The sequence below is a fragment of the Lissotriton helveticus genome, chromosome 6, assembly GCF_964261635.1.
Source record: "Lissotriton helveticus chromosome 6, aLisHel1.1, whole genome shotgun sequence".
NCBI classification, from domain to species: Eukaryota; Metazoa; Chordata; class Amphibia; order Caudata; family Salamandridae; genus Lissotriton; species Lissotriton helveticus.
Window position 1 is genome coordinate 64872498 of NC_136067.1, and position 288358 is coordinate 65160855.

Here is a 288358-nt window from a genome sequence, read left to right on the forward strand (position 1 = left end):
CATTATACCTGGCTCAGGTATAATGTGGCGCAGGGGTTTACAAAGTGACGCATCTACCTAGATGTGTCACTTTGTAAATGTGGTGCAACAAGGCACATTATTTACGCTGCTGGTGCGTCACAAAAAGTGACGCACCGGTGGCGTAAAAGTGACGCACAGCCTCATAAATGAGGCCCATGGAGATGATTTACATGAGCTGTGGTGATGCTGAAAATCTGTCATGCATTCCTCACCCTTATGCCTGCCTGCCTTCCAGAACTAACCTGACGCTCCTAGGTACATTAGTCCTTCCTGTTTCTCTTGAAGCTACCTGACCTTTAGAGCAATTTTTTAACTATTACTATTTTCCTCCGTTAAGAAATAAAACTCAGGTTGCTTTAGTTCTTCAATTTTAAGTCTATGGAACCGAAAACTGAAAGGTCTTGAAAAAGAGCACCTTTGCTCAGGATGAGGTCATTAAAAGGGACTTCCAATGGCAGAGCAGGTGGGGGCACGTGGGGGTCCCAAAGCATTCTGTTTCAACTCAGAGTGAGAGCCTGCAGAGGCTTGAACACTAGACCGCAGATGTCTCAGCGGAAATGACGCTGATGTTCGGGTTTTGGAACAGATGGGCCCCTGTCTCGAGCCGTCCAAGAGGCGAGGCTGTGCATATAAGAACTAATTGTGACAAGCGCGGAGTGACATTTGCCTTGTACCCGCTTGGGATGCCAGCCGGTGGCCAGCACCATTGACAAGCCAACATTTTGTCCAAGCGCTTACGGTGGTGGAAACGTGCTTCTTGGCTCTTCGGAGAGTGAAGATGCCAAATAAAATTCCACTCGCTCTCTCATGGATTGAAATTTCATCATTTCATAATCACCGACATGTGTTCTGGTGCCATTGCAATGTGTCGCTATTACAATAAATGTCACTTAATGCAAATTTTTCCGGATATATTTACTAGATCTGGGTACATTGCTGCGACGTCAGCGTAATTTGTGTAATTTCGCGTCACACATGCGTGTAACGTGATGGTGCGTGATGGTGTTCTGAAAATTGTAGAGGAGCATCATAATCACTGATAGTCTGCACCCTCATATATTCCTATGTTGTATTAACATTTGATCATTAGAAGTGTTTAGTAATAACATGTGAAAATGTGGAATTGGTAGGGAAAATGTTGTGTTATGTAGAAGAGACAATATATTCTTCATCTCCTAATACTCTAATTCGTAGCGCTTGATGCCACTTGACTAACAAAATTGCTTATATGTGATAAAGGGAATGTTTAAATAGGCACCATATTAACATTTTACATAGCTTGATGAAGTTGCATTTAATGAGAAGGATTGCATAAGGTGGTTGAAGCTAATGTGCATTGATGTGTTTTGTAATGTAATGTTGTAGAAGGGCCTAAATGAAATGTTCACTTATGTGTGTATTTGAAAGGCCTATGTTTTTCATTCTTATGTTGGCCAATTTCTGTAGGCCTGAAATGTATTTTTCCTGAGGGCTCTGTAGTGAGGGTTTTAGAGAAACTTCATGTACACACTGTATTGTTCTATTCTCACGTTTTCGGAGTAGGAGGGGAAGAAAGTCATATTTGTTATTTACAATAATGTCTTTTGTTTAGGAGAGTTAGGCTCAGGAGAATGTGATACATTTTGCTGAAGAAAGCTGATAATTGGGACCCGGTGTTCTTTCTCCTTGAGGGAGGCTTGGGAATCAAGGTCATCGAGCCAGGAGCTGGAAGCAAGGATACCGCATGGAAATTCACCTATGAGTAATATCCAGCTAGATGAGGTGATGTATGGGCGTGCTTTATGTTCTTGTGTTTTGTGTTAGGGATAGTGCCCTGGGTAGGAGTCAAGAAAAGAGGTGAGAAGATCGAAGGAGACAGAAGGAGCATCTTAGAAAGAGATCTGTAGCTTGGGCTACTTGGCCCATATAACGTGAGTATACTTCTTAGGAAGTCTTCAGGCGCTGACACCTTTTCTTTTTCCTGATCTTGCCTGTGGAAATGCTAAGGGGGGATGTCATGCTAGTGTTAGTGTACGGACGGACAGACTAACGCTTTTTCTTTAACCACACCAGATGAAGACTGAACATGATGTGGGGGCAATCATTGCCTGCCTTCTGCTTCTAGAGATTGTCATTCTGTTTATGATCCATCGCATTAACTTGGCCCTTAGGTTTGGATTTGTATCAGTTCCTATGTACTTCTACAACCTCGTAATGAGGTGTTTGTACATTCAGTTGTTTTTGGCCTCGTAATAAACTCACTAATTTGGCATCCAGAGTTTGTGGTTCTTCAGAGTCACAGCCCTTGCAAATTGTGATCTTGTTTAATGATTGGTTTCTCCCCTTTCCACTTCTCAGCAAGCAATAAAGGTCCATTGACCCGGAGTTCCATAGTAAATTTTGTAGAGGAACTCAATCCTTTTTCAGATGCGAAAAACCCATAGTGCCACCAGTTCATGTAATTATGCGGATTTCGGGGCAAAAAGTTAGCTTGAGTTCACTTGAACAATGGTAATGAGAGGAATGCAAGTCACTGCTGTGTGCAGTGAGCACTTTTTTTATTGGAAATTGTATTTTTGCATCCAAAATGGATATGAGGCCGCATTCATGCTAAAATATTGCAGTAAATGTTGTTTTTTTATTTTGAATAAGTACACACAATTGCATGTCATTTTCCTGAGATTTTAAGTAATTATGGGGCATATTCTCAAGGATTGATTGCCGAGTTATCAGCACTTTATCGCAGCCAAAGTGGCGATAAATTTATCGCCCCATTCACAAGCTGGTGCTAACAGGCCATATCACCAGTTTACCTGCGATAGCAGCCGCAAACACAGATGACCCGGCAACTAACGCTAATGAGATGCAGAGTAGGCTTTCCCGTGCAAAAAGCAGTGAATACACCACTCCGCAACATTCTCAACGACCAGCAAGATCAGCGATAAGATCCCAAAACGGGCGATATGGCGCGTTAGCAGCAGGAATTTAACACCCAAGCGGACCACAACACTTACCCCCACCTCCCCTAGGCCCGCAACCCCTCCAACAAAGATATGAGACATCGACTTTACGAAATCATGACCAAAACAATTCGCCTGATGTTGCACAAGTAAGACACTCAACATGCATGTGAGTTCAGAAAAAAGAGAATCACTCAGTCATCTTTGAATTACCAAACAAAACATTTTATTAAAATGAAAAACCAAACAACGATTTGGTACTGCCATGGCAGGTCATTTCAGGACAATCTGTAAATCACAGCCTGCAAGACAAAATTCAAGATCAGAAGGTGCGTCATGCGCTCATTAAAGGACAGAGAGAAAGAGAGACAGGGAGAGAGAGGGAGAGAGAAAGAGAGGGAGAAAGAGAAAGAGAGGGAGGGAGAGGAAGAAAGAGGGAGAAAGAGAGAGGAGGAGAGAGAGAGAAAGAGAGGGAGATAGAGATAGAGAAAGAGAGGGAGAGAGAGAGATGGAGAGGGAGAGAGACAGAGAGAGAGGGAGAGAGAGAGAAAGAAAGAGAGGGAGATAGAGAAAGAGAGGGAGAGAGAGGTAGAGAGAAAGAGAGAGAAAGAGTGAGAGAGAAATAGAAAGAGAGAGAGGGAGAGAGGTAGAGAGAAAGAGTGAGAGAGAAAGAGAGGGAGAGAGAGTGAGAGAGAAAGTGAGAGAAAGTGAGAGAAAGAGAGAGAGAGAAAGAGAGAGAGAGAGTGAGAGAGAGAGAGAAAGGGTCAGAGAAAGTGAGAGAAAGAGTGAGAGAGAAAGAGAGGGAGAGTGAAAGACAAAGAGAGACACTGAGATAGGAAGAGACGGAGAGAGAATGCCGAAACTGCAGACCCAGGCATCACAGCTCACCTGCTGCCACTGGTGTGTCTCCAACCACGTGCCGGTACACACTGCAGTCCACCAGGTCGCCATCATCGCATGCCCTCCCCTGGGGTGACTGCCTGCCCCTGCACACCCAGTCCTCCCTGCTCACCTTCCTTCACCGGCGTGTCTCCAAGCGGGCCCACTGCGTGTGGTGCAAGCTCCAAGCCAAGGGGGCCCGCGACCTTGGTAGCCTCCTTATCATGCAGCCCCACACCGCAGGCCACCAGGTCGCACACTTGATTCTGGGTTTTGATAAAGCAGTGACCGAGAAAGTATTGGTGCACAGAGCATCATCGCAGGCTGCACACCCGCTCAGCCCTTTAGGTGCCACCAACTCTGTGATCCGTGAGGCAACACCACATGGCGGTAGGCTGAGCTGCCCGCTGGCTCAGGCCTACACTGTCGTCCAGCAGGGCACACAAATCTTTAACAGTCCGGACCTCCAGGACGGGGCATCATCGCAGGCTGCACACCCGCTCTGCACCTAACGTGCCCCTACCTCAGAGCACCGAAAGTCACCGTCCCGTGGCGGTGTGCCTGTGCCGGCTGCAGTGTGCCCGGTGCCACCAAGTCTGTGACCCACAAATCATGGACCCTCTATGATTGGGTATTGTGGTGCGGATGCCATCATGTAACCTCCGGCCCTGGGGAATGTGCTGTGATAGGGCCCTAGGCCCTCATGCATAAATAAGAAGCACACGGACACACCCAGATAGAGAGTGGAAATGGCATCCAGCACGTGGGCCTGGACCTTTTTATTGGCAGGGTCACATGTCCTATGACGCCTCTGCTGTATGGGTGTGGTGTGAATGTATACCAGCCGTGAGGGAGTGGCTGTGGCATGCTGACAACTAGACCTGTGATCAGCAGATCACAACAGGGTAGACCTGGAATATGTAGCGTTCTCGTCCCCCCCTGTGAGCGTTAGCGTAATGGGCTGGCCTGGCCTGGCGTATGCCAGTCCAGCAAAAGTGTGTGAACAATGACCCCGGGGCTCTGGGAGTGGTTCCGTACTGGGCAGGACAAGGAAGTAACTAATACGTCTGTCCCTGTTGTAGTGCCGGCACCACCCGGACTGCATTCGTAAATGTGTCACCCTCTGACCCAAGTCCAACGACATGAGCAACATGGACGTAAGGGGGAATCACTGACCCTACGTTCATCCATACTTGACAGATCATAAACAAGAAACATCTGTGTGATAATGAATGTTTAATGCACATTCAGTGGAGTGTTGCAGCTGGAGCAGTACAGGGCTATGCAAAACCCACATTCTAATCTAGGCCTGTGGAGGGCCAGCCAGAGTCCTTCGGGAAATGACAAGACCAAAGGAAGAGGAAGCGTTCAGTCCACAGTCTGATTGTTGTGTCATTGGCAAGCAAACACAATATGGCAGTCTGTTTCGAGATTCAAGGTGAGTGTCGCACAGTGTATTGGGGGACAGTGGAAGGTGATGTTGCAGAGGGCAGAACCAAGCAGAAACCGTCCATATGGCGGAGATGAATGCTACCGTTTTCTTCTTACCAGGAAGTTAGATTCATCCGCATCTTCGTCCTCTGCTGTTTCATGTGCCTCACATGTGGGTGGTGGTGTTCTGCGTCCAGCACTGTGTGGCAGTGATACCTCAGGGGCCCGAGGTGGAATGTCTGCCGCACTGTGTGGCACTGACACTTCAGGGGACGTAGATAGGTATGTAGTGGTAGCAACAGCAGGCATCAGTGCCAGGCCTTGTGCCAGCAATGCCATGAGGATGGTTCTGAGGTCAAAGAGGAACCCAGCTACCTCTTGCTGGTATGCAGCCGTGACAGCCGCTCTTTCCCCCTGCATCCATTCCATGGTCTCCATTAACCTCTTCATGTGTCCCAACTCCCGTGTGACATCGCTAGAACCACTCTGACTGGACAGTTGTTCTAGTCTCTGATTCAGGGCTCCAGTGATGTCAGCCATGGTCCATTGGAGAGCATGTAGCAGACTGTGGGTGTCCGTTAGGGACTGTGAGTGGTCACTGATGGGACTTAGACACCCACATATGGCATCTAGTTTGGCTGCCATGCGGTCAAACCACACCCACACCTGTTCAGCCAGATTCTCCTGGCACCCCAACACACAGCATTGGAAGGCCATGTGTTCTTCGTGGATGTATGACGTTACAACGCATACTTTTACCACGCCTACCATTACCACGCATTTTTTACAACGCAGGATCCATGACAACGCATACCATTACCACGCATGTATTTACAACGCATATACCTTTACAACGCATACAATTACAACGTAAGTATTGGTAAGTATATAATATTTTTTAATATTTAATTTAATTAAAATTAATATAATGTAATTTAATTTAATTTACATTAATTGATTTAATTTAATTTAATTTAATTTAATGTAATTTAATTTAATTAATTTAATTTAATTTAATCAATTTAATTTAATGTAATTTAAGTTTAATTATATTTAATTTTTACACTGTACCCTTTTACCCAAAAACCCAAAACTGACCCTGAACCCAAAAAATACCCCTTTTACCCAAAAACCCAAAACTGACCCTGAACCCTAAAAATACCCCTTTACCCAAAAACCCAAAACTGACCCTGAACCCAAAAAATACCCCTTTTACCCAAAAACCCAAAACTGACCCTGAACCCTAAAAATACCCTTTTACCCAAAAACCCAAAACTGACCCTGAACCCTAAAAATACCCCTTTACCCAAAAACCCCAAACTGACCCTGAACCCTAAAAATACCCCTTTACCCAAAAACCCAAAACTGACCCTGAACCCTAAAAATACCCCTTTACCCAAAAACCCAAAACTGACCCTGAACCCTAAAAATACCCCTTTACCCAAAAACTGAAAACTGACCCTGAACCCTAAAAATACCCCTTTACCCAAAAACTGAAAACTGACCCTAAACCCTAAAAATACCCCTTTACCCAAAAACTGAAAACTGACCCTGAACCCTAAAAATACCCCTTTACCCAAAAACTGAAAACGGACCCTGAACCCTAAAAATACCCCTTTACCCAAAAACTGAAAACTGACCCTAAACCCTAAAAATACCCCTTTACCCAAAAACTGAAAACTGACCCTAAACCCTAAAAATACCCCTTTACCCAAAAACTGAAAACTGACCCTGAACCCTAAAAATACCCCTTTACCCAAAAACTGAAAACTGACCCTGAACCCTAAAAATACCCCCTTACCCAAAAACTGAAAACTGACCCTAAACCCTAAAAATACCCCTTTACCCAAAAACTGAAAACTGACCCTGAACCCTAAAAATACCCCTTTACCCAAAAACCCAAAACTGACCCTGAACCCCAAAAATACCCCTTTACAAAAAAAACCAAATAATATTTTTAATAAAATAATATACTTACCAATACTTACGTTGTAATGGTATGCGTTGTAAAAGTACCTGCGTTGTAAATACATGCGTGGTAATGGTATGCGTTGTAATGGATCCTGCGTTGTAAAAAATGCGTGGTAATGGTAGGTCGTGGTAAAAGTTGCATTGTAAAGGTTGTATACCGTTCTTCGTGGGGGTCCTGGGAGGCAGCTGTGGTGGTGGGTGCTGCCTGCTGTGTGGTCTGTGCAGGGGGTGGGGTCTCCTCATAGCAGTTGGGCTGCCCTGCTCCTGGAGCTGGGCTGTGGAGGCTCTCCACAAGCTGTTGGAGGGCATCAGAGTCGAAGGTGTGGTGGTCCTCTTCGTCATCAGAGAAGAGAGTTTCGGGCTGCTCTGCAGGAGGCGTTGGGCTTCTCTCTGCAATGTGAAGGGGAGATGCATTTTAACATTTTGATGACATGTATGTTGTCGCATAGTACATGTTTACATACAGACTGCATGACATGTGTACATTGTAGCACAATGGACTGCCATATTCCATTATTTGTTGACAATGGCATAGTGGAGGTGACGAACAGTAGTTGATGGTGTTCTACCATCTCCATTATCAGGATGCTGTTTTCCTGCGAACTGAACCAATTCTTCCTACTCTTCTTGTCCTTGCCCTTCCCTGACCCCGAGGCTGGTCCTCCGGTGGGCTTCTGGCGTTCTGGTTATCCTCTAAATTTGCTCCTGCAACATCCATTGTGCTTTGCTGTTGTTTGTCTACTTTTATGTTGATTTTTCCCGCTTGACGTGTTAGAATTGCAGGCCTGTCGCTGGTTTTTGCTGATTTTTGTATCGTGATTGGCCTCATCGCAGCTTTTTTTGTGTTCGTATTTCACATTTCTGCGGCGTCGCGTTGACTTTATCGTAGACATTTGATGCGTTATCGGGGGCCTATTGCATGGTACCTCCGTGTTGTAATTACAACGTTAACATATCATTATTTTCCCGCAATAGACTGCGATAAGAAGAGTTGCGTTAAGCTACTTTTGCTGTAATTATCACACGGTCTTGAGAATATCCCCCTATGTGTACACAGCACTAAAACTAGAGAATATGATGCTTGTCTTTCCCCTAGAATTAATTTCACACTCTACAATTGTTGTAAAGATGATCTAAAATATATAAAATTGTATGGTGATGGTTTTTGCCAGTATCCTGGCGTATACCAAACAGCAGCGGCTCCTCCGCTATGGTGGAGGAGAGTTGCTCTACTGCTTTTAAGCAGTGCAACATAAAGGAAACATAAAATGATAATAACTCTGAGTTATTATCATTTTATGTTTCTGTGCTTCTTTGTTCGGGGCTGCTTTGCTCTCGGAGTAGGGCAGTGGAGGAGTGGTTTGCCCACTCCTAAGTCCGCAATGACAGTTTGGTCGGACCTCTTGGGCCGCCCAAAACGGTCATGCTCTATTTCTTTGTTCTCCACCCAGGCTGCATTACAGCCTGTGTGGAGAACATGCCCAGGCCCCCATTCCCTGGCTGAGCGTCGAACCAGGACACTCAGACCAATTACAATGCTGCATTGCAGCATTGTGATTTGTCGTGGGAGCCTGAGTCCTCGTAGAAATGAAGCTCGAGCTGGCTGGTAATTTGTGCAGATGGTTGCAGGTGATGGGCACCAGGACTAGAACTTATTTGTCATCATCAAACGTTTACTCAGAGTAACATAGAGAAATAAAGAAAAGGGAGAAAGAAGGCAGGAGAAAAATAGATTTAAAAAACAGAAGTATAGGGAAGTGGAAAAAGAAGCATGAAACGTTCAAAATGTGGGTTTTTGATAATTAAGGGTTTTTTCTAGTCGCGTTCGATTGTAGTCAGTGCCAAGACACCTCAGGGTATACGAGCGCGCTATAATTCTTTTTAACAATACATAACGTGGAACTAAAACTAGGCTGTCTTGGTATTTGGTAATCCTGGCATTTGGAAGTGCCAGCAGAGGGTTCCTTCTAAAAAATGTGGAGCACTTATTTCTTTTTCACAAATTAAACACTGAATTAAAGATAAGATACTGGGATTGTACAACAACGTGGATGACATAGCCACAAGAGGCAGCCAATTAATTTGGAAATCAACCTAGGGATACTTATATCCTTCTAGTTTAAATAAAGTTATGCTCTCATTTTAGGTCCCAATTTTTATTACGTTGCCCAGCTTTTATGATTATTGGACATCTTTTTCCTTGTTCACCTACTGAGAGTAGTCAGGTCCATTCACCTGAACTCTGCAGGGTCTTTCTATGTAGTCTTCCATTCTACTAGTGTTGGTACTATCGGGGATGCCAAGAACTCGTATATTATTCCTCCTACTGTGCGCTTCAAGATCTTCCTTTTTCGCACCAATGATTTTAAGCGATTTGTCCATTTGCACCGTATGATTATGGTGGTTAGAGGTGTTGTCTTCCACTTCTGAAATGCAGCGTTACGTTTCTTTGATGCGCTCATCATGATTGTCCAACTTGTATACATTTACATCCATCCGGTTGGTCATTGCGTCCATTTTTTCTGCAATAGAGGTTAGGCTTTGCCGCACCTCGGGAAGAAGAGATTTCATGTTGTCCTCCTGTAAGGGGGTTGCACCCTGTGTAGTTTCCTCTCCGGCCTCTCCTGAACCCTCCTGCTGAGAGTGGCCACTCCTCTTGGCTTCGAAGGTCAGCCGGGTTTTTTGATGTCTGCCTTCCCCATGTTGAGGATATAATAGCAGATGATGCAATGTTAGTTCACGCAAGAACGGCGGTGGGCCGTTCTAGAGCAGGGTGCGGGGAGTGTGAGCGTCCAACCGGACTGAACCAGGCAATGGCAATGGGATGAAGTGTTGCTCCTCAGTCGGCCACCACTCAGGGCGCACCACAGCGAAAGAAGAGGGGCGAGGCCGGTTAGTCAGTCACTTGGGAGGTGCCGTACCACTGAGGCGGTGAATTCAAGTAGCACATGCTATAGCGGCACTCGAGAGGCGGCACTCAAAGGCAGGAGCTGAGTCATCCAGTGAGTGACAGGGGCAGCCTCAGTTTCGCTAAGTCATGCTGCGCCATTAGGATCGGCTTGAAGTGGCACCAAGTGTCAGGTAAGCCACCGCCCGCAATAGTGGTTGCTGTGCAACGTGACTAGCCAGAAGAAGGCAGGATCCCCAATAATGAAGCATCCGTTATACCACCAGGCCAACAAAGTAAAGGCTGAGAAGGGCCATGCTGAGCAGTGGTCTACAGTGTCCTGGGCGGGGCATAGCGCGGCGGAGATGGCGAGTGAGAGGCCCCCCTCACGCTGATTGTGCAGGCAGGTGTAGTTTTTCAGTGATCTTCAATGTCGCAGGCTGGGCGGAGAGTGACTATTGCAGTAGGGCCCACTATTTTTGTGCAAAAAGCCCCACAATAAAGGTTAATGCAGTTAGATGTGGAGGTGTCTATATAGTAATGCGCTTCCCTGTAACGTCGGAAGCCCCTAAGGCGATATAGTAGCGGAGTCGTGAAGCGCAGCGGGTGCGGTAAATGGCAGTGGCATGACTCCGCTCAATGCTTATCAGGAGCTCACCGTTCTGCTTTTATCGTCTGAGCACTGCAGACGGGGTTAGCGTGTATGTGATCAGGCTGCAGACAGAGTCGGCTTCTCACGGTGGATCGGGTGCTGATAATGTGGGCCTCCGATCTGGATGTGGAAGCTTTCTCAGTCACTCTCCCCCTGGATGTACAGGGGTAAGGAGTTCTCGAGCGCACGTTGAGTGCAATTTGAAGTCCACTCCCCCTATTATGTAGAAACTGCAGGGTTTTTCAGACGCGCACAGGATGGGGCCCAGTCACCACGTGGGCGCCGCAGCTCTCGAGTGCCAAGCTACGCCCAGCAGGGGCTCTAGACAGGACAGTCCTCTCCAACGGTGGCACCAGGGAAGTGTCCCGGCAGGAGTCAGCAGCGGGAAACATCCTTAACGACGCAACTTTTACCACGCAGTGCCTTTACAACGCAGGATTTACAACGCAAGTCATTACAACGAATTGCGCTGGGGGCGCTCTAGGATAGGTAATAGTTTAATTTACTATCCAACACCTTCCCTACTATCCACGGGGACTGGAGTTGGAATAGTAAATTAAACTATTCACTATCCAGCACCCCCCAACGCAAGTCGTTGTAACGACTTGCGTTGTAAATCCTGCGTTGTAAAGGCATGCGTAGTAAAAGCATGCGTTGTAACAACGTACATCCGTCAGTAGCGCGCCACCAGCCTCAGACTCACACCGCCAGTTCTCTGGGTTCTAGTCACTACAGCTATGCAACAGCAGGAGCCTCAAATGGGAAATATGAGGAGAACCACTGATTATCAATGCTTGTCAATGTTAGGAGATGGACAAATGCAGTCATATGCTATGGGGTGAAAAAGATAAAGATTCTGATGCTCCTCAAGGTAAGGAGGAAGGTGGAGTCTCCTAATAGTGGCTGCCAATTGGTGTGGAGGCAATCTGTATATTCGGGAAGGAGATCGCTGGCAGCACGTGTAATGGAGGCTTAGCTGGCTTAAGCTAGGATGGGCAGTATGCCGGGAGCTGTGGGGTTGAGTAGTGGAGTCAGCATCGCCACCTTGTTATGGGGGTAACAGGAAATCACAACGACTTTCCACCTTGCTGAGAATTACTGATCGACTTTATCGCTCAGACCCAGCTGTTTTGGTTCTTCTCTGGCACCTCTCTTAGTTGACTTCCTGAATACGAGAAGACGTGTTGCACGCCCGCCGGAGGAGTTTCACGTACATTTTTAACGAGGGAAAGGATAAAAAGATAGCCACTCCTGGGAAGAACTTGTCGCTAAATTAGAACGCGAATGTAAGTACAGAAGCAAGGCCATTAACAGGAGTTTTTATGTGAAGACAGCTACTTCTTGGAAGATTGCAGTCACGAGATTTAATGCGAGTGGGAAATTACAAGAAGAGTTTGAAACCTTTTAATATAAAGACTATATAGGCAAAGCATCAGGAATATAAATGAGTTGCAGAGCAAACGAACAGAAGGATTAAGATCTCTGTTTTTATGACACTTCGTGGACTTATGGCTAAGAATACACCTATAAAGTCAAGTGCATAAAGGTCTCAGTGACTTGAAGTAAGGACTGAAACCAAAAAGGCAACCGATCAGTGCCTATTAAGAGAGATGTATAGTTGTCTTGATAAAGATGGAACAATAAAATAGAACCATTGAAACATGTCTACGCTGCATTCAACACAATCCATGGGAATAGCTAATCCTACAGATAAGAAAGATGGATGGTATCTAGGATTAGCGTTCAAATTGTTTGACTCAGATGTGTTATCAAATGACTACATGTATTGTCTGTATTTGTCTCTCTGTTAAATTGCCTTGTGGTACATACATTTTAGGTACAGAGATTTTTTCTTTTCTCTCTATTTGATTGGAATTAAGTATAACGTTTGTATATTCAGCTTCTCAGTGTAACATGGACTTTCTCATGTATATGTGAAATATATGGTTCTATGGTATATTAATTTGATTTCAGTCTGATTGTAAATAATTTTCATTTGGTTTTTAATTGCAAACATTATCGATTTTTAATAAAATATTTTTTAATATATACTCTACATGTGGCATGGTTATATTTAGAACTGTGTATGATCTAACATATGGGCTAATACTTACTTTCCTTTGCTGGGAACCTTGAGACCCAGTATCTATATAAATTTCCACCAAGGAAATTTCATTTCTACCTGTTAGTAGCACCCTATTCCCCTGGTTCGGTAAAATGGTTCCCTCTCGTTTTTCTTGATACCTCTCTTACAGACACACCTCTGTCACCTTTGTACAACTATTCTGATTGGGTTCTCTCCTTCCTGCAGCCCAGCCGTTATTCCCAGCTACATTCACCGGTGCACACAGTGGACCCTACCTATGTCCATATACTTCGCCTCTCCCCTGGAACCGGGTTGGAAGTAAAACCGGTTCAGAGGATAGATACCTCACATCTCATGTCTTCCCACTATGTCCTTTAATTCTTCAGGATTTCTAAACACGTACTTTCTGTCTTATAGTGAAGCGTCTTCCTTCTAATTCCTTCATGATCCCTATCTGGATCCTTACGATTCGCTAGAAATACCGACCCTAAAACCAGCCGGAACGTAAGTACAATCGGCAGAGAGATGAGACTCTTCCCTCCTTTCAGAATTTTTCCTCTTACATTGGACCTCTCATCAATCTTCCTGACACCTGTCTCCCAGTTTGTGTCTTTTTACTCAGATCCCTCATCTCCTTCTAATTTCGAGAAGGTAGGATTTCGCCTTATGGCTAAGTGTTGTTCACACTATACCTCACCGTAACTCTAGCTTCCAGTCACACCAGTTCGTGACAATATTGCATGTGCAACCATTCCAGCAGTATTTTTCACCATGCGCCTTCATCTCTTCCTCCGCTTCCATTTACTTTTTTGCTGCATTCATATGGCCATCCACGCTGTCCACTGCTACGCTTTTCACCGTCCCCACTTCCTCCTTTTCACATCCTCCTCCCATCTCCCTGTCTCCCCTTCTTCTTCCCCACTGGAATCCCTCTCAAATCTGTGCTAGCTTCCTCTCTCACTATCTCACCATACCAGAACTACGGGTCACCTATACATGTAATGCACAGCAATAAGATGTAGCGGTTTACTCTTGCTTACTATCAATGTCGGAACAGTCACCGTGTTCCCACTTCCCACATATATGTATGTAATTAATTACTGTCACATTACTATGTCACCAGGGGTGCTCCTTCACCCACACTGGTCACCTTGAACAGTATCATGTGATCACTGTCAGGTCCAATTGACTAAGACAATGTCATATTGCATATCCTTTCAGCCCTGAAGAAGTCTAGGGGCACTTCCCCAGACGAAACACGTGTTGGCTAGGCAATCGTTCAAGATTAAAAGAAGAACACAAAAACTTCAGACTGTTTAATGTTTCTTATGAATGTTAGTTGTTGTTAACTTTGTGATACAGAGTACTGACTCCGCTACCAATCATTGACGTGTGCACAGGCCTTCAGCACCAAGTAAAGGTGTTCCCTTCAGTAGAGGCACCGGTGAAGTAAGACCAGCCGGAAGTGGGTTGAAATCACTACTGCCTTCATGAGATCATGCCCTATTGATTAGTCTGCACATAAACCAAATAAATCAACACAGACAGATCGATCTATGGGGATAAACTGCTCATCATCTTTCATAGCTGCCATGTGGCTTACTGTCCCGTGTGGCACCTCCAACCAGTTCTGGTTGTTTAACGAACGTTAGGTTGAATTATGGAACGAGGGTGCCCCTTATGCATGAATAGCTATGGGTCTAAAAATCTCAGCATGTAAAGTTCACAGCTGCCAAGCACACCAATAACTTGTATGAGATTGCCAGTCAACCCTGATCTTTTAGCCAACAGAAGTTTGCATGCCAACACAAGGGGTAACTTCCACATGTGCATGGTGAGTGTCACCAATTGAATGAAAAGCAACTGCTTCAAACTCAACACAGACAAAACGGAAGTGTCGGTCTTTCGGAACAACACCTCCCCATGGAACAATTCCTGGTGGCCTTCCAAACCAGGACCCTCACCCACTTCGATAGACCATGCCTGAAATCTTGGCATCATCCTGGACAGCAAGCTCACCATGAAAAACCCGATCAATGCAGTCTCCTCCACCTGCTTCCTCACTCTCCGCATGCTCCAAAAGATCTTCAAATGACTCCCCATCAACACCATACGAAGCGTCACTCAGGCCCTGGTCACCAGCTGGCTAGAGTAGAGCAACACACTCTACGTAAGGATCACCACTCTCCTCCTGGAGAGTATACAGACCTTACAGAACTCAGCAGCCAGACTCATCCTTGACCTCCCCAGACGGACCCACTTCACCCCCCACCTCAAGAAGGTCCACTTGCTCCCCATTGAGAAGAGATGTCCTTTCAAGATGCTGATGCACGCCTACAAAGCCCTTCGCAACCAATGACCAGCACACATCAACCATTGCATGAACTTCCATCAGCACTCCAGACACCTGGGCTCCGCCTCCTCTCCGTCACACACACTCTCCGCATCTGCTGAAGCAACAGTGGAGAACGCTTCTACTCCTACCTCACTGCTAAGTCCTGGAATGACCTCTGTCTCACCTTTAGGTCTCTCCTTCTCTTCTGGAATTCAGGAAAGGACTCAAGACATGGCTGTTCAATTGAATCCACCCAAATCAGCAAGGGCCTCAACGACTGGATACCCTCACGGGTAAACAGTAAAAAAACAAAAGAACAAGTACCACAATGCACAGTGTTATTATTTAAGTAAATGAATATTAGTTGAATGTGGGGCGACTTGGCACAGAGAAAGATTCCAAGCAGGTACGATTTGTCCTTAGCACAGTGAGGAGTCGGGCACTGTCTGGAGAAGGTAACAATAGACTGCAGTCTAATTGCATTACCATCTTGCCTGCACCTATAATAATCATGAGGGTTACCGCCTCCCTTACAGGTCCGTATATAGACATTGTTTCTATTCCTGGACTTATTGTGATATCCTAATGCATTCTGGGTGTTTTAGTCGTGTTTTGCTTCCACTGATCTATTCAGACAAACACAACTAAAAATAATGATGTGTGTGTGTGAAATGTTCACGGCTGACGCTGTAATGACCTGGAATGAAGTGGCCACCTAAATAACCCTCCTCCATATGTTGTCCATAGTACCTAGTGATTGACTACAATAAAGGGTGCCATGTATATGTAATTACTCATTTGCTTGATGAGAAATCTTGAATTGTCACATGTTAAGTGTGAGTAGCTCAGCCTGACCTGTTTTCTTTTTCCTTGCATTCTGTGACTTGTAGCTTTATTATTTCAATCCAAGATTTCAAATGCTAGAATGCAAAGGAAAAAAAGCACTCCACTTCAGGCCTCCATTCAGTCAGTTGCTTACTAACCTCTCTGAAACAGGTTTCAAAGTTTGGAGGATTTTGCAGTGTGTGCATGCAGGAGATTTCCAGGGGTCTCTTTGTTAACAGAGCCCTCAAGGTTAGTGGCTGGTGCCTTTGCCAATTAAAATTCCCTTTACAATTGTGTGTGTTTCTTGCATGGCCCATTGCAACAACATGGCACTAGGGATCACAAGAGAATTGGCAATCAAATGAGCATTGACCTTGTTACAATGTTTATGTAACTGATATAATGATACAGGCCATCTACAGTGTGAAAATCACAACTATTGCAGGTCCCTACTATCCTTATTACAAGTATTTCCACTTGTGCGTGTACCACCTTGGGCCGTATTACATAAAGTGCCCCAGGGAACAATGTGCATGTGAAATGACTTTTTGTGCCACCAGGGCACCTTGTTATTACGAAGGGATTGCAGACACTTGTGCAGCTCTATAAAACAGATTGGCGCAGCTCCTTACTACTGAAAGAAGCACTTTACTTCTGTGCCCACACCATATTATGGATGTGGGCAAAGAGGCTGTCAAGAGGTGCACTAATAATAATAACAATAATAATCCACATTTGTAAAGCGTATAATCACCCGTAAGGGTCTCTAGGCGTTGGGGGCCGTCAGGAAGATTAAGGAAGCTATTGCCCAGAGTCACATGGTCCTGGGCTAATCTGCCACCGGTGATCGAACCGTGATCCCCAGATTCCGGAGTCAGTCCCCATAGCCGCGGCGCCACACCTCTTCCTTCTAACTGTGCGCCACAAAGAGTTGGTGCACAGTCAGTGAGCCCCATGGGTGATCCCTGCAAGGGAAGAAAGGAGGTCCCATGGATTCCACAGACATCCACAGACATCCTGCTGCAGGTGGTGCAGGCAATCAGGGAAGCTGCCTGCAGGTGAAGCTCTATCCCTATTTCAAAAGCCGGCCGGATGCCTCCTGCATTTCGAAAGGTGGACCGGCAGCTTCAAACAGCTAGTCTGATTTTCTCTAATGTGCTGCCTCAGGGCAGGCACCAGTACCTCTTATCTGTAATAGGGTGCACTGTCCCTGTTTGTGTCCATTGCATCTAGTTTTGGGTGCCCGGCATCACATCACATAATACGGCCACTGTTCTTCCGAGGCAAACATTTTTCCAAATACCATAGGGTGTGTGATTAGGAGTGATGGTGAGTGTTAGCATGATTGGTTGAGTTCATGCATGTGAGTCTGAGAAGGTCGGCCATTGGCTGTGCAGGTAGATGATAGAGGCCCATTGCCCTTGCTTGTTTTAGGGCCCATATTAGCCTTGTTATGCCACTGTCTGTGCCTGTGGGATCACAAGATGGTGGTCCCCATGGGACATGCAAATGAGGGAATGCCTTTGCCACTGCACCTGCTTCTTAATAACGATGCGGATACAAGGACAAAGAAGTTGTCAAGAGGTGCACTGACTGACAGCTAGAAATTGGCACACAGAGATGTATGGCCTCAAGCATGCTTTTGGGTGGGAGTACTGGGGAAACAGTGACCCCCCACAGGCATCGCCCCAGATGTGGCTGCTATTGAATACAGCACCCGCCCATGGCGTAATCTTTGCCCTCTCTTGAAATCTGATTGGGTCAGGTAGCAATGACAGACAGAGCAGGGGTTTCAAACTAAAGCCCCATATCTCACTTCTGCGTGCACCCCAGTACTTGAACTGTGGAGAGTGCATTTTTTGCTGCACTCTGGTGCTCAGTACCAATCTGTGCCAGGCTCACCTGATGACGCAGCGCCTGGTACAGAACAGGACCAAGTGCCAGATAATAGTGTATTCAGCCCCCAAGAATTTATATTTTATGTCTGTGAATTTTCCACTCGTCCATAACATTTGTGGCATAGAGCAGCGCAGCAAGTCATTGTGCTGCCCTGTGTCACTGGGAAAGGGCAGGAGTGTGCCATATGTATCCAATGTGATGCATTCCTGTCCTTTCCCCTTGTGCTGGCGCCATTTTGGTCAACTCAGGCCCCCTTGCACCATTGCATGCAGGATTGTTTTTGTGCAGGCGGGCGCACCTTTCTGCACAGAAACAATCTTGCGGGGCTTTTTCCTCTTCCTCTGTGTGCAGCAGAAAGAGGAAGTAATGAGGAGAAATAGAGATATTTCTTCTCGTTACACCTCACCTGGGGAGGCGTACAATGTTGGTGCATTCCCAGGTTTACAAGTCCTTGTTAATCTGGGAATGCGCCAAAAACCATGGGAGTTGCGTCCGAAAACCCACCGCACTACCCTTGGAACACCTCTCTTGCAAAGGCGATTTGCTCTGCGTTGCATTACTCCAGATTTTTTAAGCCATTCAAAGCCACGCAGAGTGGCTTTCTAAATCAGACTTAGAGGCTTGTGTCACGCACGTACCACTTTCAGTGGTGAAAACGTGATGCAAGCCTCTCATAAGTATGCCCGTTGGTTGCATTATACTGGGCAAATAAAGAAATGCGAGGGAAGGTGTGCCCAGCTGCAGAATCTCTCAAAGGGTGTTGGGCTTGGCATTGCGTACCCCCAGCCACCCCACTCCAAACACAGACTGATCCTCTCCATCAGGGCAGGCTGACCCTAATCCAGCAGAATCTTAACCCATAACGATAGTGAGAAATGAGCTTTTCGCCTTGTAATTCATCAGGTGGACGCCGGCTGAGCAGGACCTCTGCTTCAGATGCAGGAGGTAATTCATCCTTGAGCTTTAATGTGATTAACAGCTACTGCTGCATAGTTTTGCTGGTCCCCTGTCCCTGAGCTGTCCTTGAAGCACATCAGTGGTACCCAGGTGCAGCATCCTTGTGTCCCACGGCTGGCACCAAGCCCTCAGCTGACAAATCAGTAATACATAGACGTGTGTCTGGGGCTTTACTGTCATGTCTGTCTACTCGGACCAGATGTAATCCAGACTTCAACTGCGAAAAGGCCGTTCTGGTAGCTCGGTGGACTAATGCATCCACTGCAGGGGCCTGTGTTTGGTCTCATAGTCACAGGTTCAAATCCCCGTGGGTCCACTCAGCCTTTCATCCATCTGAGGTCGATAAAATGAGTACCATTGAGTTGGGTAACAATAAACATCTGTTATTCAGTGCCAAGAGAGCTACGGGTGAACGTGCCCTTTACAAATACACATGTTATGTTATGTTATGTTATGTTATGTTATAATATCTACATGAACAAATGAAGCCTTGTTCACAAAGCACCTTTGAGGACTGCCCCTATATAATTGTTCACAAAAGCATCTATGAGTTCAGGAAGTTGTGCAACAAGAGGACTCATTCATGCAGGAACGGCTTGTGAAGGTAAGACCGGTGCAGCAGGATGAGGTAGGTTGGTTGGGGGGGGGCGACAGACAACACTAAGGGGGAAAAAAAGAAAAAGACGTATCTTGCGCCAGCCACATCACCGATAAGGTAAGTGGTTTTCTTTATTTTTTTTCCTCATCGTTGTCTGTCGACTTCCCCCCCACCCCGCCCCACCGCTCTTCCCTGCACGGGCCGCCCTGCATTCACGTACCTTGGCTTTCTGAATCACACCCAAAATGTCCAACTCCATAATCAAAAAAGTGCCCAGAGGGCACAGTCTATTCTGTTTGTGCTAACTGTACATTATTATTCCCTCAGAATTCTCATTTTACTTGTCTTGGGCTCAATTACCAAAAGCAGGCAAAGGCATGCACTCTTTATCACGCAGTCTTTACCCCGGAAGCCTTCAACAAGTAGCTAAGTACCACTCAGTCCCCTTTTTGTGCTTTACCCTCACTGTACTTTATCATGTAGGTAAGTATTTTTTTTTAATGTCATAATTTTAATTAGAATGTCATCTAGTAGATTTAAGGGTTATGGGATGGGTGATGGTAAGGGAGGGTAGACATAAAAGAAGATACAAGGATTTTAGGCTTCAAGCAGGAAGAGATAAAGGGAGTTAAGGAGTTTTTAGGATTCATGGAAGGCTAGAGGTAAATTGAAGTGAACGGGTTTTAGGGTTTAGTGATGGGTGGCTACCCAGGGGTTTTCTTCTGAATTTGAAGAAAAAGATGTCGAAGAAGAGGAGACCGAAGAAGAAGAAAAAGACAGGGTTGAAGGAGAAGACGAACCTGAAGAAAAAGGGAAAAAAAATAACAGAAGGCAAAGAAGAAATTAAAGACCAACGAGAAGAAACAAACAGCTTTTTTATAGTCCTTACAACATCCTGTTTAGAGTCCAAGGGTATTGGAAGGGCGAGATTTTGATCGATACCTTATATCTATTGATCCAAACCTCGATCTGGTCGACTGAACCTTTGTTGCCTGTCTTTGAGGAAGAAAGTACATCTATTTCCAAGTTAGTTCACCCAATTAGGACTCTGCTCCCAAAGATCACAAACAACTTCTAGCTTTCAAAAGTTTATTGTAAGGATATGATAAGCTGCAAATACAGGCATCTCAGAATGAGATTCACGAGATACACAGGTCCAACTACATACATGTGCTCTCTGAAAGCCCTCAGACGAGCAACGGAAATTACTAACACAAGTTCTAAGAATAATAAAGCTATCAGCATTGACGCATATCTCTCCTTCATTTAAGTTGGAGGAAAACGCACAGGTTAGGCTGTCCCTACCCTGCTCTAGATGGTATCCCTACTTAACCAAATCCCAACCTAACGAAGGTGTCAGCCGTGAATGACCCCCAAGGGAAGTCACTCACTCTAAGTCTCTTGGTGAAAACCTATAGTTCTCCAGTCATGACCCCTCTCTGCCTACCCATCCGCTCTCTCATGGGTCCTCAGGTATCTGCTCTAACTCCACCCAAGGGTGCTGTCCCTAATACAAAACAGTCAACAACATTTGAGACGCCCTCGTGAAACGCCTCTCACGTGGTGTAGCTTCTGGCTTTTTCCATGATGCTTTGTATTGGGCCTCATACGTTGGAGTTGACCTTGCTTCTCAGACTCTTCTCCGGCCCGCTGATACCCCTTAAACATTCCAGAACCCTCCTCCATGTCTGGGCCGTCTACTGAACAGACCTCTATTCATATTATTTATAATTGGATTCCCCCTTTTCTTCTTGCAGACAGACATCTGCAGCCAAAATCCCAACTCTCATAGACTTCCAAAAAGGTTCGCAACAATTCTTGGCCCAGACATGTACGTGTAAACCAACGTTAAAACATTTCAGGCCTACAACATTTCTCATAATGATTATAGCATTCAACTTCTTCATTAATTAAAGCATGTTAATACTCTTATTCTATTATTCAGTAAATACATCTATAAATCATGGCCCATTAATGCAATGACCAAAACATTAGTACAATCTATGTCGTGAAAAGAAACACCTTCCCCTTCCTTTCTAGCTCTGGCCCTGAGGCCTACCACATTCTGCGTTTAACCACATGCCATCTTATATTTTAACAGCTACACGACATGGATTCAGGAATAATCGCATCTAATAAAATCATATAGTGTCACACATTTCTGTATTAGTTCCACTTCTACTTAAATCTCTACATTAGCTATACATTCTGAATATAATTGCAGATACTATTAGCACTCATGGCATTTCTCCTCATGATTTGTGCTTACTACAGGTAAGTGTGATGCACTCATACATTTAGGTCAGTTTGCGCTCTCTCAGTTCCCCCCTTTGATGACCTCTCGGGGTCATCACTAACATTTAAACTGTAGTTATTGCTAGCATAACTTGTCTCTGCGCTTCCAGAGCCCTCAGACTCCTGTACTGATTATCTTGTATGGCAGCCAATCTCTGCAGCTGCTCTCTTTGGGCCTTTTCTGACCTTCTTGCTCTGTACCATTTGAATACCCTCACCAATCCCCACACTATGATCCCACAGATCAATATTATGATGATAGGTTTTAGTATATACCACACAAAGCTTTTGCCTAAGGTGGAGAACCACCCTCCAACTGCACTCATTCCGTGGCCCACCTTTTCCCAGACATTTTCTCTACTCAAGTCTTCGATCTCCTTGTGAATATCAGTTATGTTCCTAATAACTTTCTCAAGGGGCTTCGAATTGTCTGGAATGTAAGTACAACATTCCTGGACCTTCAAAGCCTTACAGACTCCGCCCTCTTTTGCTAGTAGGACATCTAACGCAAGACGGTTCTGAAGAACCATAGCCCTTATCGATTGCATCTCTCCTTCTACCAGCATTAAGGACTGAGCAGTGCTGGCAGACAACCTGTCGACGACTGTTGCCAGTCGTCTAATTTTAACATCATTAAGGATTAGTCCCAACAGAGGGAACATAGCTCCAAAGACATCTCCAACCATTTCTGCATCTCCTATATCTCTCCTTCCCCTCGATGATGTCTTGCCCTCAATGATCTTTAAGTCTTGTGCATGATATATTTTGGGGAAGACAATTGCTAGGTAACATGATCCATACCAATTGTCAGGTAGTCTCACGTAGGCATTTCTCCCACATACAAAATACACATTTGGAATCACTTGCATTCCCTTCAGGAAATCTTTAGTATAGTACTCTATATTGAAAGCATGTTCACAGTCGACTTCTCCCACGTATACATTTTCATAATACGTTTTGGCTCGGTGAAGACATAGCTTTCCTCTCTGCGTCTTATCTAAAGCTATTGGACCACTACTACCCTTTCTCTTGTGTGCCTTCTCTTCCTCGGTCCAATCTGTTTTCCATTGTCCTGATTTTTTCAAAATCTTTTGTCTCCTGTAACGATCATCCACCTGCCCTATGAACTTCTTCTCAACTTCTGACACCTTGCATGTCAGGTTATTTCTACGGGCATGTGAAGTATCTAAGGTAATCCAAGGAATGAAGAACTTGGCCAATCTGTCTTCACTCTTCCAGTAGTCCCATTTATTCATCTGCTTATAATTGGGGACTTCTGGTAACACTGAATCATAATTGGAGAAATAGTATTCAAAACTATCTCTCTCATAAAATATACTAAGCAATAAGCTACATGTAATGCCATATGTCAGCGGGAGGTGATGATATCGAATGCCTTCATCTACTGACGCCGGCAACTGCATGCAGACGTAACAGTCCTTAACCTCCATGGCATCCACGTATTCATATAAAAGTTTAGCATAAGCATTTGACCTAAAGTCTCCTTGGGACTCATCTACGTGTAACCTGCGGGCTTCTGCAGCTAATAACGCTTTCTCTCGAGTGTTTTCCCTTTTCTCACCAGCAACAGTAGGTGTAAGCGTTTCTACAGATTTCACATCAGTTACCTTCGCCTCTTCCTCATGTCCCTTTACATAAGAAATTGTTACCACTAAAGCTATCAATATTATCACTCCTACTATTAGTGTACCTATTATACATTTAGCTCTGCGGTTCTGGGTGCCGGCCTCCATTTCGTCAGACAATATGGCTCTCTCTTATCTTGGCAAAAAGTTCTTTCCTTCTCGTTCCTTTACAGTCTCTTTTTACTCCTTTTGTCTTTAGAATCCACACAACTGGAAGCTGACAACCTTCTCCGCAAAAAGTCCTTTAACAGTTCAATAAAGACAACCCTAGCCCTTCTCCATCAACTCAAGGGAAGTTCCCTATTATTCTCTGCTTCCTGGGCGCTAGGTAATCTTCTTTTTCTGCTCGCTTTATTTACAAAGTCCTTAACAGTCTACTATCAGGTTTGTGCTTGCAGCTTCAATAGCAAAGTTCAGTATTTCCAAACGAAGATTGTGCTCTTCATGTGCTGTTATCGTTGTACCAAAGTCGGGGAATTGCAATTCTGAGAGAAACATGTGTTTTAACTTGCTGAGGCGGGGAGGTCTGGGGAGCATGAATGTTAGTGACCCTTCTTGTTCGACTCCGGGTACCAACAGTCGTATTTCCACGGTGACAATGGGCTCAGAACTGGACACCACCACCGCTCTGATCCTCCCTGTCTCCGGTTTCACAGACATTTGTCGCCAGATATGTCCACTCAGGTGTGGAGTATCTTCTGTTAGGCACACGCACTCTTCTTGACCTTCTTCGGTCCGGTGCTTCAGCGCCCTGAGCACCTTCTTCCGGGTCTGAGTCTTCTGATATCGGAGGAAGGGTTACCTCTGGAGTTGACCTCAGGCTAGAGCTCCTTCTTTGCGGCCAATTAGCTTCTCCACGTGCCCTTCTACTCCTTCTCCTTCTTGTCTGTTCTCGCTCTCTGTCAGACCTGTCAGTGTCTGACTCGTACTCCCAGCTACTTTCTCCTTCTGTAGCGTCGTCTGTTTCGCTGTTGTACTGACCGTCCTCAGCTTGGTCAGACTCGTTCCCTGCTTCCGCTGGCACCTCTACAGCTTGGCTAGCCCCCTCTATGGCTTCTCGGTCCTCAGTTGGACGTCTATCCGAGAGAGGAGCTGTTTCTTCCCGAGGTGCTGGAACCCTTCGCGTATGTGACGCGTGGATCCAATTGGGCAGGCCTCCCACCTTCACAGCCGTGTTCGTGATCAGGATGATCTGGAAAGGCCCACGCCAACGAACATCCAGGCAGCTTCTTCTCACATGTTTTTTCACCAGGACCCAGTCCCCAGGATACAGGTCATGACACGGGCCCTGGTACGATGGAACCTCGGCAGCCTGCACCTGAAGGGACACAGAACGAATGGCGTCAGACAGCCCCTTACAATAGTCCAGGATCATATCATCTGTGATATTTAACAGTGCAGTAGTTGGGACAGATGGCAGCCTCATTGCTCTCCCCATTAACACCTCATGTGGTGACAACCCTGTTCTTCTGTCTGGGGTACTACGAAGGCTCATGAGAACCAATGGCAGGGCGTCAGGCCAACTCAGGGTCGTTGAGGAACACACTTTTGCTATTCTGGCCTTGATCGTGCCATTGATCTGCTCCACAATTCCTGAGGCTTCTGGTCGGTAACTGCAATGCAACTTCTGATCGATATTCAGAGCTGCACAAATCATTTTCACAAGCTCGCTGTTAAAATGCGTTCCCCTATCTGATTCCAAAAAGGCCGGCACCCCGAAGCGCGGAATGAGTTCCCTAAGCAGTAACTTGGCCACTGTGAGGGTGTCGCACCTACGTGTAGGGTATGCCTCAACCCATCTGGAGAATATACAAACAACCACCAGGACATAGCGGAGGCGGTTGCACCTCGGCATTTCAATGAAATCTATCTGCATTCGATTGAATGGACCTCCAGACCTTCCTATGTGACTCAGTGCAACTGGTGTTCTTTTCCCTACGTTCAGCTGCTGACAGGTCACACAACGCTGGCACACTGCTTCTGCTGCTATTCTAAACTTAGGATTGTACCAAGTCTGTCTAAACACTCTCAGCATAGCATCTCTCCCTAAGTGTACGGGACCATGTATGAGTCTGGCCATTGGACTCACCATCTCATTGGGCAACACTGCTCTGCCGTCTGCTGAGACCCAAAAATGGGACTCACCCATTACACATCCTGCCTTTTCCCATGTTTCTTTTTCAAAATCAGGAGCATTTTCTTGCATATTTGCCAGTTCATCCCAAGTATCAACAGTTTCCAATATCATGGCTAATTCAGTTCTTACATTTATTCCACCCACTTCCACCTCTGTGAAAGAGTACCCTTGCTCCGCGCAATACCGCGCAACTTCATCAGCATATCTATTGCCTTTTGAAACGAAGTCCTCATTTCTGGTATGTGCGGTGCACTTTACAACTGCGATACCTGCTGGGCATTGCAACGCCTCTAACAACAGGCGCACAAACTCTCCATTGCGAATGGGAGAGCCTGAAGAGGTCATGAACCCTCTTTGAGACCATAACTGCCCGTAATCATGAACCACCCCATAACCATATTGGCTGTCGGTGTATATGGTGACTCGAATTTGATTGCTTGCCAAGCAAGCACGTGTCAAGGCAATAATCTCGGCTACCTGAGCGGAGTGTACTCCTTCCAGGCACCCAGCTTCCACAACTCCAGCAATTGTACAAACAGCATAAGCTGCTCTCAACTGCCCAACTTCGTCTCTTACACATGAGCCATCGACAAAGAAAATTTCGTCTGGGTCGGTCAGTGGCTCATCTACGATGTCGGGTCTGGGTTTGGTGCATAGTTCAGTCACATCGAGGCAGTCATGGTCTGTACATTCATCATCATCTTCGATATCATTTGGGAGTGGCATCAAGGTGGCAGGGTTCAAAACAGAGCATCTCTTGAGGGTCACATTCTCTGCAGCAAGAATAACTTGCTCATAGCGCGTGAGCCTGCTGTTGGTCAGATGCTGTGTTTTGGTCCTGGTCATCAACAGTTCAACAGAATGGGGCACGCACACCTCTAACGGGTGCCCCATGACGATATTTTCACATCTCTCAATGCTGACACCCGTTGCAGCAACGGATTTGAGGCATCCGGGCAACGCTGCGGCTACTGGGTCTAAAGTAGCCGAGAAATAAGCAACTGGTCTACGGGCATTCCCATGGATTTGGACTAACACAGACAACGCGCAACCTTCTCTCTCACAACAGTAAAGCAAAAATGGTTTATTGTAATCAGGCATTCCCAATGCCGGAGCACGACACAGGTCCTCTCGCAGCTGTAAGAATGCCATCAAACAGTCTTTGTCCCATGGTACCGGATCGCTCACCTCCTTGTGCGTCAGTTTTTGCAAGGGCTTTGCTTTCAGTGAAAAGTTCGCGATCCACTGTCGGCAATAACCCACCATCCCTAGGAACATCCTGACCTCTCTCTGTGTTTTAGGCGCATTCATTTTCATGATCGCCTCTATCCTGTCTGGTGACACCTTTCGTTTGCCTTTCTCTATTCTGTGTCCCAAGTACTGCACTTCTGTCAGGCAGTACTGCAACTTTCCCGGGGACACCTTGTGCCCATTGGCAGCTAGGTGATTTAACAAAGCAATGGAGTCCTCCCTGCAAGCTTCTTCTGTTTCTGACGCCACGAGGAGGTCGTCTATGTACTGGACCAGAACTGACTTCTGGGGCAGCACTAGACTTTCAAGATTTTTCTTCAAAAGCTGGTTAAAGATCGATGGGCTCTCTGTATACCCCTGAGGGATACGACACCATGTTAGGACGCGATTTTCCAGCTTAAATGCGAAAAGAAAATGGCTTTCTTCGTCCAGAGGGATCGAAAAGAAAGCCTGACAAAGATCTATCACAGTGAACCACTCAGCTTGGAATGGAATCTGAAACAGTATCACTGATGGATTCGGTACCACTGGACAACACGAAACGACTATGTTATTAATCTTTCGAAGGTCCTGCACTATCCGAAATTTCCCATTTGGTTTCTGCAGACCCATAATCGGGGAGTTGCATGGACTACCCACGATTTCTTTCAGTATTCCCTGTTTAATCATGGACTCGATCACGGGTTTTATGCCTGCAATCGTTTCTGGAGTCAATTTATATTGGGGTGTTCTTGGGAACTCAGCATGCGGTTTCACTACAATTTTCACTGGGTCCACCCCTTTGACCAAACCTATCTCTTCCCCAGTGAAATCCCATACTTCTGGTGCCACTGTCTCTCTCAAGTCCCAAGGGAGCTCATCTACTGTCAAGGTAGGGTACAGCTCCACGCATATTCTTGAGTTTGCAACTTTAAAGTCTGCGTCATCATCATTGGTCAATACCTCCACTCCCTGAGGTGTACAGTATATTGTACAATTCAATTTACACAACAGGTCTCTCCCTAGCAGACACACAGGACTTGAATCGCAAACCACAAACTGGTGCTCATCGCTGTACTTCCCTATTTTCACCTGTACCGGTTCTGTCAATTGGCTGGTTATTCTCCTGTTTGCGACCCCTACCACTTGTATGGTCTCTCCAGACATGGGCAGGTCTGGAACTGCAGCTGATCTGATCGTGGATCTAGTGGCTCCTGTGTCCACCAGAAATGTCGTGGGGCACCCTGCTACTTCTGCTTCAACATAGGGTCCCCTCTGGTCCACCTCTAAGGCTGCCCCGAGGGTGCAGTCTTCTCTTTCCACTCTCTGTCCGGTTAATGGGTCCACATAATAGCACTCTTCTCCTTCTACAAACAGGGGCATCTGTCTATAGGTCTTACCCATAGTCCCTACTCGGGGAGGTTGCGGAAACTGGGCTCGGGGAGGAGCCCCCCCCCCTTTGAGCACCTTTCCCTGGTATGGCATCACCCCTCTTGTAGGCGCGCTCTGGACCTCTTCCTCCTCTATCTCTTGTTCTCCTATCTCTACATTGTAGGGACACTCGCGTTTCCAATGCCCCACCTCGTTACACTGGTGGCACCTAGTCGTTTTCTTCAAGGCAGCTATGTCTAATCTGGGTCTGAAGGTGGAACTCTCCTCATTGCCCTTGTTCTGACTGTACTGCTTCTTTCCTCCTGTACCTGTTCCTTGCTGCTGTTGCTGCTGTCCCCCCTTCCCTGCTGCCTGCATCTGTACCACCATCAACTTTTCTTTTAGTTTCTTAGCCTTGGAGTCTATCTCATCACAGCAGTACCTGGCATATCTCAGTATTTCGTCTAGGGGTTTACTTTGCCAACAAATCGAGTGTTGCTGAATCATTAAACTAATATCCGGTCTCAGTCCCAGGACGAACTTGGACACAAATTGCCCTATGTCTTTTGGATCCATTACATCCAGGCCGCTATACTGTTTAAACGCCTTCAGCAATCTCTCGTAATATTCGTGGACTGTTTCTTTGGGTTCCTGTCTGGTTCGGTCTATTCTGACCCAATCTATGTCTTGCATTGGCACTTTCTCTTTCAGCCAAGTCATCACTCTCTCGAATTTTGCCATTACAATCTCGGACGGCCCATTAGTCTTAGCATCTCTCTCCGGCTCCGTTGTGGGCCACTCAGCGCTAACCTTGCATGCTGTCCACAGATCTCCTGGTACTACAATGTCGAACAGCGTGTTCAGATCTATCCATAGGACCTTTGAGATTTTTACAAACCTCTCGACTTGCTTGTACCACTCCACTGGGTTTTCCCGCAATTTGGGGAAGGAGGTGGTAAAAGCAGCTAAATCTCCCCTACTCCAAGGGACATGCACATAGTTCCCATTTGCGACTTCACGCAAAGGGTATGCTTCTATTCCCTGCAGCCTTCCTGGTGTCATACCAAGCGTGCTTCTCCTGCCGGTCCCTTTCTTGGACCACCTCTCTTCCCACTTATCTAGAGCCCTCCATGTCCTTATTCCAGCGATCAGTTCCCTTATGTGCGTTTTCAGCCCAATCGTTCTCCTCTCATCTAGGTCTCGATCTGTGTAATATAGCCTGTGGTTACCCTGTAGTGCTTTGGTTCTTGACAGGTCCACCATATATTTGCCTGCTAGTTCGACTAACTTCTCGTGGACTGCTCTCGCCTTTCGAGTGATGTCCTTTGCCATATACAGTATTTCATCCTGCTCATACATTTCCATTCTTTCTAAAGGCAGGGTACCATCTATCATGTCATCCAGGTCTGACCTTAAGCTGGCGACATCAAGTCTCTTGGCTTTTATCTCAGCTCGCAATATGTCTTTCGAAGGGGGCTCACTGGTCTCCCTACCATCCCAACTTCGAGCTCTACGTTTGGGCTCGGGAGAGTTAATGGGTGCTCTCCCTTGCTCCCATCTCTCCAGGTCCCATGCTCGGCCATCCGATCTTGGAAGGTGATGGAACACGGGCCTGTTACCCCCACTCTTGCTCTGCCCATTCTCTTCTTCTTCTCTCCTTTCACCGCACGCCTCTCTGTTAATTTCCCTCTGGTCGCTACTCTCCCTTTGCCTAGTATCACTCAGTATCCGATACGATCCTTCCTGGTTCCCCATATTCCCTGGGCTGCGCTCATTTCCGTCATCACAGGGACTATGGTGCGACCTCTCACAACTCCCATTCAGTTCTCTGGTGCCGGGCACACAGTGTGGACACTTAAAGCTGTTTCTGTACTCTTGCGCTCTCCTCTCCCCTTCACTGAGTATTGGGCGCGACACCCCTCCACTCCCGGGGCCCCCGTTTTCCAGGTCTGTTCTATCTCTACTCCGGGCCCAATGGGTGACTCCCCTACTATCTCTCTCTCTACAGTCCCACTCCGGGCTGCTCTCCCCAGCCCCGCAGTGAGTCCGAGCTCTGCTGTCCTGACTTTCCCTTTCAGCTTCTGCAGCTATGATGCTCTTGTGAGCCTCCACTGCCTCATCCCACTGCTTCATGTACTCATTTAGCTCTTGAAAGGATTTTCGTCCAGATCCCCTCAGATCCACTGGCCATCTAGGGCCCCCAGGATCCCCTCCTGGATCCCCTGCTGGGTGCACCGGGGTGCTCCATTCTCTGGGTATCGGCATCTGACTTGGGGAATTAATCGTATCGTTCCTCCTTGCCGTCCCTGCTCTTTCTCTGTCCTTCCGTACCCGTTCTTCCCCTCTTGCTCTCTCTTGGTCATATATCGATATTATAGGACCTATGGTAACAGGTACCTGTAGTGCATCTGGTAATGCGTAGGATGTGGCGCTCTCCGTTTCCGGCGCTCTTTGTACCACAAACCTCCCGACTACCTGTTGCACCTGACTAGGCTGGGACAGCTCTTTCTTTGCTTCAGGATCCCACTCTGAACTGGGAAGCGGTCCATGCTCTCCTGCATTGCCCCCCTTTTCTCTTTCACTATGCTCGACCTCTCCCCCTGCTCTATTATACGGGGGTGGCCTGTCTGTCAATAATCTGTTTATCAAGCTGTCCTCTGTTTCGCTCTCATCATCTTCTTCTAGGGGGCTTTTATTTTCGGGCACCTCTAACACTGGGTACAGTTTATTTATTTCCATGTTATGCACTCTCCATCTTTTAGCATCCGCATCCCACCTGGCATCCTGCACTGCCCTTACCGATCGTTTCACCCTTTCTTGTCGTCTGTTCATATTCTTTTCATGCGCTGCCCTAATCCATGCATCAAGAGCTTCAAACTGGGTCGGTCTAGGCAAGGGTCTCATTGAGGTCATGACTGATTTTAATCGATGTAACACCTCTAATCTGAACGTCCCGTACTTCGGGAACGTCAGTTCCTCATTTCCTTCCGTAATCTTACTCCACTCTGATATCCAAAGGATCGTATGCAACCCAACATTCACTGCCATGTAACGAGCCGGCGTACCCTCCGGCGGGGCTTCTTCCCCTTCATACGATCCCCGCTTCTCTTTTTTAAACACCGCTCTCAGCCATTTAAAACACTTCATAATTATGCGCACAATATCCAGCCTCGCTACTCTGTTTACTTCCTGATGACAATCCACCAATCCTGTCGCGGCTTTGCTAACTTGGCCTATCGCAGCGCGGTCTTTCTCCGGTCGGCCAATCACGTCGCGACCCTTTCTGACGTCTTTGCTAGCTGGCCTATCACAGCGCGGTCTTTCTCCGGTCGGCCAATCACGTCGCGACACTTTCTGACGTCACTTTTCTCCGCTTCGCAGCAGCACCCCTCCTTTCTCAACTCGTCTCCCGGTTATGCATGCGTCCCATTCATACACCGAAAAATGACTACTTCCGACCAAGCGGTCACTTCCCTCGACTGTACGTCCACAGTCTATATGTAATTGTCAACACAACTGACGAAATGTCTATCGTCTCTCTGATAGGTTGCTTACACACACAGTAACCTCCGACCAGCGTCCGTTACTCACGCACTCACTCTTACGTTCCCCCTATCTCGGTCTTTCGGGTGATCAATGGTACCTCATGACCCCCTTCACACTAGTTAACAATTACTCTGGGTGTCCGATACACCCGAACCACTTAAGCTCTCCTTGAACTTAAGATTTCCACCGGTTGCGCGCGCTCACAACCTGTTCCACAGTCACTCTACAGACATTCAACTCCGCCAGACATTACAACATAGATACAATACAAAAACACCGCAATCTAACACGCATAACCCTTTATACTCACTCTCGACCGATACTGCTGCTTTTTCTGTCTCACGTCATCCGGATCTTCTTCAGCGGGCGGTTCTTCCGATCATCGATTTCTAGGGGCCTTGGGGTAAGCTAACCTGGCCTAGGTTACCGTCCTCAAGAAGGCAACCATCCTCTATAGCTACCAACTGGAAGGGCGAGATTTTGATCGATACCTTATATCTATTGATCCAAACCTCGATCTGGTCGACTGAACCTTTGTTGCCTGTCTTTGAGGAAGAAAGTACATCTATTTCCAAGTTAGTTCACCCAATTAGGACTCTGCTCCCAAAGATCACAAACAACTTCTAGCTTTCAAAAGTTTATTGTAAGGATATGATAAGCTGCAAATACAGGCATCTCAGAATGAGATTCACGAGATACACAGGTCCAACTACATACATGTGCTCTCTGAAAGCCCTCAGACGAGCAACGGAAATTACTAACACAAGTTCTAAGAATAATAAAGCTATCAGCATTGACGCATATCTCTCCTTCATTTAAGTTGGAGGAAAACGCACAGGTTAGGCTGTCCCTACCCTGCTCTAGATGGTATCCCTACTTAACCAAATCCCAACCTAACGAAGGTGTCAGCCGTGAATGACCCCCAAGGGAAGTCACTCACTCTAAGTCTCTTGGTGAAAACCTATAGTTCTCCAGTCATGACCCCTCTCTGCCTACCCATCCGCTCTCTCATGGGTCCTCAGGTATCTGCTCTAACTCCACCCAAGGGTGCTGTCCCTAATACAAAACAGTCAACAACATTTGAGACGCCCTCGTGAAACGCCTCTCACGTGGTGTAGCTTCTGGCTTTTTCCATGATGCTTTGTATTGGGCCTCATACGTTGGAGTTGACCTTGCTTCTCAGACTCTTCTCCGGCCCGCTGATACCCCTTAAACATTCCAGAACCCTCCTCCATGTCTGGGCCGTCTACTGAACAGACCTCTATTCATATTATTTATAATTGGATTCCCCCTTTTCTTCTTGCAGACAGACATCTGCAGCCAAAATCCCAACTCTCATAGACTTCCAAAAAGGTTCGCAACAATTCTTGGCCCAGACATGTACGTGTAAACCAACGTTAAAACATTTCAGGCCTACAACATTTCTCATAATGATTATAGCATTCAACTTCTTCATTAATTAAAGCATGTTAATACTCTTATTCTATTATTCAGTAAATACATCTATAAATCATGGCCCATTAATGCAAAGACCAAAACATTAGTACAATCTATGTCGTGAAAAGAAACACCTTCCCCTTCCTTTCTAGCTCTGGCCCTGAGGCCTACCACATTCTGCGTTTAACCACATGCCATCTTATATTTTAACAGCTACACGACATGGATTCAGGAATAATCGCATCTAATAAAATCATATAGTGTCACACATTTCTGTATTAGTTCCACTTCTACTTAAATCTCTACATTAGCTATACATTCTGAATATAATTGCAGATACTATTAGCACTCATGGCATTTCTCCTCATGATTTGTGCTTACTACAGGTAAGTGTGATGCACTCATACATTTAGGTCAGTTTGCGCTCTCTCAGTATCTCAAGGTTGCGAGCACCTGCCAAGTAGCTGTGTGGTTGTGCAAATGGGTCCTTGCAGTCCTGAACGTTGGGGATGTTGCAGGGTCTGGGAGAAAGGTTTTAGGATCTGTCCATAAGAGGTTTGTTAGACGAATTCTGAAGAGTATCAGAAGTAATACTACTAATACTGCCTTAGTATTGCTGCAAATACATTGAACCACAGATGCTAGGGGAGACCCCGTGGAATCTATCCAGGAAAGAAGCAGCCTGCGGGGATTGGGGAGTTGTTTTGGAGAAGAGATCAGTCCTGGTAGTAAGGAGGCAGACTGACCTATGGACCTCAGGGACCAGGTGGTTTCCAACAAAGGTCATTGCTGGACATTTCACCTCCTTAAAAAAAAATTCCTGTCTTGTGAAGTTGTTGAAGTAGGTGCAAGTTAGAAGCCGCTTCGTAAAAGATTACAATATGAAGGAATATGGAATTTGTTTGAAAAATTGAACTGTATCGTTACCATGGATAATAATAATTTTTTGAAGTAAACCTTTGAACTACCATGACTACAGACATTTATTTGAAGAAGTGTTAACTTGAATCACGCACCTTTGTGCACATCAGAGTGCCCAGGAATTGTCCTTACTAGCTGTAAGGCGTACTTTGCTCTAAGGTTTTAGGGAGCCATGAAGAGATGAACCACTTGCATACATTGCATCATTGCATCATTGCATCTGCCATACAACCGAGTGTACCTGTGTATGAGGCTGACAGAGGTCACTGGGGGCCAGATCCCATGGGAAGGTCACCTTCACAGTGCACTGGGGCAGTTTCACTACTATAGACCCAAAACGACTTTTCTGTATTAGCAGTGCTTGAGAATCTTTAGGGACAGCTTCAGGAATGCAGGTGTGATTGGACATTGTATTGAAATGAATGACAGAAACTTCTGAAAATACTAAAGAAGGACCTAGGGGTAAAACAAGGGGGGTGGCAGCTCGCATTTTCCAGGTCCCTCTCTGCTGTGTCGGATCACATTGTAGGAGGCATCTCTCAGACTCTCTTCCTTTTTCTTAATTCTAGCAGCATCAGATGTCTGGACTGTGGAAGATAGAGTTGTGTAGCCCACCAGGAGTGCATTCAGTGTGTAGGTTTGTTTTAAGAGTTGCTGCTTCCTACCGCTGCATTGTTTCTTTCTCTATTGCCCTCCATTGCTTGGTTCTACTTCTCGGTGTAGTAGTAGGAGCGATCTGTGAGTACCTCCTCAGTGCAGCATTTTCGTACACCTGCTGCCACAGGTGGGTTGGCGCGGTCCCTATCACGCTCTCTGCAGGTGTATTTATCTGTGCATGGGGTGCTTGGCTTGAACGGCATGGCTACAATGTGTCTGGGCCTTCTTGAGCAACAGTGAGGTGTGTTGGGTCTAAATGACATAAATGACATATATATGGCGAGATATCCCCTCTGCCCGTCGAGTGAGCGGAGAGGAGCATTAGGCGGAGTGATAAATAATGCTCGCGGGTTGACGTCAATGGATTAATGAAGGAGAATTGTGAATATTAAAAGTGGAAAGAGGACTTGGCCCTGTGTATTACATTGGAATATCAGGTTACAATGGACTAAAGGAGTGTCTGCTGGTGCACTAACACTGGGGTGAAAATAGTTTCAGAAGAAACAAAAAATGGAGGCCTGCATCGCTCAAGATGTCAGAAGTGAAGGGGAGGGTCCTCTTAAAAGTGTGAAATGCGTGCCCCTCCCCCTTCAGTCTTATGGGACCCCCAGCTGAAATTGCCCTGCGTAGCGGGGTCGAACTAGAACCTGCGCGTTTAATGTAAACAAATGGGGGCTGTGAACTGGTTACCATGGCGCTGTTACTACGCTTGAAACGCAGAAGACCACCATTATTTATACACGTGAACATGAGCACAGTTATTTAAGAAACAAAAAAAACAAATGACGTTTCAGTAGATGTCAATGCTCCTCTCCCAGGCAGGTGAGCCTGCCCAAAATGTTCCTGTCCAGGTGAGAAAGGAATCCCCCACACTGCTGTCGACCGCCTGCAACTACAAATAGCCCCATAAACTATCACTTCCCACACCCACTACTCCCAAAGGCTATCTATACCCCCATCCACTGCCTTTGTCCTTATCCGTACATTTACCTATTCATCCATGCACTTACTCATCCAACCATCCACCACCCATGAAGCAGCACTGGGCGAGACCAGCTCTCCCCCTGCTGCTGCATCGCTCCTGCTCCTGTCTTCTCCTTGCTTTCTTCCTCGTTTGTTGAGTGCCTTCTCCTTGCTTTTCCCTCATTTTCACAGTTTCTCCTTCTTTTCCCCTCATTGCGACTGAATGAACAGATCACCACGAAGCAGTTAGCAACTTCCAGCACCTTGAGACCCTCATGGGTGATTTGCTGCGCTTTATAAATCCTGATTGATTGAATTGCTTGTTAATGTACTCATGCATTCATCCATCCATCAGTCCCACTATTGTTTATTTCTCATCTTTACCTGCTCACCCAACCACACTGAAACCTACCAACCAATGTACAATTGACTTTGCCCTTGTGTGTTCCCTCTTAGAACTAAGGTGAGCCATGCACGGCTCCTTTCCAACAGGGAGTCCTGGTGGTCCACCTTAACATGTCCCTTGCATCCTGGTCTGCTTCACGCCTGTATCACAATCACACGACCAGCACGGCAGAGTAACCAGGTCCATGTCTTTAGATCAGGGGCCTCCAACCTATTCTGTAACATGAGCTACTTATGTTCAATCAAAATTCTCTCAAGCTACTAAAAATGTTAGAGAAATAGTGGTAACCTCATCAGACAGGACTACAGTAGTGGCCATCGTATGCAGATTTAGCAGCAGTGATGCCTCCAGTGCATTAGACATGGTTGCCAGCAGTAATGTAAAAAGGCTTTGTCAATAGAGAATGCCTCTACATGGGTAACATATAATAGCCATAACTCCAATGACCATTTGCACCAAGTTAATAATATTAGTAATAAGCCTCTCCAACACCATTTGATTTTTATCACTCAAATATCAGCTTTACATGTATTTTGGAAAGTCAGACATTTTTCCCCAAGCACTAACTTATGAGTTGTGAAAATACGCACTTTTTCGTCTCTTCAACCAACAAAAGCTTCTAATGTTGATGTTGTTCACTGGGGATGCACACAGGAGAGCCACTTTCATGTAGATTGAAAGCTACCAAGAGCTCACGAGCTACTCATTGGAGAAGCCTGCTTTAGATGATCTTGTGGCTGCATTACTCTGGTTAGTGTGTGCTGGTGTCAAGAATTCATTGAGCATATTTTTGGTGCTTTTGTTATATGTAATGAAGCAAACAAGATTTGCATCACGACAAACTTGGCACAAACTGATATTTCTTGCCACATTCACATACTGAGATGCAGAGGAAATACATTTCCATGCACTTTCTAAATGTTGAAGGAGGAAAAATGTTTGAGGCAGAATAAGTGCAATAAGTGTGTGTTTTTACGTAAGTAGGGAAAACAATACAAAGCCCTTTGACACTGTTATTTAATTTATTTATTTTTCTTCTATAAGCAGGGTATACTTGCAGGGATGTGGAATTCCTATAGCCCGATCAAGGACAACAAGTTTTAATGTGCATTTTGTCCTTGGGACAAGTAGGTTCAACCCCCTGCAGCCACAAACCCTTTGGTTGCCAGTTTGCAGTAGCACATTAAAGGCCAGGGAAGGGCACAGCCTGAAGTCAAGTTATCATTTGTGTGCCTATGTTAATGCTGTTCAACCTTGTATTTATGGTTCATTAATTGAAAGCCTTTATTATTTGGGTGAGCGCTCTAAGTAAATGTAAGTTCTGACTGCACTACTGACAGTGGTTACAGTATAAAAATGTGTACTCACGGTTTCAAAGTTTAGCAATATGAGGCTGTGCATAATGCTCCCAGAATGCTCTCTGATTAGATGCAAATATTTGCAGAAGCTTGAGAGCAAGATTAATGACTCCTTGCTTTCAATATAAAATGTTTGAAAGTAGGAAAAAAATACATTTTGCTAAACTACTGTGAAATTTCAGGTACCGTTTCTTTGCAGCATCATTTAGTAAAATGTGTTGATGCATGCTAGTATTTCGCAAAAATATTCATATTGGAAAATCAGTGTAACCAATTTCAATAAGATTATGAGAAACATAAAAATATACAAGCATTGGCAAAGCCAGTAGGTCTGAAATTAGTGTCAGCTTTTTAATTTTGCCAATACGTGACTTGTTTTGGCATGGTTTTTGTAAAGCCTTCTTGATGTGAGAGCTGCCGGGCCCTCGCCATTATAACAAACATTGGCAAAAGCAACAAATAAATTGGTCTAAAAAAGCACACACTGCCACATTAGTTACTGCCACTGAACAAAGAGAAGTGGAGAAGTGTGACTCACTGGTTAGAGGAGGCAGACCTGGAAGCAGAGGTCAGCCCGGGACCAGGGTTCAATTCCTGGCTCGGCGGGGTCTTGAGTCCTAAAATGTCCATGGACTCGACAATTCTCGCTCCGGTGCCTACTGGGTTCACACTCTGCGACTCTGGGCAATAGCTTGCTTAATCTCCACAACGGCCCCTCGCGGTGGGATGCCTGGCTTTCACCTTGCGGATACCCTGCCGGGGTTATCTCACAGGGGAATACCAGGACGGGTTCCCTAAGCAAGCGCTTAGAAACCGCTTGGTGATTTGCGCTATATAAATTCCTGTACATTTACATTTAGCAAAACTACTTTGTGTGCCAATATACTCCATGTGAAAGAGCTCAATGCCGTCACTCACAGTGAAGCCAGCCGATACAGAGAGAGGGAGAGAGAATTTTAATACACACAAAAGGTTGTGGTTAACGCCAGACCAAATTAGGGGCCCTATTATTAAAGAAAGTCTCAAAGTGCACCCTTGGTATATGTCCTTGCATTAAGTGCAGCTATCTGGCTTTCATGAATTTACAAGAATTTATAGAGGTAGGGCAAGAAATGTACTCCTGGAAAATATTTGTGAACTGCAGTTTATCATGAGCAAATATGCATGTGTAGATTTGCTCATGCGAAAACTCGAGTGTTTGCAAGGTCATTTTCCCATCAACCACTTTTTTCTCAACTCTGGAAGAAGGTATACGTCTGCCATTGTCAGGAGTAAATTTCCAACATTTTTCAGTATTGGAAAAGATTAGAGAAGAGTTGTTGAAAACCCTTAAAACATGGAAGTTAGTAGATTTGCACAGACTTAAAGGGCATTCCAACCCTGGAACCATTGCTTACCACTAACTTCAGTCCCAGTATGTAGATCTGCAGAAACGTGGCAACATAAAGGGATTGCCAGCATTCAAAAACCACTATGGTATGAGCACTGGCATATTCAGAGAGGCTATGTAAGCTCTTATATTGAGATTGCTGCCATAATTTGTCGCCGAACCACATGGCACCAAAGGGACAAGTGGATTTTGTTAAAGGACAATTAGATTTATGAAGCAACTTGCCCCATGGACAAGTAGATGTTTTAATAAATTCCACACCCCTGTACTTGTGAACAGTCTGAAACAATGTAAGCGGAGCCCTAGGAAGGCCCTAGGGTGACTATATCACTATGTTTAATTACTGCATTGATGTGTATTATTTGTAAGAAAGGGTTTGTTCATGGACTAAAGTTTGTTTAATAAAATCTGTATCAACCAACACAATTATTTCTAAGCAAAATAAGTGTGTTGAATAAGACTAACAATGATTTCTTAATGTATTTTCTCATTGCTTCACAAAAATAAAATCCTTTTTGTAGTATTGATTGCTGTGATGTTTGTTTGCACCATTCTGCATTAAAGAAGTAACACACAAGTTCAAAATCGTTTTGCACTGGTAATTGCACCAGTGCACATGTTTTGTAAAAAAAAGAAAAAAGTCCATGAGCAGAAAAACTGTTTGTTTGAACGCAATGTCCCTGTATACGTCCTGGCACCCGCTTAACAGGGTGAGTCCAGGACAGGTATGCCCTATCAAAGTGAACACACTGTTCAAAGTGCAGTTACAAAACCTATGCCTGCGCTGGGAACCAGATCAGTGAAAGGGTATCGGAAACACAAATATTGTGTGGACGGAATATCGCGTCAAAAATATAGAGGACAAGAATATCGAGAAGGTAAGAGCAAATAGGTAACTATAAGTTTGCTATTCTTAACTCCAGATCTACGCACCTTGAAGACATATATATTGTCAAGGTACATATATGTGAAGTTACACATAGTAAACTTTACTTACACATAGAAAATGACCTACATGAAATTCTTGGCCTCGATATTTTTGATCTATTCCACAAAGGAACCAAGAGGGAAAAGGGAAATCAAGGTTGCCCTCCACTCAAATACCATTCAAATAAAAAAAAAAAACTTGTCCCTAGGACGGTGCTACTTTAGTATGTTGTTTCAATAGAACGACCAAATGTCAGTTTCTACTGACGCACCACCAGACCAAATTTTTTTTAATCTTCAGGTGTGCTCACCTATAACGTCCAAATTCGTTAAAATCTGGAGAAGTTCCTTGTGAAGTTTCAAAAAGACAGTCAGGACGAACATATAAATGATGTCTGCACCCACTCTTATTGCAGTACATCAACAGTCAATCGTGCAAAAAAATGGCTGGTACTCACCACATAAAGCCCCTTTTATCATCATCGGTAGTCATTTGTTCAAAAATAAATGTGCCCAACAAAAACATGTGCAAGGAGTAACAACCATTCACTCCTGTGTGACAACAAGTGGTTAAAATCAACAGCCACACCTTAAAAACAACTTTATTCTAAATTTTTAGGCGTGATTTGTTGAAGTAAAAAGGCAGCTAGCAGGTAGCTAGCTTTGCATACCATTACCTAATGCCAACATGTTTCTCTGCCTTTCGCACTTTATGGCAGATTCATCAGGGCTGACACCTTGTCACCGCACCAGAGTTGGACACCTTGTTCTCTCTGACCTCTACCAGCGTTCCTTTTTCGTACCGGCCGGAGAGGTAAAGCTATTGGCTCCCAAAGGTGAGTCTGTCTTTGAGCCCTGCGATTGTTTCATCAATCGTAATGAGCTACTCGGAGCTCTGCGTCACCTCCTGCAGGATCTTCCTCAGGAGGATATTGAAACAACATACTAAAGTAGCAAAGTCCTAGGGACAAGGTTTTTCTTGATTTGCTTGATATTTTTGACCCAATATTCTGTCCCACGGTTTTTGTGTTTCTGATATTTCGTCCAAATACCCTGTGAACTGCCATGGCCAGATTGGGAATCAAAACCAACCCTGCTTGCTTTCTGCCATCTCTCTTTCTATCCATCCTTTCTCCTCCTCTCTCTTCTAGCTCTCTCTCATTTTTCCCCTTCCTCTCCTTTTCCTTCCACTCTTTCCCTGACCTCTTTCTCTATCCTTGTTCCCCAATGCTGCCTTCTGCTGACTGACTGACTGAAGGTATTTATAGGCGCACTACTGCTGAGGCGTCTTGGCGCTAGGTGATGTGATTAAACATAATGGCCGGCATGTTCAGGGCTGGGAGAAGAGCCATGTTTTGATTTCCTTCCTGAAGACAGATCTATGTGATAGAAGTCTCAAGTGTGTGGGCAATGAGTTCCAGAGTTTAGAAGCCAAGAAAGAGAAGTGTTTTCCTCCAAACCTTACTCTCTTTATCTTTGGGAGTTGTAACAGGCCAAGAGCGGCCGACCTCAAAGACCGTGATGGAACATATCAGGAGAACAGGGATTGCACATCCTTGGCCCCGCCACCAAACAAGGCTTTACACACCAGACATAGCGTCTTAAAATCAACACGTCGTTGGAGTGGGAGCCAGTGAAGTTGTTTATACGGTACACAGACAAAATATCGATTTTTTAATTTCGACATACAATTATATCGAAGTTTAAATATCGAAGGGACATAATATAGAAGGTAAGTAATATCGACACTCTTAATATCGATATTAGTAATATCAAAGTTTTAAATATCGATGTCAGTAATATCGAAGTAAATAATTTCGATGTTACTAATATCGATTTTTAAATAAATTTTGTGTATATTATATTGTATTTATTATGTTTAATAATTTATTTTTAATGTAATTTAATTAAATGTTGTCTTTTAGTACTGTAGCGGGTTGTGGGTTTATAGGGGAATAGGGTGGGAAGTAATTTAATTATGTTAAATTAATTATTAATTAGTAGGAATTATTAATTCATTAATTGAGAATTATTTGTAATTAATATTAATTAATTGATTAATTAATATAAATATGTTCTGTAGCGGGTTATGGGTTTATAGGGGAATAGGGTGGGAAGTAATTTAATTATGTTAAATTAATTATTAATTAGTAGGAATTATTAATTAATTAATTGAGAATTATTTGTAATTAATATTAATTAATTGATTAATTGATAAATATGTTCTGTAGCGGAGGGGGCGTGGCTACGCGAGCGGTAATGGCGGTCGCAGCTTGCTAGAGCTCCCGCCGGCCCGCACTTAATCCGGCTGAATTATCCTGGTCCCCGCATCCAATACACATACCCTTGTGGAGCAGACGTTCCTAGTGGCACAAGGAATCCTCCGGTGCCGTCGGCGGCGATCCTCGGTGCTCGGACGCGCTGGGACGAGAGACAGACGAGCGAGGCCTGGCTTACCAGAGAGGCGCCGGGACCTCGATTTTGGCGATCCCCGGCCGGGCGGCCTCTGTGTGGGTCGGCTAGCCCACTGCTCGCCACTGGCCCTCTACTGCCCTGGGGCCAAGGGACGATCGGCGATTCTCTTCCTGGAGCCCTGCTGGAGTGAGGTGCAATTCTGGTGCTGTGATCCTGCCTCCTCGGCTACGGCGGCCCTGTGCTCCGGGTGCAGCCGCGGCCTCGAGTTTCGCGACCCCTAGCCGGAGGAGCTTTCGCCTGCGCCCACTGGTGCCCTGGAGTACTCGGAGCGATCCTCCCCTAGAGGTCCCGACGGTGGCTGGACACTGATGGGCAGCCCGGAGCGCCCTGGCTGGACACGCGCCTGAGGACAAACCGTGAGTAACCCCCCCTGGGACCCCGGGCGCTACTGGAGCTTGGGCTGACGCTGTGGAGCCCGTGGATTGTATGAGAGAGCTACTGCCCGGCCCGCAGGGGGGATAGGGGACTTTGACTGCTGGCGAGTGAGGTGCTGGCCTTGGGCCTACCTGGACCTGGCCCCGGGCGCAATATTCCACCACGGATGAGATTGTCCAGCCCCCTACTAAGGGAACAGTTGCTTTCACGTGTCCCTCCCCTGCTGCGCTTGGGGGACGGGGCTTGGGGTCCCTCAACGGCCATTTCTACATTTACAGCGGGCGATTCACGGAGACCTGGCAGCCATGACCAGGGGAGGTGGCGGGTCCACCAAACAGCCAACGATCGACAAGTTCACCGGACCCAGTGGGGGCCCTGGACCGTCGGGAGGTGGACAGCAGGGAGGAGGGCCGGACAACACAGCACTAATGGCAGCCATCACCCAATCGAGGGATATGCTCGATGCCAAGATTGGTGCCGTGGGCGCAGATGTCACCCTCTTGCGTCAAGATTTGCGGAATGCAGTAGCACGGATTACTGAGGCTGAATCCAGGGTGTCGGTGGTGGAGGACGATGTAGGCACACTCAAGAAGAAAATGGCGGCGATGGAAACTGTGCAGCGGGGCCTGGCGATTCGAGTGGAGGATGCTGAAGGGCGCGCACGCCGCAACAACCTTCGTTTTATTGGATTTCCGGAACGATGTGAAAAGGGCAACATGGAACAATTCCTCACGCAGTGGCTGAGCACCTGGCTGCCTCCGGAGGCTTTATCCACTTGCTTCGTTATTGAACGCGCACACCGCGCCTTGTCACAGATGCCACCGGAGGGTGAACGGCCCAGGGCAGTAATTGCTAGACTTCTGAACTATCATGACCGAGATGTCATTCTGAGGGAAGCGAGAACCAGAGAGGCTCGTCTTTACGAAAATCGAAAGATAATGATTTTCCCTGATTACACGAAGCTAGTACAGCAGCAGCGCCAATCTTTCATGGACGCTAAGGCGAAACTGCGAGGTCTCAAACTTCAATACTCCCTGTTGTGTCCAGCTCGCCTGAGAGTGATTTTCCAATCGCAGAGACTGTTTTTTAATACTCCGGAAGACCTCTTTAAATGGACCGACGAGACAGTGAGGATCCGGCCGAACTCTCAGCCGGGGCTAAATCCGGGCACTTCGAGGGGGTCATCACAGGAACAGAGGGGTCAGACGACCAAGCCTAAGAGACACCGGCGATCTAGGTCACGAAAGCGGTCGGCCTCCTTCAGCGGCGCCCGGGCCAGTGGTAGAACAGAAGATTCGGACCAATCTGAGGTGGAACATGTCCAGACCTGAAGATTCTGCGCCCCCTTTTGTACACTTGTCGCTATAGGCTCTGGCAAACGGAGTACGGGCTCTTAGGACTCAATAGACTGGTAGCACCACGGCTGCCTCGGGATTGGTTAGCGGCTGATCACTGAACATGGGGGGGATGGTGGGTTGGGGTGCGGGGACTACACATTAGGGGCTACTGCTCTCCTACGGATGTGGGAGGTTCTGGGAGGGGAGGGATGAGGTTACTGTTTTCTGGGGAGTTGGGATCCATTGGCATGGCTGGCTCAGGGTCCTCTGTTTTGGGCTCGGGGCTACCCATGCCGCGACAGGTACTTCATGGTTTCTTGAGGTATAGGGGGGGCTGAGGGGGGGTGTGGGGGGTCGGGAGCAGTGCTTCTGAGTTGGGGCCGAGACATGTTCAAGACAATGACGACATTCTGTTGATAGTTGGTGTTGGGGTTCGGGGTAAGACGAGAGTTGCTCGTTGTGTTATTCTGAGGGTCTGGGGCGGAGGGGTGGGACTGCACGTGTGTCTTGCTATAGTGTTTGTTACTGTGTGCGATGAGTGGCAATGGCAAGGACGTTCTGCGAGATGTATCCCACTTGATTATGGCTGAAACAACTCATAGACTCCCCGAGGCGTCTCTGCGGGTGATCACGTGGAATGTCAGGGGAATGCTCGACAAAATCAAGCGTGGGGCGGTGTTGCGTTGGGGGAAAAATGAGAGTGCTGATGTTTTCTTGCTCCAGGAAACCCACATGATGGGCTCGAAAGTGCTTGGTCTACAGAGGTTCGGCTATCACCAGGTATTTCATGCCGGTTTTTCCCGGGGATCCAGGGGAGTGGCCATTTTGATTCATCGCCGGGTGGCCTATGTTCATGAGAAGCAGTGGGTTGACCCGCAGGGTCGCTATATCTTTGTCAAGGGCATGGTGGGCACTGCATCTGTGGTCTTTGGGAGTGTCTATGCCCCCCCTCCACTGCAATGGGCCCTAGCTGAGAAACTATTCACGGTGTGGGAGGACATCCCCGAGTCCCTGGCTGTGATTGGCGGTGACTGGAATGATGTGATGGACGTGAGTGTGAATCGCCGGCGGCACCGGGATGTGATTGAGTCTACCCCTCCCCCCTCACACACCCGACTGTATGCTATGACTGAGGGACTGGGCTGGTCGGATACCTGGAGACATATGCACCCTGCAACACGCGAGTATACGTATGTCTCTGCAGTGCATGGCTCCTATTCCAGATTGGACTGTGTGTTTGTGCCAGGCGACTGCTTGTGTAGAGTGAAAAGTGCTGACATCCTGCCTAGAGGCCTGTCCGGTCACTCCCCGGTTTCGATTAGGGTGGAACTCCGTCGACACCGCCAGCCGTTTAGATGGAGGATGTCCTCGTGGCATCTCCAGCAGCCTGCCTATGTGACGCACGTGCGTGAAGCGTTAGATCTGTATTGGCGGGAAAACCTAGTAGGGGACATTGACGCCGGGGTAGTGTGGGAGGCCATGAAACCCACTATCCGGGGTGTAGATATTGCGTGGTGTGCTGCGGCCCGTCGGCAGCGGCGGGAAATGATCGTGGAAGCGGCCGCGCAGGTGAAAAACCTTGGAAGAACGAAACCGCGTGGGGGGGTGACGAAGCCGGGTTACGACTCCTTCTTCAGGCTCAGCAGACCTATGCATCAGTCCTACTTGATGAAGCAAAACAGGCATGGTTAGCCACACGTAGTAGAATATACCAATGGGGGGACAAGTCATGTACGATACTTCATAGACTCTGTCAGCGTCATCTCCAGCCGCTTACGCTGCCAGGACTCACGTCCGACGACGGTGAAGTCCTTATTGTTCCAGGCGAACTGGCGGCGAGTTTTGCCGCATACTTCGCTACTCAGTTTGCCCCATGCGATCGCCTATCAGCTGACGAGGTGACTAAATTTATTGAAGACATGCCCCCCAAGAAGGTGTCGGATGAAACTAGGAAGGCCCTCGATGCGCCCCTTACGGCTGAGGAGTTGGGGGATGCCCTGGGACAGCTTAATACTGGAAAGGTCCCTGGCCCAAGTGGCTACCCGAGTGAGTTTTATAAGAAGTTTCATGTACAGCTGGGGTCCCACTATCACCGGGCGCTTGAGACGGCGCGTGAACAGGGCACACTACCCCGAGACTGGCGCCATGCCGAGATCGTCGTCTTTCAGAAACCAGGTAGACCCCCAGAGAGGCACAACTCGTATCGCCCCATTTCATTACTCAATATTGAGGCTAAAGTTCTGGCTAGGGCCCTAGCGAATCGTCTGTCCCCGTATATAACAGATCTGGTGCATCAGGACCAGGCCGGGTTCATGCCTCATAGAGCGACGAGGCATAACATCCGACGCGCACAGGCGGCGATTGACGCCATGGGAGCCACAGGAGAGCAGGCGGCTCTGTTGCTAGCTGATATTAACAAAGCCTTTGACTCCGTCAGTTGGACGTACCTTTTTGCACTTTTGCCCCGCCTAAACCTAGGCCCGGTTTTCCTGTCCTATATCAGGCTACTATACACAGATAATACGGCCTCGGTCCGGGTTGCAGGGGCGGTGTCGGAGACGTTCCAAATTGGACGAGGGACCCGACAGGGATACCCACTCTCCCCCTATTTATTCGCTCTACTTATGGAGCCGTTGGCTGCCTGGGTGCGCATTGATGCGCAAATGCGGGGATTTGTGTGGAACGGACAGCTTATCGGATAGGATCGCACTTTACGCGGATGATGTCCTTTTCTTTCTTACCGACTTGCAGCGCTCGGGCCGCGTGTACTGGAAATCATGCGAATCTTTGGGGAAGTCTCGGGCCTGTCTTTGAATTTGCGTAAATCTACCCTCTGGATGCTGAATGGCGACACATTAACGGATCCCTGGACGTCGGGGCTACAGGTAGCCACGCATGGCCTGAAATACCTGGGGGTGTTCCTGTCGCAGTCGGAGAACGTTGCCTGGGAACGCAACATAGTGCCCGTTTGGGACCGAGTTCAGACGGATGTCAAGGCTTGGTCTCGAATGCCCCTATCTATATTTGGCAGATCCGCAATTTTTAAAATGGTTGCACTCCCACGTCTTCTCTACCAATTGCAGAATCATCCCTATCCAATTGCGCCCCAGTGGTTTCGACAGGTCAATTCAATCTTGGGCCGCTTTCTATGGGCTGGGGGGACGGCCAGAGTAGCACTACGTACGTGCTTCTTGTCCACTTACTGTGGAGGCCTGGCCACCTCAGATTTACTGTCTTATTACCAAGCCGCTCATCTGCTTATCCTGAACGAATGGTGATATGGCGACAACGGAGATCCAGCCTATGCCCTAGAACGTACATTGATGGGCGACAATACGCTCCATACAGTCCTCTACTCGGCCAGCTTGCACCGGAAGCTGCCGAGGGTCACGAGACTCGTTTTTGCTGTCTGGAGACAGACCTTGCGCCGCATGGGCTGGTGGGGTCGACTGACCGCTGAGACACCGCTATGGCACAATGGCCTGTTACCCGCATTGTCGGCCCTGTCAGGATTTGACGGCTGGGATGCGATCGGGATTTCACAGCTAGGACACGTGATGTCCGGAACGACGCTCAAGTCCTTTCAGGCACTCAGCATCGAATTTAATATGCCCCAGTCCCAATTTTTTCGGTACTTACAACTCCGACATGCACTAATGCCCAGTATTACCATCATAGATTCGCTTCCCGAGTTTAGTCCCATTGAGGCAAAAGTCTTTATGGGAGACCTGGGGGATAAAAAAGTTTCTCGCATCTATCAGACTTTAGTCACTCATTACTCCTCCACCCTTCTTCCGCTGAAGACGTCTTGGGAAACTGATGTCGGCCCCCTCGATGAAGATGACTGGAGGGAGGCTCTGGAGTCCCCTAAGGAGACAGCCATTGCTATACGGTTCCGATTGATTCAATTCAAAATTCTCCATAGGGCCTACTTCACCCGTGAGCGACTGTGGAAGGCTGGCTTGATTGGATCCCCGGAATGTTTGCGCTGCGGAAATGAGGTGGGCACTTTGCTCCATACGATATGGTCGTGCCCTAGGCTGGTGGGCTTCTGGAGGGGTGTGTGGGATTGCCTGTCTGAAGTACTGCATTGGATTCTCCCTCGCACTCATCGTCTGGGCTTACTCCACATCTTGGAGGGGGTTGGGGGAAACATATATAAACGTCACCTGCTGCTCCTGGGACTAGTAGTAGCCAAAAGAGATTTAGCCCGGGCTTGGAAGGATGTGAGGGCCCCCCCCTGTGTGCTTGGAGGGCCGGAATGGACTTTTGCATGGGCCTGGAACGTCCGATTTTTGCAGCACGAGGATGCCCCCGCAAACACTTCAAGATATGGAAGAGGTGGGCTGAATATAGGGGGTTGACTCTGGATCCTCCGGCAGAACTGGAGGAAGATCTGTAATCTCCTGCACTTTGCAAGTCCTTGCATTACGCCACAAGTATCATATCATGATTACGTACCGAGGTTATCAATACACACGTGCACGGGGGTAGGGTGGGACACAGGGGTGGAAGTGGGAGGGTTGGGTAGTTGGGGTTCATAGGGGTAGGAGAGAGTATAGCTGTATTCCTTTATAATTGCTTTCTCTTTACAACTTGGTTGGACATTTGGTCCTTTGCTGTAACTGTATCACAATGATTGGTGGTGTTCTCCTGATTGTGGGGAGCCACATGCTTTCCTTGCTCGATCCTACAAATAAAACTTGTTGTGAAAAAAAAATATGTTCTGTAGCGGGTTATGGGTTTATAGGGGAATAGGGTGGGAAGTAATTTAATTATGTTAAATTAATTATTAATTAGTAGGAATTATTAATTAATTAATTGAGAATTATTTTTAATTAATTTTAATTAATTGATTAATTGATAAATATGTTCTGTAGCGGGTTATGGGTTTATAGGGGAAGAGGGTGGGAAGTAATTTAATTATGTAGAATTAATTATTAATTAGTAGGAAGCATACATTAATTGTTATTAATTGGTAAATAATTATAATTAATTGGTAATTAATTTTAAATAATTCATTAATTGATAAATGTGTTCTGTTGTGGGTTGTGTGTTTATAGGGGAATATGGTGGGAACTAATTTTAATGTAATTAAGTAATAATTAATTATTTTTTATAAGTATGTTATTTCAACCCCTACGCTATCCAACACTTTCCCTACTGTTGCACTCTCTGGAGTGGGAATAGTAATTGTTACCCTTACGCTATCCAACACTTTCCCTACTGTTGCACTCTCTGGAGTTGGAATAGTAATTGTTACCCCTGCGCGATCCGACACTTTCCCTACTGTTGCACTCTCTAGAGTTGGAATAGTATTTGTTACCCCTACGCTATCCAACACTTTCCCTACTGTTGCACTCTCTGGAGTTGGAATAGTAATTGTTACCCCTACGCTATCCAACACTTTCCCTACTGTTGCACTCTCTAGAGTTGGGATTGTAATTTTTAATCCTACGCTATCCAACACTTTCCCTACTGTTGCACTCTCTGGAGTTGGAATAGTAATTGTTACCCCTACGCTACCCAACACTTTCCCCACTGTTGCACTCTCTGGAGTTGGAATAGTAATTGTTACCCCTACGCTATCCAACACTTTCCCTACTGTTGCACTCTCTGGAGTTGGAATAGTAATTGTTACCCCTACGCGATCCAACACTTTCCCTACTGTTGCACTCTGTGGAGTTGGAATAGTATTTGTTACCCCTACGCTATCCAACACTTTCCCTACTGTTGCACTCTCTGGAGTTGGAATAGTCATTGTTACCCCTACGCTATCCAACACTTTCCCTACTGTTGCACTCTCTGGAGTTGGAATAGTCATTTTTAATCCTACGCTATCCAACACTTTCCCTACTGTTGCACTCTCTGGAGTTGGAATAGTAATTGTTACCCCTACGCTATCCATCACTTTCCCTACTGTTGCACTCTCTGAGTTGGAATAGTAATTGTTACCCCTACGCTATCCAACACTTTCCCTACTGTTGCACTCTCTGGAGTGGGAATAGTAATTGTTACCCCTACGCTATCCAACACTTTCCCTACTGTTGCACTCTCTGGAGTGGGAATAGTAATTGTTACCCCTACGCTATCCAACACTTTCCCTACTGTTGCACTCTCTGGAGTTGGAATAGTAATTGTTACCCCTACGCTATCCAACACTTTCCCTACTGTTGCACTCTCTGGAGTGGGAATAGTAATTTTTACTCATACACTATCTAAAATGTATTTAGCTTTTTTATTAGTATTATGTTGTTATTAATTGTTATTTATGTGATTATTTTATGTATATAAATGTATTAGTAATTTATTATATTTTTATTTTTTTATAAGTTATGAAAATAATTAATTTAGAGTTAATATTAATGAAAAATATATTATGTATTATATATTTATTAATATTAATTTGTATTACATTATGTATTAATTTTAAATATTATAGTACATTTTTAAATATGTTTATTACATTTATAAGTATTATTTTGTTAATATTAGATTTTTATTTAATAAAAAAAAACGATATTTTACAAAAAACGATATTTTTGTCATTCTATATTTTTTTTCGATATATTTGTACTTACCTTTTTAGGGATAGGATTCCTATATTTTTGACTTCGATATTTTTGTTCCGATATTTTTGTATATCGATATTTGTGTTATCGATATTTTGTCAGACATTCGTTTATACTGGTCGATGCAGGGTGATGTTTGGGCAATTTGAGCAAAACTCTGGTTTGGCAAGTTGAGCAGCACCTGCTTCCAAATAAAGTCAACAATAATCAATAACAATAGTCAATTCTGGACTGGCTACAACCACTGTTTTCCTCTAGGAGAAAGGAATAAATGGAAGAATCTTCTCAAGCCTTTCAGCATAAAAAACAGGCTGATGAGACTTGATTGATCTGAGGAGCCCATGTAAGTTCTTTGTCAAACATAAGACCAAGGTTCCTGGCTTTATTAACCGGAGCAAGACAAATACTGGCTGCAGTTGGCCACCAGAGATGGTTCAAGACCGAGGCCTTCTGACCAAATTCTATCACCTCTGTTTTATCTGTGTGCAATTTTAAAAAGTTGGCATTCATCCAGGTCATCAGGGCAGAAGTGCATTTGCAAAATTGGGCTGCCGTAGAATCCACTGACTGAGTTAGAGACACTATAAGCTGTGTGTCATCAGCATATGACACCAGCGTAACTTTTTATTAGTCTGGCCAGAGGGGCTACATAAATATTGAAAAGTGTAGGGGATAAGGCTGAGCCTTGTGGGATTTCGCCAGGGAGTATAAACTCCTCAGACTGATATCCATCCCAGATAATCACTTGTTCCCTAGACAATTGAAAGGAGGAGAGGAGGACAAGAGCTGTACCACTGATACCTACATCCTGTAACCTCTGTATTAATACCGTGTGATTAACGGTATCAAAGGCTGCTGTTAAATCAAGCAGGACCAGTGCAGCCCTTCCTCCATCATCCTTCGCCTTTCGCATTTCCTCTGCTGTCATGATTAAGGCTGTCTCCGTGGAGTGTAATGATCTGAAACCATGTTGAGTGGCGTCTAGGATGTTATTGGTCTCTAGATAAGATGTTAGTTCTGAGTTCATAACCTTCTCAAGAACCTTGGCAGGTAGAGGCAGGCAGGACATGGGACGGTAGTTTTTCTCATCTAGTGGATCCAACTTTTTTAAAAAGAGGGGGAATACAGATCTTTGGAAAAACTTCTGAAATCAGTGTTTGATTTAATATAGGGGATAGCGAGATACTTATCTCCTCTGAGGCTCTGCTATAAACCAGAGGAACTAGAGAGTGTGAAAGAGGCTGCCTTGTCCTTCAAAACTGCCTCCAGTGTATCAAACCCCCCTGGGGAAATGCCTGATGTGATAAATGGCCCTGTGTACAGCACGTAATGAAAGTCAGGCTGGCTGTTTGAAGCTGTCGGTCTGCATTTTACTGCAGGTGGCAACCTGGCATCACCTTGAACGGTGACCCGGGATTCCCCCACAGGCAGGTGCCATGTCACAGCACCCACCAGGGGGATGTTTGAAGGGTCCCTGGGTCTCCATACCCCTACTCTGAAGGGGTGCTCTGAGATGGCAGACTAACTATGTGCCACCTCCTACCTGGGACACTGATTGTATGCCTCCTGATAGGTTTACCGCCCCAGTGCTTGAATTGCTAATATGCACAGCCTTAAATGCTTAGGGGCCTATTATGATGGTGTAACAGTAAACGGGACCGACCGCCAGAGGTTTGGCGGTCCCACTAAGGCAATTATGATGCTACAGCCACCCTGGCAGTCGCATCCATCACATTTTACATTGTGGCGGGCGGTGCTGTCAGCAGCACCCGCCGCAATGCAAAATATGCATGTTGTGCATTGGCATGCACAATATGACAGGCACCACGCGATGCCTGCCACTTGTGCATGACTTTCCATGGCGGAATCTCTGCCACGGAAAGGCATGTCACCGCAGGCATGCTAATATGGATCGCAGTGCCTGCAAGGCACCACCACCATATTGGCTGCTATTTATGTGTAATGCTTCACATTACCATGCAAAACAACAGTTGATGGACAGAATGCAGAACAATGTCATACATTCACCCCCAGTACAGAGATCTGGGCCTAAATCCATCGTTTTTTTGCACTCCACACCACCCCAGTTCAGACATGGCCATATGCAAATCAGCCTTGACCCTGTGCCTCATGGGAACAGTCCTGCCCGAACTGCCAAGCCATGTCTTTCCGACCGGAATCAAGCATCCTAGGACCGGTTTCTGGCTATCAGCCGTCTTCAGCCAGGATAGCTTGACTCCAGTGGTGTGGAGAGCATGGGACTCATGTCTGAGCATACCCATTCCACTTGGGGTGACAAATGCAAAACAACAGTTGATGGACAGAATGCAGAACAATGTCATACATTCACCCCAGTACAGAGATCTGGGCCTAAATCCATCGTTTTTTTGCACACCACTGGAATCAAGCTATCCAGGCTGATGACGGCTGATAGCCAGAAACTGGTCCTTGGATGCTTGATTCCGGTCCAGGAAAGACATGGCTAGGCAGTTCGGGCTGGACTGTTCCCATGAGGCACAGGGTCAAGGCTGATTTGCATATGGCCATGTCTGACCTGGGGCGGTGTGGAGTGCAAAAAAACGATGGATTTAGGCCCAGATCTCTGTACTGGGGTGAATGTATGACATTGTTCTGCATTCTGTCCATCAATTGTTGTTTTTGCATCACATTACCATGCAATATTCCCATAAAGCCAGACCTACTGGTATTGCAAATGCTTGTTTTTTATTAATTTTATTGTAATAAAAAAAAAACTTTTCTTTGTACCTGAAGCTACCACCTCCCCACCACCGCCACTAGGGCAGATTAGATCTCATTCTCACCCTTGAGGAGAGCAAATCATAAAGGCGGGCCAGTGAGCTCCCCTGATTCCATCACCAGGCTCCTAATTGTTGGTGGTTGCTGCACGACAAGTCCTCAAAGTTACACGTCGCACCTTCCGGTCACCTGTTTTTCCTTTTTTCTCCCCTATGTACTGCAGCTGACCAGACTACAGTGATTATGCATCAGGTGGGCAGGGGATTCACAGCAGGGTCTAGTCATTGTAGGGATAAGGATGGGAAGAGTGGGGGGGCATTCTCTACAGAGGAGACAACATGCCTCAAAGGATAGGAAATCCACATCTGAATGCATGAATGAGGGATTTATACAGCACACGGCTACTCCGAGGAGCTTCCCAGCACTAGACGGGAGGAGCCCTTAGATACACACCTGATAATGCAATCCTTTTTGTCTCACCAAAAAAAGCCAGGATTTAAATTTCCTGTGGAATACAGCCTCAAGGGGAATCAAACGCATGTCCCATGGAAGTTCATTCCAGGCTTTAGCTGCCTGGAAGGAGAAAGCTTTACCACTCCTTCGGACACCTTGAAGAGGGGAACCGACAAAAGTGAGGCAGAGGCAGAACACAACACTCTAGTAGGAAGATACATCTGTGCCCATCTTTGGAATCTGAAAATACACAAGTCTACTGTGAGCTACTGGACGACAGACCAGTACCTCTGAAAAGCCAGTCGGGCTTGGGTAGAGTAGGTTTGCGACAGGTCAGGATAGAGATGCACTGGCCGACCGGAGTTAGGTGTGCCAGAACGGTGTCATTTGGGTGAGGGGAGACTCCAGCTTGGGACTTTGGTGTATTAGCACAGATGTGTGGGTACCAGTGCTAGAATATCAGATCACAGTTGAGATGCACTGGCAGAGCAATATATGTTGTTCGATAGTGTCAGAGTAGTGGATGATGCCGGGTAGGATGGAGATGAACTTGCAATGCTGACTGTGCTTCCAGTACTGCCTGCTTTGGGTGAGGTTGTGATTGCAGTGCACCAGCTTAAGTGTGAGGGCATCAGCACTGGAATAGCAAGGGGCGTGGTTGAGATGCACTGGCGGAGCAGTGTGTATACCTCTGGCGGTGAGGCAGCTAAGGGGCTTGATGTCCTGGCAGAGCTGCGGCTGTGCCGCTGTAGTGAAGCAGTAGACCATGAACGGGGTTAGTGTGGTGATGCACTGCTGGACCAAAGTGTTGTTTGGGTGGGCTACAGGTAGTGACCGTGCATTAGCACAGGCTTATGTAGATATGTATATCCATGCTCGGATTACTTACTGGCAATCTTCATTACTCCGAGTCATAGTCTTCCTCATCACCGTTCTTGTGTCTCACTATAGACTTCAGTCGGGGGTTCCAATTTGGTCTGCTTTTGGTTCAGGGGTTCTTTCTGCAGGACTGAATTAACTTGCAAACATGATTAAAGCACTGGGTGCTTCATACTTTGAGTACTGTTGTTTTTTCTTTAAGGATCTTAAAAAGGAGGATAGCTTGGGTGCATCCTCATTAGTAAGGACTGGGGCGAGTAAGACAGATGAGGAGTCAAGGGGTGAGATGCACTAATGGGGCTGCTTTTGCTTTGTAGAGGGTGACGTAAGCCAACATTGAGATTCTCTGGCACAGCAGAGTGTTTTTTTCCAGAAACTAATTAAACAAATATATAATGAGGTCAAAGCTTGCTAACTCATAGTTTTTTTTTCAATTTCAACCATTCTGCACAGAATCCGTGCTCCTGCACTACATGGCTCAAAAACATTATCAAAGCCAAATAATAGAGCTATTTTGCTTTGCCAATATTTTTTTATAACCATGAGGTACAGCAGCATGGTTGCCGTGCAGCATGGTTGAAAATAAATAAAAGCAAAAAGCACTCACTATGACTCGTTCAATGCTGGCTACTTCATAGTCCTTTTTTTAACTTCTAACCATGTTGCTAAGCAACATGCTAAGAAAAATTGACAAAGCCAATAGGTCTTGCTACACGAGACCTATTGGCTTTGCCAGTGCTTTTTGAAAGCTGAATTCCCAGTCACATACCTCATGAAACAAGAAACAAACAACGGCACAGCTGAGACTCAGCTTCTGCGGCCACTGCTAGATTCCCTCCATATAAATGTTCCCTTTCCAGGGGCTGAGACCATTAACATAAATCATGTCGACAGCGGAACTCAGCAGCGACGGAACATTCGCTTAGTAAATTGGGCCCCATGAGCCTCAGCCCTGCCTGGTACCTTCCTGATCTGCGCCAAAGGAAGATAAATTGGCCCGCTTAAAGCAGATTTATGCGGCGCTGCTTCCTCCGACACACTTTCTTTCTCCCTGTCTTTCCTTTCACAATCGTTCAGTCTCTGCCCTTCCTTCTCTCTATCTTATTCATTCTTCCTTTTCCCTCGACAGGTTCCTCATCAATGTCCATCTACTTCTTACTTCTTTGTTTGTTTTCTTGGCCTCATAATACTCAAGACTTGTGCTCATGCATCATTACGGTGAGAGACCATTGGATTGTTATTATATTTAAGTTAGTAAAGCGTTTTGGATTGATCTCCCATCCAAACCTACTCTTACCGGGTATCATGTTTTGAGGGTTACCCCAAAAACATACTTGAGCTTATCTAATGCGGGTCATCATCAGACTATTAAGTACCCTCCTGCTCCCAAAGTTTGATCGGCCTCCGTATCTTAGCAGTCATAATTGTAGAACGTTTCATATCAAGGTCTCGAACAAACATGACAGTTCCACCAATCCACGGACTTCAGTGGTGTGCACATAGTCCAATTTCTGCAAATCTCCCTTCTCGCTGGCAGGACCAGAAGCCCAGTTTTTGCATATCTCCCTGGGAGATACAGTTTTTGGATATCTCCCTTCTCGCCAGCAGGACCAGAAAACCAATTGCTGCATTTCTCCCTTCCTGCCAGCAGGATCAGAAACCCAATTTTTCAATATCTTCCTTCTCGCCAGCAGGACCAGAAACCCAATTTTTTAATATCTCTCTTCTCGTCAGCAGGACGAGAAATACAATTTCTGTATATCTCCCATCTCGCCAGCAGGACCAGCAACACAGTTTTTCAATATCTTCCTTCTCACCAGCAGGACCAAAAACCCAATTTCTGCATATCTCCCTTCTCACCAGTAGGACCAGAAACCCAATTTTTAATAACTTCCTTTTTGCCAGCAGGACCGGAAACACAATTTTCTATATCTTCCTTCTCGCTACCAGGACCAGAACCCAATTTCTGCATATCTCCTTCTCACCAGCAGATCTGGAAACCCAATTTCTGCATATATCCCTACTCACCAGCAGGACAAGCACCCAATTTTTGCATATCTCCCTTCTCATCAGCAGGACAAGCACCCAATTTTTGCATATCTCCCTTCTTGCCAGCAGGACCAGAAACCCAATTTCTTCATATCTCCCTTCTCGCCAGCAGGACCAGAAACCCAATTTCTGCATATCTCCCTTCTCACCAGCAAGACCAGAAACCCAATTTTTTAATATCTTCCTTCTCGCCAGTAGGACCACAAACCCAATTTTTGCATATCTCCCTTCTCGTCAGCAGGACCAGAAACCCAATTTCTGCATATCTCCCTGCTTGCCAGCTGGACCAGAAATAATAAATTTACTAGGCTTACCGATAGAGAGGTATTTATTTTCTCTTCCCCTCCTATACCAAAGGTAATCATAGATCGGCTAGCCTCGATTCTTTCTTGCATAACTTCAGTAAAAGTCTCACCCACTCCTTGCCAATACAGTCTCAAAGTCGGGCAATCTTTGAACATGTGTAGGTGGTCTGCATTCTCGCCTCCACCCTTAAGACATGATCATCTTAATATCTTCCAATCCTTTTCAACTTCTCTTGGGATCAGTGTGCCCTGTGGAAAATAAACAGATGATTCTTCCTGAGGGCAGCTGATTTAATCGTAGAATGCAAAATGTGCATAGATACTTGCCATAGTCCGTCTGTTGGAGATCCTGCCCCCCTGTTTCTGCCCCCAGCCTGAAAATGCCATCCACTTCCAACAAGGTGATAAAGATCAATTTACAATGGTCAGGCGATTTCAGTAGTTGTTTCCTAAGTTAGATTTGCCCGGCGTAAAACGCCTCTAATACCATACGAAGTTATTCAATAAAGAGGCAGGCGCTGGAGACTGGAAGACAGGAAACAAGTTTTATTCCGGCGGAGTAGAACACGTCAGATCGGACAACAAGGTATCGTCTCGAGGTGCTCTCTCAACCTCTCTGAGACCTGGTCTTTTATACACTGGTTCAAGACATGTGAACTTCCTTTATTACAACAGGGACATTGTAAAGCATGAGAATGACATCAGAACGATATCCCTGTCACCCCCCAGTTCCAGCCCATTCCAACACATGACAACAGTAGAGACCCTTTCCCCTCATATGATTGGGAGGGGCTATCACGCAGCTGAGTGTTCTGCCGATCTCTCTGGAATGTGTGCGCCTGATCGAATCTCTGGGGGTGGAGGGTCGTGATCAATAGTGGCTTCTTTCAGGAAAGGCGAGTGCATACAGTAATGGGCAATAAACTGTATCCTCGGGCTAAAGGATGACCAGCGGTCCGTGCTGACGTTCAGGCTCAGAGGAAGGGGTCATCAAAGGAGGGGTATTCATGGACGGAGAGGAGGTGTTGGTCAGGCGCGGGGTGCGATTCCCTGGGACAGAGTCATGGGAGGGGAGGGCTCATGACTTGTGCATGAGAGAGCGGGGGCAGTCAGGGTGCATGGGGGGGCGCTTGCCGGGTCAGGGAAGTGTGCTGGCGGGGCGATCGTGAGCAGGGAGACCATGGTACCTAAAATGGCTGTCGTGTATGCATGAACGTGGTGTTTGCAAGATGGCGTAGATGATGTTCAATACACGAACTAAAATTCCACAGTCCTCCCTTTAACATGTCTCGCCAGCTTGTCAGTTCGGATCAATCCCCATGAGACCACGCACCTCTATTTCGTACAGGGGACTCATGTGCTCATGTTTAAAGTTCAAAGTCTTTGGGCACATACAGTTGGAAATGAGTGCACATAAAGATGGTAAACATTGAATACCTAAACAACACCCACATAGTATCATGATTGGTATTAGCAAAAACGTGAACAGTCTCCATCCCCAGTTCTTTAAAGTGTCCCAGAACCAGCCTCCAAGCGACCATCCTTCCTGTTCCTGGTGAACCTCCGAGGACAGTCTGTGGAGGTGTTCGATTGCTTTGTAGACTGAAGGTGAGTTATCTGGCACGTAGGTGCAACAGCTGGAGCCGATGATGCGGCATGCACCTCCACGGTCGGCCAGAACCACATCTAGGACAAGACGGTTTTGAAGAGCCACAAGGCGGACTGCCTGCAGCTCAGCCGTGTTGTTAGCAAGGATGCCAGCGGTGATGTTAATGGTTGTTTCTAATGCCTGAGTCAGGATTCGGATTGCGCGGCTATTTGCCATTGGTCCCCACAGAGGAACAAGTCCCTTTGCTGCATCCAGGAACTGGGCTCCGGTGGAGTCGGCTTGTTCAACATCTCCAGCGCGCTTTTGCCGGTGGTGGTTAGCTGGAGCCACATACGTGGGAGGAAGAATGAAGGCGATGTAGCACGTACCCTTCCAGCCTTTTGGGAGCCACGTGTAAGCTTTGGTGCCACAAACAAAGTACATATTCGGGGAAGCAACAAAGGAGGGGGGGTCAGCTGAGGCCAATGTTTTGGTGATGCGGCAAGAACTGTGACCCACCAGTTGCGTTCCTTGTCCTTCGAGGCATACGAATCCTGTGACATTGATGACAGACAGGGCCGCAGTCAGAGTGGCAGCCGTTTGTTTCCGCAGGTGGGAGAAGGTGGATCTGGATGGATTGTGGAGCACCTGCATTTCGACCCTTTCTTTGGCAGGGATGTTCGTAAGGAAGGTTGAACTGAAATTGCGGGACAAAAGGGCTTTCCTGTGTTGTTCGGCCAGAACCCATAGTAGAAGTGCGACACTGTCTGACCAGAAGTGGCGTTGTCCTTGTGGCTTTCTTGCATGAGGATCAACCAGGCGAGGCAAGAGCCGTGAACTGAGAAAGGTGAAGGAATAAAGGGGATGGAGTGTCCGGTAGCATGTGGGAGCAACCCACAGATCCAGCAGTTGGTGGCATTTGCAGCAAGGTTGTGCTGGTGCAACAGTTGTACAAAGGAATTGTTCCAGAATTCCCTACGCCTTTCTCGAAGCTGAGGTGAGAGGGTGATCAGGTGGTGCTCTTTCACGGTGGTTGGCTGGACAGTGGTTGGCAACATTTGGTGAGCGGGTGTGCTTTCCTCCAGGATCCAGAAAGAAGTCATGAGGAGGAGACAGAACAGGAAGACAATGAAGGAGGCGATTGTTTTTGACTTGTGCAAATTGTCAGTTTTTGGATTCCTATAGTGGGTATTTCCTGTTGCTTTCGACGTCTTCTTATCTGGCGCTTCCATCATCTTCTTATCTGGCGCTTCCATCATCTTCATCTTCAAGGTGCTCGGTAGTGGGCAGAACCACAGACTTAGTTTAGCTTCTCTCCAGGTAACCCTTGGTTGCTTTGGATCACCGTTCTGAGATTTTTAACTTAGTCAGTGGCCTACTTAGCCGAAGCTCCCTCCTTTCGACGCAGGAAATACCCTTCTCGAGATGGCACAGTAGGATCAGAGTGTTTTGCAAGTTCAAGTGCCTTGGTATCAGGATAGCAGTTCAGTGATGGTCGGTCTTTGTTCAGGAGCTCTTCTTGGGTGCTGACGTTGTCTGTCGTGGCCAGGGTCGAGGAAATCTTTTTGCAGTGATGGGCGTGCAGCCAGTGCTTCTTCCCCTCCACTCGAAGAGCCGTCCGAGTGGTGATCAGTACTTGCCAGGGGCCCGTCCACCGGGGTTCCAGACTCTTTGCTCGTTGAAAGTTCCGGATCAAAATATAGTCGCCCGGTTGGATATCGTGACCGGGACCCCTGGAAGCATCGGGGATGGCCTGCTGCACCTGTTGATGAATGACAGACAACGTTTTAGTTAACTTATACAAATAATCTGACAGCAGGACGTCGGGGACGTCATGAATGGAGGTTGGTTTGGGGGCAGTCCAGAGGTTCATAGGCCGTCCAAACACAACTTCGTAGGGGGTCAAGTGGTGCTTAGTGGGGGTGGAGCGCATCGATAGTAATGCCAGTGGAAGGGCATCTGGCCACTTAAGTCCTGTGGTGGCCACTATTTTTGACAGTTTCAGTTTCAGTGTGGCGTTGTGTCGTTCAACCAGGCCAGCGGATTGGGGGTGGAAGACCGCATGGAACCTTTGTTTGACCCCCAACCCCTTCAGGATAAGTTGGATAACTTCAGCTATGAAGTGGGGGCCATTGTCGCTCCATAAAATTCGACAAAGGCCGTAGCGAGGGAAAAACTCCTTCAATAGTACTTTGGCAGTAGTCATGGCAGTGTTATCACGGGTCGGATAGGCTTCCACCCATTTGCTGAAGGCACATACAATGACTAATACGTACTTCAAGCCTTGGCACCTCTCTAGCTGGATGTAATCCATCTGGAGGACCTCAAAGGGGTGGTCGGGGATCCCAAACCCTCCCCGGGGTACCACAGTTCCTTTCCCGGGGTTGTGTTGTAAGCAGATAAGGCACTGTTGGACTAGGCGTTTGGCTGAGTCGGGGATCTTGCCGTTATGCCAGACTTTGGAAATGAGTTCGATCATGGGGGCAGAACCTATGTGAGCAGGGGAATGTGCCATTGTCAGTATGGGGATCAAGTATGCATCAGGCAGCAACCATTTGTTTGTGTCCTTTGTCCGCCAGCAGCCTTCATCGTCCCTTAGACCCACCCGTGCCCACTCAGTCAGTTCGTGTGGTGTGCTGGTCGATTGGATATCCCTGATCGTTTCCCTAGCGTTGGTCCATTTTTCTGCTTGTGACCTGGTCACATACATGCGTGTCGTGGCCCTATTCTCAGCTGTGGTTCGGGCAGTGGTGTCGGCTAGTGCGTTTCCCTGTCCAACTAAATCTGTCACCTTCTTGTGTGCCTGACATTTGATCACTGCTAATCGTGTGGGGAGAAGGACTGCTTCAATCAGGGCGGAGACTAAATCTCCGTGAAGGATGGGTGTACCATGGGACGTCAGGAATCCCCTTTCCCTCCACAGGATCCCAAAATGATGAACTACCCCGAAGGCGTACTGGCTGTCCGTGTAAATGTTCGCCGTGGTTCCTGCTGCTATGATACATGCTCGTGTGAGGGCAATTAGTTCTGCTGCCTGTGCGGATCGTTGTGTGATGCAAGCTGTTTCAACTACTGTTCGAGCAGTCGTTACCGCATAGGCAGCAGAAGTGGTGCCGTCTGGGAGTTTGATGCAAGAGCCATCTACCCATAGTTCTCCGTCAGGATCTGTGAAAGCAATGTCTCGGAGGTCAATTCTACTCCTAGTCTGCTCGTCCGTGAGGGTCACACAGTCGTGTATGGGGGGCACATCGGGGTCATTTTCGGGCAAGGGTAACAGTGTAGCAGGATTCAATGTCGTGCATCTCTTCAGGGTGATGTGGGGCGCAAGTAAAGTCAATTCGTATCCTGTCAGTCGTGCACTAGTCAGGTGTTGAGTCTTTGTCTGGTTCAAAAGTGTGTCAACTGCATCGGGTACTAATACTGTGAGAGAGTTCGAAAGTACAATTCCCTCACTCTGTCGGATAGAGACAGCAGCAGCAGCTACTGCTCGAAGGCAGGCTGGTAGAGCTCTGGCGACTGGATCAAGAGTAGCAGAGAAGTAGGCACAAGGGCGCTGTTTGGCGCCGATGGGCTGAGTTAGAACAGACAATGCGCATCCCTCCCTTTCGTGAGTGAAGAGGGAGAAGGGCTTGGAGTAATCTGGTGTTCCTAGAACGGGTGCCGAGCAAAGGGCATCTCGCCACTCCTTAAAGGATGCTTGGCATTCGGGGGTCCACGGGAGTGGGAACGGAACATCTTTGGCACACAGGGAAAGTAGGGGTTTTATAATGAGACTGAAATTTGGTAGCCATTGTCGGCAGAAAGAAGTAAGGCCTACTAATGAACGGACTTGCTTCTGTGTTTTTGGAATAGGGGTGTCTAGGATGGTTTGGATTCGGTCGGGTGTAAGTTTTCTCCCTTCTTTGGACAGGAGATGACCTAGGTATGTTACTTGGGACTGACAGAACTGCAGTTTCTTTTTGGAGACTTTGTGGCCATTCTCCGCGAGAAAGTGCAAGAGTTGGATGGTGACTGTGATTGCAAGTGGAGTGGTGTCGGCCGCCAAAAGGATATCATCGACATATTGGATCAACACTACTCCATCTGGTAGCTGGACAGCGTCCAGCTGCCTTTTCAGGGCTTGGCTGTAAATGCTGGGACTTTCAGTGTAGCCCTGGGGAGCTCTACAAAAGCGGTATGAACGGTTCTTTAAAGTGAAGCCGAAGAGATAACGGCTGTCTGGATGGATGGGGATAGAGAAAAATGCATTTTTAAGATCTATAACGGTGAAGGTGGTGGCAGTGGACGGGATGAGGGTCAGAATGGTGGCGATGTCTGAGACTACGGGGTACTGTGGCACCACCACTTTGTTGACTTCCCGCAGGTCGATGATGAAGCGGTACGCTTTCTCATCCCCCTCGCCTTGCTTCTTAACAATGGGTAGGATAGGACTATTGCAGACATTACTAACCACTTCCTCTACCACTCCTGCATCTACCAAGGACTGAATAATCGCTACCAATGCCTTCTCGCCTTCGGGCGATATCCGGTACTGTGGGAGTTTCGGGAGTATTGCATCTGGTCGAACAGTTATGTGTACAGGATCGATTATCATTCGTCCTACATCCGAGTCGTTTCTGGCCCATAGGTGCAGGGGTAGCGAATCGAGCAAGGATAGGTCAGCATCTGTTATGGCGTACATATGTCGTGCGGGGTAGGGTCTGGACATGCTCGGGTTGTCGTACAGGATGACTCGGACTCCATCCGGGGAACACCTAATAGTAGCTCGGAAATGTTTCAGTAAATCAATACCCATAATAGCGTCAGGGGAGTTGGAGGAGAGCAGAAACGTCGTGTCAGTGGGATTGTTTTCTAGGTCAAAGGAGATAGGTACAGACAGGGGATTAGTGGAGGGCGTCCCATCGAAACCTATCGAGGTAATGTGTGAGCAAGACAAGGGTGCCCTTGGAATCAGTCGTTTTGATAACACACTACGTGTCGCTCCAGTGTCTACCAAAAATGGAGACTTTGTACCCAGGACCTTAGCAGTGACATAAGGACCTTGCTGGTCAACACAGAGCTCGACTGGATCCCTCCCTTGCCCCTGGCAGTCCTATGCAGAGTCGTGATCATTGTAGCCATCGGACTGTTGGCACTGATTCTGTCGGGGGCGGTCAAATGTGTTTGATCTACCAGATCGGTCATTGGTGGTGTCGTGAGTCTGTCCTCGTCCCTGCCCTCCAGTTTTGGGGCCATTTGCCATGTCCCTTGTCTCTTTATTTTTAATCAGTTCCCGAAGGGCTAGGCATTGAGACTTCCAATGTCCAAATTCTTTACAAAATGCACATTGGTTCTCATCAAGGTCGGTTCGTGGAGCGCCAGGGGCGGGGTTGCGGTCTCTAGGGGTCGAACTCCTAGGGGCATTTGACTGGTAGTTCCCCCTATACCGTTCCCTCCCTGTGGTCACTCCCTGTAGTTGTGCAATCATTACTCGTTCCTTTAGGTCCTTTTTCTTTTTCTCAGTTGCCCTTTCGTTCTCATTCTTTTGGTGTTCGTAATACTGAGCCATCTGAAGGATAGCTGCAGGTTTAGAGGCTCCCCAACTACTTTCGCTAGTCTGTAGCTTTTGGGAGACCTCTTGCGATAGCCCCTTTACATAGTTCTGCACGAATAGGTGTTGTCCGGTTGCGGTGGTCATGTCTTGGCCACTGTAGTCGGAGAACACTGTTTCAAATCGTGAGAAGTATTCTGATATGTCCTCCTGAGGTTTCTGGCGGCAGGCCGTGACTATCGACCAGTCTACCTTCTTTTCAGGGATCAACGTTTTTAGCTTCTGCACTATTTTGTCGGGGAGTTCCAGTATGTCTTTTACAGGTTTCTTTCCGGGCTCTCGCTGCCTATCTAGTTCATCGAGTTTTGTCCAGGTGTGTCCGAACAGATCTGTGTGGTCGGCTCTCCGAATTTGCTTCCACACATCAGCCGGCAGACACAACCCGAAAAACAAATCCATGTCCGCTAGAGTCATTATGGTTGAGCCCAAGGCTGTGCCTAATTCGGTATAGAATGCTGTAGGGTTCTTTCTTAAATCGGGCAGGGTTTGTCTAAAAGTTAAAATATCTTGCCGATCCCATGGTTGGTAAACCCAGTTGTACACAACCCTCCCTTTGGCATCTGCGTGGTTGATATCATCGTTTGTTCCCTGACCTCTTGGGGGAACCCAATAGGGGGCAGCTTCTCTGATAGGCATCATGGTGTTGGCTGCTTCTAGTGAGAGTTCAATCGTCTCAGGGACTGTGATCTTGACCTCTGGTTTCTGTTCCGCGAGGTGGCGGAAGACCTCAAGCGTTTGCATGAAGAGGTCCGTCACATCACTTTCAGCCCCATCTCCGACATCAACCCTTCTATATAGAGCCGTCACTTTAGCAGGACCCTTAGTCTGGTACCTATCCTCATACGCGTTCAGGGTGTGGTAGCTGAACCGTAAAATAAAATGCCGTCTGTGACTACCGGCATGTGAGTTGTGCATATTCATCGTATATTCTTCACTCTCCTTCCGTTCTACTAGGGTTTTTGCTATCTGGTCGATTCCATCCCGCTCATCTTTGCTCAACCTATTTGGTCTGGCTGTTAACTGTTTGCCAGTCTCAAGTTCATCTGGTGTTGTTACCAATGTGGCTGGTGCGAAGGCCGTAAGAGTCGGGGCACTAGCGCTAGGGTTACCCTCGACTGCACTCTGGACTGGTGAGTGTTGTGCTAGAGGCTGGCAGGGAGCATAAGGAGGAGGCATGTAGATCATTGGAGGACCGAGCAGTAACTCGTCATTTGCTCGCTGTTTGGAGGGAATCTCCGGGTAGAGCGTAGAGGTGGTCCTGACCGGGCATTGGCCTGTCAGTCCTGATTCTTGCGTTTGTTTAACTTCCTCTCTTCTTCTTATTTCTTCATCTAGTTCTTTTGCGGCCAGATGGGCTGCTTTTCGTAATTCTTTCACTGTTTTTGCTTCCTCTCTTTTCCTGCGATGCTCTGCTTCTTTGCGCCACATGCCGATACTATCGAGCATAGTGGACGTTACCTTATTTATTTTTACAGCTGCTTCTAGTGTTTTTATTTTATTTTCATCAAAAGAACCTATCAGTGGCCACTGGTTTTTAGGATCCCTTTTTGTATATTTATGCCATAACTTACTATAAGCTATAGCGACTAGTCCTTGCTTAGTAAACATGTCCTTATTAGGGGTGCCTTCCAGTGGAGCTGGATGGTTCATCTCTAATAAGCGGTCCGGGTTGACCCAACTATGAGCCAATGGGGAGAAGATAGGCATGACGGATTACAATGGGGGCAAAAGCCTGCACTACCTATCCTTTCCCTATTTGCAAAGACTGGACAGAATATTCTATTCTACGCTATTTGCAAACAGGGAATACCTCCAGAAAGAACCAATTCCCAAAACAGTCAATGTTTGGGCAAACAATCAATCAATGAAGGAACGAAATAGGTACGACGTGTTAAATTTTTGCGTTACCTACCCTTCACTATCGGCAAAGGGAGAGAGAATATTCCTATTCTTCCCGTTTGCAGGCAGAGAAGATTCCTAAGAGAACCAACTTCGAACAATTCAATGCTCGATTCAATCAATCAATCAATGGGGAGAAAAAAAATAGGCACGACGTGTTAAAGTTTTGCGTTGCCTACCCTTCACTATCTGCAAAGACTAAACAGAGTATGGCGATTCTGTGTTTGTTTGCAAATAGAGAATCTCCCAGAAGCAATCAATAGGAAATACTAGTATTTTCAAACAATCAATCAATCAATCAATTTCGCAATTTGTCGTGTGTCACGACCTTACCCGGACCGCATGGACAGTTTCTCGTCTTCCGCTTCCAGCGCCCGATCGTCCTCTACTCTCTGTTGCTATCGCGGCACTCCTGGTGGTTCCCAGTCAGGACCGTAGATCACTCGGGAGAGGTCTACTCGGAATCAGTGAAGTTCAGATGATCGGCTGTCAGACGAGGGTCTATTGGACAGGAGCTCTTCCGATCGTTGCAGTCGTTCACTCTGTCGTTGGGACCTCTCCCACTGGATCCACGTGTCGCTGATGGGCCCTGCGTTTGGGACGCCAATTGATAAAGATCAATTTATAATGGTCAGGCGATTTCAGTAGTTGTTTCCTAAGTTAGATTTGCCCGGCGTAAAACGCCTCTAATACCATACGAAGTTATTCAATAAAGAGGCAGGCGCTGGAGACTGGAAGACAGGAAACAAGTTTTATTCCGGCGGAGTAGAACACGTCAGATCGGACAACAAGGTATCGTCTCGAGGTGCTCTCTCAACCCCTCTGAGACCTGGTCTTTTATACACTGGTTCAAGACATGTGAACGTCCTTTATTACAACAGGGACATTGTAAAGCATGAGAATGACATCAGAACGATATCCCTGTCACCCCCCAGTTCCAGCCCATTCCAACACATGACAACAGTAGAGACCCTTTCCCCTCATATGATTGGGAGGGGCTATCACGCAGCTGAGTGTTCTGCCGATCTCTCTGGAATGTGTGCGCCTGATCGAATCTCTGGGGGTGGAGGGTCGTGATCAATAGTGGCTTCTTTCAGGAAAGGCGAGTGCATACAGTAATGGGCAATAAACTGTATCCTCGGGCTAAAGGATGACCAGCGGTCCGTGCTGACGTTCAGGCTCAGAGGAAGGGGTCATCAAAGGAGGGGTATTCATGGACGGAGAGGAGGTGTTGGTCAGGCGCGGGGTGCGATTCCCTGGGACAGAGTCATGGGAGGGGAGGGCTCATGACTTGTGCATGAGAGAGCGGGGGCAGTCAGGGTGCATGGGGGGGCGCTTGCCGGGTCAGGGAAGTGTGCTGGCGGGGCGATCGTGAGCAGGGAGACCATGGTACCTAAAATGGCTGTCGTGTATGCATGAACGTGGTGTTTGCAAGATGGCGTAGATGATGTTCAATACACGAACTAAAATTCCACAAAGGTTCCCCAGAACCACACTGATATCTCCTTTCTTCTTGGATTACCATCCTGCAGTTCCTGTTTCAGTATGTTTGGTCTGTCGATCTCCCAAGCAGTCAGTCTCAATGATGGCCATCACCTCTTTGCCTGATAATATTTATCCTTTCATTCTTCACCCTCTGTTTCCTCATATATCTTTGTTTTACTTAATTATTTACTCCCCCTTGTCTACTTTTTTCCATCCCTCTGTTGCTACCTCAATTCTTCTTTTCTTCCTTTATATTTCTTCTACCTCTGTTTCCTTAATCGAGCTTCCTATTATTTCTCCATCAAAAAAATATATATTTTCCTTCCTTCACTATTTTTAACTTTCTTTCTTCCTTCCTTCCTTCTTTAGTTTTTTTCTATTCCTCTTGGATTCCATTCTTTCTCTATTTCCAACTTTCTGTCCTTTGATCTTTAAATGTTCCTTCTAATCTCCTTTCACCTCTGGCTTTCTCCTTGTGACACCTGACACCAATATTGCGACCAATGGGCTTAGAGGTGCAAAATCGATGCCAGGAACACTTTGGCAGCTCTTACTAATGGACATCAGTGGGGACTACACTTTCCTTGTTTTTTGTCATTTTTTTATTGCAATAATAGTGAATAATATTGTATTATTAAATGTTAGTGTAATAAAAAATGGAGTACAATTAGTTGGAATAAGACCCTCCCTGACACCTAAGGTAAGTAAACAATTATTTTAGATGTATGTTGTGTGCATGCATGCAGGTAACCCTGTGTTTATGTGAGAGAGAGAGAGTGTGTATGTGTTAGTGTGTATGTGTAAGCATTTGTGTGAGTGAAATCATACAGCGTGTGATGTGACTTCTGCTACCCCATTCTTTTGGTGAATTGACCTGCATGATTTTAAATAAAAATTAGCGAAACAGTCTTGCTTTACAGGCATCTCGAAAGGTGCACCTCTCAGCTGTGTAACATGCAACGTGGACTAGAGGCCCAATGTACAAATTTGGTTTGCGGTTGTAAAGTCTGATTGCAGAACCAACAAGAAACTTCTTCGCAAACTCCAGACCGTCCAGAATGCCGCAGCCAGATTGATCATCGACTTCCCCTGTCGCAGTCACATCACCCGACACCTCCGTGATCTCCACAGTCGATAGACGAATAACCTTCAAACTCGTCACTCACACATACAACACCGGACCCAAATACCTGAACAACTGCCTCTCCTTCCATGCACCCAAAAGGCACCGCCAATCAACCGACCTGGGACAGGAACCATTCCTAAGTTCCATCGTCCACAGCTATGGCCGTCCCACCACACCCTCTCCTAATCAGCGGCGTGCGGCAGTGATAGAAATCCATTGATATGTTACTGATTTCTTAAAAGGTAGGGAAAGGGGACAGTTTCTTCTTCGGGGATGGTGACTCCCAGACATTGGGGAGGAGGACACCGTGGCCCAGGGTAGTATGTGCACTTCCACAGTGTCATTCTTTGCTACTGCAGGTGACGCAAGCAGCTTCAAAACATGTTTTTCTGCTGAGAGTGCAAACTCTGGGACAGAGGTCAGTTGTCCCACACAGGACTACATTTCTGAGTTGGAGGGCATCCACAGGTCGCAGAATGCATACTGTCTAATTAATATTCATTAGGTTGGAAGTTTTGCAAATCCACATTTGGAATATGACTGCCATGTCATCACCTTAGATATTGGTAAATGGTTGTCAGTGGAACTTTCAAACACGTAGCAGCCAGCCGTGATCGGTAGTGGGAGTACCTGCCGGGCGGTGATGTGGGAGGGGGAGGGGCAGGGTGGCGGTAGTAAACTATGGATTACGGAGGTTTACAGGTAAGTAAACATATAAATAAATAAAATGTGTGTAAGCATGTGTGTGAGTGAAACCATACAGCGTGTGATGTGACTTCTGCTGCCCCATTCTTTTGGTGAATTGACCTGCATGATTTTAAATAAAAATTAGCGAAACAGTCTTGCTTTACAGGCATCTCGAAAGGTGCACCTCTCAGCTGTGTAACATGCAACGTGGACTAGAGGCCCAATGTACAAATTTGGTTTGCGGTTGTAAAGTCTGATTGCAGAACCAACAAGAAACTTCTTCGCAAACTCCAGACCGTCCAGAATGCCGCAGCCAGATTGATCATCGACATCCCCTGTCGCAGTCACATCACCCGACACCTCCGTGATCTCCACAGTCGATACAAGAATAACCTTCAAACTCGTCACTCACACATACAACACCGGACCCAAATACCTGAACAACTGCCTCTCCTTCCATGCACCCAAAAAGGCACCGCCAATCAACCGACCTGGGACATGAACCATTCCTAAGTTCCATCGTCCACAGCTCCGGCCGTCCCACCACACCCTCTCCTAATCAGCGGCGTGTGGCAGTGATAGAAATCCATTGATATGTTACTGATTTCTTAAAGGGTAGGGAAAGGGGACAGTTTCTTCTTCGGGGATGATGACTCCCAGACATTGGGGAGGAGGACACCGTGGCCCAGGGTAGTATGTGCACTTCCTCAGTGTCATTCTTTGCTACTGCAGGTGACGTAAGCAGCTTCAAAACATGTTTTTCTGCTGAGAGTGCAAACTCTGGGACAGAGGTCAGTTGTCCCACACAGGCCTACATTTCTGAGTTGGAGGGCACCCACAGGTCGCAGAATGCCTACTGTCTAATTAATATTCATTAGGTTGGAAGTTTTGCAAATCCACATTTGGAATATGACTGCCATGTCATCACCTTAGACATTGTAAATGGTTGTCAGTGGAACTTTCAAACACGTATCAGCCAGCAGCGATCGGTAGTGGGAGTACCTGCCGGGCGGTGATGTGGGAGGGGGAGGGGCAGGGTGGGGGTAGTAAACTATGGATTACGGAGGTTTACAGGTAAGTAAACATATAAATAAATGAAACAAATTTTGTTGAGTGCACTGCATCGCCAAATGCGATGAAGTGTGTGCAACGCTTTTTAAAAATGTATTTATATGTTTCTTATCTGTAAACCTCCGTAATCCATAGTTTACAACCCCCCACCTTGCCCCTCCCCACGTCACCGCCCGGCAGGTATTCCCACTACCGACCGCGGCTGGTAGCAGCATTTGTTGAGGTCAACACAGTCAACACAAGCAAAAAAACAACACAACAATAGCCCTGTGCACTACACAAAGAGGAAAAATGGAAAAACAACAGTACGAAACAACAACACAATGCAGCAATCCAACACAAGAACACACCATCATGAAAACAACACACAAAATAACTCCCCACCACAAATGTAAAACACCAATACAACACAGTAGCACAACCTAAAACACCATACAGCATAAAACGACAAGGCAACAATGCAGTCAAAAAAGCAGAATGGGAGGAGGAGCCACGCGCGGGACCAAGATGGCCGCGTGCACGCTCATCCCCTAAGACCCCGGCCACCTCCAACACTATCCTGCAATCTATCCTGAGCCCTGAGTCTACTCACCGACGGCGGAGCAGGAGCGACGCCCGCTGCGGTGTTTCTGGGCTGGCTCCGGTTTCGGGGCTCCGTGCTGCGCCGCCTGGAAGTCTGTGGCCCATTCTCCCTCTAAGCCGGGGACTAAAGTAAACCGTGAGTTCGGCCGCAAGGTGAATAACAAGGGGGCCAGAGACCGGAGGTCGCCGGTCCGGCCCAGTGTGAGGCTCCATCCCAAAGATGATCAACCAGGCTGCCCGGCCTTGCGGAGACCCAGTTATCGACTGCAGACCTGCCCGTCAGTAATAACGGACAGGGATCAAGACAGTGTCGTTGCCCGGGGCACCTGCGAGACAAGAGCGTTGTTTGTAGTAATTGAGAGTCCGGGACTCGCCGGTGTCAATTGCCGCGCCCTTTGACAAGGGCAGACGGCTGCTGAGATACCTGGGGGCTAAGGGTCGTGGCAAGAGACCCTCAGGGGGTTCCACGAGCACAAAGATCGTGGGGACTGTCCGGCGCTGTGAAGACCCTGATTTAGACTGAGGACCTACCCGGCCGGTAACTGTGAATTGTGTTTGTGACTGTGCCGCTGCCCATAGAGCCTGCAGGGCAGACGCACGGCTACGCGGTGATTGTGTGTCCGGGAGATGCCGCGGTAGCCTGCTGCGCCCACTGATTTGGGGCTGACTGCTCCTGGGGTCCCTGGTGGCAGGAGGAGGTGGCGGGAGACCCCCTGGGTCGGGAGGCCAGCATTGGAGAGGATCTGTCTGGGCGAGACGTCCCTGAGACAAGCAAGCGAGGCGCTGTGAGATCTGCAATTATGAGTTGAGGCGCTGTGGCTGTTGGGAGAAGCTGCGGAGGCACGTGGCCACAGAGTGGGGGTGATGAGAGACGCTCTAGGGGGACTAGATGCGGTGACCGGCCCAATGTACCTGATAGTGACAGGTGAAGTGGAAAGACCCGAATAATTTGCAGGCAGCAGCTTTGGATGGGACAATCTGGAGGGTCAATGTCGACTAGGCGCATCACGCATGAGATCGTGTGCTGGGTGTGACAGGCTTCACCTGTGTTGTCCTTGTGTTATACGGAGGGTGTGTCCCGGCATAGCTCGTATTCCCGGATTCCCCTCGCACCGCAGGCAGCTCCCCACAGCTGCAGAGAGATATGGCCACTGTGAATTTATGCTCTTGGTGAGACACCTGAAGGGGGGCCATACATGTGGGTATACCCCCCCCCCCCCCGGGACGGACTCAATAACCCGACTCATTGACTGTAACGCTGGAAAGGGCCGGGGTCTTAGGTTTGGAGTGGGTCGCAAAGAACCACTAGTGATCCCGGATCTAAGGAGACTAGTTAAGTTCAGAAGCAAACACCGGGTGTGGGGTCACCGCAGGGATGGCGGCGAGGCCAACTTGGACAAGACTCTGCCCAAGTCCTCGAAACGAGCGAAACACGTTCAATATAATAATCTAGACCGCTACACACTGCCTAGAGGGTCCCCAGTGGAGTCCGGGAGGACCCTGTCATCGGGGGTAGACCCGCATAGCGCCCTCACAGAACCTACGCTAGCAGATGTCATGGTGGTGATAACCGGAGTTCAATCTTCGCTTGGTGCAAAAATGGAATCTCTGGACGATAAACTGGACATGGTTATGATAGAGGTCAACCTGATGCGTGCAGATCTTACAAAGGCCAGCAAAAAGGTTAAATCGCTCGACATCAAGACTGCGAGTTTAGTCGATGATATGGCGCTTTTGCAACAGGAGGTACGTGACCTCAAAAATCTGGAGATGCCACAGATCAGTAGCTTGATAAATATGAAGGGAGAGCAGGCGCAATAATATACGCATTCTCGGGGTGCCTGAAAGGTCAGAAGGTCCGGCACCAGATCTGTTTGTAGAAGATATTGTCCTCAACCATCTCAAGCCAAAGGGTCTCTGTAATGTTTTCACAATTGAGAGGGCTCATAGAGTGCCGGGAGGGTGACCAAGATCTGGGGCGCCCCTACGCCCGATGATCGCCAGAGAGCTCAATTTCCGGAACGGAGATGTCATCCTGCAGGCGGCACGGACGGGGCTCCCCTGTGGTACGAAAACGCTGCGCTCTGCCTCTTCCCGGACTTCACTCAGACAGTACAGAAATTAAGGCAAAGTTTCCTCCCAGTGAAGAAGAAGCTTAGGGAGAGAGGTCTGCTATATTCTATGATGTACCCGGCTCGGCTGCAAGTGGAAATCGAGGGGAAGACCTGGTTTTTTGATAACCCGGAGGTGGCATCGGACTGGATAGACGGCAGGTCCCCGGTAGAGGCGGAGGTGCAAGATCAGGGGAGAGGGGAGGAATGACATGTATAGACATGCTGGCAGACAAAGGAACGTTTACATTGTTTATGTGACTCAGATGTCGGGCCGACTCTGCAGCTATTGTCTTACTAGGCCTAGCTGATGGTGCTATGGCTTCAAATTTATTTCACAGCACAAGACGTTGCTTTGGGGTTGTGGGAGCGGGGCAATGGTTACCTCCTCGCTACTACCTTTAGTTAGCTGAATAGGGGGGGTGTTGGGCGACAGGCACACTGCGAGTTGGGGATAGGCGTTAGCCATATGCAGGGGTGAAGGGAGGGGCGGCGAAACGGGGGTGGGTGAAGAGGCTTGGTTTGGAGATTCTAATGTGCGCAGGTTTGTTTGCATTGTGGGGTCTTTTAAAAAAAATATTCCTTTAGTGCATTAGGTGGTAATGTTACAGTTGGACAACACTCATGTTGGTTGAATGTCGAACGTTAACAGGGGGTCGGGGATAAAGGTGCTGAGTTAGTATGTGAATGGTCTTGGGGACCGGATCAAGAGAGAAATGGTTAATCAGTTGATGAGAAGACATTCTCCTGATGTAGTGCTATTGCAGGAGACTCATCTCATTGGTAATCGCTGCATGGCTCTCCATAAAGGAGGATATAAGTTGGTGGCACATGCTGGGTTTACCACGGGGTCTAGGGGGGTTGGAATATTGGTAAAGAACTCTTTTCCCTTAACAATCCAAGCCACGTGGTCTGACCAAAGGGGCCGTTACATTGGTATTTCGGGTCAGTGGAGGGGGGAAGACGGTTACCTTCTTGTCAATCTATGTCCCGCCCGGCCTTCAATCTGAATCTTTCCACGACATGGGGACTGTCTTTCTCACCCTGCCCTTGGGCCTTCTGGTGTTGGGGGGCGACTTTAATACAGTGCTAGATGGAGAGATAGACAGACACCCAGCAAGAATACTCAGACCAGCACATAGATGGCTTTCGGACTTCCGAGAGACAATGGGGCTTGTGGATAGCTGGTGGATTTGTAATCTGACACAGACGCACTTCACACACGTGTCCGGCACGCACCACAGCATGCCCAGACTAGATTACATATTAATACCGGCGGCCCTAGCAGCTACGGTCAAAGAGGCACGATATCTTGGAAGGGGGATCTCTGACCACTCTCCTATGTGGCGGAGTGTGGAGCTCGGGCAGCCGGCAGTTGGTAGGGTGGCTCCTATTAATGCGTGGCACTTGAGGGACCCTGCGACTAAGAGGGAGATTGCCAAGATTTCAGATCGCTATTTTCAAGAAAATGTAGGTACTGTCGATTCGGCACAGTCATTGTGGGAAGCATATAAGACAGTGGTGCGAGGGGAAGTCCTGTCTTTGATAGCTGGGAAGAAAAAGAAGCAGCAGGCAGAGGTCGAGAGGGTGGAAGCAGACGTAACCCGCTTTAAAGAATTGATGGCCAAGACAGCCGCTCCGGCGGACATGCATCTTTTAAAATTACGACAGGATTAATACAGAGGCCTTGCCAGAAACAGGGCGGTAGCTCGGAATAAGGTTACCCAAAGTCGAATATATGCGCATGGAGACGAACGAGGGGAATGGGCATCGCGGCTGGTACCGGAGTTACAAGGAGCAGATTCTATCACTGTCACAGACCCACAGGCAGTGGGGGATGAGTTCTCCGAATATCACAGAGGTGTATACACTTCGGTCGGTGGATATACGGAGGCTGAGAACAGTGATATGATAAAAGACATCCATATGCCTGCGCTGTCAAATGACGATAAGGGGTATTTAGACTCCCCTCTCACAGATGATGAAGTGGCACAGGCGATTAGAGGGGTAAGATCCGGGAAGGCGACTGGCCCGAAAGGCATCCCTATAGAACTGTATAAATTGAATGCCCATAAACTTACCCCATATATTCGCTCCATGGAAAGTAAAGAGAGGGGTCGACTCACATATGACCAGCAGGTGGCGAATATAGCAGTTATACACAAGGTGGGCAAACCTAAGTCTCTTTGCTCCTCATACAGACCAATCTAACTGCTCAATGCTGAGCCTAAAATCCTGGCGAAGCTATTAGCTACTAGATTGGTGATCACCAGCTTGATACACCCGGATCAGTCGGGCTTCATGCCACCCGCGAAACACAGCTCTCAATTTGCGTAGGTTGCATGGGATACTGGGTAGTTCCCCGTCGATTCAGGAGCCGGCGGTACAAGTGTCCTTAGACGCCACCATGGCGTTTGATAGAGTCGAGTGGTCCTACCTGTTCGCGGTATTGGTGAAGATGGGCTTTGGACCGAAGTTTGTAGGTTGGGTATGTTTGCTATACGCTACTCCCTTGGCCAGAGTAGTCGTCAATCACTGCAAGTCGGCTGACTTTTCCCTTGGTAGGGGCACGAGACAAGGATGCTCTCTGTCCCTGCTTCTCTTCGCTCTTGCTTTGGAACCTCTGGCGGCATGGGTTAGAGGGGACCGGTCAATGCGAGGCCTGCGGTGGACACTAGAGTGGGAAGATAAAATCTCACTATATGCAGATGATATCCTGCTTTACCTCACCAACCCCAGGGGCTCTTTGATCGATTTTCTAGGTGCACCAGCCATATTCGGAAGATATTCCGAATTTGCAATTAACTTGTCGAAATCGGTGCTCTTCGTCCTCAGGGGCGACCCGTCAGTGATCCCGCAGTCATGACCTATACAGATTGAGCCAGTAGGATTTAAATATTTAGGTATATATGTTACACTTGACCCGAAGCTACGATATATCAATAATCTGAGACCCCCTTGGACCGGCTCAGGAGGGACATGGAGCGCTGGAAGGCTCTTCCACTCTCCCTGTTAGGTAGGGCAGTTCTGTTTAAGATGATGGCCCTTCCCCGATTTCTATATGTATTACAGAATACAATGGACCCGGTACCGGCATCCTATTTCAAAGATATTGAAGCTCTCCAGAGGAAGCTTCTCTGGGATGGAAGACCCCGCATAGCATTCTCTAAACTCACTCTCCCATGGTATGGTGGTGGGATTGGACTGCCAGACCTGCGGAAATACTATTGGGCTTCTCAGCTTGCGGCGGTGAACCATGTTATATACGGACCTCCAGGAGATCCTGGATATGCCATGGACCGTGGGCTGGCGCCAGGTGGTGATTTCACCAGGGCGCTGTATGCCAGGCCTCGACGGTTTTCCCTAGTGGGTCCAACGGCACATACCGTCCACGTGTGGTATGCGGCTAATAGATATCCTGCATGGGAGGGGAAACTCACCTTGGCCACCCCCCTATGGAATTCGGAGAGACTAGGGAGCTTGTGGAAGACCAAGGGATTCGACAAGTGGGATCTTATCTGGATCACACAGAATAAAGGGGGCACAGTGCATACATTCACCTCTCTCTAGCAGCAATACAGCCTGCATGATAGTGAGATCTATCGATACCTTCAGATCAAACGCGCCCTCCTCACACACATACCTAGAGACGCCGCACTTCCCGAGGCCTCTCCTCTGGAATATTGAGTGTTAGATGGATACCTCCCAGAGAAGACAATTTTTTTAATATATAAAAAGCTTATAAACAATATGGAGGACCCGCTGGGACACATTAGAACACAATGGAGTGCGGATGGGATGGAGCTAGATGATTGAGACTGGACAGAGGCGAGGGTGGTTGCGATCCAGATGCGACTTCGATTGGTACAATTAAAGATATTGCATAGGTCATATGTCACAGGGCCTCGTCTGGTACGAATGTGTCGAATGGAGAGTGGTGAGTGCCGAAGGGGGTGTGGAGAACTCGGCACCTTTATGCATATTCTTTGGCACTATGCGGAATTGCAGGAGTATTGGACGAAGATTCATGGCGAGATTCAAGATGTTTTGGGTGTGGAGTTACGGCCGGAGGCCCGGAGATGTATACTGAACGTGTGGGAATCCACGGACTTGAATTCATACGGGAAACAATGGGTAACACTGGCGTGTATGGTAGCGTAGCGGAACATCACTCAGTTGTGGGGAGCCAGTCAGCCACCCCGGGTTTCCAAATGGGTGGAGGACATGGACTGGTGTATGTTCAGGGAGAGGTCGGTATATGTGGCCAGGGGTTGTCCCGAGAAATGGGGAAAGGTTTGGGGGGCCTGGAATAGTTACCGAGGAGAGATTTGCACGCCTCCGGCGCGGCGAGTAGAGGTGGAAGGGCAACAATCCCCTTAACCCGTAACTTTTATACTGTTTTTATAATTTTGTACAAACAAGACTGTATCTTTAACCACTGAATGAACTGTAATCCACCTGATGCTTTTGTTTTGTTTTGTTATTTTTCTCTCTGATGATTGTTAATAAAAAGATTTAAAAAAAAAAGCAGAATGTGAATACAAAAAGCAGACTGGAACTAAAAAATCAAGACAATGACACACTTGAACAACAGAATAAAGGCATACCAGAATACAGATACTCTAGAAATACATCATCACAATGCACTACAGTAACTCAATATCCTGCATTTAAAACAGCACAACAATGTGCCGTAAAGTGACATAGCAAAATAAAGCACAACAAAAACACAAGCACAGCACATAACATGCCACAACACCAGAACACAGAAACATGACACAATTGCAAATATGTCTTCATAGGTTGCTTTATGTTTATGTTTATTGTGTGTGCTTGGTAAGTTGCGTTGGTGTGCTATACTATATTGTATTGATGTGGTGGTGTAGTGTTGAGTTGTGTTTTTGCGTTGCCATTGAGATTTTTGATCATGCCTTGCTTTTTTGTGTTTTTGTGTTCTATATTTGTCGTTGCAGTGCTATTCTTGCATTGTTGTGTTGAGATGTTGTATTATTTTGCTGTAGTACTATTATTGTGGTGTGCTATTGTAATATGTTGCTCTGCCCCAATTGCAGTCTGTCTGCTATAATATATACACAAATGTTCATGCCCCAAATGTTCATCTCCACAGTCTTGCTTTCATAAAATGGTGATAAAAGAATACAGTTGACCGCAACGGGGTTGCTGCGCTACTCCTCTTGGACCTCTCAGCTGCCTTTGATACGGTTGACCATGACACTCTGAAACAAAGACTCTATGAAGCCGGCATAGAGGGAACTGCTTTAGACTGGATAGCGTCCTGCCTTCGAAACAGACCTAATGTCATCCATACCCCACCTTTCTCGTCCAAACCATACTCCAAAAAAGCAGTGGTCCCTCAAGGTTCTATCATCTCGTCCATGCTTTTCAACATGTACATGAAGTCATTACCAGTACTGATCAATAAATTTCACCTCACGTGCTATAACTATGCAGATGACACGCAAATACTCCTTCAACTGGAATGCCCCAAAGACATTGGAACATCACCAATTTTCAGCTGTCTCAGGCCTGGAGCCATCTCAAATTGAATGCTTAAAAAACTGAAATACTCATGTGTGGCGATTATAAACATTACAACCCGCTTGCCGCATAGCCTGATGAACTGGGATCACTGCCTAAAGTATCGAAGGAAGTAAGAAACCTCGAAATGACCATGGACTCCAAGCTGTCGATGAATGCCCAAGTGGATAAACTAGCAAGATCAAGCTTTGCTACTATAAAAACGCAGCAACAAATGTTCCCTCATTTGGGATTTCCACACAAGGTCCAAGCTACCATCTCCCTTGTTCTGTCCAAACTCAATTACGCCAATAGCCTCTACAACTGATCACCTTTAACGACCATGAAAAGACTACAACGGATTCAGAACTCGGCTGCCAGACTACTCTTGCATATGAAACCGCGAGACCACATCTCCCCTGCCTTGAAAGCCCTGCATTGGTTACCGGTTGCCAGAAGTTCCACGTTCTGCTTTGTATCACCCACAAAGCAATACATGGAATGGGACCGCTCTTCATCAGGAATAAAATCACCAAACACATTCAACAATGGAACCTCCGCTCTAAACGAGCATCTTGCCTCAAAATCCCACCATACAAGAAAAAAAACATGGGTGACACATCCTTCTCTGTTCAAGCAGCCAAACTATGGAACTCTTTACCCCCCAACATAAGGTCCACCGACAACCACCTTATCTTCAGAAAACTAGTTAAGATTTGTCTCTTCCCCACATAAGCACCATACGCAAACAGAAATTTACAGCATATCCCTCTGTAAACAAGCATTTTTTTCACTATATCTATGTACCTATCTTTGTGTATTACTTTGTATAAACATGTAAAATAATTATGTTGTTGAGAGAAAAAATAATAATAATAAATAAATAAAAATCATCCTTGGTCTACATGTACATACTTCCATTGTGCAACTATGTACCTTCCATGTACTTGGATCTGTGTGTCTGTTACTTTTCTCCTGAAAAAGCATATCCAATGCACTACCCTATTTCTCATCCTGTGCCTCTATCAAAATCTTTAATCTACATATACTTACCTCCTTTATGTATCTATATACTTTCAATGTAATTATGGATCTATATATTTATCACTTTCTTCTAATTTAGCATTTCCAATGCACTACCCTATTTCTCATCCTATACTTTGCTCAATATATCTTCTAGCCCAACCTTCTGACTCATCTCAAACTTCTTCTACCACTCCTTCCAATGTACTACCCTATCTCTTATCCTATACATCTATCAATATATCCTCTACATCCACTCTCTCATTTATCGCAAACCCCATACCACTACTATGATTGCCAAAATAACCCTTTCTAGACAACCTTTGCCTACAATGAACCAAACTCTGAGGTTGCTTCTAACATCGGCTTATCGTACGAGGCATCCCAAAACCTTTAATGGTGGATACCAACATGACATGCAGCAGATTGTCATGTCTCTCCCATCCCAAATTAAGTATAGTGATAATTGCATCATCTCTGGTGAGGTCAAATAGATGAGTTGGAAATTAGAGGTCTCGGTTCACCTTTAAGCCCTCCAGCAAGGGCAGGTTGGTCCAAGTCCTAACAAACAATAGGACTGCCATTTGATGCAGCATCATTTCTGTTGGTTGTGAGTGAATTGCAGTTGTCATCTATTCAGCTGCAGTGTACAACCTTTTTTTCCTGACATGTTAGTGCTTCAGACTAGCGTTATTTTATCCTAAATTGGTGTTGCCTTTTTGAAATAACCAAAAGATTATTTTGCCCACTCTATCCTGCAGGAACTCCTCATTCGAAGTATTTTCTACGATCACCACCACCATTGGTACCCCTTTGGTATTGATTCAAAAAGAGAAGAATTTGGGGTTAGAAGTATCGATCAGGTGAACAATTTGCTTACCTTTTGCAAACGTTATTGCTGTTGGATTCTCCATCTAACTTCAGATTCATCACTGCCCACCACCCTGTGATGTGGAGTGGGCATATGGCAAGTTAAAAGCTTCCACGTAAGAATTGACACAATGTCAATGCTCTTAATTTTAAATTGATCAACATCTGAGGGCATGGAAATCATCTATTAGCATACTAACAGTGTGCAAGGGTAACCCTTATGTACAGCTCTGTCTTGTCCCTTACGAGAGTGGGATGGAGTTGCCATGTATTGTCATTGCGCCACCTGCCAGTGCTCAAGACCCATTGCACACACTTTTCCAGATCTAACCTGGTGTTGGGGAGGACTCAGAAGGTGAGGAATCTGTAGTAAGCGATTTTCAAATTTATAGAGCTCTACCATAGGTAACTAACTTGTTAGGGTGGTGTTTCTATCTTCTGGCCATCTTCCTAACCGGAGTCATATATGTAAGCATTATCTGTCAATTTGGAGAGTCCTGCTGGACCTCTGCATGAGCAGCAAAATGAGTACCCTTCCATACGGTCTAACTCTTTGTGCGTTAGATTAATCTTTGGTTTGTTCCTGATGTGAAACTGCTTCTTGTGGGGTGGGGTTCTTGACTTTAAACACTTGTTTCTTTTATTGAATGGCTCAGTAATAAAAAAAAATGTGTTGGCCTTTTTTATTTATGCCTATGCCATGCTTATTAGGAAGCTGTGCTGATAACCAATACCTTGCCCCTAACAAAAAAAAATGAAATCGGCCTTGAAAAGCTATTTAACTTCCTTTGATTCCTCAGAACACTTGGAAAGAGGGGTTTACATTTTCTGTAACTGCTGTAAAAATTAATTATAGCATTCACCTTCTCTTGTTGGCCTGTGGATGGATTGTTCTTAATGTATGAACCTTGGTTATGACAGGGATTTTCATAAGGTTTGTTGAGATAATCTGACCAGTTTTCCATCAATCAAGCAGTAGATTTGTAGAGCTCTACTTGTCACCCATGAGGGTATCCAGGCACTGGCAGGGTCCAGTTGATTAGCCGAATAGCCAGGTCTTCAGGGACTTTCGGAACTCTTGAAGAAATTGGGAGGTCAGTAGATGAAAGGGTAGCTTGTTCCATGTTTTTACTGCAAAGTAGGAGAAGGAACGACATCTGTATCTGCTACGTCGAATGCGGGGGCGGGTGAGGGTTAGATAAAGGAATACGGAACAGAGGTGTCTGGTGGGATGAAGGAAATTTAGGCAGTGGTTCAAGTAGGTGGGACCCCAGTTCGGTTGGGCCTTGTCTGCATGGGTCAGGAGCTTGAACTGGCATCTTTTCTGTACAGGGAGCTAGTGAAGGTAAGGGGTGATGTGGGTTATTGTAGGGAGATCCAGGACGAGGTTGGCTGCGTGTTCTGTATGCTCTATAGTGGGAGGAGGAGGTGAGCTGCGATCCCTGCCTAGAGAGCATGCTGTAGTCAAGTTGGCTGGAGATGAGGGACTAGGAGATGGTGTCTTGAGCTTTCGGGTAGCCATTTGAATATCTTACAAAGCATGCGGAGGATGAAGAAGCAGTTGGAGGCAGTTGCCCTTAGTCGTCCTGGTTAGCTTGTTGTTCATAATGATGCCTAGGTTCCTGGCGTGGTCAGCGGGAGTAGGAATAAGTGCGAGTTCTGAGGGTCACCAGGATGCGTCCCATGGGGAGCTTTTATTTCCATAAATCAGTATCTTGGTCTTGTCTGTGTTGAGTTTCAGGCAGTTGTCCTTCGCCCAGTTGTTGACATCTGTCATGCAGTTGTGGAAGTTGGTCTTGGTAGTGGTGTCTTCGGAGAGAGAGAGGATGAGTTGTGTATTGTCTGCGTTGGATATGATGAGTCTGTGGATTTTGGTGTGGCTGGGCGGAGGTGTCATATAAGTGTTGAAGAGAATGGGGAGTATCCTTGGGGTACTTTGCAGATGATATCCACTACTCAAATTACTTCATATATATATATTTTTTTTACTATACTAATTTTCAACAGTAATCCTTTATGGGTTCCGGAGTGGCGTGCCACTCGCCGGAAAAGCGATTCAACACCCATCAGGGGTAACAAGTGCGTTATGAATGCAAATCTTTCTTCCCCTTTTATCCCTCCGCTATCCTTCTCATTCCAAGTAACTGACTAATATCCACCACTGAAATTACTTCATATTTCACCATATTAATTCACCACTAATCCTTTGTAGGCTTCCTGAATAGTGTGTGTCAACAAGCGCTATGTAAATACAAACCTTTGTCCTCCTCTATCCTTCTGCTATCATTCCAAATCCAAATAACTGACTAAGCTATCCACCACTTAAAATGTACTTGCATGTTTCACTATACTAATTCAACACTAATCCTCTATGGGTCCCGGAGTAGCGTGCTACTCACTGAAAAAGCACTTTGACGCCTCGTCAGGGGTAGTAAGCGCTATATAAATGCAATTACAATACAATACAATACAATAAGACTTTCTAGTCCAGGGTTCTCCAAAGTTGGTCCTGGAGGGCCAGATCTATGCCAGATTTTTAGCATGTCCCCATTTAGATAAAAGTAGTTATCTTAAAAATCTGGCATGGATTTGGCCTTCCAGGACCGACTTTGGAAAACCCTATTCTAAACACTAGTTGAGAGTTAAAGACATAGCAACACGTTTCCACTGAAGAATCCGGGGCTATGGGACTCCCAACTCAAGGTCCAGGTCTTCTTAACAAGAGTGTATCGGTATCCCGCCTTTGAATACACAACTGCCTCCCCTCACTCTGCATGCATAATGGAAAGAAGCACAAGCCAATCCAGAGCAATGTTTGCTTAATCTAATTTATTCTGTGAAGAGGAGGACATTAAGAGCCCCATTACGATGTCAGTACGAAAGCATTCTGGCTGACTCCTTGTCGGAATCGTTTTCGACCGACTCGGGTTCGGGGAGTCCGACCAACCAATTACGATGTTTCCGAACACCGTTCAGTCGGATTCCCATTGACTTCAATGGGAGCCTGTGTTCCGATCGACAACACAGGCTCCCATTGGAGAAGGGATGGTTGCGGAAAACTTTGCACCATGTGGCAGGCACCCCATGCTGCCTGCCACACTGGGCATGGTTGTAAAGAGGGGTCCCATGGGTACCCCCACGGCCCCAACTGGAGTACTCTGGGTGAAAGGGGGTCTGCTACGGGCCCCCAAAATCAGTTTACGACAGCCGTTCCATATCGGACAATCCGAGTCTAAAAGGCTGTCCGAATTCGACTTCGTAATTGCTCTGTCGAAAACGCAGATCATAAAGCTGTACGAGTCGGCTTCGACAGACCCGGTTTCTCCTAATGAACCGAGTCAGAATGACCAAACAGTTTCCTTCTATCGTAATCGGTCGGTCGGAAATATTTCCGAGTCGGCTGGAAACATGGATTCCGACACGGGTTAGGAAAATCCGAATGCCATTCTGAGCCTTTCCGACCTGCATCGTAATGAGGCCCTTAGCGTTCTAACCTTAATGGGTCCTGTTCACATTAACAATATGTTATGTTTACAGAGTGCCACTGTATTGACTGGTTTTTAGGACACTGTGGAAAAACTAGAAAAGGTATACCATATATGGTATGTCGGCAAAGCAGAAGAGTATCAAATAGTAGGTGAGACAAGTTTAAAATGTCAGCCACTCAAGTACGATTTGTACAATTGAGGCATTTCAGGAAGGCAGCAGAAACTAGTCTAAGACTGCACCTAGAAAGATAAGAAATCATCGTTTGCTTAAAACATTGAATGGCCAATCAGAGATCTTTGTGCAACTAACATAGCATACATAGTCTAAAACTCATGTGATCCAGGGTATGCCTTTTCATATTTGGCCGATCATCATAATGGCCTGAGGCCTCCTGTATTGCACATAAGATGGCAACCATCAGGAGCAGTCATCAATTCAAAATATGTACAAAATTGCAGTTGACTAAATAGTGGACAGAACCTGTAAAAAGGGCCAAACCAGGAATATCAGACTTCAATCTTAAACTCCAAATGGTTGTCAGAGAGAAATAAAACACACGAGAGGTACTAAAAGTCTGAAATCAAAGAGATAACTGGAACCTAATAGTGTCCCACTTAATGCTCAGACCACAAAGTTGATCCAGAGAAATAACATTGTTATACCAAGAAACGTGAGAGAGAGAAAAGATACAGAGTCTAAGGAGCTGGAAAAGTACCCATCAGCCCACTCAAAAGTGGAATCTCGTCATCTGGGTTTGTTTGTGTTGGAGAATGGTGTCCTATAGGCTCCTCCCCAGAAAGAGTTTTCTGAGGTTGCCTACTATCGGACCCAATGATCAAACATTCAACCAACAGATGGCAGTATGTGAGCGGGAGGGGCAAAAAGTTGCAGTGCTCAAAAGAAGAAAAAGGCCCACTTTTGAGTGGGCTGATGGGTACTTTTCCAGCTCCTTAGACTCTGTATCTTTTCTCTCTCTCACGTTTTTTGGTATAACAATGTTATTTCTCTGGATCAACTTTGTGGTCTGAGCATTAAGTGGGACACTATTAGGTTCCAGTTATCTCTTTGATTTCAGACTTTTAGTACCTCTCGTGTGTTTTATTGCTGAGTTGGGGGACTAGGTACTAGTTGGTCTATAAAAACATTTTCCCCTCGGACCCTCTACCACCTTTTTGTTTTTTTGTCAGAGAGAAATCCCAAAACCAAAACCATTGCCTGCTGCACCAATCTGAGAGATTTCATCCAACAAAATACCTCTACAACCTTTAACACAGTTTAATGACAATCCCTGAAGGCCTATGTGTACTACCAAATGCTTTCACAATCAATTGGTCAGGCATATTGCCTTTATCATACTTTTTCATTAAAACATATCAGACCTATGGCATCTGACAAATTTTCCTAAAGAACCCATCAGGTCTACAGCTTTCATCATTGGCTTCTCAACATAACCAGCAGAATGCTACTGAATTCTGCATAAGCGTTCCTGCAAGGCAACCCTCAGTCATACAGTCCGAAAGGTATATTCTACCACATTTATCAATGGCAAAAAATATTGAACCCCTCCTAAGAGGTCTAACAAGGATTATCAAAGTGCAAATCTACATACATGGCATTTCAGAGAGGGAAAACAGACGGAAAAACCGAAACGTTTGCTTACCACAGTAATCTTTGAAAATCCATGTAATGCAATGGCTATGTAGGGGCTTTAGACAGTGTTATACCAATACTCACTTTGAGGCACATCGGTGATATATAATTTTCACAGTACATAGCTCAGGCCTAGAGCATTTGTCATGAATTGTCATGAAAAAAGAGATCAGATCTAGTCTTCTGACATAACTTTTTTAATTAACTAACCATCCCTTTTCCAATAGACACAGAATGGATAAAAGATTTGATACACCTTCCCCTGTTGCTCATAAGTTGCAAAACACGCAGGCTTTGATCATTCATTGCAAGGTGAAAGGTACCTGTGAAAAGTGTGTTTCCATCATGTGCATAAAGCTGTAGTGAAAGCATGACACAATACTTTCCACTTACCAAAGTAGCTTAACCCCTCCCATGCTCGTGACGAAACCGTTCCGTCACGAGCCTTGGGTAGGTTGTGCTGGTGACGGAACGGTTCCGCCACGGCCCGCTCGCCGCACCAGCGCGGTGCGAATTCCGCGCCTGCACTGACGTTCTAATGGGCGGGCGGGGCCGTGACGGAGCCGTTCCATCACAAGCACAGCTCACCCGAGGGCCGTGACGGAGCGGTTCCGTCACGAGCACGGGACCGCCGCGCGGCCCCACCTCCCCCTTAGCGCTGCGGCGGAATAGCCGCCGCAGCAAAGGGGTTAACAATATAAATTCAATTCATAGCTTTGATGGTGCATTGGTATCTGCATCTCAATCTTTTATTAAAATCATTGAATATATTTCCCCATTGAAGCGCTGTAAGGAAGACAACATCAGAAATACATTTCCAACTTGTGAATCCAATGTGAGTCCACAATAAGGACAAGGATTCAATTATCTTTGTTGAAGGGGTTTGTTTTAGAATGTTTTTCCATCCCACATATACAGAAAGTAAAAATAGGTTCACCAAATATAGCAATACAGTCTGGAGACTGCAATGTGCCACAATGTACCAGAATGGAAACAGCCACAACACAAATCAAGCAAATTGTTACAATCAGGTGTCTGTAAAAAAACTACCTTTTCTAATAAAAAATAAATTGAGAACTAAGGTATCTAACAGGAATTTCTATTCAGGAAGCATAGAAGGTGTCAGCAGAGAATAGAACTTCTGTAGAAGTTCAGGAAAATATAGAAGTTATCCGCATGAATCTTTACACTCAGGGAGAAAGCCCAACGAGAGAGATCTGCTCCCTCTCAGAGTCATTTGAAAGTCTGCCTAACTAGCCATGGACACACCAAGTAAATATAACAGTAGCCTCAAAAACATCCATATCTCTCTTCTCATCACCAAGAACCAACCAAATTGCTGTAGGTGAGAGACGTCGGAATCCTCCCTCAAGCGCTCATCTCCTCGAAAACAAGTTCGCGGCTGGTAACCTTGGGCGCCTCATCCTCCTGGTACGGGGTAAACAGAAGTCCTTGCTTGAACATGATTTCTCAGAGTATACTGCCAACTTTATCCCCACAGACCTCTCTACCAGTCATCTAATACAAAGAATAAGACGCTCTCTAGCTAACAAGAAGCATGATACCGCACCTGCAGAAGAAATGGATCAACCTTATGGCAAGGTTAAGGAGGACATCTTCAGCTGAGGCCTGAAGTCAGGCTAAGTTTAACCCCAGAATCAAGATGAACTTGGGTTACACTATATCTATATGTTGATGCATATATAACAAATATCACATATAAATATGCAAAGAATATGATTGCAATAATCAACTAATCAATCCAACACATTTATGTATTGATTCCTAATAATTACATTGGTTACATATGATTAATACCTTTAAATGCATCAAATGTTAAGGTAGATAGGTCACACATGGAATTTAATATTGTATATCCTAAATGACGCTGCTCCAGCTCCAAGGTGCCCCCTTGCTATGTGTAATACATTGAGGGAATCCTGGCTTTTCACCCAAATGTACTTTACAGCTGGGTTTTTGGCCCATACTTACAATGTTAACAGCAAAATGTCAAGTCCTAAATTAGAATGTGATGTTGGTTGACAAGTTCATTTAAAGTGAGACACTTGACATGTTTGGTAGCAAAGACTGACCACACAACATAAGCTACATCACTGTTGTGTAGTCAGGTGAAGAGAGCAGAAAAGCAATAGCAAACTTACTGAACACCTCTGGTTTGTGGTGTATGAGAACTACAAATTAAAGGTGTAATTCAAAAATGTTAACGTTTCATGAGGTACTGTGCTATTGGCAGGGTTGACAACACTTCTAGTGTCATAGTACACAATAAGGAGTCGGTGAATGCCCCCTACTGTGTCCTTAAGTTTATTAAAAACCATTAATGCAAGACTCTCTTCCTTTGTTAAGCCATTATTAGTCCTGTAAACCAGTCATAAGACAGTGAGTATGAAAGATGATGAGAGGTTATGAGGTTTGAGAGAACAGTATGTCAGAAAGACTGTGAGTGAAAACACAATACACAGACATCTACCCGTAGCACAGCCTACCATAAGCCCAGTGGACACACTGAAAGCAGGAAAGCCTAATTATAAATATGTACGAACTTACCATTAGCAAAACACTGTGCAACTATTAAAAAAAATGGCATAAGAAGGATTCTAAAAGTGCAAATCTTTTACCCTGCGGACACAGTAATCTGTGAGAGTTCCTGTAGCAAAATACCTGTGTACAAGCTTTAACATAGAGTGGCAGCAATTTACTGTTAAATGTCTATTGAACTTTAAATGTTTTTACAATAAATAATTCAGGGGCATATTACCTAGCAATTGCGATATTTATCGCTAAGCAGGGATAGCGGAAATAATTTTATTGCCACGCTACGACGATTTTTATCGCAAATAAACCTTGCTATTATCAAGGTTTATCTCAAAAGCGATAAAAATCGGCCGTAATGCATGAATATCGCTGAAAAGTCAGCGATATTCATGCATTACCGAGCTAATGCTCTTAGCCATGTTATCCACCTACCATTGGATAACATGGCTAAGAACTGCTCTGGGCAGGCGTTAGCTTTTGGAGATATTCACGCTTTGCGCGAATATTGCCAAAACTACGCCTTTGTAGGTAATAGGAGATAGCGATGTTAGCGACTGTTTTCAGTCGCTAACATCTTGGCACGCCCACTTTGCATGTCATCAGTGATAGTTATAGCTGACGTGCAAAGTGGGCCCCTAAATGCCCGCTATCGCCTACAAGCTGTCACTAACTGGTGTTAATGGGGCGATAAAATTATCGCCGCATTAGCGGGAAAAAGTCCCGCTAATGCGGCTATAATGACCCTTAGTAATATGCCCCTCAGTTCTATTCTCTTTGTCATAGCTTTTCAAAATTAACATATGCCTACAGCCTTGACCAACTCAGGGGGCATATTATCAAGGGCCTTTTCTTTGCTTTTTTGGGTTTTAAAGCCAAAAAAGCGGAGATAATCTTTTCGCCCTATTTGCAAGCCGGTGCTAACATGCATCAAAGCATGTTATCAGCCGTTTTGCCGATGCCTCGCTTTGCATCTCTAATGAGATGCAAAGTGGGCATCACTGGGCGTACCCCTGGCGGACTACCTTGTAAATTATCGCTAAATGCACATCGCAATATTTTCAAGGTGGCCCTCAGGATTTTAGCAGACGTTAGTTTTTGGCGAAAATTGCGCTTTTGGACGAAAACTAATGTCTGCTAAAATCCAGACTATTGCATGTTGACAATGGGAGGTGGGTTGATGTGTTACGACCACAGGATCGTATCATCAAGCATATCGCCGTTTTGCAGGGAACATTGCTGGAAAACCAGCGATGTTCCCTGCAAAGCCGGCCATTTTCCCGCTATCGCTGGATTATATATCGCCCTTGAGTTATGCGTTGACGATAACACGCTAACTCGCCGATTTAATTCAGAGATAGCGCCCCTCATTGTTGATATGCCCCTCAGTCCTTTGTGTTGAGCATGGAAGGGCGAGATTTTGATCGATACTTCACCACTATTGATCTAAACCTCGATCTGGTCGACTGAACCTTTGTTGCCTGTCTGTGAGGAAAGAAAGTGCACCTCTCTGCAAGTTAGTTCACCCAATAAAGGACTCTGCTCCCAAAGATCACAAACAACTTCTAGCTTTCAAAAGTTTATTGTAAAGATATGATAAGCTGCAAATACAGGCATCTCAAAATGAGATTCACGAGATACACAGGTCCAATTACATACATGTGCTCTCGGAAAGCCCTCAGACGAGCAACGGAAATCACTAACACAAGTTCTAAGAATAATAAAGCTATCAGCATTGACGCATATCTCTCCTTCATTTAGGTTGGAGGAAAAACGCACAGGTTAGGCTGTCCCTACCCTGCTCTAGATGGTATCCCTACTTAACCAAGTCCCAACCTAACAAAGGTGTCAGCAGTGAATGACCCCCAAGGGAAGTCACTCACTCTAAGTCTCTTGGTGAAAACCTATAGTTCTCCAGTCATGACCCCTCTCTGCCTACCCATCCGCTCTCTAAAGGGTCCTCAGGTATCTGCTCTAACTCCACCCAGGGGTGCTGTCCCTAATACAAAACAGTCAACAACATTTGAGACGCCCCTTGCGAGACGCCCCTCACGTGGTGTAGCTTCTGGCTTTTTCCATGATGCTTTGTATTGGGCCTCATACGTTAGAGTTGACCTTGCTTCTCAGACTCTTCTCCGGCCCGCTGATACCCCTTAAACATTCCAGAACCCTCCTCCATGTCTGGGCCGTCTACTGAACAGACCTCTATTCATTCATTTATAATTGGATCCCCCCTTTTCCTGTGCAGACAGATATCTGCAGCCAAGAACCCAACTCTCATAGACTTCCAAAAAGGCCTGCAACATTTCTAAGCCCAGACATGTACGTGCAAATCGATGTTAAAACATTTCAGGCCTACAATATTTTTCATCATAATTATAGCATCCAACTTCTTCATTAATTAAAGCATGTTAATATTCTTATTCTATTATTCAGTAAACATCTCTATAAATCATGGCCCATTTAATGCAATGACCAAAACATTAATACAATCTGTGTCGTGAAAAGAAACACCTTCCCTTTTAGCTCTGGCCCTGAGGCCTACCACATTCTGCGTTTAACCACATACCATCTTACATTTTAACAGCTACACGACATGGATTCAGAAATAATCACATCTACTAAAATCATATAATGTCACACATTTCTGTATTAGTTCCACTTCTACTTAAGTCTCTACATTATCTATACATTCAGAATATAATTACAGATACTATTAGCACTCATGGCATTTCTCCTCATGATTTGTGCTTACTACAGGTAAGTGTGATGTACTCATACATTTTAAGTCAGTTTGCGCTCTCTCAGTTCCCCCCTTTGATGACCTCTCGGGGTCATCACTAACCTTTAGACTGCAGTTATTGCTGGCATTCTCTGCGCTTCCAGAGCCCTCAGGCTCCTGTACTGATTATCTTGTATGGCAGCCAATCTCTGCAGCTGTTCTCTTTGGGCCCTTTCTGACCTTCTTGCTCTGTACCATTTGAATACTCTCACCAATCCCCACAATATAATCCCACAGATCCATATTATGATGATAGGTTTTAGTATATACCAAACAAAGCTTTTGCCTAAGGTGGAAATCCACCCTCCAACTTCACTCATTCCGTGGCCCACCTTTTCCCAGACATTTTCTCTACTCAAGTCTTCGATCTCCTTGTGAATATTAGTTATGTTTCTAATAACTTTCTCAAGGGGCTTCGAATTGTCTGGAATGTAAGTACAACATTCCTGAACCTTCAAAGCCTTACAGACTCCGCCCTCTTTTGCTAGTAGGACATCTAACGCAAGACGGTTCTGAAGAACCATAGCCCTTATCGATTGCATCTCTCCTTCTACCAACATTAAGGACTGAGCAGTGCTGGCAGACAACCTGTCGACGACTGTTGCCAGCCGTCTAATTTTAACATCATTAAGGATTAAACCCAAAAGAGGGAACATAGCTCCAAAGACATCTCCAACCATTTCTGCATCGCCTACATCCCTCCTTCCCCTCGATGATGTCTGGCCCTCAATGATCACTAAGTCTTGTGCATGATATATTTTGGGGAAGACAATTGCTAAGTAGCATGATCCATACCAGTTGTCAGGTAGTCTCACGTAGGCATTTCTTCCACATACAAAATACACATTTGGAATCACTTGCATTCCCTTCAGGAAATCTTTAGTATAGTACTCTAGATTGAAAGCATGTTCACAGTCAACTTCTCCCACGTATACATTTTCATAATACGTTTTGGCTCGGTGAAGACATAGCTTTCCTCTCTGTGTCTTATCTAAAGCTATTGGACCACTACTACCCTTTCTCTTGTGTGCCTTCTCTTCCTCGGTCCAATCTGTTTTCCATTGTCCTGATTTTTTCAAAATCTTTTGTCTCCTGTAACGATCATCCACCTGCCCTATGAACTTCTTCTCGACTTCTGACACCTTGCATGTCAGGTTATTTCTACGGGCATGTGAAGTATCTAAGGTAATCCAAGGAATGAAGAACTTGGCCAATCTGTCTTCACTCTTCCAGTAGTCCCATTTGTTCATCTGCTTATAATTTGGGACTTCTGGCAACACTGAATCATAATTGGAGAAATAGTATTCGAAACTATCTCTCTCATAAAATATACTAAGCAATAAGCTACATGTAATGCCATATGTCAGCGGGAGGTGATGATATCGAATTCCTTCATCTACAGACGCCGGCAACTGCATGCAGACGTAACAATCCTTAACCTCCATGGCATCCACGTATTCATATAAGAGTTTGGCATAAGCATTTGACCTAAAGTCTCCTTGGGACTCATCTACGTGTAACCTGCGGGCTTCTGCAGCTAATAACGCTTTCTCTTGAGTGTTTTCCCTTTTCTCACCAGCAACAGTAGGTGTAAGCGTTTCTACAGAATTCACATCAGTTACCTTTGCCTCTTCCTCATGTCCCTTTACATAAGAAATTGTTACCACTAAAGCTATTAATATTATCACTCCTACTATTAGTGTACCTATTATACATTTAGCTCTGCGGTTCTGGGTGCCGGCCTCCATTTCGTCAGACAATATGGCTCTCTCTTATCTTAGCAAAAAGCTCTTTTCCTCTCGTTCCTTTACAGTCTCTTTTAATCCTTTTGTCTTTAGAATCCACACAACTGGAAGCTGACAACCTTCTTCGCAAAAGTCCTGTAACAGTTCAATAAAGACAACCCTAGCCCTTCTCCATCAACTCAAGGGAAGTTCCCTAAAATTCTCTGCTTCCTGGGCGCTAGGTAATCTTCTTTTTCTGCTTGTTTTATTTACAAAGTCCTTTAACAGTCTACTATCAGGTTTGTGCCTGTAGCTTCAATAGCATAGTTCAGTATTTCCAAACGAAGATTGTGCTCTTCATGTGCTGTTATCGTTGTACCAAAGTCGGGGAATTGCAATTCTGAAAGGAACATGTGTTTTAACTTGCTGAGGCGGGGAGGTCTGGGGAGCATGAATGTTAGTGACCCTTCTTGTTCGACTCCGGGTACCAACAGTCGTATTTCCACGGTGACAATGGGCTCAGAACTGGACACCACCACCGCTCGGATCCTCCCTGTCTCCGGTTTCACAGACATTTGTCGCCAGATATGTCCACTCAGGTGTGGAGTATCTTCTGTTAGGCACACGCACTCTTCTTGACCTTCTTCGGTCGGGTGCTTCAGCGCCCTGAGCACCTTCTTCTGGGTCTGAGTCTTCAGATATCGGAGGAAGGGTTACCTCTGGAGTTGACCTCAGGCTAGAGCTCCTTCTTTGCGGCCAATTAGCTTCTCCACGTGCCCTTCTACTCCTTCTCCTTCTTGTCTGTTCTCGCTCTCTGTCAGACCTGTCAGGGTCTGACTCGTACTCCCAGCTACTTTCTCCTTCTGTAGCGTCTTCCGTTTCGCTGTTGTACTGACCGTCCTCAGCTTGGTCAGACTCGTCCCCTGCTTCCGCTGGCACCTCTACAGCTTGGCTAGCCCCCTCTATGGCTTCTCGGTCCTCTTCTGGACGTCTATCCGAGAGAGGAACTGTTTCTTCCCGAGGTGCTGGAACCCTTCGCGTATGTGACGCGTGGATCCAATTGGGCAGGCCTCCCACCTTCACAGCTGTGTTCGTGATCAGGATGATCTGGAAGGGCCCACGCCAACGAATATCCAAGCAGCTTCTTCTCACATGTTTTTTCACCAGGACCCAGTCCCCAGGGTACAGGTCATGGCACGGGCCCTGGCACGATGGAACCTCGGCAGCCTGCACCTGAAGGGACACAGAACGAATGGCGTCAGACAGCCCCTTACAATAGTCCAGGATCATATCATCTGTGATATTTAACAGTGCAGTAGTTGGGACAGATGGCAGCCTCATTGCTCTCCCCATTAACACCTCATGTGGTGATAACCCCGTTCTTCTGTCTGGGGTACTACGAAGGCTCATGAGGACCAATGGCAGGGCGTCAGGCCAACTCAGGGTCGTTGAGGAACAAACTTTGGCTATTCTGGCCTTGATCGTGCCATTGATCTGCTCCACAATCCCTGAGGCTTCTGGTCGGTAACTGCAATGCAACTTCTGATCGATATTTAACGCTACACAAATCATCTTCACAAGCTCGCTGTTAAAATGTGTTCCCCTATCTGATTCCAAAAAGGCCGGCACCCCGAAGCGCGGAATGAGTTCCCTGAGCAGTAACTTGGCCACTGTGAGGGTGTCGCACCTACGTGTAGGGTATGCCTCAACCCATCTGGAGAACACACAAACAACCACCAGAACATAGCGGAGGCGGTTGCACCTTGGCATTTCAATGAAATCTATCTGCATCCGATTGAATGGACCTCCAGACCTTCCTATGTGACTTAGTGCAACTGGTGTTCTTTTTCCTACGTTCAGCTGCTGGCAGGTCACACAACGCTGGCACACTGCTTCTGCTGCTATTCTAAACTTAGGATTGTACCAAGTTTGTCTAAACACTCTCAGCATAGCATCTCTCCCTAAGTGTACGGGACCATGTATGAGTCTAGCCATTGGACTCACCATCTCATTGGGCAACACTGCTCTGCCGTCTGCTGAGACCCAAAAATGGGACTCACCCATTACACATCCTGCCTTTTCCCATGTTTCTTTTTCAGAATCAGGAGCATTTTCTTGCATGTTTGACAGTTCATCCCAAGTATCAACAGTTTCCAGTATCATGGCTAATTCAGTTCTTACATTTATTCCACCCACTTCCACCTCTGTGAAAGAGTACCCTTGCTCTGCGCAATACCGCGCAACTTCATCAGCATATCTATTGCCTTTCGAAACGAAGTCCTCATTTCTGGTATGTGCGGTGCACTTTACAACTGCGATACCTGCTGGGCATTGCAACGCCTCTAACAACAGGCGCACAAACTCTCCATTGCGAATGGGAGAGCCTGAAGAGGTCATGAACCCTCTTTGAGACCATAACTGCCCGTAATCATGAACTACCCCATAACCATATTGGCTGTCGGTGTATATGGTGACTCGAATTTGATTGCTTGCCAAGCAAGCACGTGTCAGGGCAATAATCTCGGCTACCTGAGCGGAGTGTACTCCTTCCAGGCACCCAGCTTCCACTACTCCAGTAATTGTACAAACAGCATAAGCTGCTCTCAACTGCCCAACTTCGTCTCTTACACATGAGCCATCGACAAAGAAAATTTCGTCTGGGTCGGTCAGTGGCTCATCTATGATGTCGGGTCTGGGTTTGGTGCATAGTTCAGTCACATCAAGGCAGTCATGGTCTGTACATTCATCATCATCCTCGATATCATTTGGGAGTGGCATCAAGGTGGCAGGGTTCAAAACAGAGCATCTCTTGAGGGTCACATTCTCTGCAGCAAGAATAACTTGCTCATAGCGCGTGAGCCTGCTGTTGGTCAGATGCTGTGTTTTGGTCCTGGTCATCAACAGTTCAACAGAATGGGGCACGCACACCTCTAACGGGTGCCCCATGACGATATTTTCACATCTCTCAATGCTGACACCCGTTGCAGCAACGGATTTGAGACATCCGGGCAACGCTGCGGCTACTGGGTCTAAAGTAGCCGAGAAATAAGCAACTGGTCTACGGGCATTCCCATGGATTTGGACTAACACAGACAACGCGCAACCTTCTCTCTCACAACAGTAAAGAAAAAATGGTTTATTGTAATCAGGCATTCCCAATGCCGGAGCACGACACAGGTCCTCTCGCAGCTGTAGGAACGCCATCAAACAGTCTTTGTCCCATGGTACCGGGTCGCTCACCTCCTTGTGCGTCAGTTTTTGCAAGGGCTTTGCTTTCAGTGAAAAGTTCACGATCCACTGTCGGCAATAACCCACCATCCCTAGGAACATCCTGACCTCTCTCTGTGTCTTAGGCGCATTCATTTTCATGATCGCCTCTATCCTGTCTGGTGACACCTTTCGTTTGCCTTTCTCTATTCTGTGTCCCAAGTACTGCACTTCTGTCAGGCAGTACTGCAATTTTCCCGGGGACACCTTGTGCCCATTTGCAGCTAGGTGATTTAACAAAGCAATGGAGTCCTCCCTGCAAGCTTCTTCTGTTTCTGACGCCACAAGGAGGTCGTCTATGTACTGGACCAGAACTGACTTCTGGGGCAGCACTAGACTTTCAAGATTTTTCTTCAAAAGCTGGTTAAAGATCGATGGGCTCTCTGTATACCCCTGAGGGATACGACACCATGTTAGGACGCGATTTTCCAGCTTAAATGCGAAAAGAAAATGGCTTTCTTCGTCCAGAGGGATCGAAAAGAAGGCCTGACAAAGATCGATCACAGTGAACCACTCAGCTTGGAATGGGATCTGAAACAGTATCACTGATGGATTCGGTACCACTGGACAACACGAAACGACTATGTTATTAATCTTTCGAAGATCCTGCACTATCCGAAATTTCCCATTTGGTTTCTGCAGACCCATAATCGGGGAGTTGCATGGACTACCCACGATTTCTTTCAATATTCCCTGTTTAATCATGGACTCGATCACGGGTTTTATGCCTGCAATCGTTTCTGGAGTCAATTTATATTGGGGTGTTCTTGGGAACTCAGCATGCGGTTTCACTACAATTTTCACTGGGTCCACCCCTTTGACCAATCCAATCTCTTCCCCAGTGAAATCCCATACTTCTGGTGCCACTGTCTCTCTCAAGTCCCAGGGGAGCTCATCTACTGTCAAAGTAGGGTACAGCTCCACGCATATTCTTGAGTTTGCAACTTTGAAATCTGCGTCATCATCATTGGTCAATACCTCCACTCCCTGAGGTGTACAATATATAGTACAATTCAACTTACACAACAGGTCTCTTCCCAGCAGACACACAGGACTTGAATCGCAAACCACAAACTGGTGCTCATCGCTGTACTTCCCTATTTTCACCTGTACCGGTTCTGTCAATTGGCTGGTTATTCTCCTGTTTGCGACCCCTACCACTTGTATGGTCTCTCCAGACATGGGCAGGTCTGGAACTGCAGCTGATCTGATCGTGGATCTAGTGGCTCCTGTGTCCACCAGAAATGTCGTAGGGCACCCTGCTACTTCTGCTTCCACATAGGGTCCCCTCTGGTCCACCTCCAAGGCTGCCCCGAGGGTGCAGTCTTCTCTTTCCACTCTCTGTCCGGTTAATGGGTCCACATAATAGCACTCTTCCCCTTCTACAAACAGGGGCATTTGTCTATAGGTCTTACCCATAGTCCCTACTCGAGGAGGTTGCGGGAACTGGGCTCGGGGAGGAGCCCCCCCCCCTTTGAGCACCTTTCCTTGGTATGGCGTCACCCCTCTTGTAGGCGCGCTCTGGACCTCTTCCTCCTCTATCTCTTGTTCTCCTATCTCTACATTGTAGGGACACTCGCGTTTCCAATGCCCCACCTCGTTACACTGGTGGCACCTAGTCGTTTTCTTCAAGGCAGCTATATCTATTCTGGGTCTAAAGGTGGAACTCTCCTCATTGCCCTTGTTCTGACTGTACTGCTTCTTTCCTCCTGTACCTGTTCCTTGCTGCTGTTGCTGTTGTCCCCCCTTCCCTGCTGCCTGCATCTGTACCACCATCAACTTTTCTTTTAGTTTCTTAGCCTTGGAGTCTATCTCATCACAGCAGTACCTGGCATATCTCAGTATTTCGTCTAGGGGTTTACTTTGCCAACAAATCGAGTGTTGCTGAATCATTAAACTAATATCCGGTCTCAGTCCCAGGACGAACTTGGACACAAATTGTCCTATGTCTTTTGGATCCATTACATCCAAGCCGCTATATTGTTTAAACGCCTTCAGCAATCTCTCGTAATATTCGTGGACTGTCTCTTTGGGTTCCTGTCTTGTTCGGTCTATTCTGACCCAATCTATGTCTTGCATTGGCACTTTCTCTTTCAGCCAAGTCATCACTCTCTCGAATTTTGCCATCACAATCTCGGACGGCCCATTAGTCTTAGCATCTCTCTCTGGCTCCGTTGTGGGCCACTCAGCGCTAACCTTGCATGCTGTCCACAGATCGCCTGGTACTACAATGTCAAACAGCGTGTTCAGATCTATCCATAGGACCTTTGAGATTTTTACAAATCTCTCCACTTGCTTGTACCACTCCACTGGGTTTTCCCGTAGTTTGGGGAAGGAGGTGGTAAAAGCAGCTAAATCTCCCCTACTCCAAGGGACATGTACATAGTTTCCATTTGCAACTTCACGCAAAGGGTAAGCTTCTATTCCCTGCTGTCCTCCTGGTGTCATACCAAGCGTGCTTCTCCTGCCGGTCCCTTTCTTGGACCACCTCTCTTCCCACTTATCTAGTGCCCTCCATGTCCTTATTCCAGCGATCAGTTCCCTTATGTGCGTTTTCAGCCCAATCGTTCTCCTCTCATCTAGGTCTCGATCTGTATAATGTAGCCTGTGGTTACCCTGTAATGCTTTGGTTCTTGACAAGTCCACCATATATTTGCCTGCTAGTTCGACTAACTTCTCATGGACTGCTCTCGCTTTCCGAGTAATGTCCTTTGCCATATACAGTATTTCATCCTGTTCATACATTTCCATTCTTTCTAAAGGCAGGGTACCATCTACCATGTCATCCAGGTCTGACCTTAAACTGGCGACATCGAGTCTCTTGGCTTTTATCTCAGCTCGCAATATGTCTTTCGAAGGGGGCTCACTGGTCTCCCTACCATCCCAACTTCGAGCTCTACGTTTGGGCTCGGGAGAGTTAATGGGTGCCCTCCCTTGCTCCCATCTCTCCAGGTCCCATGCTCGGCCATCCGATCTTGGAAGGTGATGGAACACGGGCCTGTTACCCCTACTCTTGCTCTGCCCACTCTCTTCTTCTTCTCTCCTCTCACCGTGCGCCTCTCTGTTATTTTCCCTCTGATCTCTACTCTCTCTTTGCCTAGTATCGCTCAGTATCTGATACGATCCTTCCTGGTTCCCCATATTCCCTGGGCTACGCTCATTTCCGTCATCACAGGGACTATGGTGCGACCTCTCACAGCTCCCATTCTGTTCTCTGGTGCCGGGCACACAGTGTGGACACTTAAAGCTGTTTCTATACTCTTGCGCTCTCCTCTCCCCTTCACTGAGTATTGGGCGCGCCACCCCTCCACTCCCGGGGCCCCCGTTTTCCAGGTCTGTTCTATCTCCTCTCCGGGCCCAATGGGTGACTCCCCTACTATCTCTCTCTCTACAGTCCCACTCCGGGCTGCTCTCCCCAGCCCCGCAGTGAGTCCGAGCTCGGCTGTCCTGACTTTCCCTTTCAGCTTCCGCAGCTATGATGCTCTTTTGAGCCTTCACTGCCTCATCCCACTGCTTCATGTACTCATTTAGCTCTTGAAAGGATTTTCGTCCAGATCCCCTCAGATCCACTGGCCATCTAGGGCCCCCAGGATCTCCTCCTGGGTCCCCTGCTGTGTGCATCGGGGTGCTCCACTCTCTGGGTATCGGCATCTGACTTGAGGAATTGATCGTATCGTTCCTTCTTGCCTTCTCTGCTCTTTCTCTGTCCTTCCGTACCCGTTCTTCCCCTCTTGCTCTCTCTTGGTCATATATCGATATTATAGGACCTATGGTAACAGGTACCTGTAGTGCATCTGGTAATGCGTAGGATGTGGCGCTTTCCGTTTCCGGCGCTCTTTGTACCACAAACCTCCCGACTACCTGTTGCACCTGACTAGGCTGGGACAGCTCTTTCTTTGCCTCCGGATCCCACTCTGAACTGGGAAGCGGTCTATGCTCTCCTGCATTGCTCCCCTTTTCTCCTTCAGTATGCTCGACCTCTCCCCCTGCTCTATTATACGGGGGTGGCCTGTCTGTCAATAATCTGTTTATCAGGCTGTCCTCTGTTTCGCTCTCATCATCTTCTTCTAGGGGGCTTTTATTTACGGGCACCTCTAACACTGGGTACAGTTTATTTACTTCCAAGTTATGCACTCTCCATCTTTTAGCATCCGCATCCCACCTGGCATCCTGCACTGCCCTTACCGATCGTTTCACCCTTTCTTGTCGTCTGTTCATATTCTTTTCATGCGCTGCCCTAATCCATGCTTCAAGAGCTTCAAACTGGGTCGGTCTAGGCAAGGGTCTCATTGAGGTCATGACTGATTTTAATCGATGTAACACCTCTAATCTGAACGTCCCGTACTTCGGGAACGTCAGTTCCTCATTTCCTTCAGTAATCTTACTCCACTCTGATATCCAAAGGATCGTATGCAGCCCAACATTCACTGCCATATAACGAGCTGGCGTACCCTCCGGCGGGGCTTCTTCCCCTTCATACGATCCCCGCTTCTCTTTTTTAAACACCGCTTTCAGCCATTTAAAACACTTCATAATTATGCGCACAATATCCAGCCTCGCTACTCTGTTTACTTCCTGATGACAATCCACCAATCCTGTCGCGGCTTTGCTAACTTGGCCTATCGCAGCGCGGTCTTTCTCCGGTCAGCCAATCACGTCGCGACCCTGTCTGACGTCTTTGCTAGCTGGCCTATCACAGCGCGGTCTTTCTCCGGTCGGCCAATCTCGTCGCGACACTTTCTGACGTCACTTTTCTCCGCTTCGCAGCAGCACCCCTCCTTTCTCAACTCGTCTCCCGGTTATGCATGCGTCCCATTCATACACCGAAAAATGACTACTTCCGACCAAGCGGTCACTTCTCTCGACTGTACGTCCACAGTCTATATGTAATTGTCAACACAACTGACGAAATGTCTATCGTCTCTCTGATAGGTTGCTTACACACACACAGTAACTTCCGACCAGCGTCCGTTACTCACGCACTCACTCTTACGGTCCCCCTATCTCGGTCTTTCGGGTGATCAATGGTACCTCATGACCCCCTTCACACTAGTTGACAATTACTCTGGGTGTCCGATACACCCGGACCACTTAAGCTCTCCTTGAACTTAAGATTTCCACCGGTTGCGCGCGCTCACAACCTGTTCCACAGTCACTCTACAGACATTCAACTCCGCCAGACATTACAACATAGATACAATACAAAACACCGCAATCTAACACGCATAACCCTTTATACTCACTCTCGACCGATACTGCTGCCTTTTCTGTCTCACGTCATCCGGATCTTCTTCAGCGGGCTGTTCTTCCGATCGCCGATCTCTAGGGCCTTGGGGTAAGCTAACCTGTCCTAGGTCACCGTCCTCAAGAAGGCAACCATCCTCTATAGCTACCAACTGGAAGGGCGAGATTTTGATCGATACTTCACCACTATTGATCTAAACCTCGATCTGGTCGACTGAACCTTTGTTGCCTGTCTGTGAGGAAAGAAAGTGCACCTCTCTGCAAGTTAGTTCACCCAATAAAGGACTCTGCTCCCAAAGATCACAAACAACTTCTAGCTTTCAAAAGTTTATTGTAAAGATATGATAAGCTGCAAATACAGGCATCTCAAAATGAGATTCACGAGATACACAGGTCCAATTACATACATGTGCTCTCGGAAAGCCCTCAGACGAGCAACGGAAATCACTAACACAAGTTCTAAGAATAATAAAGCTATCAGCATTGACGCATATCTCTCCTTCATTTAGGTTGGAGGAAAAACGCACAGGTTAGGCTGTCCCTACCCTGCTCTAGATGGTATCCCTACTTAACCAAGTCCCAACCTAACAAAGGTGTCAGCAGTGAATGACCCCCAAGGGAAGTCACTCACTCTAAGTCTCTTGGTGAAAACCTATAGTTCTCCAGTCATGACCCCTCTCTGCCTACCCATCCGCTCTCTAAAGGGTCCTCAGGTATCTGCTCTAACTCCACCCAGGGGTGCTGTCCCTAATACAAAACAGTCAACAACATTTGAGACGCCCCTTGCGAGACGCCCCTCACGTGGTGTAGCTTCTGGCTTTTTCCATGATGCTTTGTATTGGGCCTCATACGTTAGAGTTGACCTTGCTTCTCAGACTCTTCTCCGGCCCGCTGATACCCCTTAAACATTCCAGAACCCTCCTCCATGTCTGGGCCGTCTACTGAACAGACCTCTATTCATTCATTTATAATTGGATCCCCCCTTTTCCTGTGCAGACAGATATCTGCAGCCAAGAACCCAACTCTCATAGACTTCCAAAAAGGCCTGCAACATTTCTAAGCCCAGACATGTACGTGCAAATCGATGTTAAAACATTTCAGGCCTACAATATTTTTCATCATAATTATAGCATCCAACTTCTTCATTAATTAAAGCATGTTAATATTCTTATTCTATTATTCAGTAAACATCTCTATAAATCATGGCCCATTTAATGCAATGACCAAAACATTAATACAATCTGTGTCGTGAAAAGAAACACCTTCCCTTTTAGCTCTGGCCCTGAGGCCTACCACATTCTGCGTTTAACCACATACCATCTTACATTTTAACAGCTACACGACATGGATTCAGAAATAATCACATCTACTAAAATCATATAATGTCACACATTTCTGTATTAGTTCCACTTCTACTTAAGTCTCTACATTATCTATACATTCAGAATATAATTACAGATACTATTAGCACTCATGGCATTTCTCCTCATGATTTGTGCTTACTACAGGTAAGTGTGATGTACTCATACATTTTAAGTCAGTTTGCGCTCTCTCAAGCATAAACTTTCCCACAAGCTACAAACTGCAACGTAAGCATTCTTTTTCAGTGGGAGCACACAACCTCTGTACTCAGGGCAATCATCATTTGGCAGAGCCAAAGTCCCTTTCTCTTTGTAGTACTCCTTAAAGATCTTTTTTCTTTTCAATCACTTTATATCTGGCAATAGCTAATACCTAAAAAATAAGCTTTACTGATACTCATGATGAAAACACCCAAATGCCCATTGACATCAAGCAAATCATTATATACACAACTCAGCAATAAAATCATTCAAATATCAGCTTTAAAATATTTTATGGAAATGCAATAATAATTTTTGGTCCCCAGACACCAGCTTGAACATGTTCTGAAAATACACACATTTTACTTCTATCTGTTCATTTTGGACCAAATAGTTAATTTTGCAAAAGCATCATCAATGAATGTGAATTAACTTTTTTTCTCCCAAGTACCATATTTGTTTTTTATTAACTGCATGAGTTTGGGCCCTTAGTATCAGGTTATATTTTTCACCAAGTACTTCCAGGTACTTCCTCAAGCAGTCAGAACTTGACCCACATGTGCATTTATCATCATCACAGGTGAAGAATACCATATATCAGGGTAGCCTTAGTGTATCAGGGGTGTCCATCAGAGGCCATGGGTGAGCACCGGCATCGCTGAGGTGGGCCGCTTGGTGTACTTGGATGACCACCATTAAGCTTGGTAGGGCCACCGTAATGCTTTGGTGGCATGCCAACTTTCAAGGAGTGGGGCCTTGGCCCTGGTCCACCAACAGGAGTTTGCCACAATGGTGCCTACAATATACCAAAAAGGGCCATCACTATGTCAGGTATGGCTACAATGGGGTTCATATGAGCACGCACACACACAAACGTGCACACACACACCCACACACACACACACTATCTCTCTTTTTTCTTTCCATGTCTCCGGCTACTACAGCCTACAGGAAGCGAATGGGGGTGGGGGCGCATCCTACACCCCCCAGTGCTTTCGGTCCCACCGCATGCCTTGTGGTGCCCACTCACGTCTTCCACCACAGCTAGTATGGTGCAGCAGGCTGGTGTGTGGGGCGGGTAAACACAAGGGGCCAGAAACAGTGAAGGGACAGAACACAGTGGAGACAGGGTAATGATGGCAGTGCTTCGGGTTCTAATAGGCCAGTCACCACGTTTCTTTCCCTCTCATTGGATAATCCTCTGCTGGGCTCAGCCAATGGAGAGTGAAGTTGAGGACAGTGGAACCGTGGTTTTCTCTTGCTTCTCCCCTTGCTTGGGCCTGTCTGAGGTCCAGGGACCTGGGAGAGGAGGCAGAGCCGGGGGCCGTATGAGCACTTTGATAATGCCTCTGGAAAAAGGATAAGCAGACTTCCCTTCCCTCCTTCCTCCGACTCCCTCTCCATTGCCGCACCCTCCCTCCCTTACCTCGAGTGCTCACTGTGGAAATCTGTGTGTGACATGCAGGTCAGAGGTTTACATTTGGCAGGCCAATTTAGCCCCTCCGTTGATTATTTCTTCACACTCTATATCTTCCTTCCCCCTTTCACTATTCTCTCCTTTCTTCCTTCTCTCCTTCCTTCCACTGACATGTGTGACATACATGTCAGAAATCCAAACCCAGCACGCCTGATTTAGTGCCCTTCCTGCACTGATTATTCCATCCTTCTTGCCTTTATATTTTCCTTTTCATAAAATCTACTTCTCTCATTCATCCTGCCACTTTATTTCCCTCTAGGTTTAACTTTCCCTCTTTGTTCCTTCCTTCCACTGTTTCTTTCACTGTCCTTTTCCTGTTCTTTCACTGTAGAGCTTTTTACCTGCCTACCACATTGCTTTTTTCTTCACTTTTTAGTCTACCTGTCTCAAACTTTCTTCTCCTCATAGTTGTGTGAAGGTGTCTTTCAGGGTATCATCATTTCTCCCTGTGTCTCTCTCACTCTTTCACACGCTTTCTCTCATTGTCTTTTTCTATCTCCTGCTTGTTTTGCTTTCTTTTTTCAATATTTTCTTTCTCTTTTTCCTGCTTTCATCTATAGTTCTCTTTCTCTCACGTTTTGCTCTCTTACTCTCAACACTTTCCTTCTCATTCTATATAATTTGTTATGTCTCTCCTAGTCTCACTCTCTTGATCGGTTTCTCCCTAGTTCTTTAAGTCTGCTGTGTTCTCCCCCTTTCTCTCAATCTCTCTCGACCCATTTATACTCTTGTTATGTCTCGCTCATGCGTTCTCTTCTCTTTTTCTTTCTTGTTCTATTTCTTCACCCTTTCAAAATCTCGTTCTTCCTTTTTTCATTCCTGCCCTTCTTTCTCATCTATTCCCCTAACTTTGTCTCATTCTCTCTCCCAGTCCCTCCCTCTTCTCACTGCACTTCTCCCATTCTGTGTCTCTGTAGTTCTTTTTCTCTCCCTCTACCATCTCACTTTCTCTCTTTCATTACTCTCTCTCATTCTGTCTTTTTACTTTATTGTTTTCTGTCACCCTATCAATCTATCCCTCTTTTCTCACTTTCTATGTTTCTGTTTTCATTCTTATTTACTCTCTCTCTTTCCACGTTGCTTATCTGAATATATTGGGGTTTCTTTCTTAGTGCGCTCACTGGTGCAACTTGCCGCCCCCCTCTGAAACAACTCCCAATGAGATAGCCAATTGCAAATAATGTGATTTAACCAAGGGGGTAGCCATTTATTCACAAAGTCACATTGCATCAGTGAGGCATGATAACCATAGTTAAGCATACATCATTGTTATGAGAATGCAGTAAGATCGTCCGTACATTGTTATGAGGATACAAGACATAAGCTTTAGCAAAACAGCTCAATGATCGTACAGGCATTAAAAACAGCTGTCTCCACTTATTACAGTGCAACACTTCAGAATGCACTTGTATAATCAGTTCAAGGTATTATCGTTCTGAGAATACAGTACATAAGATCAGCAAAACATCTCAAGGATTCTGCAAGCAATAAAAATGTTGGCAACACTTCGGAATGCAAAAAGTGCCAGCAGGCCCCTTTTCCTTATCCATCGCCCAAGCCCTCAACCCAGGGCATCCAGGGCATAACTTTGCAGCAACTTCCCCTCCATCACTCAGAGGGATGGGCAATACCCGCAGTTCCACATACTAGGGCACCACATAGCGCTTTGTCACTGCCGGGGTACCTGTCACTAGACCAAACCCCCAAAAGTTCCACCCTGGGCATTCCGGGGTAGGGCAGACCACCAGCAGGTCAGTACCCCCTCCTGCCTGCCCGGTGCCTGCACAAAACCACCCCTCCAAGGGGTAAATTCAGTATATCAATCAAAATGTTTGGGTAGCCCCCCTTTTTCTGCTGCAATAAATTCCACAAATTCCTCCGCCCTTCAGAGGTGGGTGGGTGGGTATTTGATGCAGACTTCAGGTTGGTGCGCGGTGGAGAGGAAAAGAGGCCGGTCTCCCCTCTTGCAATGTCTTATAAGCCTACGGGCGCCCTCGATGACGTCACCAGCCAGCGACCCTCTTCTCATCCTGAAAACCGACGAGGGGCTCCAGCTTTTTAGGCTCCTGTACTTGGAGCGACTAAGGGTGTCCCACTGCTATTCACGGGGGGCGTATGGTCATTGTTTACGAATTTCTTCCTTTTGTGCTGGGTTTCCTTTTCTCTTGCTCACGGTTTCTGCTGTCCTCTCTCCTCTGTTATTTCATACATGCTCTCATCCCCCCAATTTCATGTCCTTGCCCATGTCTTTTTCTGATTTTCTCCGTACTTACTGTAGAGAGCCACTCGGGCTCTTCAATACTTTGTAGCAATATTCACACACGCATTCACGCATACCCCGGGGCGGGCTCGCGCCGGGGTATAAATAAAGAAAGCGGAAGACCGCTCGGGGTCTTTCCGGCTGCCCCACAACTGTTATCTGTGTCCCCTCATTTTAGGTTCCTGTGCCCCATGTCAGGCCCTCGGCCCGACACTCCACATTGGCGATGAGGCCGGCCTACCTGTTCGCGTGCCAGGCTGCCTCTGTCTGCGGCTCCGCGGCGTCCTCACGTCCAGCAGCGGAGCCCACCCGCGTGTGTTGCCGAGCCGACCCGGCTTTGAGGCCCGCCCATGCGTCTCCCAGCCGGGAGCGCCTTCGGCTGGCGGGGCTCGCCGGAGGGTCGGTCTACGCTGGTCCTGTCAAGGAGGTGCAGGTGAGTCAGACCCCCCCCTTCCCACCAGCGCGGCACCCCTGCGTGCTCCTGCCTCCCATTCGGCACAGAGCTATCGGCGAAGTTGGAGCACAGAGACGCCGGTGAAGACAAGCTGCGTGCAACTCGCGCAAGGGCACCACATGGCCCCGGTGGGGCCCAGAGACATGCCCCTCCCAGCACCGCTGCAGCCGCGATCCGCGCTGGTGCGCTACAACAACGCACACACGCCCCCCCCCGGCCTCGGCAGACGGAATCAGAGGAGGGGAGTAAAGACTGGGTCACAGAAGCCCTAGCGCACAGGGTACACGCAGAGAAAAAAAAAAAAAAAAACAAGCACAGGCTATACCAATCAGCCAAAGAGACACTTCCAGCCACCTTCTAGCAATGCGTCACGGTCTCCAGTCCACGTGCTTACACACCACGATCACCAAGGGGGGCACAAGGGGTCAGCAGAGGAGTCCCCACCCCATCAACGAGTCCTGGCCTGCTCGCACACCAAGGCTAGCAGCCTCACCGCGCAGGGATCAAGCAAACAGATGCCGAGAGGGCCGCAAGAGTTGAGCCATGTCAGTAGCAGCGCCTGGAGCTGGCCAAGATGGGGCAGGTCAAAACCCACCTGCTGTGGTCGCCCCGCCACCTGCAATAGCCGCTCCACCCCCACCGGGCCCCAACCAAGCCGGAGCCCCTGCACCGATGCCACCCACCTACCTACACTCAGGTGCAGCGCCAATTCCCCCATTTAGCGAGGCGGCAGACCCTGCGACGGCGGCGCAGAGATGGAAGGCGTGGGTCGGAAGATTAAACCTCTACTTTAAAGGCACCAGGGAGACGGATGGAACGGTGAAAAGGTCACTCCTCATTCTGTATGGCGGGCCAGTGATCTACGACCTATTCGAGACGCTCCCCAATACTGGACAAGAGCACGACTATGAAGCTGCGGTCGCTGCTCTTAACACACACTTTGATCCACAACTCAATAATGATTTTGAGAAGTTTAAATTCAAAAGAGCGTGGCAGACAGAGTCCGAATCGGTCGACATGTACTATGCCAGACTGCGCCGGCTAGCCAGCACCTGCCCTTTCACCAACCCACTGGAGGAAATCCGAGACCAAATCATAGTGGGCTGCAGGTCAAAACTGCTGAGGAAGCTCATCCTCCGCCAACCGGGTATATCGCTGGATGAGATACTAGTTCTAGCCAGGTCACACGAGCTGTCCGATGCGAGGGCGGAAGAAATGGAGGTCGCGCTACGCACGCCGATTATTGCTCCAACCGCCGCTAGGACAACACCGATCAAAGAGGAGAGGATCGACGCCATCCAGAGACGACCCACGACCGTCCGCCCACGAACCACCACCTCCCGAGGGAATCCATGCGGATACTGTGGTGAAGATCATCCGGCAACAGCAACATGTGGTGTGAAATGAAAGACTTGTCTGAAATGCGGGCGGCTAAACCACTTCGCCGCTGTATGCCGAGGAGGAAAGTACAGGCCAGCTGGTCCGAGACCCAGAACAGTGACGCACGGGTCCGGCAGCTGTCGCTCGACCAAGAACTACCCCCTCCGGAACATCAAGCTCAGGAAAGGCGACCTCGATATGAGGACGATGAGGACGATGAGGTATATGTAATCTCCTACGTCAGCAGAGCATCCACCAAGCGAAGACCTCCACCCATGTGTTCAATAGCCGTAGAGGGTACCGAGATGACAGCCCTCATAGACACGGGAGCCTCCGTGAACGTCATGGACTCAGAGCAATATGAGAAGATGTCTCCCAAGCCTCCTCTTGCACCTTCCACCGCGAGGATTTATACCCATGGTGGCACTGAGCCGCTACCGCTAAGAGGAGTAATCCAAACGACTGTCGTGAAAGGCAACTACTCCACTGAAACACGCTTCCACATCACGGAAGGAAAGAAGGGCACCCTCCTAAGCTGCCACACGGCGGAAGACCTAGGACTCGTGTTCTTTGCCAAGCAGGTGCATCAGGCGCATGCGGACATCCTATTGAAAGACTTCCCTGCGTTGTTCCAAGGCCTTGGGAAATTGAAAGGACCGAAGTTCAAGCTGCATATCGATACATCTGTGCGACCAGTAGCCCTCCGACACAGGCGGGTGCCATTCAACCTGAGACCGCAGGTCGAAGAAGAACTCCAGAAACTAGAAGACCTCGGCGTAATAGAGAAGGTGTCGGGCCCGACACCCTGGGTTTCCCCGTTGGTAGTCGCACCCAAACCAAAACAACCTGGAGCGATCAGGTTGTGCGTGGACATGAGGCTGCCCAATGCGGCCGTCAAACGGGAGAGGCACATCACCCCCACAATGGATGATATCGTGGCTGACCTGAACGGGGCAAAATGGTTCTCGAAGCTAGACCTCAACTCGGGATACCATCAGCTCGAGTTAGAACCAGCGAGCAGGTATATAACCACATTTTCCACCCATGTGGGACTTTGTCGCTACAAACGACTGAGTTTTGGTGTCTCTTCCGCTGCGGAGGTGTTTCAAAACGCCATACGTGAAGTACTCTCTGGGCTGAGCGGAGTAATCAACCTCAGCTACGACATCCTGGTGTACTCAGCGACCCTTGAAGAACACCACGCACATCTGAGGGCAACCCTCCAAAGGCTCGTGGACAGCGGGTTGACCCTCCACCGGTCGAAATGTTCCTTTTATCAGGAATCCATAGACTTCTTTGGCTATACCTTCACGAGAGAAGGACTGAAGGTTGATCCCAAAAAGGCGGAGGCGATCAAGGCAGCAAGCACCCCCAGGAACCCCACCGAAGTGCGCAGCTTCTTGGGCATGGCCACCTATTGTGGCCGGTTCATACCCAATCTGGCCCTCAGAGCCCTCACCCGGGTAGACCACAAGTGGGAATGGACAGTAGCGGCCCATAACGCCTTTCAAGACATCAAGGCCAATCTCCTAGACACTACTGTAATGGCCTATTTCCAGCCACGCCACAAAACGGAGCTAATCGTCGATGCCAGCCCAGTGGGTCTAGGTGCGGTGCTCCTGCAGGAACATGGACCCGAGGTGTGGAAGCCAGTTGCGTATGCCAGCAAAGCGCTGTCGGATACCGAAACCAGGTATGCCCAGATCGAGAGAGAGGCCCTGGCGATCAAATGGGCGTGTCAACATTTCCATTTATACCTGTGTGGGCAAGAATTCACCGTGGTGACGGACCACAAGCCACTGCTGCCACTATTTGCGGGATCATCCCGGCTTGCACCGCCACGGATCGAGCGCTGGGCAGTCCAGTTACAGGGATACAATTTCAGGATTGTGTTCCGACCCGGAGCACACAACCCAGCTGATTATCTATACCGCCATCCCGATGTTGTCGGTCAACACCCGCCGCCAGAAGAAGGCACTGAAGCGGATGAATTTGTCCACATGATCTCGCACGCAGCGTGCCACGAACACATGACACTGAAAGAAATTGGTCAAGCGACCGCAAAGGATGAGACGCTAGCTAGAGTCCGGCATGCTCTGGAAGGAAATCGCTGGGCCCATTTCCTGGATGGAGCGCCGAGCCTTCGACTGGAAGTCAGCCACGCGCGCCAGCAGCTGTGGCAAATCCGGAGTGAACTGAGCGTGGGAGACGAAGGAGTCATCCTCAGATGGCATCTCATCGTAATGCCAGAGAGCCTCCAACATAGGGCACTGGCGTTAGCGCACGTAGGCCACCAGGGAATGGCCAAGACGAAAGCCTGTCTGGGAAGCAAAGTATGGTTCCCCGCAATGGACAGTCAAGTTGATGCGATGGTACGGTCCTGCCATGCCTGCACCATCACCGGCAGCGATCCGGCTCCAGCATCTGTGATCACTGAGGATGCTCCACAGACGCCCTGGACACATCTCAACATAGACTTCGGAAGTTTCCCAGACGGTCGACATACCTTGGTCCTGTTTGACTCGTTCTCAAAATTCCCGGTGGTTGAGATCATCTCCTCGACAGCGTTTCCCCAAGTGAAAAAAACTTTGAATCATATTTTTGCCACTATGGGGCTCCCAGACGAAATCAGATCAGACAACGGGCCCCCTTTTCAAGGAAGAGAATTTCAGAACTATCTTGAGAGCCTCTGGATCAAGCATCGGAAGATCACCCCCCTGTGGCCCCAGGCAAACGGGGAAGTCGAGAGACTGATGAGGACACTCAACAGAGCCCTGAGGATTGCCGTAGACAACGGGGAGGATCCAGAAATGGCCCTTGATCAGTTCCTAGGGGCCTATCGGCAGACACTCCATAGCACCATTAAATGTGCTCCCGCCCATGCGCTGTTCAAGAGGGCGCCCCGCGACAGCATCCCGACAGACAGCACCTGGGTGCCTGACAACAGGAATGATGAAGCCATTCAAGCTCGGAGACAAACCACCAATCAGAAAGCGAGTGAATATCGCCATGCTAAAGAGCCCACCTTGAAGGAAGGGGACACAGTAGTAGTGCGAGATCGGCACCCGGGGTGGAAATTCCGAACACCCTACGAGCCCGAGACGTGGGTAGTAGACAAGATCCAAGGGACTATGGTCACTGCCAGGCGAAACGGGCAAGTGTTGACCCGCAATGTGTCTTGTTTTAAGAAAGCACGAGAACCAGCTGGAAGACCTGACACCATGGATGTCCAGAGGCAGGAGATGATGGTGGTCTGGACCTCGGAAATTCATTCCCAGGGTCACCTGTAGCCAGGTGGAGCGGAGGGAGTCAATCACCCAGAGCAACACCACAGAACATCACTGTCGATGACAGTCGCCCCTGTGGAACCCTCAGCGGTGAGAATGAAGGGACAACTCCCGCCGGAGTTGCAACATCCCCTTTTGCACGCAGCCAACGCTACAATCTGCGGTTGAACCCGAGGCCCAGCCAGAAGTTGAGAGACGTTGTCTGGACATCCCCTTGAGCTGAGAAGCTCCTGAATTACTGTAAGGACAGATCTAAATTGAAGGAGGGATGTAGAGAGCCACTCGGGCTGTCCAATACGTTGTAGCAACATTCACACACGCATTCACGCATACCCCGGGGTGGGCTCGCGCCGGGGTATAAATAAAGAAAGCGAAAGACCGCTCGGGGTCTTTCCGGCTGCCCCACAACTGTTATCTGTGTCCCCTCATTTTAGGTTCCTGTGCCCCGTGTCAGGCCCTCGGCCCGACACTCCACACTTACCTGACCTAAAAATAAAAGATATTGCATTAATATACATTTTTAAAACTGTTATGTTTGAATGCTCCTGATTTTTAATAAAATATTGTGGTATCAGAGTATTTATTTAATATACTTGTGAAGCGCACTGCAGTCCAATAACTAATTTGACTAAGAAAGTTGCTGATGAGAAAGAGAACCCGATTGATCTAGTCTAGGAATGACTTGGGTATTGAATACATAGAAGAAAAAATCTAAACCTAAACGCCTAATCAGGTTTGCTAGGCGCAGCATATAATTATTAAACAAAGTAAGGCTAAGAGAGGATCTTTGTGGTGCCCCAAAATGAAGTGTGTGGAATGTCAACTGACAGAAGGAAAGGGAAACAGCTTCTTCTCAGCCCATCTAGAATGATTTAAGCCAAGGTGCTTCTTCTTGCCTGTACTTGGTCCCACGCTGTGTTTTGCCTCATTGCTGCCGCGGCATTTTGTATCCTCTTGTTCGCCCCTGGTGGGACGAGGGTCCCAGGGGCTGCCGTGCGACGCCCAAGCCTGCAGATCGAGCTTCACACTCTGGGGTGGACTGCAACCCCCAGAGTGCACCAGGGACTCTACACACCTGCCGCGAGTGAGGGGGAGGCGGGGCCAACGCGCTCATAGCGCAGCCTCTCCCACCTCCTCCCTACAAAGTGATTCCTACTCTGCCCAAGCCCATTCCTTAACAGTGGCACCTTGCCACTACCAGGCCAACTGTCGATTTCCACATCATGAAAATGTGCCTCTTTGCCAGAATAAGTGCTAAGTCTAGAAAACGGCTGCCTACTTTTTTGGGTTTTGGAAAGGAGAAGGCTCCCAAGAGGCACACCTCCAGGGTGCACAGCACGGTGTGGCCAAGCGTCCCATTTAAGTTCTGCACCACCGATGACCAAAACTCCTGCGAATGAGTGCATGACCAGGTCATATAGCAGAAATCCACCTATTCCAGCACACTGCAGGGGCAGCTCCTGGTCGTCCCCCCCCCCCCCACCCCCCCCATATATTGCAGTGAGCTTCTTCTGGGTGAGGTAGGTCTGATGGAAGTAGTTAAATTGTATAACTTTAAGTCGAGTATTTTGGGAGTCCCTCCAGCACTGTGTATACTCTGTATTATATTGTTGTTTCCTCCTTAACCTCCTTGCTTTTCCAAATACCCAATAAGCATATGTCACATCTGGACTTATCTAAAAAAAATTGATTATCTGTGTGTTCAAATCTTTTCTGGAGTTCTACTAAGGCAATATTCTGCCACCTTCCCAATCATCTCTTAGTTTAGCTATCCCCAGCGAGTCCCATTAAAGATGTCCCTCAAGGCCCTTCATGCCTGCCAGGAGTTCAACATCCCATAAGGGTGATTCTAGTGTTAGCTTAGCTTCCTAACCCATCCTCTTGGTGCCCTTCTTCCAGGATTTCATCACTAGCGCTGTCGGGGAAGCAGGACAGCATTACAACCCCTGGCGTATGTCTTACCTACATATCCTTTTTCACCTCTCACTTATCTATCTGCCAGCAGAGCCGGCTTCAGCTGGGACGAGAAAGCTCATTCATTTACCACTAGTAGACAGTAGTAGAGTAACTGGTTGGGATGGGCATTTTTTAAATCATACAGACCTCTTGTTGGAGTCTGTAGCACTATTCTATTCTACTGTGGCTTATAAAGCGCATTGCTACCCATCAAGGGTCTTCCAGCTTCAAGAAGGACATCACCAGAGAAACTCTTAACATAAGCACTCAAAGAGCCATGCCGTGGGAGATTTTCTAAAGGTAAGCTCATCTGCAGAGTAATGAAGAATAAATGGAAGAGAATTCCATAATTTGAAAGCAAGAAAGGAAAAGGACCGACCCCCACATCTACTTTTGCGGACTCTGGGAATCACTGCTGAGTGAGAGGTTAAGGATCTCTTACTGGAATGTAAGGTTGTACCAGATGATGCAACTGACTCGGACCCATATTGTTAAAGGCTGAAAGTGCAATACATAGGGCCTTAAGGTGGATCCAATTTTTAATTAATGAAGTTTGACCAGGGAAACCAAGACAAATTGATGTCTAGGCAACCTCAACAGAAGAGGTGCGGCAATGTTTTGAACAATCTGTGGTCTGTCCAGTGTGTATTGGGCGATCCCCTGTTTATAGTACTTCTCGGTAATCAAGAAGAGATGTTACTAAAGCCTGGACTACATAGTACTTATTAATATTTCCAGAACCTTTCTGACAGATCTCAAAGTGCCCAAACAGCCTGCAGACAGTTTCTTCACCTGCATCTCAAAGGACAACTTGTTGTCCAACCAAATTCCTAAACTTTGGATTTGGTTTGGGGCTGAGGCCCAAAGGTTTCTGACCAACAATCTGAAGTCCAACAATGTAAGTTATTTCCTACTACTGTAACTTCAGTTTTATTGCTATTGAGTTTCAAACAGCATATGGCCATCCACTTGGACACTGCTGTAAGACTAGTCTTTCATTAGGCTGCTTTTGAATGCTGTGCTGTGGCCTAAGAGATGGCCCACTGTGTCTTCTCCGCATAAGAGTACGAAGAGAGACCAAAAGATTGAGCCATATCTGCTAGCAGACGAACATAAACATTGAACAGTGTGGGGCTCAATGAAAACCATTGAGGTGCTCCATACTTGAGAGACAAGGAGTCAGAATAGAAAGGTTTATTGTAAACCTGAAAACTCTGATTCTCCAAAGAGGAGGCCAGCCATTCCCAGGCCAGCTGAGTTACCCCAGATTTATTTAGCCTCTCAAGCCAGGTTGCATGAGATCCTTTATCAAAAGCGGCACTGAGATCTAACAGAATCAAAGCTGTAGATCCAATGTCATTTTGAGGACCACTGTCAAGAGTGCCAACTCAGTACTGTGGCCAGGCCGAAAGCCTGTTTGAGAAGGAAGTAGCTTGCTCTTCTCCGAAAATGGCAACAATTATTTGGTAACCTAGTTCTCTAAAATCTTCTACAAGAAAGTAATTAGGGAAATTGGTCTATAGTTTTCCAGTTGCAAAGGATCCAAGAAAGGAGTTTGCAGGAATGGCTTCCATGTTTCCTGGCTTTAGGTACCACACCACTCAAGAGAGAATGATTCAAGATCTTGTATCAATCAGAACAGATAATCAGTGCATTATGATTAAAAATGTGAGGAGGAGTGGAGTCCAGTTGGGAGCTTGATGTTACTCTATTCACTGTGGCATCGAAGTCCTCCTCTCCTGTGGGTAAAAAGACTGGAGGAATTTCATTTAGAGCTTCAGATTGAATCAGTGTTTAATCTAAGGGAGGAACTCTTCCTTAGCCAGAAAGGGATGCATAAATATCTGATATTTTCGTGGAAAAGAATCTAGCTAAATCATTGCAGCGGGCAAATGATGGCATCACTGTCGGCTTCTTTCCAGCTGCAACAAGCATTGATTCAACTATCGTGAACACTTCTTTTACTGCATTGGAAGTGTTTTCCGAGCAAAAACGCTGCCTGTGTTCTTCTAATAGCGTAGTTGTAATTCTGAATTTCTTTCATATATTCACTTTTACTGAAGGTATTAGAGGTTGTTCTCCGTTTTCTTTATAATATTGTACAGACCTTTTTTAGCTCTCGCAGCTGGGAATCAAACCTGGGTGCCATTCCTGTGGGCCTGGATCTTGCTCACTTCATTGAAGGAACTGTATGATTTTACAAGCTTGAGATCCAATCTCTAAATCTTTGGTGTGCATCTTTCATGTTACCACTCACATCTGGCTTAGTGATCGAAAGCAGATGCAAAATCTAAGCTCCAGGGCCATCATTCTGTGCATGCCATCTTGGCTGGTGAGCAATGCGTATTTTGAGATTGTAATAAAATTGGGACCACAAAGTGGTCTGACCACATCACTGGAAAAGGCACATTAACTGTCATGTAATGTAACACAGAAAACACCGGGTCAAGAAGATGACTATTCTCATGTGTCAATGAGTACCAACTGCGCAACTTGAATTGCAGCTAAATCAAGTAGTAGGTTAGTTGCTTTAGTACAATAAATATAATCTGATTGAATGCTCTTACTTTCTTATGCTACTACCCCTTCTGGGTTATAGGCTGTTAACCAGGACTCTCCAGCCATCTCAGTCTTGAGCTTTTCTTTCAATCTGACTTCAGCTGTAATCCATCTTGTTTCAGTCAGCCCACGAGGCATTGGCGCCAGGTTTCTTGGCCTATCTCAACTTTGTGGCTTCTGGGGATCTCTGGATTTCATCACAAGGAACAATAGATCTCCATAAAGGAGATTCCTCTCCCCCCATTCCAGGATGTCTTTTGTTTTTTTAGTTGAGGTTTCTATAGCTACACTTTTTTACATGGTAGGATAGCTAGCCCCATGCATAGCCCACCTCCTTTCACAGCTGAGCTTGGGACCGGCCATAGCGGAGTTAAATGAATGTTCAGGCCATCTATAAGTGCAAAATTAGCCCTTTTAAATGCCTGACTGGCCATTACCGCTGGTAAAGTCAGTAAAAACTATATAGATGAGCCAGGGAGATGATAAACAGGAGGCCATGAAAGTGTAAAAGTAGCCACTATCCTGGGGTTCCACTTCCCATAGAAGAAAACTCAACAGGCTCTCTACCATCCTAAAGACCTCATCGGGTGTATGAGGCGGGCAAAATATACAGGAACTTGGGAAGTGAGATCATCTTGTACAGGGCTGCCCTTCCCCAGAGCAATATGATCAGCTTTCTCCAGTGTGGCTACATATTTTTGTATTCCTTTAGAATTCTTCAAAGATTATGCAGTTGAAACTCATGTGGGCCTGTCTTTCAGTATATCCCTCGCTATGTAAATCCCTCAGGGGTTTCAAGAGCAATATTCAACCATCCGGCTATTGCCAAGGAGTTATGGGAAACATCACTGATTTGTGGCACTTTATTTGTATGCCCTAGAATCTCCTAAATATATGAAGGATCGCGAAAACTCTGTGAATGGAGTGTTCTGGGTCTGAAGAAGGAGGTCATCTGCATGCCGGGAGATTACGCCCTCCCAGTCTCTTACCCAGGCCATCTCTTCCCTCCTCTTGTTGTCTGAGGTTCCAAGGCCAGCGCAAACAGCAGAGGGGAGACTGGACAGCCCTGACGTGTTCTCCTACATCAGAGATCACTACTTTGATGTTTGCACCTTGCTATTGGGTCAGTATACAAAAGGTGTACCCATGACAGAAATTCAGGCCCAAATCCTAGTTTCTGCAAAATTGCTCTCAGGTGAGGCCACTCCAAAGAGTCGGCTGCTGTTTTCAGCATCTAGTGCCAACAGGATAGCAGGCTCCCGAATATTCTGGTGTCTCATCAGACAGACAAACAGCCACCTGAGGTCACCAGTACCTTGGCCAAAATCTTGGATTGCTTACTGATGAATGAACTAGGCTGCACAGGACACACTTCTCCTCTGACCTGCCCTTTTAAAAAAAAAAATTACCACTATTGTTGCCATTCTCAAATCCAATGATAGGCTGCCCACTCTTTTGGCCTCTTCTAACACTTGGATTTCAAGGAGACTTTGAGGGACATCGACCCCTATGGTCAAAGTCACTCCACTGTATTCGTGGACTGAGGAGTAGCCCCAGAAAGACCACCAACACCAAATCAGCATTCTCAGCATCCTTCAGAATCCAGTATCCCTTTCATCAGGACCACTCCATTAAAGTCAATGGAGGTTCGGCCCATATAACCTGTAACTGGGCTGGAGACTGCTTCAATTGTGAGGTTACTGTTCAAACAAGCCTATTTGGCTTCTGGGACTAAGGAGTAATTTACAAATTTGTAAATATTTTCCAAAATGTTCAAGTTGACCGTGAACCTAATCCACTACAATGATTTATTGTGCTGAATGAAAAATCAGTGATTTATTGGTCCTTTAAAAATTCAGATATCCGGAACCCTCTGGTGGATTTTTATATTTGAGGTGACTATTTCAAGATAAAAAAACAGCATATTCTTTTTAACTTGGTGTCATATTTTTATTGAGCCTTGTTTCTTTCTTACTCAACTGTTATCTTACTTATTAATGCTTTACACAAGTTGCTTTGATAAAGCCTTCCGGCTCGGTACCACAGATATCCAGGGTTATGCTTTTCAAACAGTCTGACTGGACCCAGTACCCATAGTGAGTTTATTGCACAGTGAGGTCTCACAACCACACCATTTATTTGAGTTTCAGTGCGGTGGGGTGTTCACTGACCTGTGGTCCTGGTACACAGTGCTGTGGCACAGCTGGACCTGATACCTGTCAGTGACTCAGGTGCAGGGTGTGCTCTTTCATCTCTTCACAGTAGTTCGGAGGGGGAGTGAAGGGGTTTCACAGAAGCCCTCCTCCAATTGCAAAGGATTTTCCTCTGCTGGCAGCCACTTTCTTCTTGGACTTCACACAATAACATCTTATTCTAATTTCGCTAATGTTGCGGTGCCTGGCTTTAACAGCATTTATTCCTTTTAGGATACTAAGCCTTAGTGGTCTCAGGATCTGGTGGGGATGACTTCCCACACAGAATCTTCTGGTTAGAAACACACTGCTCCATCAGTATCTAATATCAGAAAATGTATAATTGCTCTCCATGCCTCTATCTTTTTCAGGGACTCCTGGCCAGCCAGGATGGGATTAGATTCTGGTGCTGTGGACTCCTGCTCCAGTGCCTGTGAGCTCTCTTGGTCAGCATTGAGTCTCTTACCTTGTTGTGATGTCATCAGTCGCTTTCAAAGCAACATTCCCCATTCGCTACTGCCAATTCGCAATTTGCGACTGCTAAAGAATCACATTTTGTGACTGTAAAATGCAACTGCAGTTTTGAGGAAACAACAGAATGATGTCGGTCACAGTTAGTCCATATGGGTTTGTGATTCTGAATTAGCGATGAATTAATTTTTGCTATTTGGGAATCGCTGAATCTTATGTTAGTACATTGGGTCTTAAGGGCTCCTACTAACAGATGCTACTAACACCTGACTGAAGGTACTCAGTTAACTGATCCTGGAAGGATGAGAGCTGGTCTTGCTGGGATTAGAATGATCTCAGATGCAAGTTTATTTTTAACACCCTGAACAACCCTGCTGGTGAACAAGATCTGAAAGTCATGAAGCCTCAAACAACCTCATTATCTGGCAACGTAGTATCTCATTTTCTGACTCAATAACTACTTGTCATTTGGAAAGAAAAATCTTACTAATTGGCCCAGAACATGATAATTAGGATCCGGCATGCTTGTTAACTGAGCCATTAAAAGCATCCAGATAATTCACTCAGTAAAATGCTATTAATTGGTCCAGTAAATTGGCATCATTCACTTTGAACTTAATACCTGCTATAAGCTACTTGATGACGTCTCCACCGTCACACAGTAGCCACCCTCAGAGTCACTCTGGGCGACCCTACCTACACATGTGAGCGACCAAACTCCCAGTCACCAACTCCAATGTTATCTAGTCCTATCAACCCCTATCTGCTTCTACAACCACCAGCACAGCCCCAAATCACCCACAGCACACATCCCACCAAAACATTCACCCCTGTCTGACCCCTCACCAGCACCTTTGTTTCAGTATTAAAAGGTGCTTCACTGTGAAACGGAAGAGGTGGGCTCTCATGTGGCCACGCCCACTCTAACTAGTCAGCAGTCAAGGACTAGGGAGGGATGTATGACGTTACAATGCAGACATTCACAATGCATACCATTACAACACAACTTTTACAACGCAGGATCCATTACAACGTATGCCATTACAACCCATCCCATTACAACACAGCTGTTATTACAACGCATGCTATTACAACGTAAGTATGGGTAAGTATTTTTTTTTAATTAATGGGAATGTAATAGTAGTGTAAGTGTTGGATAGTGTAGGGGTTAAAATTACTATTCTAACTCATGGGGGCGCAATAGTAGGGTAAGTGTTGGATGGTGTAGGGGTTAACATTTAATTAAATACTTACCCATACTTACGTTGTAATGGCATGCGTTGTATTAGCAGCTGCGTTGTAATGGCATGCGTTGTAATGGATCCTGCGTTGTAAAAGTTTTGTTGTAATGGTAGTGCGTTGTTTTAGTTGCGTTGTAATGGCTGTTTCCCCTTGGGAGGCCTCTGTTCTGGGTCTCCACTGCTCCTAAATTTGACACTGGCTCTTCTGTGCTCAGAAATTGAGGTCTATTCGTAGTAGCTCTTGCCCCTGAAATGTGTTTATTTGTAATTTACTCAGTGTGCAGAATTTGTATAAACTTTGTAACCCATTGGATAAGCATATGACCTGTAATTTCTGTTTTCCTTACACTTGTGACAACCGCTGAACTTTCTATAAGATGAGACTTGGGCCCAGATTTACAAAGTTGTCACGCAACGCAGCGTCGCACCCAAAAGTGCTGCGCTGCATTGCGCAACAGGAAGAGGGAGCAGCAGAAAGCCATATCTATAGAGATGTGGCACTCTCCTCCCCTCTGCCTTGCGCAGGCACAAACTTTTGCAGCTGAGCATCACACACACCTTTCCGCCATCGAACAAAGGTGTGCGCCTGAGTTTACTATGAGTTTTGTACTCGAAAAGTACCCTTCAAGTAGATACGACTATGCCTAGACCTGTTTTAAAACTTTTCCTACCTTGTATGTGTGCTGTACACTGCAGCACACATGTAAAGTCAGGAAAGAAAAGAGAAAGGAAAACATTTCACCTTTTACCGCCTGCTTTCAAGCAGCGTTATTTTTTGGAACAAAACCCTGCCTACTAATGTTAGTTGATAGGGTTTTGTGTCAAAAAGCATTGGTGGTTGCATGGGAACGCTGATGTACTGCCTGTAATGCCCCAAAACACTAATTAACGCAAAGCAGCGCTCCACGCTTGTTTGCATTACTTTTCCATACAAACCAACTTAAATACCAATTGTAAATCCCCAAAGAGATTGTGCATCGTGTAACGCAGCACGAGGCAAAATCTTTTCTAAATCTTGGCATTGGCTTGAGCAGACAATGTCTTGCGGAAGTGTGAAACCAAATGTGTGCTGCAGCCACATGCGTGCTCTGGCAAACTTCGAGGTGTGACTTTAGAAATTGGCTGCGTACACGTTGGAGCTGGTAACTCGCAACCTTTTGTCGATAACTGAATACCTCTCTTGTGAGTTTCCCACAGTTGTCCTCTCCCTTGCGAGATATGCATACAATCTAAAACTTTCATGACAGTTATGCCACATATCGGTGTCTGTACAGCGGTTTCAACATCATGCTTGCGGATGAAGGGTTCAATGTTATGTAGCAGCTTCAGCTGATATCTGACAATAGTGATATCTGTGCTATGGACGTCAAGATCGAGGGAGCTATCTGGCATGATGCCTGGGGATCTGGCTGATTTCACAACCTTGGGGAACATTATTTAGGGACCGTAGCTCAGTGATCCAGCCAGAAGGCAGGATCTTAGAGCTGTTGGGTGATAACCAAAGGAATTTAGGAGCAACCTTTCTGGGGATTTGGCATAGGGCAGTGCAGCAAGTCACCTTCTGTGCTACCCTACATCAAAGGGAAAGGGCAGCAGTTCACTGTATGTATCTAATACTGTGTTTCCCTGTCCTTTCCCCCTGAGCTGGTGCCGTTTCGGCAGCCTAGCGCCAACACAGGCACCCTTGCCCTATAGAGCAAGGCTGCCTGTGTTGTCGGCAGGATTGTTTTTGTGCAGGGGCACCTTCCTGTACAAAAACAACCCTGGGAGGTTTTTTCCTCTTTCGATGTAGCACACAGGAAAAGAGGAAAAAACGAGGAGGAATAAAGTCATTTCTCCTCGTTGCGGGCATAGGGGTTTGGCACATCCCCAGGTTTTCATGGTCTTATAAATCTGGGGAAGAGTCAAAATTCATGGATGTTGCGTGGGAGAACCCACTGCAATGCCCACAGAACGCCTCCATAGAGCAGAGTGAGGTAATGCAGCGATTTGCATTGCCTTGCCTTACCTCATCTCAATGAGGCCGTTCAAAGTCATGTAAGTGGCTTTGATTGCCTCATAGATATAATTGTGTGGTTTGCCCCACCGGCGCGTCACAAAAATTGACCCTATGGCAGCGCAAGGGAATCATAAATATGCCCCTATTCTCCTGAAGATTAGGTTTAAGTTTAAGTTTCATCTGGGTCATGAGCTTATGCCAGGCATCATCTGTTCTATCGGTCTTGAAGTACAGCTGCGTATCATCCTTTTCGTCTGTATAGTGGCACGAGTCAGTGACACTGGCCACACTCAGTACAAAAAGATCCTACCACTGCATTATAAAAAATTCTTTCATTATCTGAAAGATTATAACTATAATGGTGACGTGGAAAGAGTGTTTTTGCCCCCTGCAGTTGTTCTGCGAAAGGTGGAAAAAACTCGGGGGCATATTATCAAGCCTGTGCGATAAAATTATCGCCGCTTTATCGGCCGAAAACGGCCGATAAAGGGGCGAAAATGGACTTGATAATATGCTCTATGGAATTCCAATCGAAGCCCATGTTAGATGTGAAGACATCTAACATCGGCTTCGATTGGAATTCCATAGAGCATATTATCAAGCCCATTTTCGCCCCTTTATCGGCCGTTTTCGGCCAATAAAGCGGCGATAATTTTATCGCACAGGCTTGATAATATGCCCATCAGTGTTTTTAAATACCCTTCATACACTGAAAATTAATTCAGTGTCATGCTTCATCATTGGGGTCTTACCGTCCCTCTATGGGGCGGGACATGCTACCACTGACGTAGACGCAGGAGCACTTAATTTGTGAGTTGGGTTTTGTGTCGTGCATAAGGTGGTAGGGTCAGGACAGGTAGTGGTGCAAAAAATTCAAAGTTATCTGGCTAGTGGATTTTTTTTAAATGTTATTGCCTTCCCTAGCAGGCAACACTAAAATGGGGAGACGTAGAGGAAATACTGTAATGAGTGGCCCTCTACTGGGTCAACATGTTTCGAAAGCCATCCCCTTGGCTTACTTCTTCAGGACCGTGCGCGATCCCTACTCTGTATTTAACCATGTACATGTGCCTTACAGTGTTCAGTACACGTACTGCATGCTTAACATTTGCATGCAAAAAGACATACCTAATTGGTATTTATCAATGATATCAATTCAATGGAGTTATTGCCTCATGAGCTGTCACGGAAGGTGCCTGTAGTCAGAAAATTGTCAGGGCTGCACACTCTCCCGGGTATTACCTTCTCGTGGCTCCGATGGTTCATCTTATGTACTATACAGAACCCATCTCACAAATTAAGTGCTCTCGCATCTACCTAGGTCGTAGCACGCCACTCCTCGTAGAGGGATGGGAAGACCCCAATGATAAAGCATGACATTGAATTCATTTTCAGTGTGTGAGGGGTATTTAAAAAAAACAGATTTTTTTCCCCCTTTCACTGAATAACTGCAGGGGGCAAAAACACTCTTTCCACGTCACCGTTATAATTATAATCTTTCAGATTATTAAAGAATTTTTATAATGCAGTGGTAGGATCTTTTTGTTCACTAATAGTAATAGGAGGAAGACGATTCTACCCTCATCCCTCTTCACTCCCCCTATGTTTTTTGTTTCACACTCAGTACATGCATCGGTGACTCTAGTATTGGGAGTAGGTGGCTCCACACAGTGCATCCAAGGATGGACCTTGTAAGGGACGTCAGTGGCCCCAGAAAGCCCATTCAGTAAGGAGCCTAGCAAAAGGCACCAGTTACCCAACATACTGCTTTTACACATTTTTTAAAAAGTATTAAAGGCTCTCTGCTGTTCTACAAAACATGCTGTTCTGATCGAAACAAAAGAGATGACATCAAAAACTGGAGTTAGAAAATGGTGCAGACCAAGCAACACAATAGGGTGCTGCCTGCAGTGTCCTCAGTCATCCCATTCCATCTTATCACCAGCATCCCACTCACGCCCCTGTGACTCCGGCTTCAGCAGCATCCCCATGCATCAACCCACGCATCCTTCATCTGAAGAGTGACATATTCTCAGCTCTCACCTGAATGTTAGTTCTCCTTCACCCCTTCATTTACCTTCTAGCCACTGGCAGGCAGCCATCCACCTGCAGCATCACCCTCTGGGACCCAATCACCCCAGGATTCACCTACATGACCCTCAGACTTCCATCGTGCTAATAGTCAGCTGCAGCACATACATTTCATCTTACCATTGACAAGCAGCGCATGCATTTCATCTTACCATTGACAAGCAGCGCATGCATTTCATCTTACCATTGACAAGCAGCGCATGCATTACGTCTTACCATTGACAAGCAGCGCATGCATTTCATCTTCCCATTGACAAGCAGCGCATGCATTTCATCTTACCATTGACAAGCGGCACATGCATTTCCTCTTACCATTGACAAGCAGCGCATGCATTTCCTCTTACCATTGACAAGCAGCGCATGCATTTCCTCTTACCATTGACAAGCAGCGCATGCATTTCCTCTTTCCATTGACAAGCAGCGCATGCATTTCCTCTTACCATTGACAAGCAGCACAAGCATTTCCTCTTACCATTGACAAGCAGCGCATGCATTTCCTCTTACCATTGACAAGCAGCGCATGCATTTCATCTTACCATTGACAAGCAGCACATGCATTTCCTCTAACCATTGACAAGCAGCGCATGCATTTCATCTTACCATTGACAAGCAGCGCATGCATTTCATCTTACCATTGACAAGCAGCGCATGCATTTCATCTTACCATTGACAAGCAGCGCATGCATTCCTCTTACCATTGACAAGCAGTGCATGCATTTCATCTTACCATTGACAAGCAGCGCATGCATTTCCTCTTACAAGCAGCACATGCATTTCGTCTTACCATTGACAAGCAGTGCATGCATTTCATCTTACCATTGACAAGCAGCGCATGCATTCCTTTTACCATTGACAAGCAGTGCATGCATTTCATCTTACCATTGACAAGCAGCGCATGCATTTCCTCTTACCATTGACAAGCAGCGCATGCATTTCTACCCATTGACAAGCAGCGCATGCATTTTCTCTTACCATTGACAAGCAGTGAATGCATTTCATCTCACCATTGACAAGCAGCGCATGCATTTCATCTTACCATTAACAAGCAGCGCATGCATTTCATCTTATCATTGACAAGCAGCACATGCATTTCCTCTTACCATTGACAAGCAGCGCATGCATTTCATCTTACCATTGACAAGCAGCGCATGCATTTCATCTTACCATTGACAAGCAGCGCATGCATTTCCTCTTACCATTGACAAGCAGCGCATGCATTTCCTCTTACCATTGACAAGCAGCGCATGCATTTCCTCTTACCATTGACAAGCAGTGCATGCATTTCCTCTTACCATTGACAAGCAGCGCATGCATTTCCTCTTACCATTGACAAGCAGCGCATGCATTTCATCTTACCATTGACAAGCAGCACATGCATTTCCTCTTACCATTGACAAGCAGCGCATGCATTTCATCTTACCATTGACAAGCAGCGCATGCATTTCCTCTTACCATTGACAAGCAGCGCATGTATTTCCTCTTACCATTGACAAGCAGCGCATGCATTTCCTCTTACCATTGACAAGCAGCACATACATTTCCTCTTACCATTGACAAGCAGCGCATGCATTTCCTCTTACCATTGACAAGCAGCGCATGCATTTCCTCTTACCATTGACAAGCAGCGCATGCATTTCCTCTTACCATTGACAAGCAGCGCATGCATTTCATCTTACCATTGACAAGCAGCGCATGCATTTCATCTTACCATTGACAAGCAGCGCATGCATTTCCTCTTACCATTGACAAGCAGCACAAGCATTTCCTCTTACCATTAACAAGCAGCACATGCATTTCATCTTACCATTGACAAGCAGCGCATGCATTTCATCTTACCATTAACAAGCAGCACATGCATTTCCTCTTACCATTGACAAGCAGCGCATGCATTTCATCTTACCATTGACAAGCAGCGCATGCATTTCCTCTTACCATTGACAAGCAGCGCATGCATTTCCTCTTACCATTGACAAGCAGCGCATGCATTTCCTCTTACCATTGACAAGCAGCGCATGCATTTCCTCTTACCATTGACAAGCAGCGCATGCATTTCCTCTTACCATTGACAAGCAGCGCATGCATTTCCTCTTACCATTGACAAGCAGCACAAGCATTACCTCTTACCATTGACAAGCAGCGCATGCATTTCATCTTACCATTGACAAGCAGCGCATGCATTTCATCTTACCATTGACAAGCAGCACATGCATTTCCTCTAACCATTGACAAGCAGCGCATGCATTTCATCTTACCATTGACAAGCAGCGCATGCATTTCATCTTACCATTGACAAGCAGCGCATGCATTTCATCTTACCATTGACAAGCAGCGCATGCATTTCCTCTTACAAGCAGCACATGCATTTCGTCTTACCATTGACAAGCAGTGCATGCATTTCATCTTACCATTGACAAGCAGCGCATGCATTCCTCTTACCATTGACAAGCAGTGCATGCATTTCATCTTATCATTGACAAGCAGCGCATGCATTTCCTCTTACCATTGACAAGCAGCGCATGCATTTCTACCCATTGACAAGCAGCGCATGCATTTTCTCTTACCATTGACAAGCAGTGCATGCATTTCATCTCACCATTGACAAGCAGCGCATGCATTTCATCTTACCATTGACAAGCAGCGCATGCATTTCATCTTATCATTGACAAGCAGCACATGCATTTCATCTTACCATTGACAAGCAGCGCATGCATTTCATCTTACCATTGACAAGCAGCGCATGCATTTCATCTTACCATTGACAAGCAGCGCATGCATTTCATCTTACCATTGACAAGCAGCGCATGCATTTCATCTTACCATTGACAAGCAGCGCATGCATTACATCTTACCATTGACAAGCAGCGCATGCATTTCATCTTACCATTGACAAGCAGCGCATGCATTTCATCTTACCATTGACAAGCAGCACATGCATTTCCTCTTACCATTGACAAGCAGCGCATGCATTTCCTCTTACCATTGACAAGCAGCGCATGCATTTCCTCTTACCATTGACAAGCAGCGCATGCATATCCTCTTACCATTGACAAGCAGCGCATGCATTTCCTCTTACCATTGACAAGCAGCACAAGCATTTCCTCTTACCATTGACAAGCAGCGCATGCATTTCCTCTTACCATTGACAAGCAGCGCATGCATTTCATATTACCATTGACAAGCAGCACATGCATTTCCTCTAACCATTGACAAGCAGCGCATGCATTTTCTCTTACCATTGACAAGCAGCGCATGCATTTCCTCTTACCATTGACAAGCAGTGCATGCATTTCCTCTTACCATTGACAAGCAGCGCATGCATTTCCTCTTACCATTGACAAGCAGCGCATGCATTTCATCTTACCATTGACAAGCAGCACATGCATTTCCTCTTACCATTGACAAGCAGCGCATGCATTTCATATTACCATTGACAAGCAGCGCATGCATTTCCTCTTACCATTGACAAGCAGCGCATGTATTTCCTCTTACCATTGACAAGCAGCGCATGCATTTCCTCTTACCATTGACAAGCAGCACATACATTTCCTCTTACCATTGACAAGCAGCGCATGCATTTCCTCTTACCATTGACAAGCAGCGCATGCATTTCCTCTTACCATTGACAAGCAGCGCATGCATTTCCTCTTACCATTGACAAACAGCGCATGCATTTCATCTTACCATTGACAAGCAGCGCATGCATTTCATCTTACCATTGACAAGCAGCGCATGCATTTCCTCTTACCATTGACAAGCAGCACAAGCATTTCCTCTTACCATTAACAAGCAGCGCATGCATTTCATCTTACCATTGACAAGCAGCGCATGCATTTCATCTTACCATTAACAAGCAGCACATGCATTTCCTCTTACCATTGACAAGCAGCACATGCATTTCATCTTACCATTGACAAGCAGCGCATGCATTTCCTCTTACCATTGAAAAGTAGCGCATGCATTTCATCTTACCATTGACAAGCAGCGCATGCATTTCCTCTTACAAGCAGCACATGCATTTCGTCTTACCATTGACAAGCAGTGCATGCATTTCATCTTACCATTGACAAGTAGCGCATGCATTTCCTCCTTCCATTGACAAGCAGCGCATGCATTTCATCTTACCATTGACAAGCAGCGCATGCATTTCCTCTTACCATTGACAAGCAACCCATGCATTTCTTACCATTGACAAGCAGTGCATACATTTTCTCTTACCATTGACAAGCAGTGCATGCATTTCATCTCACCATTGACAAGCAGCGCATGCATTTCATCTTACCATTGACAAGCAGCGCATGCATTTCATCTTACCATTGACAAGCAGCGCACTCATTTCCTCTTACCATTGACAAGCAGCGCATGCATTTCCTCTTACCATTGACAAGCAGCGCATGCATTTCATCTTACCATTCACAAGCAGCGCATGCATTTCCTCTTACCATTGACAAGCAGCGCATGCATTTCCTCTTACCATTCACAAGCAGCGCATGCATTTCCTCTTATCATTGACAAGCAGCGCATGCATTTCATCTTACCATTGACAAGCAGCGCATGCATTTCCTCTTACCATTGACAAGCAGCGCATGCATTTCCTCTTACCATTGACAAGCAGCGCATGCATTTCATCTTACCATTGACAAGCAGCGCATGCATTTCCTCTTACCATTGACAAGCAGTGCATGCATTTCCTCTTACCATTGACAAGCAGCGCATGCATTTCCTCTTACCATTGACAAGCAGCGCATGCATTTCCTCTTACCATTGTCAAGCAGTGCATTCATTTCCTCTTACCATTGACAAGCAGTGCATGCATTTCATCTCACCATTGACAATCAGCGCATGCATTTCATCTTACCATTCACAAGCAGCATGCATTTCATCTTACCATTGACAAGCAGCGCATGCATTTCATCTTACCATTGACAAGCAGCGCATGCATTTCATCTTACCATTGACAAGCAGCGCATGCATTTCCTCTTACCATTGACAAGCAGCGCATGCATTTCCTCTTACCATTGACAAGCAGTGCATGCATCTTACCATTGACAAGCAGCGCATGCATTTCCTCTTACCATTGACAAGCAGTGCATGCATTTCATCTTACCATTGACAAGCAGCGCATGCATTTCCTCTTACCATTGACAAGCAGCGCATGCATTTCCTCTTACCAATGACAAGCAGCGCATGCATTTCCTCTTACCATTGACAAGCAGCGCATGCATTTCCTCTTACCATTGACAAGCAGCGCATGCATTTCCTCTTACCATTGACAAGCAGCACAAGCATTTCCTCTAATCATTGACAAGCAGCGCATGCATTTCATCTTACCATTGACAAGCATCGCATGCATTTCATCTTACCATTGACAAGCAGCACATGCATTTCCTCTTACCATTGACAAGCAGCGCATGCATTTCATCTTACCATTGACAAGCAGCGCATGCATTTCATCTTACCATTGACAAGCAGCGCATGCATTTCATCTTACCATTGACAAGCAGCGCATGCATTTCCTCTTACTAGCAGCACATGCATTTCCTCTTACCATTGACAAGCAGCGCATGCATTTCCTCTTACCATTGACAAGCAGCACAAGCATTTCCTCTAATCATTGACAAGCAGCGCATGCATTTCATCTTACCATTGACAAGCAGCGCATGCATTTCCTCTTACCATTGACAAGCAGCGCATGCATTTCCTCTTACCATTGACAAGCAGCGCATGCATTTCATCTTACCATTGACAAGCAGCGCATGCATTTCCTCTTACCATTGACAAGCAGTGCATGCATTTTCTCTTACCATTGACAAGCAACCCATGCATTTCTCACCATTGACAAGCAGTGCATACATTTTCTCTTACCATTGACAAGCAGTGCATGCATTTCATCTCACCATTGACAAGCAGCGCATGCATTTCATCTTACCATTGACAAGCAGCGCATGCATTTCATCTTACCATTGACAAGCAGCGCATGCATTTCCTCTTACCATTGACAAGCAGCGCATGCATTTCCTCTTACCATTGACAAGCAGCGCATGTATTTCATCTTACCATTCACAAGCAGCGCATGCTTTTCCTCTTACCATTGACAAGCAGCGCATGCATTTCCTCTTACCATTGACAAGCAGCGCATGCATTTCCTCTTATCATTGACAAGCAGCGCATGCATTTCATCTTACCAATGTCAAGCAGCGCATGCATTTCCTCTTATCATTGACAAGCAGCGCATGCATTTCCTCTTACAATTGACAAGCAGCGCATGCATTTCATCTTACCATTGACAAGCAGTGCATGCACTTCCTCTTACCATTGACAAGCAGCGCATGCATTTCCTCTTACCATTGACAAGCAGCGCATGCATTTCCTCTTACAATTGACAAGCAGCGCATGCATTTCATCTTACCATTGACAAGCAGTGCATGCATTTCCTCTTACCATTGACAAGCAGTGCATGCATTTCCTCTTACCATTGACAAGCAGCGCATGCATTTCATCTTACCATTGACAAGCAGCGCATGCATTTCATCTTACCATTGACAAGCAGCGCATGCATTTCATCTTACCATTGACAAGCAGCGCATGCATTTCCTCTTACCATTGACAAGCAGTGCATGCATTTCATCTTACCATTGATAAGCAGCGCATGCATTTCCTCTTACCATTGACAAGCAGCGCATGCATTTCCTCTTACCATTGACAAGCAGCACATGCATTTCCTCTTACCATTGACAAGCAGCGCATACATTTCCTCTTATCATTGACAAGCAGAGCATGCATTTCATCGTACCTTTGACAAGCAGCGCATGCATTTCCTCTTACCATTGACAAGCAGCGCATACATTTCCTCTTACAATTGACAAGCAGCGCATGCATTTCATCTTACCATTGACAAGCAGCGCATGCATTTCCTCTTACCATTGACAAGCAGCGCATGCATTTCCTCTTACCATTGACAAGCAGCGCATGCATTTCCTCTTACCATTGACAAGCAGCGCATGCATTTCATCGTACCATTGACAAGCAGCTCATGCATTTCATCTTACCTTTGACAACCAGCTCATGCATTTCATCTTACCTTTGACATGCTGCACATGCCTTTTACTTGCAGCAATGCAGCAGCCTCATCACCTCACATCTCACCGTTGGCATGCACCAACCCCTACCCATCCTCTCCTTTGACCTGCATTATCCTACCTCCCTCACCATTGACAGACAAAGTCCTGCCTCTCAAGAACAAACACCAGTCTCTCCATCTCTTCCACTCCATTTACGTACACCCACCCCAGCCCAACACTAGGCCGTAGACCTGCAGGACCCTTCTCTCCGCACCATTGCCCGCTTTCCTCTCTATTGATTTCCCTCTCCTTACCACTGACCTGTAAGACTCTACGTGGCTCGTTTACAAGCCCCTTGTGCCGTTGGTACGCCTCTTTGTCCCATATTAAAAGTGATGCACTCGTGGTGCATGGGGCTTGTAAATAAGCCTTCACCTGTTCTCAGCACAGACCTAGTTCTGCCATTTTCCCCCACCCTCGCCCCACTTCTCAGCATTGCCCTGCTGTACGATTCGCTCCCCGGCATTATCCTGCAGCCTCCTCCTCACCTCACACCAAGCCCTCTCTCCTTCTCCCCACCAATAAACCACAGGGCTTGCGCCAAGGACCAGGTGCTGCAGACCTTTCTTGGCCATGCGATAGGCATTGCTCATGTGGCTGCTAAAGAAGATGGTCCCCCATTCATCCATCCAGCCCTCATCACCAAACCCTTGTGAGTCCTTTAGCCCCAGCCGCGGGTCAGCTAGTACTCTGAGCTCTCCTTGTAGTCGAGCAGGGCAGCCCAGAGGACTGCAGCCCCAAGGCGATGACTGCTTCCCAACTCCAGGGACCCTGGTTCCTCATCCTCTGAAAGACCCTCCTGTCACATCTTCTGCTGCAGCTGCCACCTGAATAAAAGGTCCAAGATGGACTTCCTCAGGGCTCCTGTAAATCAAGGCAGAGCAGAAAGTCTGTGTTTTGGTCACTGGATGAGGGCAGCAGCTCCAGGAGAGGCTTGGAAGCAGCCACAGCTGGAAGGGAGCACAGAGCAGCTGCTCCGCCATTGTTCATACCCTGCTGCACTCACCAGCCATCTGCTCTCCATACACCGCCCCACCATTCCGTTTGGTCAGGTCGGCCATCTAAGGAGTAGGGAGTCCGCACTGCATCATGCCACACTGGAGACGCCCTCCCGCTGCTGGCAGACACTGCATGGTAGACCCTTGCTGTGTTTTGTTGATAGAGTGACCGGTACTGCCACTGATGGAAACTGTGGTGCCACAGCATTGTGGGAGGTGGGCACTAGCAGCACTGACTCTGGGCCACTGTGCACTGCACTGTAACTACTTCAAAAGTTAGTAACACAACTGATGCTCAATCCAATGCAGGAATTGCCACATAGCATAAGGTCAAAAAAGTGGTGGGGACAAAGCTCCCCTCTTTGTAAATCATTTATTAATTCTTTTTGTGATCACATAACCTCTGGTAGACTGTTAAAATAGTCTCTAGCCAGACCTAACAAAAGCAGCCAAAATGTAGTAACCATTTTGATAGGATCCCTCCGTTCTTAACACTTGGCACGTCGCCGCGGCTTCTAGTCAAGTCAAGTCAAGTCAAGTCATGAAATTTGTATAGCGCACTACATACCCAGAGGGTTTCAAGGCGCTTAGGAAGGGGAGGAAGATTATTTGTCAAATATCCATGTTTTAAGCTGCTTTCTGAACGCTAGGTGGTTCTGGGTGAGGCGAAGGTAAGCGGGGAGTGAGTTCCATGTTTTAGCGGCCAGGTAAGAAAAGGATCTGCCTCCCATGGTGGTCTTGTTGATGCGAGGTACAGTGGCGAGGGCTTGGCTGGAAGAGCGTAGTTGGCGGGGGGGGGTGTAGAAGGATAGTCGAGAGTTGAGGCAATCTGGTCCGATGTCGTAGAGTGATTTGTGTGCGTGGGTAAGCAGTCGGAAAGTGATCCTTTTATTGACGGGTAGCCAGTGGAGGTCTTTAAGGTGACCAGAAATGTGTTCGTTGCGTGGAATGTCTAATATGAGCCTGGCTGAGGCGTTTTGGATTCGTTGGAGTTTCTTCTGGAGTTTGGCGGTGGTACCTGCGTAGAGGGTGTTACCGTAGTCCAGTCGGCTCGTGACCAGAGCGTGGGTGACTGTTTTCCTTGTCTCGGAGGGGATCCAGCGAAATGTTTTTCTGAGCATGCGAAGAATGTTGAAGCAGGAAGAGGATACGGCGCTGACTTGTCTGTTCATTGAGAGTGAAGAGTCCAGGATGACGCCCAGGTTCCGTGCGTGGTCTGTCGGGATGGGTGCTTTTCCGAGGGCTTCCGGCCACCAGGAGTCGTCCCAGGCAGAGGGGGATGTACCTAAGATGAGGACTTCTGTTTTGTCTGAGTTCAGTTTTAGACGGCTTTGTTTCATCCATTCGGCGACTTCTTTCATTCCTTCGTGTAGGTTGGTTTTGGCGGTGCTGGGGTCGTTGGTAAGAGAAAGGATCAGTTGAGTGTCGTCCGCGTAGGAGATGATGTTGAGGTTGTGTTTGCGTGCGATGGCCGCGAGGGGGCTCATGTATACGTTGAAGAGGGTGGGGCTGAGTGAGGATCCTTGAGGTACTCCGCATATGAGTTCAGAGGCTTCTGACTTGAATGGAGGAAGGCGGACTCTCTGGGTTCTTCCGGTGAGGAACGAGGTGATCCATTCAAGTGCTTTTCCTTGGATTCCGATGTTATTGAGGCGTTGTAGAAGGGTGCTGTGGCAGACTGTATCGAATGCTGCAGAGAGGTCGAGGAGGATGAGGGCGACTGTGTCTCCATTGTCCAGTAGAGTTCGAATGTCGTCTGTTGCTGCGATGAGGGCGGTCTCAGTGCTGTGTTTTGCTCGGAAGCCAGATTGTGAGGGGTCGAGGGATTTGTTGGCTTCGAGGAAGGCGGCGAGCTGGTTGTTGACGGCTTTCTCGATGACTTTGGCCGGGAATGGAAGAAGCGAGATGGGGCGGTAATTTTTGAGTTCGGTGGGGTCGGCTGTTGGTTTTTTCAGAAGGGCGGTGAGTTCAGCGTGTTTCCAGCTTTCTGGGAAGGTAGCGGAGTTGAAGGAAGAGTTGATGACGTCTCTGAGGTGCGGTGCTATGACGGAGTCTGCTTTGTTGAAGATGTGATGAGGGCATGGGTCTGTGGGGGATCCTGAATGGATGGAGTTCATCAGGCGGATGGTGTCCTCAGAGGAGATTGGGTTCCAGGCGTTAAGGGTGTTCACGGGGGGAAGATGGTCAGCAGATGGTAGGGTGGGTTGGTTTCCGGGTTGGTTGTCAAAGCTGTTGTGGATGTCTGCAATCTTGTTGTGGAAGAATGAGGCTAGGGAGTCGCAGAGGGTTTGAGAAGGGGTGATGTCGTTGGAGTTGGCCGAGGGATTGGAAAATTCCTTGACGATGTTGAAAAGTTCCTTGCTGTTGTGGGCGTTGTTGTCAAGTCGATCCTTGAATGCTGTTTTCTTGGCTTTTCGGATCAATTGGTGGTGGGTGCGGGTGGCGCTTTTGAAGGCGTCCTTGGAGCTGGTGGTTGGGTCTTTTTTCCAGGCCTTTTCAAGGGAGCGGCAGAGTTTCTTGGACTTCTTGAGATCATCGTTGAACCAAGAGGCTTTCTTGCTGCCAGGTTTGCTTTGACGTTTTTTCAGTGGGGCTAATGAGTCGGCGGTGTTGGATAGCCATAGGGAGAAGTTGGCGGCGGCTTCGTTGGCGTTAGAAGAGAGGGCTGGGGAGTTTCGAAGTAGCGATGCGGAGATTTGGTCCGTGGTGATTTTGTTCCAGTTTCTTTGCAGCGTTGGTTGGAGGTGGTTGATGGGTTTCGGCTTGTTGTAGGTGAAGTGAACGCAGCTGTGGTCGGTCCATAGGAGATCCGTAGTGTGGCTGAAAGAGACATGATTGCTGGAGGTGAAGATGGGGTCGAGTGTGTGACCTGCGATGTGGGTGGGGGAAGTGACTAGTTGTTTAAGTCCGAGGTTGGCGAGGTTGTCCACGAGGGTGGTGGTGTTGTGGTCGTTTATCTTTTCAAGGTGAAAGTTGAGGTCTCCCAGAAGAATATAGTCTTTGGAGGGGAGCGCGTGTGGAGAGATGAAGTCCGTGATGTCTTCACTGAATTTTGCGCGAGGTCCTGGTGGTCTGTAGAGGAGAGTGCCTCTGAGTGTTGTTTTGGGGTCGATGTGGATTTGGAAGTGAAGGTGTTCGGAGTTGGCGAGGTTGGCGTCAGAGCTTGTTGAGATGCGGATGGATTTCTTATGAACGATAGCGATTCCTCCTCCTGTGTGGGTGGTACGGTCTTTGCGGGTGATCTTGTAGTCTTCAGGGATGGCAATGGTGATGTCTGGTGCGGAGGAAGCGTTCATCCATGTTTCTGTTAGGAAGGCGACGTCTGGAGAGAAGGAGTCTAGTAAGTTCCATAGGTCAATGGCGTGCCTGTGCACCGATCGGGTGTTGAGAAGGATGCATTGAAGGTGGTTGGGGTCGGGAATCTGTGGAGTGGTCGTAGCGGAGGTGTTGTCGGTGCCGCTGAATTTGCAGGAGTAGCATGAGAAAGGTCCATGGGTGTGTCCAGGGGCGGCTTGGACGCAGTTGGGGGCGCGACCGGGGTTAAGGGCTAGGAGGGTGGCGGCATCGTAGGTAAAGCGGGAGGGCTGGGCAGTGCGAGGGGCAGGCTTCTAGCCTATAAAGAGTTTGCAGTAAAAGGTTTTTCGGTGCAGAGAGTATGCCCTCATGTTTGGCCTGTAGCTCTCTGTGCAGTAAGACTCTGGGCCTAATTTAGATCTTGGCAGACAGGTTACTCCTTCACAACAGTCACAGATATCCAGCCCGCAAAACTATAAATCCCATTATACCCTATGAGATTTATATTTCAGTGGACGAGGTATAGACCGTCCACCAAGATCTGACCCTCAATGTTCAGCTCTCCGATGAAGCCCAGCAAAGCCAAACCTGCTTTTGTATTGTTGTGTTCCTTTTCTGAGGGTGAGTAGGTATAGGCTTGGTACTCGGGGTGAACTGCACCCAACAGGCATGGGCTGGGTTGCTTATGGCTGGTCTCTGCCTGGTCCATTGAGCAAAGAATGATGGACGTGAATGTGGCCTGGCCTGAGAATATGATCAGTGGCTCAGATTAATTAATGCATTGATAGTGCTTAATTTGTAAAACAAGTGTCCGGGCCATTCTCTGGAGGCCACTGCAGCTTGTACCACCCATTGCCCCTGACAGACCTGCCAGTGACGGAACCAACACAAGTGCTAACCACAGTGGCATAACGAAACTTGAGGGGGCCCCCCTGCAAAGTACACCGAGGGGGCACCTCCTCCCCGGCTCACCACCTACCACTTTTGCTGAGGGGGCACCCTGGAGCTCAGGGACCACCTGCATCAAGGGGGATGCGGGGCTTATGTTACGTCACTGACTAACCATCGCACTGCTATCCCAGGCCACCCAAATATATACTAATAACTGCACCAGATGTTATTCATTTTTAATGTATACTGACATGAAAAATTGTTGTGCTTTGATTAACATTTGACAGGCAGTGCCACCATGTGGTGGACTGTCACTAGAGCCAGTGCTGACAATTAAGTCCCGGTGCTGAGCACCAGAAACCACCTGCTCAAATTAAGCACTGATTCCATCCATCGCGTTATGTTTTTGTTAATGAGATGCCCTACGTGAGCAGATATTTCCATTGACATCGGGGGTCCCATAGCACATTATGCCGCAGGACTCAAGCTCAACCTCACTGATGAGAACCAAAAAAGCCAAAACATGCCTGCGATGCCTTATGTTTCAGTTCTGTGGGGATGTGACCTGGGGCTGGAATGGCTCTATTTTAGCATGGCCAAAACGAATCTCTGTTTGTAGTGACAGAGTGAACAAGAAAAGTTGAACTAGAATACCGCCCAGAGTAATTACCAAGGGCCCAGGTAAATGTAAGCATTCCATCCAATGATTTTTTTGTTTTTCTCAGTGAGATGTCCTAAATGTGCTGCCAATGCTCAGCCGTGGGTCCCATAGCTCTGCATGCGATATAACTAAAGCTGCAGCCCACTGAGAACGTCAAAGAAGGATGGAACCTCTGAGTTTTGTGTGTTCCTGTTCAAAGGGAGTGTGGCCTAACAGTATTGATTTATTTGTAAATGTGTTTGTATTTATATAGCGCCTTCTACCCAGAGGTCTCGTAGCGCTGTATTCATACCACTGTGGAACCCTTCCTGTGAAATGTCCACTCCTGGGCACCCCCAAGGTGAAGCCAGGCACCCAAGCGCTGCTGGGGCCGTTGTGGAGATTAAGCAAGCTATTGCCCAGAGTCACAGAGTGGGACCCGTGATTAGACTAGGCACCAAGGCGAGAATTATCAGGTCCGGGGAGATTGAGTCCAAGAGCCGCCGAGGCGGGAATTGAACCCTGGTCCCAGGCCAAACCTCTGAATCAGGGTCTGCCGCTCTAACCATTGAGCCACGCTTCTCCATTTCTATTGTTCTATCAGGCTTTAAACTGCAGCAGTGAGCGCCACACTCTACAGCCAGTCCTCCTGAGCCGGGGTAGCGCGTGTAGACCGTCGTCGGAGTATGCACAGTTTAGCAGCCATCACTACAGGGGCTAGCCAGCGGTCCTTGTGTGTGGTAAGATCAGGCAGGCCTCGGTGTCATGAAGGATTACCAGCAGAGCCTGAAGGGAGATGGTATGTCAAAGGTTGACTCTCAAGAAGCAGTCAACCTCATTGCAAAAGAGATTGAGCACCAGGCAGAACCAGAGAACGTGCAGTATGTCACATCCTGTCCGTCGACAGCCGGGCTCTGTGCAGTTTGGCCAGACAGCAGTGCCAGGCTTGCAAAACTTTGAAACAGCAAAACTTCACCTGCCATGCCAGGCCAGGAGTTATGATCAATACTTCGGAGCATAGTCGACTTGCAATCCAGTCTGCCATCGGGCCAAGAGTTGGTGTTCCAGAGGTTTGGAAAACAGTTTAGACACTAAGGGGCATATCTACATTCGGCAGCGATAATTATCGCTGGCCGCCTATAGCATGCAAAATCCTAACGTCGGGTTCTATCGCCTGGTCAGCGCAATATTTACAACGCACATCGCCGAGGCGATAGACATCCCGGCAAAAGCGGCGTTAGGCATAAAATATCGCAGGAATACCAGCGATATGACACACAATCAGAGGAAACCTTGTAAATAGGGCGAGGTGGATCTAGAATTATGAGCCACCTCCCATTCAAAAGATTGCTAAGTCATGTCATAATCAGGCGTAAGGAACCTGCGATAATACCTGATAGCCCTAGTTTAAATATCGCTAGGCCGGCTAGCGATTTTCTTGCTGATAGGGAGAACCTCTGTCAGCAAATATTTTCACTGTATTTCATGTGTCTTTCACACGGGAACGCCTACCTCGCATCTCATTAGTGATGTGAGGCGAGGCGAAAGGATAATGGGCCCTACAGCATGGATTCACGCATTAGTGTGCCCATGCTGATAGGGCGTTAAAATTATCGCCGCTTTTTACCCGAAAACGGACGAAAAAGAGGCAATAATTTTAACTCCACCCATTGATGATATGCCCCTAGGAGGTTGTAAAAGCCAGAGTTCATTGCACCAAGTAGAAGTGAAGTGAGGAGGGAAATGAGGACAAGACCTCATAGTGGTTTTGGGAGTGGAGACAATGCCGGAGTGGAACATATCTCCAGAATTAAGAGTATGGGAGTTGGTACTCCTCTACAAGATCTGCAAAAGGCTTAAAGGTGTCCTCTTTCATTAGATGTTGTATTTCCAAGATTCCGGCACAGATCCAGTCTGGCCAAGACAGTGGTGAGTGATCAATGGTGATGGACCCGCTGTGTCACAGGGGTGCTTTAGGATGTAGGACGCTGTTCTCTTTCAGTAGGGTGTGGGAGGATTTCCAGACCACATTCATTATCATTGGCATTGGTCTGCATGGGTCCTTCAAGGTCTGGGGGCCTGGTAGAGGACTGAGAGGTCCTGTGTGTCACTATGGATTTGTCGTTCAATTTTGATCCATAGGAGTATGTTGCTGTGTGGGCTCAAATGATATGCCATTTGAGACAAGTGTTAGGGTCTGTAATAGGTCCGGAAATGAGGCAGACGGAGGTCCCCAGAATAAGTGTTGGCATACAGTTTTCTGGATGCCCGTCTCGGAGGCAAGGCGCCCCCACAAATAATAGTGGACCCTAGAGCCAATCTGTGAGAAGAGTTTGGCACCAACCTTGAAAGGGAGTATGCCAAACAGATAGTTACATTTTGAGGCCATCGCAATCTTAATAGCTGACCCTTTGGTGAAATCTCCTTCGTAATTTCCAAGAGGGTGACACATTATCCCTCACTATGATGCAAAAGTTCCTGTTCACCGGTATGCCCCGCTATTTCAGGCCACTCGTTACCCACTGCACCTGAAGCTGAGACCAGGAGCGTTCACGAGTCCGCTGTGTCAGCGGCATTGCCTCTATCTTGCTCCAATGAATCTTATTTTTTTTATACAAGAAGAAATGGTATGAAGGAAAAGATACAAGAAAGTTTATGAGTAGAGCACATTTAATTACCCTCTCCGAAATGTTGCTATTTTTACTGTATGTATCACAATGTATTTACAACACACATAAACAATGGCACCTAATCAATGAAGAAGACAGAAAATAACATACCCCACAACATTATATACATCAACATAAACACAATGAACCTTATAGCCAGAGAAGTGGGCAAAGGAGTCAACCAGATTCATGAGAGCTGGGATCGACACTCCGGGGTTACCCGGTGTCAGGATGATATAGTCCATGTAGAGCAGAAGTTTCAATTCCCCACCCCGCAACTGAATGTCTGTGATTTGTGTTGATGATCTGACAGAGGCCATCCCTGTCTAGGAGGAAGAGGAGCGGTGACAGAGGCCATCCCTGTCTAGGAGGAAGAGGAGCGGTGACAGAGGCCATCCCTGTCTAGGAGGAAGAGGAGCGGTGACAGAGGCCATCCCTGTCTAGGAGGAAGAGGAGCGGTGACAGAGGCCATCCCTGTCTCGTACCCTGGGTGATGACTTTCGGGTCAGGGAGGATGCCTTTGCTACTGATTATAGCCATTTGGCATTGGTACAGACACTAGACCATATAGATATATTTAGACCTTATTCCAAGTACAGCCATGGTGTCAAACAGTTTATTTATGATCACGCACTTTCAGTGCATCCAGAGTGCTCAGGGTAGTTCTTACCCGACGTAAGACTTCTCATTGTTTCTTCGTTATTCACACCTTTTGGAACCAGAAGGTGTTTTTCCTGAGCACCTAAAAAACTGTTATCAAGGATTACTCAATCACCTTTTGTATTCACATTTGGGAGTGCAGCGGTTCTTCTCCAATTGTACGTCAAACAGATGCGGCCATTTAACTTGGTCGAATGCCTTTTACGCATCGAGTAAAAATAGTAGCTTTTCATCGGAGTCAGTCTTTGTAGATCAGATGACATATGCAAAGGTCCGTAGATAATTGTGGGATGATCTGGATGGGACGAAGCTCACCTAGCCTTCATGAATCAGCGACTTGATAATGCATCCTAGTCCGCTGGCCAAGACCTTAGCCTTTATCTTTATATTGCAGTTCAAAAGCGAGATGGGGTGGTAATTGGCATAGTGAGGGCGGTCCTTTCCGATTTTGGAATAAGGAAGATATGAGCTCTGTTCAGTCAAATAAATTTTATTCGGTCTTTTACGACCATAAAAGTATACAATATAGAAAACACACAGTTCGTTAAAATAAAGAAATAAAAATAATAAAATAACAACCAACACTATCATTCAAAAACTGTCTCGAATACAGTTCAATAGGTTCAGTAAAATGCATGTGCAAATTGTATACTGTGCAGAAGGTAACATTTCCATATTCAATACAGATTTATTTAGACCAGTGATCCTCAAGAATGTTTTAAAAGTTATATTAAAAGCTTCTAAAAAAGCGTTTTTTATTATTTAACCTCATTAAAATTCATATATTACACTCCACATACCTTTTAATATTTCATACCCCATTTGCCACATAGAGCTGTAAAATAGGCAGCTCGGTTCTAAATACGTAAAACAAAAAAAAAACTCTAACTTTTTGTATGAACTTCCCCATGGCACAAGCTATATCTAAATTCATCATTTCTGTTAGAAGGCTTACTGCTTGCGCCCGTTTTTTAATATCATACTTTTTAAAGATCAAGCATATAAACTCTCTTCGTAACTCTAAAACCTTCAGGCAATCCAGTAATATATGTAAGATATCACATGTTGTTCCTAAAGTGCAGGTGTCTTTTTCCCTTACTGTCTATGATAGATCTTTTTACCCAGTTATTCATTGGGTTTACCCCAATTCTTAACCTTAACACTTCTCTCCTTAGTCGACAGCTAGGCAACCTGTCAATATAAGGAAAGTGTTGTTTATTTTGCCATGCTGAGGCCTTGAAGAGAACTGAACTTTTCCTCAGGAGGTTATTGTTGGTCCTGTGCTCTGGAAATTTCTTTTCCCAAGGCCCTAAATTCCCTCTTGTCAATCTTAATTTGGAGGGTTTGAGGGCACAGTGTAATCTTTATCATGAAACACACTTTAATGATTGTGCCTCTGATTTTATAATCTTCTCCCATTCCCAGGCGCTGCCAGAATCGAAATAGTGCCATACCAGCTATTATACCCCATGAGGTGGTTCCCAATTCTAGTCTCACTGCTTGGACCAATGAAGATTTGGGCAGTGAGAATAGATTTTTCAGAGTGTTACCCTCCTCCAAGTCCATCCAATTTTGCCACTCAGATAAAGCACTTCCACACCATATAAAAATATGAGCTCTGTTGAATTTTGGTCTTAGAGAACCAGTGGTCGTAGTTTTCTGCAACATCACCATAAGCACTGGGATGGTTTGGTCTCATGTGGCCCTGAAGAATTCAATTGGCAAGCCATCCTCTCTCGTGTCTTGCCAGTGTTCAAAGATTTAATGGCCTCTGCAATTTCAGTAGGGATGCAGAGACGCAACATAAATGTGTATTCACACGTGATATTCACTGGGCATTCCATGGTGTCGAGCGATGAGTAGAATGTTGAAAACTCTTGCACAGTATCCAACAGATGAGTCTGAATGTTTCTGGCAGCCATGCAGATGACTGGGGTTACTGACTGTGCTTCTTTCTGCTTTAGTTGCATTGCTAGTAGTCGCCTGTCTTTTGGCCATGTTCATAGGAGGTCTGCCTGCTGCTGGAGAGTGCCTTTTCTGCGTGGACAGTGTGTATACTCCATTGAGTTCAAGTTTCTTTGCCATGAGCGTCCTCAGGCGATCCAGTGTAGGGTGGTCATAGTAATCCCTGGAGGGACTTCACATCCATTTCCAACGCCTCTGTCTTCTGTCTTGTCAGTGGCCACGATCTGTGCATCTGCTTCCTGCACATGTATGTCTACTCTTGCACTTATTGGAGTTGTTTGAGTCTGTACAAGGACCATTGAGTGCCAGGTAGTCACCAAAGAGAGCCTTCAATTTGGTCTTCTCCTCCGGTGAATTCAGTTGTGACGTGTCGAATCGCCATGTGCAGGATTTGGACAAAGTCAGCTGCAAGTCCAGGGTGAGAGTGATGGGAGCATGGTCGGAGACTGCCTCTAAGCTATTGGGGCTTGTTCGTGTCAGAGGTAGCATCGCATTATAAGTCAGAAAGAAGCTCAGTAGAATAGAAATGGCACAGAAGGTATCAGGTAATTCATTTCATTCCTTCACATTTAGGACTGAAAAGACACAATGACCAAAAGTTGCTGTTTTGGTTCTGGGAACACAGAGAGGATTGAACCTTAAAACCACTGCCTTAAAGATCTTGAAGGATTATGAGACAGTAGTTTGTTTTTGAGGAACAGCCAGGCATACCACTGTCCTGTAAGCAGTATTCTATCCAATCCCCCTCATAAGTATAGCCGCCGCCTCAACGCAAATCTCTACTCGTCGTTGCTCCCTGACATTGTATCACAAAGCCCTACCTCTTACCTGCTCCCTGACCACCTCCTGATTCTCCCCCCCTAAGGGTCCATCCAAGACAAAGTGCACTAATCGAGACTATCTCAGGTCACACGTACTACCTCAATACTGCGCAGCCAACTTGGACTTCCCTATCCTATAAGTATAACACTGCTTTCTAACCACCTCCTTTTCCTCCCCCTCCCCCTTAAAGGTTCATCCCAAAACAGAATGCACCAATCGAGGTTATCTCAGGACTCATGTTCTTCATCAATACTGCACAGCACTCTTGGACCTCCAAACCTATATGTATAACACTGCTCTACTATATGACTCTTGCGTAAAACTGCTGTGGTTCAACCCAAGACAACGTGCACTAATCAAGGCTATCTCAGGACTCACGTACTACCTCAATACTGCACAGCACACTTGGACTTTCGAACCAATATGTATAACAAGATAACAGGCTCTATTATATGACTCTTGCGAAAAACTGCTGCAAAGCGGTCCGATACCCCCGCGTCCGGCCAGCGCTATATAAAACTCCTTAACTAAAATAAAATAAAATAAAATACATTTTAATAGTCAGTCACTGCAACCAGCAAATAGCTGCATTCTTGACTATCTGTAAGCACCTGAGTAAATTTGTCAGGGAGGTCCAAATAACAGGCAAGCAAATAGTCCTGCCATAAGAGCATGCAAGCACTTACCAATGGTTTGTGAAAGGTCTTCTCTATAAAGTTCAGGTTGGACTGCTCCATTGATACTGAGCCAACACTCATTTGCATTTTGTTGATCTCTGCTTGTTGTAACAGAGCAAGCAAATACAATGGACATAAATGTGGGACAGAGTAATTATCAGTGACTGAGATTGAATTAAGCAATTCATCCATTATTTTGTATCTTTTTGTCAGTGAGACACCAAAATTGTGACAGGCATTTGCATGTCTAGATGTGGATTCTGTACAGCACTGTGCCATGCAACTTATGCGCTTCCCACACTGATGATGCCCAAAAAGGCACAAACATCAGTTGTTCTTAATGTATTGATCTCAGGGGGATGTGGCCCAGCTGGGATGGGGCCAAAACCGATTTGCAGATGGTTGGTCCCCATCTGAAGTGGCACAGTGAGCAGAAATACAATGCACTGGAATGCCATCAATGTCTGATACCAAGCATTTCACCTACCACTCTTTGATCTTCTCTGTGAGAAGCCTTGAGCTGCACTGTCTTTGAAAAGGGAGTTGTGAAAGAATAAACACAAGAGAAGCACAGAACAGAGACACTGACAAAGCAGGAACAAGCGAGAGGCCTCTGAGGGAGATATTGAGACTCCTCCCAAACTAAATTAACAATTAATAATTTAAAAAAAATAAAAAGTACAGAAGCATACTATAAGTTGGTATGGGATAAAATAGCTATGGCTTTTTGGTAATGCCATTCAAAGGAAAAACTGATATCCATTATTAACACATCATTTCTGGGTCACATTTATGTAGACCCCATTTATGTCTGGGATAAAGCTATATTTAACTGCTTCAACACATTAAAAAATTGAATACAAAAAAATGAATCTGCTAAGAAAGAAAGAACTGCATTTCAAAATATGATAGCGTCAGTATTCGTGGGAGGGATCGTGTGTGGGGGGCAGTAACACTGAGATCAGTACTCTTTCCCATGCCTTTTAAACATGAACACAGAAGTTTAGTCAGTGGCCTAAAAAGATTTTGTGAAATGTTTTTTCGGTGGTTACAGAAATAGCGATATTCTTAATACATTGGTTTGCCTCTGCATCCAGGGATGCAAGGAGCGCTAGTAGGGGCTAGTGTGGAGAGAAGATGACTATGTCTATTGGCCCATGTATCTGCCTCAGCATCCAGGGATGTCAGGAACCCTAGTAGGGGCTAGATTGGAGAGAAGATGCCTATGTCTATTGGTCCATGTATCTGCCTCAGCATCCAGGGATGCCAAGAACCCTGGTAGGGGCTAGATTGGAGAGAGGAGGCCTATGTCTCTTGATCCATGTATCTGCCTCAGCATCCAGGGATGCCAAGAGCCCTGGTAGGGGTTGGTGTGGAGAGAATATGCCTATGTCTATTGGTCCATGTATCTGCCTCAGCATCCAGGGATGCCAAGAGCCCTGGTAGGGGCTAGTGTGGAGAGAAGATGACTATGTCTATTGGCCCATGTATCTGCCTCAGCAGCCAGGGATGTCAAGGGGCTAGTGTGGAGAAAAGATGCTTATGTCTATTGATCCATGTATCTGCCTCAGCATCCAGGGATGTCAGGAACCCTAGTAGGGGCTAGATTGAAGAGAAGATGCCTATGTCTCTTGATCCATGTATCCGCCTCAGCATCCAGGGATGTCAAGAGCCCTGGTAGGGGCTAGATTGGAGAGAATATGCCTATGTCTATTGGTCCATGTATCCGCCTCAGCATCCAGGGATGCCAAGAGCCCTGGTAGGGGCTAGATTGGAGAGAGGATGCCTATGTCTATTGGTCCATGTATCTGCCTCAGCATCCAGGGATGCCAAGAGCCCTGGTAGGGGCTGGTGTGGAGAGAATATGCCTATGTCTATTGGTCCATGTATCCGCCTCAGCATCCAGGGATGTCAGGAACCCTAGTAGGGGCTAGATTGGAGAGAAGATGCCTATGTCTCTTGATCCATGTATCCGCCTCAGCATCCAGGGATGCCAAGAGCCCTGGTAGGGGCTAGTGAGGAGAGAATATGCCTATGTCTATTGATCCCTCAGCATCCAGGGATGTAAGCAGCGCTAGTAGGGGCTAGTGTGGAGAGAAGAAGACTATGTCTATTGGCCCATGTATCTGCCTCAGCATCCAGGGATGTCAAGGGGCTAGTGTGGAGAAAAGATGCTTATGTCTATTGATCCATGTATCTGCCTCAGCATCCAGGGATGTCAGGAACCCTAGTAGGGGCTAGATTGGAGAGAAGATGCCTATGTCTATTGGTCCATGTATCTGCCTCAGCATCCAGGGATGCCAAGAGCCCTGATAGGGGCTGGTGTGGAGAGAATATGCCTATGTCTCTTGATCCATGTATCCGCCTCAGCATCCAGGGATGTCAAGAGCCCTGGTAGGGGCTAGATTGGAGAGAAGATGCCTATGTCTATTGGTCCATGTATCTGCCTCAGCATCCAGGGATGCCAAGAGCCCTGGTAGGGGTTGGTGTGGAGAGAATATGCCTATGTCTATTGGTCCATGTATCCGCCTCAGCATCCAGGGATGCCAAGAGCCCTGGTAGGGGCTAGATTGGAGAGAGGATGCCTATGTCTATTGGTCCATGTATCTGCCTCAGCATCCAGGGATGCCAAGAGCCCTGGTAGGGGCTGGTGTGGAGAGAATATGCCTATGTCTATTGGTCCATGTATCCGCCTCAGCATCCAGGGATGTCAAGGGGCTAGTGTGGAGAAAAGATGCTTATGTCTATTGATCCATGTATCTGCCTCAGCATCCAGGGATGTCAGGAACCCTAGTAGGGGCTAGATTGAAGAGAAGATGCCTATGTCTCTTGATCCATGTATCCGCCTCAGCATCCAGGGATGTCAAGAGCCCTGGTAGGGGCTAGATTGGAGAGAAGATGCCTATGTCTATTGGTCCATGTATCCGCCTCAGCATCCAGGAATGCCAAGAGCCCTGGTAGGGGCTAGTGAGGAGAGAATATGCCTATGTCTATTGATCCCTCAGCATCCAGGGATGTAAGGAGCGCTAGTAGGGGCTAGTGTGGAGAGAAGAAGACTATGTCTATTGGCCCATGTATCTGCCTCAGCATCCAGGGATGTCAAGGGGCTAGTGTGGAGAAAAGATGCTTATGTCTATTGATCCATGTATCTGCCTCAGCATCCAGGGATGTCAGGAACCCTAGTAGGGGCTAGATTGAAGAGAAGATGCCTATGTCTCTTGATCCATGTATCCGCCTCAGCATCCAGGGATGTCAAGAGCCCTGGTAGGGGCTAGTGAGGAGAGAATATGCCTATGTCTATTGATCCCTCAGCATCCAGGGATGTAAGGAGCGCTAGTAGGGGCTAGTGTGGAGAGAAGAAGACTATGTCTATTGGCCCATGTATCTGCCTCAGCATCCAGGGATGTCAAGGGGCTAGTGTGGAGAAAAGATGCGTATGTCTATTGATCCATGTATCTGCCTCAGCATCCAGGGATGTCAGGAACCCTAGTAGGGGCTAGATTGGAGAGAAGATGCCTATGTCTATTGGTCCATGTATCTGCCTCAGCATCCAGGGATGCCAAGAGCCCTGGTAGGGGTTGGTGTGGAGAGAAGATGCCTATGTCTATTGGTCCATGTATCCGCCTCAGCATCCAGGGATGCCAAGAACCCTAGTAGGGGCTAGTGAGGAGAGAATATGCCCTTGTCTGTCTGGTCAGTGCAGCGGCAGTTGGTGTCGATGAAACCGGTGTTATACATCTACCAAGCGAGGCAGCAGTGGGGAGGGATGTTGCTGGGCCTGATGCGTCATGCAACGTGTCTCAGAAGAAGTTATTAGGTCCATAAATCAAAAGCTGTAAAAAATAAATACTGCCAAGGCTCCTATTAGAGCAGGACAAAAGAGCATATGTTATTGCTCAAGCCCGGTGTTGCACAAGAGGCCATGCCCGCTCCATTTCTGGGGGAAAATGCTGAAAAAATACAGAGTAATTTTAGAGAGAGGACCAGATTAATCAATGGCTTGCATGGCCCCTGCGTCAAGCCAGGCGATGCAAGGCAGCACAAGCAAATGCGACATATTCACTGTGCCACACAGAGCCACATTGCATGGGTCTGAGAGACATAGTAAGTCTGGAGTAACTTGCGTCATTTGCATGAGGAAGGTGTTCCATGGTTGGAGCATGTGTGCTCCCACGCACCCACCTGTGGTTTTGGGCGCATTCCTGGATGTATTAAGACTAGTAAACATGGGAAAGCGTCAAAATACAAGGCTCTCGCAGGTGGGGCATAATGATGAGAAATATGTTGATATCTCCTTGTTATTTCCTCTTTCTAGGTGTGCTGCATTCTGCGTACAACACGGGCACCGTTGCACCATGACGCAAGGAGTCCTGCTTTTGTGTTTGGCAGCCACAAGTGTGCCAGCGCAGAGTAAATGCAGGAATACGCCATATGTCAGTAATCATGGTGCATTCCTGCTCTTTCCATTTGATGCAGCACAACAGACTGTCTTGCTATGTTTCGTTGCGCCAAATGATAATAAAACTAGCCAAGAGTGCACTTCTCTTTAATAAAGTTAGGGCTAGAGGTACTGAAGAGGGGTAAATTACTGGGTGCCTGGGGCAAATAAACGAGAAAAGATGGAAGTTCTATGTTGTGTTTACGCTGCTGAAGTGACCAGGATGACAATGAGGTGCAGGGGCGTAACACAGGCCCCTGCAGCCCCCGCGGTGCAGGTGGGCCCTCACCCTCCAAGGGGCCCCGTCAGCACCGCACTTCTGCTGGGGAGCTCTAGATTGAGTCCGGATGGGGCCCCTTCACGTACCCTGCAGGGGAACCCCCTCAAGGTTCGTTATGCCACTGATGGGGTGCAGACATCCCTGTAGTAATCAACATGCATGATTGATCACCATTGGAAGGCCATTGGCACAAATAAAAGGGAAGGGTGATACACTAAGGATTGTCTCCATTGTTCCACAGATGAGTAGCACAAAAGGTACTTCCTAGGACGGGTCCCAATGCAGCAATCATTGGCAAAGCGAATAACTCTGGCTTTTTAGTGCAAAGCTTTGAGATGGGAGCATGAAGAAGTGCTTCATGTCAACTCTGAAAATGGAGAGATTTGTTGGAGAAATGACAGTGTGCTGCTGTAAAGATGTTCTCATTTCATGAACGGTGATTTCTTGAATGTCACAACAATACAGGGAGGCGCATCTGCACAACTGCAGTTTCTTCCTTAGAAATCAAAAAAGCGGGATATATTCACTCGTAATCAACTCTGCCTTCTTGCGGATTTAAAAAACAAAAAACAAATATTCTTTACATATTCCTTCTATATATTTGATGATCCAATTAGGGCATCCAAAAACACATCATTACCAGCCATAAAACAACGACTGCAAAGGTTATAGGGTTACAAGGGAAAGAGTGGAGTGTGGGTGGGATAGCAGTGTGGGATTGGCTGCAGCTGGGACAGTGGCTGTCCAAGAAGTGCTCCTGCAAGTATTGTATTGTAATTGTATTGTATTTAATTGCATTTTTATAGTGCTTACTACCCCTGACGAGGCGTCAAAGTGTTTTTTCGGCGGGTAACCCATAAAGGATTAATGGTGAATTAGTATAGTGAAATATGAAAGTAATTTGAGTGGTGGATATGTTAGTCAGTTATTTGGATTGAGAAGGATAGTGGAAGGATAGAAGAGAGAAAGTATGTTTACGTGTATATAGCGCTTGCTACCCCTGATTGGGTGCGGGAAAAGAAAGGTGGAGGAAGCCCACATGATTATTATCTTGTAGAGCAGCTCATAGGTTCTCACAGAGAGTTTACAGAGAGGTGATTTTTTTAGACAGAGAGGACATTTATGGATAAGAACTATGGGGCAGATTTATGTTGGGAATGCGCTACGTTTGTGTCACGCAACTGCTGCGTAAACGTGGCGCATCCCTACGACCCATTTACAACGTGACGCATCTAGGCAGATGCGTCACGTTGTAAAGCCCTGCGCCACTTGTGGGCGTTCCGACGCAGGGTGGGCGTTCCGGGGCAGGTGCGCCTCGCAAAAGTGGCTGAGTGAAATCTATAAGATTTCACTCAGTCACTTTCAGGCCAATGCTGCGTCAAAACCCTGCGCCTGCTTGAAGCAGGCGTAGGTCTTGACGCAGCATTGTATAGATGGGGCACCCCCGAGCCTTGCTGGAGCTGCATCGCGCTACTCCAGCAATGCGCCACCTTTACGGCACAGATGCGTCATGCATCTGTGCCATTTTTGCCGCGGCGCACCATGGGTGGCGGAGCAGCGGCGCAGAATAACTGGCGCATCCCTGGGGATGCGCCAGTTATCATAAATCTGCCCCTATCTGTCTTGGCTAGGGAGATATTTTATTACAGAGAAGGTTGGCGGGTCATTTAAAGATTGGATAAGAAACTCTGATGATTGCTTGGAGGGCACATTTGCAGCATTTTTTAGTTGCTGGGAAACTGTTTGTAGATCCCTTGCTAAGGAAGTATTGTTACAGGAACATTGTCTACACAAAAGTTTAATAAAATATAGCAAGGGGATGTGACACCTTGGGAAGTGACATGAAGGCAGCGGCTTTGCTGGACACATCTGTCCAAGGGTTGTATTTTTATTTGTTCCTGCTGGGAAAACAGGTGGTCTTTTAGTAAGAAGAAGGTTATGAGGTAGTCGTGGTGTGGTGTGTGGACAGTGTTGGTGGGACACAGGAGGGTTGGCTTGGACCCTGAAAGAATGACCCACTTCTGTGGGTGGGTGGCTTTGGTGTTGGAGCTCAGCTATGGTGTTCAGATAATGAAATAACTATGAGGATTCCAGGAGTAGGGAGTGAAGGAAGAGAGTCATGCTTCTGAGTAAAAAAGATTAAGAATTATTAGTTGAGTAGTAGTGTGTTAGGCTGACTGATAGCGTAGGGTGGGAGGCCGTGTACGGGAGGTGTTTGAGGCTGGGTGGGGGCTGTTTGTTTCACATGCATTCGAGAGGACATCTGCTTTTAACCTTCAAGGCATTGCCAGGGATTGGACATGTTCCCACAGACCTGCCTCATTAAAGTCTCATCTCAAAGCTGTTTGCGTGCGTTAGCACATTAAAGCCAGATCTCTTGGCTACGCCAATGCTTGTTAATTGAGTTTCTAACGTTCTGCATCTTGTTTCACTAAACCCGCTTTGCTTGTTTATATTGACATTTTTTGGACAGTCCGTGCAGTGCTTTCAAGGAAGGTTGGTGTAGAAATCTGTTTTTCCTAAATGTTGAGCTGAAGGGGAAGACACAGGGTACTGGGCGTGTAGTGTTCGCTGCACCCCATAAATGATAAGCAGCCACATTATTAAAAGCACTGTGAGGGAGTGGACATATAAGATGATGTAAAACAGTAAGAAGTGCCTAGGTCTAGGGTAAGAACTGAGGTGATTTCATTATTATCAACAGCCACAGTTTCTTTCCTCAAAGATACAGATTGTTCTCATTAAAATAGTTATCTTTTAAAAATGCAAACAAATAACAGCTAGGTTGCTTACCAGTCACCATTGGAAAATGTAAACACAGAAAATGTCCACATCCAAAGATGGCCTGACCCACAACATAAAGAGAAGAGCAGCCAACATGGAGGTTTTTAAAATTGAGCTTTTAGCAACTTCATATTTTTAATTACTTGCACTGTGTTTTGTTAATTTGGAGGGGTCATGGGTAGCTGCCTGATGCAGAGCCATACTTCGGGGGCAGAAAAAACTGTGTGATCTACATTGTAAAAACTGTGTGATCTACATTGTAAAAACTGTGTGATCTACATTGTAAAAACTGTGTGATCTACATTGAGCCTACCTGCCCTTCACCGCATCCCGGTCACTTCTCCACGGTCCACCACAGCTTGAAGTGCTGTTTGTGTAGAGGGAGCGCAGAGTGACGGGTGCGGTCACGTCAACTTCCGGTGGCACAGGCCACGCCGCCATTTTGGTCAGCGCTCTAGTCTCTGCCGCGGCTGCCATAAAAACAGCAGATGGAGCGAACGCGCAGTGGACGCGCGCAGCGGGCGCGCTGAAGGCAAGCCCGTCCGCGACCGGCCGGGACCAGGGGCCAGATCCCCTGTTCGGGAATTAAGGTATGCACCTGAGATTTTATGGGCACTTAAACCGGATAGCTGTGAGCTAGAGGAAAGTGTACGCGCAAAACTGCAAGCGGAATCCCTGTTAGTGAATAGTCACTTGGAGGGGGAGGGGGAGGGGGCCCGGAGGACCCCTGGGCTGCCCCGAGCACCCATAGGAAACGGCCTGAAGGTAACAGTCCTTAATACGCGCTCCCTGCAGAAACATTACCCCGAAGTGTTCTCCCTTCTGCAAGAGGGTAACATCGATGTCCTGGCACTTACTGAGACGTGGCTGAGGGACACTTCTACCCCTGACATGGTGGCACCTCTGCCCGCTGACTATGATGCGGTCTGGCACAATAACCAGGAGACTGCAGGGGAGGGGGAGTAGCGGTTCTGTTCAAAAAGAGCCTCACAGTTACTAAAATACTTGCGGATAACTGTGATAGTGCGGAATCTTTATTTGAGGCTAACATGGGCTCTTTGGAAATGGTGCAACTAGTAAACGGACCTACCCATATTAAAGAGCGCACGTTAGACCTAATCTGGTCTTCGAAACCGCTGGCACAGATGACCGATATTAGTCCATGTGCGTGGTCGGACCATTCGCTGATGAGATGCTGGGTCCCCATGGACAGCCCGCTCCTGCGGTCACCACCTTTGTGGAGGAAAGTTAGACTATGGAAGAACGTCGAGGCAGACTCCTTAGTTGCCTTACTACACTCTATCCCCGTCCCTGTGCTAAGTGAGGTTAACCTGGACCACAAATGTGCAGCCCTTTTCTCCCGATTACTTCAGGCCATTGATTCCCTGGCACCTGAATGGAAAGAAAGGGTTAGAGATAAAGGGAAAGGAGCCCCTTGGTACGATGAGTCCTTAAGGGAAAAAAAGCAAATCCTTTGTCAAGCCGAGAGGAGATGGAGACTGAGGTATGACCCATTAGATTTAATAACTTATAAAACTCTCCTTGGCACATATAAATCAGCTATCCTAGCTAAGAAGGAAGTTTTCTATGAAGCTAGGATTAGCTCGGCGGGAAATAAACAAAAAGAGATCTTCGCAATACTGAAGGAACTGAGCCAAAAAGGGGACAAATACACCATGGGAGACTTGCCGACCTGTGATAGTTTCCAGGAGTTTTTCCTTCAAAAGGTCCAGGATATTTTCTCAGAAATCACCGCATACCCCGTAGACCCCAGTCTCCTGGACCAGTATGCCCCCCATGCCTGAGTAGCCAGCTGGCTAGTTTCCCAAAACTTGACCAGGCCACCCAAACTGCAGTGGCCAATCAGATTAAATCAGGCTCGCGAATGGACCCCTGCCCACCGGGCATTTTTCAAATGGCCCTGCCGGGAGTGGAAAAGCAGGCCCTGGGATTACTCAATGAGTCTTTAGATCTGGGCCATCTACCAGCAATGTTGAAGGAAGCATGGGTCACTCCCCTATTGAAAAAAACAGGGGCAGATGTGTCAGCTTTAAAAAACTATAGGCCCATCTCACAGCTCCCTTTTCTTGCTAAAATACTGGAACAACATGTCCTGAAATCCCTTTCAAAATATCTAGATGACCATCATCTGCTCCACTCTAAACAAGCGGGTTTCAGGGCACATCATAGCACTGAGCTGGTGATGGTGTCGGTTTTGGACGAGCTTAGAATCAGAGCCGATAATAAACATCCGAGTGCTCTGATTCTACTAGATCTGTCAGCAGCATTCGACACGGTCAGCTATGACATCTTGCTGAGCCGTTTGTCGAATCTGGGCATAAAGGGGCAAGCACTTCAGTGGCTAAGATTTTTCCTGACCCACCGTACCCAGAGAGTCCAAATGGGGGACCAGGTGTCGACTTTGGGCTCCCTGACCTGTGGAGTCCCCCAGGGCTCTGCTTTGTCTCCACTCCTCTTTAACATCTATCTGCAGCCCTTGGTGGTGGCGCTCACAGGCAGGGATTGCCAGGTCTTTAACTACGCTGATGACACCCAAGTCCTGGTCCGTCTTGATCATACCAGCCATGCACAAGAATCGGTGAGAAATCTTCTCAGGTTCACTGTTAACTGGATGGCAGCCAATTCACTAAAAATCAACCTGGACAAAACCGAGGTGCTTATTGTTCCAGCTCAAAATAGCCCTTGGTGTGAACTGTTCTGGCCCTCAGAATTAGGAGTGGCATCATCCCCAGTACCAGTAGTAAAGAGCGTGGGCTTGAAGATCGATTCTGATCTGTCAATGTCTAGCCAGGTATCGGCAGTGGTGGGTATCTGTATGGGCCTACTTAGGCAATTAAAAACTTGTTCCTCTTCTCTCTACCTCGGTCCTACAATCAATTGTATCAGCTACGGTCATCTCCCGGCTAGACTATGGGAGTGCCCTTTATTTAGGCATCCCACAGAAGCTACTGAGGAGACAACAGGTTGTACAAAATGATGCTGCCAGATTAGTTTTTAGCCTCCCTAGGCGCACGAGAGCCACCCCAACTGCACTGGCTGCCTATTGAACAGCGGGTGCATTGTAAGAGCCTGTGTATAGCCCATAAGGCCCTATATGGAGACGCGCCAAAATATATAAAAGACAGAGTACAAAAGTACGTGCCGGGTCGGGCTCTGCGTTCCTCAGAGACCTGCAGACTAGCCTCCTCCAGATACAACCTTAAGACCAAAGGGGGCAGAGCGTTCTCGGTCCTCCTGCCTCGGATCTGGAATGATCTACCAGGGTCCATGCGCACGGAATCAGCACTGCTCCCCTTTAGAAAGCAGCTAAAAACCCACCTGTTTAGAGAAACACTGACATCTGTGTAATCCTCCGCCCTGCATTCTCGCAGTGCCCTGCTCCTTCTTTTAAGCGCTTAGAGACCAGTGGTAATTTGCTCTATATAAAAATAAAATAACATAACATAACAGAACAGTTCAAACTAGCAGTGGGTCATGCCCCTTCAGGCATCTCTGTCTGTCTGTCTGTCTGTTTCTATCTAACTATCTATAAATTAGTATACACTCATTGTGTGGAATTTGTATTTGACTTTTTTCCGTATTAGTATCTTTAGGGAGCTCCCCGCACTTATGTCCAGGGGAAGACCTTTGTGAATAGGGACTGTAGGTATTTATGGGCATTGACAAACATCCAATGCTAACAAAGCTTAGACACACCAAAGAGTGCCCTTAATCACACCCCATGGGAGGGCTTTAGGGGTGGGGAGATGACCTCATGTTTGGCATCCTTTGTGAATTCCTGGAAGATGTAGGTGAACCCCGGGCGTAGTGGGCATAGCGGGGCTACGCAGAGGGCCACGGAGTTGAGAACAAACTCTGTTGAACTTCGTGGAGCTCCGCTACACCACGCGCCTACCACCCCCCTATTAACCCCTTTCCTGCGCTGTGAATTCCGCCGCGGCGTGGGGGGGGCTAGGGGATGGGTGTGGCACTTTGGTGTTCATGACGGCTCCACGCCTTCATGAGTCACGGGTGGCGTGTGCTCATGACGGCGTGTGACCCTGCCCGCTCATTAATTCACCCGCACAGGTGGGGAATTAGTGCCGCGTGCGCTGAGCGGCAGTGGCATGACGGCACCACGCCGTCATAAGCACACACCGTCCATGACTCATGGCGGCGTGGAGCCATCATGAACACCCAAGGGGTTAACAATTGATTAAAACTTCAATAAAAAGACTTTAAAGTAAATAAAACCACTTGCCTTGGCTGCGGCGTCCCCGGCCTGCCCTCCTCCTCTTCATCGCCGACCCTGGAAACACTGCACATACGTGCACGCCCGCTTGTGCATTTCTCTTGAGAAATGCACAGGCGCGCACATGCACAGTTGCCCTACAGATGGTAATATAGAGGAGGAGGGCAGCCCAGGGATGCCGCTGCCAAGGTAAGTGGTTTTTATTTACTTTAAAGTCTTTTTATTGAAGTTTTAATCAATTGTTAATGGGGGTGGAATGCGGGGGCTGGCCAACTCTGCTCCACCGTGGAGTGTGCAGAGATTTGCCAACTCTGTGTTCTCCGCGGAACGCGGAGTAGGCAAATCTCCGCACACTCTGCGGGCAGAGCGGAGGTCTCCGCCCGGGGTTAGTCTAGGTAAGGCAAATTTGGCTTAAGACGGAGTGGCATATTTATGAGCCCCTTGTGCTGCTGAAGAGTCCCTTTTAGTGACTTTCCGGTGGCGCAAACCTTAAAGCCACATTCTGGCCCTTCTCTAGGACCTAGGAGAGTCTTAGCTATAACGCCACACCCTCTTGTAGTCTAGACAAGTGTCTGGCCTCATTCTGGCTGCCCTCACCAAGTTCTTTATTTAGAGTTTGGCAGATGCAGAACATCTGCCAAGAATCACCAGATGTCCAGTCAGACCAATGTTGTTCTGGACTTTCGGTAAGCATGGCACTATCAGAGAAGCCGCATGAAAAGGCAAGCTTTGGGCTTTTTTGTGTCCTGTCCAGTTCTGGATTACCAAATAGGTAAAGTAGGCACTGGCCTATGGGCCCCACCCCATTTAGGGTCCCTGCGACAATGGATCAAAATAATATGGATTTGAACTTGAAGGGAAATTGCAATCAAGCTTTCTTAAATTGTTTCCAATTAATTTTTGTTAAGTAACATTAATAATTGTTATTGTTTAGTTTTGTGTAATAAAATTGGTTTATTAAAATTGTTGGTTGGTAAAACTAAAAACTGTTTAGGAGATATTTTGCGGGGGTGCCCCGAAATTTCCACTGCATGGGGGCCTTTACAAGGTTTCATCCGGCATTGGTCCTGTCATGTCCCGGTGGGGGGTGGTATGTTAGAATAAACGTATTGGTTTAAAAGCACTTGTTACAGAGTTCCTTGTATGTCCACCAGGTTTCAGGCAACCATAAAAATGTCAAGATAACGCTGATGATTAATGCTCCTGCTTTAGAGAGGTGGAGTTTTCTCTAGTGTTAGTTCGACTCATCTTTTGTAAAGAATGTGTGCCATGCAGATCACAGAACTGTATGTTATATGGATAGCACAGTTTGTTACTGCTTTTGTCACAGAGATCCTTTTGTTACTTGCAGTTAATAAGTTACCATACTAAAATAGCACAGTGAGCTTTGAACTGTCACCAAAGGGGACAGGAGTTGGCCTAACGGCTAGGGTGGTCAACCTCGAATCTGGGGAACTGGGTTTGAGTCTCGTCAATGACGCTGAACATCCTGTGATTCTGGACAAATCACTAAATCTCCCCGTGGATAACAAAAAAATTTAAGTGTCCTCATGTAATACAACTGGTGCTATGTGATACCCGATTCAGGTCTTGTTTGCGCTATATGAAATTCTGTAAAATAAAAAAAATAAAATGTAAAAGTACTGCACGGTATTGGTTAGAAAAATATATTTTCCTCAGTCTTTCATTATCCTAATGTTGCTGAAAAAGGGTTGGTTTGGATAGGAATACACTCATATTAGTGTTAGTCGGCCAAGGTGCTCGACCTCGGACCTGGGGATCTGGATTCGAGTCTCGGTAACGACGCCAAACGTCCTGTGATTCTGGGCAAATCACTTAATCTCCCTGTGCCTAACAAAAATGAATGTGTGTCCTCATGTAACGTAACTGGTGCCATGTAAAGTGCTCTGATACCTGATTCGGTTCGGGTCAAGTTCGCGCTATATAAAACTCTGCAAAACCAAAAAAAAACCCATGGCATGTTTTAAATTCTAAGTTTGTGTTTCTCCAGACCAAGCACTCTTAAACTATACAGCCTACTATTATGGAGGACATATGAGTCCTCCATCTTGTAATCTTCAATGTTACACATATTATTTATTTTCTCTGAATAGTATATGTGCGATGTAAAGGGTGCTCTGACACCCTACAGTGGTATGAAACAAATAAAAAGCATTTTCAAGAGTGGCCACCGAGCGATGAGGGCACTGTTGGATGGGGTTAGTGAGGGAATCTGCGGAGAGCGAGGTCATGAGGGGGGACTTTGCCGCACCCGGCGCCATGGGCACTAAAGCCGGCCCTGCTCTAACTAAGACCCCAAGTCAGTGTTTCTCAACCTTTTGACTTCTGTAGACCCCAACTAACCATTACTGGAACCCAGGGACAGCAATGCATCATTATCAGAATCCAGGGACCCCCAAGGAGTCATTACTGGAATCGGGGGGGGGGCGGGGGGGGGCAGGGCTGAACCATTTTTGTTGAACAGCAAAAGAATGGACAAAAAAAAAATACAAAAATTAACATTCATAACACAAATGCACAAATGATTAAATATGTTATTTAATTCACTAATAAATATTACAATTTCGTTTTTACATTTTCATAAAACGGTTGAAGTTACTCTAAATTCCACTGAGGCCGCTTGGCGCGCATATTATATTCTGTTTGATGCACTCGCCCTCCTCCCATAAATCAGTCTAAGGATGGTAACTTAATTAGCCTCCAATTTCTGATTCCTTCACATTTACAGAATGTTTTAACAGTTTCAGTTGTACATTTTGCTTCTGCATTTATAGACACTTTAATTGCCTGTTAATAGTATTTCATTTTCTAAACAGTCGCAGACCCTCTGAGTCGGCTTTGCTGACCCCAGGGGTCCCTGGACCAAAGGTGAAGAAGCGCTGCCATAACTTATATAGATGTAATGAATATTTCTGCCTGATATTCAATCACCGGTTCCTCAAAAGGTGGACAGCGTCCCAGTTTTTTTGCACCAACACTTGCCTTCAGGTAACAGCAGGAATAAATCAACCATTCACACCACTGCAAGGTGGAATGCTGGTGGTACAACTAGTAACAAAGACCCCTCAACGGGAAAAACCTACAACGGGGCGAGAGAAGACCTGGTGTCATTTTTACGCCGCCGGTGGGTCACTTTTTGTGACGCACCAGCAGCGTAAAAAATGTGCCTTGTTGCACCATATTTACAAAGTGACACATCTAGGTAGATGCGTCACTGTGTAAACCCCTGCGCAACATTATACCTACGTCAGGTATAATGTATTCAGGGGGGGCGTTCTGATGCAAGAAAGGGTCATAGAAGTGACGCAGTCAAATCTATAAGATTTCACTGCGCCACTTCTAGGACTCAAATGTGTCAATTTCTTACGCCTGCCTCACAGCAGGCGTAAGACTGACGCAGGCCCTTTCACATGGGGCTTGCCCCATGTGAAAAGACACATTGCTGGAGTTGCGTCACTTTTGTGACACACTCCAGCAATGCGTCACTTTTGCGCCATACCGATATGTCAGAAACACTGACGTATCTGTAACTCCTTGCGCAATGATGCGTCATACTGTAAATATGACGCATCATTGGTGGTGCAAGGAGGGCGCAGTGAAAAGTGACGCATCGCTGTTTTCACGCAGCGATGAGTCACTTTTCATAAATGAGGCCCCTGATATCTTGTGTGATTTGTATTTCCCTTCGGGTTTCTTGCGCCTACTTTTTGCACGTCACTCAGAATGGGGTCATGTGTGTTTGAAATTCATAAGTGACAGGCTGAAGTCCCAGCGTCCTTAGTGATGCACTGTGTGAGTACAGGCACACCATTTGATTTCCAAGGAGCCTGGTTTATCTGTACTGTAAATGGGTCAGGCATCGAGGCTTTTTCACACTGCCATTAAGTAGTCTGAAATATGGTAATGTATGCGCGCAATGAAATAAAAGAAGTGTCCAGGCGAGTTAATAAATCTCCGGTGACATTCAAACATGCATTATGTGGTCGGGCTGTCTTTCCTCTGTGAAGCCATTATCTGCAGCTGTATACCTCGGAGTTTTAGTCTGCACCGGAGGAGGAGGCGTCTGATTGGTTGATGGTAACCCTTTCACCCGTCACTTTCTCATGTCACCCTCCACCAGTGTTTCTGGCACTTCTTTCCCTTCAGTGTGTTTCTGCTGTGTTTATTTCATTGGCCTGGTCGCTGGGCTCCCTGGAGAGCTGGGCCAAGTGATTCCGTTCTGAGCACTGCAGTGAAATCCTTCCCCGCTGCTCGGTGAGAATTCCCTTCAGACCCGGGCAGTGCCCAGGAGTCTCCGCTCTGTGGGCATTGATTAATGCTCCTTTACTTTGCATTTCTTTGTTCCACCCAGGAGGACACCTCTCCTAACATGATGGGCACCAGTGACAGTATTAATTGCTTCCTACTTGCAGAGAACAATTTTCCAGATGAAAGATCTTCCCTGCCGTTACCTATCTGCACGCTGACACGCCCCCTACGCACCCTGGGGTTAGCAGGGGGCAGATGGCGTGTGTCTCTATTGACACTGCTCCTATACTGCATGATTCCTTTTCAGATCCACCCCCTAGGATAAGGGCGGCCGAGTGGTGTGTGTCCGTTGAAACTGCACCTATACTGCACGCTTCCTTTTCAGGCACACCCCTTCGGATAAGAGCAAGCGAGTGGTGTGTGTCCATTGACACCGCTCCCATACTGCACGCTTCCTTTTCAGATCCACCCCCTAGGATAAGAGCGGCTGAGTGGTATGTGTCAATTGACACTGCTCCTATACTGCACGCTTCCTTTTCATGCACACCCCTTAAGATAAGAGCAGGCGAGTGGTGTGTGTCTGTTGACACTGCTCCCATACTGCATACTTAGGGGCTGATTACGATTGCGGTGAACCCGCCACCGGCTGGCTGCCGGTGGCGGGTTCACCGCCATCGTGCTGTGGTTTTCCACCCGCCAGATTACTATGGCGGGTGGAAACGTGGCAGTCATTTTCCGACTGCAAATCGGACAGCCCCATTGCCCAGAATTGCAGAGGTGCCTGTTAGGCACTGCCGGTCACATTATGATGTCAATCCCTGCCAGCCTTTCCATGGCGTTTAAACCCGCCATGAAAAGGCTGGCGGGAATGGACATCGGGGGCCGGTGGCGGACCCCCCTTCACCCAAGACCCTTTCTTTTGCCGGTGGGGAGGCACCTATGGTGCCCCCCAACATTTCCCTGCACCATGTGACAGGCACCACACGGTGCCTGCCACGTAGTGCGGGGAAATGTACACAGTGCCATTTTTGCATTGCGGCAGGTGCTGCAGCCAGCAGCACCCGCCGCAATGCTAAGTAGGGTGAGTGCAACCACCGCAGTGGTGGTAGCATCCTAATACTCACTCGATGGCGGGCGGACTGGAGTCTGTCTGCATTGTAATCAGCCCCCCTAGGTGCCAAGCGGATTTGAAGATCAGTTATAGTCAACCAGACACATGGAGTTAAAGATTCCCAAGGAGAGTTCCGTTCTACCACTCCCTCTGGCAGAGAACATGCATCCTGAAGTGAGGCAAAGTGTAGTTTCTTACTCCACCTTTTTTTTAACCTTTGTTGTTTTTTCATTTTTCGATTTTATCCCAATTTTTTCGCCGTGGCTTCGATTGCGGGTGCTGAAGAATCTTTGATAGTCTTCTTTTTCTTAAAAACGGAATACACTGCACCATTGGGCTCTGGCTATATCATGGCAGGGATAGGAATTGGTTAACCCTACTGGCGGCTCTGCAAATCATTTCTTTAGAGAATAAATCTGAAATTTTTCACTGTTATTCCTCCACCTACTTTTTTCCCTCCACGTTGCACAGCTTGATTTGCCTACTTGCATCTCAAGGTCTTTAAAGGTAATGATGCTGACTCTGAGATCAAGTTCAGACCCCACCCATAGCTTTGGAACCAGGCGTTGGAGGATTGCAGACAGAGAGACTAAAATAGGATCTGAATTATTTACAGATTTTTCCATTACAGTTCAAATAGAAGATAACATTTCTTTTAAAATGTTTTTATTGGTATTTAAAACATTACATACATTACAAAAAACATGTAATTGTTGTTCTTTGGAGGATCGTCACCTAGGGCGCTAGTAATGTGCTTCGACGGTTTGGCTTTGTTTGCCCTGGTAGTCTGGCTAACAAGTAACATGTAACACATATGTTTGCCATTGTCTGGTGTCTAGTTAGAAACATAAAACATAAAGTGTTGGTGTTTGTTTGTGACAGAAAAACAGGACCGAGACTTGAGTTTAGGTAGACCCGTGTTGTTCTTTGTCTATGGTGGTTTGTAGGAGTCTATGAATTTGTCTAATTTCGACCACATCACCTTGTTGGGGTGTCTTCCGGGTGTGTTTCTGAGAGTAGTGTAGTCTGCCCCTCTAAGGAAGATCACCCAGTGCAGCCACCCTTTGAATGTGGCCTTGGAGGTGTTCTTCCAGTTGGTTAGTACTAACTTTGTTGCAGATGTGAGGAGGAAGTCAAGTAGGTATCTTTCCTCTTGAGTGGTGATGTCTGGTGATTTATGTGCTGTGACGATTGTGGCGAATGTTTGCTTTAGGCTGCAGTTTAATGTCCTGTTTGTGAAGTCTAGTACTTGTTTCCAGAACTTTTTGACTTTTGTATAGCTGAAGATGAGGTGTTCTAGGTCCCCTCTTTCTATTCCGCAGTTCCAGCAGGTATCGTCGTCTTTCAGACCTATTGAGGCTAGTCGTGCCTGTGTCCAGTGCGCTTGGTGGAGTATCCAGAATTTAGTTTGTGCTAGTACTGGGGATAGCATATTTTTTGATGGGGATGCCCACAGTGTTTGTAGCTCCTGTTCTGTGAGTTTGGATCCTATCTGGGTTTCCCTGTGTTGGACTTGGCCCTTTTCACTGAAATATTTTGCTTTTTGCTTCCCCTAATTCATGATGTGCCCCCTTTATAATGTATTTGTATAGGCCCTGTGATGTTAAAATGCTCTGTGTATTGTTAAAACCAATGTTAGGTACAGGTGCTCTCTACTTTCAACATGGCTGCCACTGGCCCCTGCTACTGCAGCGTGTTTTTTTTTAGTGTAGCACCCTAGTTGCCAGGAGCAGGCGGGGTCCCCATACAATGTTGCAACACCAGCCACCCAGCCCCTGTCCATAGTTAGAGTGGGGAAGCTCCTGGAACCTTCCAGAAGGAAGGGGGACCTGACTTTTCCCGCCTTAGAGAGTGGTCACCTGACCTGGGCATATATAAGCCAGGGAGGGAACTTTTTCCAGTCAGTTGGGGCATCACTGACCTGGGGAACCCACGCAGGAGTTTTAGGCGGGAGGGCCTAGTGAGGAACCTATGCTACTGGGAGTGACAGTATTTAGGTGCTGCCTCTTAAGCTCAGTGAGGTGTCCAAAGCTAGCCCCCTGATCTGGCCCAGTGGTAGGGAACCCCAGGGCCCATCTGCAGTGACTGAGGAGAAATTCTTCAAGCCCTCAACTCATCACCCCCCCCCTTTCTTCAACTTCATGAAACAAGCAACTAAGGGCGCAGAACCATCCAAGCGCCAAGAAACCTACTTCATGAGACCAGGTACTGGACTGAGCTGCCCTGCGCATCCCCTGCCTTCAGCTGGACCTACCTGTCTCCCCTTGCCTGAACTGTGTGACAAGCGCTACAATTTGTCCCCATCCTACCTGCAGTTCTGACTAACTAACGTGCAGAGCGCTGTAATTTGCCCTTCTGTCAAGCGCTGTGACTCTGAGGCGCTTTTCACCTCAGAACACCTTCTGCTGCTGTTGCCCCTAAAGCGCTCTCCTGAGCTGACTGATCGACCCCCTCACGAGTAGCGCTGTGGCGCCCGACACTGTCTCCACGAGGCGCTAATCTGATCCCCACTCACCGCCGCAGCCCGGAGCTGTGGGAAACCATCTGAGGCCTTCGCGCTGCCCCGCGACGCCCCTGAGGTGAGGCTGCCTGGTCGGTGTGTGGCGCCTCGCGCCAGAGTCGATTGCCCTCATCGGCGGCCCCCATAGGTGAAGAGAGGGCCGCCGTTCTTCGTCGTGCTGGGCCGCAGTAGGCCGAAGCCAATCTGTCCCCGATCACGTGACCGGGGAGCTCCTCCTCCCCGCCCCCGGGCACCGCGCTGCCATTGGTCCCCACAGGAGCGCCCTCGAGGTGGGCCACGCGGATGGCTGGAGCCTCCCCGGCCACATCCTGCAGCGTCCCTGGCCAGGAGCCTTGTCAGTAGGCCCCGAGTAGGCCCAACAATAATGCGGAGGGGGACGTGGAGCCTGAGTGCCCCCTCCCCTTTTAGACCCGCATATCGCCCTTGCCACAGCCCCGGCGTGGGTCCCCTGAGGCCGCCCCTACCACGTGCCGGGCCAAGGAAGGCCCAGGGAGGGACAAACACCCACTCCCCTCTGCCAGACCCAGCGTCTCCGCAAGGGCCCTGGAGGGCCGAAGAAGTGAGGTAACCCCCTGGGGAGGAGGGCGGTAGGCCGAGTGAGGCCCGAGGTCGCCCCTCCCCCGGGGTTAACTGTGACTGGCCCTGTTGGCCCCTTTCTGAATGTGCCTCATTGCATTGTTTTGTCATATTTACAAGCCTGCATTATTCTTCGTGAGCCATATTTACAAGCCTGCAAGAGTGGAAGTGTACCATGTTTACAAACCTGTTAATGAGAGGGAGAGTCACTTCACTGTACTGAATTTTCTTGCAGAGGTGGACTTCCATAACACTTTTGATGATCTGCTTTAGGTCGCAGCCGACCCGTATTCACAAGAAGAAAGGCTTGTCACAAATGACCCAAGGCTGTGTTCTTTGAAGTTCTTTGTTAGACTGATAAGTACTTGCTGATATGTTTTATTCCTTTCTAGGAAAAGCGTCCATGAGAGGTTTGATGTGCTACTTAGATGCATTATAATTGTCGCTTCTTGTAGGATCCTCCAGGTTCACATGCCGCAGATATCGTACGGCCCGTGCGAACCCTGGCAGTAGCGAAGCATACAACAGCTGCGTCCAAGGGACGAAGCCGTCCCCCAACCCGAACCGACGCAACACACCGAACAGATACGGCCATTCCACGCTATCGAACGCCTTTTCGATATCTACCGAAAGCACAGCCGCAGTCGGAGGACCCTCCCCCTCAACGTCCATGACCCGTATCAAGCGCCGTATACACGCAGAGGTATTCCGCGTGGGGATGAAGCTCGCCTGGTCCGGGTGAACGAGGGAGCACATATGGGCCGACAGTCGCGTAGCCAGAATCCTGCTCAGCACTTTATAGTCCACAGTGAGCATCGAGAGTGGACGGTATGCCGTTCTCGCCGCGGGTTGGCCGCCCTTCTTCAACAACGGCACAATAATCGCCTCCCTCGCCGACTCCGGCAGCCTGCCCAGTTCCCACGCCTCACCATAGACCTGTAACAACCGGGAGACCATCACCCCCTGGCGTCTTCTTCCGAGCCATGTGTTTAATCGCTGCTCTAATCTCCCCCTGCGTAATAGCAGCACCCAGGGTGTTCCCTTGCTCCGGTTCCAGCTGCGGCAGCTGGGCCTCATCTAAGAAGGCATCCAATCCCGTCGGGAGCAAAGACAGCCTACATCGATACAACTCCGAGTAATAAGCTAGGAACTGGTCATTAATTTCCCGTTGGGAGTAAACCAGCGCCCCGGTAGGTGTGGCCAGGGACAGAATCGGCGCGTTCCCAGAGTGAGGGTTTGCTAGCCACGCCAGCAGCGATCCGGCTCGGTCCCTCTTGGCGTGGGCCCGGACCATGTATTCCCGGTTGGTCATGGCAGCGAAGCTTTTCCACTTGCACGGCTACTCGTTCCCTTGCCACCAATACTTCCTCCCTATCGCTCCCCGCCGTGTGGGTAGCCTTCTCCACCCGCCGAAGCGAGTCCTCCTCCCGCTCCACGTCCGCCAGAAGCGTCCTACGTACCCCGGCCGAAGAGGAGAGGCACGCGCCTCGCACCACCACCTTGAAGGCATCCCATTCGATCGCTCTAGTAGTTGCGGTGCCCGCGTTCTCCCGAAAATAACGCTCAATGCATTCCTGCAATTCCGTGCGGAATACCGGGTCTTCCAGCATCAACGGATTCAGCCGCCACGTGGGAATCGGTTGCCGCTGTCGAGACCAGAGGACTGTGAGTAAGCAAGGGTTGTGGTCTGAGATAGTCCTCGCCAAGTATTCGCTACCGCGCACTAGTTCCTGGGCCCCAGCAGTACAGAGAAAGGTGTCGAGGCGGACGTGGAGATCATGAGGTGTGGAGTAGAACGAGTAGTCCCTATCGTTGGGATGGAGCGTACGCCAGGTGTCCAGGAGGCCCCAATGCTCCTGCCAGGCCCTCCGGGCTGTGGCCACCCTGCGCACCACCGACTGAACTAGAGGGGGATGAGAGCGATCTAAATCCACATCCACCACCGAATTAAAGTCCCCCCCCATGAACACCGTGCCGATCAACAGAGATGCCAATCTTTTCGATAACGCCGAGAAGAACGCGGCCTGGTCAAAATTAGGGACATAAACACTGCAAAGCGTGACGTCGCGGCCATCCAATCTCCCCAACACCGCTACAAACCTCCCCTCTGAGTCAACCTCCGTCGTCATGGGCTGGAAGGGGACGCCCGCCCGAACCCAAATCAACGTCCCCCTAGCATGGGCGGAATAGGTAGTATAGTAAAGCTGCCCCCTCCAACGCCACTGCAGTGCTCGCCCCTCTGCCAGAGTCAAATGCGTTTCCTGCAGAAAGGCTACCTGAACCCCCCTACGCACTAGATATGCATGCACCTTATACCTCTTACTCATGGAGTTGAGCCCCCGCACATTCTGTGTAACACACTTCAGTTCCAACTTAGCCGCCATTAGTAAATCTAAAGTGGTAACAGAACCTCAACAACCCTAGGGGCACACTGACAAACCCCTGCAACATCAAACACCCACAACTCATCCCCAACCCACCCACCCCCAGAACAGGCGTCAAACAGTTGTGACCCATCCAAACTCCCACCCCCACAGGTGAGGGAAACTCTGGAAAGCACCAGAGACTCACAGGTTATGTGAGATAGAGGGGATAGCACAACACCTCCGGCTGGACAGCCAGAGACCCACCACACCGTGATGGGCCGATCCCGATTGAGAAAGGACCTCTCCCCCCCCATCACCCAAGCAGCGCCCCCGCCCAAACAAGATCAAAGTGCCACGGGGCCCCCGACAGCACCATCAATACCCCGGGAAGATAGGGAAAATAGCCCCACCCAACACCCTTCAAAAAGGACCCCAGTAACCCTGACATAGTCATCCCCATAGGCCAAGCACCCCTCCTTACTGTTCCTAGCTCAGCCGCCTGGCGGTCACTCGTCCAACAGTCCCTCGGCCGTCTGGGGGGTAACCTGAGGCAAGTCCCCAGATTCCTTCTCCGAGCCCCCATCCGTGCCTCCTAGTCCCGCTTCATCAGAGCCCGAACGGGAGCCCGAGTCCAACACGGGGCCCTCCGCCGCCACTCCAGAAATAAGCGACACCGCCTGTAAGGCGGCCTGTCTCTCCAGTTCCGTCTGCGACGCCGATGGGGATCGCCGGCTCAGTCCCCGCTTCCGATTGCGCCTGCTCCGCCGCGGCCGGCCCTCAGTAGCCTCCGTCCATGTTCCCGTACCATCCTTGCCCGCTCGGTACCATTCCAGCCATTGCCAGGCGTCATCAGGTGAGTCACAGAACGTCGCCACTCCGTCCGCCAGCACCTTCAGGCGTGCCGGGAACAGCAGAGAGTACTGAACTCCCTCGTCGCGAAGAGCTCGCTTGACAGCGACGAAGGAAAAGCGGCTGCGCTGGACCTCCTGAGAGTAATCGGGAAAGAGGGACACAGACGCATTGTCCACCTTGTACGGACCATTTGATCTAGCTTGCCGTAGGATAATGTCTCGATCCCTGAAGTGCAGCAGGCGGGCTATGACCGGCCGAGGGGGACGGCCCGGGGCCAGAGGTCGGGCCGGTACCCTATGGGCTCTCTCCAAAGTATAGAAGGGCGTCAGGCCCTCAGGCACCACCACATCTCGCAGCCAGCGTTCAAGATAAGAGACCATGTCATCCCCCTCGACATTTTTGGGCAAACCCACAACTCTGATGTTGTTGCGTCTGTTGCGCCCTTCTGCATCAGCCGCCCTCCTCTCCAGTTGCTGCACCCTACGCGCCAGATCATCCAGCGTAGCGTCCGTCGTTTTCTGGGCCGGTTCGAGTGTCTCAAGCACCAGCTCCGTGGATTTGACGCGGTCAGCAAGCTTGTCGTGATCCGCTTTCAGTATGCCGAGGTTCGTAGAGACCAGCGCAATATCCTGGCGTAGCGCCTTCCTCGAGTCCCCTATGGCTTTGAGGATCTGGTCCATCTGCTGTTGCTGAAGACCTGTGTTCTGGCTATCCGTTGATCGCTGGTCGTACGTATCAAGGGAGTCCTCAGCTTGGTCCGCCGAGGCCGCACCAGCGCCCTTCCGTGGCTTCCCCATGATGTACCACCAGAGCACACCGTTGCGGCAAGCACCAGACGTCTGTCCCGTAGCGCTACCAGGGTCGCAGGACTCACCTCCACCTAGCTGGCCTGTGTGTGATATAGGGTGAGGGCCACTGGATAATTCCGGGGGATAGTGTAGGCCCACTCTCCGGCCCCTCGTGTGCTAACACGGACCGCTAGCCATGCAGGTTATGCCAAGTCATACCAGGCCCCCAACGGACGTCCGTAGAGTCCAGAAAGCAGAACCCACAGCCAGGGGAGCTCAAACGTCTCTCCGAAACCCCACCAGCGCACATCCGGGACCAAGGGCAGAGACTTGCGCCAGGGAGATCAGGCACGCCGAGGTAGGCCAGCCGGAGGCCGCTCGCAGTCCAGGACCCGTGACGTAGGCTCCAATGCGCTACCACCAGAGTACAGGCACGGTCCCCCCAAGGTGTTAGTGGGCCCTTGGCAGTATCCCAGCTCCCAGTCCTCCAAACGAATAATCAGGCCCTCAGGGGGCCGGGCACCCACTCCTGCGTCCGGCGCCCGGCCGGTGCCGCCCCTAAATCAGAAGCCTCTGCCCCAAAGCGCCTGACGCGCAACCTTAGCCCAGTGCCGCCACACACAGAGCCTGCTCCGTCGTAACTGCCACATACGCGGTGCACTCCTCAGCGGGAAACACTCCACCAGCCGGGCGCAGCGCCGCCTCTGCTCCACTCGGGTCTGGGCCTCCGTCCGTACACACCCGCCAGGTGCAGCCGCAGGTCCTCGGAAGCCTGCGCGAGATGTCCGCGACGTCCTCCGCAGCTGGGCCAACCCTCCGGTCGCGCCGACTCCCACGCTGTCGCGATGTGTCAGACCCCTCGGCTGTCCCTCCGAAATCGAGGTCGGGGATCAGGGACGGTCGCAGGCCCACAGCAAGATGGCCGTCCGTCAGTGCTCCAGCCTCCCGGCGGCCGCCGGAATCAAGGCGATCGCGGAGCTCCCCCGGCTTGCAACAGCTGCCGAGTGGCCCCCAGACCTCCAGGGACCACAGCAGGTTGGTGGCGCCTCTGGGGAGGGGGTCTATCAGGATAACTCGCCGAGATCGGCCCGGAGCTCGGGACTCAGGCGACCATGCTCGTCGGCGCTTAAGCCACGCCCCTGCTTGCTTGTTAGATATGAGCAGTGTGAGTGGGTCTGTGTCATTTAGCATGGCTTTCTCTATGGCTAGCCATGTTGGCATGTATCGTTGTGTCTGGAGCAGCCAGTGCATTCCCTGTCTGGCTATGAATGCTAGTTGGAACGTTTTCAGATCCGCTATATTGAGCCCGCCCACTTTTTTCCCTAGTCTAAGCTTTTGGAGGCTTATTCTGGAGTTTTTCCCTTTCCATATAAATGTGTTGATCATTTGCTCTATTTTCCTGTGGAAGTCTTCTGTCATGGGCAGGGGAAGCATGTCTGCCAGATAGTTGACTATAGGGGTTACCATGATTTTGATAGTGTCTATTCGGCCCCACCATGTGATGAACTTGGGCGACCACATGTCTAGTAGGTCTTTTATCTTTCCCAGCGTGTTCTTCTCATTCAATTCTAGGGTGCTTTTGAGGCTTCTTTTAAATTGGATACCCAGATATTTGACGGATTTTGGTTGCCAAGCTAGGCCTGAGTCTCCTATAACATCTCTGGTTGTGTGTATGTTGAATGGCATGCATTCTGATTTGTCCTTATTGAGTTTGTAGCCTGAGTGTTTGGCGTATGTTTCGATTGTATACATGAGTGCTGGTATAGAGTGGGCTGGGTTGCTCGTTAATATGAGAAGATCGTCTGCGTAGGCGGCGATTTTGGCTGTGGTATTGTTGATTGTTATCTCTGTAATGTCCCTGTTCACTAGGGTGACTCTGATCAGGGGCTCTAGGGCTAGTAGGAACAGTAGCGGGGACAGCGGGCATCCTTGTCTCGTTCCTCTTTCCAGTTCGAATGGGGTCGATGAGCCTCCATTTATGGCTATTTGCGCTTTTGTTTTTTTGTATAGCGCCATGACTTTCTTTTGTGTATTCATCGCCTAAGTTGTTCGCCTGCATGCATTTCTCAAGGAAGTGCCAGGAGACTCTGTCATATGCCTTTTCGGCGTCTAGTGTGATTGCGACCGCTGGGTGAGGTGAATTTGAAGAGTGTTCTATGATTTGGCACCGGAGTCTCGTATTGTCGTGGGACATGCGAGATTTCATGTAGCCTACCTGCGTATTTCCAATCAGCTGGGGTAGTAGTTTGTTTAATCTTGTGGCTAGTACTTTGGCGTATATCTTGCAGTCAAGATTAATTAATGATATGGGGCGGTAGTTTTTGGGCCATTGTGGGTCTTTACCTTCTTTTGGAATGACAATTATATTGGCTTGTGTCATTGTTTCTGTTATTGACCCTTCTTCTGCGCAGTGGTTGAAGGTTTTGGCTAGAACAGGGAGAAGAAGCTCTTTGAACTTTTGGTAAAAGGGTGCTGTATAACCATCCGGTCCTCTGGATTTATTGTCTTTTTGTGAGTTTATAGCTGATGCTATCTCTGTCTCTATGAAATCTTGGCCCAGTGTTTTCGCTTCATCTGTCGTTCTCTTGGGTAGGTTGAGTCTGTTTAGGTAGTCTGTGGTGCCTGCCTTGTCGATGTTGTCCTCATTTGTGTATAGGTCTTTGTAGAACTCCATGAAAGTGTGTAGGATTTCCTTGTGTCGAGTGTGTGTTTTGTTATGCTGGTCTGTGATTGTGGCGATGCAGTGTTGCCTCTGCTTGCGTTTGAGGTATGTCGCAAGCCTTTTTCCTGCTTTGTTTGCTTCGCAGAGGTTGATCTGTTTGTACTTTCTTATCCACAGACCTGCCCTTTCACTGAGTATTCTGTTCAATTCATATTTCTTTCCTGTGAGTGCTAGGAGGATCTCTAAATTTGAGGTGTTGTCTATATGTTGGGTTTCTAGTTGTTTTATGTCCTTTTCTAAATTGTCAGGTTGTGCTTTTGCTTCTCTATCTCTCCTGGCATTGATTTCAATTAGATTATCTCTGACAGTTGTTTAAGGGCATCCCAAAGGTATTTAGGGTCGGTGTCTGGTGTGTCGTTCTCGTTTATGTAGTTTTTGATTGCCTCCGTGTCTATGTCATCTTGTTTTGCAATCGTTGTGTTGTTAAACCGCCATCTCCGGGTGGTGTGGTCATTGGGCCTGCCTGCTAGGTGTAGACTAATGCAAGAGTGGTCTGAGACCGTTCTGGCCGCAACATCTGTGTGCTCTATTAGGTGCGTGTGTGTTCTTGAGATGAGTATGTAGTCAATCCTGCTATATGTGCTGTGTGGGTTGGAGTAGAAGGTGTAATCTGTGGTGTCTGGGTGCTGTAGTCTCCATGGGTCTTGTAGCTCGAATATGTTGCAGATATTTTTCAGGGCGTTGTGGGATGCTGGGGGTCTTGTTTGGGTATTTGAATGTCTGTCGAGGGTGTGGTCTAGGACCATATTGAAATCTCCCGCTACAATATTCAAGTTGTGCGTTTTTAGTTTTTCTCCAATTTCCTTGTTACCCTCTCCCAGAATATTGTGTCATCTGTATTTGGGGCATATATGTTGGTTACTGAGATTTTTTTTCTCCTTTTTGAGTTGAGTGTATAGAAGTCTACCTCCTTCATCATGCTCTATGCTTTCAATTGTTATCTTGGACTTGGAGCTAACTAGGGTGATTACTCCTCTCTTTTTCCCCACAGCTGGTGAGCAGGCTAGCTGGCCTATGCATCTCGCTTTGATCTTATGAGCGTCTTCTATTGATAGTTTTGTTTCCTGCATGAGGATGATGTCACCTTTGCTTTTTGCTAGATAGTCTAATATTTTTTTTTCTTTTGACTGGGTGGTTCAGGCCCTTGACATTTAGGGATATAACCTCAAGGTCGGACTGGAGTATGTCTATTTTACTCATTATGGTGGTGGGTCTGCCGCGGTCTTTTTGGCTTGTGCGCGCAGCGGTTGTTGGGTGTGTGTGGTCTACCTGTGCGAGTGGCAGGTGTTTTGCTCGATGGGTTATGTTTTCTGTCTAATGGATCGTTAGGGATCTGGACATGACTAACTTGACAAACGTGATGGACACAACGGATAAGACGAATTGGACGCAACATTCCCCCCCCTGCCTTCTCTTGCCCTTCCCTCTCCTCCCATCTCTCCCCCCCTACTACAATGTCGTACTGGAAGCATGGGACAGCAAGGTATTGTAGTATAGTCTAGTTATATCTTGTTGCATAAGATTGTTTGGACCAAATTAAAAAACCCTCTCTGGGTAGTTGGCTCCTTATCATTGGGCTCGCTCTCTCTGTAGCCCCATTGTTCAAAGGATATCTTTGTTTTTCGGGTCGTGCGTTGCGCTTTCTGTTCCGGTGCTTGTGTTGGTGCTTGTTGTTGTACTAGTCTCGATTTCTCCGATTTCTCGTTTTCTTTTTCTCCCGTTGAGGTATTCATGTATTGGCCTTATTTGAGGTAGATACGTTGTTACTCGCCCATCTTTTTCGTGTCCGCTCCGTTGTTCTGTGTGTCAGTTTTTTGCTTCTGCTCCGGCTTTATTCTACTTCGTTGTCATGTGAAGCTTTTTTTTTTGTTGTCGAGGTCGACATTTCCATTTCTTGTGGTTCTGCTGTTGTCAAGTATCGCGATAGGTCTGAGAGGTCTTCGAAAGTTGTCGTTATTCCTTTGTTATTTACTCTGAATCTTGTTGGACCAACGAAAGAGTGGATGATATTTTTTTTCCTTGGTTTGTCTCTTTGCGCCAGAAAGCCCTTCCTGGTGTCTACGGTTGTTTTAGAATAGTCTTGCGTGAAGATGATCTTATTACCGCACCATTGCAGGTTCGGGTTTTTTCTTGCAACTCCGAAGATGGCTTCTGTGTGATGCGAGCGCAGTGGTTTGCATATAATTGGTCTTGGTGTTTGTCTGTTGCTTTGTTTGTATGCAGGTACTCTGTAGGCTTTGTCCAGTTCGAAAGGGTTTTCGAATTTGAGATTCGTGAGTTTTGGTATGAGGTCTTGTAGCATAGCCACGCAAGATCCCGCTTTGTCCTCTTCACCCTCCGGAATGCCCAGAATTCTTATGTTCCCCTTTCTCTGTCTGTCTTCGAATTCTGCAGCTTGCTTTTGTAGGTCTGTCGTTGCTTTAGCAATGTTTCCCATTGTCTTGCTCATGAGCTGTGCTTTGTCTTCTATGTCGCTCACTCTCTGCTCCACTGACGATATTCTGTTGTTGGCCGTGTGGATGTCTGCTCTGCATGTTGCTAAATCAAGTTGTATGGCATCTGTAGTTTTTTCATTGATTTGGCCAGTTCGTGCACGTCTGCTAGTATTTTGAGTATGCTATCTAGCGTGCTACTTATATACGATTTCTGCTTGAAGGGAGTCCTTCTGGTTTTGGCTTTTTCGGTTATTGCGTCAGCTTTCCATCACTCCCTGCCATTTTGCGTATTCCTCTTTTGCTTTGTATGAGCTCAAATCTCCTGTTGTTGCGCGGTGGTGCCTGTAAAGTGGCTTCACTCTTTTGGCTGTTTGCACCTTCTTCGTTTTGTTTTGTTTCTGGTCTTGTGCTTGAGCTTTCTTCCTTATCGCCCTTTGTTTCCCCTGGTGCTCTTCTGGGAGCTTTGTGCTCCTTGTCTTTCGATTGACGTTTTGCCGTTGTATTTGTCGCTGCTGCTCTTTTGTTGTTGTTTAAGTTGTGTGCTTCGAATGATTTTCGGTGTGTTCTGTCAGATGAGCTATGGCTGTCTTTCTTTTTTTGGTACTCCTCTTTGCCTTCTCGCTGCTTTTGCTATGGCTGGTGTTATGGCCTCCTCTGTGGTATCTCGGTGGCGGTCTCACTTTCGTTCTGTAGCGTGTCTAGCTTCTTTGTTGGTGTGGTCAGATGTAGTGTTGTTATGTTTTGACAGCTCTTTGTGTTAATATTGGCTTGTGCGGACGGTTTGGTACCTGACGCTGTTGTCTCTTTAGTTCTCATTGTCAGGTTGTCAGGGTCTGTCTTTGTTTTTCAGATAGGCGCTTTGTTTGTGCTCAAGGACTGACTTTTGTTGCTGTCTTCTTAATCTTACAGCTATTCTTAGTCGTATGCGCTTGGCCCTTGTTGTTGTTTGGATGCCCTTTTAGTTTAGCGCTGGTGTTCAGGAGTTTAGTGCTTGCCCAATGCTCTCTGCCTCTACCAATCACCAGCTGATGTCTTCCTCCGTCAGCCCTTTGTGTTTCGTTTTGTGCTTGTGTTGCTGTGACACACGGTGGGGTTGCGGGGTTAGTGCCTTCCGTGGGCGCATGTGGTGTTGGCTTGGGTAGGATTAGTCTCTTCGCACACTCTTCGTTCTCTGCTCCCTTTCGGTTAGTTGCTGGGTTGCAGGCGCGGTAGGCTCAGCGGGCCCCTTAGTCTCTGCAGCGTTTCTCGTGTATTGTGGCTCTTTGTTTCTCCTCGCCCGCCCTTTGCAAGATGGCTGCTCTCATTCGGGTTTGCAGTTTCGGTTTTACTCCCTCGTTGTTGCTCCTTTTTCTTCTTGACTTCGGCGGAGCGGCGCTGGATGTGTCTAGCTTGCTGCCGGTTGGTGTGAAGAATATTAGCACGCTGGGTTATTTTCAATTGACCTCGCAAGTTGCTCTGCTCCGTGTCTCTTTATCTTTCCTGCTTTGCCCCACCCAAAATGGCCCCCTTCAGTCGAGTTTTCAGTTTCGTTTTCACTCGCTTTTCTTCGTGGCTTCTATGGTGGTGGATCGGTGAGTTTTTAGCAGGCTCTGGTGAAGGAGGGAGGCGATAGCACGCTGGGGTTTTAGCCACTAACCTCGCTGTTAAAACGCGGCTCATCTAGGTCACACTTTGTCTTTGCTCACCGCTACACTGAGGTTGTTTTTCCATCAGGCGCCATCTTGCCAGCCTTTTTCTCTCGTTTTCTTGGCAGCTCGTTTTTCGCCGCCTTCCGATTTCTGGAGTTATGGTTTTATCTTCATTTGGATGGAGTTGTATCGCTTTTTGTCTCATTTACGTCCCGAGGTGCTGCAGAGCTCCGGACTTAGGCAACTCTCCACATTGCCGTCCAAGCCACGCCCCAGAAGATAAAATTTCTTCCACAATTTGCAGTGATTACGATATTCCACATATTTACCAGGTAAATTATAAGAGGCATGTAAATTCAAATGGAAGTCCTGTTAAAATATTGTCAAAAATCTTAACATCAGGTTCTGTGTGGCAATTTAGTCAAAACTGTAATCCTGATTTGGACACAAACTCCTGTTTACACCCATTTAGGATGACATGGAGTGCAAGGAGGACTTCAGTGATGCTGGAACATTTTTTAAGAGGTGGACCCCAATGATCACAACCCTATACTCCTGTGAGGACAGGGGTGCAGCTTTGTCCAGTACTGGATTTAAAACTGCTACTAGGAAAATGGTGAATTACAGCAAAAACACGGCTATTGCACATTAGAGGAATCTGGAAGGTGCAATGGATATTTCTGCTAACTATTGTTCCCTTTTCAAGGGTTTTTAGATGCGGCCTTCATTTCTAAACTTGTTTCCAGACAGAACTTTTCTGACAAATTGTAAAAGGAACTGAAATAGGTCAGTTATAATTGAAGTACAGTAGATTTTCCCACACAAGCCCTGCACTGAATGTAAAATGCACAATATGAGTCCCTTTCAGGAGGTAATCTGTCATGTTCTTTGCTGAGGACAAGTATGGATTGCTTGATCTTTCCTACTTGTAATTTATAAATTTCTCTAAACACTTCGTAATAAATCATATCTGTATCATGAACATATACTACTTGTTAAAGAAAGATGAGCCGAAGTTAGAACTTGCTTGTACAAAAAAGTGTGATTTGGTGTTTTTTATGTCAAAGCTGCTAGAACTACAGAAACTGCTTTGAAGCAACAGATTTTAAGGATGAAGATTCACTTCAAGAGGAGAAAACAGAAAAGACTAGAGATTTTGCATAAAAAATACAACTATTATTTACAAAATGTGGTAAACAGTAGGGGCAGCTTCACAAAGGGCCTGGCACACTCAAGTTTAAATACTGATTGCAGAAATGCAATGCAGACTCTAAACGCCACATACTGATTTCCCGAAAAAAACTCTTATTGATTCCAAAGAGCATTTAAATCACAAACATTCCAGCAGTGTGGCTAATTTCCCAACGTGATTTCATTTCAACTGCACAAGGCTCGAAAACACGCGCGAGGCATAACAATTAAATTATAAATTTAGCACTAAAAATCCTAGGCAAAGTGTAAGAGAATTGGAGGGGGGGTGCATGCATCATTTGAAAACTGATAAATCTGTTGCGCTCACGAACAATTTGAAGGGTCATTTCCGTCCATGAAACACTGGTAAAGTTACCCTAAACCCTGTATGACCAACTGTTCTTACATGGTGCGAAAAGGAAAAGAAACGATACACCCACATTTAAAGCAGGTGTAGGTGAAAAACGTTTCCAGTGAAAATAAATGTTGTGAGAAAAATAAAAAAAGATAAATGCACATTTCTGCCGCATATTTGCTGGCAGAGTGTCCGTCAAGTGGATAATACACCAGACTAAGCAGAGGGGTGAGAAAAGGAGAATTCCGGTACCTTGTGTAGTATAGAATGTTAGGGGCAGATGTATCATTGTTCCCTTTTGCGATTTCTAAATAGAGATTTTTAAGGAATCGCTATTTAGAAATTGCAAAATGGGATGTATGTAAAAATTCACTATTTTTTAGCGATTTCTTAATCTTCCTTATTTGCGAATTCGCATTTTGCGAATTCGCAATTAAGGAATAATTTCCCATGCATTCCTATGGGCCAGGAGGCCCATTGGAATGATTGTGAAATAATTCTCAATTTGCCATTCGCAATTTGCTAATCGCAAATTGAGAATAATTTCAAGGGTGCAGGGGTGTCTCAAAGACACCCTGCTGCACCCCTGAAATCTACATGTGTGTGCATATGGCGCACATACATGCCCTATGGGCATGTGTGTGCGTCACATGCCACCTTCAAAAATGCCAAATTGTGCTATTTTTAAAGAATTCGCAAATTACCATCAACTACAAGTTGGTGGTAATTTGCGATGTCTTAACCAAAAATCGCATTTCCAAAATGCTACATACATAGCATTTAAGGAATCGCAAAATTGTGATTCCTTAAATGCTATGGCAAAATAAGGAATCGCAAGTATTTGCAATTCCTTAATTTGCAAATTTTTCATGCATGCCAAAATATGCAAAAAGACCGTTTGCGATTCGCAAAGGCTGAAATTTTGCAAATTTCGGCCTTTGCGATTCGCAAAATGCTTGATGCATCTAGGCCTATGTGAACACCTAAAAAGTTTGAAATATTTCCAAATGTAGGAAGAAATTTATAGCAGATCTTGATTCAGCATAACTGCATTGACCTCTTTTCATGTGGGAAAAAGGTGCAAGGGCTTTATTGTAAATTAGTCCTTCAAATGTTGAACCTGAATGTGTTTTGCTTATCTGTGACGCGACTCCCATTCTCACCTGAGATGGGATGATGAAGACACAGCATTTCGCGTTTGGCGGAGGCCCTCCTCTCCAGACTTAGGGTTTCCCTGGTCTGATAACGAATTCTGCTGGCGGAAAACCTAGACCACCACCCAGGTAGCTAGAACAATGTACCTCAGAACATCAGCCTGGCAGTCCACAACAGAAAACAAGAGAAATGACTCCCAAGTGTGCTGGTAGAAAACTCCCAGAATGTCCATGGCCATTATTATTATTTTTTTTTCAATGTCTCTCTCCCTCTTTGAGCTTTGAGGGACTCGTTTCCCTGACAACCGTTCTGATTGTGAACATGTCCCCAGACCAGCTTGCACCTAATAAAAATGTATGAATTGAATACACACCCCTATGGTTATTTTTGGTATCCCCCATTGTCCAATGGTAAAAGCTTTCTGGGTTCAGGAGAACTGGCACTCAGAAAGTCTCCCCTAGGAGATCTTTCAGTAAAACTATTGGTGCTCCTTAGATGAGTGGAATGTCTGTCGTGCACTCATTGGTTGCACACAGGCATTTTAGATATGGCAGATTTTCTGTTTAGCCCTGGTCTGATGCCCAGGTTCACCCAATATCAACCCATCAATGTGAGTATTATTGATTAATTTAGACTTCGGATCAAGACCATAAGTTACGAGATATCTGATCAGGATGAATACTTTGAAAGATGCTTTACCTTCTAGGCTTCTATTCAAGCCCTGTGCCATGTAGAAATGCTCAGCCAGGAAGAAGGGTTTTTGCTTTGTAGAGATGTTGTAATGGATGTCTGTATAACAATTGAATCAAGGACATTTTCGGGCATTTGAAGGACTGTGCCTTTTGGTGGCTCCCCCCCCTCTACTCCTTGAACTACCTGGCATTGTGGGAGCTCATACTGCTAAAAATCACGCAAGAGAGGGGCAGAAAGGCTTTCCTGTTTCACCATGGATTCCCTCGTCCAATGCTGATCACTGTGATCCTTGAAATGCTTGAACTATTTGTTCACCACCTATAGTTTCAGCGATATTATCATTTAGATTTGTAGTAGACCTCAATGTCAAACTAGTGCTTCCTCTGTCAAGTGGTTGCTAGAGTCATTGTCGGCATCTTTAAGTTAGCATGAGCCCGGTAGCCATGATGCTGCTTTTGCGCACGACACTACATGTCTTTATTTGCAAGACTCTGTTTATGCCTTTCACATGAGAACTCTCTGCTGTGCTCATTCTCTGCCTGTTCCAGGAGTTTAGTCTGAACATTGTGAGCAAGGTCGATAAACACTGACTCTTGTACGTTTGTTCTGGTCATGCCCTAGCACTTAGTCAAAATATACCAATGCAGCTGTTTTTGCTGGAGGCTCGTACTTTGATCTTATGGGGATGCATGTTTAGGTAACACACACTTGGAGAGGGACCTTTCCAGGGAGAAGAGCAACACTCACCTGTGATGTAGAAATACGATCTATGGCCTGAGGTATGGTGTCTTCTGACAAAGACCAGAGATCTTCTATTATATAATAATACTTCTACTTAACAAGGGAGAGTGATTAGATCTTATAGGGGCATATGTATGAAAATCTTCGTTTGCGATTCTCAAATAGGGATTTTTTGAGAATCGCTATTTGAGAATTGCAAAAAGGGATGTATGTAAAAAATTGCAATTTTTTAGCAATTTCTTAGTTTTCCTTAATTGCGATTAGCAAATTGCGAAATCGCAATTAAGGAATACTTTCCCATTCATTTCTATGGGCCAGGAGGCCCATAGGAATAAATGTGAAGTCATTTGCAATTTGTGATTCGCAATTTGAGAATCGCAAATTGAGAATAATTTCAAGTATGCAAGGGTGTCATAAGGACACCCTAATGCACCCCTGAAATGAACATGTGTGCGCATATGGCGCACATACATGTACTAAGGGCATGTATGTGCACCATATGGCACCTTCACAAATGCAAAAAAGTGCATTTGTGAAAGAAATCGAAAATTACCACCAACTTGAAGTTGGTGGTAATTTGCGATTTCTTAAGAAGAAATCGCAAAAATTGAATGCTTGATGCATAGCATTTAAGGAATCACAATTTGCAAAACCTTAAATGCTTACGCAAAATTAAGGAATTGTAAATTTTGCGATTCCTTAATTTTGCAATGCGATTTCCCTACTACATACCATTTTGCTAATTTTTTGTCGCAAATGCAGCTTTTTTGCGAATCGCAGCGTTTGCGATTAAACATTGCATCGATACATCTGCCCCATAGTCCTTTACCCACTGTCTTTATAAAATGACATCTCCTTTTATGATATATGGCCTTGCTGCAATGCTAACTGTATTGATATTATGCATTTTGCTGCTGGTTGTGGCTCATATACTGCATTTTAGAGCACGTTAGTTAAAATAAATATTTTAAACTATCTTCTTGTCTCTGTCAGATCTTTTTGTTTACAAGTACGAGAGACTGAGCGAAAAGGTGTGTCTTGTACCACAATTCCTGAGATATACGGGAGTGTTGTGATCTGGGGTGCCTAATCATTGGTTTCTCCGGTTGCGAGTAGGAGAGCTAGTGAGACACTGTAGCTAGTCGGCCCTGGGCTTGTGGGCACTAAGGTGGTAGGAAGGCTTAGTCCCTATACACAGAGGTCCTATAATCCTGTACATAGTTCTGTGTATGGGCAGAATCCCTGCAATACCTCCACCTCTGAGTAGGAGACTATGGTCCAGTGAATGCCTTTTATATCATGTGTGCTTCCTCTATTGGAATTAATGGCCATTAATGAGACTAAGTTCTACCATATGTAATTCTGAAGCGGGTTGTCTGACACAATATTGAGGCAACAAATGTCGTGTGGACAGAATATTGTGTCAAAAATATTGAGGACAAAAATGTCTAGAAAGTAAGTGCAATGAGGCAAGTATAGATTTACTATTCTTAACTCCACATCTAAATACCTTGAAGATACATATATATAGCCACAGTGCATTTATGTGGAGTTAAGTATAGTTAAAGTTTGTTACCCGTAGAAACTTACCTCCACATTATTTTTGTCCTTCATATTATTGACACAATATTTTGTCCACATAATATTTATTCTACGTTTTTGTTGTGCAAGCCAAATCTACCTTCTAGGACATGTGTCTCCTCTGAAAATTGTTCTATATCAATTTCTGACAGAAACTGATCTCCTCTTTGTCCACTTCTCTCCTTTCACGGACCACCAGTTTCCCAATGATTCCATTAACCAGACAACATAGAGCCTGAGTCCTTGTCCAGTGGTGCATTGTTCCAATCAAATACCTACATTTGAATAAATATAGTTTGCAGTATCCTGGGGTGTCAGAGGATTAAATACTGAACTCTAGCAGTCATTCATTGATCACAATCACTGAACTTTGAAATGTAACACTTGGCAGTACTGTTAGTACTCGAGGGCTGTTTTCTAAGTGCATATTTTATAATTACTTCCCTGCAGACTGCCAAATCTCCTTAAGTTGTTACAAATAAAGATACAATCCCTCTGTCGCTCTGTGAAACTGCATTATTGCTCAGTTTAATCATTGAGGTGCAGTGTCTGTTAAGCAATACTTGAAGCAAATATCTTTTTATGGATTTTCTTCTTTTTGTGGATCTGGGATGCAGGTGTGTAGACCACTAAACAACAGGGTTCTGCTAAACCATGTGTTTCATTGTCCCTAAACTATGGTGACCTTTTGGCACCTTTGTTTGTTTTTTTGTAAATCAACTATAAGTGTCTATAAATTAGCAGGATGAATAAAAACCAAATACTACATATTAGAAACAGTGTCAGTGAAGCTTTTACTATGGACACTTGAAGCAAGACCTAGCACATGAACTGATATTCATACAGCCGCACTGTTTGTCAGGCCACAGTGGTAAAATGTATAGTTAATCCATTTAGAGACTTAGGGGCCTATTCACAGAACTAACTTAAGACAAAATCCTAAATTTACTACTTTTGGTATTCACAGAAGTTAGGATTTTGTCTTAAGTTTGTCTTAAAACAGACTTAAGACAAAATCCTAACTTAAGTCTGTCTTAAGTCTGTCTTAAGACAAACTTAAGACAAAATCCTAACTTCTGAGAATACCAAAAGTACTAAGTTTAGGATTTTGTCTTAAGTTAGTTCTGTAAATCGGGCCCTTAAAGTACTAGATTTGACATCTGACATTCTGTCTTCAAAAAGTAAGGCCTAGCTGCAAAGTGCTCAAATTTAGTAGAACTAATCTATACCCCACTATATCCTTGACCCCACTAGGTAGGTCGCTCCGCCTCCACACAGCACCGCCTGTGCCTCCCTGCCCCAGCTGCTGCTGCTGAGGAAGGTTGAGGCCCTCCACCACCCGCAGGCTACCACCTGCACCTCATCCCTGGTGGCCAGTGGTAGGCCGTAGGTAGGTTTGTTCATCCTCCGCTTTATTGCTTTTATTGTATTGCCTGTATTTTCATTGTTGTGTCTGTGACTGCTGTTGTCTGTCTTCCCGCGCTGCCTGTACATGGTCCGTGCCTCTTTTTCTTCCCTCTGTTCCCCTCGCTGTCCCCATGCTCTCTCTGCCCGGTCTTTCCCTTGCTGCCCCCGTGTCTCTGCCCTGTTTTCCCTTCTGTACCCCTCGCTCTCCCGTGCCTCTCTGCCTGTTCTGCCTTCTGTTCTTAGCTGCCCTGTATTTCTGTATTCTGTATTTTGCCTCTGTGCCACTCATTTTTCCGGTATTTCTGTGCCCTTTTTGCCTTCTGTTCCACTCGTTTTTTGTGCCCATCTGCCTTCTGTGCCACTCATTTTTCCCTCGTTTTTGTGCCCCTTTTGCCTTCTGTTCCACTCGTTTTTTGTGACCTGCCCTCTGTTCCACTCTTTTTTTGTGCCCTCCTGCCCTCTGTGCCACTTGTTTTTCCCTCGTTTTTGTGCCCCTTTTGCCTTCTGTTCCACTTGTTCTTTGTGCCCTTCTGCCCTCTGTTCCACTCGTTTTTTGTGCCCTTCTGCCCTCTGTGCCACTCGTTTTCCCCTCGTTTCTGTTCCCCTTTTGTCTTCTGTTCCACTCGTTTTTTGTGCCCTTTTGCCTTCTGTGCCACTCGTTTTTCCCTTGATTTTGTGCCCCTTTTTCCTTCTGTTACCTTCGTTGTCCCTCACCGCCCTCGCTGCTGCGTTCCCTGCGGCCCCGCCCCCCTGACTGCCCACTGCCCATTCGATGCCCCCGTCTCCCGCCTCCCAGCTGCTCTGCACGCTCTCAACTCCGGACGGAACCGCGCCTGCTTCAAGGCCGCCCCGAAACGCACACACGGCCCCTTCACCTGCCGGAAATGCAGCTACACCAGCCTCAGAGCAGAGGAACCACCTGCCAAGAAAGACCCCAACCACCTCCGATGTATACTACTGAACACCCACTCCGCACGCAAGCATGCCGTCGAGCTCTGGGACCTGCTCGACACAACATCCACGGACGTCGCCTTTCTGACAGAGACCTGGTTTAACAACTCCTCCACACCCGACATTACCATAGCCATCCCAGACGGCTACAAGATCACCCGCAGAGACCGCACAAACGGAGTCGGGGGAGGAATCGCCATCGTCTACACGAACAGCATCAGGGTCTCGACTAGCACCGACGACGCGCTCAGCACCGCCAAACACATGCATTTCCAGATCAACACAGACCCTAACTCCACCCTCAGAGGCACCCTCGTCTACCGCACCTCCCCACCCCCGGACCCAGCCCCCAGTTCAGCGACTCCATTGCTGACTTGATCAGCACGCATGCCCTGACCTCCACCGACTACATCCTCCTCGGAGACCTGAACTTTCAACTTGAAAACAACAACGACAACAACTCCACAACCCTGATCGATAACCTTGCCAACCTCGAACTGAAGCACCTCGTCACAACGCCCACCCACTCTGCCGGCCACACGCTCGACCCCGTCTTCTTCTCAAGCCCGCACGTCTCCGTCGGCCACACCACCGAACTCCCCTGGACCGACAACCGCTGCATCCAAGGTGCTGGGGGGAGGTGGGGAGCAGATCCGTTTAAGTGCTAGGGTCATTCGAAGAGTCAAGTTTGAGCTGGGTTGTGTGGGAGATAGTTTGAGGTGGAGGAGTAGGGTGTTCCAGGTCTTGGCAGTGAGGAAGGAGAAGGACTTTCCTCTGGTTCTGGTCTTGTGGATCTGTGGGACGGTGGCCAGGGTGAGCTCAGTGGAGCGGAGCTGTCTTTTGGGTGTGTGGAAGGAGAGGTGATTGTTTAGGTACGCTAGACCGGCATTTATTTATTTATTTATTTATATTCTTGTAGCGCGCCTGAATCAGCCCCGAGGGGGTATCTCTGCGCGTAACACAACACACACAACACACTACGCTAGACCGGCATTGTGGAGGGCCTTGTAAACGTAGGGGAGACAGTGGAATTTGCATAGGTGTTGAATGATGTGGCTATGCCGGGGGAGGTCGAGGACCAGTCTGGCTGCAGCATTCTGGACATTGTGGAGCTTGCATTCTGGGCAATGCCACAGTAGAGTGTGTTGCCGTAGTCAAGTCTGCTGGTGATGAGAGTGTGAGTGACGGTCTTTCTGGATTCAGTGGGAATCCATATGAGGGTCTTTCGCAGCAGGCGGAGGGTATTGAAACAGGCCTAGGATACTGAGTTGAGCTGGCGGTCCATAGTGAGCGATGCGTCTAGTATGATGCCGAGGTTTCGTGCATGGTTCTTTGGGGTGGGGGGAGTTCCTAGCACACTGGCCCACCAAGTATTATTTCGTGCAGAGGGGTAAATCTCAGGATAAGGACTTCTGTCTTGTGCTTAAGGCAACTGTTCTTCATCCAGTTGGTGACAGCTTTCATCCCTTCTTGGAAGTTGTGTCTGGTGATGTTGGGTTCGGTGGTGAGGGAGAGGATCAGCGGTGTTTCTTCTGCATAGGAGACAATGATGAGTGCGTGGTTCTTAACGATGGTTTAAAGGGGGGCCATGCAGACATTGAAGAGTGTGGGGTTGAAAGAGGAGCCCTGGGGAACTCCACAGTTGGTCTCTGTTGGTTCCGAGAGGTATGGCGAAAGTCTGACCTGTTGTGTTCTGCCTGTGAGGAAAGATCAGATCCAGTCAAGGGCCTTGTCGCGGAAGTCTTGTGGTTAGGGTGCAGTGGGAGATGGTGTTGAATGCTGCCGAGAGGTCCAGGAGGAGGAGGGCCGCGGATGTCTTTTGTTTCAATGAAGTCAGCTCGTTGGTTGTTGACGGCTTTTTCGATGACCTTAGCTGGAAAGGGGAGGAGGGAGATTTGCATGAAGTTGTTAAGGTCTGTCGGGTCCGCAGAGGGTTTCTACAAGAGCGGGTTGATTTTGGCGTGTTTGAAACTTTCCAGTCATCGGGGAAGGAGGCCGCCTGGAGGGAGCAGTTGATGGTTCAGCATAGCTTGGGGGCGATTACGGGGATGACTCTGTGGAAGATGCGGTGTGGGCAGGGGGCCAAATGGTTCTCCGTAGTGGATGCTTTTCATGGTCTCTAGGGTGTCATCTGTGGTGAATAGAGTCCAACTGAGCTTGGTCTGTTGGGGGGTCAGATAAGGAAGTTGCTGGTGCAGTGGGGAGGTCCTGGTTGTTGAAGTTGTCGTAGATTATCTTGATCTTGTCGTATAAGAAGGTGCTGAGTTTGTTGCAGTGGTCTAGGGAGGGTGGGACGTCTGGGGTTTCGTTGTTGGGTTTGGCAAATCTCTCGATGATGGTGAAGAGTTCTTTGCTGTTGTGTGCATTGGCGTTCATTCTGTCTTGTAGGGCTTTCTTTCTTGTTTTTTTGATGACGTGGCGATGTGCGACGGTAGCTGCTTTGAAAGCGGTCTTTGCTTTTAGGGTTTTGTGGTTCCTCCGTGTCTTTTGGAGTTATCTGCAGGAGTGTCTGGATTCTTGGAGGGCAGGAGTGAAGCAGCTTTCTTTTTTGATGTGTTAGTCGGTTTCTTGTGAGGAGGCACGGTGTCAGTGCGGTTTGTGATTTATTGGTGAAGGTTGTATGCTGCGGTGTTGGCGTCGGAGGTTGGTGGTTATGAGGTGCTGTTAAGGGCGGTGGTGAGCTTGTCCTCAGTGACATTATTCCAGCTTCTGCGGGGGAAACAGTGGGCATGCTTGGGTGTGGTGGGTTTGTTGAAAGAGAAGTGGATACTGTGGTGGTCTGCCCAGAGAAGTTCTGTGGTGTGGCTGTAGAAGATGCTTTTTCGTGTGGCGAAGATGCGGTTGAGTGTGCATGCTCTCCATCTCTTGTTAACAAGACCTGTCCCCCCTTTTTAGTGCACTTCAAATGTCTTGTGCACAGGATAATATGTTAAAATATGTATTATTTTCTACAGATGGTTCGTTTGTCCATTGTCCTGAAGAGGCTCTGAATCTTAAGGGTCGAAACACGTCAACACTACTGGCTTTTGGAGTCTTTTTTCAACCTCTAAACCTTCTAAAAGAGAACTTTGGACAAACACTTGGAAAGAGAGGGCAAAATGGTCCTCTCTGTGTGCACCTCTTACAAACTACCTCCTGTATGGACTGTGTGACAAGTAAGGAGTACAGCCATATTATGCAAACACAACCGCACGACTGAAGAAGGTTTCTAGTTGTTACACAAGTAGTATTTTGTTCGTAAATTGTACAGCTCAGAATCTTCCTTACTTTTAGTTATGTATTTGTAGTGTCAAGATTCCTGGGTCGAAGACGTTGTTCTGCTCTCCCTGAATGCACGCATGGATTTCAATAGTATAGAATGGCCAAATGTATTTGCAGTCCTGTCCAGACTTGGTTTCAGCCCCAAATATTAATCATGGCTTAGACTTTTATATTGGGATCCACTGGCAAGGGTGAGGGTTAATGGTGGACTTTCCCGTCCTTTTGCACTTCACAGGGGTACGCAACACGGTTGCCCCTTATCCCCAATGATATTCACCCTGGCGTTAGAGCCCTTGGCAGCTTGGATCCAGCAGGATCCTCTCTTGTGGGGTATCCAGAGAATAGAGGCATTAGAGGAAAAGATCTTCTCGAATGCTGTCAACGTTTTTTTATATACTACACAGTCCTGCCTCTCGGTGGACCGAATCTTACACATTTTTCAACTCTTCGAGAGTTAATCAGGCTACCAGATTAACTGCAATAAGCCCCTCATATTTCTTGTGAAAGGAGAACGCCCAACTCGGCCAAGAGCATGTGTAACTCCAATAGTAACTCAGGGCTCTCAAAATTTAGGCATGTTTGCAACCGGAAATACAAAGGGTTTTATACATAAAAACCTTGCCTCACAGCTAGAGCATCTTAGTGGAGATGTGGTACACTGGAGGTTGCTTCCAGTATCCCTAATGGGTAGGGCAGAGCTCTTCAAGATGATATCCATCTCCTGTATGCTGTATGTCCTTCAAAACACCCCATACAAGGTACTGCATGACGTTTCGAACATGGTAAACAGTGAGTTGTGCAACTTCTAGTGGAATAGATGCAGCTCAAGGATCTCTCTGCAAGTTTCAAAGGGGTGTATTCAAGGGGAGTTTGGCTATACCCGACATCAAAGTCTATTAGTGGTCACTCAGGAGGCTATGGGTGGTCGGTCTACCCATTGATCATATATACTAAAAAGCAGATAATGTTGCTGCCATACCACACTCAAACAGTAGTAAGTGCATGGAACAAAGCTAAGAAACACTTGGGTTGGGATGGCAAGCTGACGGATCTGACTCCACTGTGGGACAGCAAGCAGCTCAGGCAGGTTGAGAACCATAAAGGTTTCCTTAAATGGAGACTGATCAGCATCAATTGCCTTGGAGATATTTAGATATTTGGGGGGGCACCCTATTGAAATTTGAAGACCTACAGACGGAATACGAAATGGGAGCAGGGAAACACTTTAGATAATTGCAATTGAAGCATGCACAGCGGTGTCACGTGCCGGAGGGAGAATGGCTGTTTGAGTCTTCCCCCTCTGGAGGACTGATTGTTGCTAGAATCCATGCCTGCCAAGTCGATTTCACTGGTATATAGCAAAATAATTATTAATTCCCTCTATCTGCTACACTCCTTGCGGGAGGCGTGGAAGGGAGACATAGGATTGATTTAGGATGACAACTGGGCGGGGGCTTTGCACAGCCCTAGGGAGGTGGCCATACGTGCCAATTTCCACTTCATACTGTTGCAGATACTGCATAGATCTTATTATGATAGGGCTCTGGTGCATCACCTGGGCCGATGTGCTACGGCTCTCTGTGCGATGGGTTGAGGCAAGGTGGTCTTCTTCTTTCATATCCTCTGTGATTGCTCTGCTATTCAAGCATACTGGAGGGGTGTAGTACAAATTATGACTAAAGTCATGGGTCTCATAGTGCTGCTTGCGGCTAAATGGCTGTTGCTGTGTATTACTGAGGAGGAATCCTGGCCCAGGTATGCCAAGATCTGGCTAACATTAGCAGCAGGAGTGGCAAAGCGGAATGTTGCCAAGACATGGGAAGTGGGTGGACCCCAAACTGTCCAGGACTTGGAAAATGACCTTGATTGGTGTCAAAAGGCGGAATGGGAAATTTACCAAAGTCGAGGTTGCCCTAAGAAATACGAGAACATTTGGGATAAATGGGGCTTATACAGGGATACATAATGGCCTAGTCTGGGAGTCTGATCGGGGATGGAGGGTACCTGGTTTGAGTTGTGCTTGACGCCAATAATGTTTATAAATGCTTGAATCTACACCCAAATACTGTCTACAGAGGTTTGCAACTACTGTAAGGCAGCACCTTCCTGTCTGGAAGCGCCATATTGATATCCACCAATGAACATCTGGAATGTACTGAGCAACTGTTTATTAAAAAGATTCTTTAGAAAAAAAACATACCCCACAGGATAACATTTCCTTTTTACAAGTCAGTAGTTTTCTATGGATGCTAATCAATAATTCTACAAGTCCCTACAACCTCTTTGTTGTCATTGCACATTGAGAAAGACTTGCTCTTGTGCCAAGCTATGAATGGTAAGCTTGAGAATGCTCACACAATACAGTTTTTATTTTTTATAGACTTGCTGGCTGTGTTTCTGCTCACACACAGCTCATGTCTCCTCTCGGTATAACAATGCAGGTTCTTATATTTATTATAGTTTGTTTCTGTCTAGCATGTCTCAGGCACCTGGCAGGTATCTATGGAAGTGTCTGTGCTTATCAATTTAAGAGATAGTTTATAGCATTATTTTAGTTTTTTTGTATCATCCATATATTTTTGACAGCACAAAATGTATTATATTCTAACTCTGTTGATAACTATTCATTGGATCCTACTATTTTCCTTGAGTTGACTATTCCGATACTGCTTTATCTAGCCCACCCCCAAAATGCTCCACATGGTTCTGATAACTGTGCAGCTTTTTGAAATCCCTTTCTAAGCATTTATTATGCTTTGCCAAGCTACAGCACTCTCGAAGGGCATCAGTAATAGCACATTTATGCGCAGCTCTAGCTGCAGGCTTCTCAGTACTTATCCACAGCTGCATTGTACTGTGGTGTGCAATGATTACTGGCATTACAGTATTTTTTTACCTGCCCATTACAGAGATATTTTCAGATCATTCTGTTCAGAACGATTATAGATCAAGTTGTTGAGAGGTTTTTTATTTATTTCATGTTTTTTGTGCTATTTATTTATAAAGTGCAAGTTCACTGCAAAGCACCTGTTGTTGGTTTTATGTCAGAATGGCAAGTCCACAAATATCGATATACAGAAATAGTGACTCCAGAATATCGACTACCACTATATCATCAAAATATGTAAGTATTCATAAGTAACATAGATCTTTTACTACTCTTTACTCCACAGCTATTTATCTGGAAAACATATGTGTGTGTGTAGTGTGTGTGTGTGTCTGTGTGTCTGCGTGTGTGTGTGTGTGTGTGTGTGTGTCTGCGTGTGTTTGTGTGTGTATGTGTTTGTACACACAATTCAATATTTCGCCAAGACTCAAATATATAAATATGTCATGGGTTCTTCTTAAATAGGAGCTTCATGATCATATTGACAGCCCACTAACAACTCAGGAGAGCATTACCACTGTTAGGGATACTTGGATTATGCTGTACGGAGGACCACATTATATGGTACAGTTTTCTAAATAATGTTGCAAAAAACCACAAATTACGTAGCACATTTTCTGGCGGTACTGTTTTCATCCATGTGAGCTAGAAACAACCTCTTTGTGCAATCTGCAAAGTATGTGGTAAATGCAGTAAATTCATACTTTTGCTGTAGCCACAGATCTGCATAAATCCACTAGCTCTCACCATTATCCTTTTTTTTCTCAAAAATTCATTCACACAAGGTGAAGAAAACCTAACCATACTAATTTCAATCAGTGGCCATTGTTAGCTGCATTTTGAAGAACACAGGGGCATATTAGCAAGGGCGATATCGCCGCTTTAGCGGGACTTTTCCCCGCTAAAGCAGCAATATTTTTATCGCCCTATTAGCAAGCTGTCGCTAACAGTAGTTAGCTACAGCTTTTAGGCGATAGCTACAGGTTTGGGGCTCGCTTTGCATGTCAGCGATATTTATCATTAATGACATGCAAAGTGGGCGTACCCAACCTGTTAGCGACTGAAAGCAGTCGCTAACACAGCTATCGCCTATTAACAAGGCAGACAAAGTGATAAAAAAATTGCGCTAAGCGCGATTATTGCCAGAACCTAACCCCTGCTCAGACCATGACTTAACCTGCAGATCCAATGGGAGATGAATATTCAAATAAGTCCCCATTAGCGTTAATGCCTGAATATCGCTGGATTTCCAGCGATATTCACGCATTAAGCTGCTATCGCCGGATATTTTATCGCATTGGAGATAAACGTTGCTAATAGCACGTTATCTCTGCGATAATATCCGGCGATAGGCGGCGATAAAAAAAAATGTGCAAGGCGCATTTAGCGATAGTTATCGCTATTTGTTGCTAATATGCCCCCAGATTTTTTATGTTAACAACCCCAGACAAAATGTGGAATAAAAAATATGTAAGGAGTAGCATATGGAATATGGTCCTACATTGCCATCTCAATGTTCAGGTGACATTTACAAATGTACAAACTAATTAGCCCTCAGGCTTGTGGCTTATCATGTTACTTAAACCCCTGGATGGGCAATATTGAATAGTGAATAGTACACATAGTCATATTCAGTGAAAAAACCCAAAGGCTAAAGTGCCATTATACTTTGGTTTTGAAATAAGATTAAAAAAACAAGGGGCATAGGATTTTTCTCAGTTTAGAAGTACTAAAGTCAGGACTCCTAACTTTGGGACTCCTAAACTGAGAAAAATCCTAACTTTAAGACTTTCGGTATTCACAGAATGCATTTAGGAGTTCTAAAGTTAGGACTCTTAACTTCTGTGAATATCGAAATGAGTAAGTGCCTTCTGTGAATACCAAAATGGTAGTAAGTTTAGGATTTTGTCTTAAGTTAGTTCTGTGAATCGGGCCCATTGTTCTTTAAATCTAATGAGCGATGTCATCAATTATGTCATTAAACATGTCATAAATGATGGAATATATGAGGCCATAAGCAGTGTATGACTGGTGTACAAGGTATTGTGAATTGACCACATTATAATTAGCATATTTCAGTGGTTTGGGGAATTTTTAACTTTAGTTCTTGTCTCATTGCAACACCTAGCTATAATATCACTTGAGCCGTTGTGGTTTCAGTGAATTTAAGTTGTTTTTAACATATTCTTGATTGGCCCAGTGCCTAAACCCCAGCTGGCTGCTAAGCTCTACTGCATACAGCCTACCGCCATGCTCAGTGGGCTAAGCCTTTGGGCTGCATCAATCCTTTGTGGGCATCCCTCTGAGGGCACCCAACCATTGCTGCACACAAATGTGTTCATTATTATGAAATCAAGGAGATGTTAAGCTACTCACAAGATGGATAGGGTGAGTAAACAGATGTGGCAAGGGCATGCTTTTCTTATGCAACCATCGCCCCCTGTAACTCTTTTTAGTCCAATAAAATACATTATGCCTCAAATTACTAACAACACACACCTCCACTGTTATGTTATGTTATGTTATGTTAAAGGGCTATTTATAGAGTGCACAGCTACTCAATTGAGTGTCCCGGCGCTGAAGCAGGATAGAGGCCTAGCTAAGCAGGGAGACCCCTGCACTGGATATTTAAAGCTGAAACAACCAAGTTTTCAGTGATTTCCTAAATGCAAGGAGATCCTGTGTCAACCTTAAGTACACCGGTAGAATGTTCCACAATTTTGCCGCTTGCACCTGAATAGAGCGACTCCCGATACGTGACCGGAGGTGTCTGAGGGTCAAAGCCAGCTGAAGTGCTGCAGACCTAAGTAGACGGTGAGGGTGGTAAAATTGGACTCTCTTCGCAATGTACCCAGCCCCTATGCCGTGGAGAGCCTTAAAACCCAAACCCATGGCTATGAAATAAATCCTTTTGGGGACAGGGAGCCAATGCAAGGATTTCAGTTGTGTGGACATATGAGCTCTGGGGCCAATCATGAGTATTGCTCTAGCTGCAGCGTTCTGGGTCACCTACAGTCTAGCCAGTAGATACTCAGGCATCCCCAGGTAGAGTACGTTGACGTAGTCCAACCTGGAAATTATTAATGCCTTGACCCCGTTTTTCTATGGCTGATAGACAGGAGGGGCAGGAACTGTTTCAGCATTTTGAGCAGGCCAAAGCAAGAACCAGCCACTGATTGGATCTGTGTCTGCATGGAGAGATTTTCATCCAGCTTCACCTCATGATTTTTCACTATCTTTACGAGGGAACGTGGGGGGGGGACATATCAGCGCACCACCAACTGCGCCAGAGGTTGCTGGGGCGGTGGTCAAAGAAGATGATCTCCGATTTACCAGGATTACATTTAAGCTGGTTGCACTGGAGCCAGGAGAATACTTCTGTTAGACAGCTGTTAATCATGTCTCCCTTGAAATCCGTGTCTTTTTGCAGGTAAAGAGCAGCTGCGTATCATCAGCGTACAATACTATTTTTGCACCATGGTTCTCAGCCAGAGTTGCTAGGGGTTTCATATATAGATTAAAAAGTATGGGGCTCAAAATAGAGCCCTGGGGCACACCCACCTCCAGAGTGGGGATAGGGGCAGCAAAAGGTGGGGCCCACACTGTTTGCTGGCGGTCCTTTAAAAAGGAGGTGAACTAATTGAGTATGGTATCCCCAAACCCACACTCCCGAAGTCTCAGCAGGAGGCGGTCATGGGGGACGGTATCAAAAGCCACAGATAAATCCAGCAGTATCAGTATGGCTTTGCCGCCTCTATCCACTACCTCCTTGATTGCTTCAGATACTTCCAGGAGTGCCGTCTCTGTGCTGAAGTTACCCCTGAAACCAGACTGACTCTGGTGGAATAGAGAGTTAGTTTCAACAAATGCATGGTGACATTGTTCACCACTTTTTCCAGGGCCTTAGAAAAGAAGGGGCGCAGAGATATAGGCCTGTAGTTGGAGGCTAGTTCAGGATCCAGAGTTGTTTTTTTAGGTCTCGCCTAGACGAAAGCAAAGCGAAGCTTTGCTGTCTGGCGAGACAACTTATGTAGTTACTTTTCGGGGAATGTGGACAGCAGAGTTCCACGTGCTTTCCCTTGCCGAGATTGAACCTCGGGAGCGCGCACGTCGCCGTGCCTCATAAAGCCTCACTCACGCATGCGCACATAGACAGACATACACACACTGCATACACACACGAACCCCCCCTTAAACAGACACACGCGCACACAAACAGACAGACACACGCACGCACACACACACACACTCAGACACACACCTCTCCTCTCCCTCAACACACTCACCTGTTCTGGCGGTGCTCGGCGGCGGTTCTGGCTCTCGGGCGGCGGTAGCGCTTTGCGGGGCTCTCTCACCACATGAGAGCCCTGCCTTCCCCATGCGCCCGGCCGCTCTTCACCCGGTCCCCCATCTCGGGACCGGGACTCAATCAGGAGCCTTCGTGGCTCCTCGGGCAGCTCTCACGGCGATGGGGCGGGACTTCCGGTTGGGGCCGGGATGTGATTGGCCGGCTGCCGAACCGCTTCCGGGTCGTCGCAGGCAGCGCGGCGGCCCGGCGGGAATTTTTTTAAAAATGTAGTCTTCTCACAGGAATGTCTGGGGGTGGGGGCGGACTGTGGGCTTGCTATGCCATTATTTTACCAGTGGGTGAAATGGGCTCAGACACCAAAACAAAGCGTACCCGGAAGCACGTGTAGTCTGCGTTATTAATTTATTTCTATAAATCATCAACGGAAGACACACAAAGAGCCCGAAGAGGGTGAATGGGAGGCGGGTTACTCATTGGCGAAGTTGTAAAAACCCCAGGCTGCCGGGAGTGGACACGGGGAGGCCGCTCTCGACTTCCACCAAAGTGACAGTCTGCGGGGCGAGGAGAGCACCGCACCGAGCGAGGCGCCAGGATCCGGGGGGAGGATGCGGGGTGTGCGGGGACCGGAGTCCACTCGGGGGGTGTGTGAGGCGCAGGGTCCCGGACACCGACGAGAGATATTGGTCAGCTGCCAGGGCCTTCTGAGGCCCGGCCAGTATGTAGGTAATAATGGACTATAAAGGCTTCTCTGTCTGAGGGTATTAATGGAGAAGAGAGGCCCGCTTTCCGGGCCAGTGCAGAGGCCTGATAGTTTGATTGACCCAGGTGGCTATCTGTCCTCCGATAGCCCCGAGATTGGGAACTGGTGCCGGTAGTGCGAACGTTCAGGTAGAAACATCATGAATAAAACAGATCTGTCTCACGTTGGTTCGGCGAGGTGACCCCAGAGTAGGCCATGTCGGGGCACTTTTTACAGTGGGCGCACAACGGCCTCGAAGCGAACAGTAAGACCTGCTTAAGATTGTTTACAAACATTACAAGGTGAAATGATAATCAAGTCACAAAGTACTAACATTTCGGTTCTTATCTTGAAAAAACGTACCCGTAAAACTATTATAATTTAGGAGTTTATCTGCTATTTATGCTAATCACTTTTCTGCCCCCAAAAAAATTCAACATCACTGAAATACACCAGTGCAACTGATGTTCTTAATAATAATTAAGAACAATAAACCGTCAAACCCATTGAAATCCAATTGAAGGCGGTTTTCGTAGTATTCAGATAGATAAGAAGGATGCACTCTAAAAACATTGATGCTTAAAAAACAGCATTGTGCCCCCTAAAGTCCGAGACATTGGGAAGGCGGGGGAGGATGTGGTGTTTGGAGCTGGTGAACCAGGTTTGAGGCTCGCCAGCAGCGCAAATCACTTCATCCCCTCGTGCCTACAAAAACCCTATATGACTTTGTGTAATGTGACTGGTGATCATGTAAAGCGGTCCAATATAGCTCCTTCGAGCTATAGAAAACCGGCCAAAAATTAAAATGTCACCACATTCTGGGGATAGGGACACCTGCTATCGCGTGTGGCTGCTATAGATTGTTGCTGTATTTAATACAGACCTTTCTTTTAACCGGGATTTTAGAGTTCTGCTGCAGCACAAACATTTTTTTTTAAATCTTTGAAGTCTGGTACTTTTAGGACTTTTTGCTTGGACGTACCCGTAAACCTAGGTGATGGCAAATTAGAATTTTCGAAAACACTGGGAAATCTGAAATAAAATATCATTTGTGGCCACAAGCGTTTAAATTGCGGACTGCATGACAGCCAAGGACAGGACTCACTTCTCCTGCTGTTTTTTGGGGCGGGGCGAGTGTTGGGGCTACAAACAGTAACTCAGATGTATTACGAATTCAGTAAATAAACCCGGCTGTGATTATTACCCTAGGATGGGGCGGCTGGTTGAAATTCATGTCGTCAGGGGTGTGATTTATATTTGCATAATCGCATGCTCACATTGTGCATTGAGTTCCTGTGCTGTTTCCCATCCCCAGAAACGTACACACCTGCAGGGTGAAAGCAGTGGAGCGATGCAGGGTGAAAGCAGTGGAGCAATGCAGGGTGAAAGCAGTGGAGCGATGCAGGGTGAAAGCAGTGGAGCGATGCAGGGTGAAAGCAGTGGAGCGATGCAGGGTGAAAGCAGTGGAGCGATGCAGGGTGAAAGCAGTGGAGCGATGCAGGGTGGAAGCAGTGGAGCGATGCAGGGTGAAAGCAGTGGAGTGATGCAGGGTGGAAGCAGTGGAGCGATGCAGGGTGAAAGCAGTGGAGCGATGCAGGGTGAAAGCAGTGGAGTGATGCAGGGTGGAAGCAGTGGAGCAATGCAGGGTGAAAGCAGTGGAGTGATGCAAGGTGGAAACAGTGGAGTGATGCAGGGTGGAAGCAGTGGAGCGATGCAGGGTGAAAGCAGTGGAGTGATGCAGGGTGGAAGCAGTGGAGCGATGCAGGGTGGAAACAGTGGAGTGATGCAGGGTGGAAGCAGTGGAGTGACGCAGCAGGGTGCCTTGTTCCAACCAAGGCTTCAGGGGTGAATGGGATGGTGTTCTGGGTGGCCTCAAGTCATACAAGGTGCATGCTTGCCTGGGTAGAGAGGGGTTAATGTCCCGCCCTTTATTGCTCCGCTGTGCTGAAGGCGCGGGCTCTGAAGTCCAGGGCGCTCCCAGCTGTAAACGGGAGTCTGCAGGGCGCAGAGCTGAGGACGCTCCGGGAGCCTGGTAGTGGGCTTCCGCGGGGCTCCCCCATACACCCCCAGGAATCAACATGATTCATCTCCAACGACTACAAAACACAACCAAATACAATATCAACGCAACCAACAACCTTAACACCTGTCGACAAGAATCCCAGGGCCCCAAGGAACTTTGAGATTTCCAGGGCACCATGGAATAATACCAGAGGAAGAAATGTGCTCTAAAATGCACATAACCCAACAAAATACACAAAACACTAGTAATTGCAATAGAAAGCACGCATCCCAACAAAATACACAAAACACCAGTAATAGCAATGAAAAAAACATGCACTTCCTTTGTAGTTAAAATGAAACAACAAACGCTGAAGTCCAGGGTAAAAGACTTGCTTCAAGACCTTGTTTCTGCAGAGTTTGTGTGACTAATGATGTGACAGAAGAACTGAAACAAGTCCTGTTGTGGCCACATGCTGTCGCGGCCAACAGTGCTATTTAAGCATGCTCTTAGCATGTTCGTTACATGCATGCACTTTTTATTTCTCTAAAATTAGCAGAACAGAGGACAGGATCAGTGGAAGAAGATTACGTAAAGAGTGGCGTCACTAGAAGGTATTTTCTTCTGGGAGTATGGGGGGACGCAATGGACCACAGCCCGTACTAGTAGGGTCACCTTCAAATGGTAGTACTGAGGAGTGTGTGTGTGTGTGTGTATATAGATATATGTGTGTGTGTGTCTGTGTATGTACAGGGAAGTAGCCAGATTAAAATACCCCCCACTTTGAACCATTTGGCATGAATATGAGTGAGTGAACGTGGGATATGTGCATCACCAAATTTACCAAGGGTGGTTTGATGTAGTGGACTCTGTAGAGTATAATTTTTGAAGAATTTAGCAAAAAGCTTCACTTTTTGCGGGCATTTTTCGAGGAGTGCTAAAAAAAACTCAGGGTCTGCTCTCTGAGGTTGGCCTTCCACAGAGTTTTTTTATCGGTCAAGAACGTAGACCTGCCTATAACTTAGACAAGCATTTGCAATGCAGTAGGTCTCGCATTTACCCGAGTTTGAGCTATTGACATTGCAAATAACAATGCCTTTTTTTTGTTTTTGTTTTAAAAACATAAGTAAAAGTCATTGTTATTTACAATGCCAATAGCTGAAACTCTCGTAACTGTGAGACCTATTGCATTGCAAATGCTTGTTTAATAGGGGCAACATTTTGTCTCTCTTCCACCTGTCAGGGACCTGACCCATCTTCAGGGAGAGATTCAGGATCTAGTTGACCACTGGATTAATAATATCCGCGATTGATGCAAGAGTATGAGCCGGGCAAGGATTGGCGGGTGAGCCGGATTTAAGGCCTATCATGACTTCTAGAGTTTTTTCCATTGAGATTATTGGAAACTGTTCAAAAGAGGGTCTTCTGACTTGTATTTGTGGGGAGTTTGGGCCACCCATATCACGCTGCACCAGAGGAGTAGTCAGGAAGGACTCCTGGATGCTTACAATCTTGTCAAGAAAATATAAGGTCATGCGACTCGTCCATGCCTCAGTAGGAGTAAATGGCTTTGCTACCCCTGCAGAGGAGGAGAAATCACTAACTATTTTAAAAATGACCTTATTTTTGTTCGACGCATGTTCGATTTTGGCAGATAGAAAAGATTTTTTTGCCTTTGAGAACTTAAAATAGGCCTTTAATGCCTGTTTGTAAATTGTTTTATCATAGGGGTCAAAGTTTTTCCGCCAGGTCCTTTCGAGATGTTTGCACAACCTCTCACTTTCTTTAAGGGCAGTGGTGAACCAAGCGGCGGACGAGCTGACCATCTTTCCAGAACGTGAGACAGGAGGAGCAAGTTCCGCGTTCTTTCCTGATGATCTGGTAGCCCAACAGAATAGCCGAGGCTAAGGTGGGGTTTGAAGCCTCTCTCAACCATGTCTCGGTTAGGAATAGGAAATCTGGGGATTTATCCACTAGTAGGTCGTGGATATTGAGAGCGTGTTTTTTCAGGGACCGAGTGTTAAGAAGCAGGGCGCAGAGTTATGCTTTGCCCTTAGAGTGGGGAGCATCACCATAACCTAAGTTACACCCTGCCAATTTCTCCGACAACTGCCCAGTTTCATTAACAAAACCCTCCCATCCGCAAAGTGAGGATCCCTTTAGATGTTGCTGCCCGAAAACAGATAAAGGCAGAGGGGGGCATAAGCACAATTCCCTTCTAATTCCTAAGAGCACATCTTTCATATAACTTATGCACAGCCCAGCTTATATTTCTAACTCACTGGTTTCATACCCACATTAATATTTCAATGCTCATTGACTTTAGGCTACTCCTCAGGAAAGGCTTTAAATTCAACAGCTTCTAATAGAACAAAATGGAGTTCAGTTGTATCACACTCTTTTCGTGAATACAAAACGTTAGTACTCTGGTTTTTCTTTAGAACTTTGTGAAGCTGTAGTTGATCACTCTGGAGTTAACTGACAGACCGTTGCTGGTGTTGAATGTTTCCCTCAGCATAGCAGACTTTTTTTCTGATATTGATCAAGAAGACATTTGAAAATTTACAGCAAATGTGTCCTGAATTTAGCCTTCTAGAGAACTAACCATAATTTCTATGACAAAAGAACTTCTCATTTTGTTCATTTACTATAGTATGGTATCTGGTTTATGAGCCGATAACTATCGGAAACCGGTGTCCTGAGTTGCTTGTGTTACGGTTCAGGGAGGACCTAGCTATGCAGTTCAGGCTGGACTGTTACTATTGGAGCAGGGTCAAGACTGATTTGCATGTAGCTGGGTGCAAACTAAGGTAATGTGGTGTGCAAAATAACAATGGATTGGGATGTGACCAGTACCAGTAGCTGAGATTAATTCAAGCATTCCAACCATCACTGTTTTGTTGAAAGTGGGATTGATATTCCCAGAAGTGGATACTGTGCACACTGTGTCACTGGAAACAAGCTGTATCTGGCTGATGAGCCCATAACTAGGGAGAAATCGGTCCTAGATAGCTTGTGCTCCGGTTCACTGAGGACCTGGCTTGGAAATTCGGCCTGGACTGTTCCTATTGGAGCAGGGTCAAGACTGATTTGCACATAGCTAGGTCCAAACTGAGGTGGCATGGTGGGCAAAGTAAATATGGATTGGGATGTGGCCTGAGTGATTACCAGTAGCTGAGATTAATCCAAGCATTCCATCCATTACTGTTTAGCATGATTACTTTTAGAAAGGTAGCATTTTCCTGCTCTTTTGTGCCTGCAGCCTGTCATGGATCACATGACTTGGTGGACTTGACAGTTAGACTTTGTGAATTACTCCCAGACAGTCACATAAAAGTGGGATTAGGTGTGCTTGAATGGGCCATCTGCTGTCAGATTGGGGGCACGGCTCCACTTGCATCTGAATAGGCTGTGCTCTGCATTCACACAAAGAGCTTATCACCTCCACATTGTCACTACAGCCAACTTGGTGCCAGGGAAGTGAAATTCCATGCACTTTAAAGAAACCTTCTAGAAGCTTCTCCTACTTTCCAGAGGTAAGGCACCAGATGTAAAAATAGAACCCTCAGACCTACCCTTCAGTTCACTTTCTGGACCTTTCAGTGTACTCCCTGTTGCTGTGACCTGCTACACTCTGCAAGACTACTTAGAATGACTGCTTTTCTGCTGAGAGCCTGCCTTGATTCTTCAGAGGCCTGCTGTTTGAGCCCTGCATCTTCACCTGAACCAAGGACTACCAGAGTGACTCCAAGGAATAGTTTGCTGGCTTCCGGTTTGGAGCCACAGGAACATAAAGGCTCCCACCATCTTGAACCGGCACCATCTTGAACCCACACCTGGACCCAGCATGAGGGATTACTGAACCCCCAAGTGGTGTTCCACCAGTCCTGGACCCTTCAATGTGGTGTTAAAGGTGCCAAGATAGCAAAAAACCATAACTGAGGAGGACATTTTTGGTTAAAAACTGCTATGAAAACTGAGGGGAGACCGGGGCCAACCTGCTTGGCTATCCAGCAAAGGTGCATCACCAGTTGGCCTGCCTTTGCAGCTGTTCCCTCTACATTCTTCTTTGCAGCAGCAAATCCTGTTCAGCTGTCCTTCACCAAAGGGATATCCGAGCCCCTGGAACTGCCTAAGGCTACAGCCTCCTGCTGCAGATTTTTGACTTCCAAAAAAGGAACTGAGGACCCAATTTAATTCTTGGCAGTAAGGATAGTCCACTGAAACAGAGTATCCTCACCTCCAAGAATGCAGTCTGCCCACCGACTTTGGATGCGGACAGACCTTTGAGTTATACATGACGGAGAGTACTCTGTCTCCACCATGATTAACCCTCTCTGATGGCCCTGGGAAGAAAGGGTTGTCGTAGAAATGAATACATATCCGCCCACCCAATTTGGATGGATGGATATGTAATAATTTTTTACTGTTTATGATTAGGAACAATAAAAACATTTTATTGCTCCCCCGCCATGGAAGAAGCCTCTTATGGCAAGGGGAGCATTATCTTTTTTCGTTACAAAAAGAAAATCCTGTTTTGGTATTTCCTTTATAATAAGAGAAAAGATTACTGTTTGTTACAGAGCTGCGTTCTGACGTAGCCCTGTAGCAAACAGTAAAATGCATTGATAGGAACTGTTGTGATGGCGGTACCTGGCAATGCTCTTTATAGATGACTGCCTTCTGGGCAGTCATTTATAAATTTGGCAGGCAGACTAATCTTGGCCTGGCAGACGTAAAGGACTTCGCAAAGTAGAAATCTTCACCGTGGCTTTGACCAAAGGACACCGCCTGCACCCTTGACCTGCTGTGCTTTACCTTCTCAGAACATTTTTCTCAAAATGTCTTCTATGTCTGAAGGTAAGGACTGACTGGGGCCTTATCCACTTCTTGTATCCAACTCACACTCCAACGCAGTAAGCGTATTGTTCGACTTTGGCCTGGCCTAGCACGACTGGAGGTTCATGATTGGCGCTTTGATCTTTTATCTTTGATCATTAAAAAAATGTATAACTCTGGTTCTACTGATTGAATTTTTATTATTTTGGTGTCAAGTAATCTATCAAACTATACTCTATTTTCCCAAATTAGTGTGGGATTTTTCTTGTGTTTAGTATTTAGTACTATTTGTGGGCTGCATAAATACTTTACGCATTGCCCCATGCTATGCTTTACGTGCCAAGCTACCCAGGGTTACGCACAATTTAATTTAGTGACTTTTTATAGTTCACCCTGCAAGGGATTGTGGCTTTTGCTTAACCAGGGCTCACTGCACAGTCAACCAACAACAACATTTCTCACAGTGCCCTCTTTAGTATGACTTTTCTTCTTTTTGGCTTGGTAGGTAGATATCTTTAGGCTATTTTTGATTTGGTATTTTTCATGTACAGGTTGTTTTTTCCCAATAATCTTCTCTTAGCTTCTCCAGAGACAAGAGGCATTAGAGATATTAAGAGAACTGAACTGTCTGCATATAACAGGATGGGAGCTGTCCATCTTCTTCCTTTGGTAGCTATATTAAATTTAAATTTAAATTTAAAGCATGTTAATTCAGCAGTGAAGAATATGAATCATAGTATAAAGAACTTGGTACAGCTCTAAGTGAAATCCGGCATACATTCAACTTCTCAAAGTAAGAGAAAAAAAGGGTAGACCCATCAATACAGAATCCATGTCCTTATATAAGACTTTAGACAAAGATAGTCATACATTCTATGAGTTCATGGTTATCAGGATACACACCAAAAGGGAACGAGCAAGAAGAATCATTTTACTACAGAATACATTGAAAGAGTCTCTCATGGTAGTAGTACCAGATGTTTTCACAGTTTACTCAAGCAATTTGATTGATACATTGTACAGCGATAGCCTGGTACAGTTTATATCCCCTTGATTAGGTACAGTGAAGAAATTCTCTGTGAACATTCACTGTTTTATTAGTGTGAATGCTGGCAATTCATTATTTAAAAGCGAGGACAGTAGAAGTCATCACATTATGTACTGTGATGTCAGACAAGCTGGAGGACGTAAACCCAGCCTAAGTTAGCATAAGCTCAATTTGTGATGCATTTAATAGAAAGGAAAAATACTTCCACAATCCCCCCTCAGATGATTTCTAAATGTTCACGTAATTGAAAAACACCATTCATCATTTTCAGGTTCTTCTGTTTGGGATCTCCTAGATCCTTTAGGGTGTCGTAGAGTTCACTTTCCAACTCCTTGACTTTAAAGTCAAGCCTCTTTCTTCCTTCTCGCTGTTGACAGCTTTTTATACTCACAATTCATAACACTCCGTGATGAAATTCTTTTGCAACGCTTCAAAGAAAGAAGCATGCATGCAATGCCAATTAATATAAGCAAAATATTGGTTAGAAGCAATTCAAAATTGTTTCACCTACACTACCGTACCAGGCTCCTACCTTAGCAAGTCCCTTTTCAATGGATCTGAATATAGATCCTAACCCTTTATAGGCACCAGATTCTTCCAGTTCAGTTAGTTCATATGTTATGTGTGTGATGTTAGTAACAAACCCCCAGATTCATCAAAGTCCCGTTTTGCGAGTCCTTAATAACGATATTTTAAGGAATCGCTATTAAAGACTCGCAAAACGGGATGCATGTAGAAATCGCAATATTTTTTGCGATTTCTACTGCTTCCTTATTTGCGATTCGGTAATTGCTAATCGCAAATAAGGAATGGCTTTCCCATTCATTCCTATGGGCCTAAAGGCCCATAGGAATGAATGGGGAGTCATTCCTTATTTGCGATTAGCAATTACCGAATCGCAAATAAGGAAGCGATTTCAAGGGTGCCAGGGTGTCCAAAGGACACCCTGTAGCACCCCTGAAATGGTCATGTACACTGGTGTTGCGCACACACATGTCCAGAGGACATGTGTTTGCGTAACATACAACTTAGAAAAATGCACTAAAGTGCATTTTTCTAAGTTTTCGCTATTTACCACGTAGTTAGACTTCGCGGTAAATAGCAGCCCCAGATTGCGAATTCGCAATTTTAAAATTGTTCATGAATTGCATTTAAGGAATCTCAAATTGAGATTCCTTAAATGCAATTATTCGCAATTTTGCGATTTCTAGATTTGCGATTTTTGCATTTGGGATGATGAATCCCAAATGCAAAAATAGCGCTCGTAAAGGGCCATATTCTCAGAATCTGTCCCTTTGCGAGACGATTTTGGCTTGATGAATCTGGCTGAAAGCCACTAAGCTGCTTATCTACCCATGGAATGTAGGCACAACATTCCCTCGCATGAATGACTTTGCAAACTCTGCCTCCCATCTAGAGGAGTAAATACAGCGCAAGGTGACTTTGCATAATCATAGCTCTCATTGAAGCAATTCCTTATTTATTACTGTCAAAGCACCTGCAGTATTAGTATCATGACGGCCAACTAAAGTGGATATTTTTAATCTTTACCTCATTTAAGGCCACTGCTATAAATGGGATTAGGGCTCCAAAAGATGTCACTAGGGGCCAGATGTAGGAGAGGAAATTCCGGTCGGTAACGGCCGATTTCGGCCGTTACCGACCGGTATTTAGGATTCGGCATGTAGGGGCCAGCATTTTGCAGAATCGGTAAATTTACCGATTCAGTAAATTTACCGATTCTGTAAAATACCGAATCGGTAATTTTACTGATTTGGTAATTCCACATGTAGGTGACACTCCTGAGAGTGTCACAGGCCCTTAAGAGTCGGTATTTTACCACCCAATCCTATTGGGTGGTAAAATACTGAATTCAGGTGTGCATGCACATCTGTGCATGCACACCTATGCCATGTGGCACACAGACATGCCCTGAGGGCATGTCTGTGTGCCACATGGCACACATGCCTGTATTTGGGGTGCTAGAGGGTGTCAAAGTGACACCCCCTGCACCCTTGCAGGATTCGGTATTTACCGATTCGGTAAATACCGAGTCGGTATTGCCCATTGAATCCTATGGGCTGCAAGGCCCATAGGAATCAATGGGCAATCCCGATTCGGTATTTACCGAATCGGTAAATACCGAATGTTACCGATTCGGTAATTCAAATTTAAGAATTACCTACATCTCCCACCTTCCTATTTACCGATTCTTAAATACCGAATCGGTACAGTTCGGTATTTATGAATCGGTAAATAGGAATTACCTACATCTGGCCCTAAGAATCTGCTTATAGCTATTTTTACTTTGCCTCATATATTGTTCAAGAGTGAAATCTAGCTTGTGAGTATGATAGTTCCTAGTGAAAACTAAAGCTGCATAACAACTAGCTGTCCAGTTGTGTGGCAACTGAACTGGGAATAAGCTGATTTACCACACACATAATAGATACCTTTTATATTCACCTTCACTTGCCCTTCACTAAATACTTATGCTCACACTTGCTCCATCCCAATTTCTCTACTGTCTCATTTCCCTCTGGCAGCCACATTATACACAAAGATGCTTTTTAGTGACGCTGATGCTTAATCTTGGTGGTGGTTCCCTTAAAGTCTCCTAGCCTTTACCAAAAATGTGTTTTGTACGTATCTTCTTTTCTCCTCTTTACTAGCGTATCTTTATCCTTTCATTCAGTTCATCTACAAATACTGTCTCGTCTTGTTTAATATTGCAAGTTACATCATGCATGCTCTGGTTAGTAAAATGTAGGTTAGTCAAAGGAGTAAAGAATTTCATCATCTACTCACTCTGACCCTTGATTTAGATCCTTTGTAAAAGTGAGAAATATGTTTGGTAGACCATAAATAAAAATTCACAACACAGACGAGTCACTGGTTTTCTACCCTGAAGTGGCTCAAATGGCAACACTCCTGTGGATGAATGAGTTGTGGTTCTGTAAACCACAACATCGTTTGAACTGCTGTACTAATCACACATTTATTAGACAATGCCCATCGTATACACTCTCCGCTAACACATGATTGAAGTGCTTGGCAAGCCCATTGGTTTGTGAATGATATAAGGAACTTTTCAAATGCTTGATGCTGTTAGCTTTCAAAATGTCTTCTACATCAGCCAACACAAATTGCACCTTGTTATCGGAAACTTGAACCTCTGGCAGCCCCTTGCACATGAAAATCAACTTTTGAAATGTCACCACTGTTTTAGAATTTGTCTCAACCACACATTTGACATGAGGCTACTTAAAATAGTAATCCATGAGCACATAAGTGTGTGATGAGGAGTGTATTGAATGGCCCCACTAAATCAATCCCTACAATTTGCCAAGGACCTGAAGGTCATTCAATCGGTACAGTGGTGGGGTTATGTCTTTCAAAGAGTTATCGCACGTGTCACACACTACACAGTTTTTTACCTCTTGATCATTTTCACTGACCATTTGTGGCCACCAATATGACCCTCATACTTTTCTAAAATCAGGTTTCTAAGGGGCATATTACCAACCAATAGAGATAATTTTTGTCTCTAACTTGTTTAGAGACAAAAATTATCGACGCAAATCGGCGATTTTTATCGCAGATAAACCTTGCTATTATCAAGGTTTATCGCAAATGCGATAAAAAACGTCCGCAATGCATGAATATCGCTGAAAAGTCAGCGATATTCATGCATTATCGAGCAAATGCTCTTAGCCATGTTATCCACCTCCCATTGGATAACATGGCTAAGAACTGCTCAGGGCAGGTGTTAGCTTTTGGAGATATTCGCGCTTAGCGCGAATATCTCCAAAAGTTGGTAATAGGAGATAGCGATGTTAGCGACTGTTTCCAGTCGCTAACATCTTGGCACGCCCACTTTTCATGTCATTAGTGATAAATATCACTGACATGCAAAGCGGGGCCCAAGATGGTCGCTATCTCCTATTAGCTGTCGCTAACAGGTGTTAGCGACAGCTTGGTAATAGGGAGATCATTTTATCTCCGCTTTCTTGGCTTTTAAAGCCAAAAAAGCGGAGATAAACCCCCTTGATAATATGCCCCTAAGTCTCTCTGGAGACTTGGCCTAATTTGGCCGATCTCATGATTAAACCGTCTTCTATGGACAGTTCATCTGATACTTTACAATAAGGTTGAATAGTTGTATTCACCACATTTTCTGTAGGCCAGGCTTCCATGATATACCTGGATACTGATTGTAATGCTGGATCATTGTATTGTCAGTGGAATTTTTCCTTTCCCCTCCCAAGAATTGGCTAACTTTTTCAACATCAAGTGCTAGAATTAGACATAGGTCATAGTTGTCACCTTCCAGAACATTGGGGTATATTATCAAGGGGTTTTATCTCCGCTTTTTTGGCTTTAAAAGCCAAGAAAGCGGAGATAAAATTATCTCCCTATTACCAAGCTGTCGCTAACACCAGTTAGCGACAGCTAATAGGAGATAGCGACCATCATGGGCCCCACTTTGCATGTCAGTGATATTTATCACTAATGACATGCAAAGTGGGCGTGCCAAGATGTTAGCGACTGGAAACAGTCGCTAACATCGCTATCTCCTATTACCAACTTTTGGAGATATTCGCGCTAAGCGCGAATATCTCCAAAAGCTAACACCTGCCCTGAGCAGTTCTTAGCCATGTTATCCAATGGGAGGTGGATAACATGGCTAAGAGCATTTGCTCGATAATGCATGAATATCGCTGACTTTTCAGCGATATTCATGCATTGCGGCCGTTTTTTATCGCATTTGCGATAAACCTTGCTAATAGCAAGGTTTATCTGCGATAAAAATCGCCGGTTTGCGGCGATAATTTTTGTCTCTAAACAAGTTAGAGACAAAAACTATCGCTAGTTGTTGGTAATATACCCCATTATCTTTAATAGGAAACCTTAACAAGTAATCTGCTCTCATATTCCTTCGCCATGATACGGGGACTACATGAAATGGAATTGGAGCAACTTAGTCATAAATCTAGCCAACCGTGGTGAACTAGTTTTGGCATTACTACCACTGAGAATAGATGCAAGTGGCTTGTGATCCATCTGAAGCACAAAATGCCTACCCCACAGGTAACTTTAAAAATTCTCAATGGTGCACCAATAAGCTAAAAACTCTTTTTTCGAAAACGAAGTCGTGGATTTTGGTGTCACTGAGAACCTTAGAAGTGAAGCCAATAGTGAATTCTTGATCTCCTGACTTCTGTGATAGTACCGCACCCAGACCTAAATGACTTGCATCAACCGTCAACCAACATTTAAGGTTATGAATAAGAATACCAACACTAGACAATTGTTGCTTGATATCAGTAAATGCAGTAGCACAGCCTCGACCCGAATTAAATTCACCCTGGCCTTAAGTAGATAAAAAATGGGTCTGACTCGCGACGCGAAATCGGGAATAAATCATGAATTGAATTCACAGAAACCCAAGAATGATTTTACACCAATCTTGTCTGCAGAAGCTGGTGCATTACGTTTTACTTCAATCAAACCAGGTTTCAGTCGAGCCTCAAAGAAGAAGTTAAATGTCTTAGATATTCAACAGAAACTTTAAAGAATTCACATTTGCCCCTTTTTAAAACCACACCAACATTATCAGATATATTGAGAACTTGTCTGAGGATGGATTCATGTTCACTATGTTCTTGTGCATGTATTAATATGTTGTTTTGAAATTCAACAACAGAAGCCGGCCAAAAGTCCGGGTTCGGACGGGTTGCCATCTGAATTTTATAAAACATATGCTCCCCTTTTGGTTAACCACCTGTTGGAGGTCTATAATGAAGCCCTGCAGTACCGGCATTTGTCAGAAAGTATGAGAGAGGCGGTCATTATCATGATACCAAAGCCGCATCAGGACCCCCACATGGCGAAGTCATACAGACCGATCTCGCTTCTTAATATAGATATGAAAATTCTGAGTGGTGTTATGGCACACCGTCTATTGCCTCACATGTCCTTTTTAATCCACCCTGACCAATCAGGATTTAGTCCGAAACGGAGCACTGCAAATAATCTCAGGAGGTTGGCCTTGGTGTGGCACTCCCCCAGAGTTGAACAGGAGGACTGTGCTGTGGCACTGCTTGATATTGAACAAGCGTTTGATTTGGTGGAATGGGGGTATATCTGGGAAACACTGAGAGTAATGGGAATGGGACCGGGGTTCCTCCGGTGGCTCCGGTTAATCTATACTGGCCCACGAGCTAGGGTGTGCCAGGGGGGATTGATCTCCAGTGGTTTTGAACTACGAGGGGGTACGAGACAGGGGTGTCCCTTGTCACCTTTATTGTTTGCGGCTGCAATGGAGCCGTTGGCGGAGACTCTAGGGCAGCGACTGGAGGGGTGGGGGATACGATAGGGACACACAAACAACGGGGTGTCTATGTACGCAGACGATACTCTAGTATATTTACAGCAACCAGCCCAGGCAATTCCGACACTGTTGACTATGCTGTCCCACTTTGAGGAGGTGACGTGGCTGAAGACGAACCCTAATAAGTCAAGGTTGTTGCCGGTGGGTCGTCTGGCAAAGAGGGCGAGGGGGGACATGCCGGAGGTGGGCTTTCCATGGGTAACTTCGGAACCGAAGTATTTGGGGATCAAACTGACCAATGATCCCGCCCGGTATCTGGTGCTTAATATAGGGCAGGTGATCGAGGGGATCAAAGGTTCAATTCGTTTTTGGCAGCAGTTACCCGTGTCCCTTATGGGCAAAATTGCAATTATTAAAATGATAATACTCCCTCGATGCCTGTATGCTTTACAGCACTATCTCTATGAGGTGCCAGCCCACATTTTTAAGTCCCTGAACACATTGTTGATAGAATTATTATGGGGGTCCAAAAGAAAGAGAGTAAGTCTCGAGACACGGCAGAGAACATGGCAGAGCGGCCGACTGGAGGTCCCACACTTGGAATTATATGACATGGCATCACAGCTCCAGCATGCAATTCATTGGCTGGACGAGAATGATAACTGGGAGAGGAGGTTGCTGGCGGGCACCTATGGGGGACACTCGCTGGCAGCATTACTAATGATGGGGGCGGGTACCCCACGGACAGTACCATACATAATTCGGCATGTGGCATAGGTCTGGGAATGTGTTGTTAAAAAAGTGGTGAGACATGCCCCATACGCCCCAGATATGCCCCTCTGGGTGGTACAACCATTCGCAAAAATAGAGGCCTCCATGACGGTCCGGCGATGGAAGGAGGGCGGGTGTTTGACGATGGGGTATTTGTTCCAAAAAAAACAATTTATTACTAGGGAGGAAGAGGAATCACTGTTCGAGTTGGGGACAGGTCAATTTCTTCAATATGGGAAGATTAACCAAGTAGCATGGGTGATATGGACTTCCACCCCTGATGAACCTGCGGTAACCAGGGTTTTGCAGGTTATGTTGTATATGGCGCGGGGGAGGCGCTTTATTACACACCTGTACAGAGCATTGCAGGAGGACTTGACCAGTGCACACCTACCAGTCCAGAGTAGGTGGGAGGAGATACTGGGGGAGCCCTTGCCCGAGGAAGACTGGATTAGGATTCATGAAGGGGTTAACGCTGTCAACTCGAATGTCAGGTTTAAATTAGTTCAATATAACTTTGTACACCAGACATACCTCACCCCCAAAACACTTAGTAGAATCTTCCAGACCAGACCTGATAGCTGCCCTAGATGCGGGGCTGCTGCCTCTGACTTTATTCACATGGTGTGGACATGCCAGATGCTGTCTCAGTACTGGACCTCGGTTCTGGAGAAAATACAGGAGGCGACGGGATGGTCCGTGCTCAAAGGTATATGGGAGGTGCTGCTGGGTCTTTTGCCCACTTCGAAGCAAAAGAAACTAACCAGCAGGTTTGTGATGCTGGGGTTGCCATTGGCCAAACGACGGATCGCTATATCATGGATGAGCACTGCTCCTCCAAAGATTGAACTGTAGTTGCAAGATTTGGGTGAGTGGGCGGCGGCAGAAGCAGTCAGGATGAAGAGAGTGCGACGGGATGAGAAATTGGAGGATGATCTGTGGGCATGGACGATCATGCTGGCGGATATAAAAGACCTGCAAGCCCCGACATTGGCATCCTCTATACGCAATCCCCCACATGACGGACATTGACGCATTATACCTCACTAGATGCTGCGATAGCTATGTAGCGAGTGTCAAGACCTAAAGACCTTTGGACAATGTATGAGGGGGAGTGCCGCTGACAATTTGCTGACAACTTGAGGTTGGGTGGGGGTGGGGTCTGGCTAGTTGGGTCCTTATATTGATATCCTAGCTGGAAATTACAAGGTGGCGTAGTGGAATAGATATATGTCTACTGTACTGTTGTGAGTAAATTGTAACAATTGTATACAGATATCAGATGTGCTGGATGTAAGTTCCTTAAATGCCAATAAAGAAATAAAAAACAAAATATATATGTTGTCTTGAAAAATTGATAAATTAGTTATGCATTTAAGCCTGATGGTCATCACCCTCGCAAATACTGAAGCAGCAAGGCCAAATGGCATTTAGCAATACTGATAGGTTCCCCCTGGGAATAAGAATGCTGTCAATTGACCCAATTCAGAATCTAAATCTACATGGTGATATGCTAATGCTAAGTCAAGTTTTGTAAAAATTTCGCCCCATAAATTGTCGATAGCCTTTAGTTGATTTTTAGAAGTAGGTGTGAATTAACTCAAATCTCTCTATTGTGTGTCCTAAAATCTGCACACACTCTCAACTCCCATTTTTTTCTGGGCCTCTACTAAAGGGGAAAGCCAAAGAGAGGACTCTACTGGCTCGATGATGCTCTTGTTGCATTACCCCTCATGTTATTTCTCTAGATCATCCTTGACACTGAAAGTCATCCCTCTCAGTTTGTGTTTAATGGGGTGGAATTTTCTTCAGTTTTAATCTTGTGTTTGAATTCTTTTATCTTCCCTAGTTCACCTCAGAATACCCTGGGAAAATGGTTAACAAATCTACAATAGCACTGCTGTTCCACACAACAGCTCCCTGTTCACTTGTTCAAGGCAAATATTATGCTGAACAGCCCTTGGTGAAACCACCCCAATATGTTTAAACCCTTTATGGTAACATAAACTTTCCTATGAATGAACCTCCCTTTAAACGTCAAGATATTTTCAAAATAACCTTGCAATTCAATTTCACATCCTTCATACGAAAAGGGCGATCTGTGCAGTGGAGTCAATTGTCGATTGCACCAGTTTTGTTGAAATAATTCATGTGTAATCATAGTGCACCTAGACCCAGTGTCTACTAATAATCTTACCATTTAGCCTCCAACCTGACATACTGATCATCACAATGCTCTGTATCACCATGTTTCACTATATTTCCTTATACAACTAGTACCATGTCCTGTACTTCACCAATCAGATCAACCAACTCACTCTCATCACACACCCCTGTGACTTTGCTACAAAATGACCTATTTTGCCACATATTGGACACTGAACATTTTTGCTGGGCATGGTTTTCCTCCTTTTACATAGATGGATTACCACATCTAAAACATATATTGGACTGTTTAAAAAATGAATTATATTGACTGGGTTTAGTCGTTGAAGGGTTTGTTGAACAAAACTTGTTACGTTTTCCTTTTTCTACTTTGAAACAGACCAGATTTACGTTTTCTTGGGTTTTGTCATCAATTACTTCACAGCTTTGATAGAAGTTTCTGTGCTTTTTGCAATGCCGATTGATTCGTACAACGTGGAATTTCCCATAGATGGCAATTTTTGTTTTATTGCACTATTTGTGCAGTGATAAGTAAATCGGTAACAAATTAGTTGTTCACTGAAGTTATCAAATTGATATTCTGCCACCAGCGTGCTTTTTTTAATTAATTTTTTTATTTATGTTTTTTTTATACACGTACAAACAAAACACAGGAAGAAAAAGGCTTTGTGTTGGCGGCCATCTTACGCGTTACAGGGAAGATGATACATAGTAGGTACTTGGTGCGGCCCCCCTTTTAGCTTGGCTGTAGAGTTATGGTAGGCTGTATGTTGGGCAGTTCGGTTCTAAGGAGTGTCAGAAGGCGACATGCACTTGTCCAGTGGTTTCCAAAGGTGTCTGGAGGAAGCTTTCCATGGTGCATATCTTATTGCGAGGGAGTCAGCTCCTCTTAGGTAAGTGACCCAGCTAAGCCAGCCGCTGTAGGATGCTTTAGAGGTGTCCTTCTGTTCAATAGTACTAACTTGGCTGCGTCCAATAGCTCTCTTTCTCCCGCTGTGGGGAGTTCAGTTCTGATAAAAGCCATAGTGATCGAAGCAAAGTCTCTTGTTATTTTACATTTGAATACGTTGTCTATAAAGTCAAATACCTTCCCCCAAAACCCATTGAGTGTCGGGCACAGAAAAATCAGGTGTTCCAAGTCGCCTCTGCTTGTGTTGCAGTTCCAGAAGTCGGGGCTGTCTCTGAGACCTAGTTTATGTAGGTGGTCAGGGGTCCAGAATGTTTTATGTAAGAGCCAAAGTCTGGTCTGCGCGAGGGCTGGTGTAATCTTGGCCTTTGTGGCTGATGACCATAGGGTGGACCACTCCCGGTTGTCCAGTGGTGGGTGTCTGCAGTCATTCCAGTATTGTTCTGTTTTATCGTTGATATTGGATTTCTGCGTATTAAGGGTTTTATATATGTGCGACACCTGGTGTTCTAGTTTGTTTATGTTAGTTACATATTGAAATATTGATGGCTTAGCATTTGTTATCTTGGATTTTGGGATGGCTGTTTTGACCTTTAGAAATTTGTAGAGATCTGAGTCATCGAGCCGGTGGGCGCTTTTTAGGTTGGTGAAGGTCAACGGCGCGGCGTCCGCTTCCGGCTGGTATGGGTGTGCTATGCCTTTTTCTATCCAGTTGTCGTAGTATAGCTTTCTCCCTTTGTATTTTATAGCGCTGTTCGCCCATAGGGATTCGGCTTTGAAGCCTTAAATGCTAACCTCCATCTTTTTGTCTAGCTTTAGTAGTGCTATCTTGGTGTTTCTGAAAATTGTGTTGCTCGCGAGGGGGTGCGTGTTGGCTGTGAGGAGGGCCAGAGGGTTTAGATTATTAAGTATTGCCTTTTCTAGTTGTAGCCAGACCGGAGCGTAATCTGTCGCCTGCTCAATCCAGTGAGTGCCCTGCTTAGCTAGGAATGCGAGTTTGAAAGTTCTGAAGTCGGCTATGTTTACCCCTCCCTGGTTCTTTGGTCTTCTTAGCTTTTTCAAGCAAATACTAGCCTTCTTGTCCCACCAGATAAAGCTGGTGCACATTTTATCTAGTTTTTGGTGGAACTAGTCTGAGAGGAAGATTGGTAGCATGCTTGCGAGATAGTTTTCTTGGGAGGTGACCATCATTTTTATTGTTTCGATTCTCCCCCACCATGTCATGAATTTGGGTGACCTTGCCTCTAAATCTTTCTTAATTTTTTCTAGCATGAGTTTCTCGTTGTGTCTTAGGGTGGAGATCAGGTCTGTGCTGAAGTGAATGCCCAGTTATTTGATGTAGCCTGTCTGCCACCTGATTCCTGAGGATCCCAAAACTTCTTTAGTGCTGTGGATGTTTAGCGGTTTGCAATTCTGACTTGTCGTTGTTGAGAGTGTAGCCTGATAACTCTGCATAATCTTTGATTGTGGACATGAGTGCCTCTATTGATGTCTTTGGCTGTTGTGTCATTATTAGAATGTCATCTGCATACGCTGCTATTTTAACCTTCGTCTGTCCGATGGTCACCCCTTTTATTTTCTCATTTAGTTTTATATCTTGGATTAGGGGTTCCAGGGCTAGGAGAAAAAGCACAGGTGATAGAGGGCATCCCTGTCTCGTTCCTTGTTGCAGTGTAAATGGTTTTGAAAGGGCCCCATTTATAGTGATGCACGCAGTTGCAGAGTGATACAGGGCCATTACCATTTTAGTGTATGTTTCGCCCAGGTTGTAGTTATGCATGCATTGTTCTAGAAAGGCCCATGACACTTTATCGAAGGCTTTCTCAGCGTCTAGTGCAATGGCAACTGTTTGGTGTGTGCTCTTTGACGCTTGTTCTAGCACGTGGCAAAGTAGGCGTGTGTTGTCACTAGACATTCTGCCTTTCATGAAGCCCACTTGGGTATTTCGAATCAGTTTGGGCAGTATCTTGTTCAGTCTTTCCGCTAGAATCTTTGCAAAGACTTTGCAATCGACATTGATAAGGGAGATTGGTCTGTAGTTCTTTGGCAGTTGGTGGTCTTTGTTTTCTTTGGGAATTACTGTTATGGTCGCCTCAGCCATTGATGGAGGTATTTTTCCCATGATCGCCGTGTGGTTAAAGACTCTTCTCATGAGCGGAACCAGTTGTGGGAGGGAGGTTTTGTAAAATCCGCCGTGTAACCGTCTGGGCCAGGGGCTTTGTTCATTTTTAGGGATTTGACTGCCGTTTCTATATCTGTTCCATTGATGTCTAGTCCTAGACTGGTGCTGTCATTTTTGTCTAGTGTCGGCAGTCATAGTTTCTCTAGATACTCTCGGCATTTTTCTTTGTCTAGCTTCTTATCATTCTTGTATAGGTCTGAGTAGAATTTCCTGAAGGTTCTGAGGATCTCTTTGTGTTTGGTGTGTGTTTTATTGTCCACGTCGGTAATTGACGTGGTTGACCTCTGGTTGTTTTTATATTTCAAGTACGACGCAAGGAGTTTCCCTGCTCTATTTGCTTCGAACAAGTTTAGTGCCTTACATCTGGTGAACCAGAGGCCAGCCCTTTCACTAACAATTTTGTTATACTCATATTTCTTGGACGTTAACCTATGAAGGGTTGTGTCATTATTCTTGTCTTTTAAGAGCTCAAGCTCTAATTTTTTGATTTCTGCCTCTAGTTCTGTTAGCTTTCCATTCGCCTTCTTATTTAGCCTAGCCGTTATGTCAATTAGTTTCCCCCTACTTGTGGCTTTTAGGGCATCCCACAGTGTGTCAACGTTAACCTCGCCATTATCGTTAATTATCATGAAATTGGTTAGGGCATCTATAATTTCTTTTCTGTGACCCGGGTCTGTGGTGGTGCTATTACTGAAACGCCATCTTCGGGTTAGTATCTCGTGGTGGGTGCCAGCCAGTTTCAGGCTGATTGCTGAGTGATCTGAGACTAGTCTCGGTTCTATTGAGGTCTCTTCTATCATGTGCGTGTGAGCTCCTGAAATTAGGATGTAGTCTATTCTTGTGTGCAACTTGTGTGGGTTCGAGTAGAATGTGTAATCCCTCGTGGTTGGGTGCAGCAGCCTCCATGTGTCTTTGAGGTTGTATTTCGTGCACATATTACGGAGCGCAGCATGGGAGTTGTTGGAATGGTATTGGCAAAGTGATTGTCTGTCTAGCAGCGGGTCTAGTGGCATGTTGATGTCTCCTGCTACTATGAGTAGATCATTTTGTGGAACTTTGGCTAGGGTTGCTGTTACTTCTTTCCAGTAAGGCAGGTCATCTGAGTTGGGGCCGTACAGATTTACCACGTGCAGTCGGTCACTACTTCTTGTAATGGTCATTAGCACTAGTCTGCCCTCCTTGTCGTGTATGTGTGAGTCTATCGAGAGTTTGGAGTTTTTGGAGATGCGCGTCATGACGCCTCTTCTCTTTTTGTACGCAGGCGAGCACACCGATTGCGCTATCCGTTTAGCCCTAACTAGTTTGTAGCTCTCCTCGTCGAGCTTTGTTTCTTGTAACAAGATTATGTCACTCTTTGTTTTAGCTAAGTACTCTATTATTTTCCTGCGCTTAATGGGGTGGTTCAGGCCTTTAACGTTCAGCGAGGTTATTTTCAAGTCTGTCAAGAGCGTGGTAGTGTTGTTGCTAGCCATTGTCTAATAGGTAAGTTGGCTGTGTCGCAGGGATTCCGTTCTCCTACAGAACTGTGCATAGAGACTTGGAACCTCAGTAAGTTAGGGTGTGCCAAAACTCACTTTAGTATCCGAAATCCCCTACCAGACTAGCTACAGTGTCTCATTGGTTATTACAACTCCCAATGTTTAGGCAAACCAGAACATGGACTTAGTACACCTCAGGTAACGTGGAACACATGAACACTCTTTCGTTATACAATCATTTCAATCCAGAACAAGGAGTAAATGAGGACGCATGCACATTTGAAACGTTTATTTTCTAATGCAATGTTCTCAAGCGCAGTATCTTAGCTAATACAAGCAAACATATTATAAGAAACAAAGTAATCAGCATAGTTACTAGTTCTTTAAATACAAAAGGTGAAAGCATGTTTAAATGCTAAACCGAAGAAGGCTAAATAACACCTAATTCTCACCCTCCCTAGCTAGTATATTATATTATATCTAAGAAGGTCTCTTTGGGTTTTAGCAGGGCGGGCCCATACCTCAGATCCTAGTGGCAAGGGATCACATCATCTTCCACCTGCTCTCTGCATGCGAAGCACCATCAAGTGTGTGTGTATGCTCTTGTGCAAAGTAATATAAAACGCGCCTAAAGCCAGAATTTGGCCGCAGCTGCATGTATGTTATGTCTAGGAAGGTGCGAAGATCAGACCTCACAACAACCACTGTGTTGAGTTATCCTTGAAGGCTTCAGCACTCACTGTACAGACACAGCTCACTAAGCAAAGCTGATATCAGAGTAACAACATATTCTTCTCGTGTCAAAACACTCTACTAGGCTTAAAGTTAAAACAACAGTTATGTGTCGTGTGCAGAAGCAGCAGAAAGGTAAAATGGCGTTTAAACTCCTAATAAGCTGATGCTAACTTAACACAGCATATAGGCAAAGCATATCTATATGACACCCTCCCATGATCCGAGCACGGATAAGATAAGATTAGATAAGATAAGATAAGGGGCTCATTTTTTAAATGCAGAGTTCAAGAACGACAGTCAGTTTAAATTTGAGTAAGTGAGAAAAAAATATTTTCGTCACCCAAAAAAACAAAATTTCACCATCATGACAATTTAGTGTTCACTTTAATCAAAGTCAGTAGGTCAGGGACTTAAAAAGTTTTTCATAATAACCCAAAAAAAAATAACGAAAAAGTTAAATGTCAACAAATGCCTCGATTGGTCTCAGCCTAGGACTGAATATGCAAAATAGGCAGCAACAGCTTCCAAAAGGAAGTCACTGTTTTCATCCGAAAACAATTCAGCCATCCAATTCAATTGCGGGAAAGAACATACATGGTCTTTAATTACCGGAGCCTCTAGCACCATCAGAGGGCAAATCGGTGGGTTTTCAATGAAGCTGTGTGCCAAGAAATCTTGCGCCGCTGCGAATATATTCCAATGACCCAGCATTCCATGCATCGCTGCAAAGGCCATAATCCCTCCATCAGAACAAAGCAATTCATGAGCAACTAAGGGACTCATGAGTTTGTTATAATCCACTTCAGGAGATACCACATTGCAGAGACACAAATCCAGGGGCCAGTCGAAATCGCAGCTCAGGCAATGAAAGACAGGCTGGACACATGTAAAATAGGAAAATCGAAACGATAATCTATAAGCTGCACTTAAGGTGGCAAGCGGCAGCGCACCATAGTATTCAAGCATCCTGTTGCGAAACAGTGCCAGCCGCGACAGCTCGTCTTGGAACACAGGATGTGCATCCATTTGGAATGAAACAAAACAGCAAAAGTACGCCTGCAGCCAGCGCTAGTAAAACGGGAAATCCACCAAATAGGCTGGAAAAGATTGAACGAAAGAAAGCAGGAATGACCCCAAATATCTTTTGAAATGAAGTCACTAGACCACTGCTAACTAATTTTAAAAATTGTGCCAGCCCCATTGTGGAGGACGCGTTAAAGATTGTATGAATCAGTTCACCGAAATGCAATGGAAGGTCAGCATTTAATAAAGCATGTACCTCAGTGCGGGTGTTAGCCACGTGAAGGACAAATGTTTCACGAGATGATGTCAGGGCTACTTCTTTTAGGGACAATAGAGCTCTTATTCGACTCATCTTATTGAACTCTGCTTTCAAGGGCGGAATTTTCGGCCAGATGGAAACATCCAAGTTCCCATGCGTGGGTGGATACAACACATTTTTACAGCAAACCACACGCTCACTGACTGTAACGATATAAGCAATGCCTTTTAATAACCCACAGCAATCGTCATTATTTAAAAGTAAATAACTGCCGTTTGCCAGTAACGTGAATGTGGGGATGATTTCGGGCACGGGTGTACCTTGCAAAACACAGGCTAAATTAGGCTGTTCTTGATTGCAAGAGCCGTGTAATTGAATATGTCTACACATTAATGAGTGATCTGGTGTTTCGTTGCACTCTTCACCTTTCAGATAAACTTCCTTTCCCTCCCTAAGGCATCTGTATGTAAAGATAGGAGCTACCAAGAGGCTCGTATCTACCAATGGCAAAATATTTCATACAATTTTTAAATTCGAAAAGAGCAAATGGTAAAGTTATCAAACCGTGTATAAGCCACGTTGCAGTAGTGGCCTCTGCCACAGTGTTGTAAACGTATCTAGGACCCTATTTAGATATTCCCGACTTATGCCCTTATGTGGTTATAACAGATCATATCCTTATAAAGGCATGAGAATCACATTGATATTTAGTCATAGCCAATGCAGTCCAAATACGGCAAGGCTACTTCCATAGACTCCTAGAAAGCACAACGTGTTCTTAAACAAATCAAGCCTCCAGCAGCCCGGGAATTCCCCCTGCTTCTGTATTGATTTGTCCTAGAACTCCTGGAGTCCTGAAAGAACTGCGAGTTCTTAGTGACGTCTTATGTCCACCCTTACGTCAAACTCGGCACCTTCCAGGTATAAATATACCAGCATCTGCCCTAGCAAAACACAGGGTGGTTTGGAGCAGATCATCTATCTACTTGCCCAATGCCCTGCTGTGACAAGTGCCGAAAGAAGCCGACCCTCCCATTGACGCACTGAGAGAGACGCTGTCTTTTCTCCTGCCGAGAAATCCAGCTCCAGTGTTTCCAGTCACCCTTGCGGGTTGCTGGGAGATCGAGTCCTGCGAACGAGATACAAGACCTCCTTCATTCTATAAACAAGGTATGGAGCTGATTAGACCCTAGGAGAATTCGTGATTCAGATTCTTGGCAAAACTATCTTAACTCAAACTATAGCTCACTTACTCCCTCCCACGTACTAGGCTTAGGTTAGGTACACCGGGGTAGGCGTATCTTAGAAGCACCAGTTGAGTACGTTTAGTTATGATTTTATCATTGTATGTATTTTAACCATTTTAATCACCGTATGGCTCAGAAACCATACCATGCTTTTACAGTATTACTTTGTAATACTCCTTTTACTGTACGCATTTTACTTCATGATAAGTATTGCAATTGTGGCAATTAATTTCTCTTGCATGAGAAAGAAGACTGCTCAATAAATAACCTCTTTTATTGAAAACGCCCGTCTCTATTTCTCTGCACTTCTGGTGAAACTAAGCATGCACGATTGACTGAGTGAAATAACTATCTAGTGTTTCCGCGACTCTGAAGATATACTCCTTATTCTGGAGGGAGCAAAGTTGTCATGTTTATGCAGTTGTCAGAAACTAATCCCTTCTTGTCTATTCAGGAAAGTTAACACCTTCTTGTTTACTCGAGAAAGTTTCTAGTGACCTCTGAGCTAGCTGGCATTCATAATTAAGTCTAACATAGTCAATAGAGACCTAGTCGACCTCAGACCTACGTCTAAACTATTGTTTATGTTATTCCAATGCGCAGAGCCTATTGGGAATATAGGAACTACACTACAACACAGAATGGTAAAGACTCCAACCTTTCAATGTTAAACATGGAAAAAGATGCATCTCTCATTGAAAGCAAACGTTGCTTGTCAGTTAAATTAAACGGGGCAAAAAGAGAAGAGGTATTCATGTAATTCCAAGGCACATTTCCGGACTTAAGGGTCTGCAGGGTCCACGCAAACTGCATAACAGAACGCAATCGATTTTGACCATGATTTAACACAGACACTTCATCTTGCACAATATCAACAACAGATGACACAATGTTATCCAATGTGTAAATGCGGGAAGAAAGCGTGTTAATGCTATTATCCACAACAGCAAGCACTTTTTCTAAATTAGCTTGATCAATAGCCCAAAGGCGGGTAGCCGCTTCAATCGGTGATGTTTTCCAGATTTCATTATAAACTGCATATATCCATCTTTTAGATCTACCTCTAGCCGGGCCTTTTATTAAATCATTCAAATCAACATTGTCAGTCAGTTTAGATAAATGCAGTTTAACTGACGCCAAGGTAGAATGTTTGAGCCATTTCTGACATAATTTGCCTACTGAATAAGTAGTGACAGAATGGTCATTCTCAAAACGGGGATCGACCCTGACCTGTGTAAAGCCATCAGCTAAACCCAGAAATCGATGTTGGCACGAGTCAGCACTTCTGTGCCACAGCATCCAACCTTTGAGGTCCAAACTGGATATGTTAAAGGACGAATTTAGCAGTAGAGTTTGCAACTCCCTGATCAAAAGTTTTGTAGTATTACCCCAACCTGAATATTCTTCCAAATCAGGGAAAGTAGGAGCATTTATTTTTTTAGAAGTAGCCAATCCAAAGCATGTTGTCTGTGAAATGGTAGAATTCAAAAACAACATATGATTCGGGATGAGACATGCACGGTGAAAAGCATCAGTGCCCTGTACCTGCCAACTTTTAGAACTCCAAACAAATTTAAGGTCAACTGTTTCCTTCCACAACTCGTAGCCTCCAACAGCTAACTGGTCTAGAAAGGACTTCGGGTACAATAATTTAGTATCGGTAAGTCTAACCTTGGACATGGAATTTTCTGTCATTTTAAAATAAAATGATGAGGGATTAGACTGATTAAAATCAGTAAAATAAGCGTACTTTTTCAAAAAGGTACTTGAACTGCCTTGTACAGGAGCCGGACAATGTTCCCATTGTGTATAATTCACAGTGCTCCTCCGGGAATTAGTTTTATGTAGGTAGTGGTTGACAAAATGTTGGAAACAAAATAAATCACCATAATTAGCAGATTCCAAATATAAATCTTCAGCATCAAAAGCAGCATAATATTTCAAATCAGAAAACAAAGCCTCTACGGCCTGAACATCCCAATCATCAGAACGTATGTTTTGTTTAACTACATCCCCCACGTTAACTCTAAGTGCATTAGGGACATTTATAACCTCAGTGGGTCCATGGATTTGAAATTTAACAGCATCCCATACTATTCCATCCAGGACAGGCCAAGCAGTGATGTTAACAATCTGTGTGCAGTATGTGCCGAGGAATGGGGTGCCAATGTTCCATTTAGATGTCGAATGCATGTTCTCTCTTCGACATAGTGTCCATTGACGATTCTGAAAAAATAAAACACAAAACCAATTGACATAAAAAGGTAAATCGAAAAAAGCACCAGCCAAATATATGTCCAAGGGGGAATCAAAAAATGTTTTTTAAATAATCGTGTATAGACTGCACTCCGTGAGGGCTTCCCTGATGTGTGTGAAACAGTGTCAAATGAAAATCTGGATTCTGTGGCCAAACAAGTTTGCAAATCAGGCATCGATAAATCAGTTGGGTAAGAGTAGTCAGTTTCATCAAGTTGAGTACCAGGCAGTGTACTCAATAAAGGACTAGAAATTACAGGCATCTCGATGGCCACCTCCGGCTCAGGATTACAAGCAGTGGCCAAAACAGAATTTCTCACCATCGAAGGACAGGAGACTGCCGGTGTCATACTAAGAAGAATCGGCCACTCTGTGTATCTTGACATTGTCAATGGAGATATACCTATTTTCCTTACGACCTGGAAGTGGTGGTAAAATGACTGTTCTTGTGCCCTTCACACCAAGCTAAGGTACTGGAGCTCTGTAAGAGGGACCAAATTCTTTCATGTTTTCAATCTTCTCCCGAACCAATTCTCCGACTTGGGGTAGCCAGCCAACTACCGGTATCTGCAGCGCATCATCCGAAGTGGAGGGCAAATGTTCCTTTGCAAGACTGTCTCTTGTCTTTTGTAGAGTCTGTAAGACATTGCAATGTTCATCTACGTCCAACTCCGCCGTTATCCTTTGAAGGGAGTGTAGTATTCCCTTTACCAGGCTTGGAATGCTTGGAGTATGTATTGTGTAACAGAATTCCATTTAGAGTGTTAAGTTTGAATAGTTTAAACTGTTGGCTCCTTGTTTCTCTAGGGTGAACCTGCTGCTGCGCAGCACTTGCTAATATTTAATAAACTTCGACAACTTATCTTTATTGTGTATTCCTTAAATACTTCAACAAGAAGAGAGGTAGGGAGAGTAGTATGACACTCTTATTCCCCGGTCATTCATGAATAAACAAAACAAGAGTGTCTTAAGGAGTAGGCTTTGCCACGGTAGGGAGCAACGGACTCAAAATACAGAAACGACCTCACTGGGACGTTTGAAAAAAGCCCTCACTCACCACCTAGTGATGACATGCTTCATCATCGGGCTCCACCAAAGAGACCGAGTGTCTCTTTGGTGTGCTGCAACGCCAGATCTACTGCGGAGCGGGATAGTGAGTTCAGGGCGTGTTGTGCAAAATTAAGCTAACGAGTGGTGAGGGTATAAAAAAGTCAGTAGTGTGTAATTTTACCCGGCAATTCTTCAGGACTAAAAGTGTTCTTTCGCCCTCGGACTTCAGGGTCCAGTCCGAGGGCGATGCAGGTAGACTGAGGGTGCCGAGCGTCAAGGGCGGTGTGCCGAATACGCTCCCACCCCCCTCCTGAGACCCATGGTGATTTATTTAAACACCAGAAAAGTGCAGAAACCACAAAGTTGAATCCTCCTAAACCAGGAGTTATTAGGAAGACATTTATTCTTCCTAATTTTTCGCACTTTTTCACTGTTTTGATTAATTTTCACTTTCACGCCGCTAGGTAAGGGTGGGCCTTAGCGCGTCCATACCACCAGGGTATAGAACACTTTTAGTCCTGAAGAATTGCCAGGTAAAATTACACCGTTTCGATGGCAAGAAACATGTCGACTGATACATAGGAATCTACCACTCAACTTAATGTGGACTGCTTCCATACACATAATTTTAATTATTGTCTTTAGTGGTCATAGAATAAAAATTACCTTTTGATACACTACTGACTTTTTTATACCCTCACCACTCGTTAGCTTAATTTTGCACAACACGCCCTGAACTCACTATCCCGCTCCGCAGTAGATCTGGCGTTGCAGCACACCAAAGAGACACTCGGTCTCTTTGGTGGAGCCCGATGATGAAGCATGTCATCACTAGGTGGTGAGTGAGGGCTTTTTTCAAACGTCCCTGTGAGGTCGTTTCTGTATCTTGAATCTATTCCTTAAATACTACAATAGTTGTGGCGACGATAGCAAGTGTCTGCCGGACTCATCGCGTGTCAAAGAAGAAGAAAAAAACCACCAAGCTGTGGTCTCCTACCTCGTCGACTTCTAGCGGTGAGAGATACTGTGCCTGAGTTCATCATTGCACATATTTTCCACGTCTTTTAACCGGAGCGGTATCTGAGCGAGGCTGAGCGCGGCACAGAGGTACTGTATAATTGAATATTTTATTGCGGCAGCAGAGCGCATCGTATTAGCCTACGTCATTTGGCTGTTTTAAGGAAGCGTTCTAGTTGTTACTGAACGCCATCTTGGAGGTGTCTTTTGGCCTTTGTTGATTGGCCCATTGATACATCACATGTTGTGACACGGATAGCGTAACGACGTAGAGGCCATTTTGATTGTCATCAAGGTTCAATTTCGACGTAGTTTAAAGTTATCGAAAAAAAGTGGCAATTTTAAACTGAGGCAAAGCGGAAAAACGCAGTTTACAGGCCACAAAGAACGAATTTATTATTTGGATCAAAGAAGAAAGAAGGAACAAACATAACACTGCCATTTTTGCTTGTTGAAAAATCGGAAAAAAGTGTTTTATTTTTTCAACAAAAAAAAATTGGTGAGTGGTAACAACATTCATGTATCAACAAAAGCATTCTGACGGTTTATGACTCATATTTTCTTTTTATACGTGGTGAAGAGCTTTTCACATCACAAAGTAAAAGAAGGTGTGCAACTATTATTCATTGGAAAAGAACAATGACTATTGACTGAAATGTAATTGTCAGCTGATAAATCATACCTTCAAGATTAGGAGAATTTATTCTTCACTTTTAGCATTGTTAGATTTGTCACTGTCTATCTTCTAGCTAAGTTATGCTTGATGACACATCGATGTGTTTATGTTTTGTGCATAACATCTAAGTTCAAATTAGAAACACATGTTTTTATTTATTTTTATATTTTTATTTAAATACATTACAAATTGAAGTGAAGTTAAGTTAAGTTTTCCAGTGGTTCAAAAATGCAATCTGTTGCTCCACCTCCACCCTTTCTAGAAATGCCAGGAGAGCCACTAATACATTGGAAAAAATGGTATGATGCATTCATTACATATATTGGTGCTATAGGTGGATCACGTTATAGAGCAGAGAGAGAAAAATGTCTTTTATTAAATGCATTGGGATTTGAAGGGAGAGAGATTTTTAAAACATTTACCTGCATTAGTACGTACAGCTGACGAAGAAGAAATTGATGAGTTTACTGAGACTGTAAAAAAATTAGAACTATGCTTGACTTTCAACCTAGTTTAGTAGTGATAAGACACAAATTCTTTAAGAGAGTACAAAAAGTTGGTGAAAAAGTAGAAGACTTTATTTCAGCTTTACGTGTATTGAGTGCTAAATGCCAATTTGAAGCCTTTAGAGATCAGCTTATAAGGGATCAATATATTTGTAAATGTCATGATAAGAGTATTCAGCAAAAATTACTTTCCTTAGGTAATACAACTCTTGAAGAGACTGTAAGAATAGCAAAGAGCATTGAACGTTCAAAGGTTTCAGTTAAAGAGTTAGATGAAAAAGGGTCATTATCAACTTCACAAAAGAAGATTCTGTTAATGTGATAAGACCTAAAGATTCTAAATCTTTTAATTACATTCGTAATGATAACAAGTTTTTCAAACAAACTAATATTTGTTTGAAATGTGGTAATGCTCCTCATTTTAGATCAGGACGTCCATGTCCTGCAAGAAATGTCACCTGCAGGGTGTGTGGTAAATTTGGACATTTTTCCAAAGTTTGTCAAAATGCGAGAAAGAATCCTGATGTCAATCAGGATTCAAAACAAAATACCAGATTTCTATCCTCTGCTGCAAATGTGAGTGGGTCAGAATCCGTTTGTGATTTGGATAAAATACAAGATGATTTGAGAGACATGGTGGGTTTGGTTACTGATGTTGGTGTTGTTACAAATCAGCCATCTTAATGTGTAAACCCTTATGTAGAAATTGGAGTTGGAACAAAAACATTGTGTTTGCTACTTGATTCAGGTGCAAGAATCACTATGATTGATCAAGAAAAGTTCCATGAAGTTTGGGGTTCTCGTCTGTTATTACCTCCTGACAGATCTCCTGTTTCATATGAAGGAAGAACAATTGAATTGGCAGGGTATTTTGAAGACACTTTGGAATTTAGAGGTAGAAAGATTTTTGGGAAAATATATGTAACCATCAAGGGATTAAATATTCTTGGATGGTTCCATCAAGGACTTTTTAAAATGATACTTAGACCTGGCACAAAAGATCAAGTTTCCATTCTTAGATCAGAAGATTTTGTAGACATTTTGAGTAGGAAATATCCATTGGTCCTCAGTAATAATCTTGGACAGGTTAAAGGTTTTACTCATTGTATTAAGGTCAAGGAGACTGCCATACCGGTTAAGCATAAACTCAGGACTGTTCCTTTTAGTGTCAGAGAACAACTAGAGAATGAACTTAAAGATCTTTGTAAAAAAGGAATAATTGAACTCATCGAGTCATCCCTATGGCTTAGTCCATTGGTCGTAGTTAAAAAGAAAAATGGTGAACTTCGGGTCTGCATAGATTTGCGCAGTCTAAATAACAATATAAGGATTGATTCACATCCTCTCCCAAAGATTTCGGATATGCTATCCTTGATTAATGGTTCAAAGTGGTTTACAAAACTAGATTTGGCTTCAGCATATCACCAAGTAGTCTTAGACCCGTCATCAAGACATTTAACAGCGTTTGTTTCACCCATTGGTACTTTTCAATACTGCCGTATGCCATGTGGGTTGGCCTCTGCGGCAGCTTTTTTTCAAAGAATTATGTCTAATTTACTTAAAGACATAAATGGTGTTGTTGTCTTTCAAGATGATGTCTTAGTCCACAGTTTAACATCTGAGTCACATGATGAGGCAGTTTGTTGTGTTTTAGAGACTTTGGTGATGCAGGTGTTGTTTTGAAAAAAGAGAAATGTACTTTTAAGGTGCAGAAAATTGAGTACCTTGGCCATGTTTTGTCTGAACATGGTGTGGAGCCGAGACCAGGGTTGGTTAATGCTATTGTTGATTCTCTGGCTCCAAGTGACAAAATAAGCCTCAAGTCTTTCATTGGTTTGTGCGAGTTTTACTCATGACTTTTACCGGATTATGCATTAAAAATACAACCGCTTTCAAATATGCTAAATAAAAATTTTTCCTTTTATTTGGGACAAAGATTGTAGTGATGCTTTTGACTGGATAAAAACATGTTTGGTTAGTCCCATTATTCTAAAACCGTTTGATCCCTATGCAATGTGTACAATCACTGTTGATGCTAGTGGAGTGGGTTTGGGTGCCATTCTTACTCAAAATGTAAAAGGGCTTGAACATACTTTGGGTTATGGTTCGAGAGTGTTGCATGGGTCTGAACTCAATTTCTCTGTTATTGAGAGAGAATTGTTAGCATGCTGGTGGGCCATAAGAAAATGTTCTCCTTATATTTTGGGAAAACACTTTAAATTATGCACTGATCATAACCCACTTGTTTCCATTTTGTCTGGTGAAAAAATGAAGGAACATACACCCAGAATTGCACGGCTATCAACTAACCTTTTACAGCTTGATTTTGAAGTGTCATATATCCCAGGCAGTAAAAACACAAGGGCAGAATATTTTTCAAAACATCCTGTGGAATGTAGAGAACAAAAGGATGATTATGATGAGGAGAATTGTTTTGTGGCAGCTGTTGTTTTGGATGATATGTGTGCAATAAGTGAAACGGAACGGAGAAAAAGTTGATCTGAGGATGTATTACTTGGAGAGGTCATCAAGTGTGTGAAATGTGGCTGGCCAAGAGAGAAGAATGTACACTTATCTTTACAAACTTTTGTTAAAGTGTCAAATGAGTTGTCCATTGAGGATGGATTATCAATGCGTGGTGATAGGTTGAATTCTCCGGAGTCTTTAAGGTCAAGATTAATTCAGGGTGCGCATGAAGGCCATCTAGGTAAAACGTTTACAAAAAAAAGATTGCGAGAACATCTGTGGTGGCCACAGATGGATAAAGATGTTGACATTTTTGTAGGAGAATGTGTCATTTGCTCAAATTCAGAAAAGAGTTTGAAGATACATACACCACCCCTCCAACCCATTGAGTTACCAAATAAACCATGGGAGAAAATTGGGATTGATTTGCTAGGACCTTTTAATACTCTTCCCATGAATGCAAGGTTTGCCATTGTGGCAATTGATTATTGAGAATTTTCTAATTCAGAGTGGAATCAAACATTTAAAAACTTTACTTTATCATCCACAAACCAATGGTTTAGTGGAACGGATGAACAGGGTTATAAATAACTGTGTACAATGGGCTTTGGCAGATAAATGTAATGTTCAGAATGCAGTAAGATCCATGTTGTGGTTCTATCGTACTACACCACATTCCTCTACTAAGGTTTCTCCTTTTGAACTTCTTCGGGGAAGAAAGCCTTGTTCGAACGTATGTCCTGGATGGATGGCAAGATGGGTAAAAATGAACACTGTAAATAATATTGACAATGATGTTAGGTCAAATGTATTACAAGCTCAAAATCGACAAAAAGTATACTTCGATTCTAGGAAATATTAAATTTGGTGATACTGTACGAATTAAGATCCCTATTCATGCAAAGAAAGGCACTTCAAAATGTTCTGAACCTGTCAAACTCGACAAGGTGTGTGGCAATGCGGTAAGAGTCAATTCGAGGAATTGGTGGAATTTATCCAGAATTGTGAAGGTTACTGATGGTTCAGAACAAGTTTTCTCATATAGTTCTAATGAAAATGATAACATATGTAAACCTGTAAATAATGATGTTTCTACTTCTCGTGCTACAGAGGGATTACGTAGAAGTTGTCGACAGCATTCTATTCCAGTAAGATATCGTTAATTTGCAGAATAATATTTTCTTCATGTTATCTTGTAAATAGAAAGGTGCAGCGTTTCTAAATACATTCATAGTATGTTTTCTTTAGTTCTGTTTTCTTTTTGATAATGTCATTTTATCTTGTTTTTTTTATTGTTTCTTCAATTTGTTGAAAGGAGGGAGGTAATGTAGTATTTCCTTTACCAGGCTTGGTATGCTTGGAGTATGTATTGTGTAACAGCATTCCATTTAGAGTGTTAAGTTTGAATAGTTTAAAGTGTTGGCTCCTTGTTTCTCTGGGGTGAGCCTGCTGCTGCGCAGAACTTGCTAATATTTAATAAACTTCGACAACTTATCTTTATTGTGTATTCCTTAAATAGGGAGTCAGTTTTCGTGCTGAGGACTTTCACTTCTTTTTTAGTGCTCGGTGTATCGGTGATGCGTTGCTCCGCAGTTGCGAGTCTGTTATTTACTGTGTTTAGGTCCGCCCTTACCGTAGCTAGTTCCAACTGTATTGATTTAGTGGTGAGTTTTGTAGATTTTGCTAAGTCGTGTACTTCCGCCAGTTTCTTCAGGATAGTGTCTAAAGTAGTGTTTATGTCCGGCCTTTGTTTGAGTGGGGAGTCCGATGTCTGTAGTTCCCCTTTGCTTTTCTTCTGTAGCTGAGCTTGAAGCCTGGATTCTCTGTCTGCCATTTTTCATTTGCGTCAGTCCTGTGTACCAGGGGTATTGTGGATTCGTTGGATTATTCTTACGTGGCCTTGTAGGCTATCTCCCTTTGTTGTGTTGATCAGCAGCATCGCTCGAGATGTTCCTGAAAATAACACTCCATAAATAGTGCTTCCTGACAGGCAAATATGAGATAGTATTTTCACATCATTTAAAATGGCCGCTGTACTGTGTACAATGCACTTGTTCCCAAACACTCAAAATAGGTACTATGACTTTGTACATTTTTGTTGTCTATTTAATTTGTAAATAGAGCCCGTGCTACATGTTGAGCGTGATACGTGCTGCGCGAACTGCTGATAACCGTTTCCTTCTTTGTTCACAATAGTAAAATGCTCAATCATTTAAAAAAGGCTGCTTTGATATTTTCTTTAGGAAATAGGGCTTGTAGATTATACATGTGTAAACTTGAGCCCTCCCACTCACACCTGCGCACTAGGATGGTTGTCCTTACTTTGAATTATAACTCCTTTGGCCTACGTGCATTTGTTCATAGATATGATCAAATTCTCCGACGTTCGGGGTTTCTTAGACCCCTGAAATGTTTTGACAATTTTCTTTTTTTTTTTTAACTTTATTTAGCAGTTTTTGATAGACAAAGCAAAGCAAAGCACTGAGCTCAGATAAAAGGGCATTTTGGTTACATGCATATGGTAAGTCAGCATTAGTTATCTTCGATACACAGCAGGTCATACGATATACAATACAATATGCAAACAATACAGTTACGGCCCAATTCAGTTGATGCCACAAATTACGCTGCCAGGGAATCACCTGCACCCTCCATCTATTTGTTTGCCTTTGGAGCAGGAATGGTCGAAAGCCGTATGTAGTGAGTGTATCGGAGTTCAAGTCTTACATGCTAAGTATGCGGCAGTTTAGCCCACTCCAGTTGGTACAAGGCCCTGTTCCTGTTGTGTGGGGTGTTCCTGTTGCTGTGCTGTAAGGTAAGCCTTGAAGGGTCCCAAATGTCCCTAGGTCTGGAGGAGGGGGGTGGTTGTGTCTGCCTACTGATCGCTCCTCATAGAACAGGACGCCAAGCTCTGGAGCCAGTTCTGTCTTGTGGGAGCTCTCTTACCTCCCCAGTGTATCGCTACTTCTCTTTTGTCCAATAGCAAGGCGATGGCAGCAAATCATCGAACTTTAAGAGGGAGTTGAACGACATATCCCAGGAGTGCAATCTCGGGCAGGGGGTTTACCTGTACCTGTATAATCTTGCTCAATGTGTGGTGTACTTCCACCCAGTATGCGTGTATGCGTGGACATGTCCAGGCCAGGTGTGCGAAGAATGCTTGGGGGGACTGGCATCGCCGACAGTGATGAGGTCTATTGGGGTCCATCGTGTGTGCTGTGACTGGGATGACATATATTCTGCGTAAAAACTTGAAATGGATCAGCTTGTGTCTACTATTTATGGATACTGTTTTAGTCTCCAGACAGTTCAAGTTCAAGTTCGAGCATTTATATAGCGCACTACTCACCCAGAGGGTTTCAAGGCGCTAGAGGGAGGGGTTCACTATTTGTCGAATAGCCAGGTTTTCAGTTCTTTTCTGAAGGAGATGTGGTTCTGAGTAAGGCGGAGGTGGGTGGGGAGTGAGTTCCAGGTCTTGGCAGCCAGGAAGGAGAATGATCTGCCACCCATGGTGGTTTTTCGGATGCGCGGGACTGCAGCGAGGGCTTGACTGGATGATCTTAGTTGGCGGGTGGGAATGTAGAAGGACAGTCGGGTGTTGAGGCATTCGGGTCCCAGATTATAAAGGGCCTTGTGTGCGTGGGTAAGAAGGCGGAAAGTAATTCTCTTGTTGACGGGAAGCCAGTGGAGGTTTTTTAGGTGTCCGGTGATGTGTTCTTGGCGCGGGATGTCTAATATGAGTCTCGCTGACGCGTTTTGGATACGCTGGAGCTTTTTCTGCAATTTTGTTGTAATTCCGGCGTAAAGTGTGTTGCCATAGTCTAGTCGACTCGTGACCAGTGCATGGGTGACAGTCTTTCTTGTCTCGAGGGGGATCCAGCGGAAGATCTTAGTGAGAATGCTAAGGACGTTGAAGCAGGAGGACGATACGGCGTTGACTTGTCTGGACATTGAGAGAGAGGAGTCTAGAATGAAGCCAAGGTTACGTGCATGGTCTGTGGGTGTGGGTGCTGATCCCAAATCGGAAGGCCACCAAGAGTCGTCCCAAGCTGAGGGGGAGGATCCTAGGATGAGCACCTCCGTTTTGTCTGAGTTGAGTTTTAGACGGCTCTGTTTCATCCATTCGGCTACTTCTTTCATACCTTCGTGAAGATTGGTTTTGGCGGTGTTGGGGTCTTTGGTGAGGGAAAGGATTAGCTGGGTGTCGTCGGCGTAGGAGATGATGTTGAGGTTGTGTTGACGTGCGATGGAGGCGAGAGGACTCATGTAGACGTTGAAGAGGGTGGGACTGAGTGAGGAACCTTGAGGTATGCCGCAGATGACTTCGGTGGGCTCTGAGTAGAATGGGGGGAGTCGGACTCTCTGGGTTCTCCCAGCTAGGAAAGAGATGATCCAGTCCAAGGCTTTTCCTTGTATGCCGATGTTGTTGAGGCGTTGTATGAGGGTGCTGTGACAGACAGTGTCGAAGGCGGCGGAGAGGTCGAGTAGAATGAGGGCCACTGTTTCTCCGTTGTCTAGGAGTGCTCGGATGTCGTCGGTCGCCGCAATGAGGGCGGTTTCGGTGCTGTGTTTGGCTCGAAAGCCGTTCTGTGAGGGATCCAGGGAGTTGTTGGATTCAAGGAAGGCGGCGAGTTGGCTGTTGACGGCTTTCTCGATGACTTTGGCCGGGAAAGGGAGGAGGGATATGGGTCGGTAGTTTTTCAGTTCTGAGGGGTCTGCTGTGGGTTTTTTCAGAAGGGCGCTGAGTTCGGCGTGTTTCCAGATTTCTGGAAAGGTGCCAGAGTCGAAAGAGCAGTTGATGACATCGCGGAGTTGGGGAGCGATGATGGAGTCAGCTTTGTTGAAGATGTAGTGGGGACAGGGGTCAGAAGGCGAGCCAGAGTGGATTGAGTTCATGAGGCGAATGGTGTCTTCAGTGGTGATTGGGTTCCAGGAGCTGAGGTTGTTAGTTGGAGGGGTGGGATCTGGAGGGGGTGGGGCGGGTTGGTCACTGGGAGTATTCTTGAAGCTGTTGTGGATGTCGGCAATTTTGTTGTAGAAGAAGGAGGATAGCGCATCGCAGAGGTCTTGGGAGTTAGTGATGTCGTTGGATGCTGCGGAAGGGTTGGTGAATTCTTTGACGATATTGAAGAGTTCCTTGCTGTTATGAGAATTGTTGTCGAGACGGTCCTTGAATGCTGATTTCTTGGCGGATCGAATCAGTTGGTGGTGTTTGCGGGTGGCTGTCTTGAGAAAGGCCATGTTGTCTGGGGTTGGTTCTTTTCTCCAATTCTTCTCCAGGATGCGGCATGTCTTCTTGGATTTTTTAAGGTCATCATTGAACCAGGGAGCCTTTTTGCTGGATGATTTCAACTGGTGTTTTTTCAGGGGTGCTAGTTCGTCCGCACTGTGGGTAATCCATTGCCTGAGGTTGGTGGCCGCTTGGTCTGGGTCCATTGCTAGGGTGGGAGGGTTTTGGTTGAGTGATGTGAGGAGTTGGTCGGTGGTGATTTTATTCCATTTTCTCCGGGGAATGGGTTGTGGACGGTTGTGGGATAGGGTGGTTTTGTAGTTGAAGTGAACACAGCTGTGATCCGTCCAGTGGAGAGCTGTAGTGCGATCGAAGGAGATGTGCTTGCTGGAGGTGAAGATAGGGTCGAGTGTGTGTCCGGCTGTGTGAGTGGGGGTGTCAACAAGTTGTTTGAGTCCGAGATTGGACAGGTTGTCCAGGAGGGTGGTGGTGTTGTTGTCGAGTATGTTTTCAAGGTGGTAGTTGAGGTCTCCTAGAAGAATGTAGTTCTCGGAGGCGAGGGCGTGCGGGCTGACGAAGTCTGTGATGTCGTCGCTGAATTGAGATCGGGTGCCTGGAGGCCTGTATATGAGGGTGCCTCTAAGGGTGGTCCTGGGGTCGGTGTGGATCTGAAAATGGAGATGTTCGGCGGTTACAAGATTGTCGTCAGAGCTGGTTGTGATTTTGATGGTGTTTCTATGGACGATGGCGATGCCTCCTCCAGTTTGATTGATGCGGTCTTTTCGAATGATCTTGTAAGTGTCCGGTATGGCTATGGCGATGTCGGGGGCAGAAGATGCGTTCATCCATGTTTCAGTAAGGAAGGCGATGTCAGGTGACGCAGTGTCGATTAGGTCCCAGAGTTCTGTTGCATGTCTGTGGACCGAGCGGGTGTTCAGTAGGATGCATTTCAGGCTGTTGAGTTCGGAGCTGTGTGTGGAGGAAGTGGGTTTGGTGAGGGTCCTGAAGCAGTTGAACTTACAAGAGAGGCAGGAGAATGGGCCGTGGGTACGTCCTGGGGTAGCTTCGCAGCATAGTGGGGTACGTCCGGCTTTGAAGGCGAGGAGAGTGGCGGCATCATAAGTTACTCTGGGGGGTTGGGAGCGGCATAGGGCAGGGGGACGGGCGCTGGGCGCAGTCCAGGCGCGGACGGGCGTAGACGGGCTTACCTTTGGCGCACCTTCGGCGCGACTGGGGCGCGGTCGCTGCGCGTGAACGCTGCGCGCGATAGCATCTGTCATAAGTGGTTGGGGAGGGGGGAGGGGCGAGGGAGGATCAGATGGGAGGCGGGTGCGTGGTGGAGGGGGCGGTCTCAGGGCAGAACAACAACAACAGAGCAAATGGCGGCTATAACGCGAGTTCAGACCGGGTTGGAGGAAGGAGCAGAGGTTGTAGCCAAAAACGATGAGAAATGGTGAACAAATGCAGGTTTAAGCAAAAGGATTACAATACAATCAATAAATGCAGGCACAGTTGAGCACAAGCAGGCAGGCACGTTCGAGCGCTTAACGAGGGCAGCAGCGCTATGCAGGCAAAAGAGAAAGTGAAGTGCAGCGTCAGGAAAGCTCAGCAGCGCAATGCGCACGATACCAGGCAGCTCAGGGCAGGAGTCAGCGAGGGCAGGAGGGAGCGACCGTTCTCAACGAGGTCGAGGTGGTCACCTCGACAGCCTGCTGTCCATTGTTCATCAGATGTCTGATTGCCCAGATCTGCCTCCCACGCACTCCGCACTCTGCTATCATCTAGTGTGATCAAGTCAGCACATGTTCTATATAGTTGCGAGATCAAATGGACCCCTCTGCTACTACCTATAACCACTGTAAGTGGCGAGAAGGACAGGGGCTCCAGCGGGAAGTAAGGGAACTTGGCTCGAAGTGCTGACTGAAGCCTGGCAAGCACAAACCAGTCCATGATTGTCGCGTCTGGAAAAATGGACGCGTCCTCCGGGTCAAATATGTGGCCCGCAGGAAAAAAGTCTCCCATTTTGACAATGTTGAACTTCGTGCAGGTCTTCTGTACCAGCTTTTCCCCCGTTATAGGCAGCAATTTAGTGTTGGGGAGTGGCATGTCGGAGGAATACACCATTTGGGTCTTTGCAAGTCGTCCCAGCTTGGCCCTGCACAGCTGGGCAGGACTGCGGCCAGTGTGTCCGGAAGGACAAAATCCGATTCTGGCCTCAGAAAAGTGATCCTGGCGTCTGGATGATACCATGCCTGCGCAAAGCTGCATTGTGCCGCCAGATAGTACAGCTGCAGATCTGGGACGCCGTACCCTCCCCTGGCGTATGGGAGTGTCATGACCTGCCACTTTACTCTGAGCATCCTATTGCCCCAGACCAGTCTGATCAACCGGGTACGAAGTGTGCTAAAATATTTATTGGTAAGGGGTATCGGGATATTATGGAATAAATACAAGAACTTCGGGAGGACTATCATTTTAATGAGTGCAACTCACCCCGCCATGGAAAGAGGAAGTTTCTAACCAATTGTCTATTTGTGTCTCGAGTTTAGAGATCGCTACACCATAATTGCGGCAGATAATTTGGTCTGTATCAAGGTGAATGTGCACCCCCAGATACTTCACTGAGTCCGAGCACCATTCCAGTGGAAATTCCAGTGTCCATTGGGTCGTACCCTTTGTGATCCACTCCTCGCTCCTGCCTCGAGTGGTCGCTCCCCTGCCTGCTTGCTGCTAAAGGCGGTATCGTACTGCAAACCTGCTTTTGACGAAGTGTTGCTCATTTATTTATTTATTTAAAGAGCGCCAGAACTTCATAGCATTTCAGTGTTGTTTTTCTTATCTATTTACATAGCGCAAGGATTCCATAGCGTTTCAGCGTGTATTTATTAATTTAAACAGCGCCAGGACTCATTAGCGCTTTTCACCGCCTGGTCACTGCTTTACCGGATGCCTGCTTGCTCGCTCCAATATTTACATGCGCATTGTGTAATTGACCTCGTGTATTATCCCCCGGCGCCCTGCTCTGCCCTCCCCTCCATTTTGATTCTGTTGTTGTTGTTGTTCCCTTGAGCCCGCCACGCCTCCCAGCTGAGCCGCCCTCCCACTAGCAATATAGAGCGCCCTCTGACCTCACAGCGACGTGATCCACTCCTCGCTCCTGCCTCGAGTGGTCGCTCCCCTGCCTGCTTGCTGCTAAAGGCGGTATCGTACTGCAAACCTGCTTTTGACGAAGTGTTGCTCATTTATTTATTTATTTAAAGAGCGCCAGAACTTCATAGCATTTCAGTGTTGTTTTTCTTATCTATTTACATAGCGCAAGGATTCCATAGCGTTTCAGCGTGTATTTATTAATTTAAACAGCGCCAGGACTCATTAGCGCTTTTCACCGCCTGGTCACTGCTTTACCGGATGCCTGCTTGCTCGCTCCAATATTTACATGCGCATTGTGTAATTGACCTCGTGTATTATCCCCCGGCGCCCTGCTCTGCCCTCCCCTCCATTTTGATTCTGTTGTTGTTGTTGTTCCCTTGAGCCCGCCACGCCTCCCAGCTGAGCCGCCCTCGCCCCTCCCCCTTCCCACCATCCATATATGACAGTAGCCCATGCGCGCAGCGTCCACGCGCAGCGACCGCGCCCAATCCGCGCCGAAGGTGCGCCAAAGGTAAGCCCGTCTACGCCCGTCCGCGCCTGGACCGCGCCCAGCTCCAGACCCCCTGCCCCTCGCGCTGCCCAGCCCTCCCGCATTACCTACGATGCCGCCACCCTCCTAGCCCTTAACCCCGGTCGCGCCCCCAACTGCGTCCAAGCCGCTCCTGGACACACCCATGGACCATTCTCCTGCTACTCCTGCAAATTCATCGGCACCGACAACATCTCCGCTACGACCACAACACAGATTCCTGACCCCAACCACCTACAGTGCATCCTTCTCAACACTCGATCGGTCCACAGACACGCCATTGACATATGGAATCTACTAGACACCATCTCTCCAGACGTCGCCTTCCTAACTGAAACTTGGATGAACGCTTCCTCCGCCCCAGACATCACCATTGCCATCCCTGAAGACTATAAGATCACACGCAAGGACCGTACCGGCCACACAGGAGGAGGAATCGCTATCGTCCATAAGAAATCAATCCGCATCTCAACCAGCTCTGACGCCAACCTCGCTAACTCCGAACACCTTCACTTCCAGATCCACATCGACCCCAAGACCACACTCAGAGGCACCCTCCTCTACAGACCACCAGGACCCCGCGCAAAATTCAGTGAAGACATCACGGACTTCATCACTCCTCATGCGCTCCCCTCCAAAGACTACATCCTTCTAGGAGACCTCAACTTTCACCTTGAAAAGATCAACGACCGCAACACCACCACCCTCTTGGACAATCTCGCCAACCTCGGACTTAAACAACTGGTCACTTCCCCCACCCACATCGCAGGCCACACACTCGACCCCATCTTCACCTCCAGCAATCATGTCTCCTTCAGCCACACTACGGATCTCCTCTGGACCGACCACAGATGCGTTCACTTCACCTACAACAAACCAAAACCCACCAACCACCTCCAACCAACTCTGCAAAGAAACTGGAACAAAATCACCACGGACCAGATCTCCGCATCGCTCCTTCTAAACACCCCAGCCCACTCTTCTAACGCAAACGAAGCCGCCGCCAACCTCACCATATGGTTATCCAACACCGCCGACACCTTAGCACCACTGAAGAAACGTCAAAGCAAACCTGGCAGCAAAAAGGCCTCATGGTTCAACGATGATCTTAAGAAGTCCAAGAAACTCTGCCGCTCCCTTGAAAAGGCCTGGAAAAAAGACCCAACCACTAGCACTAAGGACGCCTTCAAACACGCCACCCGCACTCACCACCAACTAATCCGAAAGGCCAAGAAAACATCATTCAAGGATCGACTTGACAACAACGCCCACAACAGCAAGGAACTTTTCAACATCGTCAAGGAATTTTCCAATCCCTCGGCCAACTCCAACGACATCACCCCCTCTCAAGCCCTCTGCGACTCCCTAGCCTCATTCTTCCACAACAAGATTGCAGACATCCACAACAGTTTCGACAACCAACCCGGAAACCAACCCACCCTACCATTTGCTGAACATTCTCCCCCCGTGAACACCCTTAACGACTGGAACCCAATCTCCACTGAGGACACAATCCGCCTGATGAATTCCATCCACTCAGGATCCCCCACAGACCCATGTCCTCACCACATCTTCAACAAAGCAGACTCCGTCATAGCACCGCACCTCCGAGAAGTCATCAACTGCTCCTTCAACTCCGCCACCTTCCCGGAAGACTGGAAACACGCTGAACTCACCGCCCTTCTGAAAAAACCCACAGCGGACCCCACCGAACTCAAAAATTACCGCCCCATCTCGCTCCTTCCATTCCCGGCCAAAGTCATCGAGAAAGCTGTCAACAACCAGCTCGCCGCCTTCCTCGAAGCCAACAAATCCCTCGACTCCTCACAATCTGGCTTCCGAGCAAAACACAGCACTGAGACCGCCCTCATCGCAGCAACAGACGACATTCGAACTCTACTGGACAATGGAGACACAGTCGCCCTCATCCTCCTCGACCTCTCTGCAGCATTCGATACAGTCTGCCACAGCACCCTTTTACAACGCCTCAATAACATCGGAATCCAGGGAAAAGCACTTGAATGGATCACCTCGTTCCTCACCGGAAGAACCCAGAGAGTCCGCCTCCCACCATTCAAGTCCGAGGCCACTGAAGTCATCTGTGGCGTACCACAAGGATCCTCTCTCAGCCCCACCCTCTTCAACATATACATGAGCCCCCTCGCGGCCATCGCCCGCCAACACAACCTCAACATCATCTCTTACGCGGATGACACTCAACTAATCCTTTCTCTCACCAATGACCCCAGCACCGCCAAAACTAACCTACACGAAGGAATGAAAGAAGTTGCCGAATGGATGAAACAAAGCCGTCTGAAACTGAACTCAGACAAAACAGAAGTCCTCATCTTAGGTACATCCCCGCATCTTAGGTACATCCCCCTCTGCATGGGACGACTCCTGGTGGCCGGAAGCCCTCGGAAAAGCACCCATCCCGACAGACCACGCACGGAACCTAGGCGTCATCCTGGATTCTTCACTCTCAATGAACAGACAAGTCAGCGCCGTATCCTCTTCCTGCTTCAACATTCTTCGCATGCTCAGAAAAACATTTCGCTGGATCCCCACCGAAACAAGGAAAACAGTCACCCATGCTCTGGTCACGAGCCGACTGGACTACGGAAACACCCTCTACGCAGGCACTACCGCTAAACTCCAGAAGAAACTCCAACGAATCCAAAACGCCTCAGCCAGGATCATATTAGACATCCCACGCAACGAACACATCTCTGGTCACCTTAAAGACCTCCACTGGCTACCCGTCAATAAGAGGATCACTTTCCGACTGCTAACCCACGCACACAAATCACTCTACGACATCGGACCAGAATGCCTCAACTCACGACTGTCCTTCTACACCCCCTCCCGCCAACTACGTTCTTCCAGCCAAGCCCTCGCCACTGTACCTCGCATCAACAAGACCACCATGGGAGGCAGATCCTTCTCATACCTGGCTGCTAAAACATGGAACTCACTCCCCGCTTACCTTCGCCTTACCCAGAACCACCTAGCATTCAGAAAGCAACTTAAAACATGGATATTTGACAAGTAATACTCCCCCTCTTTCTAAGCGCCTTGAGACCCCCTGGGTATGTAGTGCGCTATATAAATTCTCTGACTTGACTTGACTTGACTTTGTGAGATTACGGATTTATGACAGTTTATCCCCAGTCCGGAATAGGTGCCAAAGCGCAAAAATTCTCGTATGAGGGGATCCAAATTAGTCTGGGTGTCATGGACATAAAGGATCATATCATCTGCATATAGCGGGACCAGCAGCGGACCCGTACTGAATTGTAGGCCTCTGTGTAGATGTTTCTCCTGGAAATGCCTCACTAGTAGATCCATTGCCAATATGAACAACAGAGGGGATAACGGGCATCCCTGCCTGGTACCATGAGAGAGAGGAAAGGGTGCCGATAGAGTGCCGTTGAGTCGGATTTTAGGTCGGGAGTGCGGAAAGTAGGGCAGAGTGTGCCTCAGGGCTCGGCCATCAGCCCAATTTTATTCAATATGTACCTCCGCCCTCTGATCCAACTGATAAGGTCCTTTGGTGTCTCAGTGTTTAATTACGCTGACGATACCCAACTGATCTTTTCCTTGGAGGGTAAAGATGCAGTCTCTTTAGAGACATTCCATCGCTGCATGACAGCTACAGCGGACTGGTTGCGTTCCAACTCCCTCCAATTTAACGGTTCGAAAACGGAGGTGCTGTACTGTTTCAATGACCGCGTTCCTCGCTCTCTTCCAGATGATTTCTGGCCGTCCTCCTTCTTAGGGGCAGAGTCTGCTCGCAATTTGGGGGTTGTGTTTGGCCCTAACTTGCAATTGGATGCCTTTGCCAACAAAACCGTTGCTACGTGTATGTTGTTGCTGCGGATGTTGCGGAAAGTCCTGCCGCTACTCCCAGCACAGGCCAGACCAGAAGTGGTGCGTGGGATCATTTTAAGCAGGCTGGACTACTGCAACGCTCTGCTTCTTGAAGCACCTAAATTGCTGGTTGGTAAATTGCAGCGCGTTCAAAATATTGCAGCCAAACTGGCCCTCTCCCATCCGCGCAGGCTTCTTCCACCTCTGCGCTGCGCGACCTGCATTGGCTGCCAGTGCATCAACGTATTCTTTTCAAATCCTCTTGCCTGGTTTTTAAAGCCTTGCATGGACGTGGTCCAGTTCTGCTGCAGAACTTGTTTTCCTGCTATTCCACCTCCCGGACCTTACGCTCTTCCTCTGTACGCTTGGTGGCAGTTCCCAGGTTTCAGAGGGTAAGGATGGGTGGCCGCTCCTTTAGCTTTGCCGCTGCTAAGCTGTGGAATTCTCTCCCACTTTTATTGAGGAGCCATGGTGAATTCCTGGCTTTCAATAGAAGCCTGAAGACCTACTTGTTTCCTAGAGCAGCGTAATATGTGTATGCATGTACTTAGCTATGTTCAGTCAGAACACCAGGATACCCTTTGGGTGATAGTCTGCGCTATATAAGTGCACAATACATACATACATACATACCGTTGCTTTCACCCTAAGATATGTCCTCCTTGCGTCTTGAACCATAGCTGTGAAATCTGGATATAGAGATAGTATGGAGCCCTGCCAAGAGAGTTCGCCATGCTCATGTGCCAGTCAAAGTGGAGTCTCCCTGAAGTTCATTATTCGCGTAATAATGGGCCTGGGTGGGCAGCCCGGGTTGGGGAGGGGGCCAAGAGGTCTGAAGGCGCATTCTACCACAAAGTCAGGAGTAAAGGCTTCCTTCCCAAACAGGTAAGTGAGGATCGTCTCTACCAAGTTATCCATGCGTCCTGAAGCTGTGGACTCCGGCACACCCACCAGGCGAATGTTATTATGACGACTTCGCTTCTCGAAATCCTCATTTTTCGTCATAAGTTCTTTTTGGATCTGTTCCATCCGGTTTATCTTCTTCACTGATTGCGCCATTCCATCATCTAGATCTGATGTGCGGGACTCAACAACATCCAGATGTCGATCATGCACCTGGAGCTTTGCGCCTAGATCTGCTACGTGCTTGTCCAGGGAGTCAAAGAGGACATCTAGCTCCTTGAACCCGGGCCTCATTTCCAACAGCAGTGGATGCAAGTGGTTTGAGTCTTCTGTCGTGGTGAAAGGAGGTTGGCCACCGTCCGCCATGTCGCTTGGCTGGTCTTTAGAAGGGTCTGCGAGTTTCTCGAAGGGAAGTACACGTTGTTTTGGGTCTTTGCGGCCCATGCCGCAGCTGCTTTGGTGGGCGCACTTGTGGTGGCAATAGAGAGACTAGTCCAAGAGGTAGCCTGTGGGGTGTTGCAGGGGGTTCTCCGTGGAGTAAGCAGTGCACGGGATCACCCCGCCGCCGTTTTAGGCACGTGGCAGTCGCTACCAGTCCCAATGTCTTGACAAATGAGCCCCTGGTGGAACCCGGATCAAATTCCACCATCCATGCAGAAAGAGAAGCGAGCATCTACCCAGTGTCAGTATGGAGGGGTTCAGGCGGAGCGCAATGTGGTCTGATGCCCACGCACGTTCAGGTAGGCCCTGTGCTGGAAAAGGAGCCCGCAGCATGATCAGGCTGTCTGGCCCAGTAGAAGGCAGGCCGCAGTGGAGAGCGTCCCCATTCCCAGGCAAGGGCCTCATAGGGAGGGGGAGGCGCCGCACACACACACAGGCGCCGGGGCACCGCGCTGCTTCTTCGGCCCCGGGAGTGCCGTGGACAAGTGTAGATTAGGGCCAGAATCAGAGCCCTGCGTGCAATGTACTGTGAGTCTGCCACTGCGCAGCCTTAGGCACTCGCAGTTCCCGGGGTCAGCTGCTCAGGAGGCCAGATGGACCCCTGCACAGTGAGAAGACTGCCGGGGGTGTTCGCTTAGCCCCGGAGGTGCCGTGGCACGCCCCGCACATACCGCACCGCCCCCATGTCGTTCGTGGGCTGGTTCTTCACTCCGCCGCGGCCGCCTCTCTTGCCAGGATCCGCGTGCCGCCATTTTGTGTAGACGCTCTGGAATGAATCGAGGCAGCCGGCCGTTGTTTCTCAGCTGCCAGAGCATTCAGCACGCCGCCGCGGTCATCTTCACTGCCTCAAGGATTGCACCTCATCATTTCGGGTCTTTTGGGCCGCATATGGGACTGGGATATGGACAATCAGGCGCTTCGGCCGGGAGAGCTTCAGCTCCGTGCGGCCAGCCCGTTCACGGCATAGCCACGTTCCCCAACTGCAATTATGGCAATTGTTGGGAGATTCCGGCAAAAGTTGGGTGGATCGGCCACATCAATGAATTAGCCACATCTGTCCCAAAATCGCTGTGGGTTCATGGATTTTGGGGATCCTGTCCTCGTTGCCACATATAGTGATGCATGAATACCCTATAATGTGCAAAACGCTGTAGTTTATATCAACATGTTCACACAACATTGAGTGACCCCAAGCTGCTTGCAGGCAGACCTCCACCTGACTCCTGTCCCCAACATTCTACAGAATCCTCAGAACTTAATACTCTAATATAGAACCTTGGTAAAGATATAAGTTTATAACATGCAACATGCGTTTCAAGAATACTACACAGTGGCCAGCAAGTTTGAACTGCTATAGCCTGCAAACAAGGCCCACAAATGTATTCCGAAGAAGATGTTTATAAAAATATTGTTGCCATTCCCTTAATCAAGGTGTGATCATATCTACTGGTTTATGTCTGCTTACATGTGTCACTGTTATTCTATCTCATGTCTCCACATTGACCCATCGGTCAAGCTTTTGACAGTCTCCGCCAAGGGGTCACATTTCATGCAATTCACTGGTGAATGAGCAATTTTGCAGCAGTGACCAGTCACTTTTACAGTTCACCCACATTTGCATTGACCAACCAGTTCCAGATGGAATTTTCAGATAATGCAAGTGTCACTGATGGGTCAATGCAGATACCATTTTGCACCGGTAGAACATTGTAAATCCAAATACAAAACTGCTGAATCACCAGTGCAAAATGAGTTAGCCCCTAGTGCAATACATGCAACCTGCCCCTGTAGATTTAGTTAGAATTTTACCTAACCAATAAAGGACGTTTCTCAAAACATAGTCTGCTTTCTTGGCAGCAGAGCCAGCAAGCAGCATTGGAAGCTTACATCAGCAGCAAGGAAGTTTGCCTCCGCCCAACTTCCCTCAAAAAGATAAATGGCAGCTCAGGCAGCGCCAGCAGATGAGGCTCGGTTCGGCAGCACATTCTGCTCACCTTCTGCCAGAGCTCATCGCTTGGCACAGCCAATTGTGGGAAACTCAAACACACAAAAGAGCAGCAGCTGTCTTGGCAGCTTTCGCCAGCTCTGGGGAAATCTCACTTAAATGCTGCCGATACTGCAGGGCTGCGGCGTGAACAAGGAAGCTGTGCAGAAAGTCTCGGACAACTCGCTTTTATTCACACGGCAATTTAGAACACATCAGAAGTCAGAAAAAAGAAAAAAATGTGAGCCTTAGGAACTGCTGCACCTGCATCCATCACTCCTCTCAAAAGAAAATGTCAGCTTGTTTTTTACTCCTCAGGGGATTTTTTGCAGGCGGTTGGCCTTGCTTCAGAAACACGGTTATTTGAGTCTCCTCAGTGTTGCTTTACACTGCTGTCACCTGGAAACAGAAGCCCATCGTGCAAATCGTTGGTGCAAAGTCAAGTACAAGCTGCACTCGAGAGGATGGACCTTTTGATCGATGTGAGGAGCTGGGTGAGGAAACCCTTGCCCTTGAGATAGACTGTTTACAGGCAGTCACCTTCCGCCTCCCTCCGCATTGCGACGCACTCACCTCAAGCCATGGAGGAACCAGGGGGCATATGATCAAGGACCGGTGTTAAAATTATCGCCGTTTTATCGGCAGTAAACTGCCGATAAAACGGCGATGATGGGCTTGATAATACGCCCTTGTTAATTCTCATAGAAACCCATGTTCTGATGTTAACATGGGCTTCTATGGGAATTAACAAGGGCATATTATCAAGCCCATCATTGCCGTTTTAACGACAGTTTGCTGCCGATAAAACTGCGATAATTTTAACACCGGACCTTGGACCCCAAAACTAACCAATCAAACAGCATTTGTAGAGCGCGGCACTATCACCCCTATGGGTATATGGGTGCTGTGTTTCCATGAAGAGCCAGGTCTTGAGTCTCTTTCTGAAGTCTGCCAGTGAAGGAGCTGTATGGAGCTGGAGGGGAAGGTTGTTCCAGGTCTTGGCAGCGATGTAGGTGAAGGAGCGGTCACCGCTGCGCCAGAGACGGATGTGTGTGCGAGGGGGAGTGAAACAGAAACGGCTATGCGAGGTGGAGGCAAGGTTCGGAAATTACTGGCCTGGCTTCACAGCAGAGACAAGGACAGACAATATATTGGCAAATTCGTATGCCCGGAAGGCTCGACTGTCACGGGTAGTGAGGAGATAGCGATAGTAATGGCAGATTATATGTGGGTATTCAATGCGCCCCATAGGGATACACTCGAGGCTGACCTCCTGGGCTTTGTCCAGGACTGCCCGTGCAGCAGACTGGGCTGACTCAAGACCTGGAGTTGGAGGGGCCCTTGACTCCAGAGGAAATAAGCACATGCTAACTGCAGCTTCAGGTGGGGAAAACACCGGGCCCAAACTGACTATCAGGCAAATTGTTCAAGAGAATGGCCAATTGGTTGATAGCCCACTATTTGGCATGTATTATGTTTATGTTTATTTTTTTTGCGATTTTTATAGCGCACAACTACCCGGGGATGTCTCGGCGCTCAGTATACAGAATGATAGCTAAGGCAGAAAATTAATGTGAGAAAAACCAGATTTTTAATTTCTTTCTAAAGCTGATGAGCGTAGGGGCCATTTTGATGTAAAGGGGTAGTGGGACTGAATCTGCCCATTATCTCTTACCGGCTCATTCCCTTTGGTGCACACCAGCCCGACTTTCGTCTCCGGACCTGCATGTGCTTTCCGCTCTCCCCCCGCCGCTGCAGACCAACAGCAGCCGCCGAGTGAGGGAGAGCGAGAGGGCGCCCAACTACATCACCCAGCTGCCCTTGCACCGGGACCGGAAGGGAGGAGGTCATCCAGCGCGACAGGCGGCGCTTAAAATCAAGGCTCCACATCGGTGGAGCGAGGGACTGAAACTGCCCATTATCTCTTACCAGCTCATTCCCTTTGGTGCAAACCAGCCCGACTTTCGTCTCCGGACCTGCGTGTGCTTTCCGCTCTCCCCCCGCCGCTGCAGACCAACAGCAGCCGCCGAGTGAGGGAGAGCGAGAGGGCGCCCAACTACATCACCCAGCTGCCCTTGCACCGGGACCGGAAGGGAGGAGGTCATCCAGCGCAACAGGCGGCGCTTAAAATCAAGGCTCCACATCGGTGGAGCGAGGGACTGCATCTGCCCATTATCTCTTACCGGCTCATTCCCTTTGGTGCAAACCAGCCCGACTTTCGTCTCCGGACCTGCGTGTGCTTTCCGCTCTCCCCCCGCCGCTGCAGACCAACAGCAGCCGCCGAGTGAGGGAGAGCGAGAGGGCGCCCAACTACATCACCCAGCTGCCCTTGCACCGGGACCGGAAGGGAGGAGGTCATCCAGCGCGACAGGCGGCGCTTAAAATCAAGGCTCCACATCGGTGGAGCGAGGGACTGAATCTGCCCATTACCTCTTACCGGCTCATTCCCTTTGGTGCAAACCAGCCCGACTTTCGTCTCCGGACCTGCGTGTGCTTTTCGCTCTCCCCCCGCCGCTGCAGACCAACAGCAGCCGCCGAGTGAGGGACGACTCCTGGTGGCCCCCCGCCCTGGGCTCCGCACCCACACCGACAGACCACGCACGCAACCTGGGCTTCATCCTGGACTCCTCCCTCTCCATGACCAGGCAAGTCAACGCCGTCTCCTCGTCATGCTTCAACATCCTGCGCATGCTACGAAAGATCTTCCGGTGGATCCCCACCGAGACCAGGAAGACGGTCACCCAGGCCCTCGTCACCAGCCGACTGGACTACGGCAACGCCCTCTACGCCGGAACCACCGCCAAGCTCCAGAAGAGACTCCAGCGGATCCAGAACGCCTCAGCCAGACTCATCCTCGACATCCCCCGACGCAGCCACATCTCCGGACATCTGAGAGACCTGCACTGGCTCCCCGTCAACAAAAGAATCACCTTCCGTCTCCTCACCCACGCACACAAAGCCCTACACGACCAAGGCCCGAGCTACCTCAACAACCGCATCAACTTCTACGCTCCCAAACGCCACCTCCGATCAGCCAGTCACGCCCTCGCCGCCGTACCCCGCATCCGAAGATCGACAACAGGAGGAAGGTCCTTCTCCCACCTGGCCGCCAAGACCTGGAACTCCCTCCCGACCGACCTGCGCCTGACCCAAGACCACCTTTCCTTCAGGAAGAAGCTCAAGACCTGGCTGTTCGAGCAGTAGCAGCACCCCCCCCCCAAGCGCCTTGAGACCCTCCGGGTAAGTAGTGCGCTATATAAATGTCCATGATTGATTGATTGATTGATTGAGAGCGAGAGGGCGCCCAACTACATCACCCAGCTGCCCTTGCACCGGGACCGGAAGGGAGGAGGTCATCCAGCGCGACAGGCGGCGCTTAAAATCAAGGCTCCACATCGGTGGAGCGAGGGACTGAATCTGCCCATTATCTCTTACCGGCTCATTCCCTTTGGTGCAAACCAGCCTGACTTTCGTCTCTGGACCTGCGTGTGCTTTCCGCTCTCCCCCCGCCGCTGCAGACCAACAGCAGCCGCCGAGTGAGGGAGAGCGAGAGGGCGCCCAACTACATCACCCAGCTTCCCTTGCACTGGGACCGGAAGGGAGGAGGTCATCCAGCGCGACAGGCGGCGCTTAAAATCAAGGCTCTACATCGGTGGAGCGAGGGACTGAATCTGCCCATTATCTCTTACCGGCTCATTCCCTTTGGTACAAACCAGCCCGACTTTCGTCTCCGGACCTGCGTGTGCTTTCCGCTCTCCCCCCGCCGCTGCAGACCAACAGCAGCCGCCGAGTGAGGGAGAGCGAGAGGGTGCCCAACTACATCACCCAGCTGCCCTTGCACCGGGACCGGAAGGTAGGAGGTCATCCAGCGCGACAGGCGGCGCTTAAAATCAAGGCTCCACGTCCGCATCGCGGGAGCGCGCGGGTGCGCCTGGCTAAGCCCGGGCAAAGTGCGGGCCCTCTACGGCCCTCAGAGGCCAGAGGAGGCTGGGTCTGGCTACCCCCCTAACCTACCTTAACTGCTATACTGAAGAAGCAAAATGAGGAAGACTTCTAAACCTACCAGGATGCCTGTCTTAAGATCCAACACCAAACAGAAGGTGCCTGCCCCCCAATCAGTTTCCACACTTACAGCAACTGATATAATGCTGCAGCAGACTATAGGGGCAGTATCAACTGCAATAGCTAATTCAGAAAGGAGGTTGTCCCTACCACCGAAAATACTCGTCCACGACCCACAAGACGCTGTAACTGACCCTCTGGTAGTTTCTGTAGATGCCACGGACGACATAGATTTAAGTCTTGGTGTTACCTCTTCCTTTGCTGAGCTCCCGTGTGCTCAGGCCCCCACTGAGTTATTAGGGGACGTTGAAATTTCTCAGCCCAGCTTGAGCTCTTCACGGGACGGGGAGAAGTCGAATCCAAGCAACCTAGTGGCAAAAAAAGTTTGCGAAACTTGTGTATACAAAAAGAAAAAAAATGGTCAGAACTCCACGCCAAACCATAATCTAGTTTCCCCTATGCCTAATTTAACATCAGGAATACCATGCTGGGTAGCAAATATGGTATCTGATCTTAAAGCAGACCTTGAAGATACGATCATTGCCCATATCAAACCACTCATGTCTAAAATCGACAGATTGACGTCCTTAATAAACAACAAAGGGACGGGCCCTACCAGACAAGTAGTAACTGATGGTACACTAAACAAAGGGGGGTCAAAAGGGGGCCCTTTTAACAACATATTAAATGATAAGGCTACAATAGTTAACCAACCATTGGCCAGCAAACCTAAAGACGCAACCCAAAATAATACTCTGACTGGGAAGAAAACTCTGGCACCCGTGAACCCTAGTGTATCTACTATTACTCCACAAGCCCAATTGAGGCAAGGACAAGGATCTGGAAATGTACCACCCCCAGCTGACAAAACTGGACAAAATTCCTCTAAAAATACAACCTCAGATACTGCCCAAATAAAAAACCAAGCAGATAAGGCAAGGTTGACACACTTTAAGACAATCAATCTTCCGCCTGAAGCCCTTCCTTTCGTTGTTGTATTAGCAGGAGTGGAGGAGGGAAAAAAGGAAACACAAATCGAATTAAGGAATAAATGTGCACAATGGTTACAGATAAACAGACCCTTACCTCCTAATATTTCTGGAGAAATATTAACGGTTAGACGTGGGGAATGGATAGGTAGAAGTATTAAAACAATAGCAGGGGACATTATAACCATTAACTTTCGAGATATGGCTGCAGTAGAATATATATGTAATGCACCCGCTAGTGGAATTAACACACAAATCCACCCTTTACATCTGTCATATTTCTATCCTACCTCATATCAAAGGCACATCCCAAGGAATAGAGTTCCCATGAGCAGGGCATACCAGCAAGTTCCCCAGCAAAGACTTCTACAGTGGTACTCCCCTTGGCAAAATACCCTTGACTTTGATCCTTTTCTATCCCAGCATGCACATTGGAATAGGTTCTGCGCTCTGGATGAGGTGGATTGACTCAATTCTGAGGAATCCAATACCTTGTCACCAGATCGGAGTTTAGATGAGGTGGGGAACACTTCAATGGAAATCTCAAATCTATGTCCCTACCCTACCCATGCACCAGAGCCTAGTAACGCCCAGGCCACACCCTTATCACCGGGTATACCTTTAAACAAAGTTCTGGCCCTCCAAAAAAGCAATGCTTATGAATGCAAGGTTCCTCTAACGATTCTTAGTTGGAACCTTGCAGGTATCCATCGGAAATTGGGGTCACCAGAGTGGAACTTCTGGTGGAGGACCACAAGATATGTTTGTTCCAGGAGACCTGGAGCTTAGTACCCCTCCACCGTGTTGGCTACGTCACACACTTTGTACCTGCGGAAAAACATATAAAAGGTAAGGGACGTCCTTCGGGGGGGTCTGCTTATTTGGGTTAGTATCTCCCTTAACTGTAGTATAAAACTCAAACAGATCAACTGTCCAGATATTTTAGGACTCTCTTTAAAATGCCTTCGTAGGGGACTAACTCTAGATCTGTTTAATATATATGTCAGAGGCACTAAACACAGGTCTATGTCCCCGATTGTAACCATTTTAGAAGCATAATTAAGAGAAAATGCTGGGGGAGCCCAAACCCTAGTTGCGGGTGACTTCAATTGCACATATGAGCCACTTTCCTTAGATGATATTCTGGACTTGGGTGAGGATGACACCAGAAGGGGCATCCCAGCCCTAACTATCGCCCCGATTAAAAAAAGATGGTCCCATAGTGCAATCCAGCTTAATGCGCTGACATTGGAGTTTGGCCTAAGAGCCGTAAATGGTCGTACACCATCAGATCCTCTGGGTGCTGCCACATATAATAGACCCAACCACACATCAAGGATCGATTATATTCTCCTGGACTTTACGCTATGGGGCTTAGTACAGGACATGGCAGTTTACCCACGGTAGAAAGCGATCATAATTCGCTTTCTTTATCCTTAACAAACCCTTGGCCTAATAATGCAGTTGAAATATCCCCCAAACATGCCCATAAAATCTCCGTCTCTTCTTGCGGGAGACGCTTAAAGTGGAATGAAATTTCTGTTGACGAAGCCAAACTTAAAATAATTAATGAGCTACTCTTGTCCTCACAAAGGGAACTGGATACCATCAACCTAGCCATAGCATCACCTAAGGTGACATCCATTTTTGAGGATACACTTAGGTCCATAGGGGACATATTTCTGAAAAAGGGGAATGTGGGGAGGAATAAGGTACCCCGGAGCACCAAGGGAAAGCATGACTGGTATACATCTGCATGCAGACATGCCAAATCCCGCCTGATCGAGGCAGTTAAAGCCAAATCACAACCCCAGATACAAGAGGCTAGGAAAGAGTACAAGCGAGTATTGGCTAGAGCAAAAAAGGAGTGGGAATTAGAGTTCTGGTGCACTTTAAAAGAGGCAAGTGCTAAGAAAGATCCAAGGCGTTTCTGGGACACAATCAGAACCAGAAACAGACCAGACAGTGACCTTATAACATGCAATATCACTAGGCAAGAGTGGGTCACCCACTTCTCTAAACTATATACCCGCCAGTCCGGTTATAACATCCCAGATATCCCCATTGAAGAACAGGGACGGGAGGTGGCCCCAACTGTAACCAAAAAGGATTGGGATGTAGATCAAACAGACTTAGACCTAGACTTCTCAACAAAAGAAGTAGAGTATGCCATCAGTACCATTATGCCCCAAAAGGCTCCTGGTCCCGATGGCATCCCAGGGGATCTATTGCGCTCAGACATCCCCTTATGGGGGAAACTTATCCATCACTTGCTTATTGCCATCTGCAGGGGTGCCTCGATTCCCACATCCTGGAAGGGGGCGGAGGTTGTCCCCATCTTCAAAAAAGGTGCTAGGGACGACCCGTCCAATTACAGACCTATAAGTTTGCTGGACATAAGCCAAAAGGTAGTGGAAAAGGTACTGCTAGTCAGAATATAGGAATGGATCAATGATAACAACATCCTTTCTGACTATCAGGCTGGGTTTAGAGTGGGCACTGGCACAATTGAACAAGCCTTTAGATTAATGTTAGTGTACTGGAAGGTGGTGGTTATAGGCAAAGGCAGTCTTTATCTCGCGTTCATAGATTTAAAGACTGCCTTTGACCTAGTACCTAGAGAGACCCTTTGGAGAGTTCTTACTAACATGGGGATACCGCATTACATCTTATCGCTACTTGTAAAACTCCATGATAACAGCTTTGCCCAGATAAGATGGGGTACAGGGGGTGAGAAAACCAGTAGCATTCCGGTAGATAGAGGGGTTCGCCAGGGATGTGTTCTAGCTCCCACCCTTTTCTCTCTGTATATCAACGGAGTGGTCGAGCATCTGCTGAAAGACCCTTCAGACGAACCATCCCTGGCGGGGGAGCGTGTCCCCACCCTTCTCTTTGCCGATGACACGCTCCTCCTGTCCAAATCCCCATTGGGTCTCCAGAAACTCCTTAACAACTTCCATACCTTTTGTGTAGAACGGGACCTGGTAATCAATACCGACAAAACGAAGTACCTTGTAATGAATCCTCCCAAAAAATCAGTACGCCCCCCCAAGCTGAATGGGGTACCTTTGGGGAGGGTAGAAGTATTTGATTACCTAGGCATCCGTTTGTCGCACAACATAATAATAATAATAATCCACATTTGTAAAGCGCACAATCACCGTAAGGGTCTCTAGGCGCTGGGGGCCGTCGGGAAGATTAAGCAAGCTATTGCCCAGAGTCACATGGTGCTGGGCTAACCTACCGCCGGAGCCGGGGATCGAACCCTGATCCCCAGATTCCAGCGTCAGTCGCCCTGGCCGCGGCGCCACACCTCTCCCACATGCAGTGGGCCCCCCATTTAGATCAAATGTTGCTAGCCCATAAGAGGGTAACTGGGGCTCTTTTGAAGGAGCAACGCTCTTGTGTTATAAGACCTATAGCCCCTGTTATAGATATGTTATGTTATGTTATGTTATGTAACATTTTTAATGCGCACAGATGCTCCAGCGAAGGAGCGTCCTGGCGCAGGGAAAGGCAGACACAACACAACACTAAAACCAGCAACAGAAAAGCAGAACACTTAAAACAGGGGAAGTTTAAAACAGAAAAGTTTTCAATTTTAAAAACCAGGCTGAGGGCTTTAAATTGAATTCGCTTATTCATCGGGAACCAGTGTAAGGACCGCAGAGTATTGGAGGTAGGGCAGGTCCGGGGCAGGCCGACCACCGCCCTCGCCGCAGCGTTCTGGACTCGCTATAAACGGAGTATCTCAGCTTGGTTCACTCCTAAAAGGAGTGAGCTAGCATAGTCCAGGCGAGAAATAATCATTGCTTGAATGACCAGCTGTCTTGTAGGAGCATCAAAAAATTTGAGCAGGGGTCTTAGCCCGCGTAATACTCCAAAACAGCAGGCCGCCACTCTCTTCGTGTGAGTCACAAAGCTTAACGTGTGGTCAAGCCATACTCCCAGATTCCTGAGTTCCAGGACAGGGGCTGGAGCTGTTCCCAGCTCAGGAGGCCACCATCCATCTCCCCAGAGGTCCGCATCCCTTCCAACGATCATCACCTCCGTTTTTGATGCGTTCAGCTGGAGACAGTTGTTATTCATCCAGCTGGCCACCTCTCTCAGTCCACTGCGGAACCTGAGGGCATCCTTCTTGGCATCCCCGCTGATCGTAACCGCCAGCTGAGTGTCGTCGGCATAGGAAACCATGGTTAGGCCCCATTGCCTGGCGACTTCAGCCAGCGGCTGCACGTACAGATTAAAAAGCGTGGGACTCAGCGAGGAGCCCTGAGGCACCCCCAGGTCCAGCGGATGGTATTTGGACTGAAAGGGAGGGGTGGCAACGCAGAAGGAGCGATCACTGAGGAAGTAGCGGAACCACTGCAGAGCTGAACCACAGAGGCCAATGTCCTGCAGGCGGTGTAAAAGGATGCGATGGGAAACAGTGTCAAAGGCAGCGCTCAGGTCTAATAAAATAAGCGCTGCCGTTTGACCTGCATCCAATACAGTCCGCAAGTGCTCAACCATTGCCAGAAGGGCCGTCTCAGTGCTGTGACCAGCACGGAACCCATTCTGCACGGGATCCAGGACATTAACTTGGGTCATATGCTCTGTGAGGGCCAGGTTTACATGGGCCTCCATGACCTTGGCCGGCCAAGGGAGGAAAGATATTGGGCGGTAGTTTTCTGGTTTCAACGGATCCAAAGATGGTTTTTTCAGGATCGGGGAAACCACCGCTTGCTTCCACTTGGCAGGAACAAGGCCAGAAGTCAGGGAGAGGTTAATCAGAGAACACACTATTGTGCGCCCCTGAAAGGCAGCATCCCTGAAAAGGGCCGATCTTACCGGGTCTGCAGGCGAGCCAGATTTGACTCGCAAGGCCCATTTCGCAAACTCCTCATTAGAAAGAGTTGGAAGGGAATGCAGCGATGGGCAGTTACTGGAACCGCTCCAGGGAATCACAGGTGGCAATGGGCTCGGAAACGCCTGGTAGATTTTCTTAACTTTGTCCAGAAAGAAAGTGGCTAGGGCTTCGCAGTGGGAGATGGAACTGTCCAACTGCGGAGGAACTCTCTTTGCCATCAGGTCTTTTATGGTTTTAAAGATGGTTTTAGAGGGATTAAGGCTATTTCGGAATTCGGCTGCGTAAAACGCCGCCCGGGCCCTACATATAGCTCGGTGGTAGAGCTTAACTGAGGCCAGGTAGGCGGATTTCCTGTCGACGTCATACGTCTTGCGCCACTCCCTTTCTGCCCATCTACAAGAGGACTTCATGGCACGCAGCGCACTGTCATACCAGGGGCTAGCCTGCCGAGGACTGGACTTACTGGAGATGATAGGTACCAGGGCATCAAGCGCCCTGGTAATCCAGTTACAGAACCGATCATAGCCCGAGGTAGCATTCAGCAGAGGACCCAGAGGCTCAGCACCCATAATGCAGTGAAGGTCCTCCAGCCTAAGTTTGTTCCAGTGGCGCCGAGGTATCCGCAAAGGAAGTGGAATAATAGGGTTGGCAGGGAAGGGAAGCCAAGCAGACACCAAGTAGTGGTCAGACCATGCCACAGGATCAACCGCCACAATCTGGACATCCGAGAGAGTCGTGAAAAACGGGTCAAGGATGTGGCCGGCCACATGTGTAGGCTGAGAGACAAGCTGGATCAGCTGCAGAGCCTCTAAGTCGGCCAGAAAACCACTGATGGCCAGAGACTCCAACCTATCGAAGTGGAGGTTGAGGTCGCCTAAGATCGAAAAATTAGCGCAACCACTGGCCAATAGGCTCACAGCCTCCGGAAAAGCTCCTCTAAAAGCTACGTCGCTGCCTGGGGGGCGGTAAACAACCATCCCCGACAGCGAGAACTGGGGGCTGATGGTAGCCTTAAACAGCGCGCTCTCGCAACCAGCAATCTGCAAGACCGTCCAGGTACATGTAAAAGGAGATTTAATAAATAAAGCAATACCTCCACCTCTAGAATGGCGATTAGATCTAAAACATAGATAGCCCGGAGGACAGGCAAGATTAACTATGGCGTCATCAGTGTCTTGAAGCCAGGTTTCAGTTAAAGCCAGCAGATCTGGTGTCTCATCCAGAATAAGATCTGCCACAGATAAGTGGTGCTTTACTAGAGATCTGGTATTAAGATTTAAAAATCGTAGACCAGGTCCCAGGCTACCAGGCGCAGGAAAGACACCGGGACGAGCTCGTAGAGCGGGAGAGGTAGCAAGCTCGCGAATACCTACAGGCCGGTCAAGCGACCACATATTACAGTCACACTGACACGGGCCACATAGCGGATGGTATGATGCGGCCAAGCAGCGTGGGAGAAAATCCCTGATGGCTCGAAGCGAGGCACTGGAATAAACAATCATCCTATCAAATCAAAGGATGAAGGCATACAGCGATCTAACAGAGTAAGTCCCCCGGCATCCCGCGCGTACTTAGCGCGGACGGGCGCAGACGGGCAGACTCTGGCTCGACTCCGGCGCGAGTCAGGCGCGACCGCTGCGCGTCACCGCTGCGCGAACAGAGTGAGCTTTAAGTAGCAGCTCACCTGGGCTACAGGAAGCGCTAGAGCGCTCAGGCAAATGGCGGAAGGAGGCAGAGACCACCCCAAGATGGCGACCAAGCGCCACGAGGAAGCTGCAAAAAAAACGGTAAGCTCCGCGCTAAGCGCGGTGGGGGCACTTTTTAAAATGCAAGTATGTGGGCAAGACAATAATACAATTAAAACCAAGGCTCACAAGAAAAAATTATACAAATGTCAAAACGAGCATTTAAAATTATAGTATTAAGCGCGACACGCTTAAATGATAGCCAGCACAGCGCGCATGCAGGCACCTTTCCCAAGAATAGCAAAGGGAGTTAGCTCTGCTCTGTACGGGGCAGAGCTATGGGGTTCCTGCAACATAAACGAACTGTCAAGATCCGAGAGGAAGTTCTGTAGGGCAATTATGTCACTTCCCCAAGGCACTTCCATGACCCCACTCATGCTTGATCTAGGTTGTCGACCCATTGAAGACCTAGCAAAGTTCCGCCCCCTACTACTATGGGCCAGGTTGTGGCGAGTCCCGGAGCTCGCCAATTATGCGAAAGGCCTCTCTGAGATTATGTCACTACCAGGTTGGCACAAAATTAAATGGCTAAGAGACATGAAATCCCTCTTGTGTGACCTGGGTTTAAGTGAACCGTGGTCAAACAAGGCATCTCCACCAAAGGCAACACTCAAGAGTTTGTACTGGAACTGGATTCTGACTAAAAGGAGTACAAAGTGTACATTGGGCAGACTGACGGAGGACTTCCTGAGATACAAGGACCTACCACTTCGGGAACTTTACCTAGACATTATTGAGAAACCACTTGATAGGTCCCTCTACTTTAAATTTAGATCCGGAACTCTTCCCCTGCACACCTTTACATCACGGTGGAAACCGCCAGTTCAGACCACAGAGTTTTGCCCCTCGTGCCCACTCAAACAGGAGTCAGTGGCACACTTTATGTTTGAGTGTCAGGAATATGCCCGACCGAGAAGAAAATGGCTTAAGCAACTGTGCCGCTTGCTGGGGACCAGGCATCATGTTGAGGCATTACGTATTTTAATGGCAGACTCATGACGAGTGTATGCTTGTACCCTCTCAAAATTTTTATCGTGGGCCTGGTGTATTAGAAGCAAAAGGCTTAAAGCAATCATTTAATTCTCTTTTAACTCAAACTTTTTAATATGTTTTCATTTTTCACGGAAAACCCAGACTTTTATAGTTGAATGTAATTAATTTGCTGTATCTTACTTAAATGAATTGGTGTGTTTTTATTGTGCAGCTTTTATGATAACTTTTATCGAAATAAAGCCTTTTTGACTTGACTTGACTTGTAAAGGGGTAGTGCGTTCCAAAGTTTGGCTGTGGAAATCGTGAAGCATCTGTCACCCCAGTTGGCCCTTTTTGTTCGTGGGACTTTGAGCAGATGAGCTGAGGAAGAGCGCAGCGTTCTTGAATTTTCAAGCGGGCAGAGGGCATTTTTAAGAAACTGTGGGCCTAAGTTGTTAATGGCTTTATAGGCAATGCACAATGCCTTAAATTTTGTACGGCTCCTGACTGGGAGCCAGTGCAGTTGTTGAATATACGGGGAGATGGATGTGAACTTAGGGATGGCCAGTAAGATTCTGGCTGAAGCATTCTGGACTAGCTGTAGCCTGTTAAGGACTTTTTCCTGGGCGTTCAGAAGAAGGGCGTTACAGTAGTCAGTTTTGGAAAAAACCAAAGTGCTGATTAGGGTTTTACCGGCTGACGTGGGAAGGTAGGGCAGAAGTTTTTTGATCTTTTTCAAGATGAAAAAGGATGAGGAGACCACGGAGTTGACATGATGATGGAAGGTCATTTTATTGTCAAACGTGACTCCAAGGTTACGAACTTTAGTGACAGGTTCTGGTGGAGCTCCCATCTCAGTTGCGGCAGCGATTATTCGGCTGTGCGGGAGTGTCTGCGGCTGTAGCGATGGGTGCCCAGGGGATCGGTGAGTCTAAAAACATAGTTTAATCACAATACAATTTTACAAGTTTTGGCTATCGTGGCTCCCGGCTTTTCGCCTCAGGAGGGTTTCTGTAAATGCAGCGCTCTTACTCAGCGCGCGTTTAAATGGCCTGGGAAGGGGGCGTGGCCAGCACGAGTGGGCGTGTCCGATGGGGCCAGGAATGGAGGCAAGAAACACAAACACTCACCCGTGGCAGCGATTATTCGGCTCTGCGGGAGTGTCTGCGGCTGTAGCGATGGGTGCCCAGGGGATCGGTGAGTCTAAAAACACAGTTTAATCACAATACAATTTTAAAAGTTTTGGCTATCGTGGCTCCCGGCTTTTCGCCTCAGGAGGGTTTCTGTAAATGCAGCGCTCTAACTCAGCGTGCGTTTAAATGGCCTGGGAAGGGGGCGTGGCCATCACGAGTGGGCGTGTCCGATGGGGCCAGGAATGGCGGCAAGAAACACAAACACTCACCCGCGGCAGCGATAATTTGGCTGTGCGGCAGTGTCTGCGGCTGTAGCGATGGGTGCCCAGGGGATCGGTGAGTCCAAAAACACAGTTTAATCACAATACAATTTTAAAAGTTTTGGCTATCGTGGCTCCCGGCTTTTCGCCTCAGGAGGGTTTCTGTAAATGCAGCGCTCTAACTCAGCGCGCGTTTAAATGGCCTGGGAAGGGGGCGTGGCCAGCACGAGTGGGCGTGTCCGATGGGGCCAGGAATGGCGGCAAGAAACACAAACACTCACCGGCGGCAGCGATTATTCGGCTGTGCGGGATTGTCTGCGGCTGTAGCGATGGGTGCCCAGGGGATCGGTGAGTCTAAAAACACAGTTTAATCACAATACAATTTAAAAAGTTTTGGCTATCGTGGCTCCTGGCTTTTCGCCTCAGGAGGGTTTCTGTAAATGCAGCACTCTAACTCAGCGTGCGTTTAAATGGCCTGGGAAGGGGGCGTGGCCAGCACGAGTGGGCGTGTCCGATGGGGCCAGGAATGGCGGCAAGAAACACAAACACTCACCCGCGGCAGCGATTATTCGGCTGTGTGGGAGTGTCTGCGGCTGTAGCGTTGGGTGCCCAGGGGATCGGTGAGTCTAAAAACACAGTTTAATCACAATACAATTTTAAAAGTTTTGGCTATCGTGGCTCCCGGCTTTTCGCCTCAGGAGGGTTTCTGTAAAGGAGGCATTTCACAGGGAGGTGGTCCCCAGAGATTTATGCACATCAATAATCACACTGGTCCCTAAGCCAGGACAACCCCCGGACAGATGGGATTCCTGCATGCCAGTTTCTCTACTTAATGCAGACACTAAAGTGCTGGCGAAGGTGCTAGCTAACAGATTGCAAAATGTCATCTCTGATCTGGTGTATCCGGATCAGAATAAGTTCATATTTCGCCAGTCTGCTCAATTGAATCTGTGCCACCTCTTCTATTGCATCATGAATTCCAATTTCTGCTGCAAAATTTTGAATTCTACTGGATCTAACTACATCTGGCTCCCCAGATGATCCTTGTCTGCCAAGGGCGGTGTAACTTCCTCGGGTTTTAATTGTTGGAGAAAGTCTTCTTTTAGGTCCTGGAGTCAGGCAGCAGTGGTGGAGCATGGGGGGTTTAAAAAAATAAATAAATAAATAAATAAATAAATAAATAAATAAAAAAATAAACTTACCTTACCAGCGGCCACCTCTCCTCCGTCCTTCTTCCACGATGCAGGAAGCAACAAGGCTTCCAGAGCTCCTCTAGCCAATCATGACACTGCGATGCAGCATTGGGATTGGTCTGAGCGTCGTGGATCGGCGCTCAGATGGGGACTGGGGGCCTGTGCATGATCCTCACCAGGCTGTCCATTACAGCCTTGTGGGGAACATGCGCAGTGCGCATGAATGTTTGGCCGGCCCAAGACGGCCGGCAAAATCATCATGCGCACTAGGAAGTGCCTACCACTCCTCCCCAGCTCTTTGGGCAGCCCAGCCCACCTCACCCTGCACCTGGAGATCCGCTAGTGGAAACTAAAATGGTAATAATCTGCCATTATTTTCATTTTGTCTTTCTCGTGGGGCAGCATTCCTCCGCCTTAGCGGAGGAGCCGCCACTGGTCAGGAGTGTACCCCCAGTACTGGAAAGAGGCAATTATTATCCTACCTAAAGAGAAACCAAAGGGGGATCCAGTAGATTTTAAAAATCTATGCCCTATTTCCCTGCTGCCCACTCCGGCAAAAACAGTTGGCGAAATTGGTGCAATCCTTTGGGTTTCAGGTGTTGTCCTATGCGGACGACACCCAAAATATTGTTTCCATATCCAATGACTGGGCAGAGGTGGCGGACAAGTTCAGGTCCTGCATTCCTGAAGTCAGCACTTGGATGAGGGAGAACTGGTTTAAAATGAAAGCCTAAAAGATTTAAATTGTAGTCTTTGGAACGGAGAATTCAATTTGGAATGACCTGTGGTGGCCTGAGACATGTGGTCTGTTACCCGTTTCGATGGCTCGGCTAAAAATCTGATAATACTCTGACATTTGACTCTCAGGTCAATAGAACGGTGAGCTCCTGCTTCTGGATTATCAAGAGCTTGAAGAAGAGTTTTCCCTTTCTACCTGAAGAATTTAGTTGTCGTGGTCATTACGCATGTTACTTCTTGCTTTGACTACTGTAATGCCCTATATCTAAATGCCAACCAGTACTCGCTCAATAAACTCTAGGTCATCCAAAAGGCAGTTGATCGGTTGATCTGGATGTTCCAAAACATCTCTTGTGAAGGCGGGATTGTGGACACTCCATTAGATACCATTGAGGAAGCAGATGAATTTTAGAGTCCTTTGTTTGGTCTGTAAGGCTCTTTACCAGAAAGGTGCTAGCTATCTGAGAACCACCTTCAGCTTGTATGTTCCAAACAGACAGTTAAGATCTGAAGGATGAAGGAAAGTGATTTTCCCTAGGTTCCAGAAAGCTAGATGGGGTGAACAAGCATTTTTGGTGGAAGCGGGCAGGATATGGAACGTACTCCCTGAACATGTTGTGGGTCTTAATTCTTCTTCCGTGTTTCACAGGCATGTGAAAATTTGGGTATTTTCACAACATTACTGCTTCTGCTTACTTCCCCCGTTTGCTCTTGTTGGTACAGCAATTTGATGTATTTTTGGTGCACTCTACAAATCCAAATTTAAATTGCTGACTCGCTGGTAATCCCCCGGCTATTGCTTCGAATAAGGCCTTCAACTTAGTTGGCTGGTCCTTTCTCTTTGCCATAAATACTGCGCAAAATTGATTTTGGACCCCGATTCTTGAAATGGACCTGGCTCCTATACACCCAGTCTAGGGCCCGGCTACAGCTCAATGGTACCCTCTCCAGGGAGTGCCCCATATAGAGAGGTAAGCACCGTAGCTTCTTGCTGTCACTGATTGTTGGACCCGGCCTCGTGGCGTGGTTCGCCGCTGTCCCTCCACACCCTGTGAGCGTAAGCCTGCACCCCGAGCCTGGTCGTTCCCCTCCAAGTAAACCTATGTCCCCCGAGAACCTCGACCAGGCCTGCCTTTCCCACTCCACGCCTGGCTCCGAGCGCCTAACCTTGCATGCCCCACAAGGCCCGGACGCCATCTTCCCTTCCCGACATCGAGACCACCATCACGACCGAGCCGACTCGACGGAGGCGAGGCAGCCAGTACGACCATCATCCCGTATCCCCCGGCTCGAGGATTGAGAGCTGTGCGTAGGGTACGCCTCGTACTGACCCAGAGACTAAAAGACTGTCCCGCTTCCCCCTTCCTGAATCCTCCAAGACTTTGTGATCCCTCGACCACTGTGTATATAAGAGTGCTTCCTTCGTTTAATGCTTATATAAAGAACTTGTTACTAGAATCCAACGGTGTGGTGTCTGTTCATAGTGTGGTGCGAGCTCCGTGTGTACGATCCTAGACTCGAAGTCCTCCCCGGTGGGGACCTCACAATCAAGACTCGGCAAGTTCTGTGGGAGAGGTGGGCCTTGGGGTGTCTGGGTGAGCACAACCTGGCCCTCTGGGATCGCCCCTTCTAACATTGGTGGCAGCGTCGCGATAAGAACCTACTTCTAGGGATCGTACAGCACTGACACACTACCCGAACGAAGAGCAACCATGAGCATCACCAACGACGAAACCACCTTCCAGATGGAACTTCTGGGAGATTATACACACCGGCAGCTGAAGCAGTTTTGCATAAATCGCCAAATCCCGACAACGGGACTAAACACCAAAGAGGGCTTTCAACAAGCTCTAACAGCCTGGATGGAGACCGGAGCCCAACCTCCAGCACCGACAGAAGCCGATGGAGGGGGAGCCCCCCGGATCGAAACCCACGCCCCAGAGCAAGAAAGAGCGGAGTCCCCGATGCGGACTCACAGCACAGAGAGAGGTCTATCTCGAGAAGAGATGACCGACCGAGAACGCAACCGAAGCCATGAGCTAGAACTTGCACGCCTGAAGATGGAAGGAGAACTCAAGCTAGCTGAGAAGAAGCTAGCCATCGAGCAGCTGCGGCTGCAAGGAGAACTGGAGGAGAAGAAACTCCAGCGAGAACATGACAGAAAGAAGCTCCAGATGGAGCACGAGCGCAGCATATTGGAAATAGAACTAAAGGCCCGAAACGAAGACAACCGAACAGCAGCGACCCGAGAGTCCGTTCCCCCGGTGGAACCCAAGGTCCACATCCCCAAGGATGTGGTCAAAGAATATTACAAAAACGATGACATCCAGCAATGGTTCAAGGCCTACGAGGTCGCCATGACCTCCCACCAAGTTCCACAGAAAGATTGGGGAGCCGGGCTGTGGGGTCGATTCCTGAGTGAGGGGAGAGACACCCTACTCGACCTACCGTCTGCCGAACAGACCTCCTACAGCCACATGAAAGAGGCCCTCCTCACAAGGTACGGGCTCACCCCAGAAATGTACCGCCAACGCTTCCGAGAATGCAAGAAGATCCCCGGCACCACATGGGTAGAATATGTCAATTTCTACAGCCGGGCCCTGGAAGGGTGGATCAAGGGCAGCAAAGTATCCACCTTCGAGGGACTCATCGACCTCATTGCGTATGAACATTTGTCCCTGAATTGCTTTGTGGAACTCCGACAGCACCTCCTGGACAGCAAGTTGGCTGACCCACGGAAACTGACCGTCGAGGCCGATCGCTGGGTGAGCACCAGAGTACCCCTGGGGCCCGGGGGAGACTCTGGCCGAAATGAACAGGGATCTTCCCGTCCAAGGGGAGGGGGGAATCAGAATAGACAGAGGGGATCCCAGGGAGGGTCCCCGCGCAGTCCCCCCAGAAACCAGCCCGGCACCTCGCCTCCCCCAGCGTGCGCAGGGTTCCCCCCAGCTAAGCCAGGGCCCCGGGTCAGCCAAGCCTGCTACCATTGCCAGCAACCCGGGCACTATGCCAATGACCCCCGCTGCCCTTTGTTCAAGAAGCCTGCCGCTGCAGGGCCCCCAGTGTGCCACATCACCTCAGTAGCCCTAGAAGAGGAGGGGGAGGAAGAGTTCGAGGGAGCGGACCCCGCAGCGATGATGTTAGTCTCCCTGGGTGGTAGGGAGATGGTCCCAGGAGCCCCCCTACCCGACAACACAGAGAAATACCGACAGCAGGTGACTGTCAATGGCCATCACATAGGGGCGCTCCGAGACACGGGGGCCAGTATCACCGCCGTCAAACGGCACCTCGTCACCGAAGCCCAGATTGTTCCCCACATCTCCTGCAGGGTGATCGCAGCCGATAACTCCGTCCGCACCTGCCGGATAGCTCAAGTCCCGTTCGAATGGGGGGGCGTCTCCGGAGAGTTACGAGTGGCGGTCCGCTCAGACATGCCCGTGGACTGCCTGCTCGGCAACGATCTAGAGAGCTCCCCATGGCAGCGGGTTGAGAAAAGGACCCACTTGGAGATGGTGGGCCTACCCGAGTGGGCCTGTGTGAGTACCCGGTCGATGGCCGCCCGAAGGACCCCCCCCGAAGGGGTGACCGTAGAGGCGGCACCGGCGACCCCCGAGGACCCCGAGGTCCCTGAACCCTCTGAGACCCCTGAGCTGTTCCCCGGAGAGAGCTTCCCCCCCGACGCAGGTCCCCTCGGCCCTGGCGTCGAACCGACCCCGAGCCTGGACGACCTTCCTGAGCTGGCCCAGTGGCGCCAGGAAGGAGGACCGTCCCGAGAAGAATTCTGCCTAGAACAGACCTCCTGCCCATCCTTGGTTGGGCCGCGGCAGCAGGCCGCCGCCCAGGCCGCCGGTGACCAGTCCAGCTCCCACTTTGTCTATTGGGAAAACGGCCTCTTGTATAGCGAACAAAAGTCTGCCGAGCTAGGGTCAGGCCGAGTGCTGGTGGTACCCCTACGCTTCCGCGGCTTTCTCCTGAACCTGGCCCACGATGTGCCCCTGGCGGGTCACCTGGGTCAAGACAAAACACATCACCGCCTAGTCACCCACTTTTACTGGCCGGGCATGCGCTCCGATGTGGAGGCCCACTGTAAGTCCTGCCCCACGTGTCAGTCCAGCGGAAAGAGCGGGGGGAAGCGCATGGCTCCCCTCCAACCCTTCCCCGTGGTCAGTACCCCCTTTGAAAGGGTGGGAATCGACATCGTGGGCCCCCTCAACCCCCGGACCTCCTTGGGGCACCGCTTTATCCTTGTCCTGGTGGACCATGCCACCCGATACCCCGAAGCCATTCCCCTCCGAACGGTGACCGCCCCTGTAGTGGGGCGGGCCCTCATGGCCATCTTCTCCCGGGTGGGATTCCCCCGAGAGGTCGTCAGCGACCGAGGGACCAACTTCATCTCGAAATACATGAAGTCCCTGTGGCAACAATGTGGGGTGACGTACAAATTTACCACCCCATATCACCCCCAGGGTAACGGTCTGGTGGAGCGATTCAACCGGCCCCCCAAGGGAATGATCATGGGTCTCGAAGAGCCCCTGAGGCGTAGGTGGGATGTCCTCCTTCCCTGTCTCCTCTTCGCATACCGCGAAGTCCCCCAGAAGTCCCTGGGGTTCAGCCCCTTCGAGCTCCTCTACGGGCACCCCGTCAGGGGACCCCTCACCCTGGTCAAGGAAGGGTGGGAGACGGCGGCCCCAGAGCCCCCTCCCGATGTGTTTCGATACATCCTGGCCCTCTGGAACCAGATGAGGAAGTTCAGAGAACTGGCCGAGGCAAACCTCGAGGCCAGTCAAGAAGAAATTAAATGGTGGTATGACCAGAATGCCACTCTGGTCGAGTTTCAGCCCGGACAACAGGTCTGGGTGATGGCCCCCGTGGAGCCCTGTGCCCTGCAAGACAAGTGGACCGGGCCCTTCAAGGTGGTGGAACGTAAGAGCCAGGTGACCTACCTCATTGATGTAGAGTCCCCCAGGAACCCCTTGAGGGTCCTCCACGTGAACCGCCTCAAGCCCCACTTCGCCCGGTCCGAGTTGAGCTTGCTCCTCGCCATGGACGATGGATAAGAAGAAGAAACGGAGCCTCTCCCCGATCTCCTGCGCGTGAAAGAAAAAGATGGCTCCGTAGAGGGGGTGAGTCTCTCCTCTTCCCTCTCTCCCGAGCAGCGCGAGGACTGTCGCCAGTTGTTGGGACAGTTCTCGGACCTCTTCTCCCTCACCCCCGGCATCACCAACTGGTGCGTCCACGACGTGGACACCGGGGACAGCCCACCGGTACGGCACAGAGCCTACCGCGTCCCTGACAGAGTCCGGGCCTGCATCAAGGCCGAGGTATCAAAGATGTTAGCTCTCGGGGTGGTCGAAGCCTCTGACAGCCCATGGGCTAGCCCTGTGGTCCTGGTTCCGAAGGCAGCCGCCCCCGGTGCTGTTCCCGAGCGGAGGTTCTGCGTTGACTACCGCGGGCTCAACGCAGTCACCAGAACCGATGCGCATCCCATACCCCGAGCCGATGAGCTTATCGATCGCCTCGGGGCTGCTCGCTTCCTTAGCACGTTCGACCTGACCAGTGGATACTGGCAGATCGCCCTCACCGAGGGAGCTAAAGAAAGATCCGCTTTTTCCACCCCGGATGGTCACTACCATTTCCGGGTGATGCCCTTCGGGATGAAGAACGCCCCCGCCACCTTCCAGAGACTGGTGAACAAGGTACTGGCGGGTTTGGAGGAGTTCAGCGTTGCGTATCTGGACGATATCGCACTATACAGTTCCCACTGGCCCGAGCACCTCCAGCACCTCTGGGCGGTGCTGACGGCCCTGAGAAGGGCCGGTCTCACCATTAAGGCGAGCAAGTGCCAGATCGGACAAGGATCCGTAGTCTACCTCGGGCACCAGGTCGGAAGCGGCCTCGTAGCCCCCCTCCAGCCCAAGATCGATGCCATTGTGGCCTGGGAGGCCCCCACGACCCAGACGGAAGTGCGGGCGTTTCTAGGGCTCACGGGGTACTACCGCCATTTCATCAAGGGTTACGGAAGCATCGTAGCCCCCCTCACGGAGTTAACCTCCAAAAACCAGCCAAAGAAAGTCAGCTGGACCTCCACCTGCCAAGAGGCGTTCGAAACGTTGAAAGACGCCATGTGCACCGCCCCCATCCTACAGGCCCCCGACTACTCACGAGAGTTTGTAGTCCAGACGGACGCGTCCGAGCATGGCATCGGAGCAGTCCTGTCCCAGGTGAACGAGAGCGGCCTAGACCAACCAGTGGCATTCATTAGCCGGAGGCTACTCCCTCGAGAACAAAGGTGGAGCACCATCGAGCGGGAGGCCTTCGCAGTGGTTTGGGCCCTGAAGAAGCTGAGGCCCTACCTGTTCGGTACTCACTTCCGGGTCCAGACCGACCACCGACCTCTCCGGTGGCTAATGCAAATGAGAGGGGAAAATCCCAAATTGCTGCGCTGGTCCATCTCCCTCCAGGGGATGGACTTCACTGTGGAGCACCGGCCTGGTTCGGACCACGCCAACGCAGACGGCCTGTCCCGATTCTTCCGCCTCAGCGAAGAGAACCCCCAAGAGGATGGGTAGTTCTCCCCGCCTTCAGCTGGGGGGGACGCGTGTTGGACCCGGCCTCGTGGTGTGGTTCGCCGCTGTCCCTCCACACCCTGTGAGCGTAAGCCTGCACCCCGAGCCTGGTCGTCCCCCTCCAAGTAAACCTAGATCCCCCGAGAACCTCGACCAGGCCTGCCTTTCCCACTCCACGCCCGGCTCCGAGCGCCTAACCTTGCATGCCCCACAAGGCCCGGACGCCATCTTCCCTTCCCGACATCCCTGTCTCCCTGGGCCTAGCGTGACCCCGGCCCCTCCCCTGTGAGCCAGTTTCGATCGCACCTCTGGCCTCCCCGAGCGCTGGCTCCAGACCCGCTGGGCGTCTGGGAATTCCCGGACCCATCTTTCAAAGGGATCAAAGAGCCGACCGCCGGACCTCGCCAACGACCAGCCCCCCGGGCAGGAGACCTCTGCCTGCGAGGGTCCGGAGATCAAAGAGCAAAAGGACTATAACTGGGCCCGCCCGACAACTAGCGGGCAGTTGTATCTTGGACCTGAAGCCTGCTGATCTGATTGCGGCTGACCCTAAGAAGACTCATCCGGAACCTCTGAGCCCTGCTGACGCTGTCGCGGCTCCTTCTTCGCCTTAAGGAACTGAACCACCTGAGCCCTGCTGATGCTGTCGCGGCTCAAGCTGAACTTGTAACCATCGGAGCCCTGCTGACGCTGTCGCGGCTCGACCTCTAAGACCACCCGAGCCCTGCTGACGCTGTCGCGGCTCAAGCTGAACTTGTAACCATCGGAGCCCTGCTGACGCTGTCGCGGCTCGACCTCTAAGACCACCCGAGCCCTGCTGACGCTGTCGCGGCTCCTCACAAACTTCTCCAGATCGAGCCCTGCTGACCTCGTCGCGGCTCGAGGAGTACTCGGGTCCGGCTGGACCATCGAGACCACCATCACGACCGAGCCGACTCGACGGAGGCGAGGCAGCCAGTACGGCCATCATCCCGTATCCCCCGGCTCGAGGATTGAGAGCTGTGCGTAGGGTACGCCTCGTACTGACCCAGAGACTAAAAGACTGTCCCGCTTCCCCCTTCCTGAATCCTCCAAGACTTTGTGATCCCTCGACCACTGTGTATATAAGAGTGCTTCCTTCGTTTAATGCTTATATAAAGAACTTGTTACTAGAATCCAACGGTGTGGTGTCTGTTCATAGTGTGGTGCGAGCTCCGTGTGTACGATCCTAGACTCGAAGTCCTCCCCGGTGGGGACCTCACAATCAAGACTCGGCAAGTTCTGTGGGAGAGGTGGGCCTTGGGGTGTCTGGGTGAGCACAACCTGGCCCTCTGGGATCGCCCCTTCTAACACTGATGCTCTTCACGCTGGTGATAGAGGCCTTGGTGGAATAGATCTGGGTGGATGTCAAGGTGTGGAGCTGGAGATGGGGTGACCCCTGGGAGGATCATATATCATTGTATGCCGATGATATCCTACAATATATTACAGAACCAGATTCTTCCCTGGAGAGACTCAGGGAAATCTTCAGAATTTATGGGCACTTCTCTGGCTTGGGGATCAACTGGGATAAGTCATTGATCTTCCCGGTGAGGTCCTGGAGAGCGGAAGATCTTTACAGATGCCCCTGCAGGTGGCCACACACCACTTTAAATGCTTAGGTCTGTGGATGTCAGGAAATGAACGAAGCATTATGAGGACAACTTAGTCCCCCTCATTCGTAGACTGAAAATGGATATCCAACACTGGTGTCATATGCTGTTATCCCTCCTCGGCAGAGCAGCAATTTTGAAAACCATTGCCCTTTTCAGATGTACCTACATCTTACAAAATAGTCCTTACGCGATTCCGGATACTTTCTTTCAGGTGCTGAATGGCTTGCTACGGTCCCTACTGTAGAACGATGGTCCACAGCGGATAGCCCTTCCCACTCTGTAGAGATCTGTATATGAAGGTGGTATAGCGCTGCCCGACATCCGTAAATATTATGTGGTGACGCAGAGTCAGGTAGTGAATAAATGGTTATATGTCTAATCGGGGGCAGCCTTCCAGGTAGAGCAAGAGAAACTTGGATCCAAGGGGTACCTCCATGTGCTGTATGGGGGAGATTGCCAGAGGATGCGCTACCGGCCAACAGTAGCCTCCATGTGGCATAAGTTGAATAGAGAAGTCAGCTGGAAATGTACTCCCCGAAACCCTCTATGGGTGGGGAAGCCGCTGCTTTGGGTGACGGATCTGACAGGCTTCAGACAGTGGGATGTGATTGGCCTCTTCACAATAGAGGATGTATGGGATGGGGCTGGTATGGTGCCACCACACAGATTTTTATGTATTTGTATCTACGGTCCACATTACAGGTGAGCATACCAAGGAGGAAGAAACAATGGAGGTTCCTCTGTTGGAAGACCACTTGTGGATGGCCCTATGACATCGAGAGCTATCTCCCTCATGTATGTGACTTTGATGAGGAACAAGCAGGGTGGCCTGTCCCGACTACAGATCCATTGGCAAGGTGACTTGGCGGGATTGACTGATGAAGATTGAAGGGACACTCTGCAGTTCCCTCGGGAGGTGGCCATAAAAGCAAGTTACCGACTTATTCAGTTGAAAATTCTGCATAGGATGTATTACATCTGTACATCTAACATAAAATTGGTAGATCCCAAGATGACCTCTGCCTGCGGTGCTGTGGACAGAGCAGCACTTTCATACACACATTGTGAAAGAGCCCCAAACTAGCTGAGTTCTGTAAAGGGGTTACACGCACCCTCTCGTGCCCACGGGGATCACAATTGACCTTGAAGCCTCCCTTGTACTGTTGAGTGTCTGGTTGGATTCGGATGCAACACAGCAGGACAAAAAACTGACCAACCAGAGAGATTGTGCAGCAAAAGAGGAAATTGCCTAAAAATGGGTTAGTGACCTCAGTCCATGTCTGCAAGATTGGAGGGTTGGAATGGAGACATGCAGAATAAGGGAGAAGCTGGTGTATCGGGGAAGGGGATGCCCCCATAAATATGATACGATATGGGATGGATGGAACACAGCCCAAGTGAACTGATAACAGGGTGTGCAGATGCCGCCTAAAGCCTACAAACTCATATCATTGAAATTAGTTGTAAATCAATTATAATCGAGTAGGTACTTTGGTCAGTTTATTTCAAAGCGATTCAAAATAAAGCAGAGACAGACTTTAAAGTTGTTACAAGTACATCATACAAATTCAGCTCCCTTAAGGGGAAGACCCTACTATGCTAAGCTGAGGAGTCATAGGATTATGGAAAGAAAGCAAGAGATATCAGCAAGTAAAGTCTCTAAAAGTCAGAATCAAATAAAGATTCAAGGTAAAAGAGAATGGGTTTAAATCTAACTCATTCAACAGGAGCAAAATGACACACAGACTTGAGAAAGGGAAAATGGGCATCTACTTAACTCAGCAAAAAGCTATTAAAACATGCAATTGTAAGTTTCAACTCTTCCCATGTTACTGAGGGAGCAGAGACCAATCAGGATCTAGCATTTCATGACTTCTTCCTAGCCATTGAAAAGATGGCTTTACTCTTCTTCCCAGCCATCACACAATGGAAACTTACAGCTGAATGGCCTTCAAGAGCTATCTTGTAGCAAGATGATATATCGCGATGAGTTTGTCTGAGGCACAGGTGCAGAAATATAGCATTCATTCCCTATGGAACACATACTGATAACATTTCTCACAGAAATCAAAAATTTTCTACATTTAATTCGCTCAACACAGCAGCTAAAAATACAACTTTATATCTGCATGAGTAATTCAAACCGAGACCTACATGAAATATGGCTAACTTAACATGAGTATCACTAACTATGATCACCTTTAGCGTGAAGATCACACTATAGTTGCCAGTAGATAGTTATAGTGAGGACTGAGTTTCCATAGGAAAAGCATTTTTTGTTTTCCCAATTACTTTGACGCAGGATGACAAATCTTCGTGATTTGCAAAAATAGTGCGGCGCTACGGCCAGCTCCTATCCTGAAAGTTTCGGGGTGATTCGGTAAGTGGGGGGCCGAGAAAAAAGGGGGGTCCCAAAACGTGTTTTCTACATGTTATTGTCCATAGGAAAATTTAGACACGGCTACAGCCCAAAGTGCTGAACGGAATTATACCAAATTTGGCAAAAAGGTAGCGCTTGTTTCAGAAAGAACTCTTGTTGTTAAATGGTGTAAATCCGTTCAGTAGTTCCTGAGAAATTTAAAAAAAGAGGTCGGAAAATCAATTTCCCGTAGGAAACTTTAGACACGGCTTCAGCTCGAACTGCTGAACGGAATGACACCAAATTTGGTGAAAGGTAGCCCTTGTTTCAAGAAAGAACTCTTTTTTTAAATGGTGTAAATCCGTTCAGTAGTTGCTGGGAAAATCAAAAAATAAAAGTTTCGATATATAGAGGCATGGTGGATCCGCGCACCCTCCCGACCACAAGCTTTATTCTAATTGGCTGTCAACACCCCAAACCAGGAAGTTTTGGGAGCCATCTTGTGACTTGGTAGAACCGAGTCACAAGAAAAGAGTAATAGAAACGCAAAAAACAAGAAAAGGGGGCAGGGTAGAAACACCCTGACCCCCTAGGCCAGCTCAGGGGTTCCTCCCCCATAATAAACATTTTAATTTCCCCCTCCCAGCAACACTCTCCAAACACGCCCTGTGGAGCGTTTTAAGTTGGGGAAATTCATTCTTCAATATTGGGGGTCCCTGCGGGCCAACAAGCCCATCAGGTACCTCCAGTAAGCTCCACAGTGCTGTGTTGCAGAGAGGTGGTCCAGGCCCGTCCCTTTTTACACCTCTCTGCAACGCAGATCTGTGGCGTGTACTGGAGGTACCTCATGGGCTAGCTGGACCCCAGGGATCCTCAGGATTCAAGGGGACTTTATCCCCCAATTTCAAACGCACCACAGGGCACATTTGCGCAGTGGTGAAGGGAGGGGGCGGGACCTAAGGTGACATGTGTGCAAACACGTCCTGTGGCACGTTTTAAGTTTGGGAATTAGTTTCCCTTCAATCCTGAGTGCCACTCGGGGCCAACTAGCCCACCAGGTTCCTCCAGTAAGCGCCACAGGCCTGCCTTGCAAAGAGGTGGTCCAGGCCATGCCCCTTTTAACACCTCTCTGCAACGCAGCTGTGTGGCGCTTACCGGAGGTTCCTAGTGGGCTAGTTGGACCCCAGGGACCATCAGGATTCAAGGGGACTTAATCCCCCAACTTAAAACGCGCCAGGGTGCACTCCCTGTAGCGTGTTTAAAGTTGGGGAATTAATTCCTCTTCAATTCTGAGGGTCACTGGGGGCCAATTAGCCCACCAGGTACCTCCAGTATGCGCCACAGGTGCCTGAGGCGCCTGGAGGTAAAAAGTAGGCTAGTTGGCTCCTAAAGGACTCCCAGCAGGGAAGGGGACTTCAATCCCCATCCAAGAGCGTGCCAGGAAGTGCGTTTGTAGAGTTGCGGGCAAAGTGGGCGAGGCCTGGTATGAGTACTTACCAGTGCTGCTGTGTGGGACTGACTTGAGGTAATAGTTTGGGAAGTTGGCCCCCAAGGATGTCCTTGGGGGCCAACTACCCCTTGTTACCTCCTGTAAGTCCCACACAGTGAGATTGCGAATACGTCTTCGGAGGCCATGGCCCCCTTTCTCTACAACTCTGCAAACGTGCATCGTGGCGGACTACGGGATGGGGGATGAAGTCCAATTTAGTCCTGAGGGAGTTTGGGGGCCCAAGAATCCCTCCTGGTACCTCCTGTAAGTCCTACGCAGTGGAATTCCTGAGCGTTGGTTGGACGCCCTGCACCCTTTCTCCACCACTCTGCAAACGCGACTACTAGTTGAAGTAGCATATTTCTGCACCGCTGACTTAGAGGTAGTTTTAATCCCCCTGCCCTATTATGTACTAGGTCCTTACAGAGGAGGTCATGCTAATCACAGGGGTACCCCAACACATAGTGTTCCCTAGTGTATGTAGGTGTTTTCACTGTATTCTAAGTGTCTTTTAGCATAGCACTGTCTCTAGGCCTGGTTAGTCAGAGTCAGTTACAACCAGTACCTGTCTGAAAAAGTTGTGGGCACAGGATGATTTTGCAACAAGGCCTCTTTCTGCTCCTCTCTTGGTTCTTTCTGCACATGTCTTGCTTCTTCCTGCACTTTTCTTCGTCTTTGTGGACTTCTGTTGCTTCTTTCTGCATTTCTTTTGCTTCTTTCTGTGTGTTTTTTTATTCTTTCTTCGCATGTCCTACCTCTGTAGGCATAGTTAGAAGCTAGCATTTAAAAAAACTTTTGAAATGCATTGAAAAAAACATAGGTTTCAGGCACGTTATAGTTAGAAATTAGCATTTAAAAAACCTTAGAAATTCACTGAAAAAACCATAGGTTTTAGGGAAAGTTATAGTTAGTTGGACATTTCACTCGTACAAAACCATAGAAATTTCCCCATTACAGTTAGTTCAGCTAACTATAACTCGTGCCCCCGCAATGCAATGCTGATGACGTCACATATTACATCACTCATGACATGGTCAGTGACATCACTGATGACATTACTGATGACATCTCAAATGACATCACTGATGACCGAGGTTTCTCCCCTGGATTTCTCCCCTCTGATTTGCGTCTTTCGTTTTGTGGGCGCCTCAGTGTCCCCTGGGGACTGCATTTACATTCCTTGACTCTCAAAGGGACATAAAATCATAAAATACCAAACCTATAGCTTACTTAAATAAATATACGCCCTCCTCACCTATAAACCACTGGGCAGATTTACCATAGTGTAGAATTGCCCTTGCGATGCGCAACGTGCGCAACGCAACACTAAAGTCAGATTTACTAAGCAATGCAGGGTCGCCTTTCATGGCCCTGTGGTGCAGGGTACATCTGGAATAAGGCAGGGCAGCACAAGTCACTGCCTTGCATTACTTCTGTTCCATAGGTGGAGCGCAGGTGTTCCCAGGGAAAGCGTAACAAGGAGAAATATGTTTATTTCTCCTTGTTTTGTCCACTGTCGAGTTGTGCTGCATTTGGCAGCACACGTGGAAGAGGAAAAAGCCTCATAGTATTGTTTTTGTGCAGGAAGGTGTCCCTTCCTGCCTGCAATGCAGCCACCCTTGCTTCGCGGGGCAATGGCCCATGGATGCGCATTTTGATCCAGAGGACAGGAATGCACCAAGTAATGTTAACTATGGCTTATTCCTGCCCTTTATCTTTCGCACAGTGCAGCTCAGCATGGTGCGTTGCTGCATTGCATTGCATTGCATTGCTTGAGAGTATGATAAATCTGGCCCTTGGTATCTTGTACACTTGACAATATAGGAAAAACAGCAACCAAAGGTGACCCAGGTTTCAGGGTCTTCTAAGAAGACTGTTCAGGGTCTTCTTAGTAACAAGAGTTTGAGGGAGACACTCAGTTACAAGAGTCTCAGCAGGACACTCCAGGATTTGCTGGAATGTCACTCAATGACAGGTGGCAGTGTTGAGTGTGTCTCTTGTAATGTCGCAGCAGGCTCTCTGCTGTAGTTGCTCTCTGAGTTAGGCATGGTTGAGGACGAGGCACAGAGGGACGCAGGAGAATACCCTTTCCCTGATTGCTAGTTACAACAAGCACTTGCAATGCAATCGGACTCGCCTTTGGGACCTTATATGTATTTATCTATGCAGCACATTAGCGTGGGTGCTAAAACAACTACTGCTCTTTAACATGGAGGGAAAGTAAGCACCAAAGTAAGCACCAAACTGCGGAACACACCAGGTATGGGATCATATGGAAAGAAATAATGCCTTTCAGCTGGAAAAGGTATAGTCCAAAGCTCTGTTTTTAATATAAAATCAGGGCCTTTGGTGGTCCTATCACTGAAAATACAAGATTTGAAAAAAATATTATTGTCTACAGGTGCTTGTGGAAAATAAATTCTATGGACCAGAATCTAGAAAATGCTAAAGTGATTCTGGTATTTTACTGACCACTGCTGGTCGTTTTCTATCAAGAAAGTTAAATAGAGGTCGTTGCCGGAAAAAGAAAAAAAAGAAAGTCCTTCAGGAGGAAGCAATACTAGTATTTTACTGACCTCTACTGGTCGTTTTCTATCAAGACACTTAAAGAGGCAGTTGAACAGAAAAAAAAGTCTCTAAGCGGATCTCCAGAGCCCACAAAGTACATACACATATCAGTATATACTAAAGTATATACAAGAGGTCTCAAACGCTCGACTTCAAAATCATGATCAGTTCCTGTTAGGAAAGAGGTTGTGGATGGTGGCAGACAAATTCAGTAAGGGTGATGGTGGTATATTGCTTGAACCTTGACGGGAGAACTAAATGTGTTCAGGAGAGAATATTGGACATAAAGTTGTGGAATACTTTGGCGTGCCAACATCTGCCTAGGAATGATCCAAATGATTAATTTAAAATACATTACGCTGTACACAACCAAGTAAAATATACAAAATAGCCAACACATGCCTCCATCCAAATGTAAACATAAATAAAAGCAACAATTGTGAAACAAGCACCATTTATCATAGTTCCAAACATCCAGTAATGAAAGCCATATATTTTGCCTACATTTTTTCATGTATGCTCTGTTGTTAGTTCAAGGATCAGTCGCACCTTGCGATACGGAAACTAAAATAAATTTTAAATGTGGCATTGAACACAAAGTGAACAGTAGTTAAAGAATAAACACAGCCTAAACAAATACACAAGAACAAACTCTGAGAATACAATTTCCCGATATTCGGACAAAATATCGAGTATAAAATATTGCAATGCAGAAATATAAAAATTGTAATATTGTGATCCAAACACATGGTGATGCGGGTATATCGTTGACAAGAATATAGATTTTCTAAGGTAAGTAATATCGATGTCAAAAATATCTATGTTCTTAATATCATTTTCAAAAACATCTATGTTGTTAAATTATGGAGTTTTAAGTCTGATAGGCTAACCCGCCAGCAGTAATGGGTGGCTTTGGAGTGAAAAGATCTACCCAATAGCTCCCCAGCTCTCAAATCAGACGTGGTACTGAGTGAAAGGATATTGAGGAAAATAGACCTTGGATAAAGAATTGATTCGTCAAAATAACTACATTGATTGAAAACATAATGAGGAGACTGCTTTGAGCACACAATTTGGAGCCCTGAAAAAGTCCGTAAAAGGACGAAACACGTTGGCTACGATTATCTTTAATCCACAATGGTTCTTTTGAAGATGAAGAAAAAAGAATAAAGATTATTTTGAATTATAACATCTGTTGTCGAATGCAGTGATCATAAGTCGCTCATTATTCGCCTGATATGTTTTAAGTATAAAACTGCTAATTGTTTTCTTGCCGGATTACCAGTAATATGGGCATATTGATTACTTCATTGTGTGTGCTGGACCATTAGGTGGATATTGTATTTTGGAGACATGGTACATGTCGAGGTGTCTGAAGAAGCAACGAGGGATGAGCAGGTAAAGGTTGGCAAAATAATACATTAACAGAGGTAGCACCACCATCTTCAGTACCGCCATGTGGGAAACAGCCATTACAACGCAGTCATAACCACGCATGACCATCACCACATTTTATTTACCACAAATATGCCTTTACTTCAAAATTGGGCATGCGTGGTAAAGGCATGTTCTTTGTAAAGGATGTGTGGTTAGGATGGCATTGTACACCTATGGGGCACAGCAGGCGGTTTATGGTTCAGGGCTAGGGGAAAGATTTAAAGCTCAGGGGGTGGTTTTAGGGCTCAAGGCCAAGAAAAGGAGTGGTTTTAGAGTTCAGGTCTGGGCAGGGGGAGGATTTTAGGGCTCAGGACCATGAAAGGGGTAGTTTTAAAGTTCAGGGCCGGGCAAGGGACTGCAGCAGGAGGCAGTTTTAGGGTTCAGGGCTGGGGCTGGGGGCAGTTTCAGGGCTCAGGGCCAGGAGCCCGAATGGACTGAGTGTGGATGGCTCCCATGCACACAGAGCAGGGGAGGACCAGCAAGAGGCCAATTTGCCAAGAGGTGGACAATAGGGCCCATCCTGAGGCCTGACTGGAAACACTGTCACTGCTTGCGACAAGCCTCTTGAGAGTTTCGTCCCCGACCTAACAGGCCTAGAGGTGAAAGTTAGGGCCCACCCCCAAGGACCGACTGGAAACACCGCCCCAACTTGCGACTGCCTGCGGAGAGTTTCGTCCCTGACTTTGCCCATCGCGCCTTGGCCTGCAAGCAGGACCCTGTGACATGCCACCAAATTGGAGGATATGCAGGGGGAAAGTGCCGGCAGTCCCACAATAACAGCCCATCCCCTGTTGGGACCCCTCCTACAGAACCGATTCAGTGGGGGAAGGTCTTCAAATCTACATTACTGGGGGCACCCTACCCCCTTTTTTGATAGCGCAGGATGCACCTAGACAAGCAGAGGACCACTGATAGTCCAACAGGATGCACTCAATACACAAACACTCCTTCCACCACCTGTCTCATCTGCAGAACGGCAATGGTAAGGAACGGCAGCATGGTTGTGTGTGTTGAGCTTTGAATGAATGTGTGTGCTTGTATACATTTTTACTTTTCATATGTTTTTACCAACCATGCCATTTCAATGAAAGTTTCATAGTAAAGGCATGAGTGGTAAAGTCATATGCGTGGCAAAAATGTTTGTTGTAAATGCATGCGTGATAATGACGCATGCGTTGTACTGACGCCAAAGTAAAGGAATGCGTTGTAATTGCACACTTTGTTCCATCATACAACGTGGCCCATTACTGAAAGTGGAAGAGAAGACTAAAAAGCAACCTGGGCTCAGAGGGACTGTGTCGCTCTGCCCAAATTTCCATTCTGCAAATTGATGGAGATCGGAATATATTTATCCCTTAGTATCAAAACTTGACTGATTTCCAGTTCAATCTGGTGTCTAACTGTATATAATAGGTCAAACACTACCATATGGTTAAGCCAACGCTTCTTACATTATGAAATCCTTACCATAGCATTACATTTTGCTTGTGTAATTTACATCCTGAATAATTTGAAGATTGTGCATGTGCATCGGCTCTTAGGGATGAGTCAGATCACTGGTTCGACCTTGGCTTGACTGCAGAAGCATTTTGAGCCATGGACAGAGTGAGCAATTGCCCAGCACAACCTTCCAAGGGGCTAGACTGCTGCTCACCCTTCACAAGCACGACCAGTGGGCCATTGTATCAGCAGAGTTTGCCAGGGTGTGTGGGTGCTGCTTGTTAAACCACTTGACAGTGCCTCTTCTGTTTCTCTCCTCCCAGCTGAGACACGTCCCCAGGTTCAATAATTTCCGATACTCATGGCGGGCCCATCTCGTCTGATCTTAGGAATCGTCCCACCTTGTTCTTTTCTTCATTATTTGTCCGATTCTTGGCTACAACCCTTTGAATCAGTTACTATGGATCCCCCATCTGATCTCGATTTCATCTTGCTCTTTAATTTTATTTGTTTGCATTCTTGGCTCTCAGTTCTGAGCTAAATGTAGGGTCCCTGAAGTACACTCAAATGCTGTGAGACTAGAGACCTGTTGTGGGCACCTGACATCATGACATTAGATGTGAGACTGTCGCCCACACCGTCTGCTTTGCCTCGTTAATTTTTTTTAGGTTTAACGTTGGCTCGCAGTTGAGGTTGAGGTGAGCCAGATGCTTTTTTTCAATTTGTCTAAACTATAATAGGTCTCTTGCCTTAATATTTCCCAAATGGTTTACCATAGGTTTTAAAATGTTTAAAAATATAATCAAAATGTTGCTGTTGCTTTCTCTGCAAGAAAGTTTGGGTAAATCTGGATAGGGGTGATGTCCTTGACACCGTGCTGAAGGGTATTAATATAAGAATGAACAAGGACATAGTGTGCCAACTGAATGTAGCATTCCTAGAGGCAATCACATTAAGACCATAGTTAATAAATAGTGCTATGCAGAAAATAGTAAATAAATACACAGATAAAGTAGGGGGTATAGCCTCTCCTTGGATGTCTCCAAAAAACTAACCTTTTGTCCTAGGTTTTGACCTGAATTTCTGTCCTGAATTTTGGGCTTTTGTTCTTAATTTTTTACAGTCCTGTCCAGAATTGGCCTCCATGTCAGGTGGTCATACTAGCATGTAGTAGTGCTGCTATAGCTCCTCTGGAGCCTGGATTACAGCTCCCCTGCTGCCCCAAATTCAACACAACAGTCCTGAGCCTCTAGCCCCACTGTGATCTCCCTGGAACAGAGGAATGTAGCAGGAGGTGGGGCGTGTACCCTCAGCCAATGGCAGCCCAGTGCTGCACTGAAGACATGTCACAGGAAGAGAGGCTTGAGCCAGAGACCTGAAACAGGCAGCGGCTGTACCGCCTGCCCTGCATGCGGAGGTTGTCTGGCTTTCAAGGAGAATTGGCTACATGTGAAGGAAGGCAGAGTAACCATGGGCAATGATTTGAAGTCTGATCCACACGCAACCTAAAAGGTGAATGTTTATGTGGGTGCTAAAAATATCAAATGGTCCTTCCTGTATAGAAGCTAAACACCATTAGAGGAAAGACCCTTTGGCATCGCTGGTACATACACCCTTTTAATCAAGCCAAGTGTTCTTCATAGACATGAGCACACTGTGGCAGCAACTTCAGATGAGACGTAGGTGGCTGGAAGGTTGGGAGAGGGGCAGACAACCAGGGAACCGCAGCACACAAGGGGGGCAGGTCAGTTTCATTTCACCCAGCCTGTAAGAATTGCAGGAACTCCTTTGTCCCATAATAAGACCTATAGGGAAGATGGATTATACAATGTAATAATAATTTAAAACCTGGGATGGGCAGGGTTCAATGGATATGCAGTGGGTGGGTTGTAGTAGTGAACATATAAGAGAGAGCAATGGAGAGTGAGAGAGCGAGCGAGAGAGAGAGAGAGAGAGAGAGCGAGCGAGCGAGCGAGAGAGAGAGCGAGCGAGAGAGCGAGAGCGAGCGAGAGAGCGAGAGAGAGAGCGAGAGAGAGAGCGAGAGAGAGAGAGAGAGAGAGAGAGAGAGAGAGAGAGAGAGAGAGAGAGAGAGAGGGGAAAGTGATGCAGTACCATGGTTTGATAGTGAACCGATGGGAGAGGAAGAGATGAATTTTGCCAACGAGTGCTAAAATTCGACTAATAAAGGAGGCCCCTCTGAAGTAAAGAAGCACCCACTGGGTGGGAAAGACACAAGAATTGGGAAGAAAGCCATTTAATAAGGAGCAGGGAAGTTAATAATCAGGAAAAACATCCAATCATGAACAAAGGGCTGTCCAAAACATGCCCATTCTGTGTACTGTATTGTATTGTAAAAATTAGGTCCTAAACAACAGACAGCCAAAGCTGTCTGTTGGCAAGACCTAAAATCCCCTGACCTGTAACTCCTGTTGTCTGATTGACTGTCATCTACTTTTATAAAAAGTGCATTTACATATCAAGTTCCTTGTGTTTACTTGATTCAAATTATACCTCCTTTAATTATGTTGAATAAGGGCTAAATAAGAATCCATTTTAAAATAATTAGCTCAAAGGTAGAGTTTAATTGGATCAAGGTAAAACAATATGGTTAATTATGTAAGATTATCTAACGGGTAATGCTATTGTGGCAAACTGACTCATGGATGAAAAGTCATTAGATGAAATTATTGGCCAGAGGATATGTAAATCAGAAGGAAAGGGAAAGACATCCTGAGCCAAGCGATGCACACCCCTGAGAGTAAATAACATTTTAAGTCCTTATCTCCTTATAATGGTGTAAAGATTTACTGAAGTAAGGTATTTTTGTAGGTCAGAGGTAATGTTTGCTGTAGAAATAAAAGTAAAATATTTTTTTTCTGAAGTTTTAGTAGAAGAACTTTGAAGCTTGCTTAGGAATAAATTTGGTATAGAGTATACCTAGAGCATCCTTTTCTGGCTCACTGAGACACATGTGTGAAATGTCCAAGACAATCACAATGCCAGGGCACAAGGGGGCAGATTTGTGGCCAAGTCAAACAGTGCAGCGCAGCACAGCGCAGCACAGCAGTCACCTTGCTGCGCTGCAGTGCATGATAGGGAAAAGGCAGGAATGCGCTGCATTTAAGTCAATACGGCGCATTCCTGCCTTTCCCCTGCTCTGCACCCTTTTGGCTATAGGTGCCAACACTGGCAGCCTTGCAGCAGCAAGAGTGCCTGCATTGTAAGGAGGATTGTTTTTGTGCACAAAGGACACCATCTTGGACAAACACAATCTCCTGAGCCTTTTTCCTCTTTCTATGTGTGCTGCAGAATGCCTTCCCAGGGCATTGTAATGCAACTCAGGAATTTGCACAGCCTTACCTTACTCTTGATTTATGAAGCTACTCAGGGCCAGGCAAGGTAGCCCGGTGTGGCTTCATAAATCGCATTTTGGACTTGTGTCGCTCTTGCGCCAGAGCGACACAACTCCTTTCATAAATATGCCCCAGGGTGGCTAACACATTGTGACACACTCTTGTCGATCATATGCATGTAAAATATGCCAGGCAAGAGGATATCCATGGGCGGTAGAGAACAAGTCACTGTTCACAAGTAGTTTGGGGGGCGCTTATAGGGGGCGCCAGTAGGTTATGTATTTGAAGGGTACGTCTGTAGTTTATGTAGGGGAAGGAGGTTTAAAATCATCAAGGATGGTGAGGAGAAACAGGGGTGTGTGTATAGACTCTGAAGACTTAAAGACTACTGCACATGGTTATACATTCTGTAATCATAGTGCACAGAAGCAGATGAGAAGACGCTGTGCAGTGAAAAGAACGTATTACCAGTACTATACGATAGGCAGGCTTTAGTAAGCCAAGGGCATAAAAAGGATGCAGAGAGGATTTGGGAAATAAAAGGGGATCCAATGGCTATATGTTGAAAAGGGGTCACCTGTAATAGGATGATTCCAGTGGGTTTGTATTATCAGGGTCAGTACATGGTAAGGATAAACCTGTGGGTCGTGCAGGGTAAGCAGGATACCAGGAGTGCAGGAGGTAAAAGTATGACTGGAGATTGCATAAGGTAAGAGGAAAGCCAGGGTTGTATTTCGTTTCACTATGCCCCAGAGCCATAAACCACATGGGGACTTCAAGGTGCAGCATGTGCTGAAGGGAACCCCTGGCTGTGCAAGGTAAAGGGGGCTGCTCTTTCTGGTAAAGGTATGCCCAGAGCTGTGTAGGGTAAAGAGGGTCTGAGGAGCTGCACCTGATTGTGTATGCTATTGGCTGTGTATGGTGAGGGCACTCTCATAAGGGTGTGCCCAAGGGCTAAGTAGGGTACTAAGGGGCATATGTACAAGCCTCTATCACCACCACAATGTCACTTTTCACAATGTTCTTGTGGCGATAGGGGCTTTGCATTATTTACAAGGCAACCTTAAGCCATTTAACGTGTGGTAAGGCTGCCTTGTGAATAACGCACCCTTTCATGCTATACCCAGCATGAAAGGGTTGGGAAATGGGTGTTGAGGTGGGCGTTCCACTGCAACACCCATTGATTTTGACACTGCCTCCTATTTACAAGGACAGCGTAAATAGGAGGCAGTGCCAAAATTAAGATCATTGAAAACCTGGTCTTAAACAGGTAAAACGATTGTACCCTGATATGTAACATTGTACACTATTGAGTGCGCTCATCTGCAAGTTTCTGTGTATGATTAATGCTTTGCAACACTACTTGTGTACCATTTGTTAGGGTTGCATTTAGCTGTTTGTGTACAGATAATTTTGTGAGAATATTGGTTGCAAGGTAAAGGGTGAGTGCTGCCCACAAAGGACAACCCAATGCCCACTTGGCTTCTTGTGCACCTCCACGGTCATAGTCTAGCATGACTCCTACTGCTCGTGATGCATCCAGAACAAGGAGCTGAGGGCTGCATGATGCCTACTGGATGCAGGCAAACCTGGGTGCCACTGCTAAAGGTCTGCTGGGCTGTCCTGATGCTGAAAATCCCAAACAGCGGAGGAGTACAGAAACCTGACCGGGTCACCTTACAGCCAGCCGGATTGGAAAAGACCTGTGCAATCTGAGGCAAGTCCTTGGTGTCTGTGGGCTTGTAGACTTTGCTGAAGTCTGGCACCATCAGCAGTAAGATTCTCCCTCCTGATTGAGGACCTCAAGAGCCCCAAGTAGTGAGTATCCCCCATTGTAGGCAATAAATCCTAACCCTAGGATTTAAGGATACCTCCCTTGATAGAGTAGTCCCAGGGGCATATTTATGAAACGATCACCAGCCCAACAAGACCTCTTGCTGCGCTACATGTAGGGAAACAGCAGGAATGCACCATATCTAACATTATACGGCACATTCCTTTCTTTTCCCTGCTCTCGCACACAATGTGCTGCCTAGCGCCAATGCACGCACATTGCACCATGGTGCAAGGGTTCCTGCGTTGTAAGCAGGATTGTTTTTGTGCAGGAAGGGCCACCTTCCTGCACAAAAACAATCCTGAGCTTCAATTCTCTCCTTCTATGGAAGTAACAAAGATATTTCTCCTCGCTACGCATCACCTAGGGAGGGATAGCATTTTGACACATTCTCGGGTCTACCTGTAATGGTAAGTGAGGAATGCACCAAAATCCATGGACGGATGCGTGGAAACACCCACGCTGCACCCATGAAACGCATCCCTGGAGGTAGAGTAACACAACATAAGGATTTGCGCTGCATTCGTTACTCTAGATTAATCAGCCCGCGCAAGGCCGCGCATGGCCATGCGAGGTGCCCTTGCGTTGCTTGATAAATCTAACTTAAGACTTGCGTTGCTCTTGCACCTTATTGCGTGGCGTCAAGGCGATGCAACTCTTAAATAAACTTTGGGGTACTATCTACATTGTATCATTGTTTGTGCTTCCATTTTTACTTTGTTTATGTTTGTGTTTAGGTATTGAGGAACACTAGTGATGCGAGCATTAAAGGTTACTGACTCGTAACAAAGTATCTTAAAGGGCTGTGATCCTCCATTTCACAGAGTGGTGATCGTTACCAGTCATTGCTCACAAACAGTGCATATTTGCAAACACTCTATAACCTTTCACTGTTCTGGTGTTATGTTTTTGCTTCAGGATGGTGGACATTTTTACAACTTCAGTATTGTGTGATGGGCAGTGTGGAGACCCAGCACCCCCTGTCTTACCACTGCAATGTGTAACTGTTTTATCGTGTACTATTTTATGTGTGCTTATTATTTTTTGAATTCCCATTTACACTGGAAATAAATGTAGATATTTTGAGCTGTTAATAATGTGTATTGCACTCACAGCTCCGGGTGGACATTCACTTCTTTACTGCAGCTGTGAGGATGGGTGGCACTGTACTAGACTTGCCCTACACCAGCTCCCTTGAGAGAGGCCTTGACTGCTCAGTAATGTCTTCCTGGCGGTCCAGAGGCCAAGTTTCCTTCATTAGTTAGTTAGCAGAGAGGTCACCTTTCCATCACTAGTTAGTTAGTGGAGAGGTCACCTTTCCATCACTAGTTAGTTAGCCGAGAGGCCAACTTTCCATCATTCGTTAGTTAGCAGAGAGGCCAACTTTCCATCATTAGTTAGTTAGTGGAGAGGCCAACTTTTCATCATTAGTTAGTTAGTTAGTGGAGAGGCCAACTTTCCATCATTAGTTAGTTAGAGGAGAGGCCAACTTTCCATTATTAGTTAGTTAGTTAGCCGAGAGGCCAACTTTCCATCATTAGTAAGTTAGCAGAGAGGCCAACTTTCCATCATTAGTTAGTTAGTGGAGAGGCCAACTTTTCATCATTAGTTAGATAGTTAGTGGAGAGGCCAACTTTCCATCATTAGTTAGTTAGAGGAGAGGCCAACTTTCCATTATTAGTTAGTTAGCCGAGAGGCCAACTTTCCATCATTAGTTAGTTAGCAGAGAGGCCAACTTTCCATCATTAGTTAGTTAGTGGAGAGGCCAACTTTTCATCATTAGTTAGTTAGTTAGTGGAGAGGCCAACTTTCCATCATTAGTTAGTTAGAGGAGAGGACAACTTTCCATTATTAGTTAGTTAGTGGAGAGGCTAACTTTCAATCATTAGTTAGTTAGGTGAGAGCCCAAGTTTCCATCGTAGGTTAGTTAGATGAGAGGCTATCTCTCGATCATTAGTTAGTTAGTTAGTGGAGAGCCCAACTTTTCACCATTAGTAGGTTACTGGAGAGACCAACTTTCCATCATTAGTTAGATGGTTCCAAGGCCAACTTTCCGTCATGAGTTATTTAGTGGAGAGGCCAACTTTCCATCACTAGTTAGTTAGTGGAGATTACCGCCACTCCTACCTAGATAGTGCTTCGTTCTACCCACTACTCCACAAGCCTGGAAAGAGTGACAGTATGGTTGTATAGTACTTGTGGTACATACAGACCATGGACGGTCAAAAGTAAGGGGACTTCGAGAGGCTGCGTATTCTAAGACTTCTCCGCGATACTGTAACAGTATTCCTGAGTTCTTTACTGAAGGAACAACGAGAAGCTGCAGGACCAAGTATAAACCTCAACTTCTCCCATTGGGTACAAGCTGCTCTATAGGCAGCTGACTGAATGACATTCGAGTGTCTCCACCATCAAAGAGTAACACAAACTTGAGGTCTCTCAGGAGACTAGGCCACCAGGTGCTATACGGACTGGGGGCGTGCTGCTTTTGGGCTCTACGAGATACAGATCGGACCTTTTTCAGCTTTCCTCCCGCGAGTCGGCCGTGGTCCAAGGAAGGGTTGGTGATACACACTAAACGTCGATCGGAGTCATTACCTTGCAGATCAGGACAAGGTGCACAACCTTTGGATGGTGCACCTTCTACAATTTTTTCTTTGCTCAGATTAGACAAGATGTATGTTGTTACCTGTATTTTAAGGTGAATACTCAAGCCCAGTTTCGCTCTAATTCCTGATTCGGGATTCGATCAATTTGGAGGAAAGAAATAATAGGAAGACTTCCAGTTACTCTTTTCAAATAATAGATTTATTTAACCGATTTAAACTACAACAGCGATCACCATATTCTTGCCTCCGCCGCAGGACCGACCACACTTTCGAGGAGCTACCAACCTATTCTTGCCCTGAAGAAGTCCCATTCGGGACGAAACGCGTCGGCTGTTCGTTTCTATCTATTGGAATAATAAAAGAATTAATCAAAAAAACTTTGGATATTATCTTTAGTGTCTCTGTAACAAGTTCACTCTCTTTTCACAATTCTGATATATGGTGCACCTGTGCTTATAAATTTAATACATGTTAAGTTCTGTATAGGACTATCACAGTGATGGTGGGTGTTGCATCAGTGTGCACATAAACCCCGGTCCACCACTTAAAAGGGGAGATTATTGTTGAGGGTATTGTGGGTCAGGTGCATTGCCATGAAGGTTCCGCCATCCGCCAGTTTTTAGCAACTTTCCATCATTAGTTAGTTAGAGGAGAGGCCAACTTTCCATTATTAGTTAGTTAGTGTAGAGGCCAACTTTCAATCATTAGTTAGTTAGGTGAGAGCCCAAGTTTCCATCGTAGGTTAGTTAGATGAGAGACTATCTCTCGATCATTAGATAGTTAGTTAGTGGAGAGCCCAACTTTTCACCTTTAGTAGGTTACTGGAGAGACCAACTTTCCATCATTAGTTAGATGGTTCCAAGGCCAACTTTCCGTCATGAGTTATTTAGTGGAGAGACCAACTTTCCATCACTAGTTAGTTAGTGGAGATTACCGCCACTCCTACCTAGATAGTGCTTCGTTCTACCCACTACTCCACAAGCCTGGAAAGACTGACAGTATGGTTGTATAGTACTTGTGGTACATACAGACCATGGACGGTCTCCAGAAAGGGGACTTCGAGAGGCTGCGTATTCTAAGACTTCTCCGCGATACTGTAACAGTATTTCTGGGTTCTTTACTGAAGGAACAACGAGAAGCTGCAGGACCAAGTATAAACCTCAACTTCTCCCATTGTACAAGTTGCTCTATAGGCAGCTGACTGAATGACATTCGAGTGTCTCCACCATCAAAGAGTAACACAAACTTGAGGTCTCTCAGAAGACTAGGCTAAAGATTAAAACTTGAAATATTGTGAAGCACAAGATTCGGTTAATCAATGAAGCAAGTTGTGAGCTCTTTGCCTCTATTTATCTTTAGTATTTGTGTGATTTTTGTGTTTGTAGTATTTGTGTGAATAAGTTATTACATTGAGCAATCCTTTCAAGCTCACATTAACTTTAGGTTACATGGCCATAGCTTTCATCAACCAATCAACTGACGCTTCGCTAGGGCATTGTCTATGCCCAACAAGTCTTATTATTAACGCAGCTCTCAAAAGAAGGGTTAATAGATAGTGATATGAATGCCATGGTGTCACGCCATAATTAGGAAGCCATACTGTGTTTCAAAAAAGAAAGACTGCGAGAGGAAAGCCACAAGGATTTTCACAATATTACAAGCCATGCAAAATAACCAACCAGTCAGGAAAGCAAAAGCTTCACAGCAAGGCGGTTTGGACTGAGAAACTTGCTGACAGATGGCATATTGTCATACAAAATACTGGCAGCATCTGCTTGGCATTTCCAACGGCATCACTGAAATATTGCAAGGTCTGTGCAGGACAACCAGCTGGAAAAATAAATATTGTTTTTCTGGAGATTGACAGCACATGGCTGGCCAACTTTGATGAACAGTGCTAACGGCAACGTATTCTTGTGTGGCCGCCCTGTCTCATCGCATTTGGCAATAATCGTTGATCGAGACGCTTCCTTTGTTCCACAATGACCTGTCCATGAAAAATTGGCTACAAAACCTACGGTTGGTGCCTAAAACCTTAGCTGAAATGAGAATATTGAATTGACCAATGTGGGATCCAGCAATCAATGAATAAGCAGGTGTCTGCTAGTTTACTGGGCTTAGCAGCTGCATTCGATTCTATTGACCATCACACTCTGATGACTTACCTCAACCCCACAATGGAATGAATGGCTTAGTCTGAAAACGATTTGACGCTTCTTCGGAGGCAGGCCTAATTTGTTATAGAAAGACAACAGATCTCAGAATCACTCGATCTTCTGTCGTGTTCTTTAAAGAACGATTCTTTCACAGTTTTGTTCAATCTTCACATGGAGCAGTTGGGTCCAATGTTCATCATGAACAGGAAACATATAGCCCAATATTCTGTCAATGCCCAGCATAATAACAAAATCTACAATGCAAGTGAGATTCATTCAATCAAGCAGGATTTATGCAGTGTAGCTAATCACCTGTGAGGGTATTCAGGTGCTGAGAATAATGTTGCTTTAGTGGGTTAACCCCTTGGCTGCGGGGCCGATTCCTCCGCTATGCAAACAGCACCCCGGTGCTCATGACGAGCTGAGCTCGTCATGAGCCGCGTTTCTTGTGTGCTCATGACGAGCTGAGCTCGTCATGACCACGCCCGTTCCTTAGAACGCTCGCACAGCAGGGGAATTAGTCCCACGTCTGAGCGTTCTAATGGTCATGACGAGCTCAGCTCGTCATGAGCACACGAGAACTGTGGCTCATGACGAGCTGAGCTCGTCATGAGCGTGGGAGGGGTTAAGTTGAACACCCAGGTGTTGAGCGCTTTCTGGAATTGCAGGAGAAAGGCGGAGGTCTGGAGTTGCAAGGGGAGGTCGTTCCAGGATTTTGCCATGAGAAAGGAGAAGAAGGGTCCTCCACTGTTGCTTTGATGGAAGTGGGAGGTGTGCATGAGGTAGACAGAGAGTAGGTGTTTGGAGGGTTGGTGGAAGTTCAAGCGGTGGTTGATGTAGACTGGTCCTTGGTTATGCAGGGCCTTGTGGATGTGGAGGATCAGCATCTTGAATTGGCATCTCTTCTGTATGGGGAGTCAGTGGAGTTTCTTGAGTTGAGGGGTGATGTGTGTCCGGTGGGGAGGTCAAGTCTGAGTTCTGTATGGTTTACAGTCTCTTCAGGAGGTTAGTTAATTTTCCTGTGTAGAGTGCGTTACTGCAGCCCAGGCTACTGGTGATGAGGGGTTGAGTGACAGTTGGGCACATGCATCAATATTGCATTTTGCGATTCCTTAATTGCGAAAAATAAGGAATCGCAATTAAGGAATTGCAAACTGCAATGCATCAAGAAATCGCTATAAAATTAGCGATTTCTTAAAATCGAGAATCGCAATTAAGGAATACCTCCCCATCCATTCCTATGGGCCTCGAGGCCCATAGGAATGAATGGAAAGACATTCTTAATTTGCAATTCACCATTAGAAATTCGCATATTAAGAATGAAATTTCAAGGGTACAGGGGTGTCCACAGGACACCCTGTTGCACCCCTGAAATCTGCTTAGAAGTAAATTTTGCACACTCACATGCCTCAAGGGCATGTGTGTGTGTAAAATGGAACTTTGAAAAATGCACTTTAGTGCATTTTTCAAAGTTTTAGCAAATTACCATGAAGGTCAACTTCATGGTAATTTGCTCCCCTTATTTGTGAATTCGCAAATTGTTAGAGTTTGATGCATTGCATTTAAGGAATCTTAATTTGAGATTCCTTAAATGCAATCGCAATTTAAAAAATCGCAATTTTGCGATTTCTTAAATTGCGAAAAATAAAAAAATGTTAATGCATCCCAAAAATGGAAATTGCATTCGCAAACGGACGAATTTT